The 288358-nt window shown below is 40.7% G+C and overlaps 5 protein-coding genes, 1 long non-coding RNA gene and 1 pseudogene across 13 annotated transcripts in view; 3 read left to right on the top strand and 4 right to left on the bottom strand.

Moving 5' to 3' along the window:
- The window catches only part of TEK (TEK receptor tyrosine kinase), a 107525-nt gene extending 18756 nt beyond the window's left edge, over positions 1–88769 (bottom strand). Inside the window, exons 1-14 of one of the 2 annotated variants that reach the window (XM_070400907.1) lie at positions 88393–88769; positions 46937–47248; positions 38779–38889; positions 37788–37940; positions 33406–33537; positions 32804–32944; positions 24201–24329; positions 21406–21557; positions 19876–20020; positions 14806–14967; positions 12873–13007; positions 7911–8198; positions 2252–2551; positions 123–277 (exon numbers count right to left, since the gene is read on the bottom strand). In XM_070400907.1, the coding sequence (XP_070257008.1) occupies positions 123–277; positions 2252–2551; positions 7911–8198; positions 12873–13007; positions 14806–14967; positions 19876–20020; positions 21406–21557; positions 24201–24329; positions 32804–32944; positions 33406–33537; positions 37788–37940; positions 38779–38889; positions 46937–47248; positions 88393–88444 (2367 nt within the window). In that variant the 5' untranslated portion in view covers positions 88445–88769. The remainder of the gene's footprint in view (positions 1–122; positions 278–2251; positions 2552–7910; positions 8199–12872; positions 13008–14805; positions 14968–19875; positions 20021–21405; positions 21558–24200; positions 24330–32803; positions 32945–33405; positions 33538–37787; positions 37941–38778; positions 38890–46936; positions 47249–88392) is intronic. The other variant, XM_070400908.1, reaches the window with a different exon arrangement.
- Positions 28320–28761, top strand: LOC138998886 (small ribosomal subunit protein eS17-like; annotated as a pseudogene).
- Positions 88770–97824: 9055 nt separating the features above from the next.
- On the bottom strand, positions 97825–119590 carry LOC138998871 (uncharacterized). Its single transcript, XR_011469276.1, has 3 exons — positions 119090–119590; positions 118418–118518; positions 97825–97934 (listed from the first exon to the last, which is right to left on the bottom strand). It is a non-coding gene; the product is annotated as an uncharacterized lncRNA (long non-coding RNA).
- A 1125-nt stretch (positions 119591–120715) lies between these two features.
- Positions 120716–121155, bottom strand: LOC138998859 (ubiquitin-conjugating enzyme E2 variant 1-like). The gene is made up of 2 exons (XM_070400871.1): positions 120983–121155; positions 120716–120857 (listed from the first exon to the last, which is right to left on the bottom strand). The coding sequence occupies exons 1-2, from the start codon at positions 121153–121155 to the stop codon at positions 120716–120718; spliced, it is 315 nt and encodes a 104-aa protein (XP_070256972.1).
- A 1928-nt stretch (positions 121156–123083) lies between these two features.
- On the bottom strand, positions 123084–210248 carry IFT74 (intraflagellar transport 74). Of its 4 annotated transcripts, XM_070401006.1 has the most exons (20): positions 210106–210248; positions 202015–202156; positions 199094–199229; positions 196942–196990; positions 194293–194391; positions 194089–194149; positions 193348–193407; positions 192135–192196; positions 177091–177229; positions 175031–175093; positions 172259–172402; positions 170528–170568; positions 165028–165107; positions 152210–152263; positions 148906–149003; positions 147938–148064; positions 131747–131910; positions 130882–131007; positions 125745–125805; positions 123084–123610 (listed from the first exon to the last, which is right to left on the bottom strand). In XM_070401006.1, exons 2-20 carry the CDS (start codon positions 202135–202137, stop codon positions 123492–123494), a joined length of 1806 nt encoding a protein of 601 aa, XP_070257107.1. In that variant the 5' UTR covers positions 202138–202156; positions 210106–210248; the 3' UTR covers positions 123084–123491. The 4 variants fall into 4 exon arrangements, with proteins under 4 accessions (XP_070257107.1, XP_070257108.1, XP_070257109.1 ...); XM_070401007.1 differs by lacking the exon at positions 194293–194391 and having other exon boundaries at positions 210106–210247; XM_070401008.1 differs by lacking the exons at positions 177091–177229; positions 192135–192196; positions 193348–193407 and having other exon boundaries at positions 210106–210246.
- LRRC19 (leucine rich repeat containing 19) lies at positions 179142–190578 on the top strand. 3 transcript variants are annotated; one of them, XM_070401012.1, is made up of 7 exons: positions 179143–179253; positions 180966–181021; positions 182955–183084; positions 185203–185292; positions 185838–186351; positions 186700–186888; positions 187672–190578. In XM_070401012.1, exons 4-7 carry the CDS (start codon positions 185212–185214, stop codon positions 187998–188000), a joined length of 1113 nt encoding a protein of 370 aa, XP_070257113.1. In that variant the 5' UTR covers positions 179143–179253; positions 180966–181021; positions 182955–183084; positions 185203–185211; the 3' UTR covers positions 188001–190578. The 3 variants fall into 3 exon arrangements, with proteins under 3 accessions (XP_070257111.1, XP_070257113.1, XP_070257112.1); XM_070401011.1 differs by lacking the exon at positions 182955–183084 and having other exon boundaries at positions 179144–179253; positions 187672–190577; XM_070401010.1 differs by lacking the exons at positions 180966–181021; positions 182955–183084 and having other exon boundaries at positions 179142–179253.
- A 4838-nt stretch (positions 210249–215086) lies between the features above and the next one.
- On the top strand, positions 215087–257475 carry PLAA (phospholipase A2 activating protein). Of its 2 annotated transcripts, XM_070400806.1 has the most exons (14): positions 215087–215370; positions 231941–232134; positions 236336–236436; positions 236524–236644; positions 239030–239197; positions 239625–239760; positions 241537–241706; positions 244942–245099; positions 245781–246000; positions 247754–247825; positions 251697–251765; positions 253364–253465; positions 254982–255146; positions 256362–257474. In XM_070400806.1, the coding sequence occupies exons 1-14, from the start codon at positions 215222–215224 to the stop codon at positions 256925–256927; spliced, it is 2391 nt and encodes a 796-aa protein (XP_070256907.1). In that variant the 5' UTR covers positions 215087–215221; the 3' UTR covers positions 256928–257474. The 2 variants fall into 2 exon arrangements, with proteins under 2 accessions (XP_070256907.1, XP_070256908.1); XM_070400807.1 differs by lacking the exon at positions 244942–245099 and having other exon boundaries at positions 245818–246000; positions 256362–257475.
- Positions 257476–288358: the final 30883 nt, after the last annotated feature.

The following is a 288358-nucleotide window of genomic DNA, read 5'->3' as shown; positions in this document are numbered from 1 at the left end:
CAAAGAGAAGGCGAGACTCGCCTCAGGGACTTGTGTACAAGAAAAGTGGTGCACGTGTGTGAAGTGAAGGGTCTGCATGTGTGTGGCCCTGCACTGGCGAGCTGGTGGGAAGGAGACACTACCACGTTCTGGAAGGCTTGGGCCATCCTCCTCTGGACGGTCGCCCTCTTCAGCTGCAGCATGATGAGGAAGGCCAAGAGCACCGTCAGGCAGGTCATGCCCGCCGAGCCCAGGATGGCGATGAGCAGCATCTTCCCGCCGCCGAGCTCCGCTGGCGCTGCATGGGGGACACAGGACACGCAGGGGGGTTAGTGCAGACAGAGAGCGGCCCAGGCCACCTGGGGAGAAGTCGCGGTGGAATGAGACTCTAAGCCAGCGGTTCTCAACCTGTGGGTCGCGACCCCTTTGGGGGTCGAACGACCCTTTCACAGGGGTCGCCTAAGACCATCAGAAAACACATAATTACATATTGTTTTTGTGATTCATCACTATGCTTTAATTATGTCCAATTTGTAACAATGAAATTGGGGGTCACCACAACATGAGGAACTGTATTAAAGGGTCGCGGCATTAGGAAGGTTGAGAACCACTACTCTAAGCCAACGAATTGCTATGGGACCTAGGGCTACTCATTTATTTTCTGAAACTCAATGGAGATGAATCTGATTCATGGGGTTGTCTTAAGATCCTTAAAAAAAAAAGTGCCAAAGTGTTTTTTAAATGGCAATGTACTACTCATCATTAGTCGTCATTCGTTGAAGTTTTACTTGCGAGTGGAGGCCGCAGCTGATGCGCATGATCAAACAGCAGTGAGAAAGGCTGACTAGATGCGTGACTTTGGAAAGGGACTAACCTCCCCGCACATTCTCCCCACTCGGAAAAGCTTCATGGTGCTACGAGCTTAGAGTCAGTAATAAGTTACCTTGTTGTGATTTTTTTTCTTGTTTTAAAAAGTGGATGGAAAAAACCTGAAGGTACCAATGGGAGAAGAAAGGAAAGGAGGAAGAAAGGAACAAGGGAGGGAGGGAAGAGAAAAACTATTTAACTTAGGGCTCAAGTCAAAATAAACTATTAAAGACTAAAGTCTAATCCTGCCACTTCTGTCCCTTATTTAAATTCAAACACAATTAAATTCCATCTATTTTTATGAAAAATAGCATGTAGAGCATGCCCCATCTTCTTACAAGATTCTTTTGTGATCATATATCTTTCCTTCTATCTCTGTGCATGTGTGTAAAGAAATGTCCAGAATGGAGGGGTGAGGGGTGTTTGCTATGCCTTGTTTAATTTTTCTGCTTGTATTTTATGTGTAGCTTGTATGCATTTTACTAAAACACAAGCAGCTGTAAAAATTATGTATTTGTTAAGGATGTGACCGGAAAACTGTAATTTTCTATAGTTGACAGATTCATCATTCCTCTGACATTTCAATAATGTTCCAGAGAATCAGCATTGAAAACATAGCCTGTTTGATCTTATTTTTTAAGCCCTAAGTAACCCTGAAGAAAGCAAGAAGGGTTTAGTGCTATAAGATTTTCTGTAAAAATAAACTCTATTCCAAATGCTAAATTTTCAGAAATCGCCATTCCTTCTATCTCAGTCTCTTTGCGCGTGTCACACATACAGAGAACTAGGAAGTGTGATTTCCGATAAACTGCAAAGGGAAGGCTGTCCACACGCTGTGCCTCCGCCCCCCCTCCAGCCCCCACCTTTGTTCACTTAATTACATTCACAGGTTTTATCCGTCACAACCCCTGGGACTCTGAGGGATCTCTCGATCTCAAAGAGCTCAGTCTCTCTGGGCGAGGGGTTAGTGGCAGACGTGTAGGTATAATAACCTGATCCAAAAAGTAGGAGAAAACTCAGAATAGCATAGTGTCACCCAGGCTAAAAGAGCAGTCCATTTTGAGAAAGAATGGAGTGTGGTTCTTGAAGCCTCCCGCAGCGTCACCTCACAGTTCTGCCTTCACTAAGCAGGTTCCACAGTCTTCTTCAAGGTCATATTCCTCAGAGCTTCTGCTGCTGGATGCGGGATGCTGATAGGCTAATACAGTCTAAGGTTTAATAAGAGGCAATGGAGCAGCAGGGGAGCCTTCCCAGGGGGCATTTTCACTTAAAGGACCTATCTAGAGATAGAGATTAGGACAAATGTGTTACGCCCCACGACACAAATATGGGCTAAATATCTTAAGACAGTGGAACTCTCTGATCCTCTTCCAAAATAATTCTCGATCCTATCCGCTCTACCAACCTTGAGACTTGGAGAGAGTTGTCAGCTCATGCGAAGAGGTTGGGTTGCTTGACCCTATGTTGTTCTCTGCAAAAATGTCCACCTGGTAAGGTGTTTGGGGCTCTAGGCCCTTGAGCTGATAGCGGGTGATGGTGACATTCTTGATCTTCACATCAATGTGCTGGTCTTCATTCTTGCCCTGAACCTTGTAACGGATGATAATAGAAGAAATAGAATAGCCGTCCACGATTGTCCAAGAAATCATGGCTGAAGAGTCTGTGATGTTGGAAATCTTGATGTTTTCGGGTTGAGGAGGGAGAACTAGAAATTTAAAAAATAATAATAATAATATTTCACTTAAGGTATACTACCATATCTTAGATTACTATGTTTTGAGAGTTAGGTAATGTCAACTCATAAACTGAGAATGGCTAAGAGGTGTTTTCTCAGAAGGTAAGTCCAAACAATTGGTAGTGGACACCATGCAGATTTGATGGAGTAACACAACATGGGAAAATAACAACCCATATATCACATGTTCATCATTCTTATACTAAATTAAGGCCTCGGAAATTCTGTTACTACAAAAATCTATATTATACTGTTCTTGATTCTGGGGAGAACAGAAAGATTATGAGAGCTGGCATTTATATAGGCTTTTCAACATAGTCACTCAATTTATCTTCACAACATTCTTACCATAAGTATTGAGGTCCAGAGAGGTTAAGTGACTTGGCAAAGGTCACACAGCTATTAAGGAGAAGAAATAGGATTGAACTCCTGGCAATCTGATGCCATAGTCTATATAACCAGCCACTATCCCATAGGACCCTTTCTTGCCCTAATGCATTTAGGGAGCAGTAGCAAGTCAGTGTACACATAAGACAATGTATTAAGCACTTTGTAAACAAACTGCCATCGAGATGTGGGGGAAAGAGATAGACTGTTCCATTAGGGTCATAGGAAGGATGAGAGAGACTCTGAGGTTTTCCAGATGTGAAGATGACATGCAGAGTCCTTCCTGCAGGCCCACTCCAGCTCCTTTCAGACAAAGACAAGCACAGGCCAGAAGGGAACTCTGTGACTCTTCAAAGCCTGAAACTCTCTGACTCAAGGAAAGAAGGTCTTGTACTTGATATTAACTGTGCTTTCCCTTTGTTTGGCTGTTTACAAGGTGCTTCCGTGTACAGGTGCTCCCTTGACCCTGAAACCACAGAGGCAGGTAGGTAACTGTAGAGCGCGGCTATAGGGTTAACTCTGGGACTGACCTGTTGGCAAAGCCACAAACAAGTCCCAGCTTAGAGGGCACAGCCCTCTTAGCATAATTAGGCTTGACCTTATGATGCTCCCTAGATCCTTCCTAGGTAGCTAATGGGCTGTGGGAGGTGCAGCAAGTGCTGCCAAAACAAGTGAAACTCACAAGAACATTGTAACTGTGGTGACCACTACCTTGTTTACCTCTGGCTATAAAATAAAGGCTCAGCTTGCCTCTGGATCTCTCTCTGTGGCCTCAGCCAGGCACAGGAAGATCCACCTAGACTCAGCTTATTCTCTTTGTCTTTTCTTCATCCTTGGCCACCCTCACTCAGGCTTGTGGAACCCTTGGCTGAGCTGGCTCGGCACAGGTAACCAGTGCTGAGATTTTAATTATCCCAATTTTAGCAGCAAGAGAACTGAGACTTCAAAATATAAGGGACCTATACTGGTCCTAGTACGCAAGTAATAGAGCCAGGCCATTTCACTCCATATAAAAGTTATGGTTTATAAGCAAACGAGAACCTTCAAGAAATGTCTTGATGTACATTTTTTCTATTTTGTATCCTCAGAGATTTTATCCTTTCCAAATTTCCTCTCTCCCTGATGTTGATTCCCCATGTCATACTCTTAAGTAACTGTGGCAATCTGTGAGAATCAGGTGGTAGATTTTGAACCTTCCAAATCTGATTGTCATTTTCTATGTCTAACAGGTGGTAAATTATTCAAAATCACAATTAATTAATCAGCAATATGTCTTAACTTCCTTTGCATCCGGTACCAAGCTTTTTGTAAATCTTTGCAAAAATATAAAATAACCTTCCTCCCACAAGGGATGACAGAGTAGTAGGAATATTAATATTTTCAGATTACTATGAACACATATTTAGTATTTGTATTAGTTGTGCCTCAAACAAAATCAAGTTCTTAAACCAGTGGTATTCTAAGTCTGTCACCAAAAGAAGCAGTACCTTGCAAACACCTGCTGGAAGAATAATTACTATAATTTTGGTGCCAATTAAAAGTCATAAATAAATTTGCATGATGCCTGAGAGAAGTCTTGGGCTCACTTAGTGAACCTCTCATTAAGATTCAGTGAGTCTGAGCCCAGTAATCTACATTTTAGCAGATTTCCCAGTGACTCTAAAGTAGATTCTGAAACACTTTAGGATAAATACTTATAAGTATTTATAATTTCACTTATAAGTGGAATCTAAAGAAAAAAATAAATGAAAAAATAGAAACAGAATCATAGATACGGAGAATAAACTGATGGTTGCCAGATGGGAGGAGGTTGGGGAGATTGGGTGGAAAAGGTGAAGGGATTAAGAAGTACAAATCAATAATTACAAAATAGTCATGGAGATGTAAAATACAGCATAGGAAATACTAGTATAGTCAACATTTGGTAATTATATATGGTGTCAGATGGGTACTAGACTTATTGGGAGGGATCACTCTATAAATTATGTAAATGTCTAACCACTATGCATACACCTGAAACTAATATAATACTTAATGCCAACTCGAATTTAAAATTTAAAATAAAATAAAATATTTTAGGAAATGCTAACCAGATTATAAACAATTTAGAAGTTGCTGAGGAAAATTCTCCAATAACCAATCTTGCTTTGAAGCAGTTGGTTGCCCATCCAAAGAGACAAATCAGTAGCATGCTTTAGCAAAGTAAATAAACAAAACATAGAAACGTTAATTAGAATCCTAAGGCCCTGAGTTATGAGCTGTAGAAGCCTGGTCCAGTTACTTTCCCTCCTCTCAGTGTCAGATTCTGTATCTGTTAAATGTGATAATTCCTATTCTAATTTCCTCATAAAGTCATGAAAGTGTTAAATGATATACTCTACATATACAGGGACACATTACACACATTTATTATTTTCCCCATATGTGTGGGGCCATAAGCCACATCTAATTCATTTCACTCCTTTCATATGGTCCAGATGGAATTGCTAGGGTGGGCACCAACATAAACTTTAAATTAGAAGCATTAATTTGGCTTCTGAACAACCTATATGCAACATCAGCCAATGACAACATAGCATATTAACAAATATATCAGGTAAGACTGAAATGTTCTCATCCATATCCTCCTTGCCCTAATTTCCTGACCCTGTAGGGACCGGCTCCTACCCAATGTCAGCATCTCCAGCAACAGCATAATCCCTACCCTCACCCCTATCAAATTCCACACAAGGCAAGTCCTCTTTCAGTGATTACTAGCTAGTTTTGATTTCATTCTATAAATATGATAATTATAATGTGATTTGATAGTATATAATTCTAACGAGGGTAAAATTTACACAGAATAGTGAATGAACATCTAAGACAATGTTGAAAAAGGAAATAATGATTCACCATACAATTATCAAAACATTTAATAAATCCACAGTAATTTAAACAGGTGGAAATGGTACAGGAACAAACGCACAGGTCAGCGGAAGAGAGAACAGAGTGCCCAGAAACAGAAGCAAAACCAATGTGAGAACTGGGTGTCAGATACAGAAAGCATCACAAGTCACTAGTGGGACTATTCAATATATGGCATTGGGACCACCGGCTTGCCATATGTAAATAAATACGATTGAAATTTAAAATATTAAAATACTTACACTCTATCCCCAAATAACATCCCTATATCATAAAGACCTAAATATGGGAAAAAACAACACTACAACTACTGGAAAAAATACAGAGACTATATTTACCTTGGGGTAGGGAATAATTTCAAAACCAAAAAGTACAAACCACAAAGGCAACTATGGACAGGTCTGATTACATGTAAACTGTGCAGCGTAAAAAACACCACAAACAAGGTGAAAATAAAGAGATTAGGAGAATATATTTTCAATGTATGTAACAAGATTAGTATCCAAATTATATAAACAACTTTAACAAATTAGTAAAAGAAGATAAACAAGCCCATGGGCAAAGTTGTTGATATATCAACAAATATATCAAACAAGAGGAAATCTAAATGGCCCCAAAATGCCCAATTTTAATATAAACTATTATGCAGAAGTTAAAAAAGCATAAGTCAGATCTAAGCAAATGAATATGGACAGATAAAATAATGTTTATTCAAAAAAGCAAGATAAAGAATAATATGTAGGCCTATGTACGTTATGGATGTATAGAATGTATTAAAATCCTACAACATTGAGTGCAAGGTACATAACAAACACATAATCTTGTTGTCTCTGGGGAGAAGAGAATAGAATTAGAGTAGGGATGATGGTCAAAGGGAATTTGGTAGATCTGTCTTTTGTTATTAGTTTCACAAATCAACAAAAAAGCTGAAAGCAAACATGACTAAATATTAGCAGTTGTTACTTGTGGGCGGTAGGGATATATTTGTTGTATTATTCTCTGCACTGCTCTGTCATTTTTAAATTTAACAGAATTTGTAAAAAATTATGGAGACTCCCTAAACACTGACAAAACCGTTGAGCTGCCCACACCACTGATACAAGAGAAGCACTGAGCCAGGTGCCAGACCTGTTACTGAGGAAGCAGAGGCCCGCGCAGGAGAGAGCCTCGGACATCCTGACTGAAGTGGTCGCTACTCTGGCCAAGAAATATCTGACCGCTCCAAGGCCTCCAATGCACAGACATCGTTCTAAAGCCCTGAATTACAACAGAACTCTCTGCTTAATGATGAAAAAGCTTTCAATGCCACAAAGAAACCCGAGAAGTTGCAACTCATTTTAAATGACCAATCTGAAATTAAGTCTAATTTGCAGGATATTTTGAAAGAAAAGTCATGTTCTTACTTTCAAATTATATATATATCTTAGCTCTAAGAATTGTCTGTTAAGAATATTTGTCAAGCAAAGTTATTTGGCTTTTATGATTAGGGAAGACCCATCTATAATTAATCACCATCTATGTACATATAGATACATGATGGTCCTGAAAGCTGTCCTATGGCAGATTAAATGAGCCTTAGAAAATCTTATTCATGGTATTAATTTATTCAACAAATCATTCCATTCCAAGGAAAAGTAAATTTTAGCACAGTCCTGCCTGAATTACTGCAAATCCTTTTACATGGAGCTTTCTTATCTGTTTCAGGATACTGATTAGCCTCCATTCACAACTAACTGCCTTTTATGGTTTCTAAGAAACATCAGGAAGTGAGGGTTGCTAAGTGGTCAAAAGTCATTCAGGCTGGGCCAGTGTGGCTCAGTGGTTGAGCGTTGACCTATGAACCAGGAGGTCATGGTTTGATTCCCAGTCAGGGCATATGCCTGGGTTGTGGGCTCGATCCCCAGTGTGGGGCATGCAGGAGGTGGCCAATCAATGATTCCCTCATCTCTCTCTTCCTCTCCCTTCCTCCCTGAAATCAATAAAAATATATATATTTTAAAAAGTCAACCAGGACGACTGGGCAGCAGGAGTCACTTACTGTCGCTAAGGGTCCAAGCGGTGAGGTCTTCACTCCATTCCCCCTGGGCCTTGGTATTGACTCTGGCTCGAACTATGTACTGCTCCCTGGGGTGTAGATTGTTAAGTAACACAGATGTCAAGTTGCCTGGCACTTTAATATTCTGCTGATCACTATTCATCTGCACAGACCTCCTCTCAACTTCCACATAAAAGTCATCTTCTGAGTTTGGAGATATTGGTTGCCAGGTCAAATTTAGAGTGGTCTGACTTTTCGGTAGGAGACTGAGACCGCTTGGAGGAGGGAGACCTGGGGGAAACCACAAAGATCATTATTTTTATACAGGGTACAGGTTACAACCAGCCCAAGGGGCAGCTGCACAGAATAACCTTGGCTCCTCGAATAATATACTACAATTTCACAAGCTGCCACATAAACACAAGCTAGCAGCCATGCAATACTATTTTCCTACCAAAATAGAAAACCTTGAAAAAATTCTAATAGTAGATTGGGTAATTGTAATACAGGACTACAACCCATTTGGAGAACAATTTGGGAATATTTTCAAGAGCCCTAGAAATTACACATACTTTGGCCCTACAATAACAACTCCCAGGGATTTACCCTAAAGAAATAATCCAGCCCTAGTCAGGTAGCTCAGTTGGTTAGAGCACCATCCCAATATACCCAATTGATATCTCTCTCTCTCTCTCTCTTCCCTCTAAAATCAATAAATTTTAAAAAAGAAATAATCTAAAGGAAGATGAAACCTATGTGCATGAAGATGTTCATTATAACATTATTTATAATAGCAAAATATTAGAAGAAACCTAAATGCTCAAAACAGGAAAATGCTTTAATAAATTATGATACATCCATCCAATGGATTAAAATAGATAATTGGGAAAAGTATGAAAACCCAATAAAAATATTTATAATACACGAGAAAAAAGGCTCATTGTGCCCTAACTGATTTGGCTCAGTGGATAGAGTGCTGGCCTGCGGACTGAAAGGTCCCACGTTCGAATCCAGTCAAGGGCATGTACCTTGGTTGCGGGCACATCCCCAGTAGGGGGTATGTACGAGGCAGCTGGTCGATGTTTCTCTCTCATCAATGTTTCTAACTCTCTAGCCCTCTCCCTCTCTGTAAAAAATCAATAAAATATATATTTTTAAAAAGTCTATTGCAACTTTGAAAAAGCCATGTCTACAAATTGGTGAAAGATAGGAAGGAAACTGCTAAACATGAAAACAGTGGATTTGCCAAGTTTGTGGGTTTGTAGGTGAATATTTCTCTTACCATTCTGAGCAACAGACTTTAAAGCAATTTTGGGATTACTATACTTCCTCTCAACACGGAGCATTTCAGACATAGCAGCTGTGGTGGCAGGGCCAGGCTAGCCCTGCTCTGATCACATAAAGGCAAGGGCTCCCAGCACATGCTGCCCAGACATAACTACCCACAAGAACCTGGGCCACCAGAGAGGCGAGAGAATGGAAACAATGTGGGTTTTGAAATCAAAGAGACAAGAGCATGCCACTTTAGTCTTGTGACCTTGGGAAAACTGACAACCTCTCCAAGTTCACATGCAACCCAAAATGAAAATACCCATCTTCCAGATTCAGGAGGAATAAATGAGAAAATGGATTGAAAATGCTTAGAATGTGCTAGATGCTCCATCATCATGACCTCCTTCTCTCCCTTCCTCCCCTCCCCCCACCGCCACCCCCGTTCCTTCTTAAAATGTCTTATCATGTGTCAGTGGAAAGAAGAGGAATCTGTGTGTTTTCAGTTAACAATACTAAATTGATTTTTAAGTTTCAGATATAAATTATTTTCAAAACATAGAATAGAGATCCTCGAATTCATGTATTTATTATTGTCCCGAAGGGGGCAAAAACTGGTTCTTAGGGTGTGATAAAATCTTAGATATTACCATGGTTTCTGAAGGACCATGTTACACTACAAACAGATTTACTGTATTAAAATTCATGGCAGGGCCTGGCCGAGGTGGCTTGGTGGTTGAGTTTCAACCTATGAACCAGGAGGTCATGATTCAATTCCCACTCAGGGCATTTGCCTGGGTTGCAGGCTCCATCCCCAGTAGGGAGCTTGCAGGAGGTAGCTGATCAATGATTCTCTTTCATCATTGATGTTTCTATCTCTCTCTCCCTCTCTCTTCCTCTCTGAAATCAATAAGGATATATTTAAAAAAAAAACATTTTAAAAAATTTATGACAGGGGAGACATTGGGACAAAATAGCCATTTTTCCTAAGAACAAAAAATATCTAAAATCTCCTTAGGGGGCAATAATTAAAAAATTAAAAGTAAAAGGCTGAGAAACACTGCTCTGTTGGTTAGAAGTGAGAGGGAAGGTCTGTTTCCCTTCACTGGGAGAGTGGCTCTCACCATCAGCTCTGGCTGCTCTCAGACTAGAGAGAACCAGCAAGCAGGGCCTGCAGCTTGCCTGATACCATGCTAACATTCTTACTGGTCCTTTCTCTACAAACTTTGCAAATTGAGAGAGGAGATTACGCCAACTCCTTTTGCTCATCTTAAAAGCTTAAGTTCCAAAATAAGCCACCCAGAGTGGTTAGACGGACCTACAATCACCAAGCAGACAGAAGCTTGATGTTTGGAGACACCTGTACACCTTCTAAGCCTGTGCCTCATACAGAGGAGTAACTCATTAAATGGCCATTTCCCCCTTTTCTTTCCTTCAGGAACATGGCTTACCCTTCACCCCTCCCTACCTGTCCTCTGTACCACGTGTTCCATCAATCCATCAACACAATCATAAATTGTGCAGCTGCCAGATGAATTAAAAAACAAGCATCAGCAAAATTCAAATGATGGGAACAGAGCCTTCAAAAGTTCCCTTCCCGGTTACCCTTGAAAACCACTTTGAAATATTCCAAGAGACCTCTGAATCCATCCTGGCTGGAACATATTCCGAAGGCTGAGTCATGTCAACCTGAGCATGTGCCAGGGAGCCCTTTGATCACAGAGAACCCTTTGTCATCTAACTTAAAGAGTTTCTGCTGTTATTTTCTTGTGTTCACTGCCTGGTGGGTTCCCAGGAAACCATGTCTTATGTGTGCAATGCTCCTACAAGTGCCAGAGGAGCTCGAGAGTCCTGTTTGGCTCTTTCAAGATGCTTCCGGATCGAATGGAAACGAGGTGGGGTGTGTGGAGTGGGGGGTCTCTGTTAGGGCTGCACAACCCTGCAAGAGAACTACATGTTCCTCCTAGTTTCTCACAAATCACTCTCTATCCTCCTGCTTTTAGCAAATGGACTAAAAGTAGGCAACGTTATCAAATGGGATGAAGAAACGGTGCCTTGGGCTCCTAGGTAAAAACAACAATAATAATTGGAGAAACAAAAACAGTAGATCTGAAAATCCAGTGTGGTGCTGCATCAGGTACATCACCATGGGCAAGTTATTAACCACCCTGAGGCTCTACTTTTCACTCTGTAAAATGGGGAAGATCATTCTTACCCTGTAAGGTAATAACAAATTAAATATCTGTGAACTTGAAACCAGACAGCACTGACCAGGACATCGTCACCAATGGTTCTACACAGTGACCACTGGAAAAGAGAGCTTTACAAGGGGTCACTCCAGCGTTTCAGAAGAAGACTCCCGGGTAGCAGAAAGCTGGAGCCCGTTAACCTCAAAGAAACCTCTCACATTTAAGGGCTTCAATTAACATAACATAAGGCCAACAGGTAGTGACTAACGTTGATTAATCAAGAAACACTGCACCCTGGTTGGGTAGCTCAGTTGGTTAGAGTGTCCTCCTGATGCACCAAGGTTGTGGGTTTGATCCCCAGTCGGGGCACATACCAGAATCAACCAATGAATGCACAAATAAGGAGAACAATAAATATCTCTCTCTCTCTCTCTCTCTCTCTCTCTCTTCTCTCTCTCTCTCTCTCTCTCTCTCAACAATAAAGAGAAATATTGCTGCATGAATTACTTATCAGGGGTGGGGAACCTTTTTTCTGTCAATGGCCATTTGGATATTTATAACATCATTCATGAGACATGCAAAATTATCAACTTAAACCTTAGCCCGCTATATTTGGTCAAACATTTAAATTAACTCACCCCTAAGGCCTTGGCAGGGCCAGACCAAATGATTTCTCGGGTCTTACACGATCCCTGGGCCAGATGTTCCCCACCCCTGACTTAGATTGTGTGGGCCCAGGACCAGCACCACTTGCACACTTTCCAGAAGAGCAAACTCTTGAGCTGCACTCCCCATCCCAAACCCTTGAATCGGGAACTCTGGGGTGGGGCCCAGAGATCAGTGTTCGCAAGCTCTCGGGGTGATTCTGATGGGAGTCAGACCACTGATTTAGAAACATGGAGGTGCAGGCTCTACGAAACAGCTTCAGGAGGTAAAAGCAGCTGCCAATAGGAAGCAGGACCAGGACGTGGGGGTGGGGGGTGGGGGCTGCTGTTCTTTAGATAAAAGCCTTTCATTTTATTTGATGTTTTAACTGTGTGCCTGCATTACTTTGAAAAAATTAAAAAATTTTCTCAAAAGTAAACAAACTTGATTTCTGAAGCATGTATGTGGCAGGAGCCTGGCCGGGCCCCTGAAGATGGAAACAGGAAACCGTTGGTAGGACTCAGCAGCCAGGGCCCCTGCTCAGCTACTGCTAAGTACATCGCAACTCCTGAGGGAGGTCTCGCCTTCCTGAAGGCTCATCTGCTTCCTTCTGGGCCCCGTGGCTTGCCACCGGCCCCCTCCCCCAGGGGGACAGAGCAGCGAGCAGCCCAAATAAAGGGCCGGTTTGGCTCCGAGTTGCTACCCTTCCTGTCACTTTCCCACCCATTCAAAAGCGAACTCCTTCCACCTCCATCCCCACCCACCCACTCACCCACCACCACCCTTCCTGGTCTTCCTTCCTCCTTCCCCTTCCTCCCCCTCCCTCCCGGCTGGTGCATAAACGCTGTTTGCTCCAACTGACCGATGGAAGCGGTGGTGAACCTTCGCACGGGTCCAGGATGGCCTTCCCCGCCCTCTCCACGCCGGACCAGCTGCACGCAGAGCTCGTATTCTGTCCGAGGTTTCAAAGAGTTGAGTGTAACAATCTCACTTGTCACTGAGGAGAGGGAAAGTGCAGGAAACTTAGGTTGGCTTCCTTTTATGTTCTCTAACCTGGCAGGTTGCGACTGTGATGGGAACTACTGTTTGGCCTTTAAAAGCACCATGTCTTAGTGAAATGGAGAGGCAGTTCCATCTTCAGGGCCTCACCGTTCCTAATATAAGGGACATACGGCTTCTCAAAGGAAATCTCCAGGTTGCAGGGTGTACAGTAATAGAGGTATCTCTGCGTCGCTTAATCATTTCTGCTCTAGTCTCTTCCTGTGTAGAGTAAAATTCTAAAATCACACCAATCTTCAACTCTATGGAATACCAATCTGATTTAGGGGAGAAAACCTCAATTTAGAATAACATAAAGAACTTAATTTCGACTGTTTTCCAGTACAGGCAGTGATTGCAAGCAAGCTTCCAGAGGAGAAATCTCAGGGTTTGCTCACAATGACGGGCGGTGGCTTGGCCCACATCATTACAAAGGAAGGGTCTGGGGTGCCCAGATCCATTCACAAGTGTGCGGGCTGCTTGCTCCTGAGCGGTGGGCTTTGGCCAGCCTCCTTCTCCACAGACCCTGCGAAGGGAGATCTTGCCTCGCCAGATGATAAATTTCCAGCAGGTAAGGAAAAAGTGGGCTGTGCCTAAGAGACCTTAGAAGACCATGTTTTGGATGTCTACTTGTAAAAAGAGACGATGAATTTTTACCACCATGCTTTTAATAAGATCTAGGCATTGGTGCTGGAAATAGCCACCCCACAATTCAGCCTTACGCTGCTCAGATGTTGAATTTGAGCTGAGTCTACAATAGAATGTGAAGAGCTCAGTAATAATCCCATGACTTTATTCAGCAAACCCAGATCAACTAGTGGCACTAACCCCCGCCCCTCCTTTTCTTCTCCTTTTTTGTAACTTCCTTGCCCTTTCCAGAAGGCCACAGGCACTGCGTGCTGTGGGTGCCGGTGGAGGGTGCGTGCTGCCTGCAGCACGACCCCCCAGGTCTCCCTGCAGGACGGCACAATGAAAGCAGTGGTGCCAATAGATAGTGCTCAGCTTCCTTTTCAAAAATGGTGATTATACATCATCATGCAACAAACAGAACTCTAATGTGCGCTTCAAAAGAAATTTAACAAATTAATTCATTAACAGTGTTTTTATGAACTTTTGACATTTGATCACACTTTGTGGACTTATTTTTTCTTTCGGGAAGTTGGGGGAGGAGCATGTACTTTGTGTGCGCCCCTCCCCCCCCCCCCCCCCCCCCGCCCCCCGGCCTTTCTGTCTGCCACAACGTAAACTTTTCAGGCCCAAATTCCTCTCACAATCTCTGTGTTTGGAGCCTGCAGGACAGGGCAAGACTCAAATGAGAACAAGAACAAACAACTTAATATAGCAGCAACAATCACCCTCGAATTTAAGCAGATTCGGTCTCTTTGTCTTTCCAGTAGACCCTGGAATTTCCTGTTATCATATTTATGGCATAAACATGGATCTTTCACCATGACCAACCGAGACAGAGTAACTAAAAACAGGGTTGGAGAGCCAGAGAAGCCTGAAAAAGGAACACGGATATAGACAGTCACTCCCGATACAGTGTGTTCCATGTTCCATAGCACATCCCTACTTTCAGAAAGCTGACCCCGAATTCAGAGGGCCCCACACTCTATCCTGAAAACTCTGAAACTAAACCCTCTGCTACAGCCACCACCAAGGGGAAGAGGGCTGAGACAGGAGAGGGGCTTCTATGTTGGGGGATAGTTTTCCTTCCTGGTACATCTCCAGCAGGAACTTTCCTCCACAAACCTTACCTTGAATGTGGCGCCAAGCCTCATAATGATTGACAGGTTTGTAGAGAAGCTTCTTGAATTTGATTGGTCCATCCCCAAAGTAAGGCTCAGAGCTGATGTTGATGACAGCACAGTTATGTCCGATGTCAATCACGTTGGGGGCATTCAGGGGCTTTGGAAGAACTAAACACAAATTCAGCAATCGGATTAGTTCTTAGATTTGGGGTTTTATCCTTATTCTTAGGTGGGGGAGAGGGTGCGTGCCTTTACATTTCCAAAAACACCCTCTTAGAGCTCTCGCTCAGATGCCATGAAATCAACTGCTGTATGATCTCCCCACTTAGCTATTGCCTCTCCAACCCCTTACCTACAAAGCGCTTTCTTAAAATATGACGACTCCTCTGCTCAAGACCCTTCAATGGATTCCCATTACATCTAGAATAAAGCCTAAAATGTGTACCATGACCTGCCAGGCCTGGCACGAGTGAGTCCCTGCCTCCTCTCCAGCCTCCTCTTCTCCTTACTCAATACCCTCCAGTCCCACTGACCAACGTTCAGTCCATCCAACTAACGAAGCAGCAGCAAGCTCCTTTTCAGCTCAGTCTTCGTAGACGTCGTTTTCGGGAAGGAATGCTCCCTCTCCCACTCTTCTCCAGTTAACTCTAAACCCATCATTCAACTCTGACCTCCCAAGTGACTTCTTCACAAAGGCTACCCTAGGCTTTCACAGAACTTCTACTTTTGCTTCATTACAATTTTCAGGACTTATTATTCTTGGTGATTTTGTGTGATTATTTGATGTCGATCTTCCCACTAGACCAGTGATGGTGAACCTGTGACACTCGAACTCATTTTTTTGGTTGATTATTCTTTGTTAAATCGCATTTAAATATATAAAATAAATATCAAAAAACATAAGTCTTTGTTTTACTATGGTTGCAAATATCAAAAATTTCTATATGTGACACGGCACCAGAGTTAAGTTAGGGTTTTTCAAAATGCTGACACACCGAGCTCAAAAGGTTCGCCATCACTGCACTAGACTATGTATCCTCTCTCTCTTTTGTTGGGGGAGGGGTTTCTGAAAACAACACGATCATTATCTAACAGTTCTGAAGGTCAGAAGTCAGACAGGGGTCTCACGGGGCTAACATCAAGGTGTTAGCAGGGCTGTGTTCTTTCTGGAGGCTCTACAGGAGAATGTTTCCTTATTCGTTCCAACTTTTAGAAACTGCCTACATTCCTCCTCTCCCGGCCCCTTCCTCCAGCTTCAAAGTCAGCAGGTTGCATCTCTCTGACCCTCCTTCTATTGTAATATATCTTTCTGACTAGAGCCAGGAAAAGTTCTTTGCTTTTAAGGACTCATGTGATTAGAGTGGATCCATCTGGATAACCCAGCATAATCTCCCCATCACTCAAAGATCATGTATTCTCAGTGGGGACAATAGCACCCCACCAAGGAGGTGAAAATTCTTGGGATAAACTATTACAATGGCTTGTGGCCTTGTGAAGAGCCACAGTACATAAACAGATATGCAGTACATCTGTGATGTTAATTAACATTTTATAGTGGTGGGCATAGAGTTTTGGGAAACAATTTCTAAGAGGACTCCATAATGAATAATGATAAAAAAAAAAAAAGTTTTAAAACACTGCAGTAGACTCTAAACAGACCATGTAGGTTTGTTCACCAGGTGCTGAATCACTATTTGTCAACTGAATTTCCAGTGAGTTCTGTAGCTCTGTTAGCCTGACCTTCTTAGAAATGCACAATTGTTTTATTTTCTCCACAAGAGTGTGTATTATATAATGTAGACTCTTTCAGATTTCAGGGGACATTACAATGTTCAATAACTTTATCTCTCGGTCTTAATGTTTTGACTCACCATCTGTAAAAATGACCTTCAAGTCTTTGCTCAATACCATTTTACCCAGGAATCCTGTCCCATTTTAGATGAGTGACCTCTCCAGCCCGGACCCAGCATTCTTTGCCCCCATTTCGGTTTTAATCTTCTCCATGGCACTTAGCATCTCAGCAAACTAGACATTTTACTTATTTATTTGTTCATTGTTTATATCTCTCTATGGGAATGAAAGCTCCATAATGAGAGCGCTTTCCCCGCCCCCCTTGTATTATTGCTATATTCCCAAGCCAAGAACATATAGTCCTTTACCAATGGACTAAATATAAAGACTGAGGAGTAGGTTGCCTAAGGTCAGGATAATAAAGCAGTAAGAAGCCTAATTGAACAGCATGCCCTGACGAGGTGGCTATGCCAGTGTTAAGTCCGGTAAGTCTGAATACACATTTTCTTAGATCAGTTTCTGAAGAGAGCACTCTGAAAACAGTGAGTCAATTCATTCACTAAGTCATACTTCCCTCGTATGGTCACATAGGACCACCTGTTTGTTTAAATCCTCGAAATGCATGTTAATATAGCCATTAATGTCAGTCTCTTGTAAAAGAGATCATTTTACAAGGGTAAGAAAGTTACTCCAAAAGCTTCCTTTTAGTAATTTATCATTTTGTTTTTTGTCTTCTAATCATTCTTATAGATATGTACACCTTGTAAAGTGCAAAAATCTTAAGTGTATTTAGCTCAAGGACTTTACCTATGTATACACCCTTGTAACCACTACCCAGGCTGAGATAGCAAATATTTCCAGCTACCCTCCCCGCCCCACCCCCGAAAAGCACCAGGCACCTTATGTCCCTTCCCAGCCGATAGGGAACTACCATCCTAACTTCTGTGAGTATAGATTAGTTATGCCTGTTCTTTAACTTTAGGAGAATAGAATCATAAAGCATGTACTTTCTTTTGCCCATTATTATGTCTCATCCATAATGTGGCAGGATTTTTTTTATTATTGTTTAGTTTTCCACTGTTATGAATGAATTGCATCCCCCCCAAATTCATATGTTGAGGTCTTAAACCCCAGAACCTCAGAATGTAACTGTATTTAGAGATAAGTCTTTAAGAAGGTAATTAAGATAAAATGAGGTTATTAGGGTAGTTCCTAATCCAATATGACTATTGTCCTCATAAAAACATTAAATTAGGATGCACACACATGCATAGGGAAGACCACATGGAGACCAGCTACAAGCCTAAGAGGCCTCAGAAGGAACCAACTCTGCTGGCACCTGGATCTTGGACTTCCAGGCTCCAGAACTGTGAGGAAATCAATTGTTGTCTTTTAAGGCTCCAGTCGGTGGTCCTTTGTTACAGCGGCCCTAGCCAAGTAATACACATGAATGCTCCACAACCTACTTATCCCTTCCAGCGGTGATGGGCATTTGGGTTAATTTCGGTTTGGGGGTATTCTGAATAAAACTGCTTGGAACGTTCTTGCAGATGCCTGTTTTGAACATATGCACACATGTCTTTCGAGCATATACCTTGGAGTAAAATTGCCAGGTCACAGGGTAAGTGTAGGATTAGCTTTAGTATGTAGTGCCAGTTTGCCAGAGTTGTCGTACAAATTTGTCCTCTGGTAATAAAGCCTAGTATCTATTTCTACAAATACTCTGGTTAAAGACACTGACAACTTTACCCAACGGCTGTTCCCATTTTATGAAAGTCCATCAACATGGCAGTGAAGAGGCATCGGTGACTTGGAACTAGAGATGTGTCCTTGCACTGACGTCATGTGCTATGTCTCTCATTAAAATAAGATTTGCCTGAGTCTTAGCAATGTGGTTTGTTTTTAAATCATTCTTATTTTTATTTTCCCTGGATAACAAACATGACAAGAAGCTTAAACAATGATATAATTTGCCTTGTTTGTATATTGTTTTCTTTCTTCCAAGAACATGTATGACGTAGAAATTGTTTTGATAATGTGATTACTCCAAGTAAATCAGATTTGGGATTTGTCCAGTAATCCAAAAAATACTGAGAATTCTGAGGTGGTTTACATGGATTCTCTGGGAAGAGAATCCAAATCTATGAGGCTCTGTTTGTGGTATTGCTGTGATTGGCCTTTTAACAATAAAATATTATGTTTACATTCATTTCATTTATAGAAATTACCTCTTGGTTCTCCTAAAGATTCCTAATCAAGTAATGAAGTGAATCAAATAGAAATCAACCTTGGTCATCTTGCTTCCTCGTCTGTAATTCAAGAGACTCACAAAGCAAAATGGTGAAGGGTTTGGAGTCAGGAAACCCAGATTCAAAGTTAAGATTCGTTGCTTAGCAGACGTACTATCTTAGACAAGTTAGCTAAATCTCTGAGCCTGGTTCCTGACTGGTAAAGTGGGGATAACAATATCTATTGCATAAATTTCTTATAAAGATTAAATAAGATGAAGCAGGTGGTGAAACAGTTATCTCACTGCCTTTCCAAGACTATATACTAAGAGTGTTGGGTACTTTTGTCTAAACGGACTCATAAATAACTTCCATATTTAAGACTCCTTGTATCCATGTATACCAGCCAACCTACCTAGAATTTACCTTCACTTTATTTCTTGTCCTCAAGCTATAAATGTACGTACACCCACATAGTTTAATTTGAATTTTGAAAGACAAATTTATAGCAGAAGAAATACAACACTGAATATGTGAAAAAATCATTCATGTTAATTCAGTAGCATAATTTTCAAAAGTTTCCAAATAATTCTTTACAATAATGAGTAGGGAGTCAGAAGTCACAACAACGATGAAGCTTCTGATGAAATATAAACATGACCAAACACTTTGTACCAGACACAATTCCGAGTGTTTTATATATCTAGTAAACCTTCGCAATAACCCAGAACTGTAGGTAAACTAAGCTTCATTCACACACACAAAAAAAGAAGAGGCTAATTCATTTTCCCAGGTGCACACACACACACACAGTGACTAGATAATAGGGACAAAAATCAATCCCTGGGCTATGTGACCCCGAAGGTCATATACTTAATCCTTCCTTTCCATTTTCCTGCACATAAAAACAAAACAAAACTGTAAAGACTTAGTATCCTGGCAAAGATCCAAAAAGACATTTTAGCGGTCAGATAACATTCCTATCTGGAAGCAACACCCAGCGAAACATAAACAAAGCTTCAAGGATACAAGCTCTTCCTCTGGATGCGGAGCTTACCTTTCACAGAAATGTTGAAAGGCTTTTCCACCATCCCAGCCACGGTGTTCACACTGCAGACCCAGACTCCTGAGTCAGGGGGCAGCAGCCGGTGGATGGTGAAGGTGGCCACTGACAGGTGACCCGTGTGGTTAAAGTCTTTTGGCTGGAAAGGTCAAATACAAAAAAAAAAAAAAAATCAAAGCTTCCAGGGAGGCGTAAACACAAAGGTTCATAACACTGACCCCGTCTCATTGTTTAATAAGAAGTTTTCTAGGAGAGATTAAGAAGTTCAATGCAAGGCTTGTATAATCACTGGCCCATTTCCAACGCTATTGTAGTAGCCCCGAGAGTTTATATTGGATTGACGCCCTCACAGATCCTGCTGGTTGTATTTGTGTGTTTGGGCGTGTGGGGTAAATAGTTACAAGCAAGCGGTCTAATTCCTCTTAAACTGCTTCTGGCAACATTTGCTGCTTTCTGGTCCAATACAGAGATGGCAGGGGGAGAGGATACCATGGCTTCCCAAAGGGTGTGAGGGCTGTCAAGTGTGGTCGTGTGGGAAAAGCCAGGGCTCTGAGTCCACATACCGGCTCTGCCACTTGTGCCCAGTTCCTTGGTTACTAAACTTCACCCAGCCAGTTCCCACTTCTGCAGAAAGGGACAGGCGATGTTCAGTTAGAAGGTGGATCGTATGGTTGGCCCTCACTAGGTAACTGTTGCTCCCATGACCTTGTGGAAAGGCCAACAAGAGCTGGGAAGCTGTCCGCTGGCTTCTACTACCTAACGGGTTGTTTGAGTGGGATCAGGAGCATCTGGCGCGCGGACATTGGCAATGGCGTGTTCTGTACCCGTACACAGCCACGTCCCTAAGAGGTCACTGCCTTCCTGGTAAGTGGGTTTTCAGTCATCTTTGAGAGACATAAAAGATCACTGTTTCTTTAAAAATTAGCTAAGAAAATACACCAACATCCTGGGGATCATTTGTGACACGGGGAAATTTGGGATGTTGGGAGAGAAAGGGGAAAGGTATGGAAAAAGTAGCTTGGTCCTTTCCAGCAAAGAAGAACAGCTGCCATAGCGCCAGAGCCAGCGGTGAGCACCATCAGTGAGGGGAGAGGGAAGGGCAGGGAGACCCGAGGAATGCCTCCCGACCTCAGGGATTCTGTGGATCCTGGTTTCTGAACCACAGATGTGGGAACAGGTCTGTCCGGAGTCAAAGCTAACAGCATCCTAGCCTGGGGGATGCAAGCCCTAAGAGGAACCCAGCCTTGGGTGGGGTGACTACTACACTGAAAGTATCTAGTGATGTCAGGAGGGCAGATTAAGAATAACTCTTATGCCCTAACTGGTTTGGCTCAGAGGATAGAGCGTCAGCCTGCGGACTGAAAGATACCAGGTGTACGTTGGTTGCGGGCACATCCCCAGTAGGAGGTGTGCAGGAGGCAGCTGATCGATGTTTCTCTCTCATCGATGTTTCTAACTCTCTATCCCTCTACCTTCCTCTCTGTAAAAATTCAATAAAATATTTAAAAAAAGAATAACTCTTACATGGAGCACTGTCCCATCGGGCTTCACCAGGGTCATTTCTTCATTAGCAGGCAGTGGCCAGCCAGACGCTTTGCAGATGGGGTTAAATTTACCACTGTTTACTTCTATGTCATCTGGCAAGTCCTCTATCTTTGGGGTCATCCTTGGCCTGCCTGGGTGAAAACAGCACTGTGAAATCCAATCTTTAACACAACGGCAATAGTAATAATAAAAGTAGCTTCCATTTAGCAGGTCACACCCAGGAAAGAACTTTCCAAATATTATATTGTTTTCTCATAACATAAAAACTTGAGAGGTGGGTCCTATTGTGGTGCTCACTTTATAGATGATGAGAGGGAGGCTCAGAGCCCAGATTCAAACTCAGATCTTGATGATCCAGAGCCCACACTGTTCACCATAGTGCTGGGCTACCTCAGTGCACCAATAATATACATCCCCTGCCCTTACTTTTCAGCCTCTTTCTTGCTATTTAAGAGAATTTTTATAAGAACAAAAACTAGTTCTTCCATTCAGCAAACAACCCCATGATTCTGCTGATCAACACCAGGAACATTGGTTTGGATATGTGAGAGATGTCTCATTGACTGGGAAGTCTGCAAGTGGCAGGTGATTAGTAATAGGCAGATTTTGCCCTAGCCAGTTTGGCTCAGTGGATAGAGTATCAGCCTGCAGACCAAAGGGTCCTGGATTCTATTCCATTCAAGGGCACGTACCTCGATTGCACGTCCCGGCGCATGCAGGAGGCAACCAATTAACGTGCCTTTCTCTCTATCTTTCCCTCTCTCTCCCACTCTCTCTAAAAATCAATGGAAAAATATCCTCGGATGAGGATTAAAAAAATAAATAAAATAATAGGCAGAGTTATATGCAAGAAGTAAAGCAACATATAACCCTCCCCAGATCAAAGTATAGTCAACAGCCAAATAAAAAAATGTTGCTTCTAATATTGAAAGAAGAAAATATTCCTCTGGTTACAACAAAGACATCAGGATTCCTTGCCTAATACCTGCAGAGTAGAGAATGAACAATCCTGAAATATAACAGCTTTATTCTGAACTCTAGGATCTTAGAGAACCTTGGACCACTTGTAATTAAATGCAAGACGTGGTTGAAAACAGTTCAACCCATTCTTTACTAGGAGATGGAGGTGCCCAAGAGCAGTCATCACTCATATGCTGCTTCATCTCGGTGGTGGGAGAGGTGAGGTCATGGTAAACATGTCAATAGGGACATTTTATATTGATATCCTAGTTCTCAGGCCTAGAAAGAAACAGGTAAAGTGTGTGGAGCAGGAGACAAAAGGGCCTATGACTACAGAGGTAAGTCCTTGACATATCGGTAGACTTAGAGAGGTTAGAAAGCTCATTAAATTTTTCAGCTTAAGTAGTTCCTTATGTAGGAATTTTAAAAAGTGCTTTGACACTTCTAAACCATTTCTTTCTTTCACTGTCCCTTGCATTTTCTTCAGTTGGGTGCAGGTGAAGCTGGATGTGCAGGTGGAGGGTGGGAGGGTGTGTGTTAATGAAAGGGGGCTGCTCTCTGGAAGCTGAGGGTCTGGATCTAGGGCTGAGATTTCTCACACTTTTTGCAACATCAGCCTGAGAACAGAAAGGAAGGAGTAAAATAGAAAATTCAACTCCTAAAGCTTCTTAGTTCTCCATTTCAATCCATTCCTCTAGTAGCCCAGAGCATTTCCTTCCCTAGCTAGACCCTCCCAGGTTCCTGCCCTGTAACAACGTCCAAACGCTGGGGACAGAAGGGAAAGTATAAAGCTGACAAGCTAAAGCCTTTGAGAAAACAACTGTTGGTATTTCCCTCGTATCTGTTCTCAGTGGTAACTATTCAACTTGTGTAAAAGCAGCCATACACCATATCTTGTAAACAAATGGGTGTGGCTGTGTTCCAATAGTTTTCTTTATGACAACAGATGGAGGGGCAATTCAGAAGGAATGAAGTACCGATATATGCTACAACACAGATAAAACTCAAAAACAGTATGATAAGTGAAAAAGCCAGCCACAAAAGACCACATACTGTATGATCTCACTTATAGTATAACTGGTCTAACCAGTCAAGAATAAGCAAATCTGTACAGACAGAAAGTTAATAGTCACCAGGGGCTGGAAGGAGGGAAGAATGAGAGTTACTGCTAACAGGTATAAGATTTCTTCTGGCATAATGGAAATATGCTACACTTAAATTATGGCAATGGTCGCACAACTCCGTAAATATACTAAAAGCCATTGAATAACTTTAAGGGAATAAATTTAAGGTATAAAAATTGTATCTCAATAAAGATGTTAAAAAAAGAGTGAAGCAGCTATGATCTATGGCTTAGTGTTTGCTTACCTCTGTTCCAGGTAATTTCTGAACTAGAATTATTTACCATTTCATTCTGAGGGTAATCTTTTCTATTTTTTATATCTTTTTTTTAAAAAATCCTTTGTCTAAATCCCTCTAAAGTAGTTTTTCCCTGTTGTGTATATCTAGAGAAAAGGATGGTCCCAGAGAAGGGAGCAGAAGAGATAGGCAGAGCTGTCAGCTGGCCAGTTATCACTTAATGTGCTATAAAGAGCACATGATTTATTTCTAGAAAAAGAAAAAACAAAGGATGAGAGCCAGTATAAAGGTCCATAGAAAAGAATCAGAAAGCTTTCCTTTAAAACCTAGGTCCAACTTTTAGATGGAAACAGAATTGGTTTGAGAATTTTGGGCTTTGGGGGCAAGAATGATTCCAGAAACCTTGGTTCAGATGTGCTGAACGTTGCTATGACTACAGTGTTACCTTGCTTTACCTTCTTTCTCACACTGGAGCCCTTGGCGTTCTGGAGAGCAGAGGCATCCTTGGAACCGATCACAGATCTCCCCGTTGGTGCACCTGCACCTGAGCTTACAGTCTGGCCCATAATACCCAGGCTGGCATGCTGTAAACAAAGACATCAAAAACCAGTGCTGAAACAGGAGAAGGAAAACATTCAGGCTGTAGGTGGCTAGTTTCATTTTCTCTCCAATCAACTCATTTAAAGCAGTATGTGTTTTATCTGCATTGTTTATCTGAATTACCAGGAACTTAAGGGGTTAGGAAATTCTGCTTCTATGAGAGTTGAACAAGCTCTTACCAGGTCACCCTTCTTATAAATAACAACTATATTTTTTTTTAAAAAACTACCTGAAAGCAATGAAGAGTGGGAGTTGGAACCAGACAGATTCTAAAGGGGAATTAAAATTTGGAAGATGGGAATCAGGTGTTTCCCATTTTTAAGCTTTTAGTCTAATGGCTGGGTACAGTCGATACCAAGTAGGGAAACTAAACTCCAAAGAAAACCTGTAGTTTACTGACCTGAAGAACAAGAAGACACAGTCAGGACAACCATGGCCATTGGAAAGTGAGAGAGAAAATCTAGAAAGGGGGAGCAAGAAGGGCAAACTCCCAAATCTTTGGCTGGTCCCTGAACCACACATGTTAAGTGCAGATTCAAAGCTGCCCAGCTAAGAATAAAAGAACTGAACTGAGTTTGAGCTGATGACTAAGAGTCAGAGTTTTCCGTTTTAGTCCTACCAAGTTAATAGTTTGCTAAAATGAAGTCAACACCCCTCAAAGGAATATAGTCTCCACAATGTAACATTTACAGTGTCCAAGACACAAGTCCAAATTACTCAACATAAGAAAAAATAAACAAAGACCAACCTTGATAACTTCATGAGGCCAAATTATCAAAGATGTTAGAAACGGTAGACAAAAATTGTAAAGCAACTATAATCATTATGCTCAGTGAGAGCAAGGAAAATATGCTCACAACAAATGAAACAATGAGAAATCTCAGCATAGACATAGAAACTAAAAAAAATAGCCAAAAGAGGATCCAAGATGGCAGCAGACTAGGTGAATGTTACACTCACCTCCTCCCAGGACCAAACTGGAATTACAACAAAAATACAGAAAAATCAACCTAAATAACCAACTGAAGACTAGTGAAACAGAAGTCTTCTAACCAAGGATTTACCGAAGAAGCCACATCAAGACTGGTAGGAAAGGCGGAGATACAAAAAAGGCTGTCCCCCACACCCATGGGCAGTGGCTGAGAGGCTGGAGGGCTACCTCAGCTGCAAAGGTTCCCCCTGAGGAGTGTGGGGTTTCATCTCCATGCCGGGCTCCATAGCCAAGAGCACCAGAGCTGGGAAGAGACACCAACATAAAACCTGGCTGTTAAAATTGGTGGGGATTGTCTTCCAGGGAGCTACAGTGTCCGCTAGAGACCAGGCATCCTCCTAAGAGCCAACACACAAAATCTCATTCACAGCCACTCACCCTGGGCTCAGGCCGAGGGAGATCAGATCAGGCTGGAGTTGTGGGAGGAGAGCTGGAGTTTATGGCTCTGGGGAGAACGCCTGGAGGACAACTGCCCGGAACCCTGTGTTGAATAACTCTGCTGCACCACAGACACCATCTGTCTCGTATGGTGGAGCACTCCCCTCCTTATGGCATTAGCCTAGGGCCGTGGTCGGCAAACTCATTAGTCAACAGAGCCAGATATCAACAGTACAACGATTGAAATTTCTTTTGAGAGCCAAATTTTCTAAACTTAAACTATATAGGTAGGTACATTGTTATTAACTTAATTAGGGTACTCCTAAGGCTTAGGAAGAGCCACACTCAAGGGGCCAAAGAGCCGCATGTGGCTCGCGAGCCGCAGTTTGCCAACCAAGGGCCTAGGGGAATGCAATAACCCCACACTTGGGCTCCCTGTCCCCCCACCCTGCCGAGGTCATACCCAAGTAAGGAGTCTGCTGCCTGCACTGGAGTCAGCTGCCTAGGCCAGAGTGTAGAGGTCTGGGCAGACTGCGGGGGTGTCAGTGACTGAGTGGTGTGGCTTTGGGGCAGGGCTATTCCCCCCCACTTTCCCATGAAACTAACTGGTGCCTCCCCTGATGGGAGATCCTCTAGCCCCGCCCTGTGGACTACAGGTGCCATACCCTCTCAACTCATGGTAGGCCCTGCCCTGCTGAGGTCTGGACAGAATCTGAGACAGACTGAGTTGTGTGGCTTTGTGGTGGGCATCACTCCTCCCGCCTTCCCCCAACACTGAACAATACCTCCACATCATAGGAAATCAACCAGCCCCATCATCCTGATTCCCAGCAACCTTGCCCTATTTAGCTCCGGCTCCTGGCAGGCTGAGCTGTGTGGCTCTAGGATAGAAGCCATTTTCCCTCACACACCCAACTAGTGCAGAGCCCTCCCTTCATGAGGCCAAATCTTGGTCTATCTGGGCCTGATGAACTCTGCTGGCCTCACCGTGATGACTCCATGAGACCACCCCCACCACAAAGGTGTGTGAGCACCTAGTGGGTGACAGCTAGACTTGGTATACCCTGGAAAATTTGCTGAGTGACCTCAGACCCAGGACTGGCAATGAGTTTGAACCTGTATCAATCTGGTGAATACCACTCACCCCTACCTGGTGACCACCTGGAGAACTGAACTCATGCAACTTGAGTACTGCCAGAGGCCCTTGCAGTGACTGAGCTAGCAGGCAGCCGGCAAGCAGAGGCAGATCTTAGGGTGCCTTGGGACTTTTGCTGACCTGCTACCAGGCGCAGTTCTGGTAAAAGCCAGCCTTGGTGCACAGCTTGATCCTTTCTGCACACAGCAGAGGCAGCCCTAACCCTAAGCACAATGAGATATCACCTTACACCTCTCAGAATACAAACCTAGCAATAATCACTTCAAATGTAAATGGCTTAAATGATCCAATCAAAAGACATAGGATAGCAAAATGTATAAGAAAACAAAACCCATATATATGCTGTCTACAAGAGACTCAACTCGGAATGAAAGATACACACAGACTAAAATAAAGAGACAGAAAAAAAGATATTTCATGCAAATGGAAAAGAAATAAAAGCTAGGGCAGAAATATTTATGTATCTGACAAAATAGGCTTTAAAACAAAGGCTATGATAAGAAACAAAGAAGGACACTACATAATAATAAATCCAACAAGAGGATGTAAACATTTATGCACCCAACATAGGAGCACCTCAACATATAAAGCAAATCTTGATGAACATAAAGGAAGAGATTAACAGCAATACAGTAGGGGATTATAACACCTCATTGACATAAATGGATAGTTCTTCCAGACAGAAAATCAACAAGAAAACAGCCGCCTTAAATGACACACTAGATCAGATAGATTTAATTGATATCATCAGAGCATTTCACCCCAAAGCAGCAGAATATACATTCTCTTCAAGTGCACATGTAACATTTTGTAAGATAGACCACATGTTAGGACACAAAACAAGTCTCAGATTGAAATCATATCAAGCATCTTCTCTGACCATAATAGTATGGAGCTAGAAATCAATAACAAGAAAAAAACTGAAAAACATACAAAGACATGAAAGCTAAACATTAGTAAACAATGAATGGTCAATAATGAGGTCAAGGAAGAAATCAAAAGATACCTTGAAACAAATGAAAATGCGAACACAACAATCCAAAATGTATGGGACACAGTTAAAGCAATCCTAGTAGGAAATTTCACAGCATTACAGGCCTTCCTCAACACAAGAAAAACCTCAAATAAGCAATCTAACTTTACACTTAATGTAACTTGAAAAAGAATAAACAAACAAATCCCAAAGTGAGTAGAAGGAAGGAAATAATAAAGATCAGAGCAGAAATAAATGCAATAGAGCCTAAAAAAAATACAAAAGATAAATGAAACCACGGAAAGGAAGAAGTACAACGGTCATTATTTGCAAATGACATGATACTGTATGTAAAAACCCTAGCGCAAGGATGGGGAACCTTTTTCTGCCAAGGGCCTCTTGGATATTTATAACACCCTTCACAGCCCATACAAAATTATCAACCTGGTTTCCTCTTTCACTAGGGACCCGCCAACATGGGCTGCGTTCGCAACAAAACCGTGAAGAAGGTGGCCCGGGTCATCATGGAGAAGTACTCCACACGCCTGGGCAACGACTTCCACACCAACAAGCGCGTGAGCAAGGAGGTCGCCATTAATCCCAGCAAGAAGCTCTGAAACAAGATGGGGGCTATGTCGCCCATCTGATGAGGCGGATTCAGAGAGGCCCGTGAGAGGCATCTCCATCAAGCTGCGGGAGAGGCAGAGGGAGAGGGAGAGGAGGATAACTATGTCCCTGAGGTCTCCGCCCTGGCTCAGGAGATCATTGAAGTTGACCCTGACACTAAGGAAATGCTGAAGCTCTTGGACTTGGGCAGTCTGTCCAACCTGCAGGTCCCTCAGCCTACAATTGGGATGAATTTCAAAACACCACGTGACACAGTTTGAATATTTTTCTATGCTGTAATATTATCAATAAACCATGGACAAAATTTAAAAAAAAACATTATCCACTTAAAAAAATTAGCCTGCTTTATTTGGTCAAAGATTTAATAACTCACCCCTAATGCTTTGATAGGACCAGACTAAATGATTTTGTGGGTCTAATACAGCCCACAAGCCAGACGTTCCCCACCCTTGCCCTAAAGTCTCCACCAAACAAACAAACAAACAAAAAACTACTAGACCTGATAAATAAATTCAGTAAAGTAGGATACAAAATAAATATCTAGAAATTGTTTTATTTTTATACACCAAGCTATCAGAAAGAGAAACTATGAAAATAATCCCATTCACAATTGCTTCAAAAACTAATAAAATACCTAGGAAAGAATTCATAAAATTATAAGACACTGTAAAAAAGAAAGTGAAGAAGATCCAAATAAGTGGAAGCATATGCCATGTTCATGAATGGGAAGAATTAACATCATTAAAATGTCCATACTACCCAAAACCGTCTATAGATTGAACACAATTCCTATCAAGACACCAATGGCATATTTCACAGAACTAGAACAAATAGTCCAAACATTTATATGGAATTACAAAAGACCAGAAATAGCCACAGCAATCCTGAGAAAGAAAAAGTTTGAAGAATCACATTACCTGATATCAAATTATACAAGGTCATAGTAATCAAAACAGCATAGCACTGGCATAAAAACAGATATAAGTCAATGGAACAGAAAAGAGAGTCCAGCAACAAACCCTTGCCTTTATGGTCAATTAACATTCAACAAAAGACACAAAAATATACAAAGATAGTCTATTCAATAAATGGCACTGAGAAAATTGGAGATATGTGTGAACACAATCCATAAGAATAAACTCAAAATGGATTAAAGATAAGTCTCAAAACCATAAAAATCATAGGAGAAAACATAGGCAGTAAAATCTCAGACATTTTTCATAGAAATATTTTTTCTGGTATGCCTCCTCAGGCAAGAGAATCAAAAGAAAAACTAAACAATTGAACTACATCAAACTAAAATGTTTTTGCACAGCAAAGGAAACCAGCAAGAAAATGAAAAGATAACCCACGGAATGGAAGAACATATTTGTTGATGATACATCTGATAATAAAAAAACTTATACAACTCAACAAAAAGTGCAATTAAAAAATGGACAAAGGACCTGAATAGAGACTTCTCCAAAGAGGAAATACAGATGGACAATAGACAATTAACATATGTTCAATGTCACTAATCATCAAAGAAATGATGCAAATTAAAACCACAATGAGTTATCACCTCACACCTGTCAGAATGGCTATCATCAATAAATGAACAAACAACAAGTGTTGGTGAAGATGTGGAGAAAAGAGAATCCTCATACACTGTTGAGCAGTATCAAGTCACCTCAAAGCATTAAAAATGGAACTGCCTTATGATCCAGCAATTTCACCTCTGGAAATATATCCAAAGAAACTCAAAACACTGATTCAAAAGAATATATGCACCCCTATGTTCAATGCAGCATTATTTACAATAGTCATGATTTGGAAGCAGCCCAAGTGTCCATCAGTAAAGAATAGATAAAAAAAGCTGCAAGACTGCCCTGGCCAGTGTGGCTCAGTGATAGAGCATCAGTCCACACACCAAAAGGTTGTGGGTTTGATTCTTGATCAAGGCTCCTACCTGGGTTGCAGGTTTGTTCCCCAGCCCCAAGGGGCATATGCTGGAGGCAACCAATCAAGGTGTGTCTCTCTCATATCGATGTTTCTCTCCCCCCACCCATCCCTTCCCTCCCTTCTACCCTCTCTAAAAATCAATGAAAAATAACCTCGGGTGAGAATTAACAACGAAAATACTGTAGTACATTTACACAATGGAGTACTACTTGGCCATAAAAAAGAAGGAAATTTTACCTTTTGCAACACCAGGGATGGACCAGGAGAGTATTACACTAAGTGAAAGAAGCCAATCAGAGAAAGACAAATACCATATGATTTCACTTATATGTAAAAATCTAATGAACAAAATCAATAAACAAACAAAATAGAAATAGACTTGTAGATACAGAAAGCAGACTGACAGTTTTTGGAGGGGTGGGGTGCTGGGGGACTGGGTGAAAAAATGAAGGAATTAAGCAAAATAAACAAAAACCAATCATAGATACAGACAACAGTATAGTGATTACCACTGGGAATGGAAGGAGGGTATACGGGGGAGACAGAAGAGGGAACAGGAGTGATAAATGATGATGGAAGGAGACTTGACTTGAGTGATGAACACACAATATTTGAATGATGTATTATAGAATTAGACACCTGAAATCTATATAGTTTTATTAACCAAGGTCAGCCCAATAAGTTGAATAAAAATATTTTAATAACAAAAAAACCATTCTAGAACTAGACAACTGAAATAGAAAATGTTACTATGTGGACTTAGCAGCAGAGTGGAGATAACAGAAGAGAGAGTCAATGAATTTTAAGTTCAATCAATAGATATCCAGTCTGAAGAACATAGAGGAAATGTTAGAAAGAAATGATTAGTGTGCAGGGACCTAACGGACAATATCAAAGAGTCTAGCACATAGGTGATTGGAGGTCTTAGGAAGGAGTCTGGGGGGAGAACACTAGAAATTTCCAGTTCATAAAATCATAGTGATTTCTTGAGTCAAGCCTGGCATGGCTGGGATGAGTCAATATGCATATTCTTATAAACCTGAATCTAGAGACACATTCACTATGAAACTGATGAGGCTTATATTCTAGACTCCTAACATGCACGCACCCCTCCTGGGCTTCTGGCAGTGTTTACATACACACGTGTTTTTTAAATTTGCATAGTTTTATAATATTCTTTTTTTTAAGGGAACTGGATCTGCCTCCACCTGGGGGGCACCTTTTGCTTTAAGGTGCACATCTCACAGACCAGGTAAGATTCCTTCACTGCTGTGGCCCCCTCTGTGTTCCACGGGGGCAGATAGAACATCTACAGGGACGTGAGTGAGGTTTGTAGCAGCTGCAGCTTGCTTTTGTGTAACTCTCCTCTTTGCCCTCTTATTCCAAGCTCCTAACGCTGTGCTGTTCAGTATGGTAGCCACTAGTCATGCATGGCTACTGAGCACTTAAAATATAGCTAGTCCAAATTGAGATTTCAAAGACTTAGTGTGAAAAAGGAATGAAAACTATCTCATTAAAACTTTTTCCTATTGGTTACTTCTTGAAATATTTTGGCATATTGAGTTAAATGAAATATTAAAATGATTTCACTTGTTTTTTTTATGCTTTAGATGTGACTACTAGAAAACTTTCAATTACAGATGTGTCTTGCTTATATTTTTACTGAACTTCTCACCCCTAGGACACCGTTTTCAGGTTGCTGGGGGCCCCATCCTAACTCCCAATTGTGCCAGATGTGCAAAAAGCTGGGTTTGTGAGGTAAATACTGAAAACTCTTTCAGCTCTGGCCAATTCACTCCACTAATACTCATTAGAAAAGATCTGGCATATTTGGCTGCAGTTCATGTGAAGCTACTACTGTGTTGCAGGAGATATGAAACACACACTGGAAAGGAGATGGGAAACACATACCTTTGTAGCTTATCGAACGGGAAAGTAGACATTAGAAAGGGCAGAGAGTGTCTTAGAGTAGCTGAAGTTAGGACTGCGTGAGTAATGTCCATAGAAGAGTAGATCATAACTTTCTCAATTACCAAACACCAAATCCATTCTGGATCTGACCTGAAAGTGCTGATATTTATGATGCTCTCAGTGACATTCCAATGTCAAGTGTGGTCTGAAAACCAACAGCATCGGCACATGTGGGAGCTTGTTAGAAAGGCAGAACCTCTGGCCCCAGCCCAGATCCATGAAATCAGACTCTGTTTTAATAAGATCCCAGGTGAGGTGTATGAGAAGCACTTTCTATGAGGTCCAGAGTCTTCATGTGAATGATAATTAACTTTCAATAAATCATCTGTGATTCAAACCTTGTTGCTCAGCAAGCCAGACCTCCTTGTGTCCCTGCCAGAACTCTTCCTGTGCAGGGACAGAGTGGGGGTGGGGTGCATACCTTCATTGCACTGCAGGCTCTTCCAGCCAGTGGCACAGGAGCACCCATAGGGGTCCGGGAGACAGAACACGTAGGACTTGCATCCCTCTGGTCCACTACACTGTTCCTTACAAGTTCTGCCAAATGTGTGCCGTTCGCAAGCTTTTTGGGGGAGAAAAAGGCGATTCAGAGTCAAGCATACAACCCTTTGAAATGTGTAATTCTTCTCTTAAAGGGTCTCTCCTAGACCACTGAACATGGAAATAATCCAATCTCAGAGCTGTGGTACGGGCAGGGTGAACATACATTTTATAGACCATGAAAGTGCCCCACAGAGAGGATCTCAGAGCCACACCCACAATTATGCAGGCTGTGCACAGCACACACCTAGGGGGTGCATTCGCATCACAGACATTGCAGATTCGTTTATGTATTGAAACTTTCCAGTAGTTGGCAATAAAAATCTCTTAGGAAAGGGCACCTTTTTCTAACTCACACAAAGGTACCGTATGCCTAGCAGAGGCCATTTAACTTCCATTCCCAACTCTGTCCACATATAAAATTCTAGATCCAGTGGTGTCTTTTTCAACCCACAACTTATTCATCAAGTACTCTTGACTTACCCTTCTCACATGTTCTCCCCATAAACCCAGGAGGGCAAATGCATTCCCCAGTGTCTTCATGGCAGACGCCATTGTTCACACAGGCAGTGCAGACACGGTTACACTCAGGTCCCCACTTCTGAGCCTCGCATCCTTTCGTTAAGGAAAACAAGGCTGTGGTGAGTAACGCACATTGACAACAAACCTGCTATATGTCAGTCATTTCAGAGGACCCGAGTGAACGAATATAAACAAAATACAATCTTTGCTCTTTAAAGGCTAATAGTTTAATGTGGGAAATAGATATGTTAACAAAAAATAGTGATAGAAACAAAGACAAAAAGTACCTAATTCTGTCTTGGGGATGGAAGAGGGCATAAAGGTAGGCTTCTCAGAGGAGGTGGTATGTGAGCGGAATCTGCAGGACCACCTAAGTCAAGCATGTCAAACTCAAAGGCTAACACAAGCCAAAGAAATGAGGCATGTGGCCCGTGGGCCGCGAGTTTGACATGCTTGACCTAAGTAGCAAGGAAGATAAGACTGTGGTGTGCTCCAAGTGAAGGCGAGGCCAAGAAGAGAGCACCATGTGCTGGCAGAGCTGCAGGTGAGGTTAGAGCCTAGAACAGTGATTTCCAAAGTGTGGTCCTTAAACAGCAGTATCTCCATCACCTGAGACTGTTAGTCATGCAAATCTCAGACTCCCAACCCACAACCTCCTGATGAGAAACTGTGGTGGTGGTTTAGCAATCGAGACTTAACAACTCTCCCAGATGATTCTGATACAAGTTAGAGTTTGAGAACCTCTGGTATAATGTGGAGAAGGGATATGACCAAAAGGGGAAGCAGATGCTAGCAGCATCCACCCATTTTCCAGGCAGAAAAAAAAAGTGAAACAAGATACACAAACCTAAAGTACAAGGATGGTAAAATGCTTCTGGATTCATATTTCTTGACTACTTCTCTCCAGCACTTGGTGACTTTAGATTGTTAATTAGGTCTAAGGATACCTTCCGATATACACTGAGTGGCCAGATTATTATAACCACTTGACGTTTGCAGGCAAATTAGCTATAATTTCACGCTGAAGTTGCTAGAGTGCCAGACCATTATAAACGTCTGAATAGCACAACATACCTAAGTATCGTTGCTGATCAAGTTCATCCTATCATGTTGATGGCGTATCCCAATGGAGATGGCTTTTCACAACAAGACAATGCGCCATGCCACGGTGCTCGTATTGTGCAGGAGTAGTTTCAAGACCATGAGGGTGACTTTACCTTGCTTAGGTGGCCCCCACAATCACCGATCTCAATCCAATTGAGCATTGGTGGGACGAAGTTAAAAGAGCCATCAGGCAGCTGGTTCCACAACCATCAAATCTCACAGAACTGGACAGTGCTATTCATCAGGCATGGTGTCAGATTCCTCACATCACCTTTCAACATCTCGTGGAGTCAATGCCAAGAAGAATCGCTGCAGTACTGAAGGCAAAAGGTGGCCCAACGAAGTACTGATGGGGTGGTCATTGTAATCTGGCCAGTCATAATAATCTGGTCACTCAGTGTGTGTGTGTGTGTGTGTGTGTGTGTGTGTGTGTGTGTATATATGGGGTGTTGAATTTTAAATTTTATTTTATTAAATAAAATTAAATTTTATTTAATTTTTCTTCTGCACTCTTGGTCTCTGAATGTTATTTTCATGATGGTGAAGCTTGGACCTGTGCCTATAGTCAATGTAACCTTGTAATTTCTTTGGCAAGAATTCCTGGTTATCAGTATTTTCTCTAAAATAATCAGGAAGACTGTCAACACAGACCTTTTCCTTCAGGCTTCCACTTACTAGATAGAGCTACAAAATGTCTAAAAGCTAATATTTACATGCCTTAGTGTAGAAAGGGGAAAATTATTCTGCACAATTAGCGATTTCTTAAGAGCCTGACCACAGGTTATGTGGACAGTGAAGACTAATGATGGAAAAATCTGGAAATGTAAATAGGCTTCCTGTCCCATTAAACTATGTCTCTAGTTTTACACCGAACATTAGACCTGTCCCACTTTGCATGGAATCCTGGGAAGGAGGAGAGAATAAAGCCCAAGGGAATGATTGGGGATGGAGCAGTCAGGAGAAGAGTTTGCTGCTAAGCAATGATATGCAATTAGGCTTTGTTCTTTTCTTCACAAGCCTCATGGTTTTGTATTTTAGGAAACCACGGATTCACGGCCTACAGAGAGAAATCCTGTAAACTTAATGCTTGTGGGGAATCTTTTGTCCGGGAGAGAATTTATACTAAAAATAACCCCTATACACATAAGCAGCGTGATTTTTACTACACAGTCTTCAAGCACTGACTCTTCCTAGGCTTCGTTCATCCTGAAGAGAGACACCCTACAGTCAGGAGAAGTGGACAGACACCTCCGAATGCCTAAACATCAGAGAGGTCATTCTGGGGGGAAATACTTTTAAATGCCATGATTGTATCCAAACTCACATTTCTTAGAACGAGTTTACTTATTGGCAGTAATTCTAAAACAGGTTCACTGAACTACTCCCTAAGAGCAAAAGAGAATAAACATGTGCTCCCGGCGATCTGAGGAAGAGACAACTTGAAGATCAAAATGTGCTTGAAGTCTTTTGCCTTATCTTAAAAGTTCAGTTGAGTTTTAAATTCTAGTCTGTGCTGAGTTGTTTTCTAAAAGCTTTAAACTTTTTACCTTGTATCAATAGCTGAGGTTTCTGATACTGCTGGAAAATCTGCCCATTTAACCCAGACTCTGAGCACCGAGGTGCATGGTGCTGTATCAGCCTGGAGAGAAACTATCTAAGAAATGAATCTAAATTGTGTCCTTGCCATTCAGACTCTCCATGAGTGTAGTGGAATAAAAGGGATTTTACCTGCACAAATGAGATGAACCACACTTTCCATAAGTCTATTGTCATTTTGCAATATCTACTTATGTATGTAGCCACTCTATTTGGTAATTATCTAAGGAACAGTGGCTCATCTTATGATTCTTGTATTCTCAACACCAATACAATGCCTGACACAGTTAAAATCAACACTATTTGCTGAATATGTGAATGAGTGAATATCATGCAAAGCAAAATACTCCTCATGAGTCAGAGATCCCAATTATTAGAGGAATGACAAAGCAACCCAAGTACTTAGACCTGAAACCTGAGTTCTTAACACATTGTGCACCAGTAGTTTTATTGCTAGCTTTACCCAGTGGCCAGATAAGTTTCTATTGAACGAGTACAAAAAAACATTCTACAAAGTAGCATACTTTAAAAAGATATTAGCTTGTAAGAACATGTAATAAATAACTTCAAAATGCAATGGGTATTTAATTTTAAGGCATGCCTTTAACATTTATGTAAAACACTGTGTAATGTGAAAACACAAGAATGCTCATGATCTGCCCTCAATGTGTTAATATCATGAATACCTGACATAGCTGGGGAAGATTCAGGGGCAATTTGTTGCTTCCTACAGATCAATTTTGTGTAAAAACTACTGATGATGGTCACTTCCCACTTTGATAGTTATAATGGGGTGAAGGGTGGTTTTCACTAGTTCTAACTCTTGCACTTTTCAAACTGAAAATAGAAACCACACTTGAGAGTTAAATGATCTGGAAGTTGTGGGATTTACAGGAGAATTGATGTTTAACCAGGTATTAGAGCAACCCAGCAGGCCCACCTCACCCCCTTAGGATACCTCTCAGGAGACTGACCAGGTCACGATTCCCCCTTTGTATGGGAGTGGTGCTGCTATTCAAGTGTGAGGTCCCAGTGCCTGCACCGGAGTATGTGGCTCCACCCTTGTCTATATCTTGCTGGTCTAGGCCAGTGGTCGGCAAACTGCGGCTCGCAAGCCACATGCGGCTCTTTGGCCCCTTGAGTGTGGCTCTTCCACAAAATACCACGTGCGGGCACGCATGTACAGTGCGATTGAAACTTCGTGGCCCATGCGCAGAAGTCGGTATTTTGTGGAAGAGCCACACTCAAGGGGCCAAAGAGCCGCATGTGGCTCGCGAGCCGCAGTTTGCCGACCACTGCTCTAGGCAAATGACATCTGACATATGTGACACCAATTTTATTCTTTATCATGGGAATTCAAAACTTGTAAGTAAAAGAAACGTTACTGAATTTAAGTTAGGGAAATGGTAGGTGGCATCCTAGAGAGAAAGACTACTCTTCCCCACCAGTGCTGAGCCCCAGATCTTCCCTGGAGCCTATCTTTTCTGAAAACTTGCTTGTTGGCTTTTCCATCAATTTTCTAAGAGCCCTTAGTATACTTCCAACCAATCCCTAGTTTTGGTTTAGGTGCCAGAGTCAGTTTACTTGCAAATAAAAATCCTAACAACTATGCCATCACAGACAGTGGCCTCTCAATCACTTACTCCGGACTATGAGCCTGGTGAAGGCCGAGGTGAAGAGGTTTCCTCCTATGTACCTGGCCGAGTACACTCCAGCATCCTGGGGCTGAGCATGAGGCAGATGCACTTCTAAAATATCAGGTACTTCGTGCCTGGGCACTGAATGGATGAAGGAACCTGATAAAGGAGAAGAGAAGAGAATAAAGGGTCACACCCAAACACTCTTATTTCCTTGTCTGGCTCCTCTACTTGATCAGCCTTCCATAACCCGATAGAAAATGTGCTCTAGCTAGCATATTGAGTGTGGGAGAAGAATGAAAAGGCTGAGCTCAATGCACTCCCAACAGTCGAGAAAGGTATGGTGATAGAGCAGATAGCCTATTAGCCTATGGAATCTATTGCCAAACACATGAAGATGTGGGGAGGCTAAAGTTCTTATCTGCTGCAGGTAAGCAGGCAAATCTGGGTGGGAAATGTCAACTAATCAATTAACCAGAAGATATCTAGAATCACTACTCCAATCTGGACGTCTTATCCATCCACAGAACTCAGAATAATCCCCAGCAATATTTCAGCTGGACCAGGTCTTCGCCACCAAGTGGTGCCAAACCATAGCTGGACGGAGATGGATTTGGATTGCACAGTTAAGGCCCCCCAGGACGATTGCCAGTGGCTCTCCAGGCTCATGCTGAGCATTTTATTAACTTTGCAATCAAACAAGCAAACATTTTGTATGGCAGAATTTGGAACCCCACTTATCACATCACAATGGGGTTTTATTGTACATTTATAATTCATACTGTATATTCATATATGTCTATGAATCTCGAATTTATTTGATTAAGTCACCAAACACATCTCCTAAGAGAGATTCTATTATATAATTTGGTTTGCTCGCTTCATATTAGCTTTACTTCCAACATCTGCTTCTAAGACTGCAGATAATGACCCAACATGGTGTGTGCTAGCTGTGTCTCACACCAAGGTGCTGAAAGGAAGCAAAACACAGACTCACCATTCTTGTAAATCACTGCATCTTCTTCTTTAATCAAGACCTTTTTGAAAGATATGTTCACGTTATCTCCCCTGTCCACGGTCATGGTTAAAGTAGATGGTAGGAAGGAAGCTTTTAAAAGAGAGAAAACAAAGGAGAAAATGAGGTTGCATATTTTCTCCACCGTTTGAACTTCAGATGGTGAGGGCTGGCACTGGGCAGCAGTCAGCTGATTTTCATGGTATTAAAAACAGCGGTAGCTGATGGGTTTCTTAAGGTTATATCATTTTTTTTTAAGAATCTCATGAAAGGAATGGTTATTTCCTCTGTAAAAATGTAAATATATACACACAACATACATACGTACATTTTTTTCCCATACAACTAGCTGGGGAGGTGAGGACCTTGTATTGATTAATACCTATTACCAAACCAAAACCTGGTATTAACGATGAACCAGCCCTCCTTCTCCAATCCTTAGCAAGTTTCCTCAAAGTGGAATAGAATATGAATGGCCAGATAAATGGCTTTTCCCTTGGTCCTTTCGGGTTGTTGTTGCTCCAAATGATTCTCATTGCTTTAGAATGCCCCAAGCATTTCTCCAATGGATTCAGTACAATGCTGCACTTATGGATGGTGTAAATATTGGAATATTAAAGAATAAGACAAAGACCCAACATCTTGCCTTCTACCCTTTAGTTAGATATATATGAGCTGACATAATTATGAGACTGGAGTATTAAGATGAAACTGGAGAAGTTATTGTGGATTTGGTTTATAAAATAATTTTTGAAACTTCTGTCTCTGTGCTAAGCTTGGAACAAAGTATTGCCTGAGCTCCTTGATTTATGGGACAAGATGTGTGAACAAAATCTGGTCATCTCCCAGCTACAACAGTTCCTGAGTTCCTTTAACTTACACCATAATCTGCAGAGAACCACAACTACAGAATAAGGGGGAATTAATTCTAGGCTTCAAGTTAAGCCACTTTTTAAAGTTCCAGCCTTATTGAGGTATAACTGACATGGAAAGTAGGCCAACATAAAAAATGTAAGGATAACCACTAAAAGAAGAGAAACAGAATATTTACAACTTTCCTAAATACAGAGGGCAGGGAGAATAAAAGCAAACAGGGACATAAAAGGAGAACAAATCACAAAGAAAAATCACGGCATGCAAAAAAGACATAATAAGATGTTAAAAGTCAGAGATCCTCAGAATAAATTTAATAGTTATAAATATGTAAATATATGCTCTTTCCATTAACTACACATTTAGTGTAATGACATATAAAACTGAGAATAAAGGGACAGAATAACATACTGCACTAATAACTAAAAGAAGCTTGATATTGCAATATTTATATCAGAAGAAAAATCTATTCAGATGCCAAAACAAAATTTTAGGGATCAAGATGGCCTTTACGTGATGAGAAAAAGACACAATCCACCAGCTGGGTTAAATAACCCTGAACTTGTATACGCCCCTAACAGCAGAGCTTCAAAACCCACAAAACAAAAACTGACAATTAAACAAAGAAAGTGCCAAGTCCACAAGCATTGAGGAAATGTTCCACAACTGATGAATCAAATGGACCAAAAGTCAGTGAAGACAAAGATTTGAATAACACGATTTAAGGCCTGTTGGATATTCATGGACCCCTGTAGCTAGCTTCTGAATACAGGCTATTTTGAAGCATATTGCCCGCTATTAAGCCATAAAGCACATCTCTGTAAATAATGAAGAATCAAATTCTCTGACTAGAATCCACCTAAATTAGAAATCAGTGCAAAACACCCTCTACCTAATGTCTGAATCCCCACAGAGTGGCTTTTGGATGGGCGGCTTGAGAAGCTGATCAAGAGCTCAGAGAGCTGCCCTTGAGGGCAGAAGATGCCTTTAACCCAGGCTCGGGATCCGGGCTTTGGGTCTGTCTGCTTGTTGTGCCCGCTGACCAAGGCCCGGTGCCCAGCCAGGACTCCCACATGGGTGCCTTGGTGCAGACAGGAGAATAGTACAGGTCAAAGGGCCTGTGAGTCCTGGGATAAGACAGTCCTGGCTTGAGACTACCCTCTGCCACTCACTGGGCCTCTGTGAGGAACCTACTTAACGTCTGAACACCACAGTGTCCTCATCTATAATTTGGAAGTAAAAATATTTACCTTAAAAGGTTGTTCAAAATATTAAATGATGTATGCCAAGCCCCCAGGTGCTTAGAAGAAGTCAGTATCCTTCCCAAACATAAACAAACAGCAGCACTGTTGTGCTGACTTTTGTAATATACACTTGAGTGGTGGCTTTCTCTACCAGACTGACGTGAACCAACCTGAGCAGGCCCTGGGGGCAGCGGGGGCTCTGGTGGGCGCCCACCCACACTGACAAGGTGCTTCGTTCCGCAGCCCTCGCATGTGTAATTCGCTCTCTGCGGCAAGCTCCTGGGCTCCTGGGATAATTTTTCCGACCACTTCATGTTGTTCCTTTCTCTGTGGTTTGTTTATATTTTCTGCCCCTGACTGTTTAGCTGACCATGGGACTTCTCGCCCAGCATTGTTTCTGAAAAGGAACCAAGACTCCCCACTACACTCAACCCCAAGACAACTTCTCTCTCCCCACGCTATGGCTATTGTTCCAGATCTTATGCTCTCTGAGCTCCCCGTTCCCTCAGGTAGGAACACAGCCACACCAGAGTCCCACGGCTGCCCAGCCTGGCACCTCCTGCACCCACATCTCCAGGCTGATGACCCAGGAGCCCAGCTTCTCCATGGTGCACACAGGCTGATGCCATGGGCCTTGATTGGATCGTGAAGACAATGAGCACCTTTGAATAGTGCCTACTGCCACCAGGCACTGTGCTGAGGACTTGACACGTATTGAATTTTCATAATGTCTCTGTGAGATGGCTACTACCATTATCCTATTCTTACAAATGAAGAGATTAAGATACACAGAAGTTATGCAACTGTCCAAGATCACACAGCAAGTTCATGGAAGAGATCTTTCAAAGGTTAGTACTCAAAAGGCTTCAGGTCCCAGCACCTTGTCTTAACAGAGACTGCTGAGACCTGGGCGAGAGGAGGAGCTGCAGGGTCACTGGGATGAGCCCCTTAATGGGCAGAACTTAACTAAAAACACAGTTCACTGTTCCTTAAAGGGCTGGAGAAGAAAAATAGATGGAGTAACAAAAATGTTTCTCAAGGATGAAAAATAATAGAAAAATTTCAGTTGTCTCCTTTAATGAGAGGATGAAAAATAATTGAGAAAAATTTCCATTGTCTCCTTTAATGAGAGTTAAGGACTAGGAGTAATAAGATGTACTTTTATGTTCATTATTATCCTATATAATAAAAACCTAATATGCAAATTGTTCCCTCCACCGGTAGTTAGACTAGGGGGCGGGGCCAGCTGGATAACTGCAGGAAGGGAGGCCCCAGCCAGCGGCAGGCAGCCAGGGGACCAGGTCCCAGCCAGTAGCAGGCAGTGCACTGGGTCTCTAGTTTTGTATAATTTCACAAAAGCCCTGTGCAAACAGGATATCCAATTTACTGATGTGGGTGACTGAGTTAAGGGTAACTAACTCCCTTACTCAGGACCTCCTAACTTTGAGTAAGTGTGAAAGTTAACACACTATCTCAAGATGTCCACACTTGTTCCCCAACCCCAGCTCTCCAGCCTCATCATACTCTAGGCCTGCATCTGGGCCGGCCTCCATTCTGAAATATATGAAGTTCTTCAAACAGACCATGTGATCATTCACATCTAAGTTGTGAACTTCCTCCTTCCCCTCTGCTCCTTCATTTCCCCTATGTCTCACCAACTCCTTCTCATTCAGTCTTTCTTTCTTTCTTTCTTTCTTTCTTTCTTTCTTTCTTTCTTTCTTTCTTTCTTTCTTTTTAAATTTGTTTTAGAGAGACGAAGGGAGGAGAGAGAGAGCAAGAGAGAGAAACATCAATGTGAGAGTGAAACTTTGATCAGTTGTCTCCAGCTCAAGCCCTGGCCAGGGATGCAACCTACAACCTAGGTATGTGCCCTGACAGGGAATCAAACCCGCGACCTTTCAGTGAGTGACACACTGCTCCAACCAACTGAGCCACACTGGCCAGGGCTCAGTCTTCACTTAGCTGTCACTTTTTCCAGGGGCCTTACACAACCCCTGGGATCCAGGTGAAGTGCCATCATAACTGCACTTCCCATTACAGTGCCACTGCTAAGGTATTGCCCCTACTAGCCTGAGCCCCAGGAGGGCAGGTCCATTGGAAGGCAGTACAAGGTGGGCGGGGCCTGGCCTCTGGGATCAGGCCTCTGTTAACCATCCCAGGTACAACAATGGGAACCAGGTGTGTGAATGTACCTAAGTTATAATAGCTACAAGCCTCATCTACTAATATGGGGTCATAATAGTCCTCATGAGATAAGCATTTGGTAAAGACTAGATTTTACAGCAATGTATATAAATAGTAAGTACTTGGGAAGTGTTAACATCATTGCATCCCCCGTGTGTGGCACAAATAGAGGCTGAAGAATACTTGTGGAATGAAAGAATAAATAAATGAATCTGATTTCAAATCTTCCTACTTCCCTTATGCTTTCAACATGTTCATTTGCATTATTTAGATAAAAATGGCTCACCTCTTTCAACTTCACAAATCTTGTGTGGAAAGTTTGATGTCCTTAAATCCAGCTATTTCTCAAATGAAAATAAGGAGAAAAATCACCTGTGTTTCTTCCGATGGAACACCCAAACAGACATTTGGTTGTGAAAATGTCTCAAACTTCATATCTACCTCCCCACTCCCAAATGAAATCGCCAGCAAGGTCTGAATAAACTGCTTTTGACTTTTTTGGATGATGCCATTGATAAAAACAGGTTGGCCATTTGGAGTACGAGAGCCAATTTAAGCCGTGTTTTGGCACATCTCAAATGGATTTTCCACTTCCTCCCAGATGCAGGAGTCAGCAGCAGGCAGGACTGTATCGGTGTTTATGCTACCCTGCTGTGTCCCTGGGCAGGCACTTCGCGGTTCCCACGATGTTGTACCAGGGAATTGATAGTGTCATGAAGACAGAGTTTTGGAGGTTTTCCTGATTCACTATGAAGGATATCACTTTCCTCACATCATATTTCAGCTGTTGGGTGGTCAACAAAAGAAACAGAATCAGTTCAACGGCCTGAGCTGTTATTACTAAAATACAGGAAAGTACTGCCTATTTTTCTATTTTATATAAACCTCCACAATTATGTTAAGTAGATGATATTAAAAATTTTCACAAGTGGGAAAATGAATAGCCCCACTAAATTACTGCTTATCCCAAGGAACCATAATGATGATAATTATTGAACATTTACTGTGAGCCAGATAACATTGATGATCTCATTTGACTCTTGAGTGTATGTGGTTCAGTTCTATCCTCATTTTTTTTTTTTCAAATGAGGAAACTATTATTTCAATTAAGTACCTTGCCCTGGGTCATGTCACTCAGTTGCAGAGCTGAGCTCAAACCCACGTATGGTGACATCCACTCCTGTATCTCTACGCTGTGCCCTGCGTTGTTCTGTAGGGTTTCTGTTGGAGTGATTGTACTTCATAAAACAAGTGCTCAGGATGAGGGAGAGAGAGAGGTGGACACTGAGAGTGATAAACAAAGGGCAGTGCGGTGGCCAGAAATACCGGCTCTGAAATCCGATCACTTGGCATCAAATCCATCCCCACCATTTACAAACTGCTGCTGTCATTACTATGTAAAGCACTCTGCAATGTCTCCTTTACACAAGCTTTTTAGAACACATCCACTGTGCAACTCAGATCTTATTTTAATTTTTTAAAAATTATGTTTTTATTGATTTTAGAGAGGAAGGGAGAAGGAAAGAGAGATGGAAACATCAATGATGAGAGAGAATCATTGATCGGCTGCCTCCTGCACGCCCCCTACTAGGGATCAAGCCCACAACCCAGGCATGTGCCCTTGACCGGAATTGAACCCAGGACCCTTCAGTCCACGGGCTGTTGCTCTAGCCAGTGAGCCAAACCGGCTAGGGCATCATATCTTATTTTAAGTGCACTCATGGAACTGGCTTCTTGCATATACCACCTTATTTAAAACTTAAAAGACAATTTTGAAGATATTATTATGACTATTCCACAGATGATGGAACATGAGACTTACAGCGGTTAAATATGTTGCCTAAGCCCACACAGCTAGTAAGAGTTGGAGAATGAATTAACACTCAGGTGAATATGAATCTAAAAACCATCTTCTCTCAGCTGTTTCTCACTATCCAAGCCTGCTGGCGCCTCATTTAGCTGAATGTGCCCTCTCTATCTGTGCTGACCTGGACTCTGTTTGGAGGGACCATTACAGTTGGCTTTTGACTCCTATTGTTCTGGTCTAACATGCTCTATGGGTTCTTATTTACACATTGGCAAGGACAATCCCAGGACACCCATAAAGGGCACGGTGGCACTTCACATTTCATTCCTGTGAACCCATGAGGGCACGAGTCTCAGATTGTCTTCATTCAGAGTGTGAGAATATCAGCAGAAGGACATAACTCCTTATCCAAGTGGAATCCCAAATGTCACATGTGAAACATAATAGAGGTGACTTTTCACCTTGCTAGCTTTGGCACACCTCACATCCCTTTGTTCAACCTCTCTTCCCTCCCCGGGAGCTGCATTCCTGGGAATGTCTGCTGTGCACTTTTCCCACTCGCCCTGGTGTCAGTCAAAGGGGAACATAACAGTTTTGCTAAGAAACCTTTTCCATCATTTGTAATGAATAATGGTTTTATCACGTTTGACCTTAGAATGAGCTTACTGCCTTCAAATCTTTTGATTACCACCATTAGCAAAGTCAAAGCAATGTTATCAGGTGAACCCCAGCTGGGCTCCTACTGTACCCTTCAAAGTGTGGTCTCTCCCAGGAGAACCTTCTCACCTGAGACCTTGTTAGAAATGCAGGAGTCTAGCTGCCTGTCTGGTCCTGGGAGCCTCAGGGCAGAACAGAATCATTCAAGAGTGTGACAGCACCATCGCCTCCCAACTGCCATCCGTGTGGCCGGCTGCCCTAAAGACTGAGCTTAGGACCCACTTCTATCAGGAGAAAGGCTCCATCACATCACTGCCTTGTGAGGCGCAGCCTCCCTTGCAGAAGGCTCTCAATATCCTCCTTCATAGTCTTGGGGTGCTGTGAGCTGGGCTTGGGCACTCCACTTCTAAAATTAAGTCCTCATCTTTTTCCAAGAATGGCAGCCTGCAAAGAAGGCCCCATTCTTCATCCCTCTGTGTAGCCACAACTCTTCACCATGTCACTGGGTAGTGCCCTCCCATCTGATTTAGGCTCAGCTTGGAGCAATAAAATGAGGCAGAACTGAGAATGAATAATACTGACACTAGGTTTCCACTTGTTCTCTTGCACATTTGCCATGCCCATGAGATCATATCTAGGTTCATACGCATGTGGAACAGAGTCAAGCTGGCCCAACCAAGGCCAGCCTAATGGGCTGCCAGCCAGACAATATCCATACGTGTGAGAAAATCCAGTCAAGATCAGCAGAGCCACCTAATCACACCCACAAGCAATAAGTGCTTATGGTCGCATGCCTCTGTGGCCTGTGGTTGTGTTGCCCAGCATCCCTGTGGCAGTAGATAACCGACACACCCATAGCCAATTAGGTTCCGTTTTTGATAGATGTTTCCATTTTAAGGTTTTTTATCTCAACCATCTTTTCCCCCTGAAAACATTAGCTTCTGTTAAGAATATTTACGGGAAAGCAAAAATAAATGAAATAAAGAATCAAATAAAAAAGTCAATGAGAAAGCTCAAAATAGCCAACCGTCTGGCAGTGCACAGCTGTCCTCATTGCTGTGACTTTTACATTACATGCATGTAACATGTTCATTTTTCCATAGGGCTGCGAATCCCTTTGTAGAACACATATTTCACTTCATCTTATGCACGATGTCTAATGAATGGGGTTGAATGTGAGGAAGTTGGCCTGGATGGTCTCATTTCTCTCTGGTGCTTGGTGTACTAGAGATAGCAATGTTTGGAAAAAGGCAGACAAGGTCCTGAAGCTGTGCCCAGGCAGCTCATACCAGCCCCTGAGTGAGCAGCTGCCAACACAAAAGGTGTGTTTGTGTCTCAGTGGGTCTCACGTGCCCACAACTAAGGGACATCTTACCTTGTTGGCGCATCTTCATGGTGCGTATCTTTATTGCCTCTCCTCGAACCCGCCCTTCACAGAAGTAAGCACCGTTGATTTTACTAGCCTTCTCTCTCTTCCAAACGACAGTTTTCGCCCATTCTCTGCTCACATCTTGAGTAACTTCCAGTGGATCCTGGTGCTGGTTCATTAAGGCTTCAAAGTCTCTTCCTATGGTGAGGGGCTCATGGGGGCGCCATCCAGAGGCGATGCAGGTGAGGGATGTTTCAGCGTCAGACACAAGAGGTAGGGAATTGATCAAGATCAGGTCCATGGCACCGTCCACTGTGCCTAGAAGGAAAGAGGGAGCATAATGTAAGAGGAAGGTTATTAACATGGCCCACAGGATAAACTGCTGCTTACAAAGCCGTGTCTAAAAGTAGCCACGTGGGTCTGTTCCAGACTGACATACCTCGATGTGCGGTTGGGGGGATGAGAAGAGATAAACCAAAGAACTTATATACTTATATGCATAGCTCATGTACAAGGGCAATAGGGTAGTGAAGACCTGGGGGCGTGAGTAGGGCCTGGGAAGGGGGGGAAATGGGAGATATCTGTAATACTATCAGCAAAAAATACATATATATATATATATATATATATATATATATATATATATAATAAAAATAGCCATGTGAACAGTCCTTCTAAAATGCTACTCTGATCAGGTGCCTGTCTGCCATAAGACAGAATCCAAAACTCTTTAGCATGGCATCACCTCAGCCCTGCTAACCACTCCTGCACCACTGCACACCCGAGCTGCAATGAACTGTCAGTTTATTCCATTCTCCAAAACAAGTTCTGCACTATATATCTCTACCCATTGTAGTGCCTGAGTCATGAGTGAGGTACCCAATCAATGCTGTTGAGTTGAGATAAAGTCATGATAATGGCATTATTGTCATTAATTATAATTGTTATCATTAATTATTAATTAATGGTAATGTGGTACTGCCATAATAACAAAGTTTTCTAAAGAAATATATCAACTATATACAAGTAGGTTTACAGTTGTGAATACACAAAACACAGACTTTATTCTTGTATTATTAATTTATTTATTATTGTATTATTTTCCACATGAACAACTATAAATCTACTTTGCCCACCCCTGTACATTGTATGCTCACTTTAAGTACCAAAGAATTGCCCAATTCCACATTAAATTCCAAAAATAAGACAGGGACTGAGTGAAATTTTCATTTCCCTCTGAGGTTCCTTTGTGTCGTTTTTATATTTTTATTGATTTCAGAGAGGAAGGGAGAGGGAGAGAAAGATAGAAACATTAATAATGAGAGAGAACCATTGCTTGGCTGCCTCCTGCATGTCCCCTACTGGGATCGAGCCTGCAACCTGGGCATGTGCCCTGACCTGGTGTGGAGCCTTGACCTCCTGGTTCATAGGTTGACGCTCAGCCACTGAACCACACTGGCCAGGCTGTGCCATTTTTAAACAAGGCCACAAAGACCTATCTTGTAGGATCCTTGTGAAGATTAAATGAGAGAAAGTCCATAACTTGCCCAGCACAGTGTCTATTGTAGATGGGACGCAATGACCATTATTTCAGTTTTCTTTATTCTGTTTCCTAAACACCTAGTCTCAAAACTCAAAGCTTCCCAAATGTAAAAACCTGACCTTCAAATTTTATCCTATAAATGATGAAGCACATCATTTCACTTTCTCTATCCCACCTCCCTCGTGTTTTGATTTCTAGCATTTCTAAAATGAACAAATAGAATCTGTGCCTATTCTCTCCTCTTGTTGGAGAACATGGAAATACCAGGGATAGAGGATGTTCTCTGGCTCCAGTGATGGTTGATTCCCAAAACTGCATGAATAGGAGGTCAAGCACATTGGGTGATGAGGACCAACTGGAGTCACAGAGACCTTTGTGTACCTTGTAAAGTGATTCAAGTAAGGTACATTTTAGCCCAGTGGTTCTCAACCTCCCTAACGCCGCGACCCTTTAATACAGTTCCTCATGTTGTGGTGACCCCCAACCATAAAATTATTTTTGTTGCTACTTCATAACTATAATTTTGCTACTGTTATGAATCCTAATGTAAATATCTGATATGCAGGATGTATCTTCATTGTTACAAATTGAACATAATTAAAGCATAGTGATTAATCACAAAAACAATATGTAATTATATATGTGTTTTCCGATGGTCTTAGGCGACCCCTGTGAAAGGGTCGTTCGACCCCCAAAGGGGTCGCAACCCACAGGTTGAGAACCGCTGTGTTAGCCCATTAAATTTTCTCAACAACCCTGTCAAATATGTACCATTACCTTATTATGAAGTAAATATGAAGAAATAAAGCCTCAAAAAATTGAGTAGCTTATTCTATCTTCTCCAGCTGTTGAAGTCAGAGCTGAAATTCTTGGATACACCATACCCCTTCTTGCCTCAAAGTCTTTGTACATGCTGATCCCCGTGCCTAGAATACTATTCTGTACTCTGCATGGCTAACTTATGCCAGCATTTGGGTCTCAGCTTAAGTGCCTTTCTCATAGATGGCTTCTCTATCTGCCTTATCTATAACATCTTTACATTCTCATCCCATTTGCCTCTAATTCAGCTTTTTGTTTGTTTCATAAAGATTACCATAATGTGTGAATATTTCATTTACTTTCTCTTCTCCTAGATGGTAAAATTCATGAAGATGAGTATTGAAGCTGTTTTGTTCACATTGATTTATATAGGAATATCCCGCTTAGTCTCAGCATATAGATAACTTAGATGTATTTGTTAGGTGGATGGATGGGTGGGTGGATGAATGGACAAATTTTACTCCAGACCTGTCTGATTCATGTCAACCTATTCACTTGGCTCTCACTTCTAGAATAATGAGGTTAAAAATGAAAATGCTGCCCTAGCCAATTTGGCTCAGTGGATAGAACACCAGCCTGTGGACTGAAGGGTTCTGTGTACAATTCTGCTCAAGGTTGCAAGTCCAGGTTGCAGGCTCAATCCCCAGTAGAGGGCATGCAGGAGGCCAAAAGCCAATCAATGATTCTTTCTCATTGTTGATGTTTCTATCTCTCTCCCCCTCTTCCTTCCTCCTTGAAATCAATAAAAATATATATTTTTAAATGCTCTCCTGAATCTAAATGGACTTGCTTGCCCATATTCAAAAGACTGTTTTGATAATTAATAAGTTTATAGGGGGAAAAGCAAATGTTACAGTTTTTATAAAATAAAATAGAAAGGTGATCAATAGTTGGTGAGCATTTGAGCTCACTGGAATTCATTTCCCAGACCTTTTTGGAACGCCAGCTTATGCCAAGCATTGTGCCTGCTATGAAGTCCTCATACAATTTGTTTTTCATGGCAATTGCCAATGTTTGATGTATGCAGTGAGGTTTTGAGGATGAGTCTACTGGGAGTTAATTTTTATCTGATTAATTAGGAAGAATTTATATGAGTTTCATTTCTTGTACTGTTAACTCAATACATGGGACTAAGGACAGAAACCTTGAATAGAATGAATGGGATTCCAAGACTGACTCGGAAGCACCTAGCTTGCTTTCAACCTCATTGGTAACCTTAAGATCCTAAGAGAGAGAACAGAAGTTATAAGAAAAACGTTGTAAGAGAGAATGAGCTAGGACACCTAACAGAATTACAGCCTGCCAAAATAATGCCAGAGCATAGCTCCTTTTCCACATGCACATCTAGCCCTGCTTCCGTGTGCTCACCGCCTCACCTTCTACACTCACTCATTCCAGGCGTGCTCCCAGAGAGAGTCATCAAGAGGAAGGAAACACTGATTCTCTCAGCTCGGGTTTTACCAGCCCCATTTCTAGGGCCAGCTGAGCAACTTGCCAAAACCAAGGGATCTGCTCTGAACTCATTGAACTGCATTGGCACTGGCCATGGTTTATTTAATGACTTTAGGAAATAATAGAACAAGCCGTTGATTTGAAGAGACAACCACACTTCATCTGTCAATTGTTTCTGGGTATTGATCTGGTTTCGTTTTCCTCTTGCTCCTCCTAGTTCTCTCTTTTTACTTCCTGTGCTAGGGAAATTGTGCATTCACGAGTCTGAATTTGACAACACTTGATTATCCTTATGCCAGTTATAGGAAGTCCCCTTCCACCAGTGAGTCCTCTGTCCTTTGTAATGCCGTTTACAATAAAATACCAAAAGATTTTGTATGTGAGCTGTAGATATGAGAAGAAATCCTTACCAGATTCCTAGGGCAGATCTAAAACTCACCAACTTAGTTTTCCTAAAATAAGAATCCATATTTGCACATGTATATGCCTAAATAATTTCTGGAAGGTGATACATAAAACTAAGAACAAGGGTGATCCTTTAGGAGAGAACTGGGCAGCTGGGGGACAATGATGGGAGAAAGGCTTTCCACTGTATACATATGTATGCTGGCTTTTGAACCATTTTAATATTACCTACACATAAAAATTAAATGTAAAAATGTAAACATCATTGCCCATCACTTAAAAAGGCACAGTTAGACCTAGCTGGTTTGCCTCAGTGGATAGAGCATTGGCCTGAAGACTGAAGGATCCTGGGTTCGATTCCAGTCAAGGGCACATGCCCGGGTTGTGGGCTCAATCCCCAATAAGGGACATACAGAAGGCAGCCAATCAATGATTCTCTCTCACCACTGATGTTTCTATCTCTTTCTCCCTCTCCCTCTCCCTTCCTCTCTGAAATTAATAATATATATATATATATATTTTTTTAAAGGCACACTTGGAAGGAAATCAAGAGCCACAGAAATATATGTCTCTCTCTGGACAAAAATCGTGCACCTATGGATGAACATAGTGGGTGGGGAGTGAGGGCAGAGGGTGGGGTGGGAGCTGGAAGGAGGGGAGTTATGGGGGAAAAAAAGAGGAACAAATGTAATAATCTGAACAATAAAGATTTAATTTAAAAAAAAAGAAAAAAAAAGAAATATATGTCTCTCAACATTTATCCCTACATCCGCTCCAAATCTCCTTAGATTGCATCCAAATAATGCATTTTCTCTTTCTCTCTTCTTTGGACTAATAATAAGAAATGTGATGTCATTCCACAATGTTGAAAAAATTTTAAAACATGGGTTAAAAAGGAGGGTGGCCACATTCCACCTTTTAAAGAAAATAGAGGCCCTATTTCAATGGGTGTAGCTATGGCCTGTGGCTTCTTAAAAGAGTTCTATGACTGCAATTGCATGGGAGGTGCCACATAAAGAATCTGCTATTAGGGACAGTTTCCTAAGAATAATTGCCAAAGACAGATCCCCCCTGGGCTCACACCAGTATCAGTCCCTGTGCCTAATACCCTTTCTTGCATGACAGCATTATTCTCTCCAGTCTCACTGACTTGTTTCATCACAGCCATAGTCTGAAGGGTTCTGATAAAATCCACTGATTAGTTCAATTTTCATGTCTATCATCAAGGCTAAGAGTTTGCTATAAGTAAAAGTAAGATGCATATTGAATTTCATACATCTTATATGTTTTGGGGATTCACAATATTTTCTTTAGCAATGATCCTGCAAACACTTTCCAATACTTTGCATGAGATGTGCCTTGTTTACAAGGAAATACTTGCCCTGGTGGCACGGCATTTGCCAAGTTAACAAATGATTGTTCATCACAATCGAGGCATAACAATACCCTAAAATGCCGTTTTGTTAATTACATTTCTTTTGTGATCAGCATCTAATCCTTACAGTAATATTTTCTTACTAAATCACATTGTTGTGCATTCAAAATAGTGTTTAAATCTTGTATTTGCATTTATATTTTTCAAGGAGTTATTTCTCATTTTCGAAAGAGTGTTTTAGAATGGTGGAGGTGAAATGAAAAGCAGATTCCGGGCACCCACATGCACACGCTCTCTGAGCTGCTCAACTTCCATCTCTTTTTTACATTTGGGCTTCACATTGTTTTCATTTAGGGAAAAATTATTTTGCTTAAATAACAACATATAAGACCTCCATGGTTATCACTTTTAACTACTTTTTTTTACAGATGAAAAACATGAAGGGATGAATATAAATATCAGTGAAACTACATTTCACTGCAGCACCACGTGCTTATTGCAATCAGCCTTCTCTTCCCACATTCAAGTTCAGCACTGCTGCAGGTAGTCAAGCTCTGATGAACCCAGCTTCCTGCTCTTCAAAGTGCTGGCAGGCTAAGAGGAAAAAGCAAGTTAAATATCGCATAGTGAGGCTATTTCATTGTGCTTCTTGTCGACTGAGAACTGTAGTGTTGTGTGGAGTTTCAATGCTATGTGTTTGGAATAAGGTCACAGATCTTCAGAACAACTGTCTGTATGGTTTCTTGGAAGTCAGATATTGACTATGTTTAAAATGTTTTAAAGGGTATTCTTGGTCACTCCACCTTTATAATAGCAGTAGATAGCTTTACGTTTTAAATATTTTAAATGAACACTACCTTGGCCAAAAGTATTTTTGAAATCAAGGGTTGGGCAAGAAACTGAAAGGGTCTTAGCCAAAAGTATTTCTGCAACCAAACCCCTAAGTAATGAGCCAAAGAAGCAAAGACAACCCCAAATATTGTGTGGAATTATTTGGATATAGTTTAGTTGTTTGCTTATACGGTCCAAAAGGAAAATTCTCTTTAATTAAAAAAACAACAACTCTCATTAAGTCATTTATAGGTCCTTTAATCCCTTTACTAAACAGGTATATTGACTACCTCCCATGTGGTAGGTACTGCTCTTGGCCCTGGAGACAGAGCACTGAATAAAACAGATATGATCTCATCCTTCATGTAGCTTACAGGCACATGTGAAAGACACACATGGAAAACTAAGCACATAAATAAAACACTGGAACCATAACAGGCATCATGAGAGAGAATTACAAGGTGCTGTGGAATAACATAACGGTGAACTTAATCAGACTTGGTTGAAGTGGGCAAAGGGTTTGTGGGTCAGGCAAGTCTCCCTGAGGAAGTGACGTCTGGCCTGAAGAAGAGTTGGAGTTACCCAGGCAGAGAGAAAGGCCTATGAGGAGGTGGTCAGGAAAGTCTTCCTCCAAGAAGTTCTACTGAGAAGCGTTTTGAAAATGAAGAAGTGTCTAATAGGACTCCCTTCTAGAATATTCGTTCTTAATTTTACCCTAAAGTTGGTATTAATTTCTTTTTATTGGATCCTAAGAACTACGGGAGCCATTTCTGTAGGTCAACCCTATGTTAGAATATTTTTAGCCTCTTCTCTGCCTTCTTGTCTCTGAAGAAACCCGGTCCCCAGGCATGCTTCCAAAGCTTCAATCTCTATGTTGTTGTAGCTGTTCTCCCTGGTCCTTTTATGTATGGAGTAAGTCTCTGAGCAATAACTTCATCCTCAAGTTTCCTTCCAAGAAGATACTGGGCAATTAACAAGATGATACCAAAATGCACAAGATTGGAAATAACTAAAGGAAGTTGCTAACTTCTGATTGCACAGTTAGGAGTTTGGAGTTAAACAAGGACATCCATGATGTGAATAGGCTGTGTCTCTCTAGCAACAAACTGTTCTCGCCCAGGAGTTGTGCCAAGCCAGTTTGCCCAAAGAACATGCCCATTTCCCATCCCTGCCTCCCAGCCAACTAGGACCGTCTGTGTGCTGGAGGAAATGGCATCCTCTCCCCACCTCCGAACACCAGAAATTTTCCATCCAAGATGAATAACACATGTTCTAGTTAGAATTAGTTCTGGTCAGTTGGCAGGAAACTTTTTATTTCAAGGAAATAGACAGAAGGTCCACACAGTGGGACCTCACTAAATATAAAGCACACATGTACCCTTACATGCATACTCCATTCTGTGAGGAGGTGGGACTGGAGGCAGCATGGTACCATCAAATCAGGGACTATTTAAACTGGAAGGGTTCTTAGAGATTGCTCAGTACAAGTCTCACACTTTATAGAGGGCAAATGGAGGCCATAGGAAAGAGACTGGTCTATGGTCACACAAAAGATGGTGGCAAAGCCAGCATTCAAGTGCCGATTTCTCGCCCGAGACCTTTCCGTCACCCCAGGGTAGCAGTAAAAATGGGAAAAAATTTTTAATGTGAGGGAATTTGGAATATTTACAACTCTGGCAGGATGGTTCCTGAAGAATCCTGGGGCTTGATAGCAACTGGGGCAAGGAAGGAAAGACACTGAGGAGAGGCAACCGAAAAGCTGAAAAGGGTACAAGACAGAGAGATGGGGAATGTCCAGAAATGAAGTCACAAGTCCCCACAAGCCTTACACTGCTGCCTTCTAAGCTTTCCTGCCCATTTCACCCGGGAGAGGGGTGCTCTCTAATTGGACCATGTTCCTCCAGGGTCAGAATATGTACCAGGTGTGAGAGGAAGCTGTATGTGGAGCCAGGCCACCTCCTCTTTCTGGGCTCTTCTGATTTAGTCACCTGCCAAGTTCCCAGCTGCCCTTACGCTTCCCAAAGATGTGCACACGCACTCCGACAACCAAATGTCTACATCCTAGACAGAATCGGACAACTTCTTTAACTCCCGGGTCCTGATCCTCACCTAGCAACAGAGAAGACAATCTGATTGATTCGCTTGCATGAAAACCAAGAATAGCTTAAAGTGACAACCCACTGAGAACTATTAGAAGAGCAAACCAAAGCAGTGAGTCCATGATGGAAGAAGTTCAGGATCATGATCGTTGCTAAGAGGAGCGTGACAAAGGAAGGGGGCTAGCCTTCCTAGAGGGCCTCGGATTATACCACGAAGGGAAGAAAGCTAACATGGTATGTTATATACTATGTAATATATACCATGGTAGGTGGTATATATTATTACAAACATTGTCCACTTGGATGTATTTATATTCCATTTTATGGGTTAAAAAACAACCTGAAATTCAGGGATGTTCAGTAATAAGTCCAAGGTCCATTACTATCCACTAGCCTTCATTCTAAGCACCATGAGAGAAATCAATTTTGCCTTTTGCCCATTATTGTATCTCTAACAATTAGCACAATGCCTGGCAGATAACAGGTTTTCAACGAATAATGATGAATGAATAAACATAAAAAAAATGAGTGAGCAATTAAGCTGGTCTTTAGTGAATTAATTGATTCAGTAATTGTTTCATAAGTACTATAAAGTGGGCTACATGCTGCATTCTTTGGGTGAAGAATAAAATAAAATATGGCTTCTGCCTTCAAGAAGCTTATAGTGTGGTCACCCAAAAGCATGAATATACTCATTCCATAAAGGAAAACACTGACAAATTTCACAATAAAAAAATGCCCCAAACTTCTACATAGTGAAAGATTATATCAATGAAGTTAAACAACCAAGTGGGAAAATACTGTTATATGTAAAACTTAAGGAGTTAACATATATAATATATAAATAAATTATATAAATCAATAAATCCATGGCAATTCACAGAGGAAAAAACAAAAATACCCAACTGTAGTGGATGGGGGAGAGGGAGAATGGTCACAATAGTTTGCATTTTATTTCATTGAGTACATGACTTTACTTCTCCACCTTTTGAAGCTAGGCTTGGCCATTGGACTATCCTTTATTAATGAAACATTAGCAAATGTGCCACAAATGGGGGCTTTAAAAGTGCTTTCCCACTGGATTTGCCCTTTCTTGCTGTTCTATGGAATCCTGAAACCACCACGAGAAAAGCCTACAATACAGAGGATGAGAGACCACATGGAGTAGACAGAGCCATTCCAGCTGAGGTCCAACAGGCCAACTGTCAGATGTGTGAGTAACCCATACTAGACCATCCAGCTCCAGCCTAGCCATGAGCTGACCACACAGATCAGCCAATCTAGGCTGGACCAAAGAACTTTCAGCTGAGCTACAAAACCATAAGATATAATATATGTTTGTTGTTTTACCATTGTTTGGGGATGATTTGTTACTAAGAAAAAGCTAACTGATAGCCCTAGCTGGTTTGGCTCAGTGGATAGAGCATCGGCCCATGGAGCAAAGGGTCCAAGGTTTGATTCTGGTCAAGGGCATGTACCTCAGTTGCAGGCTCCTTCTGTGGTTGGGGAGCATGCAGGAGGCAACCAATCGATGTGTCTCTCTCACATCGATGTTTCGTCTGTCTTTCCCTCTCTCTTCCATTCTCTCTGAAAATCAATGGAAAAAATATCAAGTGAGGATTAAGAAAAAAAAAAGCTAACTGATATATTAGTAAGCATATGAAAAGGTAATTAACCTACCTACAAATCCAAAAATACAAATTAAATAGACATCTCAGTATTTGTCTATCAAATTGGCAAAAATAGAGAGGGTCATAATATCTAGTGCTGGCAGATAGGTAAAACATTTGGCAAAATAGCCAAATTGCTATTTGTAAAACTTAGAGTTACTCTGTATAAGCTATAAATAAATTTTATAAATAAATTGTTAGTGGCAATTCACAGAGGAAGAAATACAAATGGACAACTGTAGTAGATTGAAAACAAATGTTCACGATATTTGTTGGAGATGCATTTACAGGACATGTTTGCAATATCTACAGTAATTATGAAGTTACATAAAAGTCAACCCTAATCCATCACTTATTATACATCGGGCACTGCCTCAAGTGTGTTACACATAATAACTCACTCAATCCTCATAACAACCTTATGGAATAGGTACAACAACTACCAAGGCAAAGAGAGGTTGAGCACTTGGGCATTGTCACATAGGTAATTATTAACAGAACTGAGGTTCTAATTTAGGCAGACTTTTTCAAACCCATTCTTCTAACAAATAAATTATTACTGATGTTACACCAATTCATATCAAGAACATACCTTCCAACAATTGAGTGAAGAAAGTTGGTCTTTTCTGAAAGTGATATTGGAACAATTGGACCTCATATGCAAAAGCAAAATGAATCCTGAACTAAAACCTCCTACCTTATACAAAAATTAACTGAAAATCAATCACGTAAAATGTAAAAATATAAAACTTTTGGAATATAAGAGAACAGTTTTCATAATGTTGTGGTTCTCACCTATGACATCAAAGTGTACATAAAGAAAAAATATTGGTAAATTATATTTTATCAAAATTTAAAACCTTGATCTATGAAAGACACTGTTAAAATTAAAATACAAACTACAGACTGGGAGTAAATATTTTCAAATCACATATGTGATGAGTAACTTGTATTCTGCAAATATAAAAAAAACCTTCAAAACTCAACAGTAAGAAAAGCAACTCAATTATTTTAAATGTATAAAAGAGTTGAGACAGTTCACCAGAGATACATATATAGATGGCAAATAAGCACACAGAAAAATGATCAACATCATTAGCCACTAGGAAAATCCTAATTAAAACCACATGAGTTACCACAACAGCACACCAACCCGATCTCAGTGATACCTCTGGCTAATGACATTGCCAGGCTTAGGCATCGGGATGGATGAGGAAAACTGTGATGTTCACTTATTGCTCTACAGGCCTAGTATTGGATTTCTTTTGTAATTTTAAAATACAGATTTTAAATTTTAGAACAGCATATACAACTAATCCATCTAATGGCAGCATTCTAATTAATGATTGACATGTCCATCTCCTCCCCTAGACAGGGAGCTCCCTGGAGAAAAGGCTCGGCCTTGTTCATCTTCAACTCCTCAGCTCCAAGCATCGTGTCTGATAGACTGTGCATGTGGTCACTACGCGTAAGTTGAACTGGAAGAAATCAACAGTCATTGAAAGTAATATACCTTAAGCCCAGATGACTATTTTGTGAAATACTAATCGCCTGGTGCCATCAAGGCAACAGTGGCTTAGTTAAGAGCTTTGGTCTTGAAGTTCTGCCTCCCTTTCCTCATCTGTAAAATGGGGGAATAACATCTAAGTCATGGACTTGTGTGTGAAGCACTATTTGAATGACCTCGGCATGGAGCCAGGTGAATGAAGTGAATCTGCGTGACAGTGGTCTGCATCCGCCCCAGAGGACGGGTGGTTCTGAAGTCGTCCTGGAGCTAAGGCACCCACAGAAGGAAGAACTGCCGATGGCTTTGTGTCCTGCTCTGTGCCTACCCGCCCTCACACTTCAAACCCACATGGGCAGGAAACAGGCCCACCTCCAGGTAAGGGAGATTCCCTGTTTCCTTCTGAGGTCCTTTGATTCCTGCCCCTCTCTTTCAGGACTGACCTCGACAGGAAACCTGCCGCTGAACATGCACTGACTCTGGCAGAGCAGTTTCACAGCAGTGTGGTGGAGGGCCGGCAGTCTTGGGGGTTAAGGGTTCCTTGGAGATGATCATAAGCCCTTGCTCCACAGTCCTTTGCCAGCTGACCCTCAAGGGGACCTCATACCTACCCAAAAGCTGACCCCCATCCTGCCCCATCCCTGCCACATGTGTCACTGGGCCAGAACCCTTCCTCACATTGTCATCATCTATATATATAAAAGCCCAAGCGACCGTTATGACCGAATTACCAGAACAACTTGTTGACCAGTCGCTATGATGCACACTCACCACCAAGGGGCAGTGCACTCCCACAGCCAACATCTCATGGCCCCTCCCCCTCCCCCCACCATTCTCCCCCCCCCCCCCCATCAGCCCTGATCATCAGGGGTCGGCAGGCCAACCTCTCATAGTTCCTCCCCCCAGCCGGCAGGCCCCCCAATGGCCCGGATCGGCTGCAGGGTTAGCTGGCCAACCTCCCAGGGTTGCTCCCCACAGCCGGCCGGCCCTACCATAGGCCTCAATTGCCAGCCAAGCCAAAGGACTCCACCCATGCACAAATTCATGCACCGGGACTCTAGTTGTCTATAAAAGCACAGTTCTTACACTTTGCTGCTCTTTGCTTTGAAATAGGACAGTAGCTGCTCAGAAGCATCAGCCCCTCTGGCTCACCACTGGGATTACACTCTTAATTTCATAGCAGAAGATGCCTCAGGGGCCTTCCAGCCTCACATCAATTCCTTGTGCACAATTCTGGAACCTGTTGTCCTCCAGACCTCATATGCTCTATTTCCATGATTAGAAACCACCCATTTGGAAAAAAATTGTCTGGCCATATTCTCTCCCCTGTGTTTAAAAAAATTCTGTATACTTACTTCCAAAGTACAGATACATTTGGCAGGTGGAATTCCAACTACACCTTATGTCAGTTTTCCCCATCAAACTGCAGACCTGAATGTCCTAAGAGGAGCTAATCCATGCGTCCTCGTTAGGAAAGGGTTCTTGAGAAACCCTGAGTGCCATCATGACTGTAATCCCTTTGGGCCCTTGCCAGGCCCCACACTCATTCCAGTGGCAATGACCTCTTTCCCAACATGTTGGGAGCTTTTCCTAAGGAAGCGTCCTCAGAATGTCTGCGTGAGCTATCCTCCTTCTCACACTGTCCTCCTCAGACGCTTCTATGTCCATGTTCATTCAGCTGGCTCACTCTCACTTAGCCTCCAAGGCTTGGCTCACACTCTCACATACCCTGAGAAGCCTCCCAGGTGCCACAGGTCAGGGGCTGTGTCTGACGGACTGGACTGGTACCTAAAAGGTATGGCAGTGGAACCGGCCGTGATCCTACACACAGCAGCTGCTGGGCAGTTTATCACTCCAGGGGCTTATGAGAGCAACTGCTCCTTTATCATCCTGAGTAGTCAGCGTAAGATTTACTCGGACTCATCGGCAGCAAGGAGACAGCGCCCGTCTGGGCCGTCACATGAGGGAAAGCAGTCCAAAGACATGAAAGCCAGGAGGCAATTTCAGTCAATGTTTGAGACAGTCTGGGCAGGGGCCAGGTCCACTTTGAAGTCAAATTTAGTACACAGATTTAACAGCCGCACAGTCTCAGTGTCAAGGCCAGGCTATTCTTGGGTTTTCCTCTACATTTTGATGAGATGTACCCCTCTCTAGCTGCTCTCCAAACCCCTCCACCCAGCCCTGGGGTCCAGGGAGGCTGTCCATGTCCACTTGGATTCAGCTAATAGATGCCCAGGAGATAAGGGGGAGGAGGGTGTGGTCAGGGTTTTTATTCTCTTAGCCCCCTCCCTGCTGTGCCATCTACAGGAGCCAAGGGCTGGTGGTAGTCCTCTCTCGTCACTGCCCTATTTGGGTTTGATAACTGCTCCTTCTCCTGCACCTTCAGATCTATGCTCGTTTCAAGCAATGCTCATTTTCTAGTTGATCCCCTTATGTAAGTAACATAGTACTGATGTCTGATAACTAAAATAGATAAAACCACACCTTCTGTGGCTTGCCAGGCAGATGGGAGCCCAGCTCTGTACCTACTCTCCCAACCCTGAAGCAGTCCCTTGGGCACCTCCCTAGAGCTGCTGTTTCTATAAAGAAGCACCATTTGCAAATCACTACCAACAAGTATTTGCTAGTTCTGTTTTTCAGTATCACTGTCAATTACACATGAATAAAATTTTTAGTAGTCATATAATAGCTACAACTTATTAATACCTACCACCTTCCAGATACTTTACATGCATTGTTTTGTTTAATCTCACAACAACCATATGAATTAGTCATTTCTATCTCCGTATCACAGATGAGGAAACTGATTGAGACAAAATAAGCAACAGTGATGACTAAATGAGACCTTAAATGTAAAACATCCGGGACAGTGTTCAAATTCGTCGTAGCTCTTCCTTTTCCCTGACCGAGAGCTGGCACGTTCGATCCTGTGTGTGCATTGTTTCACTGGGTATCCATTTACCTTAGGACTCTGGTTATCCCACTAGTAATGCATGAGTCCTCGATGTGTAACACCATGAATCTAAAATAGCAGCTTTCTCTTGGATCCAATTTCCCATCCACCCTCCTTGCCAAAACTCAGCAAGCGGCCGTGGCTTTAGCCCAGTGACGATGGCCTGACCAGTACTACGGAAGACCCCATTTCCGCTTTCCCAGTGATCTCACCAACTCCCAGGACTTCAGTTATCACCTGTTTCAAATCTGGGTCTCTAGTTCCACCCTCTTCCCAGCCATAAACACACGTTATAAAAATGCCCACTGGACACCTTCAGAGGCATCTCAAATGCTGTATGTCTAGAGTGCACTCAGCATCGTCTCTTAATCATCCTTTTCTCATCTCTTAAACCTTCACCTTTTCAATAACAGAAGGTTAAAATCTCCGAGTTATTGTCAAAAACTCCCTCTCCCTCACTATTTATCCCCATATTCTGCCCATTTTAGTTCCGTACCATTACATTCAACTCCTTTTCACGCCCTCATTTTCTCTCACTTGAACAACTGCAGAATGTTAGTGTCTGTAGTTTCTTTAGCCCCCAGCTCTACGCAGGCTTTCCTTTCCTGGCATTGCTGACGTGGTCCCTCTGCCGAGGCCGCCCTTGCTTATACTGTATGTGTTTATCTGTCCAAGTCAAATATCTTCCAAGATTCAGCTCAAATCTCAATGATAATAGGAATTTGTGTTTAGTTATTTTGCACAATTCAAAAATAAATTCACATTTGCACAATTCAAATTTGCAGTCTGTCATACTGAAAATTCAAACCCACTACATTTGTTTTTTTATTGTTTTTGTTTTTTTTATCCCCACCCAAGGATATTTTTTCCATTGATTTTTGTAGAGAGAGTGGAAGAGAGGGGGAAAGACAGAGTGAAACCTCAATGTGAGAGAAACACATCGATTGGTTGCCTCCTGCATGAGCCCTGACCAGGGCCCAGGCCAGGGAGAAGCCTGCAACTGAGGTACATGCCCTTGACCAGAACCTAACCCAGAACCTTTCGGTCCACAGGCCAACGCACTATCCACTGAGCCAAACCAGCTAGGGCTACACTTGTTTTTGAATTAAAGAAAACAAAGGACTTTAAGATATATCAAATGTGAGGTCATACTGAAGTAACATCATGAAATGCAAATATATCCTCTTAACACTGAAGTCAGTATCTCAGATTTAAATTGTCATCTGACTCACATCTTTAGGATAGCCTCTCCCAACTTCCCACTGAAAACAAAACAAATGAGAAACTGTAACTACTGTGCCAATCAGTCTTCTGTCAGCATCTAATAACCACAAAGACCAAAGGAATTGCACAGGAAAAAAATGAATTTTAATTATTAAAATATTTTAATGTCAACAATTTCTCTTATTGAAAAATATGTTCTGTAAAATGTAACTTGGATCTCATATTCTATAGTAAGGTAGAAAGACTTAGAAAGCTAAGGAAGAATGGGAGAAAGTTAACGTGTGCTGAGTTCCTCACTGGTACATGGATATTCAAAATATGATTTCACTATTTATTATTATAATCAGAGAAGTATAGGTTAAAGAGTGTTTTAAAAAACATAAGGATAGCCCTGGCCAGGTGGCTCAGTTAGCTGGAGGGCATATACCCAGGTTGTGTGTACAGAAGGCGATTAATCAATGTTGTCTCTCACATCAATGTCTGTCTGTCTGTCTCTCTCTCCCCCTTCCTCTCTCTTTAAAATTAATAAAATTTTTTAAAAAAACATATACTCAGGTGAATATATGGTTGGTTTAAAAAAAACAACATGAGGGTAACCTTTATTTACTTATTTTAATAAAATAAAAAAACAGGATATATACATACAAAATAGAAAAGATAAATATAAAAATATAAGCCAAGCAAGCAAAAGGCAGGAAAAAATTAAAAACTAAAAGGAAGCAGCAGGAACATTTTTTTTCTTAAATCAAAGCATAAAACAATATGGGAAGTTTAAACATATTATTTATGATTTAAAGATAAATGTTTAAAATCACCTATTAACAAATACAGAAAAAAATTAAACCTTCCAAGTTAATGCTTATGGGAGACTTCAAACAAAATCTTAAGAAACAAAGATATGGGCAAAGAATTTATCAAGAAGTAAAAAGAAAAAAGAATGAAGAAAAAGAAGACAAAAGTGATAATATTGATTTCAGACAAAGTGGAATTCAGGATAGAAGTCATGAAATGGAACAAAGCTGATCAATTCTGTTAATAGAAAATAAATTCCACATGAAAGAATAGTGGTTATGCATCATTGTGCTCCAATCACAGAATCAAATATATTTGTAAGATTGGTTAAAGCAAAAAGAATTTGAGGAAGCATAATAGTTGTTAGGGATATCATCATACCTCTCTCAAATTTGAATGATGTAGACTAAAAATCAAACAGAATTTAATAAGATTATACATATTATATATTATCTATGTAATATGTATGTATGTATGTATCTTTTAGGTGTATATACAGGCAGTCCTCGGGTTACGTCGGACTCAAAGTACATCATTTTGTGGTTACATCGCCATCTCTCATTTATTTATTTAAAAAAAAGTTCCATTATTTCGATGTATGTACATATGTGCTTTATGTTTTTTATTATTTATCTACCACAAGTAAAGGTCAGGAATTGTTATCTTTCTTTTACATTTTTTTTACTGTTTCACTTCATTACTGCTGTGTATGTGCTCCATGTGAGTGACGTAGGTGCTTATGTAGGTGGGTTCCGACTTACAGCGAAAATCACATTACGTTGCGCCATAGGAATGGATCTCCGATGTAACTCGAGGACCTACTGTATAACGTTATACTTAACACGTAATTCCCCCCCCCAATCATTCATACAATACTTACTAAAATTTAGCATACCCAATGGAGCAATGTATTTAATAGGAGTCAGGGTTTTAAAAATCAGAGGGTAAGGTAAAAATTGTGTATAGACAAAATTACTATATTTTTAATTTTTAAAATATTTTTTATTGATTTCAGAGAGAGGGAGAGAGAGAGAAAGATCAATGATGAGAGAGAATCATCGATTGCTGCCTCCCACAGAACCCCTACCAGGGATTGAGCCTGCAACCTGGGCATGTGCCCTGACCTGGAATCGAACTGTGACCTCCTAGTTCATGGGTCGATGCTCAACCACTGAGCCACACCGGCCAGGCTAGACAAAACTACTGTTGACAATCCTTTTAACCACCCATAAAGGATCATGTGGAATTATATCACTTATCCACAAATGTAACAGCTAGGTTTTGCTCCAGCCCTGGAGTAGATCCGTGTTGCTTTGGGTGAGAACCAGATCAAGTACAGTAGCCCCCTGCCCTACCCCAACCCCAACCGATGGTTTTGCTTTCCATGATTTCAGTTACTCATGATTAACCATGGTCTGAAAATATTAAGTGGAAAATCCCAGAAATAAACAATTCTTAAGTATTAGATTGTGTGCCACTCTGAGTAGTGTGATGAAATCTCACGCTATCCCACTCCAGCCCACCTGGATGTGAACTGACTCTTTGTCCAACATATCCACCCTGGATACACTACACACCTGCTAGTCACTTAGAAGCCATCTCGGGTGTCAGATTGACTGTTGCAGTATGGCAGCACTTATGTTAAAGAAACCTAACCATTATTTTACTTAATAATGGCCCCAGGGGAAGCCAGCGAGACAGAGAAAGCTGCCACTTGAACAAACAGACATCACTAATACTCAACGTGAAGTTTGCATTGCCACAGCATAGATCCCATCTTTGTCTTAACTCACCTGCTCAGTATGTTAGGCTTGCAAAAAATCTGTGTGTCTCTGTGTTTACGATTGTGTCTTTGTGTCTGTCTGTGCCTGTGGGCCTGTCTGTGTGTAGAGATATTGGTATCATTCTCATTTTTAATTGACGTCAGAGGCTGAGCTGAATGTCTAGGTTGACGCCAAGTTAGCAGAGACCACACAGGCAGGAGTGAGCAAGGGAATGTCTAAGTTGAATAAAATCAAAACTTCGGTCAGCACTCAGTGTGGGTCGGACCCGTGAGAATGTGAGTGCCCCGGGAATTCCCAGGGGAAACCTGGAGGAGGACATTAGAATTCCACAGGGAGGGATAGCAAATTCAATCTTATCTGGAAAATGTTAACAGTGGCTATCTCTGGTTGGCGATATTGTACACACAGAATAAAAAGATAAACATTGAAAAATTGAACTCTTGGGAAGGGAAGCAAGCGGCTTGTGCTGTGCGCACTGAGCTCTGGGTTTACAGTAGTGCCTTTCATCGAAGCGATGTGTCCAAGCATCGGAGTCTGCAGGTGCCGGCGGGGGCTGTGCCTGTCCCAGGCCAGATTGCACCCTGGAAGGCCAGCGAGCTTAGTGATTAGCAGCAGATGCAGTGTGTGGCCAGGGGCTGGGGAACCAAGTCACCGGGGTCTACATCCCAGGCCTGCCACGCATTATCTATGTAATACAGGGCCCTAACAGGTTACTTAGCCTTCGGTGCCTCAGCCTGGCCATCTGGAAAGTGGAGGTGATGATACCAACCTCTAAGCATTTCCCTGAGATGGATTAATGTATAGATCTACAGTCATATGAAAAAATATTTTGTGAATTTTATGAATGATGTGTTGAGAGTGTGGGGCAAATAGAATAGTCAATAAACAGTGATGATGATGATTTATGATTCCCTAAAGATCTGAGACTCATGAAAAGCGGGTTGCTCCCCTAAAAAATCATCACAACTAGCCTGTCCTGAGATGTGACCCTGTGTGCAGAGTTTATCACAGAGAAATGTTGACATTCTTGTAGAATTTCCATCAGACCCATAGAAAATGAGGTCCAGAGAGCGAACTAATAATGAACACTGCCCAGCACAATAATGGTGCAGCAAGACCAGGGTCCTTTTAAACGTTTCTTTCACACGCTTCCTGTCCCTTTGTTTCACGTTATAAGAGCCCAGAGAAGCAACACAAACATGGGCAAGAAATGAGCCCAGTCGGCATGCGTGTTTCTGAAAGCTCAGAGGTGTGTTCCCTCTAAGGCTGGGCGCTCTGGGCTGTGTTGCTAAAGCTTCACTCTCTTAGCCTGTCAGGTCTTCAGATAGACTTGACTTCTAGGAGGGGCTGTGAAGTTTTAATTGGCAGTTTCCCTCTCAGGATGACACACATTTATAGTCTACGGCAGCAATTTTCAACCTGTGTGCCACAAGAATTCTTTTATTTTTTTAATTTTTGATTTTATTTTTTATTTAAATTAAATTTATTGGGGTGACATTAATACGATCATACAGGTTTCAGGTGTGGGTTTCTATGTTACAAGATTTGTAAATTGCACCAGGTGCCCACCACCCAAAGTCAAGATGTACTACATCTTCTTTATCCAGTCTTCTATTGCAGGACACTTTGGTTGTTTCCATGTCTTGGCCACTGTGAATGCTACAATGAACATAGGGGTGCACATGTCTTTGAGAATGCATATTTTCAATTTTTTTTGGGGGGGGGGTATATACCCAGGATTGGGATTGCTGGATCGTATGGTAGCTCTATTCCTAATTTTTTGAGGAATCACCAGACTGTTTTCCATAGTGGTTGTACCAGTCTAAATCCACCAGCAGTGAATGAGCATTCCCCTTCCTCCATAGCCTCTTCAACACTTGTCATTACTCTTCTTGTTAATAATAGTGATTCTAACAGGTGTGAGGTGGTATCTCATTGTAGTTTTGATTTGAATTTCCCTAATTTCTTGTGAGATTGAATATTTTTTCATATGTCTATTGGCTATTTGTATGTTTTCTTGGAGAGGTGTCTGTTCAGGTCTTCTGCCCATTTTTTGATTGAGTTGTTTGTTTTTTTGGTGATGCATTTTATGAGTTCTTTATATATTTTGGAAACTAAAACTTTGTCAGAGCTACTGTTTGCAAATATCATCTCCTATTTGGTTGGCTGCCTCTTTGTTTTGTTGTCAATTTATTTTGCTGTGCAGAAGCTTTTTAGTTTAATATAATCCCACTCATTTCTTTTTGCCTTTACTTCCCTTGCCTCTAGGGTCAAGTTCATAAAATGTTTTCTATGACCAAGTTCCATAGATACAAGTTTTGTATCTGTGTTTTCCTCTATGTAACTTATTGTTTTGGGTATTACATTTAAATCTTTGATCCATTTTGAATTAAGGCAAGAAAAAGAAATAAAAGGCAGCCAAATAGGGAAGAAAGAAGTAAAACTATCACTCTTTGCGACATGATTCTGTATATAGAAAAACCTACAGACTCCACCGAAAAACTACAGTAGGTCCTCAGGTTACGTCAGAGATCCATTCCTACAGTGTGATGTAACGCAATTTTCATCATAAGTCGAAACCCACCTACATAAGCACCTACGTCACTCACATGGAGCACATACACAGCAGTAATGAAATGAAACAGTAAAAAAATTTAAAAGAAAGATAACAATTCCTGACCTTTACTTGTGGTAAATAAATAATAAAAAACATAAAGCACATATGTACATATGTCGAAATGACGGAACTTTTTAAAATAAGTACTGTAAATGGGAGATGGTGATGTAACCATGAAATGATGTGTCGAGTCCGACATAACCCAAGGACAGCCTTACTAGAAACAATAAACAAATACAGTCCAGTTGCAGGATACAAAATCAATGTACAAAAATCCATTGCCTTCCTGTATACTATCAATAAAACGTCAGAAAAAGAAATGGAAAAAAAATTCCTTTTGCAATTGCAACCAAAAGAATAAAATACTGAGGAATAAGCTTAACAAAGACTGAGAAGGACCTATATACTGAAAACTACAAAGCATTATTAAAAGAGATTCAAAAAGAAATAACAGAATGAAAAATATACCATGTTCATGGATTGGAAGAATCAACATAGTTAAAATTATATTACCCAAAGAAATATACAAATTTAATGCAATCTCCTTCAAAATACCAATGTCTTTTTTAAATTCTTTATTGTTTAAAGTATTACATATAGTATTATATATGTCTCTTTTTTTCCTCTCCCTGGCCACCCTCACCCCTTAGCACATGCCCCTAGTGCCTATGTCCATTGGTTATGCTTATATGCATGCACATAAGTCCTTTGGTTGATCTCTTACCCACCCCTCTACCCTCTCCTGTCTTCCCTTTGAAGTTTGATCGTCTATTCGATGCTTCTCTGTCTCTGGCTCTATTTTTGTTCATCAGTTTATGTTTCATTAAATTCCACAAATAAGTGAGGTCATGTGATATTTATCTTTCTCTGACTGGCTTATTTTGCTTAGCATAATGCTCTCTATGTCATTTTTTAAAGAAATAGAATCATCAGATTTGTATGAAACCACAAAAGACCCTGAAGAGCCAAAGCAATCTTGAGAAAAAATAAAAAATCTGGAGGTATCATGCTACCTGAATTTCAAATTATACTACAGAGCTATGGTAATCAAAACAGCATGGTATTGGCAGAGAAACAGACACACAGTTCAGTGGGACAGAATAGAGAGTCCAGATATAAAACCACATGTATATGGGCAGATGTTTGACAAAGGAGAAAAGATAAGACTATTTTTACTTAAATGGTGCTGGGAAACTGGAAAGCCACATGCAAAAGAATGAAACTGGATTATAACTTGTCCCTATGTACAAAAATTAATTCAAAAGAATTTCTAAAACATGCAATACCTGACTTTTTTGTCAGGGGCACTGACCGCTTTACCCTTAGACTGTCAAATTAAAAAATGACAACAGCCAACACAACAATAGCCCTCTGGTGTGAATGAATCAAAATTATAGCTATTTTTCTTGTCAGATAGGCCAAAAACATGTTTTTTTGGTGTGCTGCAACATTTTGATAATTAGCTTTTGTGTGCCATGAGATGAAAAGGGTTAAAAATTGCTGGTCTAAGGTCATAATTGGAGAACAAGATTATCATGTGCTCTACACACTGAAGTCCAGAATCCCTGGACTCAGAATTTTAGAATATGACTAATCAGCCAGAGGACTACTTTTCAAACAGAATTTTTCATACTACTAATTTTGGCTCCTAAAGGTGTTAAAACTAGGTTAAATTGACTTTAGTTATAAGACTGTATAATGTACTCAAAGAAAGCCAAAATTTTGCTCTATTCTGTGTGCTTGAAATTAAAACCTAATGGCTGAAATATGTGTGGCTAGCTTCAAAATTGTAATGTTTGAAAGGAGCAATACTCAAATGTCAACTTAGAAGAAAATAACTGCACACATTCAGTTGATTCCCCAAGCACCTATAGAACTTCAGGTTTGCAGGCAGTAAATCTCAAAGTAAATATCTATATTTATATAGTTATATATTTATATGTAATTAAGAAGCATGTCTAGTTAACTCTGGTGACTGAATTTTTAAAATATTTTTTCTGTGTATTCAAGTTTTTCTACATGAACATAAATTATTTTTGCAACCAGAGAAATATACTAAAGCACACAAATGCCATAATTTGAAATAATTACCCAGAGTTCCAATTCATATAGTAGTTTCCAACTTTAAAAATCAACCGAATACTGTGAAAGAAACATTTCTCACTGTCGCTTTGAGTCTTACTTCAGGAGGCCACCTGAATGTTCTAATAAATATGTCTAAGGAAGAGATTGTATCTGCAATCTCTTTATTTTCTGTAACAACAGTGCATAAATTAATATGTTAACAGTCAAAAACATTTTATGTACCCAAATTACACAGTAGTCCTGGTAAATGTGGGTCCTTTTATATTTATTTTTATCCTGTTAGGTGATAACAATTTAAGAATTAAAATAATCATCAAAAAGTATCTCTAAAACCACAAAATAATACTATATGTAATGGTCTATTTAGGATAACCGGAATATAAATTATCTTAAAATGTATCTCCTTATCATGAAATCCTTCTTTAAACATCAGACCATGCCTAGCCAAACACAGTGAGAAGTGAGAAATTTTACCTTGCGTTGCCAAATTTCTCTAAAAAGCTATAGTGTATGAGGTATATGACTGAACATTTCATTAACCCCAGCCATGCATTATTGAGTATTCTCACTTGTTTTTTAATAATTGCTGGTTTGATAAAGAAAAATAGTACCTTATTTTGATTTGATTTTAATGAAGAGAGTGAACTTTTTCACACGCTTATTAGCCACCTGTATTTCCTCCTTTTGTGCATTATTTGTTCCTCTCTTTTTCTATTGAGATTTTGATTTTTTTTTCCTTCCATCTCAATGAGCTTCTTTCAAAAAATACTTTAATCTCTTACATGCTATATTTATTGCAACATTTTCTCATTTGTTCTTTGCCTTTTAATTTTGCTTATTGTTGGATTAACAGTTTAAATATTTATGTAGCTAAGTGTATTGATTTTTATTTTGTGCTTTCTTCCATTGTTTTTAAACTTAAAAAGTCCTTCTCCATATGAAAAGTCAATAAATATTCACTTCCATCTTCTTTTGATGGCTTAAATGTTTACATGTATTCTTTAATCCACTTGCGATTTATTTTGGTATGAGGTAACAAATAGGCTTTTCAAACAATTCTCTTTTTTTCAAACAGAAAAATAACTTTTCCTAGAACTATTGTTCCTTTCCCTACTGATTTGTATCCTTTAAGGGATATTAAGATTTTATATAAACTCCAGTCTGCTTCTGGACTTTCTAGTCTGTTGACCTGTGTGTCCATACCCTTGGACTGTCCCCCACCGTGTTACATCATTGTCTCTGTCTTCAGATCTAGTAGAGCTGGTCCTAAGACGTTACTGTTTTATTCCCAGAATTTTCTTTGCTATTCCTCCTGCTTATTCCTCAAGATAAAATTCATAATGATTTGTTAAGTTTCAAAACCATTTGGGGATTTTTCTAAGAATTATTAGGAAAACTGTTTAGAACTCAATGTGATGAAAATTGTAAAACCTTGCTGTGAAATATATAAGAAAACTCAATGATTGGTATTACATATCAGCTTGTGGAGGAAAACATTAGAGATGCCTCTTTCCCCAAAATCATCAATTTAGCAGAAATCTATTCATTTATCAAATATTTAGTGTGGCTAGGACCTGGACTTGGCTCTGTAAAAACTGCAGAAACCATGGGGCATGCATCCAAGATGAGAAAATACTGATTCTGTGAGGAATAGCTGGCAGGGCAGCGATAGGCAGTGGTAACTCATCTGGGACCTTGTACTGCTTATGGGTAAAATGTTTCACTGGGGGAATACTTCGATGAGCCCCTTGAAGTGAGGCATAGAGGGTAGAGTACAAACTCCTGAAAGGCATGCTTGAGTAGCAATCGAGGGCTCCTGCTAAGATTCCAGGGGAGAGGGGGTTAGGTAAGGAGCTGGCCTTTGTTTTGCAGAATGGTTTGCACAAGCTAAATTAAAGTGGAATGGTAGAGGCAGTAAGAGAAAGTGGGGGAGAAGTGAGGAGACTGGGAGCTGAAGGAGCTTAGCCGGAGGAACAGAGAAATGTCTACTGGTGAGTTTACTAAGTTTTGCACACTGTCCAACACAAGTCGTCTTCTCCCTTGACCCACCAAAGACTTTGTTACTCACTAACATTGTGGAGTGCAATCCCTTAAGCCTGTCTGGCATCTCAGAGTGCTGGTCTTGCTTTTGAATGGATGTGGGTGAGAAGAGGCCTCCTGAGGGCACCCAGTCAAGTCTGGGCTACCCAGTCTGGTGCTGGGGGCAGACATCCCTCCACCTGCCAGCCCCAACCTGGTTAATCTGGCTGAAGTAGGGCTGGCATCTCCCATGCTCCGCCTCTGGTCTGTCGGAAATGCCCTCCTGCACTGGAAAGTCTGACTCCGGTCTGAGGAACCCGATTGCCCCAGACTGAACCCAGTGAGTTCTCCCTCTCCTGTGCTTGCCCTGACTTCTGTGAGGAAACTTGATTGCAGTCTGAGTTGTTCACTCATTTGTATAAACAGTCTATCCTCATTATTTGTTGATTCCATGTCTGAGAATTTGCCTACAGTTTGTTTATAACCCCAAAACTGACACTCGTGGTGACTTCCCAGTCATTGGATCACATGCCGGGCAACAGAAACCCTGGGTCCTCAGATACATATGTTACCAACTGAGGTGAAACAAGGCATCGCTCTATTCAGCCCTCATGCTGCAAACCAGTCTTCTTTTCCGGTACAGTCAGTGCCACTTTTTCACCTTTCTGTGCCTTCTGTTGGCCATTTTACCATTTAAGATGGCCTCCAAGTATAGTGTTGAGAGCTACCAGATGCTCCTAAGCACAGGAATGCCGGGGGTGCCTTACAAGAAGTATGTGTGTTATAACCCTTGCTCAGGCATGAGTTACAGTGCTATTAGCCTTGAATGTGTCAATGAATCAGCGATTTATGTTTAATGATTTGTCTTTAAGCAGAAACACACACAAAAGTGGGTTACATATTAATCGGCTGACAAAAATGTTGCAACTTGAAGGAAATGAACCCTGTGTTAGTGACTTATAGAACATAACTACTATGAAAAACAAGAATCTACTATATGTCTATCAGCAGGTTATACCCCAAGAGCAAATATTTAGCAGCAATGACTTTATTGTATTCATCTTTCTTTTTAATCCTCACCTGAAGATTTGTTGTTGTTGTTGTTGTTGTTATTGATTTTTAAAGAAGGGGGAGAAACAGACTGACAGAGAGAGAGACAGAGGGAGGTAAAGAAACGTCATCAGTTGCCTTCTGTACGCTCCCTGATCAGGGATGGAACCCACGACTTAGGTATGTGCCCTGACCAGGAATTGAACCCACAACTGTTTTGGTGCACGGAATGACACTCTAACCAGTCGAGCCACCAGTCCCAGGGTTTTTATTGATCTTTCATCCACTGACCCAGTGCTGGACACACAGCAGGAGCTCAAAACATATTCATAGAATAGAATGGGTTGGGGAGGAATGCGACATGTTGAAATGGGATGAATGGAAGAGGATAACATATACAGATTCTTGGAGACAGGGTGCTCTTAGGAGCAATAACTCTAGCGGTATAGGGAGACCTAAGAAATAATAATGATAGCTAATATTTATTGCGCATCTTTTATGAATCTGCACTTTGCTATGCCTCTGATCTGCTTATATCACACAATCACCACAGCTCTGTAGTGTGGGCAGCATTCTTATCCCCATCTAGAGGGAGGTGGCATGACTTGCCCAAGGTCACACAACTCTCACCTTGTTGAGTGGGACTCCAGCCCAGACTCATCTGAGAGCATAACCGCCTAGTTAAAGTGAAAAGGTGGGCCTGGTAGGGTTGTCAGCCCTGAGTCCCATCAGAAAGCAATCTCTGGAAGAGGAAAAGAGGGCCTCTGGATGAAGTTGGCCTGCGAGGCTGGCTCTTCCCCGCTTTTGTGGGAAGACAGTGGTGTAGTTCATGGCGATTTCTCCGCCTGCCTGGCAACAACACTGCTTTTTGTTTGATTCCAGAAGCAGCTGGCAGAATTCACGTATTACTCATGTTGGAATCACACGCTGCCGATGGCTAATGCACTCAAGCGTCACTCAGTGGCCAGGGCTGTGCTTAGCTGGGCCTGGGAGATTACTCGAGGCCTCTGAATGCAGCTGAGCTCCTGCAGCTGTTGTGCTTTGGCTCCAGTTCGGCACCTCTTGGCAGACGGTTTGTGTGAAAAGCGCTGCTGACTCTGGGTGTGAGATGCACAGGGAGAAGGGGCTGGGAGGGCCAGGCCGCACAAAGCAGGCCACGCTGCCAGGGGCCTCACATCTGCAGCCATGATGCACTTATGAGAGAGAGAAAGGAATTCATAAGTGAGTAATTGGGGGCTCTTGGGAAGGTTACTCCTTTGAGCCTTTTTGCTGGTGGAGAATGGCTGATGCTGGGCCAGTGTGTCAAGTCAACCCTAACCCTGATTGAACTGTCGGCCCCAATTCTTCAACCTTCCTTGCATCTACATGCTTGCTTTGGCCTCATTATGGGCAGAATATACTTCCCAGCACTTGACTTTGGACATGGCATATGACTGGGAGTGACAATATGCAGTCCTGAGCCTAGGCCTTAAGAACTTCACTTGTTTGTTTCTACTTAGCCCTCTGCGCTCTAACATCGCCATGAGAACAATACACTGTGGGTAATATGTTGACCCAGGAAGGATCAGATACATGTGAGCAGAGTCACCCAGACAACCCACACACCTGCAGCAAAAAGCAGAGCTGCCCCAGCTGCTGTAACCTGAAGCAATACCACCTAGCTGTGCTAAGCATAGACCAACAAGACCTCGAATGACCCAAAGGCATGATCATAAACACTGGTTCAGCCACTGAGTTTGAGGAGCAATAGCTAACCAATACAATAACAAAGCTGGAATGCAAGCTCACCCCGTTTGACTCTACAGTATGTGAGTTAATCTCTAATGCACTAGTACATTGCCTTCTACACTCTCTGTTAAAGTGAAGAAACGGTCTCTAATGAGCTGAGTGAGCCCGAGCTAAGGGCTGAACTCTCTGGGGCTCAGTGTCGACTCTGTAAAATAGGAAGGTTCAATCATATCAGCATTTCTTAAGGTCTGGTGCAGTAGCTGCACCTGATATTAAAAAGATTCTATGCCTCTCCTGGAGTTAGCACTCTGTGAGGGCACTTCAGAGAGCATCTTTTAAGCCTTTGGAAGTTCTAATATTCTGTTACTAGAGGCTTGGTGCATGGATTCATGCACCAGTGGGGTCCCTCAGCCAGGCCTGTGCCCTCTCACAATCGGGGATCCCTCGGAGGATGTCAGACTGCCAGTTTCAGCCCATTCCCTGCAGGAGATTCATTAGTCTGTTCCATGTTTCCATACCTGTATGTTGAGTGTCTGCTCTCTGGTGGTCAGTGTGCATCATTGCTACCAGTCCAATGGTCGTTTGGTCACTTAGGCTTTTATATATATAGATTCTAGGTGACCCCTCCATGAAAACATCTCCCTCCATTACCAAGTATGAGTGAAACTATAATAATCCTCTAATTCAGGGAATTTGGGGACCAGGTCACGGAGAAGGGGAGATGTCTGTTGTGGAAGTGGTCTTTCCCAACTTCCTTTAAAACTTTGCACATGCTCCCAGTGCCTGAGTCAGCAACGGCAGAGAGGACCTCACCCTTTCTCCTACCAGATCATCCAGAACCAAGCTTACAGAAAAAGCACAAGGATACAGGAACCTGCCGGGCATCTCTCAGAAAGAAATCTGCTTACGTACTCAAACCCAGCCCTGCCCATCCACTAAAAGTGCTTTGCAACAGCACCTAATGGCCAAATTCTCTAGTCCCTGTCCTCACCCTGCTCCTATGCTATTTTTGATGTAGTTGAAAGCTCCTTTGGTTTGTCTCACTGAATGCCTTCAGTTTCCTCTTCAACCCCCTGATATGGGTGTTCCCAGAACTACCCCTTGGGTGATTGCATTCCCTCACCCAGCTTCATCCCACATCCTAACATCTCCCAGAAGTATCCCTGTCCCTGTCCACTCAGCCCATCCTCAACCAAATTACCTTCTTCCCAACCCAGTTTCCCGGCTCTATCCCCTGCCACCTCCTTCAGTGTAGCCTAGAGTGTTGTGAACCACTGCACAAATGCTTCTTAAAACGTTGTGTTCCTCATTTTCCATGTGCTTCCCTCTGCCAAGAATGCTTCTACTTCTCATCTCCACTCCTGATTTTCCACAAAGCACACTCCTACTATCCTTCTCCAATGTCACCCTCCTGAGGAGACCCTGTTCTCTGCCTGAATTACTCGTTCCAGCTTCCATGTTCTCAGTCTATTGTCAGCCTCTACTGGGGCAGAGCTCCTCAACCACCAGACTGCAGGCCACTCGGGGTCAGTCCCTCTCTTTACCATCTTTGTAACTCATTGCCTAGCACAGTGGTCAGCAAATTGCGGCTCTTGAGCCACATGCGGCTCTTTGGCCCCTTGAGTGTGGCTCTTCCACAAAATACTGACTTCTGCGCATGGGCCACGAAATTTCAATCGCACTGTGCGTGCGCGCCCGCACATGGTATTTTGTGGAAGAGCCACACTCAAGGGGCCAAAGAGCCGCAGTTTGCTGACCATGGGCCTAGCAGATTCTGCATATAATGTGCTCATTACATGTTAGCTTGAATAAATAACTATAACTGACCCACCCATTCCTCCACTGGTGGGCATTGCTCATTGGTCTGCTGGCTAACCGCTGGGCCTTTTTTGAGGGATCCTCAATATGCCCAAGGGATAAACTAGATCTTGTCTGTGATTTATTAACTCATGTCCTCTTTGCAGATTACCTGAGAGAAGACAGTCATTTGAGACAGGTCGATCACCATGAGACTCTCTTCTACTTTATCCATGTCACTAGGATTGTTCTAATTACATGCCAGCTTACTTTTCTATTTTTTATTTGGACATACACACGAATATCTTTAAAGGATGGACTAATTTAGTTACAGCAATGTCTCCCAAACTACATTGATTTATGCATCACTTTCATAATTCTTGCTGAGTCTACATGCTACTTGTAAAATCGTATAAACATTCTCCTTAACTCATCTTTTTTCCTTAGCCTGGTAAGCCAGAATAGTCATAAAATTATGTGATTAACATGATACATATACACACATATCTATATCTATGTACTAATACGTGTCATAATAAAAAATATTCTTCCAAGCACCTCATAAAATCATCCTTCAGGCCAGCAACAGTCTATGTAGCACACTTAGGGAAGCACTAAGTCAGAACATTTAATCTAGGGAAAAATCATTTATTAAAGCCTTCTCTGGCAGCCAGTATACTATGCCAAATGCAGTTGATTGCCTCAGAGGTAAAACCAACAAGTACACTAAATTGTAATTTGGTTTTCTAAGTACTGGAGAGAGGTGAGCGCAAGAGTGCCTATTTCCAACACCTTTTGGGCACCAATACAACTCTCTCCATCCCAGCTGTTACCCCAGCTGCTTCTGCAGGGGTTGCTTCTGTGCAGGCCTCCCCCAGCTATGAGCAGATGTAAACTCAAGTAGCCCACCCAGAGCCCCAGCGAGTATATCTCACTTCCTCCCCTAGAACTTTCTCTGGCACAGGACATCAGCAGTAACACACTAGCTTCTTACACATCTTTAGCGCCTGAATAAAGGCAGAGTATAGCAATGGATGAACGCCTTTCTTCCTTTGCAGGAGAACAGTTCTGAGTCTCATTTCTTAAGGCTCCTCAGAAGGTCTGGAGTACCTGGATCCGTAGCAGTGGCCAATGTGATAACGCATCCCGGTACAGTTCTACTCACCTAGTCCCTCAGTCTTGGCCAGGGGATCACTTCCCTAACAATTTACCTGCACAGGTGCCCTTGCCTCAGGCCACGTTTTTGATAGAACCCAGGCTGAGGCAGGGCCCTTACCCAAGTTAAAGGGGTTAAAGAAGACTTCTTGGAAGAAATAACAGCTGAGATAGACCTCAAAGCATGAGTAAGTTAGACAGGTGGAAAAGAGACTGTAAAGAGGACATTCCTGGCAGAAGAAACAGCATACACAAGGGCAAGGAGGCTCGAAAGTGTATGTCTGGGAGCTGCAGAGAGCCTTGTGTGACTGAAATACACCTCCAACATAGCATGAGGGACCAAGAATCACAAGAGCCTGGGGAGATAGACAAAGACTGGCTCCTGAAAATTTGCTTACCACAGACAACTACCTCTTCCCCATTGCTCTTTGATCTGAAGTGGTGGCAGTAAATAGTAAATAGGTGGGTGTTTAAACCAACTCCAGAAGATTAGAAAGTGCCTTCTGGATTCAAGAGGTGCTAGACACAAGAGGAATTAAGAGAAGGGATTAGTGGAAAGATGGTGGTGAAATGGGAGCAGAGCTATTGTTACACACACACACACTCTCTCTCTCTCTCTCTCTCTCTCTCTCTCCCTCCCTCCCTCCCTCCCTCCCTCCAAGATGGGTCCAATAATCCAATTATGAGCTTAGAAGTGAGGCACATTCCACTTGGAAATGACAATTCTATACTAAACAGTCAAGAACCAAGAATTAGGTTTAGGATAAATGAGTTAGGGTCCTACAGGAGAAAAATCACCCTACAGCTTCCGGTCAGTCAGGACCAGAGAAAAGAGACAATGAGGGGCTTGCAGGAGAAAAGTAGGGAGCACCATTTTGTGAGCTGGTAGAGCCACAGGTAGGACCCCCCCGCCCCCCACACACACCTGATACTTCAGATTTTTAGCAAAATTCCCAAAACACACAGCTCTAAGCTTCGCTCTCCTTGTCCCCGAGACAGGGCCAATCTTAGGGTATCAATGCTGAGTGTCACCAAGGGAAGTGGGGAGTTCCATCTGGCATAAAATATAGAGTCACCTACCCTCAGGGATGGATCTGTGATTTGAAAGGACTGGCATAAGGCAATATATGTCTCCAGCTTTGTTTATAAGCAAATAATTAAGAGCATTTGATTTTTATTTCATGCTCATTGTGTACCAACCTTTTACTAAGTACTTTTAAGTGGTATCTCTTTTAAGATCTTCCCTCTAATCACATGAACAAATACTGTCATCAGCCTCATTTCCAGGAACCAGCCTGAGGTGAATATGAAATACTAATTAGAACACAGCACAGTGACGCTTTTGAAAGAGCTCAGAATTTGGGGTCAGGTCATTCTCACTTCAACTCTGTTCTCCATCATTTTCTACTGAGACCATGAGCTCACTCAGGACTATTCACTTTCAAGAGATGGAAATCAACTCAAAATAGTACAAGCAAATAGGGTGGGTGGCTGGCTCGCATAATTGGAAGGCACAGGGATGGGTCTCTGATCTAAAACCACTGGACCCAGTGCTCAAATAACATCGGAGTGCCTGGCTTGCTCCTGTTCTCTCTGTTACTGCCCTCAGTCTTTCCTACCAAAGACCAGCTACCTTCAAGTGCCCACGGAAGCTGGCAGCTCCAGATGTTCAGTGTCCTCATTGAGGAAAGAGAGTATTTTGCTCAGAAATTCTCAGGAAAGGGTCTAACTGACCCTGTGGGTCCTGCATCCTCCCCCTGAACCAACTGTCGTCGTCAGATGGATGGCACACAGTGAGAGCAGTGAACGCAGTCCCATCAGAATCACGTGGAGGGGAATCAGGGCAGCAGCTATAAACTGAGATGCCAGGCAGTACAAAATAATGGACGTCTACTGCAGTTCAACCTCGGGCAAGTCACTTAACCTGTGTGAACCTTGATGTCAACATATATTTTAAAACTTGGCGTTGGCCGGTGTGGCTCAATTGGTTGAGCATTGGCCCATCCATTGAAAGGTTGCTGGTTTCATTCCTGGTCAGAACACATGCCCACGTCCCCAGTGGTGGGCAGGCAGGAGGCAGTCAATCAACGTTTTGCTCTCATATGAATATTTCTATCTCTCTCTCCCTCTCCCTTCTTCTCTCTCTAAAAATCAATTTAAAAATCTTCTTTAAAAACAAGAATAATAATACTTATTGTGCAAGGCTGTTGGGAGAGAGTAAAATCATATTCAATACTTGGTACATAGAGGCAGTCATCTGTGGTAGCTATTTTTGTTATTACTGGTACTATTATTGTTTTGTGGTTGTTTTTGACACAGGGATGGGAATTGGAAGCCCATCCCAGATTCCCAGATGTCTAACGCACTCCTGTCCGCAGGGTGGAGTCCCCTTGGCTCTGCAGCCAGACGCCTTGCACAACCCAGGCCGTGTGTGCCAAGGTTAAGCTGGTTCACCATCTGACGGCTGCAGAGCAGCGAGTGCCTCCCAGCCCAGCAATGTCAATACTGCCTTCCTGACTCCGCCTATTGTATCTGGAGGAAAGTGGCCGAGCATTGTCTTCCAGCGCTCCCCCCAGGAAGCATGATATCACCCTCTAACAAAAGCGGGAAAGCTGACAGATCTACTGAGATGGGTGTGACCACACACACACCTCGCTGGCAAGCCCTGGGCAAGGGTCTGTGACAATCAGAGAGCAAACAGCACAACACACCATCCCCTCAACAGGCTGCCTGACGGGTCCCTTTGGCTCATGTTGAAATGTTCTCCTCTCTGTGTCACACCCATACCATCTTAGACACCGTGTCACCAAGCTGTGGGAATACACTCCCTCTAATCAACAGATGCACTGAAAAGTTAGGACTCTGTCCATCTGGCTGACCACAAGCCCACATCTGTCCCTGCAGTCTTTGGGCAGGGACACAGGGAGAAGGGTAGTCAGATTCCTGAAGGGACAAAAGGAGGCAGTGGGGGTGGGATCTACACAAAAGTAGGGATGGCTCACTCTTAAAAACATTTCTGCACATGTGATGTGAGTTAGAATAGTGTGGCTCGCCTTGGCCAGGTGGCTCGGTTACATGGTTGTCCCATGCACCAAAGAAAAGGTCGTGGGTTTGACTGCCAGTCAGGGCACATACCTAGGTTGTGGGTTCAATCTGGGTCAGGCCACATATGGGAGACAATGGATCAATGTTTCTCTCACATTAACATTTCTCTCTTTCTCTCCCTCTCTCTCTAAAATTAATAAAAACATATTCTCGGGTGAGGATTAAAAAAGAAAAGAAAAGAAATAGTCTGGCCAGACTAGTGGGAATTGGGTTATCAGTTTTAAATTCCAGAAATAAGGGAGGCAACGTTAGACATTCCCTTTCCTGTAGGCTCGGAGCACTGCCAGTTGATCCTCTGACATCCCTTCCAGTTTGGGCTCTGAATATTATCAGTGCATCTAGCTGTTGTAAGACAATACACCTGCAGTCTGGGTCCCCCACGCCAGGCCCTGGGGCTGTCACTCTGCTGCCCCCACCTTACTACCCCCTTCTGAAAATTCTCTTTCCTTAGCTATCACAGCACAATTCTCAAGAATTCTAAGAAAGGAATCTGATTGGATTTGCTTCTCCTACCACTTTTCTGACTGCTTCTTCATAAAACCCTTAGCTAACTCCTCCTTCTCTTCCCCTCACTTAAGTTGAGGATATAGTCATGCCCACGGCTTCTCTTACCATAAACCAAAAATTTCCATGTCTCAATTCCTTGCCCAATCCCCTTATTCTGAGCGTCAGACCCAGAAAGCCAAATTTTGCTAAATATTTCCCTTTACATGGAACTTCAAGGTCAACATGTACAAAATAAGTCCTTGCTCCATCTCCGCCCATCTCCAACCAGTCCCTTCTGCCATGTTTCACCACACTAAATGGCACCAGCATCACGCAAACCAGAATCCTGAAGCAAGGTTTATTCTCTCCCCTTTCTCTCAACCTTCCACAAGCAATCAATCACCAGCCCCTCTAGAGTTTTATCTCCTAAACACTTCCAATCCCCCTCCTCATCCAGGCCTTCCTGAATAAAAGGCTGGGAAGCAACATTGGCCCAGGCCTACAGTCTCTGCTATGTCGATCCATCCTCCATACTATCATCAGAGTGAATGTTCCAAGACATACATCAGGTATGCTAGGAAAAACACGATGCCAAATTTCAACATGTACAGCATGAAGTATAAGCTGCCTAAAATGGCCTAAAAGCCCTTCCCAGTCTAACCCCAATCTTGACTCTCCACCTCCACCCTACATTCTAGCCTTACTCAACTTCCTGGATCCTGCCCTATTTCATACCCCCTGCTCCCTGTAATGGAAAATTCTTTCTTCCTTTTCTTTTTTATTTTCTTAGTTTTAAAATCATTTGTCTATGAGTAGCTCGTAACTACAATTGCTCTAATTTTTGGCAATATTCATTACTATCAAAATTAATGTTATCTATAACAATTAATGAAGTTGACATTGTGTTTTAGACATTTAATTGAAAGTTTCTGTCTAATTTCAATTTTAAAAGTTTCAATTCTTAAATATATTTTTATTTATTTCAGAGAGGAAGAAGATGAAGAGACAGAAACATCAATGATGAGAGGAAAATCATAGATCAGCTACCTTCTGCATGCCACTAGGGCAGTGATGGCGAACCTTTTGAACTCGGCGTGCCAGTGTTTTGAAAAACCCTAAGTTAACTCTGGTGCCGTGTCACATATAGAAATTTTTTGATATTTGCAACCATAGTAAAACAAAGATGTATATCTTTGATATTTATTTTATATATTTAAATGCCATTTAACAAAGAAAAATCAACCAAAAAAATAAGTGTCATAGGTTCGCCATCACTGCACTAGGGATTGAGCCTGAAACCCAGGCATGTGTCCTGACTGGGAATTGAATGCTGACCTGGTTAACAGGCCGACACTCAATCACTGAGCCATACTATCTGGGCAAAAGTTTCCATTTTTTTTAAGCCAATAAAATTTTTGTAGCTCTTGAAAAGCTAGATTTTGTATATATTCCTACTATATCAATTATTACAATTTCATATAATTCATCTGCCTATATTCATCTTTTCTGCTAAAATGTGAGTTTAGTGGGGGGTAGAGAGGAGGGGGAGGCTCCCCTTTTTAGCATTCCTGGCATCCAGTACAGTACTTAGCACTGTAAAGAAGTCCTCAATATGTCTTCATTAACTGAAATAATAGGTAAGTAAATGCATTAATTAATGAATAAATGTCTATTGAATAAAAAGTATGTATATCTTTTGGGTAGTATTTAACAATACCTAACATTAGGAAAGTCCTGATTAAACCCATTTTCATGTGTGTATCTTTTATGTTTCATACCTAAGGGGGAAAAAAGGATTTTGTTTTGACCTTATTTACATCAAATACTTAACATAAGGCAACCTTTTAAGATATAAATGAATACCATTTGCAATGTATATGAATTGATTTATTATTGTTTTGTTATTATTATTATTATTATTATTATTATTATTTCAGTGTGGCTAAAACTCTTTCTACAACTTTCTCTTTTTATTTCAGGTCTACTGTGCCATATACCAAGTTTCTCACTGTGGCATAAACTCAATAAAGATTACTGAACATCGAATACAAGCACTATAAAGAATAAAAAAGAAGTAATATGTGTTGTCAAAAATGTTAGAAGCTGATTTGGCTCAATCTACTAGTATGTGCCCAGAGCTCAAAGATACAGCCTGTGTGGTAAGAGAACTCAGAATTAGGAAAAGAACATCATGAGGAAGAGTTGGCTTGGGCAAGTTGAGTTGAACTGTATTTGTAACATGGGCATGGAGGATGTCATTTCCAATGGATGGCATAGCATGAACAAGAGCCAAGAGGAAAGAACACATATATCATGGAGATGGGCCTGTTAGAGGCAGAAAGGCCATGAGAAGGGATGAATGGATAGGTGAGGAAAAGCATTAGATAGTTGGCCAAGTTTTCTGGCTTGTCAGCTGGGCAGTGATCAGCACAAAATTTAAGGGACTGGATTTTGTTGAGGTCTTTTAGGAGGAAACTGCTTCTATGAGTAGCAAATAATTCCCCTACATCTTGGAAAAGATTAGATCAGTCTTGAACTAGTATTGGCTTCACAGCAACACTTCTCTTTTGATTACACTAACTTCATTTATTAAGTGAGTTTCTACTGGCTAAATACTGTACATGCATTATCATGCCTATAACAACTCTGGGAAATAGATCCTCTCATCTATAAAAGATGATAAAACTGTGGCTTAGAAAAATCAAATAACTTGCCCATGCTCATCCAATTAGGGCTTAACCCCAGATCTGTGACTTTACCATCCATTCTCTCCTTCTTCTGCATTTTTGATTAGCTCTACCATAGAGCAGTGGCTTCAAAAGACAGTCATCACAGCACATGTTCATATGGCTTTTTTTTTCCACAAAAGGCATACTGACTTAAAATTCAGTGTAAAGTGACTATATATTTGGGTCCATATTCAGGACACACACCCAGTTTGGTTTAATTGGGCAAAGATCTTGGTGGCTTTTCTGAACCCTTCTCCATCTGCTAAGACTAAGTGATCATAGAAGAGCTACAGAAAATAAAATGAAAAGAATGTGAAAGGCAGTGTAGTAACCACCACACTCTACATAATATTTTTATATTCCTAATAAGCGATCACCCAACCTAAGCCTGAACACTCTCCAGTATGTAGCTCACTCCTCGGGGGGATATTAATAGAAGTTTTAGGTTTTCATCAATAAAGCCAAACTCTGTCTTTCTGCAATTCTCTCCACCCCAGGATCCTATACCTGGCAAAATACAATGTCAGTCTACGATGTCTTCTATATGGAAACCCTTAAAAACACTGCCACTCAGCTCTCTCCCTCACTAATTATTCCATATAACATGGTTTCTAAAGCACTTACCTTCTTGTTTGTCTACTATGTTTACCATCAAATTTCTCAGTGTCTTCATTGTTAGCAGATATGCTCTGAGTGTTAGAGTGATGACTATTTCTAAATTAAACCATATATTTCTACTAATGCAAACTGTTACAGCTTATGGATTACCTTTTTAGCAAGCAGAGGATGTGCTGGTTCCTATGAATTTTGCATATCACCAAAAGTTGGTAAAGCTAGAACTTTTAACAAACATCTCTCACATGGAACATAATAAACCCAATTGCATAACTTGACATTTATCTAGTTTGAAATGGTATCTTTTTGTTTGGCTCACTCTCCTAGCCTAGAGAAATCCATTTGAATCCTGATTCTGTGCTTTAACCAGTAAGCCACCTACAGGGAATAAGCAGGTGACATAAGACACACACAGCACACACACACGTGTCTTTCTAGGGGAAGGGCCCCGGAAGACGAATTGATAATGTCAGAAAACTTTGGAGGCCGCCCATCTGAATGCCTTAGAGGACACGGCATGGTCTTCTGAGGTGGACTTGGAAGTGTCTTTTCCTTCTGGAGAGATGTCTTATAAGAGAGAGCTAGGCTTTTGCAGGAAGCTCTCCCAGGGTAGGGCTGGAAAGGAAATGCAGAGACCTCCCAACAAAGACAATGCTTAGGAGGGAGCATTTGTGAAGGAAGCAAAACTCCTCCCGGTGAAAGTAATTCCCAGGTGTGTCTCTCATCCTAGCTTCAGACCTCCACCCTTGATTACTCACACTTGGTATTAGCCTTACATGACCAGCCCTAATGAGGCAGTTCCATCTGGAACCACTTTCCTGACCTCATACAGGCATATCTCATTTGTTGCATTTCTCTGTATTGTGCTTCGCAGATGTTGCGATTTTACAAATGGAGTACAAGACCCTCCACCAGCAAAAAATTATGACCCGCTTTATTGCGATACTCGTATTATTGCGGTGGTCTGGAAACAATATCCCCAAGGTACGCCTGGAACTGAATTTCCTCTGTCATCTCAGACAAGATATCCATTATCTCTGAATCCAGGTTGTTATTTGAAATGTCCAATGAGACAGAAAGGAGGTATGAAGGCATGCTACCAGAGACTTCCTCTTGGGTCACTGTTGATCTCATAGGACATACTATGATAAGCAGAAAGAGTGATTTATTTTGTTTTTCTGTATACACAACTCTTTAGAGAGGGCAGCCTGGTTTGGTGCAGATGGGGGTGTAGGGAGAAATTGATATGTTTATTAGAACTTCTTTGTAAACTGAAATTGGCCATGATTCTCAATTGGGAGGGCAATATATCAGAATCTACATGGATTTGAGGGAAATCTGAAAATTAAAATGACACACCTCCTCCAGCCCTCTTATGGGTGAGCATCTGCAACCCAGTGCACTTTCATTGAGGTGAATGTGACATCATTTTTCAGTTCTATTTGTTCAGAAAAATAGGAGAAACAACCCACTGGACTAGAGAGATAAGCCCATAAGCCTCTTGCTCCATTGCTGTAGTCTACCAGCGGAGCCTGGTTTAGAGAATGGATTCCATGCCAAAGACATGATCATGCTAGTTCTTGTTATAATTTTCAAGCATTGAGTGTTCATGTTCATTGAGGCACAGACTGGGAATGTACGTTAAGATTCAGTCCTAGCTGGTTTGGCTCAGTGGATAGAGTATCAGCCTGCAAACTCTAGGGTCCCAGGTTCAATTCTGGTCAAGGAATTGGTTGCAGGCTTCTCCCTGGCCCAGGCCCTGGTCAGGGCGTGTGTGGGAGGCAACCAATCAATGTGTTCTCTCACATCAATGTTTCTGTCTTCCCTCTCTCTTCCATTCTCTTTAAAAATCAGTGGGAAAATATCCTCGGGTGAGTATTAAATATATATATATATATTCAACACAACAGACCTACCCCAGACGCCAGCCTTGTTAGTGTCACCCTCCCTTTTCAACAAAATCATGAAACCCTTCTGTTTGCGCCTCTCCCTGCTGAAGTCTGTGATGATTTCAGGGAACTAAGGTCTAGTCATAGAGCCACTCTTTTGGCCACTTTCTTATTTAATTTTATGGCTGCCTTTCTAAGACCATATTGCCATACATGGTCACTTTAGGCGGGGGTAGGGAGGAGAGTAAATAAAAGCAATTTGCATGCGTGTGCGTGTGTGCGTGTGTGCATGAGAGAGAGAGAGAGAGAGAGAGAGAGAGAGAGAGAGAGAGAGATTGATTTAACCTAAAAAGTACCTCAGAGCAACTGTAGACCCCTGGGCTTTGAATACTCTAACCCCTGGTGTAGAACCAGTTCTAGATTTCACATCACTGATAAATGTGTTACACAGAGAAGAAGCAAGCCCAAATGGAATGATAATTATTTAAGTGCAAAGGTACATATTATTAGAAAGAAATCAACATTGTTTCTATATTAATATGAACAATTTCTATATAAGTATTGTAACCATCTCAGATAACCTTTCATCTTCAGCAATTTGTACTACATGTTCTTAGTTTTAAAAATATTATTGAATCCTCCATATAACTGGTTGTTGAAAGCAAACTGAAGAGCTATAACCAAATTACTTTAAATGTAATTCTGTTATATTATTGGGTTAATTTTTGAATATTTGAGATTTCAAACATACAGAAAAATATAAAAATAATATAACAGATGTTTATGTATATTTGGACCAAGTCCCATTTATGTAACATAGCCTGCACCATTAAGTCAGCAAATTTTGTCAAATTCATTTCCAGGATCATTTCTATTTTCATTACAATAATTAGGATGCTTCCAAACCGAAGGGGAGAGATGGATGGCGATTACAGTTGTGATTTATTTTCACTTCAAGTTTTGATACCACTGTCAGGCAGATGCACAAACCACAGGGCCACACCACTATTTAGAGTCCAAACAACAGGCACTAAATCTAAAAACAGCCGGCCAACCATTCCTGAACTCCACAACAGGCTGCCATGCTCTCCGCGCCCAGGGACCTGGGTGTCTACCTAAACTTTCATTTCATTGGGCCAATCAAGACTGTATGCCAAATATTCTAGACAAAACAAAAATTAGATAGCCCTAAACTCTCTGACCCCAACGACTAGAAAAAAACAATACGCCTCTTTTGACTAATTTGACTGCTTTGAATAAACGAGGATGCAGATATGAAATCTGTAGACAAAGCATTTTGCTCTCATTTAAAAATGACAAATGTGTACACTGCCTAGTGGGTCCCGTAATTCTCAGCATGCATTTCTTCAAAGTAGGTGAAACCAGATTTCTCCTTTTTTTTAATTAAGAAAACAATCCCTCTTGAGGAACCATCAAATAATGTACCAAGGAAGCAAATCTCTTCAAATAAAGTGACGTCCTCACAGAGTCTACGGCCACACGGGGCAATTTGCAGAAGAGAAATTCGGGGAAAGGCAGCTCATGCCACGAGGACTTTGCTTTTCAGTCCTCACGCGCATTACATGGAGTGTTACATATTAAACAGAGAAACGGTGCCCACGCCACAGCTGCTTCTTGTTAACCAGCACTAAGAAATAGTGAGAGCGCCCAGAATCACCGTTTAAAAAAAATACTAAATTAAAAATAAAATAAAATAAAATAAAGCCAAATCTTACCAGAAAGGAGCAAGCTGACTCCATAGAGAACGAAGCCGGCTAAAGAGTCCATGCTTCCCCCAGTCTCTCCATCCAGGTCCCGCAGATGTGCATGAGGTTCCCGGGGATCCTTTCAAGCACCCAGAGGTTTGTGACTTTCCATTCTCACGTTCTACTAGTTCTTGTTTACAAGTCAGAGGCAAGAAGGAACAGTAGAGAAGCAGGCTGTAACAGCCTCATTTCTGTCTCTGAGCACAGGGAGTTTTAAGTTCCTTTTTCCTGTTTCCTTTGTAGATTAGGATGGGAAAGGCTGTATCTTAAAGGCATTTGGTATCAGCAGGGCTGGGGGCACGGCAAACCCTCTCCATCTTGCAATTCATCAAAACACTTATCTGTGGCTGCTGCTTCTGCTGCTGCCGGAGGGGTAGAGGAATTTTTGTTGGAAGTGTGGGTCCTGGTCAGCATTTTCAGGAACAATAGGGGTATCCTCTCATAGGCGGGAAACAGAACAACAAGCCCTCCACCTACTTGTGGTATGCGATGAAGACCAGCCCTCCTCGGCCTTCCAACGGCTCTCCCGGGTCCCCTCGGGATCCCGGGCAGAAGGGGCTTCTGGGTGTGGGGGGGCGGTTTGTGCTTTTGTTTTCTCGTTGTAGCCCACGTGCTTTGAGTTGGGAAAAGAAGGTTTCGTGATGAGAGAACACAACCCGAAAGGCATCTAATCTGGCTAATTACCTACCGGTGAGGTCAATGTCACCGTGTGGCCACAGAGATGAGAGTCCAAAATTGTTAACCTGTGTTCTTTCACACAGATGATTTACTTGTTGGGCAAGAGCCCAAAGATATCCCTGCGACTAGCTGTGGCTTTCGTTTTTATTACTAATTCAGCTGAAGGTGATCTAATTTCTTAAAGAACTTGGCATAGAACAGTGGTTTTCAACCTTCCTAATGCCACGACCCTTTAATACAGTTCCTCATGTTGTGGTGACCCCCAACCATAAAATTATTTTCATTGCTACTTCATAACTGTAATTTTGCTATCGTTATGAATCATAATGTAAATATCTGATATGCAGGATATATTTTCATTGTTACAAATTGAACATAATTAAAGCATAGTGATTAATCACAAAAACAATATGTAATTATATATGTGTTTTCCAATGGTCTTAGGCAACCCCTGTGAAAGGATTGTTCGACCCCCAAAGGGGTCGCGACCCACAGGTTGAGAACCACTGGCATAGAAGAATTTTAGTAATGGGAGGGGATTTTGTGGCTATTGACCAATGGCGTGTCAGGAGAAAATTATGCACAACATTTTTTAAATAAACTGTGTAAAAACCAAACCTAAGCGATCAGATCAGGATATAAATATTATTCGTCAGAGCAGAGAGAGCACATAGGCCAAAAGGAAAAGAGCTATTGGAGTAGCCATCCCTCAAATGAGATCAGAGACCCTTGATTGATCCAGATGATAACATCTCCAAAACCTGAACTGTGACTTTAGAGTTGATCCGCTGGTCTTCACCCTGCCCTCTTTTCCTACTGAGCACGGGAAAGGCAGATGCTGCTAGCCTGGCCTAATCTCTGTCCCAGGTTTTATCACATCAGCAATGATCCTGAGAACCCACGGATGCTTCCCACCTGCTGGGGTAGAAGGTTCAGGCTCAGTTTGCCAGTGGAGCTGGGATCAATTCTGGGCTCAGCCACACGTGGGGCCTGAGACAAGATACTTAAGCCCTTTGAGTCTCAGTGAGCAGGTGTAAAATGGCAATAATATCTTATTCGTGGGGGTTTTGAGAGGGTTAAATGAAAATTAAAAATGCATAAAGACATCTGGCACTGTGCCTAATTCACAGAATTCATTTTCTTTATTCTTTCCAGTCTGTTTCTGATTTCAGTCCCAGGAGCTGCTGCCAGAAAGCCATTCTCTGATCCCACGAATGGCTTTAAGTTTGGCGGAGTAAACAACCAGTGTGGGAGTCGGAGGTCCTGGGTTCCAGGCCCGGCTCTGCCACGATCTGCCTGCCCGTGGACAGGTCATTTCCCATCTCCAGGCCTCAGTTGCTCAACTGTAAAATGAAGACTTTAGACTGGAAGTGACCAATTTCCCTTCTGATTGTAACAGCGCACAGTCTAAATGACTAGATTGTCCCGCTCTCAGCATCCGCACACTGGTTCCTAGGTCCTTCCATCTGGGCAGTTCAGAGAGGATGCTAGCTTTGCATCTCTGTTCCTGTGGGAACCTGGGAGGGTCAAGGTTGCTTTATTTTAAGAACATGGTGGCTGAGACTCAGTAAGGTCCACTGGCCCCAGGCCACAGGGGTCAGCAATGATAGGCCTTGGCAATGATCAAACCCCAGGGTACCTGCCTCCCCAGGCACAGCTCCCTCTGTTAGTGCTTGATGTCCACACATGGAAGTCATCATTGCTCACACTCCCTCCTGCTGGCTGGTTCTGTGGGCTGAAGATGCTACTACCTTGCTTCCTATTCTGGGATGCCTCCCCCTATTAGCCAGAAAAGCAGCCCGGTTTCATTATTCCTCCAACACACAGAAAGATCTCCCATGACCCAAAATTGTTAGTCAAGTTCTTTCTCTCTCTGTTACCCAGAGTAAGTGACTCTGTTTCATTCTTCTCTCTGTAATTCAGCAATGTTGCTCGGTTTATGTCTCCATTCTTCAAAAGAGCTATGTAGTTTAACCTTATCTTCCATGTAATCCTTTCCACTATTACCCAGAATATTGCTTCCATTTAGTAAATACTGCTGGATTTCCTGAGCCTAGGATTATACAGCTAGTCTAAAGACGGAGCGCCTTTTCTCTGGGACATCTGTATATCTGGCACGTCATTTCCAGGAATAAAGTGAAGATGACTTGTGGACACAAGTGACCAGACTTGTGCTGCCCTGCTTTCTGCCCTGTGGATGTCAGAGCGTAGAGAACCAGTCACGGAGCAATAGTATGAGCTTCATGCACTGTGGGGCCAACAGGGCCACAGAGCCGACTGGCAACAGGTTGGGAAGTTGCAACACTGGATGGCATGCCAGGATTTCCAAGGGAAGGGAGAGGCTGTAGCCACATCTGTTAGGACTTCTCCCTAATAATGCATAACATGTTAAGGAAATACCACGTACTTGGACGTGACCACAACCCTTCTCTAGAAAGCTGACTGTGGCCATCATCAGGCATCTGCATTTCCTAAAGAGCCTTGCTGGGGTCCAGGGGGATCAGCTCTTTACCCTCCGTTGCTCTATCCACCTCGAAAAGATGAAACGGTCTTCCCTTCCTTGTCTGATTAACTCCCAGTTATCTCCTAGTTCTCAGCCTAAGAAACGTCTTCCGTGATTCAAATGAGTTCTCCCTCGTTTTTCTCCCACAACACCCTGCTCTTTTGTTTCATTGTACTAATCACAAGTGGTAATCATATATCGGTAACTTCATCATTTTATGTCTCTTTCCCTCCACTTGACTGCAGTCTTCAAGAGGCAGGGACCATATCTAATTATATTCACCGCTGAATTCCCAGACCTGAAAGCAGTGTCTGGAACATAGATCTTAAATAAATGCTTAGTAAATTACTAAATACAAATACTCCCACTCTTAATCATATACTCATATCTAGAATAGGTTTTGGAGTCAAGCAAACCCTGAGTACATGTTAGAGCTGTAATTTACTCCCTGTATGACCTCGGCAATTTAATGCACATTAGGAACCTCAAATTCCTCATCTTTAAAATGCAGACAAATAATACTTAATTAGTGAGGTAATACATACACAGTATCTGGCAGAAGTAAATATGGATTAAAAGCTCTCTGGCGTTCCTCCCCATTCACAACTCTATCTCCCCTCCGCAAGAAGAAAAGGAGGCCCCACACAGCTAAAGATTCACCAGCTGTGCCTTGCAGAGGCAGTGTCAGTACCCTGGTCTCTTTGTCTCCAATTTTTACAAGTTTAATATATGGCTCTTTTTTTTCATAGTTCACCTTTGAACCACGTTGTGCAGAAAAGTAAACAAAGAGAAATACAGGAAACATCATAAAAACCAACAGGGTGTACCCAGACCCTACGAAAGTATTTGAAGTGAAACTTTGACAGGTAATGGAAAAGTCTGATGACACTAAGAAATGCCACCAGTTCTCATTGTGCTTCCAAAATAGTAAAAGCTACTCTCCGGCTCTCTGGTGTCCCCATGGCCTTGCCCCCAGGGAGGTCAAAGGGCTTCCTCATGAGTCAAGCTTACTCAGGTTAATTTGATGAAGCTGGACACACTGAGACCAGAACAACAACAAAAAACAACAACAAGCAAACAAAACAAGACATTTGCCTGATATCTCATTTTTTTCTCTGCTTTCTTGCACTTTGTATATGAAAACAATCTATAGAAAACAAACATTTTGGAGACGAATTGATAACATTTTCAATGGATAAGAAAATAATGTGTGTGAAGAGATGTGGAAAATAACTTGCACAATCTATATATCTATATCTATGTCTATGTCTATGTCTATATTGATATTGATATAGATATAGATATATATAATAGGCTAATATGCTAAGTGTCCAACCGTTCGACCATTTGACCAGTAGCTATGACATGCACTGACCATCAGGGGGTAGACACCCAATGCACAGGCATGGAAACATGGAACAGACTGATGAGGGAACTTTCCTTCTCAGAGGGAAGGGGGGAGGGGAAAGAGATTAACCAAAGATTTTATATGCATACTAGAGGCCTGGTGCACAGATTTGTGCACTGGTGGGGTCCCTCAGCCTGGCCTGCGGGGATAGGGCAAAATCCATGCACTAGGCCTCTGACATCCCCCGAGGGGTCCTGGATTGCAAGAGGGCACAGACCAGGCCAAGGGACCCCACTGGTGCATGAATCTGTGCACCAGACCTTTAGTGTTATTATAATTGGTGTCTGAGATGTACATCCTTTGGCTCAGAAAATCCACTTTTATGTTACACTCCAATCCAAAATCAAAGATGTGTCTACATTTATAGAAGCATTGTGGGTAATTATCAAAATGTGGAAACAATCTAAATAGCCAATAAAATGAATTCTTTCTATATATTCTGGTTCACAATGAAATAACAGTCAAGTGTCAGAATATCGTGGTGGAAGCATATTGACATTGGAGATGTAGAAGGTGTTTATGGTAGATTGTTGACTGGAAAAAAATGCCGTTTAAATAGAGTGAAACTTACACACACACACACACACACACACACACACGACAAATATACACCAAAATGTTAAAGTTACTATTTCTGGATTGTTGGAAGACTACATTTTATTTTCTTCTTTATAATTTTCTAAAATATTAACATTTTAAAAAATTATGAGCATATATATACAACTTTAAGAAGATTGGGGGAAATTCTTTTTTTAATATATTTTATTGATTTTTTCACAGAGAGGAAGGGAGAGGGATAGAGAGTTAGAAACATTGATGAGAGAGAAACATTGATCAGCTGCCTCCTACACACCCCCTACTGGGGATGTGCCCGCAACCAAGGCACATGCCCTTGACTGGAATCGAACCTGGGACCTTTCAGTCTGCAGGCCAATGCTCTATCCACTGAGCCAAACTGGTTAGGGCAAGGGGGCGGGGGGGGGGGGGGGAATTCTTGAGACAGTTGACCCAGAGCAGTAGGATGTATCTTAAAACACCATTGGCCAATAAGACACAGACTCCAAGAACCCTCAGCCTCCAGGGGGTGAGGCACACGGATGGGGGTGGGCCTTCCCACAGTACAGCCCTGGCATTCTGCCTTTTGCAGGGCCGTGGGCACTGAACCCCCAGAGCCACCATACCTGGCTTCTCCAGGACTTGCATGGACTTTTCTGGCAACCTGCTGTCCTTCACAGTGGCTAGCAGAAAGGGTCATCAACAATTAAGTCTTGGCCTTCAGCCAGGACATCACAGAGAAAATGGCAACACCCACTCTGATCTGGAGTGGAGCTGAGGGTTATAGAAAATACCTGACCCCTCTGAACCCCATTCACTGTAAACATTTTTTTTAGCACCTAAATGACAAGCACTGTGCCAGTAGCTATCATCTCTATATATAAAAGCCTAAGTGACCATCGCAACCAAACAGACGACGGAACAGGTTGTGTGGGGCGACCAGGCCAGCAAGAGGCTTAGTGAGGGGAAACCAAACAACCGAGCAGCAAGCTGTGTGGGGCAACCAAATGACTGAACAGCAGGCTGTGTGGAGCCACCAGGCTTGCAGGGGGGGCCAGTTGGGCGTGACCAGGCTGGCAGGGGGGGCAGTGAGGGGTGACCAGGCTGGTGGGGGGGGGGCATTTGGGGGCAACCAATCCGGCAGTGGGGACAGTAAGAGGCGACCAGGCCGGCGGGGGTGGGGGGGACAGTTAGAAGCCAGTGGTCCCAGGTTGTGAGAGGGATGTCTGACTGCCGGATTGGGCCTAAACCGGCAATCAGACTTCCCCCAAGGGGTCCCAGATTGGAGAGGGTGCAGGCTGGGCTGAGGGGACCCCCCCCCCCCCATGCACGAATTTCATGCACCGGGCCTCTAGTATATAATAAAAGGCTAATATGCAAATTTTCCCCTCAACCGGGAGTTTGACCAGGAGTTCAACCAGGAGTTTGACCCAGGGGGCGGGGCTGGCCAGCCAACCACCTGTGGCCACTCCCTCAAGCTGGCCCCGCCCCCAATCAGTCCCCCAACCACCCCACCCATGCACGAATTCGTGCACCTGGCCTCTAGTAGGAAGAGATATAGATATAGAAGATAAGGTCTCTGCTTTCGAAGCTCACAATAACACAGTCCCAGCATGGCAACACTGCATCAAAACAGGGAAGGTTAAATAATAAAATCAGGCACTGCATGGTTAAACACCAAAGGGTGGTACTGGCATTGCAACTTTCAGTCACCTCTGCTTTGGGATCCTTTATGCCCCGAGGCACCACGTCCCATGCCTTTCCTCCTTCTCCTCCGCACATGCTGCATCTTTCCATTTAGACTGGCTCAAGCCGCGTAAGGCAGGGACTGTACTTTATTTCAGCTGGTCCTGTGCTATTCTCTCAATGGCTTACAGGAAAGAGTAACTAGGTTGCCTCAAAATCACTATGAGACCAACGTGCAGACAGAATAGACTCGGGATATTTCTACTCCATTCCCCCAAAGAAACCTTCCAAAAAAAAAAAATGATAAAAATAGCAAAAAAAGAAACTCCTATTCATCCTTCAAAATATATTTCAGATGTCACTTACCTGTGAAAACTTTTCTCAATAGGTAGCTTTCAGGACCAACAAACCAACCCATAACTTAGTGGCTAAGACAACAAACATGTATGTAGCTCGGGACTCTGCGGGCCAGCAGCTCAGGCTCACCTGGACAGTTCTGATCTCACCTGGCCTCCCTCGTGTGTACGCACTCACATGTCAATCATCACGGAGTTCAGCCTCGGGCTCTGAGGCAACAAGATTGAAGGAGCCGCAGATTTCTCATCCTCTGGCAAACTAGCCTGGCTTGTTAATATGGCAGGCTCAGAAATCCAGGAGAGCACATTCTCTTGAGGCTGTTAAACTAATTAAACGTGGAGGCCACTAGCTTCACGTGGCTCTGAAACCCTGGCAGCCTACATAGCCAAACCAAATCTAAGCCTGTACCTGCCCCAAGGTGAGGAAAGCAAAACATTAAGATTAACCACCTACAAACAGCCAAGTGGGCTTTAAAGCTATAGCCAATCAATTTCTTTACTTTGCTTCCACCTTTTCTCCAGAAAGGCCTCTCCCCAGCTCCTGTGGGTGGAGTATCCTGAATCACTTTGGTGCTGACTGATTCCAATTGATTTTTGCTCAAATAAACTCAACATTTTTAATGTCTTACTTTAAGTTTTAACAAGGCCTAAGCCTGGCACATCATTACTTCTCCACATTCCAGTCACCAAATTAAGTCACATCGCTAAGACTAGATCCATAAGGTAGAAATATAGACTTCACCTTTTTTATTTTATTTTAATAAATATATGTTGGTTGAAGGAAAAGTATAAAAATTAAGGTCGTTTTGTTTGGAAAAAACTAAGTCAAAAATAAGAAATCTACACCCTTTAAGCCTCCATTTTTTTAATTGATTGAAGACGCTATTAATAACGTCAATTTTATAGCAGCAATAACCTACTGAGTGAAAGAACTTTAGGAAGGAAACAGCACAAAATTAAATTAGTTTCCATGGTATTTGAGGTAAACTGATACAACATTGTAGACAGTGAAAGCTTTTTAATTTTAGACTTCACCTTTCGATACAAAGAGTTACAAAGTCCTAATGCAAAAAGCAAGAATTTTAAAAATTAAGGTTTTGGTCATTTTTGTTAAAAGTCAGGTTTATTGAGCTATAATTTATATCCAGTAAAATTAACCTGCCACTTCCTTAAAAATTATGGTATAAAACACATAACATAAAATTAACCATCATAACCATTTTAAATTCTATGTTTCAGTATTGTTAACTACAGGCTGTCCCAAAAAAATGTATACACACTGTAACCCAATTTTGAAAATGAAATGTATTTTAATAAACACTGCCTTTATAATTATTCTAAGTGTGCATATACATTTTTGGGGGACACGCTATATATTCACATTGTTGTGCAACAGATCTCCAGAACTTTTTCATCTTGCAAACCTGAAATTCTATACAGATTAAACAACTCATTTACCCTTCCTCTCTGGTTCTGGCAACCATAATTCTACTTCATGTTCCTATGAGTTTGACTATTTGACGTACCTCATATAAGTGGAATCACATAGCATACAGTATTTGTCTATTTGTGACTGGCTGATTTCACATAGCATAATGTCCTTAAGGTTCATCCATGTTGTATCCTGTAACAGAATTTCATTCTTTTAAAGGCCACGTAATATCCCATGTGTGCATCTACCACATTTCTTTGTACACTCATCAGTTGATGGGCATTTGTGTTGCTTCCACCTCTTGGCTATTAAAAATAAAGCTGCTGTAAACAAACACGGGCATGCACATAGCTCATTGAGATACTGCTTTCAAAAGTGAGATTGCTGGATGATAATTCTATTTTGAATTTTTTGAGGAACCTCCATACTGTTTTACTTAGCAGCTGTTTTATATTCCCACCAATAGTGTATATAAGGGTTTAAATTTCTCCACATCCATACCAAACTTATTTTCCTTTTTTTTAAAAAATAGTGGCCACTCTAATGGAGTAATAGGGGTGAAGCAAAAATGCATCTCTTTTAAGTGTACAAGAATATAACAAAAAACAAAAAAAAAAGAAACATATTGTAACTAGCCCTGCCATCTTTATTAGAGTACTGTGGGATCTCCTGGGAGATGTCAGTTGAAAAAGTTTTCTAAATTTACAACATTAATTCCTATGAGTTATTTTTTAACAATATAAAAATCATTTTATATTCATTTAATCAATGACAATTAGGCGATGTAAGAACAAGGTCTGAGTAGCATTTTTTGTGAGCATACAGGCCTTGTTGATGTCTTCAGATGGCTGTCTACCTCCTCCGACCTCCGTGGCTTCTCATCCTTTTCTCATCCTGGAGAGGAAGGAGGTCCTATGAGTTTTGACAAACGCATACCTTTGTGTAAACACCACTCCAATCACCACAATTTGCATCACCTGGGAGTTCCCTTGGGCCCCATTGCAGTAAATCTCCTCCCTTAACCAACAGCCCCCGGCAATCACCGATGTGTTTCTCTATCCCTATTGTTTAGACTTTTTTTAAAATGTCATATAAAATAATTATATAATCTACAGCGTTTTGAATCTGGGTTCTTTCATTTAGCATAAATCACTGGAAACATTCATGTTTTTGCATGGATGAGTAGTTTTTTCTTCTTTGTGCCCCACACTTACACAGACAGCCAAAACAAACAGATATTTGAGAGAAAACTTTAATGTAAAAACAGAGGTCTACATAAAGAGCCAGAAAAAAGCAACTTGGAGAAAATAGAGGCTACTAAGGAAGAAGGAGATGTCAAAATAAAAAGGACTAATTTTAATATCAGACATATATGAGAGGAGACTACAAGCAGGAAACAAGAACAGGATGGCACTTTTAAAGTATTTCAGATACAATGGAACAGTAATAAAGAGGATGAGCTATCAAGCTACGCATAGATATTGATGAATCTTAAATTTATGGGGGTAAGGGAGAGAGATCAACCAAAGGACTTGTATGCATGCATATAAGCCTAACCAACAGACACAGACACCAGGGGGGTGAGGGCAGGAGTGGGTAGGGGGGTGGGGGGGCAATGGGGGGATAAGAACACATATGTAATACCTTAATCAATAAAGAAAAAAAATAAAAATAATAAAATTCTGTGGCACAAACACACACACACAAAAAATAGTAAAGCCCCTTTTAGTTTCTTGCCCTGTATTGATTAGCAATGCATCGGCCCTTTCCTCTCTTGGAAAGTAAAATAAACTTCCTCTCTGCAAAAATAAAAAAATAATAATAATAATTAAAAAAATAAAAGTAAATGAAAAACGGCAGTCTTAAAAGGCTACATACTGTATGATTTCAATAATATGACATTCTGGAAAAGACAAAACTACAGCCTGTGGGAAGATCGGTGGTGTCCGGAGTTTGGAGGGCGTGTTGAGAGGTGGAGTACAGGGGATCTTTAGGGCAGTGGAGCGATTCAGTGTGATACTGTAACGGTTAGATGTATGACACTAGGCATTTATTTGTCAAACCCATAGAACTTCACAGCACAAAGAGTGAATCTTAATGTATGCAAATATTTAAAAATTATTTAGAAGGCCACAGTGATCTCAGGATGTAACAAACAAATGTATGAAACAAGTCACTAATGGGGGGGGGGGGTAATTAGCCTACTTACTGTTTTTATCCCAGTATTCTAAGCATTTGATCATGAAATTATATTAATGTTGTAAAGTTAGAAAACTTTTTCAGCTGACATCTCCCAGTAGATCTCACAATACTCTAATAAAGATGGCAGGGCTAGTTACAATATGTTTCTTTCTTTTTTTTTGTTTTGTTTTGTTATAGTCTTGTGACACAGATATGATATCTTTAATTTTTTTGAGAACAAGTTAAGCAGTCCTTTTCTTACTTTATTTTTTTTTAAAGTACCTTTTTACAAAAGAGAAAGAAACACAGACATTTATGTTAAGACATAGCCAGACACTTACATATGTTATCTTACTCAATCTCCCACAACATTGAAAGAGGAATTTCCATTTTACAAAGAAACATTCCTTAAGTAAAGTCCTCTATCACAGAGTGTGTGGTAGATTGTCAATGAATATTTACAGGATTTAAATAAAAGAATGAATAATTTAAGCATAAGTTATGCATGTAAAACAAACAGTATATTATACAGCACATGGCTAAGGGTGGAAATGCGTAGCGAATTTAAGTCCTGTTTACTAGGAATGTTCAATGATTACTGAAATTTTCAGAAAAGGCTTCAGAGAGAGGACGAGAGGTAAGCGGGCTTTTAAGTGTGGATAGAACACAGGTAAATGGACGTGGTAGGAGGATATTTGGGGGGGGTATGGGGGAGGGTACGGCGCAGCTCAAGGCAGATGTACTCAAGTGGATTGAAGCACTTTCCTAGGAGCTTTTCAACTCTAATGTTTTAAAACCGCATATATACAAGTTCTACCATCTATGTCTGATAATTTCATGGCTCTCTTAAAGCTAATATCTTCAATAAAATAACAAACATGGAAAGATCATCAGAGAAATCATTAAGTTAAAGAATGTAAGAACAAGGAGATTTGGGGCAGATAAGTTGTTACATTTTTCCAGGACAACACACACATGGTAAGTGGTAGAGCTGGGTTATGAACAGAGGCGCCTCCGGTTGTTGAGTTCAATAGTCTTTCTATTTACGTGGTTTGGTTCCTCAAGTGAGGAACTAAAGTCTGGATTGGTTACATTACATAGTATTTATCAAACAGTTAATTCAGCGGGGCATTCCTATTCTGTTTTCTCTATAAATACAGAAGGAATAACAGAATACAAAATATAGACAGTACACAACTCACAGGCTCCGTCATAGAGTCGAAAGCAGAGGACAGCTTAGGGGGAATGACTGTCTGGCATGTGCTGACTTTCCTCGGCTGGTAGATAAGCTTTAGGTCTCCAGGGTTCCCTTCTCCCAAAATTCTCCAAACGATGGGAAGAACCATTTGGAGTTTTGGCAGCTCTTGTATTACTGTTTGTATAGATGTTTGTTCATTCTGATACCAATGATTCTATTTCTCCTCCAATTATGCAACCAAGTTGGGAGTTGTCCCTTTCACAGGCAGGTATTAGGTGTGTGGGTTTCCTTGGCTCCATGGTTTAAATTAACCTCTAATCATTACCCCTTTGAAGATTTAGACTTAAAAGAAGAGATATGGTACTTCTTAGTCACTCCCACGCCGGGAGATATGCCTGGTCTGTACCTTCATCCCCATCTCTTCAGTGGAAACCTGATAAAGACCAGGCCTGGCGCTTATACAAACTTAGAGCTCATGAAGACAGACAATCCCAATGTTACTGTAAAAAAATATTATATTCCCCACCCCACTCCCCGATTTCTCCCAGCAACTGAGGAGGAATCCCTCTCCCTTTCCATGAACACATTACCCACTTAATTTGAGTTGTTACATTTTTAAAAACAATGAAATCAAGTCTATTTAGTGCTTTAAAAAGATGACAAATTTTTCAGTAAGATATATATCAATTTTTCCAGAATGCTCTCATCTTGAGCAGAGTAATTGTGATGGAAGAAGAAAATAAAGTTGATAAGAAATCAAGGTACTATTCTTATTATCTCCATTTCTCAATGTGTTGTGAAAGCAAGCTAATAAGAATAGCTAGACAAACCTATGTTAACAAATATTTTCATGTTTAATTAAACATAGTAATACGAGAGTTTGATTTATTCTTGAAGTGATTTCAAACACACCACATTTTGGTATACAGATTATGCCCCAACGAGCATCCTTTTTAATGAGCTCACTTGGCCTTGAATTAATCAGGCTCTTTTTCTGTTGATCTGTAGAAAAGAGGCATTATAGTTTAGGTTTTTACCATTTTGAAGTTTCCTTTTAGCTAATTTTGATGATTCATCGTATTTTCAAAGTGTGTGCAGATTTAAGTATGTCAATCTTATTATATATCTACTATGTACAGAGCTCCTATTTCTTATGGAAATTACTGATGGAGAAATTTTTTTAAATGCTAACTAGCCTCTATTAGTTTTCTTGTCAACATAAATGATAGATTTGTTTTATGAAGTTTTTTATGCCTATATGTAAATGATGGTGTTTTATTCTGCTCACTATAAACTTGATGAAATTGAGCAATTAATAATTCTTCCAAGACTTCACTTGGACTTGCTGGAGGACTTAGCATCATCTACACTTCCAATTATAGCCTTTTTCTCCTCAGGATTCTCCCCCTTTCCTCCAGTCCTTGCCACAGAGAACCAGTGGAAAACATTTCACTGGCATACATCTGCATGCTGCACACCAAAACAGCCAAAAGAATAAGAAGCCAATGAAACTGCAAGAAACAGTGTGACAGCCAGCTTGTGTGCCACCAGGATGCTCAGACATCCTGTTTGGGGACAGCACACTCCGGAGGGGAAAGTCGCCTGCTGATGAAAGTAAACTTGGATCCAGAGTCCTATTCCGGTGTCTTTCTTCTCCCAGGCTCCTTCCCCCCGGCCCCATCCCCTGCCCAACCCCACTTGCCAATTAGGATCATTGAAAAAGAGGACATATCCCAATGGAATGTGTCTGTTTGAAACACTTACCCAGAAGTTTTCTGTGTTGTTGTTTTTTAAGATATCACATTATTGCTACATGACTGTAATGTACAAGTGTCGTTTTTCTATAAAACTGACATAAAATGTTGCACTTTTTGTTGCTATAAGCAGGCAGATTTATGGCGGCCGGCCCACCTTCCTCCAACGCAGAGCAGGTGTGCCTTCCTGGGGGAATTAGCCTGCCGGGATGTCCATGGAAATTCACAAAAGAAGACGTTTTGGTTGGTAATGAAAAAGTGATCTGAGTGAGGCTAACCTCTTGCTCCACAATGGCACCAGGGTGATTCCATATTTGAAAAAATCAGTAAGAAGAAATTCAGCTTCCACAGGGGCTCAGGGCAAGACTGTGCATCTGTTCTTTGCTCCTGCAGAGGAGGGTTTTGCTGAGGCGACCTGGGGTGTCCAGAGGCCCTTGGAGGGACTGGCTGGGAGCAGGGCCCAGAGGACCTGACGCACAGGAGAGCCTTGGGGGTCAGGACTACATGCCCTTAGGGGTCAGGACTACATGCCTCAGGAAGCGGTCGGAAATGGGAACTTCCAAGGATGAACCAAATGCTCTTCTTGAAGGGAGAGGCTGATTGGACCCGTCTCTCCAGCGTTTGGTCCTGTCCACGGCACTGCACCACATCCCGCGGTATTCCCGAATGATGACACAGTTCCCTGGCCATTCAGAGCCCATGTTTTCAGAGTAAACAGCAGAATACAGGGAAGGGATCCCCAGTGTAAAAAGTACCTCAAATTATCTGCAGATCACACTGGGGTTTCTGTCTGTGCAAGCAACCTAAATGTCAGTCAGTAGGAAAATTGCAAAAAGTTAACTGTAGTTTATTCATCCAGTGAAATACCATGCAACAATTAAAATGAATAAAAAAGATCTGTAAGAATCAACATGGATAACTTAACAAAGTAGTATTCAGTGGGAAGAAAGGGTACAGAATGATACCTTTTATGTAAATTTTAAAGGACACAAAACAATCCCATATGTTGTTTATAAGTACATGTCTGGAGTAAAAGTGTAAAAACAGTCTGAAAGGGTAAACACCAATTTAAGGTATAGGTGTGGGCTATGGGAACAAGGAAAGGAACAGAGATATCACCATACTTGCAATATCTGTTTATATCTTATAGGAAATGACATTCGTATCTGTAATGACAAAACATTAACAACTTGCTAATTCCAGGTGGTGAGTATACTTGTGTTGTAAAATTCTTTGACTTTACTGAACTTTTCATATTTTTCAATAAAATCAAAAGTATTAAGGAATGAATTATAGAGAGGCAAGAGATCGGTTAAGGTCCAAGCAAAATACAATGGTGGCTTGAACTGGGATTATAATAGAAATGGAAAAAACAAAAGACTAATCAGGTGATATTTTGGAGGTAAAGTTTTAGAAGTTGCTGTTGAATTGAATATAAGGGTTAAGGGAAAGGAAGGAATAAAGGATGTTTCTTAATTTTAAGCTGTTTTTTGCATGCAGGCTTACTTCCTGCTTGGAGTTTGATTTTGTTCAGCCAGATCATGGGTGGTGTGAAACTTCCTGTACAGCTCCATTAAATGTCTCTTGGGAAAATTACTGGTTAATCGTTTCAGGCATATAGATTATACTTCCGTATCTTGTTGGGAGGTGCTCTCCTCCCAAGTCATGCAAAGGCTCACTGATAGAGCTTGCTTGGTACCTGCTATATTTCTGGTGAACTAGCTTTTTGATTCACTTGAGTTCAACCCCAGCAGTTCTCAACCTGTGGGTCGCGACCCCTTTGGCAGTCGAACGACCCTTTCACAGAAGTCGCCTAAGACCATCCTGCATATCAGATATTTACATTACGATTCATAACAGTAGCAACATTACAGTTATGAAGTAGCAACGAAAATAATTTTATGGTTGGGGGTCACCACAACATGAGGAACTGTATTTAAAGGGCCAGAAGGTTGAGAACCACTGGATTAGACTGTCTCCCAAGCTTCCCCTGACAGTGACTAGATCTTCAACTCTCTAGTTACGTCTTAAAGTGGTAGTACCAAAGAGTGGTTCCAAGGCAGCTTTCGAATTCCACCCCCTAATCTACATCACTATTCCACAAATAAACAGCGTGCTTGCTATTCAAATAGAGCTTTAAGATAAAGTCTCCTAGCCACATTTTCAGTGAGATTACCATTCCCTGAAACCCTTTCATATAAAGATGCTGAAGCCAACGTAAGAGTCAGCAGTCTTAGGTTATTCCAGGATGTAGGCCAGAACATGGCATTAGTCTAGAGGTAGATCATTGGAATGAGGCTATAATGTTCATTGCCTTCTTCTTTGGGAATAAGATTTGAGAAAGTTGATATGAAATAGATGAGATGTCAGGACTTGAGGAACTCCTGGAGGTTTTACTTGAATGCTTCTGGAAAAACGTATCTAGTAGCAAAGGGTTCATGAACTTGATAGTTGGGCTTACAAAGGGACACTTGGTTTAATTTTTCAGTCAGTCAAGATGATCCTATGCATTTGTACTGCTTGTCTGTCTGTCTTCTCCATTGGAATGTAAGTTCCATGTGGGCAGGCATTGTGTTGATTTTGGTCACTTATTTATTCAGTAAGTATTAGTTGAATACATTTGATAAGTGCAAACAGGCAGCCCTACTTGCTGGTATGGTTGCTTTTATATATACAGATATATTTTGCTTTCCTGTATCATGGCCTTCACACCATTAGTAGTTCCTGTTATTGGCAATGAAATTATGATAAATAAGTCTGAGGGTAAAAACTATAATTGCTGAAAATGTAATTGCAGAAGTTTTTGGCATATGTTGCATATATCATTACTGTAATAAGGAACCACAAATTTAGTGGGTTAAAGCAACACAAATGTATTATCTTATAGCTGTGGAGGTCAGAATTCTGAGCGGCCTGAGGCTAACATCCTCCTGGAGGTTCTAGGGGAGATTCTGTTTCCTTTCCTCTCCCAGAGTCCAGAGGCCACCTGCATTTCTTGGCTCCTCGCCCCTTCCTCCACCTTCAAAGTGCATCATTCCAACATGTGCTTCTAATTCGCACATTTTATCTGACTTTGACTTTCTTGCCTTCCTTTTAAAGGAGTGTTGTTGATTACATTGGGCCAACTCAGATAATCCGGAATAATCTTCCCATCTCAAGATCCTTACTACATTTGCAATGTCTCTTTTGCCTGTAAGATAACATTCACAGGTTCTGGGGGTTGAGATGTGGACATCTTCGGAGGGCATTGCTCTATGTACTTTGGTCATTTAAAAATCTTACTTACATTGAAGTTTTCGCTCTTTGTTATTCACTATGTTGTGGCTTTGGTGTAAAACTTAGAAAAATCTAGAGCTACACAGCAGAGTCCCACTCTGAATCAACAAAACTGGAAATTTATTTCTAACTCAACTGAGAAGACCTGATTAATTTTGGTAATAAATGGGATCAGGAGGAACACTACTCTTATCGATTACTTCAAAATATTGTGAAATGAGTTATAAACAATGTTTTCAAATAGTAAATCTGATCCTTATCTCACCCCCATTCCTACCTTTCAAATAAAATGAAATCTGCTTTTGAGTCACATTCAAGTGTGTGTGGAGCTTCAAAGTAGGGGAGGCTGCTAGCCCAAGGATGTTGCCTTTATTGTAAACATCTTTACAGCTTCTTTTTTGGAACTGTCTTTGGAGACAGTTCACCAGACACACAGGAAAACACAGCTCGTTATTTTAAGGTCACAAGGTACTCTGCCTTCTCTGTCTTCTTCCCCTCCCCATTGTTTTAATCCACTTGCCTCCATCCCCACTCCTTCCTCTGCTGATGTTAGTGCCAGGGATCTGTGAGGTTAAGAGGAAGGCCTGGGAAGCCAGAGTGTGGCTGGGAAGGGGGCAGGGAGAGCTCCATGCGGAGCTCAAGGAGCAGCAGACTGCCATGTAAGTCTATCTGATTCAACCTATAGCAATACTGTTAACTTGATAATTTGCTGGGTCAAAAAAATTGCATTGTTAAAACAGTCCCTATTAAGAAGTGTCTGAACTTCATTGATCTTATATTCGTTCCCAAAGGAAATATTTTAAATAATAGGTGAGCTTAGTCAAATAGATTTTTCAATGTATTATTTATTGACAGGGGAAGTAGGTGCATTAAAGGAGAGACTAGGAAAAAACTCTCCCCTATACAGATTTCTTTCCAAAGGAGGTCTCAGTTTAGAGATTTTCTTAGAATAGATCCATAATCCAGAGATTTTCTTTAAATCTCTGACAATTAAAGTTTACTATTTAGGTGCATGGATAAATAAAGAAAATATTATAATGGTATCATATAAAATAGTTATACCATATAATATAGGCTGCAAAATATTTTTGACTAGTGGAGGTATTCAATGTCCAAGCAGTTTACAAACCCTCTGATACTTTCAACTACTGAAGTTACAGAGCATCTGGCCATATTCGTTCAGAAGAAAGTATCTAAAATATTCCTAACTACTACATATATATTTTTTTCTTCATTAGCCCAATTAAGATTACTCTTCAATGAACTATGTGTGTAAATTAAGAGTAATCAAAGGAAATGCAAAGAGTCCAATTTTAGATCATCATCTCACATAAGAAAGGGTTTTTTCCCTTATAAAACAGTCTTCCTCTATTTAATAAGACAGCCATTTATCTGGCTTCCTCTGGTGGCTATAATTGGAATAAAAAATTTTAAATTCTAAATCTACTATCCACATGTTGATATTGAGCACTTGAAATGTGGCTGGTCTGAATTGAGACCTACTGTAAGTGTAAATATGTATCATTCTCAAAGAGTTAGAATGAGAAAAAGATTATAAAACATCTCGGTGATTTTATGTTAATTACGTGTTGAAATAATATTTTGGATACACTGAGTTAAATAAAATGTATTAAAACTAATTTCACCTGGACAAGTCAAAAGTACAACTAAATTATAGAACAACCACCCTTGAGAACCTCCTGAAGACCAGCTGAACAGAACTCCCACAGCTAAGGCTATAAAGAAGCCATGTGGAGACTGCTGGGAGGTGCAAAGATACAGAATGGGCTGGCCCCACACCCCTGTGTGGTGGTTAAAAATTGGGAGGGATATCTCAGCTGCAGTGGTCCCCGCTCCCCCCCACCCTGAGGAGCAAGTAGTCCCAGTCCCACACCAGGCCCCCATCTCATAGTTCCAGTGCCAGAGAGAGAAGCCCCCATAACTTCTGGCTGTGAAAACCAGCAGAGAATATGGCTGAGTGAGTCGGAGGACTACTGGAGTCCCAGGTGTATCCTTAAAGGGCCTGACAGACTTGCTCACTGCCAGACTGGGCAGCAGCTCAACAGGCGCCAGGGGCATATGAAGTCATGTCTGACTCAGGGTGAGGCCTGGAGGGACAGCTCTCCCTGCCATTTGATTTCTTTGCTGAGCCCTCCCCCAAGCCAGCTGGCAGGCACAGGTGGGCACCAAATCTGAGTCTCTGTTGAACTCACCCTAGTGCAGTGGTTCTCAACCTTGGCTGCACATTAGAATCACCTGGGAATCTTTTTAAAATCCTGATTTCTGGGCCTCATCCTCAGGAAATTCTGTTTCTTTGTTATGGGGTGGGGCCACAACATTAGTAACAAAGAAACAATTCCAGAGGATGAGGCCCATAAATCAGGATTTTAAAAAGATTCCCAGGTGATTCTAATGTGCAGCCAAGGTTGAGAACCACTGCCCTAGTGATTCCCTATGAAATCGACCCTCCCAGCACATGCAGAGGCCTGAACCTCTTTCAGCAGCTATTACTCACAAGCGGCTGACCTCCACGCATGCTATGGATTGCCCTAAAATCTCTAGAAGGTCCACAAACCCCAAACAAGAAGTGGCTGGCCTTAGTGTACCTCTAGGCTAAGTGGCCGCCACCCTGGCACTAGTAGCAGTTGGCTTTGATTTACAGCACAGCCTGTCCTATGTGACTCCAAGTACATAGCACAAGTGAAAACCATCTTCAGATCACTTTGTGAGGCTCCTACCAGGTGGCCTCAAAACCAATACAGCCAGTGACTGGCTTCAGACCACACCAGAGTATCACCCAATTGGCTCCACAGACGACACACTCAAAAAGCAGAGTCAGCAGGCACCAGAACCCACTAAGGTGAATCTTGTTCCTCGAGGTCAGCCCCTGCACAACAGCTTGTCCACTACAGCCAGGGCCAGTCCTCATAGCCAGTCAGCCTGAGAATCAGTCCCATCTCCTAACATGCCAACAGCAATCAAGGCTCAACTACAAGAGGGCACACACAACCCACACAAGGGTCACCCCTGGCTCAAGTGACCAGGGAATCTGCACCACTGGGCCCCATTGGATACCTATGACATAAGGCCACTCTGCCAAGACTGGGAGATGTATCAAATCTACCTACTAGTAGTATATGAAAACAAAAACAGGGAGGTAGCCAAAATGAGGCTATAAAGAAACATGTTCCAAATAAAAGAACAGGACAAAGCTCCAGAAAAAGAACTAAATAAAATGGATGCTAGCAATCTACCATATACAGATTTCAAAACACTGGTTATAAGGATGCTCAATGGACTTAGGGGCAGAATCAAGGAATTTAATGAGAACTTCAGCAAAGAGGTAGTAAAGAAATCATAAAAAAGAACCAGTCAGAAATGAAAATTACAATATCTTAAACAAAGACTATGCTAGAAGGAATAGACTTGCAGATTAGATTAAGCAGAATCTAATCAGCAATTTGGAAGAGAAGGTAGTGGAAAACACCCACTTGAAACAGCAAAAAGAAACAATGAATTTAAAAAATATTATAGTTTGAAGGACCTCTGGGACAACATCAAGTGTAACAACATTCATATCATGGGGGTACCAGAAGAATAAGAGAGAGAGGAAGGGATTGAAAACCTATTTGAAGAAATAATGACTGAGGCCTGGGCTAGGTAGCTCAGTTGGTTAGAGCATCATTCCAATATGCCAAGGTTGTGGGTTCAATCCCCAATCAGGGCACATACAAGAATCAACCGAAAATTCATAAATAAGTGCAACAACAAATAGATATCTCTCTCTCTCTCTTTCTCTCTCTCTCTTATCTCTCTCTAAAATTAATACAATGAAAAAGAAATAATGACTGAAAACTTCCCTATTCTGGCAAAGGAAATAAACATACAAATGCAGAAGTGCAGAGAGGCTCTAACAAGATGAACCCAAAGAGTTCCACACCAGGACACATAATTAAAATGCCAAAGGTTAAAGACAAAGAGAGAATCTTAAAAGCAACAAGAGAAAAGCAGTTAGTTACTTACAAGGGAGCTTCCATTAGACTGTCAACTGGTTTCTCAACAGAAACTTTGCAGGCCAGCAGGAATTAGCACAAAATAGTCAAACTGATGAAAACCATGGCCCTCCAACCAAGATTATTCTACCCAGGAAGACTATCATTTAGAATTAAAGGACAGTGATAGAGCTTCCAAGACAAGAAAAAGCTGATGGAATTCATTTAATATCAAAGGAGAGATAAAGACCTTCCCAGACAAAAAAAAAAAGCTAGTATTACAAGAAATACCAGTATTACAAAAAATGTTAAAGGAAGAAAAAGAAAAAGAGATTTTAAAAATGAATTTTTAAAAAATGGCAAAAGTACATACATACTGATATTTATTTTAAATGTAAATGTTTTAATGCTCCAACAAAAAGATAGGGTGGCTCAATGATAAGAGCCCTTTGAACACTCTTGGATTCTGCTGAGAAGCCGAAATGTCTAAAACCATTCTTCTTGCCTTGCACCAAATATCATCCCTCTCTGCAAGTAGCCCACAGCCTGGAGAAAGACCTCACAGGGTAGTAGAAAGAAATGAGTGATGAGTTCTTCCCACCATCTGGTACCTGCTTTAAAGAGGAAAAAGAAAATACTTGTGGCCAAGTAGTACTGGATGAGTGCCGGGGCTGACCAGCAAGACCCTGAGCAATGACGGATGAATAGATTACTCCGACACAACATTTGCTGTGAAAGAGAGGGCTAAAAAGTGAAACAAAATCCAATTTTTAAAAATCCTATTTTTAAAATATTCATTATAACTTTGAATGCTTACTGCTTAATTTTAGAATATATTAGATTATACCTGGTGCCTCAGTGTATTCTCTTGTAATATTCTGTAATGAACTGCTGCTCTGCAGACCTGACTATAACCTGGAAGGGAATAGGACTAACCCATATAGAAATCACATACTGGGTAAGCAAGGCCGCTCTGCAGGGGCATTGTCTCTCTCCTCCCAGGAGACGGAATGGTTATACGTAAGGAGAAGCTGTGTCATAGGAGGGAAAATAACACCCATTGGAAGTCCAGTACACAGGAGCCTTTGAAGGAAGCATGAGTCAGAAGAATTCAAGAGGTCTACTGCCTAAAAGGAGGCTCAAAGTAGATAAGCCTTTCATAAGAGAAATACAAAAGCTAAAATGACATTTGCAAAATTAACTTCTGCTTTATTGCGGAATCTTTATATAAAACATCATTCTTGCCATGATAACCTAGTAATACCATGGAATAAAGGCAGACTTCATTAGTTAAATAGGGTCAAGAGAGAACTACTCCTAACCAAACTGAAATATTATCTCATTTTCCGTGTTATCATTTCCAACAGATACACTCACACTATTAGAGGAAGTCCAGGCTGACATGAAGGCAAGAGTATTTGATTCAGTCCATAAGCTCACCCTGAATTTTATCAAAGGAAACTCTAGTTCATGTGTATCAGCCTCTCTCAATCTTTAATTAGCTTCTTGCTAAAATGAACTTTCCCTTAGTTTTCTGAAGTGGGGGGAGGTGGCCTTAGAGCTTGACCAGCGCCACCCCATCCCCCCTGCCAAGGACAAAGCAGGGACCTTGTCTCGGGATTAGGGGAAATAGTTAAGAAGGAGAGGAAAAGAAAATTGCTTTTCCAGCTTCTCTAACTTCCCATGCAGCCTTCAGAGAAAGGCAAGCATCCCTTGGGAGGAAATAACAAAAGTGCCAAACCGTAGATGGATGGATGAGGTCTGCATCCCCGCAGTGGACCAGGGCTCTTGCCTGAATAGTGTCACACACTCTTGTCCCTTGCTCATGGTGGTTATCAGAAGGTCAAATGGACATTTATTACCAGTTGGCCCTGCCCTGCTCGGGACCTCTACCCTTGAAGCTCAGTTCCCTTTCCTGCCAGAAACACCAGGGTCAGGGAAGGGGGTCTGGTGAAGCTGCAAGAGTTCAGTCGCCTTGTTTCCTTCCAGAGCACATGAGGTAGCCAGTTAGATCATAAGATGCATCTATAAGAAACCTTAAGAGACAACTACAACAGGGTGTCAGGTAATAGGCGATAAACGAGCCCTTCTTAGAAAACCACTCACCACGATGTTATCTCTATAAAGTACTTCCAGCTCAGCTAATAATAATAATTATTATTATTTAACACCCCCCCCATAAAATAAACATTTAAAGTTTCTGTGGCTAGGTATCTTTTCATTGAGGGTAGGTTGGATTCCTACCAGGTTTGCCTTACCACACACACTGTTTTGTCAGACTTGATTGCTAACATACTTCATAACTCACTGTGCACTGCTGTGAAAGAGAGAGAGAGAGAGAGAGAGAGAGAGAGAGAGAGAGAGATGAGAGAGAAACAGCAACTGGCTGCCTCCTATACATGTCCTGATGGGGACCAAACCCTCAACCTAGGCATGTGCCTTAACCAGGCATTGAACCCACAACCTTTTTGGTGCTCCAACAAACTGAGCCAACTGGCTGGGGCACATTCTCCATATCCTTAATTAAAACACAATGATGTTTCCAAGTATAGTAATGGAGGCAGTTTCATTTACTTAAAGAAACTAAACCAAATGAGGTTGTGCATTGTGACCCTGGATAATGCCACGCTGGTGAGCCTGCAGGGAAGTGAGCACTCTTGCACACTGCCAGTCATGCATCTTTCTGAGAGCCATTTGTGTACATAGCCTTGGGTTCTGTGTACTCTTTGACCTATTTCTATGAGTTAAGCACTATTACTTCATTTTACAGATAAAGAAACTGAAATTCAGAGAGATAAGTAACTTCCCAAGGTCATACAACAAGTTAGTAGTGGAGCTGCAATTCAAATTCAGTGACTTTATCCAAACCTTACACTTAATCCCTATACCATAAACTTCATTTAATAATACGGGTTTGTCTTTAGAAAGTACTCATATAATAGAATAACATGCAGCTATTTAACATGTTGTACAAGAATATATGACGACATGGACAAATGTTTGTAAAATTACATATATCCAAAGTAAGTTAAAGAATGTAATCCTAGCCCAGCGGGTGTGACTCAGTGGTTGAGCATCCACCTATGAACCAGGAGGTCACGGTTCAATTCACGGTCAGGGCACATGCCTGGGTTGCGGGTGTGGAGGGTGCAGGAGGCAACTGATCAATGATTTCCTCTCATCATTGATGTTTCTATCTCTCTCTCCCCCTTCCTTCCTCTCTGAAATCAATAAAAATGTATATTTTTAAAAAGCTAAAAGAAAGGATGTGATCTTAATTTTATTAGATATACATAAGCGCATATATATATGTATATATATATATATATATATATATATATAACATACATATACATATATATGCATAACATAGATATATAGATGCACATCTAAAAAGACTGGTGAGATCACAAGTCAGTCATTTCCTTCATTCTGTTTATCTGTCTTTCCTGTTATTTCCTACTTTTGTATTAAAAATTGTTGTTTTAAAGATATTCAATCTCACATCTCATAGTGAAAATCTGCAATTTAAAGACAAAATCTACTTTTATATAAAAAGGAACATGAAAATGAAAGATGCCAATTAATTTTAAAATAGATTATTACAGGTTTCTGGTAAAGATGGCAGATAGGTAAATGGGATACTCACATCCTCCCACAAGCACATTAAAATTACAACTAAACTGCCTGGCCAGTTGGCTCAGTTGGTTGGAGCATCATCCCATACACCAACGGTTGTGGGTTCTATTACCAGTCAGGGCACATATCTAGGTTGCAGGTTTGAACCCAGGTCAGGACGTGTTTGGGAAGCACCACTCATTTTCTTTCTCACATCAATGTTTCCCCCTCTCTCTCTCCCTCCCTTCTTCTCCCTCCCTTCTTCTCTCTCCAAAATTAATAAAAACATATTCTTGGGTGAGTGTTTTAAAAAATTAGAACTAAACTACAGAAGAACCATCCCTCAGACCACCTGAAATCTAAATGAACAGGAGTCCCATAACCAAGGACATAAAGAAGCTACATGAGCCTGGAAGGAGGGGTGGAGATGTAGAATGAGCTGGTCCCACACCCATACGTGGTGGTTAAAAATAGGAGGGATATCTTGGTTGAAGAAGTCCACACTGAGGATCCAGGGGTCCTAGCCCCATAGAAGGCCCCCATAACTGGGGAGGTTCCAGTGCTGAGAAATCCCCACAACTTCTGGCTGTGAAAACCAGCAGGAATTGTGGCTGAGTGAGATGGAGGGCTTCTGCAGTCCCAGATGTTCCTCTTAAAGGGTCTACACATGGACTTTGACTCATGCCCATTGAGTTCCAGCGCTGGGGCAGCAGCTCAAAAGATGCCAGGGACATACAGGAAATAACTGAACTGTCTGGCATCAGCACGAGGTCTGGAGGGGCAGCTTTCTCCCAGACAGAAGTGCTGGCAGAGGCCATTGTTCCTTTGCTAGGCCCTCCTCACACAGAGCCAGCATGTGGGTACCATATCTGAGGCTCTATCAACCTGGCTAACACTGTTCACCCTGCCCTGCTGATTCTCTGAGACCCCAACCTACCCCACTTTTGGACCCAGCCAAGCTGTTTGTTTTCAGTGGCTTTTCCACACAGCCTGTCTTGGCTCACACTGTGGACTTTCCTAAAACCTCTTAAACAAGCAGCATCTGGTCTTGCATGGCCTATACCAGTGGTTCCCAAACTTATTTGGCCTACTGCCCCCTTTCCAGAAAAAATATTACTCAGCGCCCCCTGGAAATTAATTTTTTTTAATTTTAATAGCAATTAAACAGAAAGATATATGTATTAATGTTTCTACCTTTTTCGTAAAATATAGTAAAGAAAGGTGTAAATTAGAAACATTGAAGTTTGAAATTATGAAACTATTTATTGAACTCAGAATAGAAAGGTAATACAAAAAAAGTTAAAACAAATGCACCTGTGGCCATCACCGCCCCCCTGTATCGCTGCAGCGCCCACCAGGGGGCGGTAGCGCCCACTTTGGGAATCACTGGCCTATACCTCTTGGTAAGTGGTCCCAAGCCTAACACTAGTAGCAGCCACCTTTGGTGTGCAGGTTGGCCTCTCCTGGGCACATCCAAACCCAGAACAAGTAGCATGCATCTGAAGATCACTTTGTAGCTCATGCCAGATGACCCTGGGCAGGACACAAGCAGTGGCTGACCTTGTTCTGCATCTCCTAGGAAGTCCCAGAGCCAGCGCACTGATGGACAACTTCAGACCATGCTAAAGCACCACACAATTACCTCCATAGACAACACACTCAGGCATCAATTCAGCAGACGTCAGAACCCTACTGAAGCAAGTCCTGCTTTGTGGAGTTGGCCCCTGCACAGCAGATGCTCCACAGTGGTCATGTGTGACCAGTCCTTGAAGCTGATTGGTCTGGGGGTAAATCCGTCCCATTTATGTGTCAACAGTAATCAAGGCTCAAATACAATAGGAGGATAGGCCATATGAGAGGGTGCACCTTGGGTGACTGGGCCCAATAGGACACCTACTACATAAGGCCACTCTACCAAGACTGGGAGGCATAGACACTCTACCTAATACATAGAAACAAACACAGGGAGGCAGCTAAAATGAGGAGACAAAGAAACATGTTCCAAATGAAAGAACAGAATAAAACTCCAGAAAAGAACTAAATAAGCAATCTACCAGATACAGAGTTCAAACCTTTGGTTACAAAAATGCTCAATAAACTTAGGGAAAGAGTAGATAAACTTACTAGTAGTGAGAACTTCAACAAAAGGAGAGAAAACATAAAAATGGAGAAAGAAAACATAAAAAAGAACCAGTCAGAAATGAAGATTACATTACAGGAAATCAGCAATAGAGTATATGAAGCAGAGGATCAAATCAGCAATTTGGAAGCTAAGGAAGCAGAAAATACCCAATCAGTATAGCAAAAAGAAAAAAGAATCTAAAAGATGAGGGTAGTTTAAGCAGCCTCTGGGACAACTTCAAGCATACCAGCATTCACATCATAGGAATACTAGAGAGAGTTAAGGAATTGAAAACCTATTTGAAAAAATAATGACAGAAAACTTCCCTAACCTGATGAAGGAAATACACATACAAGTCCAGAAAGCACAGAGAGTCCAAAACAAGATGAACCCAAAGAGGCCCACATCAAGACACATCATAATTAAAATGCCAAAGATTAAAGACAAAGAGAAAAATCTTAAGGGCACCAAGAGAAAGGCAATTACCTACAAGGGAGCTCTCATAAGACTGTCAGCTGATTTCTCAACAGAAACACTTCAGGCCAGAAGGGATCAGCACAAAATATTCAAAGTGATGAAAAGCAAGGACCTATATCCAAGATTATTGTACCAAGAAAAGCTATCATTTAGAATTCAAGGAAAGATAAAGAGCTTCCCAGATAAGAAAAAGTGGAAGTTCATCACCACCAAACTGGTAATACCAAACTAGTATTACAAGTAATGTTAAATGGTCTTCTTTAAGAAATAGAAGAAAAAAAGAGAAAAAATATGAATAATAAAATGGCAATAAATACATATCTATCAACAATTACTTTAAATAGAAATGGATTAGCCCTGGATGGTGTGGCTCAGTTGGTTGGAGCATCATCCCATTCACCAAAAGGTGGTGGGTTCGATTCCCAGTCAGGGCACATACCCAGGCTGTGGGCTTGATCCCCAGTTGGGGTGTGTGCGGGAGGCAACTGATTGATGTTCTTCTCTCACATCAATATTTCTCTTTCTCTCTTTCCCTTCCCCTCTTTAAAATCAATAATAAATAAATGCAGATGGATTAAATATTCCAATCAAAAGACATACGGTGGCTGAATGGATAACAAAACAAGACCCTTACATATACTGTCTACAAGAGACTCACTTCATTGAAATATACATACAAACTGAAAGTAAATGGATGGAGAAGATATTTTATGAAAATGAAAAGAAAAACAAGCTGGGATAGCAATATTTATACCAGACAAAATAGACTTTAAAATAAAAGCTATACAGCAAAAGACAAAGCAGGACCCAACAATTCCACTTCTGGATATTTAGCTGAAGAAACCCAAAACATTAAATAAAAAAGACATATTCATCCATTTGCTCATTGCAGTATTACTTACAAGAGCCAAATTATGGAAGCTACCTAAATGTCCATCACTAGATAAATGGATAAAGAAGTGGTACATATATGGAATATGACTTAGCATAAAAAAAAAATAGTGAAAGCTTGCCATCTCCAACAACATGGATAGACCTAGAGGGTATTGTGCTCAGTGAAATAAGTCAAATAAATAATGCCAGAAGATATTACTTATATGTGGAATCTGAAAAACAAAATAAATGAACAAGCTCAGAAACAAACTCACAGATACAGAGAACAGAAACAAACTCACAGAAACAAGAACAGAAACAAACTCACAGAAACAAACTCACAGAATAAGAACAGAAGCAAACTCATAGATACAGAGAACATTTTGATGGTTGCTAGATGGAAGGAGGGTTTGAGGGTTGGGTGAAAAAGGTGATGGGATTAAGAAGTAGTAAGTTGGCTGAAACTGGTTTGGCTCAGTGGATAGAGCATCGGCCTGCGGACTGAAAGGTCCCAGGCTCGATTCCGGTCAAGGGCATGTACCATGGTTGTAGGCACATCCCCAGTAGGAGATGTGCAAGAGGCGGCTGATCGATGTTTCTCTCATCGATGTTTCTAACTCTCTATCTCTCTCCCTTCCTCTCTGTAAAAAAATCAATAAAATATATATTTTTTTAAAAAAATAGAAGTACAAATTGGTAGTTACAGAATAGTCATAAGGATGTAAAGTACAGTGTAGGAAATATAGTCAATAATATTGTGATAACATGTATGTTGTCAGAAGGGTACTAGATGTATCAGGTGATCATTTATATAAGTTATATACATGTCTAATCACTGGATTGTATACTTGAAACTAATACTGTATGTCAACTGTAATTGAAAAATAAAAATTTATTTAAATAAATAAAATAGCCCTAGCCGGCTTGGCTCGGTGGATGGAGCGTCAGCCTGCGGACTGAAGGGTCCCAGGTTCAATTCTGGCCAAGGGCACATGCCTGGGTTGCGTGCTTGATTCCCAGTTGGGGGCGTGCAGGAGGCAGCCGATCAATGATTCTCTCTCATCATTGATGTTTCTATCTCTCTCTCCTACTCCCTTCCTCTCTGAAATCAATAAATATATTTAAAAATAAAATAAAAAATAAAAATAAATTACTATGATACTTTGGTACGAAGTCCATCTTGATTTCGTCTTACTTGATTTCGTCTAAATGTTCTTATTTGCAAAGGTTGTTTATGTTGGTCACATGTAGCAAAAGGAAAGAGCTACAGGGAAATTGAACAGGACGACAGCACCTACCTTCTGGAGCACCTCCTAACTGGTGTTTCTTTTCTAGTGTGAATGGCATTACTCCATTCTCTAATCCTGTAACCCTGAACTGAAATTTATACTGTTTTTATTTATGCTTTGTTTGTTAATCCTCAACAAAGAATATCTTTTCCATTGATTTTAAGAGAGAGTGGAAAGTGGGGAGAGAAAAGAGAGAAACATTGATGTGAGACACATGGATTGGTTGCCTCGCACATGTGCCCTGACTGGGACTGGGGATGGAACCTGCAACCCAGATAGGCGCCCTTGACCAAGAATTGAACCCAGGACTCTTCAGTGCAAGGGCTGGTGCTCTAACCACTGAGTAACACTGGCCATGGTAAAATTTACACTTTAACATGAGACTAGAATATCCAAATAAGAGACTTCCTGGTTAGTGAAAAAATATCAAGAACTTATGTTTATTTATTGATAAAGGATAAGGATGGGAAAAACACGACTTGCTAACTTTCCCATGTTGATCTTTAAAAAAACAGCAACTACTCAGCATGTTTGTTCAGTCTGCAGCTTCTTTTCACATGACTTACAAGGTGTTATTTTAACAGGAGTGGAACTCACTGAGCAATGTGGCTGACTGAGGAAGAGCCAGGTCATGCAGATAGTAGCCTCCAGTTCTATCCTAGCAGAGAGAATATTCTTGTTGGATTTGTTGAAAAGCTCTGGGAGGAAGGAAGAGACATTAGTGAGAATTTCCCTCAGATAACACGTTTTAGTTTAAAGAAATCCTGCTCAATTATGTTCCCCAAATATCATACATGAGTAATTTAGAACGGAAGTTGGAAACCTTGCTTTTTTTTCCCAATAAATTTTCTTTTTTTCTTTGCCAAACTTCCCATTGCTACAATGGAAACACATACTGTATATTTAATGGAGAGACTATCTTTCTCCTGGTGGTTTTTTGTTTGTTTGTTTGTTTGTTTGTTTTCTGGGTGAAGATTGGTTCAGTTCTAGTTCAATGACTACACAGTTGTCTTACTATCATATCTCCTTTCCACCAGTTAAAGTGCTAACTTATTTGAATTTTTACTGCATCTCTAAGTAGTATTATGTACACCATAGATAATTATAAAAGCACCAAAAAGTCCAAGAAAAATTAAAACCCCACAATCCTACTACTCAGGAAAAAATATTATTAATAGCCTAGTATTAATAATATGCACTTTTTTTAACTTACTGCACATTAGCATATTAAAGACTCTTAGCAGCCAAGAAAGAAAGAAAACAATTTACCTTTGTTTTTTGTTTGTTTTTTTAACACAATGAGTTGCTTTTATTTCGGTATGCATCCACATCTCAGCAATTAGTAGTCCTGAACAGAAAAGTGGAAAAGTGCAGCAATTTGCCAGGAAGTCAAGCCCGCCAGTTTCGGGGTTCTGCAGTGCACACCATGTTCTTTCTTCATCCCCGCTGAGGACCGTGAGAAGCTGCAGCACCGAAATTGAAGAATGCACCGAATTCAAGGTTCTTTTTGTGCCAGTTGTCAGATTCCAAACTAGACCCAAATGGATTGCAAAGATGACCACCTGAGAGACCTGTTTAAAACTTCACCTTGTAGCCAAAACCGGTTTGGCTCAGTGGATAGAGCGTCGGCCTCTGGACTGGAGGGTCCCAGGTTCGATTCCGGTCAAGGGCATGTACCTGGGTTGCGGGCGCATCCCCAGTGGGGGATGTGCAGGAGGCAGCTGATCGATGTTTCTCTCTCGTCGATGTTTCTGACTCTCAGTCTCTCTCCTTTCCTCTCTGTAAAGAATCAATAAAAAAAAAAAAAAAAAAAACAAAAAACAAAACAAAAAAAAACTTCACCTTGTAAAAGCAAAAGCAATGATAGGAACACACAAAACAATTCATACACAGGGATCATGTGTGCTTACAAGTGTCTTCTGTGGCCTTCCTGAGCTTAAAATAAGAAAAAGAAATCAGCTGATGACAGCAGAGGGTGGCCCGGCTGTGGCCCATTTATTTCCTGGGCTGGTGGAGAGTAAATGAATGTGGCTCCAAAAGTAAGTGAGGGAAGTCAGACTTTTTCCAGCATTACCTGCTGGCTTCTGGCCAAAGCAAGGGCGTGTCATGGAAAGCGCTGGGTGGTGATGGTGCAAGAAAGGCACTTGAGGGGGAAGGAGAGAGCAGCACCCTGCGATATAAAGGTGGTGTTGTGGCGGGAGAGGACATGGGGAAAGCCCTGAATTCCTCACCAAAGGCCATTTTTGGAGGGGCGGGGGGAGCAGAGGGGGTTAAAATCTATGCTTCGGCCAAGGTGGTAGTAGAGAGTGGGGAAAGGATATGGCTTGGAAGTGGCAGGGGCATAATTTAAGACTTAAAAAAAGAAACCAGGGGTGCAAATGAAGCACCCCCACACCCAGCAGTAGTCCCACAGGCAGTGACCTTCACATCTACTCTAACAAGCCACCCCGAGTTAGAAAGCTGTTGCAGGGAGGAAGCGGGGGGTGTGAGCGTGGGGGTGTGGGAGAAGGGGGGTAAAGGGGGAGAGGAGGTGGGGAAGGAGAAGATAGAGCCCCAGGCCATGTAATCAGCAGCAAGGTGATTGTGTCTTTTCACAGTTGAGTTAGATGTGCCCCACCTGTTACGATAGGAATTGATTTAAATATACAGGACTTTCTTAATCCCGGAAGTTCAACTCTGTGGACAGTGGTTACACTTGACAGGACGATTTCTTATGGCACAACTTATATATTCAAAAGGACAAAAAATTAGTATCATTTAGAGTGTCTTACAATCAATTGCCTTTGAATGGATATTACACTTTGATGTCCACAAGACGTATCTAGAACACTTCTGCTGTGGAAAATGAAGACTGCTCAGATCGAATGGGGGAGAGTGGGCCTGTGGCCTTGTTGATTAGTTGCCGTAACACTGTCCTTCAGGTGGCTGAGGGCGTTTCATATTTTCTTTACACATCATTAGGCAATGAAGCCCCTGCAGGACTGCAATGCTACGTGAATTCTGCCATTTCACTAGCACTGATATGGCTCTTGGTCCCCCACTCCACTGGAACTATTAACTCCATTCATATTAATTTTTGTTACCAATCTTACAAGGGGGGATGCTCGTGGGTATTTAGGTTCATGCTCTATTTTAAGGCTTTATGTTTGGTTTTCATAAATTGTTCTTGGAGGCCCAATGATCATCCCTATCCACCTTGTAAGTGTTCTGTCTTCCTCATCTTCCAGACCCCAGCTAACTGTGCCATCTCCTAGTCCTTTCTGGCCTTCTTCCCGTTCTCCCATTAGTCGAAAATTGCGAGGGACTTTTACTCCCCAGCCCGTGGTGGTTGCCATCTTGCATTGCTGGAAGGCTAACCAACAATTTACCTGTTTTTTTAAACAGTGTTTCTCAAACTTCGACCATGAATCCTTTGGTAGTATAATAACTATTCGTTGCCTGAGTAATTCAGGATCTGAGGAACACATTTGAGGAAAGTCACCTACGTGAACGAATCACTGCCCACAAGCTTCAGCCACATTAGTGATCCAGAGTTAACCAAACTCACCAATGTTCACCCCTCTACCTCAACTCACACAGACTAAAGTTGAATAATTTACTGTGCTAACTTTACTTCAAGAAAGCACCAAGCATAGGTAATTTAATATTATGTAAATTATATCTCAATAAAAGCTTTTTTTTTTTAAAGACAATATGCTTGCATTTTAGGAATACTGAGTAGAGTAATCCGATGAAGACAAGAAAATGATAGTTTTCAGGGCTATTTTATGAGGATCAAGGTGACTCATTCCTGCCCACAAGAGAGGATACATCTTTAGTTACAATGAAGTCTCCGGGATTCATACTTCATAATTACATCTCTTCCAGCTTTTCCTTTCAAATGTTCTGGCAATGTTTGCAAATTAATCTACTTAAGTTCTCCTACTGGACAAAAAGGTAAATGAATAATATATCAGGGTAGAAATGAATAGCAACAGCTATATTCCAAAACCACACTATAAGTGCAGTATTTCTTTTAAACTTAATATTTTCCCCAATATATACATATAAGAAAATATATTTAAAGTTCAGAGGTTAAAAGTTTTTAATTTGAAATCTTTAGGAATAACTGATTTATAAAGAATATGTGTTATACATTTACCTGTGCCTTTATATGCCTTAAAACACATCAAATATACTCCATTTAAGCACGGCTCAAAGCTAAACACCTCTCTGTAATTTTACCATCTTTTTCTAGAAGCAAAAATTGACAAGGCTGATGTAAGTGCTGAGTCAGAATCACACTTCATGCATCCCTCTAGAGTTGACACACGAAAAGATTTAATTTACTGCCATAGATCAGCAATTTTCAACTGGTGTGCTGCAAGAATTTTTAAAACATGCAATACCTGACTATTTAGTCAGGGGCACTTTTTTTTCCTTAGATTGTGAAATAAAAAAATAGCAACAGCCAACACAATATTAGCCATCAGGTGTGCATGCCCTGTCTTAAACCATAAATATATAGGTTACATAAGAGTTGTATCTTATTGGTCAGGTTGCATAAGTTTGTATCTGATTGGTTAATTCTTGCATGTGCGGGGGGGAAGGCCAGGGGGAGGTCAATGGGGGAAAAAAAAAGGAGACATATGTACTACTATTTGTAATACTTTAAACAATAAAAAAATTAAAAAATTTTTAAAAAATAAACAACAAAAAATGCCAAAACCGGTTTGGCTCAGTGGATGGAGCGTCGGCCTGTGGACTGAAGGGTCCCAGGTTCGATTCCGGTCAAAGGCATGTACCTGGGTTGCAGGCACATCCCCAGTGGGAGATGTGCAGGAGGCAGCTGATCGATGTTTCTCTCTCATCGATGTTTCTAACTCTCTGTCTCTCTTCCTTCCTCTCTGTAAAAAATCAATAAAATATATTTTTTTAAAAAAATAAATAAATAAAAAAAAAAATAAACAACAAAAAAAGAAATCCTTATATACAAGTATAGGCATCTGATTTTTTAAAAAGTCAGTTTGGAGCAAAAAGGTTAGGTAATTACCATTATTATTTTTCTGTAACTCAATCAAATTATACCTATTTTTTATCAGATCAGCAAAATATATTTTTTTGGTGTGCCACGGAATTTTAGTAATTAGTTTGTGTGCCATGAGTTCAAAAAGATGATTGAAAATTGCCGCCATAGATGGACTATACCATCTAAATGACTCTCAGTAACCACTTTTAGTTTATCTCATCACCCACACAAAACAAAAAATATCATAAAAGAAGATACTTTTAAAAATTTTTTATTGATTGATTGGAGAGAGAGAGAGGGGACAGAGGAAGAGAGAGAGAGAAAGAGAAACATTGATTTGTTGTTTCACTTATCCATGCATTCTATGGTTGCTTCTTGCAAGTGCCCTGGCTGGAGATCAAACCCACAACTTTGGTGTATGGGGACGATGCTCTAACCAGCTAAGGTACTGGCCAGAGCAGAGATGATACTATTTAAATGCAAACTGTTTGCTCAACTATTATACTATTTAAAACACCACTCTTCAAAGAGGCCACAAAAAGTATAGCATTCAAACATCTTAGGTAAGACTCTTCAAGGGTAAGCTTTTTTATTTTTCAGTCAGCTTGTTTAAAGTTTAATAGCAACAGGATACTTCTGTAGAGACGTGCAGTTGGTTCAGACTCAGTTTCTGCTCATGCTCCGCAGAGCATCCATGATGGTTTTATTGTACTCTGCAATCTGCTTGTTCACATTCTTCATAACTGTCTGGTAATCACTCTCTTGACTCTTGGTTGCTATGACTAATTACATGAGTTAAGGGGTAACACTATCAATACAAATCCTATCTAATAAAAGAGTAATATGCAAATCGACCATCACTCCAACACACAAGATAGCCGCCCCCATGTGGTCAAAGATGGCTGTCAGGGGAGGGCAGTTGGGGGCGACCAGGCCAGCAGGGGAGGGCAGTTAGGGGCAATCGGGCCTGCAGGGGAGCAGTTAGGCATCGATCAGGCTGGCAGAGGAGTGGTTAGGGGCAATCAGTCAGGCAGGCAGACAAGCAGTTGGGAGCCAGCAGTCCTGGATTGTGAGAGGGATGTCCGACTGCCCATTGGGATCGGGCCTAAACGGGCAGTCGGACATCCCTTGAGGGGTCCCAGATTGGAAAGGGTGCAGGCTGGGCTGAGGGTCATACCTCCCCCCGCCCCAGTGCACAAATTTTAGTCTATATATATAAAAGCCTAAGTGACCCTTATGGCAGAATGACCGGAACAACCGGTTGACCAGTCACTATGATGCGCACTGACCACAAGGGGGCTGACGCTCAACACAGAAACTGCCCCCTGGTAGTCAGTACACTCCCACAGGTGGAGCGCCGCTCAGCCAGAAGCCAGGCTCACGGCTGGCGAGCACAGCTGGGTGGTGGAAGCCTCTCCTGATTCCACGGCACTACTACCGAGTGGTAGCAGCAGGTGCTGAGGGCCGGGATGAGCATCAGCAGCGCAGCGCCCGACCCTGGTTCTGGCTCCTCCCTGGCCGCCTGCCACTTGGCACACTGCTACATCCCTCTCGCAATCTGGGACCCCTCAGGGGCCTACACCACAGTCAGACATCCCCAGAGGGTCCCAGATTGCAAGAGGACGTAGCTAAACAACTCTTCTCTGCCCCTCCCCCCCCAATGCATGAATTTCTTTCACCAGACCTCTAGTAGTAATATAATTGTGGGGCAGAAAGGAACCAAATAATACTAGTATTTTCCTTATTGATAACTAAAGATGGGACAGGAAAAGCACAATTAAGCTATTGTTAAAAAACAATATATTATTTTAACAAATTAAGCATCAATTGAAACTTAAAAAACCAAGCAGAACTGGTTTCAAAAAAGTTCACTTAAAATGGAAAGCTTTTTTATAGTTAATGTTATACATCTCAATCAAATTCTGGTCTTAGAACAATCCAACGTTCAGAACAACCATGTTCTCTAGAGTATCACAAAGAATTTCAGGTCAGTCTCCAGACTTCATTTGATGATGCACAAACCTGGAGTGCTGTCCATCAGCATATTGTGAACGGGAGTCTTTTGCTTTAAAACTAAGTTGCATGACCACTGGGAATAGAGGCCCTAATGCATCTCATTTGGAAGTATGCTGTGGTCCACGCTGCCCTGAGCAGTGTCCTATAGCAGAACATATGCTGCATGGAGTCAGGATCTAATCCTCCAAGCAGAGATGTCCTTGAAAGGGGACACGGAATAGAAAACTACTTTGGGGAAATATTTCTTACAACTCCACAGTGCATGTCCTCAGCAGCTGCTTCCTCTTATAGGCATTCAAAAAGATAAGCAAGAAGATGGGACATAGGTACCATTTTGGTAGAAATCAGATGAAGTTGAATTGGCTGAAACAGATGAGCTTGAAGGTCAAATTTCTCATACGACTACTTAGTTTATCTCCTTTGCTGCACAGATATCCAAGTACAGCAGTATAAACAATGATACTTCCTTCCCCCCTACACACATACATATGGTTATATATAATTCTCCCAATAACTCTATGAGAGGAACTATTAACTATATTTGAGATGATAAAATTGAGGGTTAAACAAATTAAATAAATTGTCCAAAGTCCATGACTTATAAGAAGTTAGCATTTAAAATTAGATCTACTGACTCCATATCCTATGCACTTAGTGACTATGCCACACTACTTTGCTACACACACACACACACACACACACACACACACACACACACTCTAACTATTGTAAAGTGGAAACTAAATCTTATTCCTTTATTCCCACATAGTTTAGCTCAGTGTTTCGTACATATTATGTACCTGAAAAAATGTGTGTTGAATTATTTAATTTCAGTCTGTAAATAAATTCATAGAAAAATAATCACTATATCAAGTTCATTTGCAGCTTTTTAAAGGATACATTCTTTCATCACAAAATTATTTTGTTCATGGTGTTGCCACTTCCTTTCCAAATTTGTAAGCTAAAAACACAAAAGAAAAATGTTATCCAGTGCCCCTATTCGCAAAAATTATTAGACACACTTTTAAGAGGATAAGAAAAAAAAACACACCACAACTTTAAATCTTATCAACTCCTTGCATGAGATAAAGCTATTGTAGACAAAAAAGAAATTTAGGGAATATTAAATAATAGTAAATACATGAATAAATACAATGTTGCCTCTGACAATAGGTTTAGCCTATGTTTATTTTAGCAGGAATATATTTAAAATATTTATTATACCAATGAACATGCCAACCGAAAGACAATTTACTATTTATACCTTTCCTAAAAGAACTTAAAAAAGAATGAGACATGATGGGAATGTCTCCTTAAAATCTGGAAGTCTAATGCCATAAATGTAACGTATATTCTAACACTGTCTAAAGTTCAGCTATATAGGAAAGACTTCCTTATTTCCAGGGCTACACTTCCTGTCTAGTTCTACAAGCTGTGATAAGAGCAGAGCTGCAGTGTGAAGATTATAAGAGGGCTGGCGAAACGCTGGCACTGTTACAATAATTTCTGCATCAACAGGAAGCTAATGTGGATATTATATTGATGGTTGCTTCCTCAGAAGACAATTTTACTGTTATAGAATTAAATTGTTTTTCTGATTTAATTAACCTTGTAACTCTGGGTTATGGTCTTTCTTTTTTAAGATACACATAGTTTGTGTGTTTTTTTTCCTAAGCAAAGTGCCTTCTGAAAAATAAAACACAAAATATTCTGCCCAGACATTTCCAAGAAGTAATAATCACTTTTAAAAATCTGATAATTAAAGCAGCTTTAGTAATATTTCTTCATGCTCTCATGATAAACTTATTTTCGGGGCATAAGTTCAGACTTAATGTAGCATCCATCCTATTGTTTCTTCCAAAGAGATAAATCTAGATATTAGGATGAATCATAACTAATAAATTATGTGAACCTTATGTACTGTGAGTTAACACTACTAAATCAGATCTAGCTCCCCAGACAGGACCTTGAAGAGAAGATGGACTTAAGGAAGCTGTCAGCACTTTCTGACAATAAATCTAATAACCTTTTGCAAAGTCAAGTACCACACTTTTCCCTCTTTGTTTCACACAAAGAAGTGGCCTTCTTATAAAGCAGCAGACCTTAGGTGCTACATGAATAATGCTATAAAGCAACACTGTGCCAGATGGTCAAATTCCTCCCATATTATACAGCTATATTTGAGATTTGCCTTTAAATCTCCAAGTCTATCATGAAGCACAATTCTGTTTTTTTCCTAACACTTACTTAAAACATCAAGTATAAGTTCCTTATATATTCTAGATATAAACCCAGGGGTGGGCAAACTTTTTGACTCGAGGGCCACAATGGGTTCTTAAACTGGACCGGAGGGCCGGAACAAAAGCATGGATGGAGTGTTTGTGTGAACTAATATAAATTCAAAGTAAACATCATTACATAAAAGGGTATGGTCTTTTTTTTTTTAGTTTTATTCATTTCAAACGGGCCGGATCCGGCCCGCGGGCCGTAGTTTGCCCACGGCTGTATTAACCCCTTATCAGATATACAATTTGCAAATATTTTCTCCCACTTCATAGGTGCTTTTTTATTTTGTTGATTGCGAAAGGAACAGACGCTTTCTACTTTGATGTAGGTCACTTATTTCTGCCTTTGTGGCTTGTGCTTTTGGTGTCATATCAAAAAAATCCTTGTCAAGACTAATGTCACCTATGCTTTCTTCTATTAGTTTTACAGTTGTTCCAATATTAATATTTTTAAATGATTTCAAATAACTAACAGCAATTCATTCAAAAAATAGTCTGTGATGTAAAATTATTTATAGATGTCAAGAACTAGTTTTCCATGAAATATTGTAATAGATAGGGAGATCAGAATTTGACTTGATTATTTGGAACTCAAAAAAGGCAACAAAATAATACTGTACAGTGTGTCTTATGTTATAAATTCCTATTATCAGTATATGTGGTTAAGAATATGATTAGAACTTAATGTAGAAATAAACAAAGCAACTATTGACTGGCTCTAAGAAATTGTGTTTGTCAAATATTTTCCTCCTTAAATAATCTAATCAGTAGAAGAGGGCCAGTATTCCATAAGAAATATTACTATTTTTTTCCTAAGAACCATTTAAGACGATGACTCCATAAACATTTTTTAGGTTTCTTCTTCAGCACACTTCACAGACTGTTTTTTGAATGAATGGCTATTAGTTATTTGAAATCATTTAAACATATTAAAAGGTTAAATATTCTAAACATCCTAGGATAATTTCCCCACTTACAAATCTATATCAAGACTTACATATTATGAATTAGAGACAGAATAACTGACTGATAAATTTTAATTATGTAAATTAGTGATTTCTAAGCTTTTAGTAGTTGTAGCAAACTCTGGTGAGCTTCTACCCCATACAAGAAGAATATAAGGTATACCTTTTTTTAAAAAAAATGGTACATCCAGACAATGAATTAGCTGATGTCACAAAAAAAAGAACTTGAAAATATTGGGGGAGGGTAGGTGGGTGGGAAGTAATCAACCAAGAACCTTGTATGCATATATGCATGGCCCATGGCCACAGACAATGGGGCGGTGAGGGCTTGGGGCAGGAGGGGCAGGGTGGGGTGGGCTGGAGGGGGTCAATGGGGGAAAAAAGGGGACATATGTAATACTTTCAACAATAAAGAATTATAAAAAAAAAGAAAATAAATGCTTAAAGACTGTATGCATAGAATGATTTCATTTTTTGGTAAAAACCATATAATTAATATGGGTGCATAAGTGCAAAGGAAAAAGTCTGTAAAATGTTATACCAAAATGTTAATGATTATCTGTCATGTTCACATTATATAAAGAAAAGGAAGAAAAATGTTAATGCATTTAGCATTAATAAATCATAGTTGCAAACTGTTACATAGCTGTAAATCAAGAAGTTCAAGGATAAGACTGCTCTTTACAGCATTATTTGAATACTTTTAAAAATTAGAAATAACCTAAATGTCCAATAATACAGAATTGGTTTAGTAAATTATGCTATATTCATGTAGTCAAATATTATAAAGAATCATATTTAAAAATATCTATAGACAATGGTAAGTACTTATCTATAATAATAAAAGTGTAATATGCTAATTAGATCAGACAGCTGAACGACCTTCTGGACATCATTCTGGACAAAGCTGCGATGGAGGGGGTCAAGGTAGAGGTAATTAGTGGTGATCAGGCAGGCAGGCAAAGTGGTTAGGAGCCAGTGGTCCCAGATTGAGAGAGGGTGCAGACTGGGCTGAGGGACTCCACCCCCTGCACAAATTTTGTGCACCGGGCCTCTAGTAGTTAATGAAAAACTGGAGTGAGGTGACATCTCACTGTAATTTTGATTTGCATTTTCCTAAAAGTTACTGATGTTGAGCATCTTTTCATATATCTGTTGGCCACTTGTATGTCTTTTTGGGAGAGGTGTCTGTTCAGGTCCTCTGCTCATTTTTAATTAGATTGTTTGATTTTTGGTGATGAGTTTTTTATATGTATTTTGAATATTAACTCCTTGTCAAAGCTATGGTTTACCAATATCTTCTCTCATTTCATTGGTCCCCTTTTTGTTTTGTTGGTGGTTTCTTTTGCTGTGCAGAAGTTTTTTGGTTTGAGATACTACCTCACACCTGTTAGAATGGTTACTAGTATTATCGACAAAACAAGTAATAACAAGTTTTGGGGAGGTTGTGGAGGAAAAAGAACCCTCATTCACTGCTGATGGGACTGCACACTGGTACAGCCACTATGGAAAACACTATGGAGGTTCCTCAAACAATTAAGAATACAGTTTCCATATGACTCAGCAACACCTCTTCTGAGTATCTAACATTAATTTGAAAACATTTATTTGCAAAGATAAAGAAGATGTGGTACATATATACAATGGAATACTACTCAGCCATAAGAAAAGATGAAATACTGTCATTTGTGAGAACCATGGATGGATCTTGATATCATGCTAAGCAAAATAAGTCAGAAAGAAAAAAGTCAAGAACCATATGATTTCACTCATATGTGGAATAAAGAACTAAAAGCAACAAGTGAACAAATAAGACAAACAAAACAAAACCTCACAGATACAGACAACAGCATGGTGGTTACCAGTGGGAAGAGGGGCAGAGGCCAAAAAAGGGTAAAGGGGGTCAAATATATGGTGACAGAAGATTTAACTTTGGGTGGTGGGCACACAATACAGATGACATATCATAAAATTATATATTTGAAACCTATATAATATTATTAACCAATGTCACCCCAATAAATTTAATTTAAAAAATAAAAATAAATTTCTAAATAACATGTACAAAATGATAGCATTTCTATAGGTATATAGAAATAAATGTGTACATATATGTGTATGTATAAATAAATGTGTACATATATACATATAGACTAGAAGGACCCACACAAAAATGACAAACATTACCTCTTCTGGATGGTGGAATATTAGTAATCAGGTTTTATTTTCTTTATTTATAGATTTTATGAGTTAGCAAAGTTTCTGCATTAAAAATGCTTTACTTTCGAAAAATTTTTAAACTATTATCCTGACCGGCTGGTGAGGCTGAGTGGTTGAGCGCTGACCTACGAACCAGGAGGTCAAAGTTTGATTCCCGGTCAGGGCACATGACTGGGTTGTGGGCTTGATCCCCAGTACGGGATGTGCAGGAGGCAGCTGATCAATGGTTCTCTCTCATCATTGATGTTCCTATCTCTCTCTCCCTTTCCCTTCCTCTCTGAAATCAATAGAAAAAAATAAAAATAAAACTATTATCCTAATGGCTGTGCCCTGAACAGTGCCTAGCATAAAGAAGGCCTTCAATATAGGTTTACAGAAGACAGAAAAGCAGGAGTAAATTCATTCTGAGTGGAGATTATCTGGCTATCTACAAAGCCAGAAAATTTGGAAGATAAATAAAAAGATGGGGAAAAAAGGAAAGGATCATTTTGAGGTGAGAATATTAAGAGAACAGGACAGATAGTCTACAATCAAAATTAATTGCAAAGTTTGTTGTTGTTTTTTTACCTGAGAATGTGTCTCATTTTCTTGCAAGTGTGCTTTTAGTGTCTCATATTCTGTGGTTAGCTTCTCTGTTATTTTCTTAAAGGCATTTCTGCGGGTTGATAACACTGTTCTCTCCTGATGTAATTTCTAGGTGGATCCAAATAGAAGTAAATAACAGGCTTTAGCAATATCTCGTCAGCCAATATAAATTGAATTTGACAAATACTTTCAATGATATTCTGACAAAATTCTACCAAGGCTATAATTACTTTAAAACTGTTTGTAAAAACATCCTTTGAACTATAACAAGCTAAATTAATATTAACTATTTTAATAACTCTCTTAAGGCTTCCATATCTATTCCTGCCCCACCAAATTTACATTAATGCAAATGCAATAAAAAACCACCGACAAGTCTTAAACAGGGAAATATCGTAATCAAATCTGCATTTAACAAAATTCATATTTGTTGAAATGCTCTATCCCTTGCTTTTCAATTTGTGCCTTTGGTTTAAAAGTTAAATCACACCAGCCAGGCTGGTGTGGCTCAGTGACTGAACGTTGACCTATGAACCAGTAGGTCACAGTTCAATTCCCAGTCAGGGCACATGCCCGGGTTGCGGGCTTGATCCCCAGTAGGGGGAGTGCAGAAGGCAGCTGATCAATAATTCTCTCTCATTATTGATGTTTCTGTCTCTCCCTCTCTCTTCCTCTCTGAAATCAATAAGTATATTTAAAAATAAAAAACTTAAATCACTCTAATCTTCTACTACATGTGTAAACATCTTTATTTTTTCTTAATACACATCAAATAATCAACTGAAAATAATATATATTAGGTTTGATAAAGAAAAAACAACTTGAATAATTTTGTAAAACTATTTACCTTTTTCTTTTCTTCACCTGATGCTTTTAAAGCTGGCAAATCATTAAATGTCTCCAGATCAATCATCATTTGCTTAATTTTGCTTTTTAGAGAATGTTGCTCCTCAGTCATCTTACTTTCCAGAAGCTCCATTTTCTGTAGATCCAACTGTAGGCGTTGACTGTCTGAAACATGGGAAAATTCAAGTTGATAATTAGTCAAAACTTTTATTCCTTTCACAAAAGGAAATGCAATGCAACTATTAAAAATCATGTTTTATAAGAGTATTGGCAAAAAAAACCCAAAAACATATTCACTGCAACCAGTTAGACAATATAAAGATAAATTAAGAAAAAATATACGCATCCCCCAGGTAATCAACGTAACCTGATGAAAAATGTGTATTAGCTATGCTTGTTTCCATGCTCATATGAATATACAAAAAGAGACAGTTCTTTTCTTAAAATTATAACATATGAGATAAAGAGTAATTATTTTAAACTAGAGGCACAGTGCACAGATTCATGCATCGGTGGGGTCCCTTGGCCTGGCCTGTGCCCTCTCACAATCCAGGACCCCTCGGGTGATGTCAGAGAGCCGGTTTTGGTCCAAACCCCGCAGGCCAGGCTGAGGGACCCCACAGGGATCAGGTCAACTTATGTCTGAAAAAAGCTTATCTCCACAAAGCATATCACATCACAGCCTTCTTGTGCTCAGGAACACTAGCCAACACTATGCACTATGCGTGGGGGGGCATTTTCAATAGCAAAAATCACCACAAAAAGCACGAAATGTGGGGAAAAGTGGCACTAATTATACCACAAAAAGGACAGGTTTACAGTATGAGAACTACAGCATGTTCTTGCCTCATTTTGCCTCCACTTGAAATGCTCATGTCAGACAATTCAAAATTTTCACCCGTCTACACATGGCACAAATGACCATGAAAGTGCTGTAAGTGTTGATTTGGGGATTACACATTAATTTTAGTGAGTAGGTAAATTCGTAAATACAGAATCCATGAATAATGAGGATTGACTACATTCTTTGTTTCAAAAGTATTGAGCATCTACCATATGCCAGCTGCTGAGGATATAGAGGAAATCAAATAGAGACATTACTTGTGCTCAAGGAGCTATATTCTAGAAGTAGAACCAGGCAATAAAATAAGCATGTACATTAAACTGGATAACTACAGGAGTCCTTCCTTATCCGTGGGGAATATATTCCAAGACTCCCTGTGGGTATATACTGAAACCTCGGATCATACAGAAACATATATATACTATGTTTTTTTTCTTACACATACATACATACCTATGATAAAGTTTAATTTATAAATTAATTTAGAATTTAAGTTATAAATAAAAACTAATAATAAAATAGAATGCTTATAACAATAAAATAAGGTTTATTTGAACACAAGCATTGCCATACCAAGACAGTTGATCTGATAATGAAATGGCTAATAAATGACTAATGAGCAGGTAGCATAATACAGGGTGGATATGCTGGACAAAGAGATGACTCATGTCCCAGGCAGGATGAAAGATAGTGCAAGATTTCATCACACTACTTAGAAGGGTGTGAAATTTAAAACGTAAAAATTATTTAATTCTGGAACTTTACATTTAATATTTTGGACCACAGTTTACCCCAGGTAACCAGAACCATGGAAAGCAAAATTACAGATAAAGGGAGACTTCTGTAGAGAGTAATATAGGGTACTATAAGAGCATAGTCAAAAGAGCTCTCCAAGCCCTGGCTGGTTGCTCAGTGGTTAGAGCACTAACCCTCGCTTGAAGGGTCATGGGTTTGATTCCTGGTCAAGGGATGTACCTGGGTTGCAGGTTCAACCCTGGCCCCATCAGGGGCACATGTGGGAATCAACCAAGCAATGTGTTTCTCTCACATAGATGTTTCTCTCTCTCTTTCTCTACCCCCCTCCAACTCTCTCTCTCCCTTTCATTCTTTCTAAACAAATAAAAAATAAAAAGGAAAAAATATCCTTGGGTGAGGATTGACAAAAAAAAATAATAATAAAGAGTTCTCCAAAACCATCCTTTTTAACTGAGGCCTCAAGGATTGGGAATCAATCAAACAAAAGAGAATGTAAAAGTGTTCCAGAGAAAACATTCAACACGTGCAATGTCCAGCAGTAAGAAAGCATGGTATCTTTGAGTAAATAATAAAGTTCCATGTGACTAGAACTCAGAGTTTGAAGTGGGTGGTGGTAGAAGATAAAACTGAAAAATTAGATGGATTTCAGTTCCAGAAGGGGTTTTTAAGTCAAGATAGGGCACTAGGACTTTATTCTAAGGGCTAGGAAGGCAAATCCTCAATGAGTTTTAAATCAGTGTGTGGCATAATTAAATTTTAGAAAGTTAACTCTGCTTGCAATGTGGACAATTAATTAGAATAACATAACTATGTGCAGAACAACTGCTTAAGTGTTGGTCCAGCAATCTAGGCAAGAAATCTTAGACTGGTGTAAGATTAGGAATTTTTTATTAAACAATATTTATTAAATGCTTTCTATGTGCCAGGCAAACTTCTAGGCCTGGAGGATATAGCAATAAACAAAGCATAGGACTACATATCTGAAATATACAGTTATAGCAGATGAAAATAAATGAGAAAATAATGCAGGAGAGATCTCAAGGGACTCAAGACATATTAGGTACCAGTACTTGGGATTAATGAAATAATTGGACACAGTGGTTGAGCAAGGAATCAATGCAGAATTCAATTCAACTTGAGTAAATGAGTAGATGGTGGGGTAGGCAGAGAGAGACACAAACGTTTGTTTGGGGAATGGAGTGAAATGATGGGTTGAAGTCAATTTAAAATATATTGCATTTGGGATACCTCAGAAACATCCAAAAAGTAACATGTCCATGTATAGGCCTGTTGAAGTTTGAAGACACAGATTTTGAAATCACCAACACAGAGATAACTGAAGCTATGGAAATGGTTGAAATCATTAAGAGAAAAGGATTCATGACAGAACTTATACAAATAAATTGACATGAAGAATCCTATAAAAAAGAATAAGAAATGACCAAAGAAGAGGAGAATCAGAAGCTTTAGGAGAAAGATATTTCATGAAGAAGTAGTTTGTAGCACATAATACTACTTAGAGATTTAAAAAAGAAAAGGCTGCAAAATATGTGTTGGACTTACTGACTGGGAAGACTTTGATGTATCTGTTGAGAATAAATTTCTTAGAAAGAAACAGGTCCAAGAGTGAGAGCAAGGCTTTACGAAATCTGGCTGTGAAGCCCGTGAAAGGGAGTGATGGTAGCTGGGCAGAGAACACTTGGGAAAGGCTTTTTCTTTTTTTGAAGAGGGGATAAAATGTAGAAAAAAGACTGGAGATAAATACCAAATTTCTAATAGTAAAAAAGTCTTGACAATGGGATTAGAAATATTTTTTTATTTTATTTAGGCTTTTCTATATCTCCCAAATCCTCTATAATAAATATGAACTATATTTATAATCAGAAAATATTTTTTTATATATTCAATTTTAATAAAATTATATACCTACCTTCTATGTCAAAAACTTAACTTTTTGATTATGGAGTCCCTAAAATGTGCCTGGCTTTACCTGCTATCTGACTTACTTTTCATAATAGACCTAGGGGGTAAATGTTATATGAGGAAACTGAAGCTTAGAAAGGTAGTTTACGTAAGGTCACACAACCAGTCAAGGCTTTGGTGCTCAATGATGTTATCATCTTTATCAAAGGTTCATTTTTTGTTTGTTTTGTTAATCTTCACCTGAGGATATTTTATGCCATTGGTTTCTAGAGAGTGGAAGTGGGCAGGGGGGAGAGAAAGAAATATAGATGTGAGAGAGACACATCAACTGATTGCCTCCCACATGCACCCTGACCGGGGCTGGGGATCGAACCTGCAACCTAGATACATGCCCTTGAGTGTGGGCCGACACTCTAATCACTGAGCCATACCAGCCAGGGTGAAATACTACTTTATGATTAAAAAAAAAAGATGCATCTATGAGCAACACTGAGTTATGGGAAGAGAAAAACAAACACAAGGTCTTCTTGGTACTTCATGCTTCTTTCCTCAAGGCATCATTCTTTGTTTGGCTTTCCTTATATCAAAGTAAAACCTGATTAGAGCTAACTCAAAAATGGATACTAATATGGAAATGAAATACCTGTTCTGCATATTCAGATGAAGAAATCTGAATTCAAACATGCCTTGCCAATTTCCTTTCTCTTGTGTGCTCAGTTACACATGTTAATAATCCTATACATCCAATAGCTACTTATTGTACAGAGGTATACAGTAGTAATGCATTTTCATCATAGAACATTTTGCCTTCACTTTTCCTCTATTTTAAAGTAGGAATACAAGTGCCCTCAGAAAAATAATGATGATATTTTTAGTGTCAAAGTCAAATGCAAACATCTTTTTATTATGTATAGATTTCAGGATAAAAGATTTTTATATTAAAACTAGAGACCTGGTGCACAAAATTTGTGCATGGGTGGGGTGGGGTCCCCTCAACCCAGCTTGCACCCTCTCCAATCCGGGACCCCTCGGGGGATGTCCAAATGCCGGTTTAGGCCAGGATCAGGCCTAAACCGGCATTCGGACATCCCTCACAATATGGGACTGCTGGCTCCTAACTGCTCACCTGCCTGCCTGCCTGATAACCCCTAACAGCCTCTGCCTGCCTGCTTGATTGCCCCAAACCGCCACTGACTGCCAGCCTGATTGCCCCTAATTGCCCCCCCGCTGCCAGCCTCGTCACCCCTAAGTGCCCCCCCACCCCCCGTGCCGGCCTGGTCACCCCTCACTGCCCCCCCTGCTGGCCTGGTTGTCCCTCATTACCCCCCTGTGCCAGCCTGGTCACCCCTCACTGCCTCCCCCCACCCCCTACCGGCCTGGTTGCCCCACACAGCCTGCTGTTTGGTTGTTGTGTGACAGCATCCCAGACAATTTGCATATTCCTCTATTATTAGTATAGAGATAACTTTATTTATTTTTTTTTACTTTTTAGAGATAACTTTTTTTAGAGTAAAATACAAAATTAAAATTAATGTTTAATGATAAAGTTTAATCTTGTAGTGAAATGTATTGTTTCCATATATATTTTTCTAGCTCCTTTCTTTGGTTTTTTTATTTGTTTGTTTTTGTATTTCAGCAGTTTGACTATGATGTGCTTAGGTGAAGGATTTTTATATTTATCCTGTTTGAGATTCAATAAGCTTCTTAGATCGATAAAATTACATTTTTCATAAACTTTGGGAAATTTTTAGACAATATTTCCTCTATCTTTTCTCTCCCATTCTCTGTCTTTCCTTTCTTTCTCTTTGGGACACCAATTACATTTATGTTGGATTGCTTGAAATTGTGCCACAGATCATTTAGGCTCTATTCATTTTTATTTTTTCTTTAGACTGGATAATTTCTATTGATTTATCTTCAAGTTCACCAACTTTTTTTTCTGCTGTCTTCAATCTTCAATTAAGGTCAATGAGTGATTTTTATTCACTTACTTAAATTTTCAATTCTAGAATTTTCACTTGGTTCTTTTTTTCTAATTTCATTTCTCTGTGGGATGCTCTATCTGTTCACTTACTATTATTTTATTTTCCTTTAAGTATTTAAATATATTTATAAAAAGTCCTTTTCGTTTCAACATTTGGATTATCTCAGGTTCAATGTATAGTGACTGCTTTTCCCTTGACTCACATTTTCCTATTTCTTCACATGTTCAGTAAGTTTTTATAATATAATGGACATTTTAAATGATATGTTGTAGAAACTCTACTGCTCCTTTCAAGAATGACTTGTATCATAAATGAGCAATGAACTTCACTGAACTAAAACTCTAAACTTTTCTCCTATGGAATGGGCAGCATCTGAAATCTCCATGTCAGGTATTTCAACTTTTAGCTGCTGCTTTTTCCTAGGTCTCCTAAAGTCTACCCAATGCATACATAGCTCAGCAGTCAGATCAGAATTTGGGTAGAGTTTACACAGGCATACCTTGTAGATATTACATGTTTGGTTCCAGACCATGGCAATAAAGCAAATATCACAATGAGTTACACAATTATTTTGGTTTCCCAGGACATATAAAAGTTATGTTTATACTATACTGTAGTCTATTAAGTGTGCAGTAGCATTATATCTAAAAAAACAATGTTCATACCTTAACTAAAAATACTTTATTACTTAAAAAAGCTACCCATCATCTGTGTCTTCAGTGAGTTGTAATCATTATGTTGGTCGGGGATCTTGCCTAGATGTTGATAAAAACACAGTGTCTGTGAAGTGCAGTAAAACAAAGCACAATAAAGCAAGGTACGCCTGGCACTCAGTCTCCTTCTGTGTCTCCCTAATATGCACGCACGCAAAGATTAAGTTAGTCGGTTTCTTCATATAAGATTTACCAAAATTTACTTGCAATTAAGTGTTATTATCTTTACAGATTCTCTAATAAAAAAAAGTCAAATGCAAACCTTTTCCTTCTATCTAATAAACCAAAAAGATTATTTGATTAAAAATATACCAGGAAGGTGACATTAATAATAAAAATCTCAGGTTCAAAAATTGGGTGACTCTAATCACAAGTATAACAATTATCACAGAGAGTTTAAAATACCAAAAGGTAAAAAAAAAAAAATGCTTCAAAAGACACTGATTTAAGAAAGAAGGCTCTTAGCAACCAAATTTATTTTAAGTTGGTATAACTAAGCTTAAAAATTTTTTGTTGCTTTAAGAGTCTATGACTCAACCATATTGGCACATGTTACTAAAAAACATATATGTATATGGACTTAAACGTTGTTGACAGGGTTTTGTTTAGTTGGTTTCTTATCTCTAAGGTCAAAAAGAGTTCAGATGAGAATTAAAGTGCTAAAAAAGTCACTTAGGCTTATGGTTTCAATGCTCTGAGTAGGAAATGTACTTAGCTTGTATATTTTGACTGTTGGGTGAAAACAGTCATGTAAATCTAACTATACGTTTAATTTGAAGATATATTAAGGAAATATTTAGGAGCTATACAAACTGCTTTTCTTAGCAAAAGGGAGAAAATGGTGGTTGGTATAGGGTAAAGTTTATCTTCCTGTAACAGCAAGTCCCCATGAAAAGCTAAAGGCTTCTCCAAGGGAAGAGACAGGAAGAGGATGCAGACTAGTTCCTTCTGATATGCTATGAAGTTGCAAAGTTTACCAAGCAGTTGTGTACACAGTGGCAAAATCTCAGAAGGAACCGCTTTGACCTGGGGAAATGTTTCTCAAATATTCTGCCATCAGTGCATTTGTTTATTCCCTGGAGTTTCCTTTCCAAAAATATAAATAAAAATGATTGCTGACAGATACCTTGCCTCTTTACTCATGCAATACACCAGTGTTTCTCAAACTTAAAAAAAAATTATTGAATTTATTACGGTGACATTGGTTAATAATATGTCTCAAAAGTACAATTCTATGATACATCATCTGTATATTGTATTGTGTGTTCACCATCCAAAGTCAAGTCTCCTTCCATCACCATTTATCCCCCTTTAGTCTCTTCTACATCCCCTCAACCCCTTTCCGGCTGGTAATCTGTAATCACCATACTGTCGTGTTTATGAGGTGGGTGTGTTACTTTACGTAATACTTTCACATTTTACACCCAGCACCCAACCACCCTCCCCCCTGACAGCTGTCTGTTCTCTGTATCTATCAGTATTGTTTCTATTTTGTTTATTTTGTTCATTAGATTCCACATATGGATGAAACCATATGGTATTTGTCTTTTTCTGACTGGCTTATTTCAAGTAGCATAATATTCTCCAGGTCTATCACACTGTTACAAAAGATAAGATTTTCTTCTTTTTTAAAGCCCAGTAGTATTCCATTGTGTAAATGCACCACAGCTTTTTTATCCACTCATCTACTGATATGCATTTGGGCTGCGTCCAAATCTTGGCCACTGTAAGTAACACTGCAATTAACATAGGGGTGCATATATTCTTTCAATTTAATATTTCAGGTTTCTTTGGATATATTCCAAGAAGTGGACTTGCTAGGTCATGAGGCAGTTTCATTTTTAAGTTTTTGAGGAAATTACATGCTGTTTTCTACAGTGGCTGCACCAGTCTGTATCCCACCAACAATGTACAAGGGCTCCCTCATGGGTCCTCTTACATGAGACACATAGACCAACTGTCCAGGATCTGAGCTGTTAGACCACATAAACGTGATTTCAGTAGGCAGGCATACACATGTGAGATTGAGTCTGTATGTCACAGAGAGAGACAAACTTAGAGAGACAGAGCCTGAGAGATAGCCACTAAGCTACCCATGATAGTCACCTGTGCAGTGGGTCTTACAAATGTCTTATCTTCTTGAGGTGATATCTAAAAAAATTTAAATAGAGTGAGGCTCGCTCTGTGGGGAGGAGAGAGTTGTCATCTCATTCAAAGTCAGGTCAGGTGGAGTCCACTTGGTCTGAGGCTGCCATGGGGGGTCACAGTCAGCAACATACTGCTTGTCTGTCTAGAAATGGGAACCCCTGAGCAGGGAATATAGGTCCTCTACTGGTATCCAAACACAAACACACACACACACACACACACACACACATATATACTCTTAATCCTTAACAATGGGAAAACAAACAACACTATATGAAATGGGCATAAGGTCTGGATAGCCACCTCCCCACAGGAGATACAGAGATGGTAGGGATACAAGATAGTAGTGGAGTAGGGAAAAGGTACACTCACCTCCTCCCAGGACCAAATGCAAATGACAACTAAATTACAGAAAAAAATCAACCTGAATAACCAAATGAAGACTAGCTGAACAGAAGTCGTATAACCAAGGATTACAGAAGAAGCCACATCCAGAGTAAAAGGAAGAGTGGAGACACAAAATGGTGCTAGCCCTGCACCCACATGTGGCAGTAGAGAATCCACAGGGATCTCTCAGCTGCAAAAGTACTTTTTGAGAAGTGAGGGGTCTCAAACCCATGCTAGGCTCCAAAGCCTGGAGTACTTGAGCCGAGAACAGGCGCCCACATAACATCTGGATGTGAAAATCAGTGGGGATTCTGTCCACCAGGAAGAGACAGGGGTCTGGTAGAAAACCAAGTGCCCTCTCAAAGGGTAAGCACACAAAATCTCAGTTGCGGGCACTCATCCTGAGTTCTGGCAGAGAGACGGTAGCTCAGAGCCATACAGGGAGAGGGCTGGAGGACAGCTGCCAAAGTCCCTGTACTGAATTCAGGGCATGTCCCACAATTCCCACAGATGACATCTTTCCCAGTCAAGCACTCCCCTCCATTCGGCATCACCCTGAGGGAATACATTAGGCCCACCTTCCCAGCTCCCTGTGGCCCTGCCCTGCCAAACTAGTGCCCTGTGGAGGAGTCAGCTGGCTATGGCCAGCTTGGGCCCACAATGCAGCCTTTCTTGGAAGGCTCTGAAGGAGATTCAGGCAGACGCAGGGAGTGGCAGAGGTAAACAGTAGGTTAGATGAAGCAGAGAATCAAATCAATGATTTAGAAGACAATGTAGTAAAAAACATCCAATCAGAGCAGCAAAAAAACCACACACATCTTTAAATGAGGGTAGCCCTGGCTGGTTTGCTTAGTGGTTAGAGTGTTGGCCTGGGGACAGAGGGTCTCAGGTTTGATTCCTGTCAAGGGCACTACCTCAATTATAGGCTCAATCCCTAGCCTTGGTGAGGGCATATGCGGGCAGCAATCGATCAATGTTCTCTTCTCACATCAATATTTCTCTCTCTCTTTGTCTCTCCCCCCTCCCTTCCACTATCTAAAAATGAATGGAAAAAATATCCTCGGGTGAGGATTATCAACCACAAAAAAATAAAATAAAATTAGTGTAATTTAAGGGACCTTTGGAACAACATGAAGTATAACAACATTCACATCATAACGGGTACCAGAAGGAGAAGAGAGAGAGCAAGAGACAGGGAACTTATTTGAAGAGATTATGACTGAAAACTTCCCTAACTGGGTGAAGGAAAAAGACATGCAAGTTCAGGAAGTACAGGGAATCCCAAAGAAGATGAATGCAAAGAGGCACAAACCAAAACCCATCATAATTAAAATGGAAAGTTTAAAGACAGAGAAAGAATCTTAAAAGCTTTAAGAGAAAGAAAGCTAGTTACTTATAAGGGAGTTCCCATAGACTGTTAGCTGATTTTTCAACATTTCAGGCCACAAAGTGATTAAAAACACATTTTTCAAACCGATGAAAAGCAAGGACTTACAACCAAGACTAATCTATCCAGCAAGGGTATCTTTTGAAATGGAAGGACAAATGAAGAGTCTCCCAGGCAAGAAAAAGCTAAAGAAGTTTGTTACCACCAAACCTGTATTACAAGAAATGTTAAAGGGACTGCTTTAAGAAATAGAAAAAGAAAAAAGAAAACAGATAAAGATAGTGAAAAGAATAAAATGGCAATAAATACGTACTTATCAATAATCACTTTATATGTAAATGGCTTAGATCAGTGGTTCTCAACCTGTGGGTCACGACCCCTTTGGGGGCGAACGACCCTTTCACAGGGGTTGCCTAAGACCATCGGAAAACACATATATAATTACATATTGTTTTTGTGATTAATCACTATGCTTTAATTATGTTCAATTTGTAACAATGAAAATACATCCTGCATATCAGATATTTACATTACGATTCCTAACAGTAGCAAGATTACAGTTATGAAGTAGCAACGAAAATAATTTTATGTTTGGGGGTCACCACAACATGAGGAACTGTATTAAAGAGTCGTGGCATTAGGAAGGTTGAGAACCACTGGCTTAGATGTTCCAATCAAAGCACATAGAGTAGCTGAATGGATAAGAAAGGAAGACCAATATATATGCTGTCTACAAGAGGTCCACCTCAGAATGAAAGATACACACAGACTAAAAGTAAAGGGATGGAAAAGAAATGTCATGCAAGTGGAAATGAAAAAAAAAGTGGGAAGAAATACATATATCAGACAAAATAAACTTTAAAACAAAGGCTATAGTAAGAGACACAGAAGCACACTAAAAAACGACAAAGGGAGCAACCCAACAAAAGGATAGAACCCATGTAAACATTTAGGCACCCAGCATAGGACCACCTAAATATGTAAGGAAAATCCTGATGGTCATAAAGGGTGAGACTGACAGTAATACAGTCATAGTAGGGAATTTTAACACCTCACTGACATCAATAGATAGACGCTCCAGACAGAAAATCAATAAGGAAACAATGGTATTAAATGATGCACTAGATCAGATAGTTTAATCAGAGCATTTCAAAGCAGCAGAGCATTTCAAAGCAGAATATACATTTTTTCAAATACATATGGAACATTTTGTAGGACAGATCACATGTTAGAACACAAAAAAAACTCAATAAATTTAAGAAGATTGAAATTACATCAAGCATCCTCGCTGATCACAATGGTATGAAACTAGAAATCAATCACAAGAAAGAAACAACAACAGAAAAACACACAAAGACATGGAGGCTAAATACCATAGCACCAAACAGTGAGTGGGTTAACAATGAGATCAAGGACGAAATCAAAAGATACCTTGAAACAAATGAAAATGAGAACATAACAACCCAAAACCTATGGGACATAGCAAAAGGAATCCTAAGAGGGAAATCCATTGCATTACAGGCCTACCTCAAGAAACATGAAAAAATTTCAAATAAAAAAAAATCTAACTCTACACTTAGAGAAACAGGAAAAAGACAAACAAAACCCAAACTGAATAGGAGGAAGGAAATAATAAAGATCACAGCAGAAATAAATGAAATAGATTCTTAAAAAAACAACCCAAAGATCAATGATACCAAAAGCTGGTTCCCTGAAAAGATAAATTAGACTGACAAACCTCTAATCAGACTCATCAAGAAAAAAAGAGAGAAGACCTGAATAAATAAAATCAGAAATGAAAGAGGAGAACTAACACCAAAAATACAAAGGATTGTAAGAAAATCTTATGAACAACTATATGCCAACAAATTGGGCAATTTGGAAGAAATGGATAAATTCCTAGAAACATACTATCTTCCAAAACTGAATCAAGAAATATCACAGAATATGAATAAACATATTACCACTACTGAAATTGAAGCAGTAATAAAAAAAACTCCCAATAAACAGAAGTCCTGAACCAGATGATTTCACAGGTGAATTTTACTGAACATTCAAAGAAGCACTAACACCTATGCTTCTCAAACTATTCCAAAAAAAATTTAAGAAGAGGTAAGATTCCTAAGCTCATTTTAAGAAGCCAGAATTATCCTAATTCCAAAACTACATAAGGATACTACAAGCAAAGAAAATCACAGGCCAATATCTCTGATGAACATAGATGCTAAAATCCTTAACAAAATATTAGCAAATCAGATCCAGCAATACATTAAAAAGATTATACACCATGAACAAGTGGGATTCATTCCAGGGATGCAAGGTTTGTACAATATCCACAAATGAATAAAAGTGATATACTACATAAACAAAATGAAGGATAAAAACCACATGATCATATCAATATATTCAGAAGAAGCATTTAATAAAACCCAGCACCCATTCATAAGAAAAACTTTCAGCAGAGTGGGAACAGAGGAAACATACCTCAATGTAATAAAAGCAATATATGACAAACCCACAGCCAACATCATACTCAATGGGCAAAAACTAAAAGCATTTCTATTAAGATTGGAAATAAGAGACAGGGATGTCTGCTTTCACCACTCTTTATTCAACATAGTAATGAAAGTCCTAGCCACATTTAAATTGGAAAGAAAGAAGTCAAACTGTCATTATTGGTAGATGACATGATACTGTATATAGAGAACCATAAAGATGCCACTAAAAAAAAAACAACTAATAAAACTGATAAATGAATTCAGTAAAGTAGCAGGATACAAAAGAAATATCCAGAAATCAGTTGCATTTTAATACACCAATAAAATCGATCCCATTTACAGTGGCTTCGAAAAAAAAAGAAAGAAGGAACGAAAGAAAAAGAAACCCAGGGAAGAGTCACATCTGATGGCAAGAGGTGGTAGCGTCCCCTTCCCTTCTGCAGGCAGGAAAGTTAGACAGCCACTTAAGAAAACACCATGAAGAATACTGGTATCAAGAGACTACTGTATACCCATCTTTTATGTATATTCTCAATTATCCTAAGCATTTTCATTCCATCAGTCTTCTTGGAGAACTTCTAATTCAAAGTTAGCACACGTTAGCACAAAGAACACCTGTAGTTAGAATCTACTCATTCAAAACCCAAAGATTCAAGCAAAAATATTTTTTTAAACATATTTCATTGATTTTTTACAGAGAAGAAGGGAGAGGGATAGTTAGAAACATCGATGAGAGAGAAACATTGATCAGCTGCCTCTTGCACACCCCCTATGGGGATGTGCCCGCAACCTAGGTACATGCCCTTGACCGGAATTGAACCTGGAACCCTTGAGTCTGCAGGCTGATGCTCTATCCACTGAGCCAAACCAGTTAGGGCTTAAGCAAATTTTTATATGACTTTATCTTAGGCTCTTTAAGATCAATTTTGCATATTTGTTTCTTTCCTTTTTTCCCCAATATATTTTTATTGATTTCAGAGAGGAAGGGAGAGGGAGAGAGAGACAGAAATACCAATGATGAGGTAGAATCATTGATTGGCTGCCTCCTACATGCCCCACACAGGGGATTGGGCCCGCAACCCAGGCATGTGCCCTTGGCCAAAATCAATCCCAGTACTCTTCAGTCCACAGGACGACGCTCTACTCACTGAGCTAAACTGGCTAGGGCTGCATATTGGTTTCTAACCTCTGCCTGTACTATCCAAATGACAATCAGTAGTCACATATGGTTTTTGAGCATTGGAATGTGTCTAATACAAAGTTAGATGGACTGTGACTATAAAATCTAACAGATCACTTTTATATACTCACTAGAGGCCCGGTGCACAAAATTTGTGCATGGGAGGGGGGTCCCTTAGCCCAGCCTGCACCCTCTCCAATTCCGGACCCCTTGGGGGATGTCTGACTGCCTCTCACAATCCAGGACCACTGGCTCCTAACTGCTTGCCTGCCGGCCTGCCTGATCACTTCTAACCCCTCTGCCTGACTTCCTAACCGCCCTTAACCACCTCTGCCTGCCTGATCGCTCCTAACCACCTCTGCCAGCCTGCCTGATGGCTCCTAACTGCTCCCCTACCGGCCTGATTACCCTAACTGCTCCCCTGTTGGCTTGATCGCCCCTAACCGCCTCTGTCTTGCCCCGTATCTGGGACCCAGGATTCCCTCCTCCGGCCGGTCGCAGGCACCCGGGACCTGGGCTTCCCTCCCTCTGGCCGGCAGCAGACACCCAGAACCTAAGCCAGCTTCGCTAGGGCTGGCCGCAACCACAGGGGACTGTGGGTGGGCAGCTTTGTTCAGGCCGCAGCTGCAGGTGCCCAGGACCACGGGGCGTGTGGCTTATCCCTCTCCCGGGCTGCAGGTGCAGGTGCAGCCGCTGGCACCCAGGACTGCAGGGCGGGCAGCTTGTCTCTCTCCCAGGCCACAGCCTGGCTGGTCCCCATTCCTCTCTTGTGAGCTCATTTGTGCCTGGCTGGTCCCCATTCTTCTCTCGTGAGCTCATTTGTTCCTGGCTGGCCCCAATTCCTCTCTCACAATCTCATTTGTGCCTGCTGGTTTCCATTCTTCTCTTCTCAGTGTTGAGTGTCTGAGCCGTTCCGGCGTGATGGCGTGAAGGTGTGATGACCATTTGCATATTAGCTCTTTATTATATAGGACTAGAGGCCTGGTGCATGAAAATTTATGCACTGGAGGGGGGATCCCTCAGCCCGGCCTGCCCCCTCTCACAGTCTGGGAGCCCTCAGGGGTGGGAGGTGACCCAGCGATCAGGGGAAGGCGATGCCCCATCACACCTCTGCTGCTGCCACTGCTGGCAGCACAAGCCTTGGTCAGCCCTGGTTACCTGTGCCTCGGGTGGCCCTGGGTGGCTGGGGGGCTGAGGGGACTGGGCGCCACTATTTTTGAGGGTGTGGCAGTCAATTAGCATATTCCCTCCTTATTGGCTGTGGGCGTCACCATCTTTGCGACTGTGTGAGGGTCAATTAGCATATTCCCTCTTTATTAGATAGGATTAAATGTTAAAATGATCTTATTTTGGACACACTGGGTTAAATGAAATATATTATTCAAATTCATCTGTCTCTTACTTTTTTAACATGGCTTCTAGGAACCTTAAAATTATGTATGTGCCTGGCATTACATTTCTGTTGGACAGTGCTGCTCTATTCTCAGATGAATCATCATGGCTGAAACTAATTATAATTAACATTACCTCCTCTAGGATACTTCTCCTAACTACTCAAGACTGGGGTGAACATGAGTCCTATGTAAGTACTTCCATTGCTCCTATGCTTCTATCATAGCATTACTTCATTATATTTTAACTAGAGGTCCAGTGCACAAAATTCGTACATGGGTAGGGTCCCTAGCGGCTGCCAGCTGCTGGCCGGGGCACCTCCCTTCCCCCAGACGCTTGCCACCTGCTGCTGCCACTGCTGGCCGAGGGGGGAGGGGGGGGCGGATCTCCCTTCCCTGGCCACCTGCCGCCGCAGGCCCTGCCCCCTGGTCGAACTTCTGGTCAATGGGACAATTTGCATATTAGGCTTTTATTATATAGGACTAGAGGCCCAATGCATGAAATTTGTGCAAGAGTAGGCCTTTCTTCCCCGGTTGCTGGCACCAGCTTCCCTCTGGCACCCAGGACCCAGGCTTTCCTCGCAGCCCCAGCTTCATTCAGAAGGTCATCTGGAAGGATGTCTGGTCTAATTAGCATATTATGCTTTTATTATTATAGATTGTTTACTTTCATTCCACCAGGTTGAAAGTTCCTTGGGGAAAGAGAGTGGATTTTTTAAAAAATCTGGGAATAACCAAGTTATAGCACAGGCATAGAGAGAGATTTTAATAAATGTTAAATGAATGAGACTATCAAATGAAATACTATTAAGTTGCTGTGAAAAGTCACACAAAATTCTGAGACTATAAGTGATTTGAAGCAATAAGCATTCATAAATTATGTCCTCAGTCTTTAAAAAAAAATCAAAGAGAATAACATTAGTAGATTTTTGTAATTTATTACAAAACAGAGATTTTTAAATTCTAGGTTGTTTTCTCACCTGAAGTCAAATTCCTAGCTGTACTTTGTGATTTCTGCATTTCAGTAGATTTAAAATTGAGATCATCCTGCATTATCTTCAGCTCTTGATTCGTGATAGAGGATATCTGTTTCATACGATTTATATTCTGTTTTTGAAGAGAAATAAAAATGATTTAAAAATCCACAGATTTAACTCTTCAATAAAAACCATAGAAAATACTGCTAAAGGATTGGATGTTTTGAATGGGTGTTCTTTTTTGAAATACATCATTTATTACATATGTTTCATAAAAAACAGAGTGAGATGCAAATCAGGTTTTCTCTATAAGGACAGGCTAAATTAAAATTCAGAATTTTAAAAAAGATTTGCTTTGTTTCATTGCACACACAAAAATTCAACAACACTATTTTAGGAACTGATTCGAGTCTTAAAACACTAAAAATATTGAAGAGACATGTATTTCTCCTCTCTTGGTACCAAACACCAGTGGCTGCTCAATAAACATGTTTTAGTGAATCAAGATACTCATTAGATATCTCATACCTTTCTGTTTATAATATATATTACAGGGTAAAAATATATTTAAAAAACATATATTAACATTTCCCAATATTACATATCTGGATTTTAAAATTTATCTGTACAAATGCTACTTCTAAAAGTTCAGATAAATTAACAATGGAAGAAATTCTTAATAATTACTCTGAATTAATTCCTCACTTACTGCTGAATATTGACATCATATATATATAGGTAATATCGATATACATGTCATGCTTTTCCCCATAATCCAACTAATTCACTGAATTTTGCTAGAAAGACAAAAATTAATAGCTTAAGGAAATAACATAACAAGCAAGAGAATTTTAAAGAAACAGTTTAAGTGAACAAATGTAGTAATGAACCATGCATTTTTTTGAGTTGGATTGAAAGAGGTAATCGCAGTAAAAATAATGAGGACACCAGGACAGGTACATGGTACTTACCCGACTACTGTGCTCCAAAAGTGCAACAATGTCGGCTTCTATCTGTGCCTTCCGTTCCAGTTCCTGATTCTTATTACCCTCAAAAGCCTCGATAAAAGCTGCCAATTGAGAAATATGATGAGAGGCTACTCTTGCTATAGTTCACACTATATAAACTCTGATTTGTGGGTCTTAAGAGTAGAAATTCAAGCAAATTTTAAACTATCAGTGTTTAATATTTTATTAACCCAAGGGTAATTACATAATAAGAACATCTCTACATTCAAACTTTTAAAGCTTAATTATTATAACCTTATAAGATACAAGTAAACTAAAAATTTATATAGGCCCAGAAGTAACAGTTGATTTTTAAAAAATCAGGAAAAAACCTGTGTTTACATAGGATCTCCTTGATACATCTACAATTATTAACATCTATAATTAGCCATTCATTTTACTTCTGAAAATATTACTAATTGCTATATTATCTGAAAATCAGTATATTACTTATAATGCTGCATTCATCTCAAGTAAATAAGTCTAATAATTTGTTCAGATTATAAATATTCTAAGAACTCATCTTTCTTGTCTGAGAACCAGTACACAATTTGCTCTTATTTACTTTCTTAAAGTATTTCTACAGATCTTCTAAAAATAAAAACTTATAGTTAAAGACAATTTTACTGCTAACATAAAACAATGAATTAACCATCAACAAAACAACAAGGCCACTGCATGGGAGAACATATTTGCCACTGCTATCTCAGATAAGGGTCTAATCTCCAAAATTTACGGGGAACTCATACAACTTAACAAAAGGAAGATAACAACCCAATCAAAAAATGGGCAAAGGACCTAAATAGAATCTTTTCGAAAGAGGACCTACAGATGGCTGAGAGTCATATGAAGACATGCTCAAAGTCACTAATCATCTGAGAGATGCAAATCAAAACAACAATGAGGTACCATCTCAGACCTGTCAGAATGGCTATCATCAACAAATCACCAAACGACAAGTGCTGGAGAGGATGCGGAGAAAAAGGAACCCTCCTGCACTGCTGGTGGGAATGCAGACTGGTGCAGCCACTGTGGAGAACAGTCTGGAGTTTCCTCAAAAAATTAAAAATGGACCTCCCATTCAACCCAGTAATGCCACTTCTGGGAATATATCCCAAGAAACTAGAAACACCAATCAGAAAGGATATATGCATCCTATGTTCATAGCAGCACAATTTACAATAGCTAAGATTTAGAAACAGCCTAAGTGCCCATCAGCAGATGAGTGGATTAAAAAACTGATACATCTACGCAATCGAATACTACTACGCTGCTATAAAAAAGAAGAAACTTTTACCATTTGCAACAGCATAGATGGACCTGGAGAGCATTATGCTAAGCAAAATAAGTCACTCAGAGAAAGGTAAATATCACATGATCTCACTCATATGGTAGGATATAATGAACAACATATACTGATGAACAAAAATAGATCCAGAGACAAAGAAACACTGAACAGACCATCCAACCTCAGAGAGAAGGCAGTGGGTGGGTGGGTGGCGAGGGGGGGAGTAAGAGATCAACCAAAGGACTTGTATGCATGCATATTAGCATAACCAATGGACATGGACACTGGGGTGGTAGGAGCTTGTCCTGGGGGGTGGGAGTGGCCAAGGGTGGGAGGGGTCAATCAAGAAAAAGGAGATGCCAGAACCAGTTTGGCTCAGTGGATAGAGCGTCGGCCTGCAGACTCAAGGGTCCCGGGTTCGATTCCGGTCAAGGGCATGTACCTTGGTTGCGGGCACATCCCCTGTGGGGGGTGTGCAGGAGGCAGCTGATCAATGTTTCTCTCTCATTGATGTTTCTGGCTCTCTATCCCTCTCCCTTCCTCTCTGTGAAAAATCAATAAAATATATTTAAAAAAAAAAAAAAGAAAAGAAAAAGGAGACATATTTAATACTTTAAACAATAAAAAAAAACAATGAATTAATTTTGATACTTGCCAATATTTTAAGGAAATCTTGGGATATTGTTAAATCAAAGTTGGCAATTACTGCTTTATAGTATGCTTCTTTAAAGGTAACTATTGACACCAGGCCTATAAAACTTCGTATTTTATAGGTCTAGCAAAACGACACTTTAAGAAGAAAACTAGGAATAGATAATTTATATCAATTTTGAAACTTTTTAAATGCACAATATTAGTTTAAGTGAAAATCAATCTACAAAATTAAGATTTTTTTAAAGTGAAGAGAAGCTACAACTAAAGGCTACTAAATGTGATAGAACTAAGTAACAATAAATAAATATTACAAAAGCTAAAAAAGGTGAAGTTATTAAAGGTGAACATAGTGAAGCATATAAAAGAGAATATTCAATATTCAAGCAGTAAGTGGTCTATAGGTTATCTATATATAATATGCAAATAGACCGAATGGTGGAACAACTGAACAACTGGTCGCTATGACATGCACTGACCACCAGGGACGCACGTGGTACACGGTGGGCGTCGGCTGCGGCAGGATGGAGCAGGTGAGCCGGGGCACCATACCAAGGCAGGGCGCCAGTCGCTGTTATCTGGGTGAGCCTCTGGTGGTTACTGAAAGTTCTTTGCTCCCGCGTGCCACAATCCTGCCTGGGGCTCACATCTGCTGCTGGCACCGGCCCCACTCGCACCTGCTGCCAGCGCCAGAGCCACCGCTCACACCACTGCCGGCGTTGATCACCCCTGAGGGCTTCTCCACCTCCGCCTGCTCCTGAGGGGCGATCGAGGCAGTAGCCGCCGCTCCCACCTGCTGATGGTGTTAGCCCTGCTCGCACCCACTGCTGGCGCCAGCCCCAATTGCTCCACACCATCAGCGGGTGCGAGCGGGGCTGGCACTGTCAGCGCGTGGGAGCAGAGACAGTGGAAGCAGGGCTGCCAGCAGACAGGGCACCAGGGGCCACAGCAGGAGGGGCTGGGCAGAGGCTCGGAGGATGGGCCAAGACCTGCCCCTTTGCCCACTGCAGCCTTGCAGCCAAGAGTTCCTTTCGAGGTGCATGAATTCATGCACTGGGCCCCTAGTATAGACTATAAATAAATACTAGATTTAAAATCTGTCTCTAACATACATTAATACATACACTTACACACATACAAACTTTCTTAGAATTCTCTACCTATCCCATATGCTAGATATTTATATAATTCTTCAAGGCAAATACTTTGAATGTCCACACTTCTACATTTATTAGCCATTATTCCTTCCCAAATGAGATCTCTGATTTGGTATAAATGAATAGTTACCTGAAAATATAATATTTTCATATCTATAAGATTACCACTTACCATCCATAGTTTCCTCCCTTTTTTTTAGTTCCTTGTACTTCTGATTCATTTCACCTATGAGAGATACAAAATATAATATTAATTTCAAAAATTCCAGATACAATATTCTAAATTAGAAACATCTCTTAGGTACTCCATATGTGATTATTCATTGAATATTCAGTACTTCCAATTAGGTGTAATTCTTATACATTGACTTACAGCATCTTTTAAAACCACTATATTTGTATGTTTGACTATTTGGAAAGGACTTAAAGGCTTTCCCATGGTTCTCTATTTCAGTCCCAACTTTGAGCTATCCAGCCTACACATGAACACTCCTGGCAACGGAAACATAAGCTCCAACGACAGTTCATTCCACCTCTGAATAGCTCACATCGGCAAGCAAGATAGTGGGCTACCTCCCGACAGAGCTTAAAGTCTAGGTACTTAACAAGTAATTAAAATGTACTAAGTGCTATGGTATGAAAAATAAAGGGTATTATAGAAGCATACAAGGACAACTAATTTAGTTGAGGAGCTCAGGGAAATTTTCTCTAAAGAAGTAGTAATTAGGCTGCATAATAAGGAATAAATGAATAAGAGTTACCTCGTCAAAGAACAGAAGATTAATTTCAAAGTCAAAGCATTACAAGTACAGAAATATGAAGGTAAGGATGGCTGTGACACTGAAAGAGTAATATGGCTTAGGCAGAGAAGGTAAGTGAAAGGTGGCACAAACATGAGGCAGGTTATGAGAAATCTTGTAAGACACATATTATAAAAGTTTGGACTTCCTTCTAAGAACAATGGTAAAATTACCAAAAAATTTTAAGCAGGGGAATAAAATGGTCTGTTTGCATTTCTGAAAAAAGATTTCTGATCTGGAGAATATAACAGAAGTGAGATGGAGGTTATAAGACTAGCTAGGAGCTTGTTACAGTAATGTGGGTGACAGGTGAAGGTTGCCTGGAGTAGAGTGGTGGCAAATTAGGATGTAAGGTGGTAAGTATTTGAGACATTTAAGAGCCAGACAAAGGATTTTGGTGAGGGTTAAACAGGGAGGAGTCAAATATGACTCCCAGGTTTCTCCTTGAGTAACTACAGGACATGGTGGCATTATTAATTAAAAGGAGAAGAAGCAAGTTGAAGACGTTGCTTATAGCAGTTTTGGACATGTTTCATTTAATATATGTAAGAGACATGTTCAAAAGGGCAAAAATCCGAGGACCAGGCAGCTGGATGAAATCTGACACAGGCTGCAGAAAAGGCTCATCAGCAGAGATGGATTATAATTACTTTATACAAACAGGATTTCCAGTGTAACCAAAACTGAGCTGGAGGCACATGGTATTTTCTTGGGCTAGTGAGACAGCTGCAGCCCTGTGTCCCCAGGGCCCCGGGGACAGTAAGCAGAATAAGTTTGTGTTTGCTTCATTCTGGAGAGACTAAGGAAGCTTATTAGATGATGCCAAGCAAAGAAGGAGGGGATAAAAGGCTAAGGGGGTTCCTGATAAGAAGCCAGCATCTAGAAGGACTTTAGGAAGAAGACTTCAAAGAAAATGGGGGAGCCCAGAGACTCAGAGACTAAAACCCAGATGGTTAGTGGTGCTCCATCTAACTTCCTATAGCACATACAGTTCTTCTCAGTACTGGCTACAGTAGTAATGAAGTGAGGGAGCAGAGGAACATAATCGGGTAGAGCTGCTAATTTCATGGAGGCAGGATTTCCACTTGTACACAGACTTGCTTGGTGGGAAGTGAGTTAAAAGTACACAAAGCTGAAGGCAGCCAGAGACCTGGGTGAGCAAACAGCTTTTTTTCTTTCTGGTCAGAAAATATTTTACCCAGGCTCATTCTGATACACAGAAAATCTTGTTAAGGCCCCCCAAACAGTACTAAGGACAGTGCATACCCAGTGGTCATGAATTCCTAGCTAGGGGACACCAGGACCAACAGGGAACGCTGGGTTCACTCAGGCTAAGGCTTCGAATGCACTAATGACTTTACTGAACTACTACTCAGTTCTATAGATCAGCAATGGTCTCAGAGCATGACTAGCTGTGAGGGGAAGGAAAAAGAGAACATTTGTTACCAATGACAACCTTTGTAAATGATTACGTTTTTTAAAGATGAATTAAGATTAGACCTATAAAAATGTCATCATTCATTTACCTTATGGCAATGCATTTTGAGTGGGAAACAGAGAGAAGTGGCGTGTGTAGCACATATAATCTGGAATAAATACCCTCAGAGGAGGGTGATGTGCATGTAAATGTTATAAAACAGCTGAGAAGTAGCAGAAAAGTTAGTATCTGCTGAACCTGTCATGGCCTAGGTTTCTGAGTGCTGGTTCCTTGTTGAGGCTGTCTGAGAAGCTGCACTCTTGAGAGATGAGTCAGGCATTAAGGGATTAGGAGGAGGCCTGCAACCTCGGCTTTACAGGAATTTAACTCATCATATCTTTCCTCTTCTAAAGTTAAGAGAATCTCCTACACGTTTCCAGTTCCTCATGTTGCTATAAGATCTCAAGCCATCACAGTGAAGCGTCGCCTCCTGCCATTCCAATGAAATTGTTCTCAATAACATTATATTATTCTTTAATTATCATATGCAAGGAGCAGTTTTCAACTCTTATCTTATTCTGCAATATTTGACACTATTGATCCATCCAATTTTTTCCCTTATCTGTTTTGTTGGGGCCGCTTTTCTGGGTTTTCTTACGCTTAGATAATTCCTTCTCTGTCTTCCCTTCATGGTGTTCTCTTTTTTCTTCATTTACATTTTGAGTTCTGCTATTAACTGACTTGTAATGTTATATTACACCCAAGGAAATCCCACCGATTCTTGAGGTTTAAGAACTCTCAACTGTGGCTTTCCCCCTAATTTTCAGATTGTTTTATCCAATTGTTTTCTAGGTATACTCATCTAGGTGCCTTTCAGGACATCCCAATACTAGTACAGCCATAATTAAACTCACAGTCTGCACCCCTCTGTATTCCCTAATACATTTGGAAGTCCTTCACCATATGCTTATCATCCAAGTCAAGGGAATTCCTCCCTTATGCTCCCCTCAAATCCATGCTCCTAGTCGCCATCAAATTGAGCTGGAAGACACATCTGCTCAGCGTCTCCAGCTATACAGCTGCCAGCTGGGTGAGATAGGACAGAGCTCCCGTACGTCTTAGCAGATTCCCAAGCTTCAGAAAACCTCCTTCCATATCACTGTTGTTAAGAAAAGAGTTCAGGGCACTAGTGAACTTCACTATTTTACGATTTCTCAGTTGGAGGATTAATGTGTGAGGGGCTCATATGGGCAGTCCTAAGGTAGGGGAGCTATCAAATGTGTCCTTAGATTTGCAATCACAGGAGAGGACAAGATCATAGAACCAGGAAGCTGATCAGTATATCCTACTGGAGGTGGAAAGCAGGCAAGCAAAGGGTCTAATGTAGTAAAACCAAGAACAAGGAAACCAAAGGAGAGGAAAAGGACACAGGGTCATTTCAGAGCTATCCTCAAGTTCTGAGCACTTGATGTGATCATGGTTGCACATAACATATTCCAAATTTACTGAGTTCCTACTAGTGCCAGATACTGTAACAGGTGCTACAGATACCAAAAACAACAACATAGCTACCAGTCTATGCTAGAAGGGTGTATAATTTATTAGGTGTTCCAAAATAAAAAATTAAAATACAATATAAATTATGTACAAAATAATATGGCAACTATATATTCCTTCAAGAAATGTATATACTCCATAGTTGGTGTGGTTCAGTGGTTGAGTGTCAACCTATGGACCAGGAGGTCATGGTTCAATTCCCAGTCGGGCACATGCCCAGGTTGTGGGTTCAATCCCCAGTGAGGGTCACCATGCAGGAGGCAGCTGATCAATGATTCTCTCTCATCATTGATGTTTCTTTCTCTCTCTCCCCCTTTCCCTTCCTCTGTGAAATCAATAAAAATTCTTTAAAAAGAAATGCATAAACTACTAAGACAAATAACTCAAAATTTACTCTATAAATACAGGCTTTTTTCCCCCTTTGAGGGAGGAAAGAAAAAAATGAGAATGGACTATTATAAAAGAGTTGGGATATTGCAGAAAAGACAATATTGTTCTTTGTACTCTCTGCTAGCCAGCCAGTGGAGTCAGGGAGATGTAATCCTCTTGCCAAGGGGCTGAATACCACACCACCTTCGTCTTCACCATCAGTACGCTCATCTGATTCTTTACTTTTCTTCCATCAGATTATGTTTTCTTAACTCAGGGCTTAGAGTGCTACCTTTACTGTTATACACTAACAGCGGTCGCCAACCGGTGGTCCGCGGACTGGTGGTCCGTGATGTCCAGAAGGTTGGTGACTGCTGCTCTAAGTAGTTCTGAGCCTATAAAAGGTCTGATTGTCATTTTCCAGAACAGGTAGCTACCCCAAACTTCTCTCTTGATCAATATCCAACAGGGCACATGCTAGTGATTCCCCTGGCCTTGAAATCCCCAACTTGGGAGGCCCACTGATTTTGGAGGTGAAAGGGTAGCAGGAAGCAAATAAAATTAGAGAGGTGGGGCAAGAATAAACCCCCACCCGGCTGGCGTGGCTCAGTGGTTGAGCGTAGATCCATGAACCAGGAGGTCAAGGTTCGATTCCCAGTCAGGGCACATGCCCCAGTGGTGGGCTTGATCTCCAGTAGAGGGTGTGCAGAAGGCAGCCTACAGATGATTCTCTCTAATCATTGATGTTTCTATCTCTCTCCCTTCCTCTCTCTGAAATCAATAAAAACATTTTTTTTAAAAAAAAAAAAGAATAAGCTCTGAAAGACTTTTACACATCCAGGTTCTTTTCTTTCCAGCACTTGGGGTCCTTCTGAGGCAAGTTAAGTCGCTTTGAATGTTCCTATGTAGCATGGTTTCATTCTCTTTATTATTCTGTTCATTCTACTCAGCGAGTTCCAGTTCTTCTTTATTGCTTTTAAAATCGATGCTAAGAAACTTAGGATTCTAAGAAAACTATCACTTCCCATAGTCTACATATTCATCTTTTTGTTAATGCAGTCTAGGATTTCAGCTCTTTTGGAGGCTAAATCACATTAATTCATACTGAGCTCTTAGTTGAAACCCCTCTAACATTTTCATATATTTTAGCAAGCCAGGACACTTCCTCCTCCTCCATTCCTACTTCAATTTTAATTAGTATTGAGGTCCTATGAAATTCCACCTTTTTACCTGGTCTCTCTCTCCCACCAACTTTTGACACATCATTAAAGCAGTATATACTAAACTAGCTTATCAACTACTATTAAACTGGTATGTTAAAATTAGTACATGTAAATTTATTGTTTTAAAGTAACTTTTGCCTTTAGGTTTAACCCAACTGACCAATCATACATTCTCTACAAATGTTTTAAATTTAATCAAGGACATTTTCTTTACAGCTTAAACAGACAAGATCTGATAATTCTATTTCTACACACTGGAACCACTTTAAAAATGTGCAATTATCTAAGTATGTAAAAGTTCAATTACTGCTAAAACCGTCAAAATTTTAAAGAAAAAAAAAGGACTATGTAGAAGTAGTTTCAACAGAGTAATGGCATAATGAGGAGTCCTTGGCACGTACTAAACATAGCATAACGTTTTAGTTACTGCCTAAAGCAGTGATTATCAAAATTCAGCCTGCATTAGAACCATCGGAAGGTTTTGTTGAAACACAAACTGCTAAGCCCTATCCCTAGGGTTTCACATTTAGTAGGCCTGGGGTGGAGATCAATCATTTTTATTTCTAATAAGTTTCAGATGGTGCTGATATATTTGGTCTGGAGATAATAGCACCATTCTAATAAAAGACATAAAGTGTAGTTTAACTAATCTCCAACTTACACAATAAGCAATGATCCATTTTTCTTCATTAAATGTATATTTAGAAACTAGAATAGCAATGAATATATGCCATTTGAAATCTCAGATACCAGAAGATAAACCACACTGAAATTAGATCATTTTGTATATCCTGGGGAAAACTTTGTTAATGGGAAAATACTTTCCAAAACATGTTTTGGGAAAATCACCAGGAAAGTTATTCTGAGTCTCACACACACACACACACACACACACACACACACACACACACCCCATTCATCTAATTCTCACAGCAACCCTAAGAGCAATTTAGCTACTGTTTTTATCTCAATTGTAAAGACGAGGAAACTAAGATATGTAAAGGTCAAGTAGCAATTCCAAAATCAGCCAGTAAAATAGCGCAGTCCACATTTGGCATTCTGGTTGCAGAACCTGTGCTCTACAATAAAGTTATTCCGTTTTAATAAATTCCATTTTACCTAAAATAACCAAAGAACCAAAGCTTCTAACCTGGGTCTTAAAACTCTGAGCATAAAGAAATATTCTAAGTGTTATGTTTTATATTTTTACAACTCTTGAAAGAAACATATAAATTATGGAATAAACTGCAAATGAGTTCACTCAGAGTTTAGGATAGTAACTGAATGATCTTATAGCATTTTATGTATACTTCTATTATGATACATATTTATCACATTGTAGCAGTTAGATATTTAGATATTTGTGATATGTTGTATTAAGAATCACATGGTAGTCAATTTTACAATTTAATCAAACTTTGGGAAGATACTGTACTTTAAAAATGAAGGAATAATTTGTAGTAAGTAAAAACTCCCAAAAATCCTTCTTGGGAATGTATGTGACTATATTGTATTAACTATTCATCAAACCTTGCCTGTGTATGTAGATATTCAGAAAATTAGCCCCACCTTGTGGATCATGGCAGTACCACAAATTCAGGCCTTTGAGAACAGGGAATTGTCAGAAAAGTGTATATTATCTTGACTGACAAAAAAGTAAGCAATTTATAACAACTAGCATTGGTAAGGAAGCACTTTCACATACTGCTGTTGATTGTATAAAATGGTACAACTTTTTTGGAAATAAATTTGGAAAAGCAATAAAAATTGTGAACATAAGTAACATTCTATTAAATATTTCACTTAGTTGACATATAACATTATATTTGTTTCAGATATATAATCCAGTGATTAGATATTTATATAATTAAGAAGTAAACATTCTGATAAGACATACACAGTTATTAAAGTAATATTAACTATATTCCTGATGCTGTACTTGATATTCCTGTGACTATTTTTAAACCGGCAATTTGTAGATCTTATTTACCCATTAGAAATAGACAAGTTAACAAACATGTATGCAGCAAGGCTATTTACTGCAGCATTGCACTTAGTAGTGAAAAATGAGAAACAACCTACGTATCAATATGGATATAGCAAATACTACTTAACAACAATAACAACAATGACAGCAGCTGATACTTGTTGCAAGTGCTTACTATGTGCTAGGCACCATTTTTCATCTGGCTTTAAAGCCATGATGCTATACTTTTTAGAAGGAAGTATATTCATCCCCATATGGAAGAATGTACATTACATATAATTAAATGAAAAAACTCAAGCTTAGAAGAACTATATAGTATTACTTTTAAATATATATATATGCTTGCAGATTTATAGAAAAAGTCTAAAAAGATAACCATCAAACTGTAAAAAATGATTACCTCTGAAGACCAGAATGAGTTTGAGGAGAAAGGAGAAAACTTTTTACTTTATATACTTTTTGTACTGCTTAAATTTTTTCACATTAAGCACATACCAGATTCATATATGAAGAGCACAAAATTTTAAAAAAGAAAATTAATTGGAATCTGTAACAATTAATTAAAGAAAAGTTTTTAAAATGCAGGAAGAGGTAACCTCCTATATGCTGAAGCTAATTGCACAGTTAATGAAAGCACAAGGAAATAATTCATTTCAGGCAAAACACATACACAGAAACACAGACACACACAAAATGAAGTGAAATTCTGGGTAAGTGAAGTTATAAGCAGTAATTTTCTGATAAAGATGGCAAGTTGAATATGCACATCTAATTTCCATCCCACTTCCTCCCTTCTGTTAAATACCGCTAAAACTATAGAATAAAGGATTTTTAAAGGTAAAACTCCAGCAATGAGGAAAATAGAAAAGGAAACAATAGTAATAAATTTTTGGAAGCTGGTAGCAGATGGACAAATGGTAGAAAGCCTAAACACAAGCCAGTGTTGGGTAAAGCTGAGAACCAACTCAATTTCAAAAGGCTCAGGAATTCTACATAGAAGACTGATCACTTATTTTGTGCTCCTATTCCATAAAAGATTTTGTCATGTCGTAAAGTAATAACACCGTTTTATATAGAATTTAACGTAAAATAGTGAAGAGTAAGTAAGGACCTGATTTCAGTGGACCAAGAAACATTTAATTTGAGGGACCTTCAATATGAGCTATGTAAACACTCAAGTATTAATTTATGGTGAGAATAAAAACTTTCTTAGTCAACAATTACCTTATTAAAAATAAATTACTGCCCTAACCGGTTTGGCTCAGTGAATAGAGCATCTGCCTGCGGACTCAAGGGTCCCAGGTTTGATTCCGGTCAAGGGCATGTACCTCGGTTGTGGGCACATCCCCAGTAGGGAGTGTGCAGGAGGCAGCTGATCGATGTTTCTCTCTCATCGATGTTTCTAACTCTTTATCCCTCTCCCTTCCTCTCTGTAAAAAATCAATAAAATATATATATTTTTAAAAATTACTCAGCTATATGTTATAAGTAAACCTTGAGGTAAAAGGATTTTTATTTAAAATGATGATATCATTTATTGAGAATATAGGCTACTATTATCTATTTGTTGTCTTCTTTACCCAAGGCAACAATGCTTTTTCTACTACTTTACCTTTCTCATACAGATGCAACATTTAAAAAAGCAAAAATTAAGTAAATATTCAATGGTTGGCACTTCCTCTGAGAAAGGAGAAATCAGGATGGGTTTGGGCTCTTCTGAAAAGTAGCATGACACTTGCCCATAATGCTGTGCTTTAATTATCATGCAGTTTGTAGCCAAAATGACCATGTAACAATTTTCAACATAGTGTTTTCTCATTACTTCTAGTTAGCAAAAATAGTAACAATTCCTTCCCCAACTAATATAAGACAGTATACATTAAACCTGAATATATTTAAAACCCATATAACAAAATTACCTGATCCATCAATAAAATAAAACTAATATATGGGTGAAGTCTAGCAAATACATAACATGATAAAATGACATCCCCTAGCAATTAAAAAAAAAGTAATGATACTTTATTCTAACAAACATTTTGTTATGGGATTATATTATTTTTTATGTCATTTACAAAGACTAGGTAAAGATTTGAGAGCAAAGAAATCCATCTAGAATTGGTCAAAAGTCTATGTGTATTGTGAAGATTTTTTCCTATTTTATTCCAGATTGTCACAGAAACTGGTAACTCAGCAACACGAAACAATGAGGATTTTCAGAGAGAAGTCAAATAACTGTTAACTGATTTTATTTAGTTAACTTTGAGACATGATTATTCAATGTAACTTTTGTAAATCATAGCCTTAAAAACTTATTAAAATGAATAAATACAATGCCCTCGAGGAAGTTGTTGGATTACAAGGCCACCATTAATATCTAGTCAGAACATAACTGCACCTTACCCAGTATCTAAGGCTGCCTTTGAATTTAGAATTAATTATTGAAACCTTCTTTTCTTTTAATCCTCGCCCAAGGATATTTTTTCCATTAATTTTTAGAGAGAGTGGAAGGGAGGAAGAAAGAGGAAAAGGGAAAAAGAGAGAGAGAGAGAAAAGGAGAGAAACGTGGATGTGAAAGAAACACATCAATTGATTGCCTCTCACAAACTCCCCTACTGGGGTTGGGGATCAAACCTGCAAACCAGGTACACACCCTTGACTGGGAATCGAACCCATGACCCCTTGGTGTGTGGGCCGATGCCCTGAGAACACTGGCCAGGGCAATGCAAACTTTTTAAAACTTTATTTGAAAACTAAAAGGTTGAAGCAACTACTAACAAAGTCAGATGTATATATACATCATTTATGGTTTCATGCTATATTAATCAGAACCCCTACTACAAGGCAAAAGGAGACCCAGTTGGATTAACCACAGGATTATAAATGGAAGCAGCCAGGTGGCTTCTAAAAAATTAATAAAGGGGACCAGAGAGAATAAAGCCAGAAGCAGAGATAAGTACGGACCAGAAAGTCAAAATAATTTGATTATCCTTTACATCTTAAGAAGCAGATTGCCCAGAATTTTGACTCAAGATTACTGAGAAAACAGATGTAAAAAGAAAATCCAAGGTAAGAATTCTCTAGAAAGTGTTAAAACCTCTCCTAATCAATCAAACTCTCTGGATAAGAGTGTATATGTACATCTGAAGAACTAGAGGGCCCAAATAGTGACTAGAGCCCAACTTTTACTTTAGTTCAGTCTACATTGTTTATTTTCCCAGACATTGTGATGAAAGAGGTTACACCAAAGTGAATAAGACACAGTCCTTGTCCTTGAGAACTTACTGCCTAAACTTGGGAAAGACAAGCACCTAGGAAGACAGTGCTAACATATGCAGTCGGTGTAGATACTTATGCACAATGCGCTCTATCAGAGGCCACTCACTTAGCCCAGCTCAGAAACAGGTTAGGGAGAGAAGTTAGGGATATTATGCTGAATAAAAGGATACCTGAGCTAGATCTTAAAAGATCAGAAAATAGAAAGGTAAATAGCAGGGAAAGGACAGTCGAGACAAGGGAACAAATAGTAGGAGCAATGGACTGAGAAGGAAACAGTTCAACAGATGGTAAAGGGGTGAGGTGTGGGATACAAGTAGATTCTACCAAAATGTAAAAATAGAGATGATGAGGGGTGGGAGAGGAGGCTGACGACATAAACACCAGATTACAAAGAAACTAGATGCTACTCAAAAATTCTTAAACTTCATCTTGAAGGTCATGGGGACCCATGGTCGAGCAGGAGAATGACACAGAATCTCATTTTACATTAATCACTCTGCCAATACTGTGGTGGAGGAATCTACGAGGGGCAAGATTGGAGGTATTACACGCAAGAAATAATAAGCGACCTTTTAACAAAATTCCCTTTGCTGTTGTGCCAATATTCTAGGATGTTCATATATGTACATATAAGCATAATATCTATATTTCACCTATATTTTATATATTCTTATATATAAATAATTTCTGCTATTACATTACAGATTATCTTTTTCTACAATAAAAAAGGACAAAGAAGGTTACAAAACAAAAAGGAAAATAGAAGCTAAAATTCAAAGCATTCTACTTATCTTAGAACTAGCAATTAATCATTATTACCTCCAACAGAGCTATTTTACTAAAAAATACATTAAATGTTGTAGAAATTACAATTTATAAAAAGGAAGATTACTTAAAATGTATCCTATAAAGTATCTAAAATCAAGAACATTATCACATTCCCCAGAATAAGATATTAATAAAAAAAATGTAGAATACTAAATCTATATAAGTTAAAAGCAATAAAATAACTTAAATAACATGATCATAGTCTTAACAACTTATTGTAAGCCTACCCTGCCATGTATACCATTTAATATTTATAAACCTTAGTTAGGTAGGACTATTATATTCATTTTGCAGATGAGAAAATAAAATCCCAGGTAAGTTTACTTACCTAATAACTGGTCTTTAAAGTTTGTCTGCCTTTAGAGATATCTTATATAAAGGCATTAGTAGCCATAAGTAAATAATACTATGTAAATATTTCATAAGAATATTTTTGTTTCACAAATGCAGAACTTCGTATCAGAAATCCAGAATTTTGTTTGGGCAATACAATGAAAACTTTACGGTCAAGGAGAACTTGGTTAAAATATAGACTTTACCCCTTACTAGCTGTGGGAATTTGAGTAACTTCTCTGAGCTTCAACAAGTATAAAAGGGGTTAAAGGCTTCAAAGGGTTCTTGCAAAGGTCAGGCAAGTAATCAATCAATAGTAGCTAGTTCTATTATTCATAAATCAAGAAAAGTATAAATAAATGAGTACACTGAAATTAAAATTGAAGTAAAAAATTTTAGAGATAGAATACCCTTTTTTCCTTGCTAGTAATATTTCTGTAGCCATAACAGCTATACATATATATGCACAGTTTATAATATAATATCTAATTCATAAAAATATAATCAATTCTTGATAATCCAAGAGCATACTAACTGGTTTGCAATTAATCTATGATGAAAGTGCAATGAGAAACCCACCTTACTCTCCCTTACTACAGAGAAGCTGGTTAAGAAACTATAGTGCCCAACCTCTTCCCCTGACCACACTGCAGCTCCCAAGTCCCCACCACAGCATTACTACTGTCCAGACCCCAGGTTTGCCCAAGTGCTCTGGTTCCTGTCTTGGCTCTTCAAATCCCACTACTAGAAAAAGTTGGAAGAGAATCAAAAATTCCAGGACTTGCTACATCATTATTGGGTCCCCTAAACAAGTCTGTCTTTCTGGATTATTTGTGACTTGATCTTCACTCCTCCAGTTAACCCAGTTAATTAATAATTCACTATATTGAGAAAGTATAACTTTAAAATTTGTAACAACTTGAAACCATTTTACTTCATTTTTTTAACTGCTTTGCCAAAGAAAATAAATTCTTATCATTCTATAATCATTTTAAGTTATTTCAAGTTTTGAGTTGGCTTAAATAATTTAATATTAATTATAATATTTAGTATTATATTTTAGTATTTTTGTAAAGTTAGTGATGTCATAATTAAATAATAAATCCTGTATAAACAGTCCCCAAAGCCCAAATTAACACTGTATCAATACTGCCATATAGCTGTTAATATACATTATTAAAATGTCAGAAAAATTACCTTGATGTTCTTCTAAATCCATGTCAAGTTGTCTAATTTCTTCATGAAATTGATTGATTTTTTCTTTTATATCTGTTAACCTATTGAAAATATTATTTAATGAATTTGTGACAGATAATATAGGTATTCAGTGAAAACATTCAATGATGATGTTAGGAAATCATGTCTTTTCAAAGCTGCATAAACAATATCTAGAAATAATGTGCCCTATTCTCAGGATAATACTACAAATTTAGAGAGAAATGTTTTTTCTAGATCTTTTTTCATGATTCACATTTGAACTGAAAGTATATTCTGCAAATGTTAGGTTGCCCGATTCCAAAAGCTGATGCTTGCCCACATTGTTTTGAGCATGACTTAAATCATTAAGGAAGTGAAAAATCTTTAGTAACTTGTTTTTGGTAGGTTTGTATCAACTGAACTAATTGGAAAATTAATCTCAAACATTAAAAAATAGGAGAAAATTTGCACTGATAGATCATGTGGATTAAAATTCTAGCAAAAGCAGCTGTACTTAGTATACAGTAATCATAGCTATGGTTCTGAAATATTTGTGACTTGATCTTCACTCCCTCTAACTCTATCAGTGAGATGGAACTATGAGTCCAGATCTTGCATCTATATATAATTGATTTTTTACAAAGATGCAAGACAATTAAATCGGAAAAGAATATTAAATATCTAGAGGCCTGGTGAACGGATTCGCGCACTGCTGGGGTCCCTCGGCCTGGCCTGGCATGCGGGGATTGGGCCGAAACTGGCTCTCCAACATCCCCTGAGGGGGTCCCGGGGGCAGTTCTTGGGTGATGCACCCCGAATCTGGCTCCCTCCCCTCTGGTTCCTGGTGCATCACCTGAGAACAGCAGCTTCTGCGTTGAGTGTCTGCCCCCTGGTGGTCAGGGTGCATCATACCTACCAGTCGGTCAGTCACTTAGGCTTTTATATATATAGACTAGAGGCCCGGTGCACAAAAATTTGTGCTCTTGGGGGGGAAGCGGGGGGTCCCTCAGCCCGGCCTGTGCCCTCTCGCAGTCTGGGACCCCTCGGGAGATAACGACCTGCTGGCTTAGGCCTGCTCCTGGGTGGCAGAGGGCAGGCCCAATCCCTAGGTGCAGTCCCTAGTCGGGCACAGAGCAGGGCCGATTGGGGAGTTGGGGCGCCGCCCCATGTCATGCACAGAGCAGGGCGGATTGGGAGGTTGCGATGCCACCCTCAGTCACGCTCAGGGTAGGGCCGATTGGGGGGTTGGGGCACCGCCCCCTGTCACACTCAAGGCAGGGTCGATGGGGAGGTTGCGGCGCCACCCCCTGTCACGCACAGAGCAGGGCCCATCAGGGGGGTTGCGGCTCCGTACCCTGTCACGCACAGAGCAGGGTCGATCAGGGGGTTGGGCGCTGCCCCGTGTCATGCACAGAGCAGGGCCCATCAGGGGGTTGGGGAGCTCCCCCCGTCATGCACAGAGCAGGGCCAATCAGGGGGTTGAGGAGCTCCCCCCTGTCACTCACAGAGTAGGGCCGATAGGGGAGTTAGGGCACCGCCCCCTGTCACACACAGAGCAGGGCAGATCAGGGGGTTGGGGCGCCGCCACTGTCACACTCAGGGCAGGGCCAATGGGGAGGTTATAGCTCTACCCCATCACACACAGAGCAGGACCCGTGGCGGGGGGGGGGGGGGTTGGGGCACTGCCCTCTATCACCCACAGAGCAGGGCCGATCAGGGGGTTGGGGCGCCGCCACTGTCACACTCAGGGCAGGGCCGATGGGGAGGTTATGGCTCTACCCTGTCACACACAGAGCAGGGCCTATGAGGGGGGGCGGTTGGGGCGCCGCACCCTGTCACACACAGAGCAGTGCCAATTAGGGGGTTGGGACGCCGCACCCTGTCACACACAGAGTCACAGGGCGATCAGGGGGTTTGGGCGCTACCCCCTGTCACGCTGATCCGGTGCCAGGAGGCCTCGTGGCTCCGCTGATCCCGGTGCTGGGAGGCATATTACCCTTTTACTATATAGGATAGAGGCCTGGGGGCCAGCTGGTTTGCCCTGAAGGGTGCCCTGGATCAGGGTGGGGGTCCCCACTGGGGTGCCTGGCCAGCCTGGATGAGGGGATGATGGCTGTTTGCAGCTGGTCACACACCCTTCAGGGTGGGGGTCCCCACTGGGGTGCCTGGCCAGTCTGGGTGAGGGGCTGAGGGCTGCTTTCAGGCTGGCGATTGACTGAAGCTCCCAACCTCTCCTTTTTTTCTTTTTCTTTTTTTATTCTGGGCCAGCTTTAGCTCTCGCTCTAGCTCTGAGGCTTCTGCTGCTGAAAGCTGGTATCTGGTTTGTTTGCGTTCTATAATCGAAACAATGTATAACTCCAGCTCTGAGATCCCGGCGGCTGAAAGCTGGTTTCTGGGGTTTTGTTTAGCTTCTATATTTGTTACAATTTTTCAAACTGCCAGTTCAGAGGCCGGCAGTGGCAGGCAGGGAACGTTGGAGTCTGCCAGTCACTGGAGCAAGCAAGCCTCATGTTCGCTTCCAGCTGCCTGGCTGTCAGCCGCCATCTTGGTTGTCAGTTAATTTGCATATACTCACTGATTAGCCAATGAAAAGGGTAGCGGTCGTACACTAATTACCATGTTTCTCTTTTATTAGTGTAGATATTTGTCAAAAAAGAATATTTCAATAACTGGTGCTGGGACAACTGGATATGTACAATCAAAGAATAAAATTGGACTCCTACCTTACAATCATATACAAAAATTATAAAACTCTTAGAATAAAACATAAGCATTCATCTCTGTGACTTTGGATAAGAAACTGATTTCTTATATATGACACCAAAGCAAAAGCAATAAAAGAAAAAATAAATAAAATAGACATCAAAATGTAAAACTTTTGTGCTTCAAAGGATACCTTCAAGAAAGTGAAAAGGTACCCAACTGGTATGGCTCAGTGGTTGAACTTTGACCCGGGAACCAAGAAGTCACTTAATCAATTTCAATTCAGGGGACATGCCCAGGTTTCAGGCTCAATCCCAAGTAGCAGGCATGCAAGGAGGCAGCCAATCAATGATGTTTCTCTCTCACTGATGTTTCTATCTCTCTTCCTTCCTCTCTAGAAAAGACATATAGTCAGAGTGGCTCAGTTGGTTGAGTGTTGTCCTGTGCACTAAAGGGTTGTGGGTTCGATCCCCAGTTGGGGTATGTACAGAAGGCAGTCGATCAATGTTTCTTTCTCACATTGTAGTATCTCTGGCTTTCCCTTCCTCTCTCTCTCCATTTCTCTCTCCCTTCCTCTCTCTTTGTATGTCCTCGGGTGAGGATTAAAAATAAAATAAAAAAGAAAGTGAAAAGACCATTCACAGATTGGGAAAAACATTTTGCAAATCATTTATCTGTTACGAAATTTGTATCTAGAATAAATGAAGCCATTACAAGTAAAGATAAATAAACCAATTTGAAAATGGTCAGAGGATCTGAACATAGATTTCTCCAAAGAAGGTTTACATATGGCCAATAAATACAAGAAAAGAAGCTCAACATCATTAATCATTAGGAAAATGCAAGTTAAAACCAGAATGAGATCCCACTAGGATGACTATAATAAAAAAAGAGATAACAATAAGTGTGAAGACATGGAGAAATTGGAACCCTGGTAGAAGTATAAAATGGTGCAGCTGCACTGGAAAATTGTCTTGCAACTCCTCAAAACAGTAAATATAGAGTTACTGTATGAGTCATAAATCCCACCCCTAGGTGTATACCCAAAAGGAGTGAAAACATATGTCCATGCAAAAAGTTGTATCTGAATCTCATACCAGCATGATCACAGCCAAAAAATGAAAACAATTTAAATGTCCATCAATGAATGGACAGAACATAAATATGGTATATCCACATAAGAAATATTTGGCAATAAAAAAGAAATATTGATACATGCTACAATACAGATGAACCTTGAAAACATTATGATAAGTGAAAGAATGCAGCCACATTGGACCATATATTATATGATTCCATTTATTATATAAAACTAGAGGCCTGGTGCACAAAATTTGTGCACTCCGGGGGGGGGGGGGTCCCCTCAGCCCGGCCTGTGCCCTCTCACAGTCTGGGACCCCTCAGGGGATGACCACCTGCTGGCTTAGGCCCGCTCCCTGGGGGGATCAGGCCTAAGCTGGCAGTCAGACATCCCTCTGGCAGCCTGAGAGCCCTCGGGGGATGTCCACTTGCCAGCGTGGAGTAGGCCTAAGCTGCAGTCAGACATCCTTAGCGCTGCTGAGGAGGCAGGAGAGGCTCCCACCACCACTGCTGTACTGGCAGCCGGCAGCCTGGCTTGTGGCTGAGCAGAGCTCCCCCTGTGGGAGCACACTGACCACCAGGGGGCAGCTCCTGCATTGAGTGTCTGCCCTCTGGTGGTCAGTGTGTGTCAGAGTGACCAGTCATTCCCAGTCGTTCTGCTCTTAGGGTCAATTTGCATATTGCCCTTTTATTATATTGGAGTGCCTGGCCAGCCTGAGTAAGGGGCTAATGGCTGTTTGCAGGCTGGTCACAGCCCCTTCAGAGTAGGTGTCCCCCCTGGGGTGCTTGGCCAGCCTGGGTGAGGGGCTGATGGCTGTTTGCAGGCTGGGCAGAGCCCCTTCAGGGTAGGGGGTCCCCCCTGGGGTGCCTGGCCATCCTGGGTGAGGGGCTTAGGACTGTTTGCAGGCTGGCCACAGCCCCTTCAGGGTGGGGGGTCCTGCTGGGGTGCCTGGCCAATCTGGGTGAGGGGCTGAGGGCCATTTTCAGGCTGGCTAAGCCCCCCAGCGGGGACCCTCACCCCATGAGGGTGTGACCAGCCTAGGTGAGGAGCTGAGGGCCATTTTCAGGCTAGCTAAGCCCCCCAGAGGGGACCCTCACCCCTAAGGGTGTGGCCATCCTGGGTGAGGGGCTGATGGCTGTTTGCAGGCTGACCACGGCCCCCAGCCACCCAAGCTTCCAGTGGAGGCTGGCTGGAAGCAGGTATCTGGGATTTATTTGTCTTCTATAATTGAAACTTTGTTGCCATGAGCGGAGGCCGCAGCCAGCTCAGGGGAGGCGGGAAGCTTGGCTTCCTCCATCGCCCGGGCAACCAAGCCTCCTGCTTGCTCCAGCATCTTTGTCTTTTATTAGTGTAGATGTCCAGAATAGGCCACTCTACCTACATAAAATAAAAGTGGTTCTTTAGGGCTAGGATGAGGGGATGATTGGGTGTGGATAACAGGAAGGGTATAATTAAGGTTACTAAAGAGATCTAAAATTGACTGAAGTGATGCTTGCATAACTCTGTGAATATACTATAAAACTCTGAACTGTATACTTTAAATATGTGAATTGTATAAAATGTATTTAAAGCTGAAAAAAAGATTGAAAGTTATGTCAATATTATCAATGTGAACCACACCAAAATTACTGTGATAATATGCACCTCTTGTACATTTAGAATTTAATTTAAAAGATGAGAAAGGGATGCAAAATGTCCTAGTACAAATGTACTTACTGTCGCTCCATACTGGCTATTTCCTGATTATCTTCTTTAACCTATAAAGGCATAAAAAGAAAATAGTATTTAAAGAATTATTCATTGTTAGGCTATCTTAAAAATAATTTCCTTCTAAGATATGTTGCACTAAAATGTCAAATCTTGTCTCTTGAAACTTACTTAAAATTCAACCTTTGAAGTTAAAAGGAACATCACTAAGGAACTATTCACACATTTTTATTTATTCCTGAAAGAAAGGGTGGTGACATACTTTCATACTAACCCACATGGTATCATGAGGTTAACTGTATCAGTTTACATAAATATCTAAGATATAAACCCCCAATATATAAGGTGGGGTTGACAGATTTAGCAATCCCACTGCATTTGAATTTCAGATAAATAAATTTTATGGTACATATACATCATGCAATATGAAATATACTTATCATATATATATAAATATATATATATATATAAGTAAATATATATATATATATATATATATACACACTCTAAAAGATTATTCTTTGCTTCTCTGAAATATTAATTTACGATATTTTATCTGGTAACCTGTCCCAATGAAGACCACTCTTCCTTTGACTCCAATGATCTCTTTTCCAAGGACCTTCAGAGAATCTAGATTTTAATACTTTTCTAGAATGATCATAATACTTAAATAGCTCCTGATTTGATCTTTAAGGTTCTTCCAAACCCATTGGATTCAATCTAAGACTACAAAGGAGTTCCATTTGTAGGCTCCTGACTGGCTGTTCTCAAATACACATGCAGTTCTCCTAAGGGCTTTATAGTTAGGGTATCTCATGATAAATAATAGGATAATTATAACTTAGTATTAAATTAAAGCCAGCCTTGGGGTAGTAAGGAAGCTAGTGAATACATGTGACATGGCCGTATGACATATTGTGATTTCATAGGAGATTTTATTTATTTATTTTTAATAATATCAATGATAAGAATCATTGATCGCCTGCCTTCTGCACGCCCCCTACTGGGGATCGAGCCTGAAACCCCAGCATGTGCCCTGACCAGGAATCGAACCATGACCTCTGGTTCATAGGTCCATGTTCAACCACTGAGCCACAGCAGCCTGACTTTTTTTAAATTTTTTAATCCTCACCTGAGGACATGGGGTAGGGGAGGAGGGGGGAGGGTGAGAGAGTGAGAGAGACAGACAAAGAGAGACACATCAATTTGAGAAACATGGATTGGTTGCCTTTTGTATGTGCCCTACTCGTGGATCGAACCCACAACCTTTCGGTGCACAGTATAGCACTCAACCGAGTCATTCTGAATAGGTAGATTTCGGAGGAGATTTTAATTTCATTAATAAAAGTCATTAGCTGTAGGACACTTCATTCCTAAATATGAAGCCCAAAATAAATAATGGAACAGATTTTCAATAAGATTACCTAATTATTTATTAACTAACGAAGAAAAGTTTTAAGTTTTCCTCATAGAATCCAAAACATGAAAAAAATGGCCATCATATGCATGAACACCACATAAAATTAAGGTGTATGTAAAAAAATCTGTTTATGTCAGAGATGATTTTTACTAGATTTTAATGGTCAAGTAGTTCATACTGATTTAGGTGAAGCTTACTTTTCACTCTTTTTTAAAGACACAATAAACTTACTGGCTTTCTGGTCAATTCAGATGGCTTAAATAAAATAAACATATTTATCAAATCCTGACATACTAAAATAAGTATGTTTTTTTCCCTACCTGCTTAAGTAATCTCTCTCTCTCTTCCATTGGGGACCCCATGCTTTTGTCTTCAGCAACCATTTGATCTCGATGGGATTCTAACTCATAAAGTTTTTCATGCAGCAATACAGCCTCCTGTTTTACCTGGGAGTGTGCTATTTCCTGAAGGGAGCAAAAAAAGCAAAAATGCATTAATTCATCAAAAATTATTTCAAATAGGTTTCATTTTATAAGAATAAGGATACATTTAAACCACCAGCATCTTTAAATAGATATATAAAGTATCTAGATTAACCAATAATGCTAGGAAACATTTCTAAACTGGAATAATAAAAATAGATCCCTGCATATTTTCTTCCTTTTTTTAAACTTTTTTAAATTTAAATTTATTGTTTAAAGTATTACATACGTCTTCTTTTTCCTCCATTGACCTCTCCCCAGCAGATCCCATTCCCCAGCACATGCCCTCACTGCCCGCTACTGGCCATGTCCATTGGTTATGCTTATATGCATGCATACAAGTCCTTTGGTTGATCTTTTACCTCCCCCTCCCTCCCCTGCCTTCCCTCTTAGGTTGGACGGTCTGTTTGATGCTTCTATGACTCTGGCTTTATTTTTGTTCATCAGTTTATGTTGTTCATTATATTCCACAAATGAGTGAGATCATGTGATATTTATCTTTCTCTAACTGGATACCAGGGGGGTGAAGGCATGAGGGGGGGTGGACAAAGGACAATGGGGGATAAGGACACATATGTAATACCTTAATCAATAAAGGAAAAAAAAAAACAAAAAAAGAAAAAGTGAATGTTTAAAAGTCCATAGGCAAAAGGTTATAGGCAAAGATCAGTAATGGATTAGCTTCAGGTGAAAAGGCATGACAAAAAAAATACAGATGAAGGCCAGGGGAAGGTCAATGGGGGAAAAAAGGAGACGTATGTACCTCCTATTTGTAATACTTTAAATAATAAAATAAAATTAAAAAAAAATACAGATGAGCTCTCGCTGGTTAGAGCATCGCCTTGCATGTACATGGGTTGCAGGTTCGACCCTCCATCCCATTTCAGAGCATGTGCAGGAGGCAAGTGATTGATGTATCTCTCTCACATGGATGTTTCTCTCCCCCTTTCCATTCTCTCCAAAAATCAATGGAAAAAATATCCTCGGGTGAAGAGTAACAATAAAAAATAATACAGCCCGGCCGGTGTGGCTCAGTGGTTGAGCGATGACCTATGAACCAGGAGGTCATGGTTCGATTCCAGATCAGGATACATGCCCGGATTGCAGGCTAGATCCCCAGTGTGGGGTGTGCAGGAGGCAGCTGATCAATGATTCTTAATTTTTTTAATCTTAATATTTTCAAGCAAACTTTTTAATAGCAAATTTCCAAAAGAATGATTACAAAACATTCATATTTATTTCTTTTGCAAGCTAAATGCCAACAATCATGGCAATCAATGTTCCATTGTTACTAATTTTATTATCATTGTATCTACCTGACTCCACAGGAAATCAGGAAAGGCAGGCCAAGTGTGAGGTGCAGGCAGTATACTGAAGTGCAAAGGACATGAAAAGGTAGTTCACAGAAAAAAGAAATACACTGACCAACAAATATATAAAGAGAACTCAATTTCATGCATAAATAAATGAAAATTGAAACAAAATAGTAATTTTTACCGATTACACTAGCAAATATGGAAAAGATGGGTAATGCCTGCTGTCAGTGAGTAGAGTGAAAATAGGCACTCCCATATATTGGGTCTAGGAGTAAAAAATGTAACAACCTTTCTGGAAGGCAATTTGGCAATCTCACATTTTACGTTTATGACCCATTGCAAAAATGTATCTTAAGATATACTCATATAACTTTGCATAAAATGTATGCAAATGTTTTCATGCCAGCATTATTTATAACTCCTCCAGTTTATTCATTACAAGGCTGTATTACAGCCATACAATGTAATACAATGTAGTGATTTTAAAATAATGAGGGAGCCGATATAAGAGCTGATGTGAACGAGCATCCAAGAGAGAATGTTAGGTGAAAAACAAAAAAGCTGTGGACAGCATACTAATGTGAATCCCACTTAAGGTTTTCCACAATAGTAGAGCCAAATTAGGATTACAGGATTATTGTGAAAATTCAGTGACAATGTTGGTGATATCTGTCAAGCATTCAAAAAAGTACAAAGTAAGCACTCAATAAATTGTAAGAGTAGCTCTGTCTGGAAAGAGGGCAAAAAAATCAGGCATTTTTACTTCCATCTTATTCTTTTTTTTTTTTTACCATAAACATGATTTGTTTTGTGAATTAAAATTGTTTAAATAAACAAATAAGAAAATGAATGCAAGCTTTTACATCTTTAGTGATAAAATGGTCTCTCCTCCTCTTCATTTGTTTTATCTCTTATTCATATGTCTTTATTTTTTATTGTTTTATTATTGTTTAAAGTATTACATATGTCTTTAAATTACCACTGGATTATGTGCCCCATTAGGCCGAGTGACTTGTTTTGTACACAGTAGGTACTTAATTGAATCTAATTTCTTACCAAATTAGGATATTTATGACCCTAAGTGGGAAGAAATTATTATACTCTTGTAAGTAAACTGCTAAATAAATATGTACTTGGATGAGTTCCATTAATATATTTAGCTGAATCATATATATATATATATATATATATATATATATATATATGTGTGTGTGTATGTGTGTATATATATATATATATAATTTGTGTTTTATAGATGAGTAATATAAGAAATCTTATTTGATTTTATACTTACAGCTTCCAGACTGTCTTTTTTCATGTTCAATGAATCTAGCTGCTGCTGAAGTGTATCTAATTCCTAAAAAGGAGAAAAAAGCAAATACATATGTCAGTTACATTAAGAATAAACTTGGCCCTTGCTGGTGTGGCTCAGTTGGTTGGACTGTCATCCCGTGCACCAGGTCACAGGTTCCATCACAGGTCAGAGCACATACCCAGGTTGCAGCTCCATCCCTGGTCAGAACGCATGTGGGAGACAACCATCGATATTTCCGTCTCTCTGTCTGTTTGTCTCTCTCTCTCCCTCCCCCTTCCTCTCTCTAAATATCAATAAAATGAAAAGAAAAAAAAATAACACACCAGAATAAATTTTTCTGTTTCTCAACATTTTAAATATATATGTGACAAAGTAAATTTTGTAAACATCTTCAAAACTTATCTTGTAATTTGACTAGAATTTACTAGTATTCACTGCTATTTTTGCCAATTTTTTCATTATTTCTAAAAACTTTGCCATGATCCACCTTTAAAAATACTTTATGCCCTGTCTGGGTGGCTCAGTTGGTTGGAGCATCATCCCCTACACTAAAAGGTTGCAGGTTTGATTCCGGTTGCAGGGCACACATCTAGGTTGTGGGTTTGATCCCCAGTCCAGGCATATGGGAAGCAACTGATTGATGTGTCTCTCTCACTCTATATTTCTCTCTCTCCCTAAAAAATCAATGGAAACATATCCTTAGGTGAAGATTAAAAAAAAACAACCTCTATAAGCTTGTCGAAGGTAGCCTGTCCTTTTCACACTAAATCATCACATCACTGTAATCATCAACTTTCAAAAGCCTTCAAACTCATTCTGTCATTGTTTAAAGTTATGATTTTTAATTTTGATTTTTTAAACCATGTTTTCATATTTTTTTTGCCTAATTCCTTTTTAAATTTAATTGATTTATTTTTTAAAATTTTATTTTATTGTAGCAAGAAGACTTAACATGTCCCTAATTTCTTTTAGGGCCCAGACCTACAGTAATTTACATAACTCAACACCTTTAAGGGAAAAAAAACCCTTAAACTGATTATTACTCATTTGAGAACACCTATGCAGGATTAACTATATTTTGACATTTCTGTAACACCCTTTTTTCAATGTTTCATTGTGTCTTATAAATCCTGTCTAAAATAAAAGTTATATTAAACTGTCAATGAAGGAATCTAATGAACAAAATAAAATGAAGAACAATATGGAACCAGAATCATGGGTACATGGAACAGACTGGAGGGTGCCAGAAGGGAGAGGGTGGAGGTGACTGGATAAAGAAGGAAAAGGGAGCCAGGTCGGTGTGGTTCAGTGGTTGAGCATCAACCTATGAACCAGGAGGTCACGGTTCGATTCCTGGTTGTGGCATATGCTGGGTTGTGGGCTCAATCCTCAGTGTGGGGCATGCAGGAGGCAGCCCATTAGTGATTCTCTCTCATCATTGATGTTTCTATTTCTCTCTCCTCCCTTCTTCTCTGAATTCAATAAAAATAAACTTTTTTTAAAAAGAAGGTAAAGGGTTTAGCTAAAGAACACATACGCATAACCCATGGACACTAACAATAGTGTGGTGAAGGCCAAGGGAAGGGGAGGTGGGGTGGGTAGAGGTAGGTAAAGGGAGGAAATGGGAGACATCTGCAATAGTGTCAACATTAAATATTTTTAATTAAAAAAATGTGAGGTTTATTAGGCAGGAAGAAAAGAATGTAAATATTCATTTCATATTGCTCAGATATATTAGGCCTTTTAATGTTGCTATTAAAAGTTGATTAAAAATAAGTGTTTTCATATGTCTTTATGACATTCAAAAATGAAGGATGCATAGAACTGAACAAATAATATAGTAAAAGCTGGGTCATCATGTAGCATAATAAAATAAATTTTTCTAACGCAGTGCTTCTCAAATTTAAATATCCTGTGAATCATCTGGGGACCTTGTTAAAGACGGAGCAGTAAGTCTAGTCAAGCTCTCAGGGGATGCCGATGCTGCCCATAGTGGCAAGACTGCTACATGCCTGTCCCAAAGGAGTCATTAGTATTACCTGTAACAATTTCTCATTTGTGGTTTTCATGTCTATGTACTTGACTTGTTTTTCAGGAGACATATTTTTTATAATGCCATCTGCTGCTTGTTTTTCCTGTTCAATTTCTTCTTCTACACTTCTAATTTGTCTCTCCTTCCTGAAACCAAAAGTATGCAATATTCCTTACTATCCTGAGGGACAAAACCATTACTGTTACTCAGGTCCTGGTCTCAATTAAATAGGGCACTTAAGTGTATTCAATCATAACTGTTGATCTAAAAGTTCTTATAAACATACAAACAATCCTATTTGACCTGTACAAAACTTGGCCCCCTCAGCACAGACTTACTTTGTCTTTTTCTTCTTAACCCCCAAATGCTTCTATTTTCTTACTCTCCATTTTACTTACATTCTTATAAGAAACACAAAAATCATCGCAGAAAATCATTAAAGCCTTCAACATGAGGATGTATTTATAATTTTTGCTATCATACCTTCAAAACAAATAAGATAGTTGCATTTTAGAAGAGTGGTTTTCAAACATCTCATAGCTACAGAATTCTTTGACCAAATGAAATACTGTATGGAAGTTTACCATGTAAATCATATAAAGTAGCACAGCTCTGACTGAACTGGGATTAGAGAGAGCTTATAGTGCAATGTGATTTTTAAAAATCACAGCTTTAGATTAATACGTTTTGCTTAAATTCCCTTTTATCCATTGCTTTAACTAAAACTAGTATTCCACAAATTATCAGCAATATTTTAGCACTGCAAAGTAATAATTTCCAAAAGCACAAAACAGAAACATTACAAGTACAACCATATTTAAGTAGTAGTAGTGAAATTAATTACAAATTATAATATTTATCATATTACCACAAGAAATACCAGTGATGTGCCAGTTATTACGCTATGCAAGGTCAATTGTCATTGGTATAGAGAAACATTTTGAGAAAAATAAAAAGGTAAGATGCTAGTTATCATGTAAATATTTCAAGATTTACATATAAAAATCTTTCTTAAAGATAAATTTTAATCCCAATGCCATAAATTTATATTTTAAGTTTCAAAATGATTATTCTACTATTTAATCTCTTTTACAAGTAGATAACCAACTTCTACAGTTTTCACAATCACTAACTAAATCCTATATATCCACATATTGGTGACCTCCACACTTTACACACTCATACTCCATTAGCATAAGATAATCTAAACTCAGAAATCTTCCTGTACAGATATCATAATAATCAAATAAATGACAAACATAATGAAACAGACTACCTGGAATTTTTATTTATTTTTGTCTCACTCTAGGACAAGGAGTGATGTCTTTCTTTACTTTGAACCTCAATTACTACAGTGCTTGATGTTACAAGTGTATTTACTGTTGCTACAATTTATATGGGTCTATGGGCTCATAGAACTTTGAAGCAGGAGAGACGATCTATTTCAGTCTTTTTGTTTCATAGATTAAGGAGATACTGAGGCCTAGAGGAGTTAATCGTCTGAAACAAACTCATTCTGAACTCCATGATTACTTGCCTCTGAACCATGTTTCTTTGTGACATGTCTCAGTGTAGTTAGATGGGAACTGATGTTGTACAGTACTCCATTTTACAGAGAAGTTAACAGCAAAAGGCAGGTAACCCATTTTTCTCAAGGCCACATAATGGTCAAGTGTCAAGTGTTCTGATACTAGCACTTGGCTCCGGTTATAACTTGGCAGTAAATCACCAATGATGGTGTCATAAAAATGAGTATATAAAGTTTAAACTCAGTGGAGTACTAAATTTGGTGGTATCTTTTCATCTTGTATCTTTCTAAACACAAAATACCTTCAGGAATAACACTTAATCACTTTAGCATTCTCAAACTTACATACTTTAACTCATAAAGTAAATTTGTTAATATTTAACTTTTATGAGTAATTAAACATGAAGATTATGCAAACCACCTTACTTGTTACATTGAAGAAGTCAAAGATGACTTTAAGAAATTATTCTTCTAGTCAATCTTTTGCTAAGGAAGTCTAGTGTTTTTTAAAAATCACCTGCTCACTGGGTACAAAGGTTAAAACAAAGTGAAATGCAATCATCTGACATAGCTTTCTTTTTAATGGTGAAGAAACAGAATAGATTCCTTAGCACACCATCTCAGAGACAAAAAAAAGTAAAGGTAAGATCTTGTATATTTACAGGTTTGGTGGTTGTTGCTGAATTTTTTTTTAAAAAGTCATATTTGTTTGTTAAATCTGTACAAAAAAATTATGCCTTTGCTAAATGATGAAAGAGCAGAGAATATGATATTTTCACACACTCTATAGATATTAACCTTAGACTAGCCAAAAAAATTTCCCAAATAAAGTTATAATATAATAAAAAGTAATTATTTTTCTTTTTCAAAAAAGGTTTCATCTATTCAAATTTATATGACCTTTTTATTTTGAAATATGTTAATCACACAACATTTTGAGGTGACATTAACTTAAAAACAAATTTGTAAAACAAAAAATTACTGGCTACCCGTAGATAATTGTTGAAATTGGGTGATGACTATTTTCCTTACTTAGAGGTTTTTTTTTAAAGTTTTCCATTACAAGTTTTTAAACTGGAGAAAAAAAAATCTATAAAATGGTTAATTGTAAGCGTGAAATTAATTGTGAATTATTAACATCTTACTTCAAAACACATTGATTTTTGGCATAAATATCTAAAATATTTAATGGCAAACTATAAATACCTTTAACAAGACCAAAATAATTGCAGCATATTTTTACTTCATAGTATATAACAATCATATATAGCAAATAATCAAAAACTCCTAAGAAACTTGTACTTAAAAACTACATAAGAACAACACTCTTTCTTTTTCAATATCTATCATTTCCTCTTGTATAAAGCTTTTTTTTCCCTCTATGTAGACTGTAGGCTATGTAAAAGGGCACTTAATTTGTGAAATAATTAAAATAAACTGATATATTTGTTCTCTATTTTTTAATCACTACATTTAAACCCAAATTTCAAATTGAGAAAAAAATCCAACTTTTTAAATAGGGTAAATTGACTCAAGAACATTTTCTTCATAATCTACTGGCTAGCTATTCTGGCAATCTGATTTCTTCAAGATAGCCAATAATGCTAGCACATGTTTCCTCTGTTTAGGGATTTATCCATTCAGTGTCTGGATGGTCAACATCTACCCCCTTTCTCAATTTTTCCCCTCTCAAAAGATATACAAATATACAGAAAGCCCCATTGATCATGGAGCTCAATCAATGCATTTAATGGCTTTAGACCTAATGCTTTAGATTGCTAAATGCTTTCTTATACAGAATCTACTTTAAGCTCTGAGTATATATATACTGCTTCTAACTTTAAAATTTATCAAAGAGAAAGAAATACTTCTTTTCTAATTCTTTTTTAAAAAATATATTTTATTGATTTTTTACAGAGAGGAAGGGAGAAGGGATAGAGAGTTAGAAACATCGATGAGAGAGAAACATTGATCAGCCGCCTCCTGCACACTCCCCACTGGGGATGTGCCCGCAACCAAGGTACATGCCCTTGACCGGAATCGAGCCCGGGACCCCTGAATCCGCAGGCCGACGCTCTATCCACTGAGCCACACCAGTCAGGGCTTCTTTTCTAATTCTTATCATTTTATTTCCTTTAGCACACTGGAGAAAATAATGATTAGTATTAAATAGATGATAAAGATAATAAATACAAGAGGATCCTATTTCTATTTCCATATAGGCTCACGGTCTTGCCTGACCCCCATTACCTTCTTCAGCTACTTCACTCCATATCAATTTTTTACTTAAGTTCACTTAATTTTCTTTGTAGTCTAATTGCTTCCTTTAATGACCCCTATCCTTTTTATTCCAGAAAAAAAAAAATAGCGCTTCTCCCTTACCCACATCTGGACCCTCCCAGAGACAACAGTAAGAACTTCACAACACCACTGAGAAATACTGAAACGAGAGAATGAAGAGGCTGCACACATTCCTAGGGACCACTGAACATGGGCAAAATTGCTTTTATATATGATTTGGGGATACTCTTTTGTGGGCAGGGGTCTGGAATAAGTGATAACTTGAACTCATTTCTGACTCTAAAAGGGATTCTATTATGATCTATATCCAAGTTGTAATATCTAGAAGGAATAGTGGCTTTTTCTAACAAATTTGATTTAGCTACAGAAAGGGAGAAAGAAGAAGGGAAATAAGTATAAACACATAAACATATTGAAGGCAAAGAGTAGATTAACTAGAATAGGGTAGTATCAAAATAACAATAAATACCTCATTGCTAACGAGGTAACAGACTTTAGTAACGTGAAATCAGTCTTGCTTATTCTGAGTAGTTTTCTACTTCCTGCTCTAGTAGAATAAACTTTTCCTTATAAATCATTAAGCAACATGTGCTGTAAATAAAAAGGCTCAAAAGAAAAATGACTCAGATTATAGAAAACCACTAAGGGTAGTACTAACATGATATATTCATACCTTTCAAACATCATTTGTTTGCAGCAGTTTTTACTGTTGACTTAAAAAAATACACATATAAAAACAAGAAGCATGAATGTCACGAGTAAAATCACTAAATGGAAAGTAACTATTAAGCAAGAAGAAATTACTCCAATAAATGGCAACTTCTAGTGAAAGATGATATAATGAATGTTCCCATTAACTTTGACTTCTGCCCCAAACCTGACTGAAATGTAAATAAAAGGCAGGAAGGAATATAAACTCATAAGAACAAAGAGAATGAAAAAGGACGCAACAGCAATAAGACCTAGAAACTAGACAGTTAATAGTTAAGTGGAAACTGACTGGGATAGCAAAATTTTCCTGAACCAGCAGAGTGGAAAGCTGAGGAGCCACAGGATTTACGCTGCAAAATGCCCAACTGGCCCAGAAATTGGCAGCACCAGGTGTTCTGGAAGTAGAGGAGGGGCTAGAACAGTGGTTCTCAACCTTGCTGAACATTAGAATCACCTGGGAATCTTTAAAATCCTGATTTCTGGGCCTCATCCTCCAGAAATTCTGTTTCTTTGTTATGGGGTGGGGCCACAACAGTACGTAGTAACAAAGAAACAGAATTTCCCGAGGATGAGGCCCAGAAATCAGGATTTTAAAGATTCCCAGATGATTCTAATGTGCAGCCAAGGTTGAGAACCACTGGGCTAGAACATAGTTTAAAGTTTCCTGCCTGTCTCTGCCCAGTCAGGTAAAGCTCCTCTCCCACATAAAGATTAAGGTTCCCCCCACCCCCACCCCCGGGGAGAATAAAAAGGGAATCTGGTAATAAGCATAAATGAGTGCAGGATCATTGTGCCAAAAAAAAAGGGAAAGTAAGTTAAGGTTTCCATAATAATTATTGAAATAAACCCACCTTTTCTACCATTCAGCTCTCAAAATGCTAGTCATTTGGCTTTATCTGTTCAGGCAAATTAGAGAAGTCATTTTTGGCCCTAGTCCATTTGCTCAGTAGTTAGAACATCAGCCCTCAGACTGAGAAGGACAGAGTTCCATTCCAGTCAAGGGCATAGAGACCTGGTTGAGGTGCGTGTAGGAGGCAACGTGTCTGTGTGTGTGTGTGTGTGTGTGTGTGTGTGTCTCTCTCTCTCTCTCCCCCATCCCTTCCACTTTCTCTAAAAATCAATGGAAAAAAATATCACCGGTGAGGATTACCAAAAAAAGAAAAATCATTTTGGGAATCCAACTAGTCCAAGGAAAAGATCTCAAGATAATGACATTTAGGGATTCCCAAAGAAACAGCCCAGTAAGTTTTTTACTCTACAGAAATAAATGTATCCAAAGAGCTTTTTTGTTTCCCAGTCTTATCTGTACGTTCCAAACCAAATATTAACAGATATATGAAGACAGAATGTCTCTAATATAAAGGATACTGACCATTATAAAGTGGAAAAGCATAACAAGAAGACATAGAGGCTATTAAAGGAAAAAGAATATGGAAGATACAAGACACAATAACTTATGCAGTAAGATACTATTTTAAGAAAATTTTCAGAAAACAAAAAGAGTTCTTAGAATCAAAATGAGTGGAAAAGGAAAACTTTAAGAAATTAACTATAGCCCTAGCCAGTTTGGCTCAGTGGATAGAGCGTCGGCCTGCGGACTGAAAGGTCCCAGGTTTGATTCTGGTCAAGGGCATGTACCTTGGTTTCGGGCACATCCCCAGTACGAGGTGTGCAGGAGGCAGCTGATCGATGTTTCTCTCTCATCGATGTTTCTAACTCTCTATCACTCTCCCTTCCTCTCTGTCAAAAATCAATAAAATACATTTTTAAAAAAAGAAATTAACTATAAAATTGAGGATATATTCTTGAAAGCAGAATAAAATGAAATATAGGCAATTCAAGATAAAATATTAGAAAATCATTCTAGGAGATCCAACACCCAAACACCAGATTAAAGCAGTTATAAAGAGTAGTGAGACTTAAAAAAAAACAACAAAAAAAAAAACAACAAACAACAACAACAAAACAGAGAAGAAAATTATCAATGAAATAATTCAGAAAGTTTCCCAGAACTGAGGGGTAGAACTTCCAGATTGAACGCACCCACCAAGTAAGTACCCAGTTTCATGAATGAAAACAGAATTTCAGGAAGATCCATGACACTTCAGAATATTGATTTTAAAAGCTTAAGAAGAGGCAAGTTACATAAAAGGATAAAGAATTAGAATGGCATAGCATCACAGTTCTTAACAGTAATACTAAAAACCCTACGACAATGAGGCAATGCCATCAACAGTTTGAGAAAAAACCATTTCCTATTTATAACTTTACTTCTAACCAAATTATCTTTCAAGGTCTAAAAAAATTTCCCACCTATAGACCTTCTTAGGAAGCTATTGCAGAAAACTCCATTTAAAAAAAAGCAATAATCCAAGACAGGCATTCTAGAACACAGGCATCCAACCATAAAGACAAAAGGGAATGTCTTCCATAAGGGTGGAGGGAGAGTGGAAGTCAGCAGCTGTGTAGAGGGTACAGTCCTCAGCTCCTCTAGGTTACAGCATGGCAACAGGCTCTGGGAGAGACTTCTTTAAGCAGATTAAATATCAAAAATGCATGCAACATTGAGTGATTTGTTAAAGAAGGGCTTGGGTATAAATGCATTAAAAAAAGAAGAAAACTAAGCCCATAAAAACAACAACACAATACATTTAATTTAGTGAAAAATTGTGAGCAGGAATAGAAAAGTAATCCTGTTATATGGCCCAGACACTGATAGTTTTACACATTTGTGACACACGGAATACTCATCTAACCCAAATTATAAGTAACTATGTATGAAGACTAAAGAGACAGGAAGTATATATATTTGTTGTGTTAGAGATGAAAGTAGGAAGTGTTTGAAAGAGAACTAAAGACTCTTATCTCTCACACTTGTAGGTAAATGGATAATACCAATAAAGAACACCTAAATTTTAAAAAAAGAAAAAGAAATAGCAATATAAGAATATACTACTCATTGACATGGACAACAGTGTGGTGATTATGGGAAGTGGGGGTGGAGGTGAAGGAGGGTATAGGGGAGATAAATGGTGATAAAAAAATATAAAGGAAAAGAAGAGTATACTTAAACACATATACATAAATACATATTCTTCTGGACCTTATTTTTTTTACATATTTTTATTGATTTCAGAGAGGAAGAGAGAGATAGAAACATCAATGATGAGAGGGAATCATTGATTGGCTGCCTCCTGCACGCCCCCTATTGGTGATAAAGCCCGAAACCTGGGCATATGCCCTTGACTGGAATGGAACCCGGGACCCTTGAGTCCGCAGACTGACGCTCCATCCACTGAGCCAAACCAGCTAGGGCTGGACCTTATTTTCAATAGATCCAAAGAGACACTTAAAAAAACAAATGAGACACTTAAAAAAATACTGTCTTTCATCCTCCACAGGAGTTTTCTAATTTAAGATTAGAGTACAGGGATGGTGAAGGAACATGTAATTGTTTCACATTTTATATAGTTTAAGAAAAAATAGATTTAAAAGGAGAAAAAAGGAAAGCAAAATGTCTTCAATAATCTCTGAAGTGCTAGTCACCTACTGACATGACAATACTCTCTTTTCCACCAGGCCTGCAATATGAAAGCCGCATGCACACTGATCTTGTTTTGGCCCCTCTTCATGCTAATACTTTCAGATGAAAGCCAGACTTTTAAAACAGTAAGTTTTTACAATCAAGAGAGTGAAAATATTTTCAAAGGTACACTTTGAATGTCCCAAAGTAATAAAAGAAAGCAAAAAAACAAACAACAAAAAATCCAAACCAAGCCATCAAAACTAACTGTTTAGTTAGGTGGGTATATTCAAAATCTGTGATCTCTGAGCCAGATTCTAATTTGACAAAAGCAGACTTCATTTTTTAACAGAATTATTATTCATCATGTATTTCCACATATACAAATGGGAATATACCAAAAGTCTTTCTTTCTGTAATGATTATACAATAACAGTTAGAAGACACCTGTATTACAAACTAGAATCTCCCTGCTCAATAAATTGTACATATCAGAATTTCCTTAATCTTCAATATTTCATCCCAATAAAGAAAAGCATCAGCTTTTCCTTTTTCAAACTATAATATTGAAAGGCTAGATAGTAGATTTTTTCTAAACTATTTTCTTCCAATGTTTAATTGCTAGGATATGAAATTTAGAAAATTATTTTAATATTTTTCTGATTAATACATTTCTTTTTTTATTTTTTAGGAAGTCAAATGTAATTTCACTAAACAGAATTATTATTTGATTCCAGCGGACATCAATAAAAAGGTTACTATACTTGATCTCAGTTATAACCAAATTACTCTGAATATTACAGACACAAGTATTCTACAGATGTATTATTTACTCACTGAGCTCTACTTGATTGAAAACAGTATCATCATCTTATGTAATAATAGTTTTGGTAACCTCTCCAATCTACGAATTTTAAATATCTGTAGAAACTCCATCCACATAATTCAACAGGGTGCATTTACAGGCTTAACTAAACTACAACAGTTATATCTATGCCAGAACAAAATATTACAACTGAATCCTGATATATTTGTGCCTCTTAAAAACCTGAAACTTCTGAATCTGCAAGGCAATTTGATGAGCTATTTTGATGTACCACAACTGTTTCATCTGGAATTAATCATTTTACATGGAAATCCATGGAATTGCTCCTGTAGTTTACTGAATTTGCAGAATTGGCTAAACACATCCAATGTAACATTAGGTAAGCTATCATTATTACATTAATCAAAACCAAAAATGTGATTGATTTTTGGTTGTTTCGCCCCAGAAAAGTCTCCCATTTTACCCAGATTTTCACTACAATCTTAATCGTAACATCTTTACTATTACAAACTAAACAATATATAGATACTGTACCTAGTAACTATATTTATAAAATAACTTTATAAACAGGAATGTGCATCTTTCCCTTGTGTTGCTAGGCAATATGAGTTTCTTATAGTATCAATAATGACATGTCAAAAAATTCTAATTTACATAATTACAAAATGTTATTAACCATATTTTATTTTCCATAATAAATCATAATTTATTCTTTCTGATTTACTAGAAAATGAGAACATCACCATGTGCAGCTACCCAGACATACTGAAATACTACAGCATCAAAACAGTACCTTATAAGGCTGAATGCTACTCAAAACTTCCTTCACCTATAACTGAAGACCTTCTGATTAATTTTCAGTCAATTAGCAATTCAACATTTAATAGCTCTTTGAACAACTTAACAAGAAATTCAGGTAATGTACCGGTATTGAATACTAACATTGCTGAAGATAGCATACTAAAAAACTAAATTAGTTCTCATTGTTTTTCTGCATTTTAAGTTACTAGAAACAATGTAAAATTCCTCATGTCAACAAAAGATTTACAAAATACTGGGTTTCCAAAACAGGCTCTGCTGGTTACCAGGCAAATGCCACTGGGCATATTATTTAACTACTCTTAGGCTTAATTTTAACTAGTAAAGTCACAATTCTACTTTTGTTTTGTTAATCCTCACCTGAGGATATTTCTCCACTGATTTTTAGAGAAAGTAGAAGGGAAGGAGAGAGACAGACAGAAAGAAAAATCAATATGAGAGAGACACATTGATTGGTTGCCTCCCACAGATGTCCTGTCCAGGGATGGAGGCCTGGGGATGGAGCTTGTAACTAAGGTCTGAGCCCTCGACTTGAATCAAACCCCGACCCTTCAGTCTGCAGGCCAACTCTATCCACTGAGCCAAATCGCCAGGCCAAGTCACAATTCTTAAAATGTATAAATCAATAATGTTCCTAGGTGAATGGATAAACAATCCCTGTAAAGACAGGAGTTATTCTTTTACCACTCTAGGAAATAACTTTATATTTTTATTCTGTAGTTTTATTAACTTTTGCTTAAAGAAAATTATAAAGTACATTCATTTCTAATACCAATATTAGGGAGTTATTAAGATGTGTAGTTTTTGTTGTCAATTTAACAAAATATCTTCCCTCTCTCCCTCTCTCATTCTCTGTCCCCATCTCTGTATCCTATTTAAGAACATGGACCTCTTGGAAAAAGCTGGGCTTTTCTTGTTGGTGTTGTAATGACTGTACTGGTGACCTCTCTCCTCATTTTTATTGCTACCAAATTGCCAATATGGTATAATTTTCTGCTTAGCTATAAACATCATCACCTGGAAGAACATGAAGTAGAAACCTATGAAGATGGTTTTACCCAAAATCCAAGTTCCCTTTCACAGATACCAGATATAAACTCCGAAGACACTACAGTAATATTTGAACAACTACATTCATTTGAGGTGGATGATGATGGGTTTATTGAAGACAAATACATAGATACTCATGAATTATGTGAAGAAAATTAATTTCTTTCAATTTTTGATTATTTTAAAAATGTTACCAGTTCACTGAAAGTTTAGACATGGAGATTTTCATATGTGACATACCTAACTATAGCTAGTAGAACTTCATATTAATTGCAACACATATTAATATCATAAAATTATGTTTTTCTCATTGGTATTGAAAAAGTTAGTCCAAATACCGTAACTGACACTCCTTGGTGGCTAATAGTTACAACACTATTCTCAGCAGTATTCAGAAGACTATACATACTAGTAAAAAAAAAAAAAGCCTAAAGTAAATTATTAATTAAAATAAACTGATTCTCATATTAGTTCAGATATTGGATATAATACAGATAAGTTATATTAATGTTTTACTTATTGGAATCAGTAGAGAAATAAAGGTTTTGGATTTATATCATAAGTCAGAGTAAGGAACAGAGATAGATTAAACTGACAATGCACTTGGTTTGATTTTTTTTATGCTCACCGAATGAATTCATGGAATTGGAAAACATTTTTTTCAATGCTTCCTGAATTGGCACAATAATTCCCTGAAAACTTAGTAGCAATTTAGAGCATAGCACTATGTCCAGGCACAATCCCTAATAAATTATTACTGATCTGGGTTATAAGGAAAGATTGTCACCACAATGCAGGGTATCAAAATGATCTATAAATAATCTTATTTTTAAAAATTCATATTTCTGTCTCTCTTAGTGAGATTTCTATTCAAATAAGTTGTGTTGGGGCTGAGAAATCTTCAGTTGGTCCATGAACAACTGTTTGGGATCCAGATCATGGAGGAATGTTTCCCAAACTGTTTTCTAGAACGTTAATTTCCAGAGAGACATTCAGAAGTATCGACTGGGGGAAATTTGTACATCGTCAAATTACTAAAGAATTACTATAGGAAATACTAGGTTTAAACAAAGTGAAACAAGATTCTTTACTATATAGGACTCATCTGAAACTTTACTAAGCTAAAAGAAAAGTATCAAGAATTTTCCAACCTTTCTTTAAGGTATGCCTACTAAGAGCTCATAGCACAATAAGGATCCAAAGAACATAGTCTGAAAAACACTGGCCTTAAGACTATTATAGGAAGAGTCTAAAAGTCAATTCCTTGTAATCAACTGGCTGTAATCATAATTTTATTAATTTAATGGAAATAGTGGCATTAAAAACTGTATCAAAATCTATCATAGGTGGGAAGGTTAAATGTATTTATCTCTATCTTTTACAGGAAATATCTCTAAAACACTGAAATATATTCATGGGAGAAATGATGTTTTTGATTTTCTTCATAGTACAGAAAAGGGAACAATGGCTAAAGGTGTACATGAAGCAGGGTTGGTTGTGGAGCTGGGTCATGGGTACATAGGACTATAGTACATTATTTTATTTTTGTTCAAATTTCTCTATAACACATTTTTAAAAATGTGTATTTACTTGGTACTTTCTTAGAAAAAAAGAGACTACAAATAATGTAGACGTTCGTTATATTCTGCAGTCATTTTAAAGTTTGTATCAATACATAAATTCAGTTCAAATGTCTATGAGGAAAACAAAAACTGTTTAGGATGATATACCCAGTGAAATAGAAAATGAACTCATTTATCATGCATATTTGCTTGTGTTTATCAAAGTGTTTTTAGTATTCATTAAAGAATATAAATGCTTTACGCATACTATTTCCTAATAGATATTATCAATTATATTCCATTGTTTTCAATCTCAAGTATAAATAATAGAAACATGAGGAATCTTTTTCTAAATAATCTATCATTTTACCAAATATGTCCTATTTTAAGAGGCAAATATTAATATTTGAGAAACAGAGTAAAATAAAATTTATATATGAATCAGTAAAGACTACATTAATCTCTTATATTCAAGAGCCTCTTATAAATGAATATTGGGTAGTCAATAAATATCTGACTAAACAAAAATAAATAAATGGGCTTAAAATTATAATTACATATGTTTTTAAAAGATAACTAATTTTTAACTAATACCAAACTAGAAAAGTATATACAACAGAAGTTGAAGAAAATCATTAGCTCATGCAGCTGTATGTAACTGAATTAAAGTCAGGTGTGTAAGAATTGTAGTAATATATCGAGGCTCTATATCATAACCAACTTATTATGAAGAGATGGTCAGTAATAAACCAGATGGTCATGCCATACTAAATGGTGAGATTAAAGTAGAAGAACATTAAAACAGAAGTTTTTTACACCTGCCTTCAAAAGGTATGGCATTTCCTGCTCCCTTTGAATGAGGAGTACCAAGGTAGATCTTTGTGTTAGTGAGCTTTTGGTTATCTGCTTAACACATAAAATAAATCTATTCTGCTGCATATAAAAGTAAACTTCATAAAAATAACTTTTGTTCATAACTTAAATTTCTTCTTAAAAGGGTCAGGAGAACCTATTTCATTCAGCCTCAATTACAAACTATGGATATGAAGTTTTGAAACTGCTGACACTTTTAGAACAAACTTGTATATTTTAAGAACTATTTCTTCAACCAAATGAGCCAAATAAAAATAAAAAATCTGTAACATTCTCAAACTTATAATCTGTGGTTTATCATTTAGGATGAAATATCTATGAAACATGTACATACAATATTTACAAATTTGACCTAGGTATTATGTAAGTCTGTAGATAAATGATTAAATAAATGAGGACCTACATATTGTAAATATCATAAGGACTTCAATGGGCTATATTATTTATATTATTTATATTATTCTTTAGATACCTAGCAGAGTATCTTATATAAAGTAAATGATAAATATTTGCACTAAATAACAGAACAACAATAACAAAAAGGAAAGTTTTCATGTAAGAACTGGGTCACCAGGAATATGGAATATCCTTTGTACAAGGGAAGACACTTCCAGTATATGTAGTTTTTAAGACAGCATTTTACAGGAGCATCAAATAATGGAGGGGGAAGAGATTTCTTTGTTTTCGATCAACACAAGAATTGTATTTATCTTTCAAAATTTTTATTATATTTTAACATGCTAGTTTTCATTAAATATTTACGTACATGCAGAGGTAACATGACAGTATATTTGGTGTTACAGAATTTTGTTAATTTTGGTAAACTATTATCCTTGCTCTCAAAGAGAGTACTATTGATATATTTTTGGGACAAAATGTAGGTAGTATATGTATGTACAAAATATCTCATCTATGTTTGCATTGCCTTAGACAATATTTAAGGTGAAAATGCAGATGAAGAAAATTATGTTAACCATTGCCGTTGTCTGAATAGTTGCACCCTCTAAAATTCGTGTGAAAATCCTAACCCCCAAATTAAAGGTATTAGTAGGTGGGGACTTTGGAAGATGAATAGATCATGAGGATAGAGCCCTCATGAATGAGATTAGTGCCCTTATAAAGAGATCCCAAAGCTCCCCAGACCCTTCCACCCCGTGAGGACACAGCCAGAAGGCTCCAGGCATGAACCAGGAAGAGGGCCTTCACAGGAAAGGGACCATATGGTGCCTTGATCTTGAACTTCCCAAACTCCAAAACTGTGAACAATAGACTCCTAATGTGTATAAGATACCCAGTCTATGATATTTTGTTATAGCAGCCCAAATGGACATCCACTTATTATTTTGTAGGCATTAGTGTCACTGCCATAATTCCCTTAATATTTAATCTTTAACCAGTTATATATAAATATGCACATATAATCTAAACCTATGATATGGATTACTAATATAACTATTATCAATTAATAACTGGATAATATATGAGATAATGAAATACTGTAAGTAATGGGGTTTAAATCTCATAATTCAAATTAGTTAAAAAGCCCAGGTTAAAATTATAAACCGTAAAGATAAGAATGTTTTGATCCATCTTAAGACTTTTAAACTCCTAGAAGTAGAAATTATAGCTATCTAATCTATACAGTACTTTTACTTGTACAGAATTTCAGTATTTAGTAGTAAATAAAGATAATAGATGTTCAAATAATAATTTGCATTGCAAATATTCAACTGTTTTTAAATTAAAGAGTACAACAGGGAAAAACAAGAAAATCAGTAAGAAAGTATATGACTCAGAAGTTAAACTACCTAATACAACTCACTTATAAATGTTTTATTTCTATATGGATTGTACTTACGCTTGTCTTTCTGTAAATATGATATCCATACTTTGTGTTTCTCGATCATTTTGAGCTTTAAGCTAAATAAAGAGTTAACACAAAAGTGAGGGATAAGAAATTGCCATTTTAATCAAACTATTTAAAGATTCAGATTATGAACTAATTGAGAGATAATTATAATAATTCTAATGCCACAAGAAAACGTTTAAAAAAATATAGTATTTGTTTCAATTAACAGATCACCATACCAGATTTTTTTTTTTACGTCTTCTTCACAGGCATGGTAATCTCACGTCAAAAGTATTCATTTTGTCAAATATTCCAATGTAAACTTAATTTATGAAATTAAAATCTCAAGTATTTATTGGATGCTCAACAGTTGGTTAATAATACGTTAAATTTAGACCCAACACAAATTTTATTCTTAAATAACTCAGGAGTCTATCTGAGCACTCCTAATTGACTCTACCTGTACATATTCAGCCTAGAATTTGGACCTATCCCAAATAACTGACAAAACACATACAAAAGTTTTTACTTTTTACATTTGGCATTAAAAATAGTTTTCCAATTGGGACTTCTCCTGTGTTCTAAAAGCCAAGAATAATTTCACTAAATTATCATGCCTTTAGAACCCAATTTAGAAAAAAAGAGTCATTTTATAAATTCTATGTTTTCATAAAACTTTGAATGTGTAAATAAATGATAAGCTATGTTAGTTATAAGTTGCATGTTATTTTCATCCAAACGTTTATAATTAAAATAAACTAGCTGCTAACATCTCACTTACCAATCAAAAGTAGTATTAATGTCTGGCATCATATAACTATTTGTTTTCTCCCCTTTCGTATTAAACTCTATACAGGTACCATAATATGTCCATTGAGTACTCAGCTCCATTTGTGCAAATATTAAACCAAATTAATTTATATGCAAACTAATTTATATATAAGAAAATGTGGATGGGACTCCCTGACTAATGCTAAATGCAGGACCGGTTAAAACATAGCCTTTTGAAAGACACTACGGTATCATCCACTTGGGAGAGCCAGTGAACAGGAAAAAAATTTTAAAAGCACAACTAAGGGAACTCAATTATAATAGTGGTATTTGGGGTCAGAGTAATACCTATCTCTAAGGTCCATAGGTTTCATCAAACTATTTCTAGCTATAAATGCTTTGTTTTGGAGGATGTGATCTATATTGATCTACAGCTCATAAATTTTCTTACCATGTTGTAATCATTCATTACTTCTTCCATTTCAGTATTGGTATTAAGTTTATCTACCAACTAAAAATAAAAATACACAAAAAAATACATTCTATTAGTGTATTAATTTTCTCTTATTCCATAATATAGGTATTCAATCTTACAAATAATAGTCATCTAAGTATGAATACTTTCAAGTATTTTATCTTCTAAGATAAAAACAAATATTAAGCTACCTAAGTAAGCATATACTGTGCATTTGGCCAATAAATAAACTACATTTTTAGGAATGTAAAAAAGTGAACAATAATGAACTACTACTGTTCCTGCAGACTGTGCCTTGAGAGTTTTGCCTCCCCAGGGGAGGTGGATGTTAACTGATTATAAAATTACACCAGTAAAAATGTAAAACAATTTATTAATTTTTTTATTGATTGACTTTTAGAGAGAGAAGAAGGGAGAGAGAAAAGAAAGAGAAAAGAGAGACATCATTTTGTTGTTCCACCTATGTATTCATTGGTTGCTTCTTGTATGTGCTCTAAGCAGAGATCAAACCTGCAACCTTGGCGAATCAGGACAACGCTCTAACCAGATGAGCTACCAGGCCAGGGCCATAACACTTTAATCTCTACACTTTCTATAGTTTTAATCTTTTACAATGTGCTTGTATTCACGTATTATTTGGTATTTAAAATAACACATTTTTAAGTGGTAAAAAGCAATGAAAATATTCAAAGGAAATCTTTATGAAAAAGCAAATACCATGTTGTAGTCTGCTAGTTGTCCTTGAAACTCTTTGATTTCAACAGCTAAAGTCTCAGCTCTGCAAGCATAAAATAAATACACTCATAAACACATAAACAAATGAACATTGCAAACAAATTCAGTATAAAACTCCTAAAATATATCACATTAAATGCTACCGATAAAAAAGATCTTGCATATTTTAGCTGCAAAATTACTCACCTCTTTTCATATGACAAATAAACTGAATTCTCTTGATTGTACATTTCTATTTCTTTCTGAAGTTTATTAATTTCTGTTGTAAGTTCATTTATTTTACTTCTAAATGAAAAGAAATAAGTCAGCAATACTTCTAGTCAAGATAAAACTTTCTAATCAAACAAAAAAAACTTTTCATAAATGTGTAATAATATAAATGGTTTTGTGAAATTTCACTTAAAAAATAACTTAAGTGGCTTATTTAAGAATGAAGTATATCCCAACGGATAAAAAGCTAACATAGATTCTCTACTCACTAAGAAAGATGACATAGGACCAGAATGGAAACCTGGTCAAACTGGTACAATCTATAGACAGAAGTAGATGCCTAACTGTCACTCTCACAGCTCCTGCTTCCCTCTAGGACAGGGTGTCTCAAGAGTAAGATGACTGACTAAATAATACCTTGGCATGGGGTGCGGGGGCCTATCCTCTGCACTGTAGGATGTTTAACGGCATCCCTACTTTGGATGCCAGTAGCATATCCTCCGAACCTCAATTATGACAACCAAAAATGTGTCTAAAAATTGGCAAATGTTCCCTGGGAAGCGAAATCACCACCAGTTGAACACTGCTCTAGAATCAAGCAAATACACAAGTAGCTAGCACTAGTATTCTTTGATGCAGAATCACAAATCTTGGAGAAGGGAGGCAATGCAATAATGACAAATGGCTTTATTTTGTTTCCTTCTTTTGAATAAAAACTGTCTGGGTATCAAGAGATGCTATACAATGATGGCCTCACTTTCTCACTGATGTTAGCTTCAAGGGTAGATGGGGAAAACACACTTCTCTTTATTCTAGAAGTTTGAGAATCAAAAAGCCTCATGTTAATTGAGAAACAAAACAGTCAAGAAGGCCTAAGAGAGAAAAATGAACTTTTAGGACATAATAGAAGGATTAGGGAAGTGGAAATAAGAGAGAAAGAAGGTATATATAAGGAGCAAAGAAGAAAATAAAGTAAAATGGTAAAATGGAAATAAGACAGTAGGACATCTGAGCAGAGGAAATGGGTAGGTAGAAAATAAGACATACATTCTTGATATAGAGCTGCACAGAGATATATAACAAAGCTTACGAATTCATTAAAATTAGGCCACATTTGTAACAACTCACCAAATCCACAGGGTGTCCCAAAAACATGAATACACACTTTAACCGCTGACAGCTCAATTGATGTTTCTTTCTTTTCAGCCAGACTAAGCTTTGAACAAAGAAAATTCATCCTAAAATGCTACTGGAAGTTTGAAAATGCAATTGAAGTGCAAGTACTGCCTTTATAATTATTCAAAGTGTGTATATATTTTTGGGGGACACAAGGTTCCCCCCACCCCAAAAAAATGTACACACACTTTAACAGCTGATAACTTATTTACTTTTCACTCATTTTCAGGTTTGACTGATTTAAAATAATGGGTGAAGCCAGAATAAGCTTCAAACAAAGGTTTATCCATTAGACTTTTTTATGAGGTTACATAAAAGATAAAGTTTATGGTACAAAACCGTCAACAGTTGACAAATTGAGGGTGCACAAATACCCAATGAAATGATTCTTTTAAAAAAAATATGTTTTTATTGAATTTTTTGTTTTGTTCATCCTCAACAGAGGAAATTTTTCCCATTGCTTTTCAGAGAAAGTGGAAGGGAGGAAGGAACAGAGAGAAACACATCAATGTGAGAGAGACACATTGACTGGCTGCCTCCTGCACACATCCCAACCAACCAGGGGACAGGGAGCAAACCTACAATCCAGGCAAGTGTCCTTGACAGGGAATTGAACCCTCAACCCTCCAACCATCGAGCCATACCGGCCAAGGGCTGTCTGTTTTTATGGATTTTTTTAGAGAGGAAGAAAGAGGGAGAGAGAGAGAGAAACATCAATGTGAGAGAAACACAGATCAGCTGTCTTCTGCATACCCCTCCACCAGGGATTGAGCTCACAACCTGGGCATGTGTCCAGGCTGGGAATCGAACCAGATCTCTTGGTGCATGGATCAATGCTGAACCATTGAGCCACACCAGCCAGGCCAAAATGATTCAGGATGTTTGCAATTCCATTGCTTCGCATAATCAGCAGTGCCTGGACCAGAATGGTCATCAGTTTGAAAATAGGCATTAACAACAACAACAAAATTATTTCTGTAGATTTTTTTAAATTTTGAAAATGAACTGTATATTAATAAACACTGACTTTATAATCATTCAAAGTGCATATACATTTTTCAGGACACCCTATATATTAAGGTAAAACTTTGTATTAAGTAACGTTTACAAATAAATATATATATATATATTCCTTTTCTTGTTAGATGTAACTGGTGACATTTCAATAGTATTTCAGAACAAGTAGTGAAAGAAGCATAAAAGGTTATTTTTATCATTAAAGATTTTAAAAGTGAATTTGAAAGATATAGCTTACATGCAAATATATAAAATTTAAAATCTCAGCCTAATTGCATTACATATGTATTTTGTAATATAGCCAAATTATCCAAAAATTATGTTAGAACATAAAATCATTCATATAAATCAACATATACCTAATTATCTTAATAAGTACAACAGTTAAAACTTCATGTAATGCATAGAAAAAAACACATTTATTTAACATACCGAAGAAGCCCAAGATAGTAAGATTTGTCTAAAATTTGCCTCTGGGGACCTAAAAAAAAAAAAAATGTTTTTAAGCATTAGTATTCAGTTTGGAAATGCCACCAAAATAGCAAATCAAAAGCACAAACAGAATTATACTACACAATTCTGACAGTCCTCTTGAATGCACCAATAAATCTGATAATCAAGAAGAATCACCAAACTGGAAGAGAGAACTAATATCTTACCATTATGATATAATAGAAGCTTGAGTTAAGCCCACAAAAATGGGCTTAAGACACAGGCTGACTGAATGGAAACTGGTTCTAAGAGAGTCTAGAAAAGGGCTATCAAAGAGAACTGTACGCAATAATGAAAATATTCTCTATCAGTGCTGTCCAATAAATGAATTGCATGGGATTACCAGCACTTGAAATGTGGCTGGTGCTATTGGGAAACTGAATTTTTATTTTACTTAATTTTAATTAATTTACATTTAAGTAGCTACATGTAGTTATTGGCTAGCATAATGGACAGTGCAGATTTAGACTGAATTTCTCAATGCAAGTAAGAGATGATGATTTTTCATAATTTGTCTCAGAGACTTTTTTCTCCACATGATCTTATATTTCAGTAGGACTATGAAAGTACTCCTAGTTAAATGTCCCAAATCTTGAGACGGATGAAGTGCCCTGCAAGGTGTGAGGTGTAAGGCTAGGGAGGTCTAAGCGGAGGAGAGGGAGAGAATGTCTTATTAGAATGGGAAATGGGGCACTAGAATAGGTCAGAACAAAATCACAACAGATAGCGGTAACAGTATATTGGTAGAAACTGACAAAATGATATTGGTCCTGTTTTGAAGGATAAATTAATAAAGTATAAATACTTATTAAATTATTTTTTAATCTTTATTGTTGAAAGTATTACATATGTCCCCTTATTTCCCCCCACTGACCTCTTCTAGCTTGCCCCCCACCCCGCACCCACAGGCCTTCACCACACTATTGTCTGTGTCCATGGGTTATGTATACATGTATACAAGTTCTTTGGTTGATCTCTTCCCATCCACCCACCCTCCCTTACCTTTCTTTACTGAATTCTTTATAGAATTTCATGTTTCTACCTTTAATGTTTAATAAGTAATATTAAACACCCAAACATTTCCATGAATAGAGTTTTAAAGACTAAACAACTACATAATTTTGACTCATTTTTTCACAGTATTGATTAACCAAGCATTTCTAAATAATCTATTGGTTTTTAATATTTCGTGAGCTAAGTTTGTTATAATACAAGTAAGAAAATGAAGTCGTCTGAAAGGCATGACATACTATATTGTAAAGGGTATCATGATATCTTATAGTTAATTTTGTACCAGTAAAATATCTTCATTCCTGGTAAGTCCTTTGCCACAAATATAGAAAATAAAACAATTCACCATGCTTTGATATATATATATTTACATATATATATATATATATATGTGTGTGTATATACATGCAGACCAATTGTTTGAATCATAACATACAGTGTATTGTTAAGCCTTTATTTTATTTTATTTATTTTTTTGCTTCTTTTGGTTATGGCTTTCTAAACACATACAGAGAAGCATAGAGAGATGGCTATAAATCTACGGTAGCCTCATTTTCTTACATATTATAATGCAGTATTAATTATTAGAAAAGTAACACATCCTGACTCACTTGTCATACACAAATATCTTAATAATGTAATTTTGATATAGAAACAATAAAAAAGTATTTCAGAATATTTTCATAGAGTAATAGAAATCTAATTTTCATTCTTAAGCTTTTCTTCAATTTATTTCAAATTTCTTGAATTTGTAGCAAACCTCCATTTTAGAAATGAAGATCAAAATACCTCACATATGTAAACTAGAGGCCCAGTGCACGAAATTCGTGCACTGGGGGGCGGGGGTAGATTCCTCAGCCCAGCCTGCGCCCTCTCCCAGACCAGGAGCCCTCAGGGCATGTCCAACTGAAGGCTTACGCCCACAGGATAACTCTCCAGCTGATAATGTTATTCTCTTATTTTGTGAATCACTGAATAAGAACTGAGTAAAACTGCCTCTTTCACTCTGTAATTCTGATTTAGTGATATGGTACTACAATATTTCTTATACAAAATGTACTCATCTTCTTAAAATAGATACCTTTAATCCCAGTTTTCATTCCACTCAAACCTTGTTGTGTTACTGGACGATCTGCAACTTTAATCTGAGAAGACAGAACTCCTCCTGTCCCTATGAGGCCACCACGGGACCCTGGTCTTGCAGTTCCAGGTGATATCTAAATAACAAACAAGATTTCACTTTTAATAAACTAGAAAAGCACTGTAACTCTATTACTATTAATAACAGTGACACATTCCAGAAGAAATAGGTTGGACACATGAACACTGTCAACAAATTCAAATGAAATTAATTCAGGCTTATTCTGAATGATCCTTGTGAGAGAATGCAAAATCTCTCCCTGGGTAATTCTTCTAAATAATTTCCTCTTCAGCTCTATGTGAGCATAATTGTGATAGCAACTCAAATAACTATGCAACTTTTAAAAAATTATCCAGATGAAAGTATAAAGAAAGTATAAATTAAAACTGCACACGTTTAAAAAAGGAAAGAGCTGACAAAACCGGTTTGGCTCAGTGGATAGAGCGTCGGCCTGCGGACTGAAAGGTCCCAGGTTCGATTCCGGTCAAGGGCATGTACCTGGGTTGCAGGCACATCCCCAGTAGGAGATGTGCAGGAGGCAGCTGATCGATGTTTCTCTCTCATCGATGTTTCTAACTCTCTATCTCTCTCCCTTCCTCTCTGTAAAAAATTACTAAAATATATTTAAAAAAAAAAAAAAAAAAAGGAAAGAGCCCTGACCAGTTTTTCTCAGTGGTTAGAGCATTGGCCCATGCACCCACGGGTCATGGGTTCGATTCCCAGTCAAGCACATGTACCTTGGCTGCAGGTTCCCTTTCTGGTAGGACCCTGTTCGGGAGCCAACCAATCTAAGCATCTTTCTCACAGCAATGTTTCTCCCTCTCTCCTCCACCTCCCTCCCTTGCCCTCTCTAGAAATCAGATGAGGATTTAAAAAATAAATAATTAAACATTTTAAAAATGAAATAGATATACATGTATTCAATGGAAATATATTTATGGTATGTTACTGATATATTTATTATATATTACTGAAAGTAAAAGACAAGATGTATATATTATCATCTTCATTTTGAAAAATGCTGAAACCATCAATTATATATGCATATGTGTCAGTGTTTGTAAATAGATAGAAAAAGTCTGGAAGGATACACATCACACTGTTGACAATGATCATACCTGGGGTAGGAGGAAACTCTGACACTTGTTGTTTCTATATTTTACAATGACCATTACTCTTTTAAAAACTGCAAACATTAAACAGGTAAAGGATCTGGCAAATATTAGGTGGCCAATAAATGTCAGATTCCTTTTATAAATATTTAATTAACAAGCATAAATTCTTACTAGAATAAAAAAGATATCCTAACTCAGTACTACATATGACTTTAGAAAAATCATTTCAGTATAAATTGATGATGATATTACCTGAAACTCTAGAAAAATCTCAAAAATGTAAAAAAAAACACTGATTTCAACAAAATTATTCCCTCCCCAAAATATTGCTTTTGTTGTAAATTAAGCATAGGACCCAACATCATCTCTATAGTCCAAGCTATATGTACCTTATGAGGTAATAAAACCATTTGTTGTAAACATCAGAGAAATTACCATGAATATTTTGGTGTGTTCACATCTTTCTGTGTACATATAATTTTATATTAAATTATATCACACTTGTGTTTTTTTCAATTTAATACTGTATTATATTTTATTTTCTAAAATGTGCTTTAAAAAATTTTAATGGGTACCTAATAGTCTATGATAGGGATAGACATAATTTTTTATTATTCATCTGTTGTAAACCCATTTAGGTTATATTCAAATTTCACTATTATAATTATAATGAAAATATAATAATTATCTTTATAGGATATTATTCTGCTTAGAATTATCAGTTTATAAAGTTAATGCATTTTGTTCTAATATATTTTTCTCTTACTGATTCACTTATTTATGACACTCTCTATCTTACATATAAGCTCTTAATATTTGTTAGAGTTCATTTCTAGACTGCTGTGGCAACCAGAACATTGTTTTACTTACTATTTATAATATATTTTTATATTAAACTATTGTACTTTCATATTTTTGTTTTTTAGTTTTAGATAATTTTAGTTTTATAATGATATCCCCCTATGCACGCGTGCGCGTACACACACACACACACACACACACTACCCCCAGAAGAAATCTCAGTGAATTTAGATTGGTTTATAACTTTAATACAGAAAGAGCTCTTAAATATTCTGCACTCTATGTATGACATATATATTGCAAATATTCCTTTACCAATTTGTCATTTTTCTTTTAGTTGTTCAATAGTGTTTTCAATGTGGTAAATTAAAATATAAAAATACCCTCTTTTTCTGTATTTGTGTCATTTTATGAAGTCTTAGCCCATACTAAGTTTATATGAAATACTTGCCTATATTTTCTTCTAGTGCATTTATGACTTCCCTATTTTTAAAAATAAAGTTTCTAACATATCTAGAATTTTGAGTGAGGAAGGGATCAATTTTTTAAAAACAAATGGTTTTTAGTCATTTGAATGCACTACTGAATACTCCATGCTTTTTCAACTAATTTGAAATGCCACCTTAGTCATTAATTAAATTCTTACATGTCTTGATTCTGTCTCTGGTCTATCCATTTCATTTGATTTTGACACCAATACATTACACCATTTGAATACTTGTAGTTGTAAAATACATTTGATTATCAGCATGAGCATGCCTCTTCTCTCTACAGTGTCTTTCAGACATTGTCCCACATTTATACTTCTCAACATTTTCAAAAATCAAACATATAGTCTGTTCATAAAGTAAAGAAAGAGCAAAGAAGAATTTATTATTATATACAGGCTTTCCAACTTTACCAAGATATATGCACAAGAATTCAATAGATTTGTTTTAAACTTACTCCAGTTGCCACTCGAATATTTCCTGATGGGGGACGAATTCCAGAAGGAGGCCTTCCTGTCAACCCAATTCCACCTCGTGAAACAGGGCGAGCTGCTGCTGGAGGTTTGTGATTACTGGCCATTGTTTGTTCACTTTTACCACTGTTTAGAAACAAGGAATAGTTCAATTCTCCTTTGATATCATCTATAGCTAGACACTAGTGACCCACATAACCCTTCCTTCAAACATTTAATCCACAATGGTTTTTCTTGTAAATTGCCATTCCAGGTATTACTATAAGGCTGAGCCTGATTTAATTTTGTTCAAATTTGACATTAATGTCCCATTTAGAACCATGAAATCATTTACTGCAACATGACTTCCTCATTTCCCTATCCTATCTAATAAAAGAGAAACATGGTAATTAGCCGTACATCCGCTACCCTTCCCATTGGCTAATCAGGGAGATATGCAAATTAACTGCCAGCCAAGATAGCGGCCGGCAGCCATGCACTGAAGCGAACAGGGAGGCTTGCTTGCTCCAGTGACGGCGGACTCCAACGTTCGCCGCCTGACTTGCCGGCCTCTGAGCTGCAACTCTAAGCAACTATGTTGCAAATATAGAAGCTAAACCAAACCCCAGAAACCCGCTTTAGTCAGCCAGGCTTCAGCCAGCCAGACCGCAACATTGTATCAAAAACAGAAGGTAAACAAAGGCCAGAAACCTGCTTTCAGCAGCAGAGGCCTCAGAGCTAAAGCTGGCCCAGAATAAAAAAAAAAAAGAAAAAAAGGAGTGGTTGGGAGCTTCAGTTCCCCGCCAGACTGAAAATGGCCCTCAGCCCCTCAGCCAGACTGGCCAGGCACCCCAGTGGGGACCCCCACCCTGATCCAGGAGACCCTTCAGGGCAAACCAGCCGGCCCCCACCTGTGCACCAGGCCTCTATTCTATATAGTAAAAGGGTAATATGCCTCCCGGCACCGGGATCAGCAGAGCAGAGAGGCCTCCTGGCACCGGGATAAGTGGAGCTGTGAGGCCTCACTGCCCCGGTGTCAAGCGGAGCCACGAGACAGGGGGCAGCGCCCAAACCCTCTGATCACCCTGCGGCTCTGAGTGTGACAGGGTGCGGCGCCCCAACCCCCTGATCAGCCCTGCTCTGTGCCTGATGGGGGGAGCTCCCCAACCCCCTGATCGCCCTGCGGCTCTGTGTGTGACAGGGTGCGGCGCCCCAATCCCCTGATCGGCCCTGCTCTGTGTGTGGCAGGGTGCAGCGCCCCAACCCCCTGATCGGCCCTGCTCTGTGGGTGATAGAGGGTGGCGCCCCAACCACCCCCCACGGGCCCTGCTCTGTGTGTGACAGGGGGTAATGCCCCAACTCCCCTATTGGCCCTACTCTGTGAGTGACAGGGGGGAGCTCCTCAACCCCCTGATCGGCCCTGCTGTGTGTGTGACAGGGAGGAGCTCCTCAACCCCCTGATTGGCCCTGCTCTGTGTGTGACAGGGTACGGAGCCCCAACCCCCCTGATGGGCCCTGCTCTGTGCGTGATAGGTGGTGGCGTCGCAACTTCCCTATCGACCCTGCCTTGAGTGTGACAGGGGGCGGTGCCCCAACCCCCCAATCGGCTGTACCCTGAGCGTGACTAGGGGTGGCATCGCAACCTCCTGATCTGCCCTGCTCTGTCATGACAGGGGGCAGCGCCCCAACTCCCCAATGGGCCATGCTCTGAGCCCGACCAGGGGCTGCATCTAGGGATTGGGCCTGCCCTCTGCCACCCGGGAGCAGGCCTAAGCCAGCAGGTCATTATCTACTGAGGGGTCCCAGACTGCTAGAGGGCACAGGATGGGCTGAGGGACCCCCTCCCCCTCCCAAGTGCACAAATTTTTGTGCACCGGGCCTCTAGTCCTATCTAATAAAAGAGAAACATGGTAATTAGCCATACATCCGCTACCCTTCCCATTGGCTAATCAGGGCGATATGCAAATTAATTGCCAGCCAAGATAGCGGCCGGCAGCCATGCACTGAAGCGAACAGGGAGGCTTGCTTGCTCCAGTGACGGCGGACTCCAACGTTCGCCGCCTGACTTGCCGGCCTCTGAGCTGCAACTCTAAGCAACTATGTTGCAAATATAGAAGCTAAACCAAACCCCAGAAACCCGCTTTAGTCAGCTGGGCTTCAGCCAGCCAGACCACAACATTGTATCAAATACAGAAGGTAAACAAAGGCCAGAGCTGAGGCCTCAGAGCTAAAGCTGGCCCAGAATAAAAAAAAGAAAAAGAAAAAAAGGAGTGGTTGGGAGCTTCAGTCACCCACCAGCCTGAAAACGGCCCTCAGCCCCTCAGCCAGGCTGGCCAGGCACCCCAGTGGGGACCCCCACCCTGATCCAGGACACCCTTCAAGGAAAACCAGCCAGCCCCCACCTGTGCACCAGGCCTCTATTCTATATAGTAAAAGGGTAATATGCCTCCCAGCACCAGGATCAGCGTGACTGGGGGCAGCGCCCAAACCCCCTGATCGTCCTGCAGCTCTGTGTGTGACAGGGTGCGGCGCCCCAAACCCCTGATCGGCCTTGCTCTGTGCGTTACAGGGGGTGGCGCCACAACTTCCCTATCAACCCTGCCTTGAGTGTGACAGGGGGTGGTGCCCCAACCCCCCAATCAGCTGTACCCTGAGCGTTACTAGGTGTGGCATCGCAACCTCCCGATCTGCCCTGCTCTGTCATGACAGGGGGAAGCGCCCCAACTCCCCAATTGGCCCTGCTCTGAGCTGACCAGGGGCTGCACCTAGGGATTGGGCCTGCCCTCTGCCACCCGGGAGCAGGCCTAAGCCAGCAGGTTATTATCTCCTGAGGGGTCCCAGACTGTGAGAGGGCACAGGATGGGCTAAGGGACCCCCTCTCCCCCCCCAAGTGCACAAATTTTTGTGCACTGGGCCTCTAGTCTATATATAAAAGGCTAATATGCAAAGTGTCCCCTCGGGAGTTCAACCGGAGACTGGGAGTTCAATCGCTCACTAGGACATGTGCTGACCACCAGGGGTGGCATGGAATGAAGGAAGGCCCCGACCCGCAGCCAGAAGGCCCCGATCGATCCTGATCGCCAGCCAGGCCTAGGGACCCTACCAGTGCATGAATTTCAGGCACCAGGCCTCTAGTTATCTTATTAAAATACAAAGCCCTCTAGTTATCTCTCCCATGCTCTTATCCCATAGGCCAGTAAGTTTTCTCTCTCCTGACATATCCAGCCTCTTCCTGATCTCCTAATCTTTTCTCTGTGCTTTCTGGTCCATGATTGACTCCCTTATATTCTGAATCCTGTTATGAAGTACTTCCATTTACTCTTCCCTTTAACAAAATATTGGCTTTCCCAAAAGCACTTTTGGTAACGAAGGCTGTTTTAGCTTCCAGTGCTACAATTCCAAAGTTAAGAAAAAGTATGTGGCATTCTCCTTGCTTTCCAATGTCACTTTCAAAACATTATTCTTCCTCCCTTGCCTGTGTTTCTCAGTGGTTAGAGCGTCAGCCTGCACACTGAAGGGTACTGGCTTGGGTTCCTGAAGAAGGGCCCGTACAACTGGGTTTGATCCCTGGCTCCAGTCAGGATGTGTGCGGGAGGCAACCAATCAGTGTGTCTTCTCACGTCAGTGTTTGTTTCTATCTCTCTCTCTCTCCTTTCCACTTTCTCTAAAAATCAATGGAAAAAATATCCTTGGTTGAGGATTAATAACAACAAAAAAATTATTTTTCCACGTATTTTAAATTTAAACAGAATTCTCTTCCTTTGAGGACCAGGGAATACAACCATATTGCCTTGGATCTTTCCTGGTTGTTCTTATCTAGGTACCTCCTACTCTCTCCCCCAATTCCAATAAGGACTTTATATCTAGTGTAGTCTATTCCAGTCCCACTAACATCCTGGTTCTTTCATATGGATACTGGATTCAATATCTAAATTCTAGTTCAGCCATGGGCAAACCACGGCCCGCGGGCCGGACCCGGCCCGTTTGAAATGAATAAAACTAAAAAAAAAAAAGACCGTACCCTTTTATGTAATGATGTTTACTTTGAATTTATATTAGTTCACACAAACACTCCATCCATGCTTTTGTTCCGGCCCTCCGGTCCAGTTTAAGAACCCATTGTGGCCCTCGAGTCAAAAAGTTTGCCCACCCCTGTTCTAGTTTCACAGTTTCCTCACCTAAATTTTGGTAATCATCTCAACTTCATTTCAGATACCATGGCCAGACCAGGAGCTTGTCACCATCTGAAATTACTTAATCTCAAATATTTTAAGTGAAATACTTCATTCTCTGACTTCCATCTCTTCTTCTACCCCTTTGTCATCTTTATTCTCACTACGCCTCTCTTTAAACAATTTCCTTAATTCACTCATTCTCTCCCAGTTTATCAACCCCTTCCTTTACTCATCAGAATATTATTTAAGGTTTTGGCTGATATTTTAGAATAACACTTTTCAAATTATGAGTCATGACCTATTAGTGGGGTTGTAAGAACAATTTGGGAGATGTTTTAAACATGAAATAAAATAGAAAATGTAAGAGTTCATTGCACATATAGGAAGGATATTGTTTCATTAAATTTTTGTTTCAGTTATATTTATATAAATTTACACATATATTTGTTCTGGTCTGTAAGGATGTAAAATGTATGCCCTATTATAGGTCATGTTCAAAAGAGTTTTAAAGAAATTGATCTAGAGAGAGAAAATGGAGAAAAAGAGTGCTCAAGACTCTACCTGAAGAGATAGTATAAGAGACTAAAAATGAAGGCCAAGAAAACAAATAGAAAAACTCAGAGTATGTGTCAGAGATTCCAAGAGAAAGCAGGAATGATCACCCAGGCCATTACTGTTGGGAATTCAGATAAGATGAACACTGAAATGTCCATTGAAATCCCCATCGAAAAAGCCATTAATGACCTTCACTTCTCTACACTAAACTACTGTCTTATAAACACCATCAATTATTTCCTATCCTTGAACTTTCCTCAACTAATCTGGCAAAATCAGAAATTCCCCTCTACATCCAACCTAGACTACTGAACATGGCCGGTAGAAATCGTAACTATAGCCTGGAATACTGCAAAGTAACAGTCACCAACACTTAGCAGTACCCTCATCTCAGAAAATTTTATTTATCCTTGATAAGCGACTTTTCTCCTAAATGATTCCAACCCTTAGCCATTTGCCTATGTATACTCTGTTTCTGCCACTCTCAGCAGATGACTCAATTTCCTACTCATCTGACAAAATTAGACCTGAAATCCATCATGTTTGGAGTACATGCCCTTGTTTAAGATTAATCTCTATTCTGACTTACCCTCTTGATTCCATCTTCTTTGGGACATTAGACTTCCTTTCCTTGTCCCCTCTGCTCCTATCGCAATCTCCTTTGGAATTATCCTATTTCATCCTATATCTTTAAACTTTCTTCATTCTTTCAGTCTGTTATGTTCAATTATTTCTTAACCTTAAAAATTAATTTCTTGATCCTGAAACCACTTTTAACTCTGTCCCATATATCCTATTCCTATGAATCCAAACTCTAAAGAAAAACTTATACCCACTATTCTCTACCTTGTTAATTTCCACTATCTCCTCAATTTCTACTATTCCATTCAAATGGCCCCGGCCAATACAGCTGGGGATGTAAATGGCATCTGTTACTGGTGACCCCTCCTACATGAAACCATTTCCATGACACTCTCCTCTTCTGGTCCCCCTTTTTCAGATCTTCCTCTTGGTAACACTTCTAGTCACACAAGTCAGAAACTCAGTCCTTGATTTCTTCTTCTACCTTATTTCCCAATGCTAATCACACAGTCCTACTGACTTTATTTGTAAATGTTTAACATGTACCCTTTCTCTATTCCTATAGCACTGTTCAGGGCCTGATGGACTCAAGTGGATTATTATACTGGTCTGCTTGTCTAACACACATCTTGCCTGTTATCTTCCCTAGAAATCCTTCCACAACTAGTCCATCACCACCCCCTCTTAAATTTTAAGTTATAGACTTGTCCTATATGCTACTATGCATCCTGGGCATATCTCTATCCCAGTATCTATCACACCAATTGAAATTATCTATTTAAGCATTTCTCTCCCTTGAGGACAGGCCCTGGCTCTCATTCATCTTTAGGTCCCCAGTATCTACTAGTATAACAGCACCAGGCAAAAACTGTTCTCCTTTGGTTTTTTAAATCCTTACCCGATGATATTTTTCCATTGATTTTTAGGGAGTGGAAGAGAGAGGGAAAGAGAGAGAAATATCGATGTGCAAGAAACACATAGATTGGTTGCCTATTGCAGGAGCCCTGGCCAGGGCCAGGGAGGAGCTGCCTGCAACCAAGTAAGTGCCATTGATCAGAATTGAACCTGGGGCCCTTTGGTCCGCAGGCCTAAGCTTTATCCCCTGAGCCAAGCCAGCTAGGCCTCTGTTCTCCTTTGTATTTCCTGAATTTCCTCCCACATTTAGGCGTTATAAATTACAAAACTTTACTATATTATTAAAAAAGAAACGAATCGCCCTAGCTGGTTTGGCTCAGTGGATAGAGCATTGGCCTCCAGACTTAAGGGTCTCGTTCGATTCCAGTCAAGGGCACATGCCTGGGTTGCAGGCTCAATCCCCAGTGGGGGCCGTGCAGGAGGCTGCCAATCAATGATTCTCTCTCATCATTGATGTTTCTATCTCTCTCTCCCTCTTCCTTCCTTTCTGAAATCAATAAAAAAAAAAAAAGAAACGAATCATTTCTTGAACTAAAACGAATTCTCCGTTTCTATACTCCATGCCCACTTCTTGGATTGCCTTTATTCTATAATCTTCCATCCTTTTTCTTATAACTCTAACTATGTTGATGATCATAAATCAATGTCTCCAGGTGTGTCCTTTAAACTGGGCATCAATTCTAAATTTTCAACTGTTCATTGGAAATTTCTACTCAGATCCCATTATCACTTTGAGTATGTTCATACCAAACTGAAAATCTTCCCACTCCAACTAGCTCTATGGTTCTATTGCCTTGCCATTTTGAACTATGTGGACAAAGTAAGAGAGTTATTGTTATTTCAAATGGAAAAGGGAGTTTTATGAAATAACTTTTTGAAAGGCAGACAAGGTCGATGGTCAAAATGATCTCTCCCAAAGAAAGCTAACACAATAACCCTTTGTTTCCAGCAGAATTGCTCAACCTTACTCTAGCTTTCCTGATAACTTTAAGAAAGTGTACAATCTCCAAAAGTGTTGCTCAGTGGTTGAGTGTGGACCTATGAAATAGGAGGTCATGATTGCATTCCTGGTCAGGGCACATGCCAGAGTTGCCACTGGAGCCCCAGTAGGGGGCGTGCAGGAGGCAGCCTGTCAATGATTCTCTCTCCCTCTGAAATCAATAAAAATATACGTAAAAAAAGAAAATTTACATATCAAATTTCTACCTCATTTCCTTTGCCACTGCTTTACTATCATGATAAAAGCACAGTATGAGATCAGTCCTAGGTGGCATTATAAAAGGGAGGGGTCTAGTAACAAAAAAGGGGGGTTATTCATACATACTCAGAGAAGAAGCCTGGCCTTTGGCTCCAGAAAGATAAAGGATGCAAACTTCAGCTCTGACAGTTACCACCAGCCCTATAGCCCCTCTGGGGGTGTATCCTCAGCTGTAAAACAGAAGGTGGCCACAGCCTCTATCTTGCAGAACTGTTAAAATTGCTTGTAGCATATACAAAACACCTGGCTCCTGTGATTACTATCGTTATCGTCCCTAAAGCAGCCATTTTAACACATATAAAGAAGCGTTAAATTGCTAAGTCCCTCCTGCTATCAAGGACAGACATAAACCTATTATTTTAAGTAACATCTCTGAACCCTAAGAATTTTTTCTTTGAGGCTCTTGCATCCTTCCCAGTGGTCTCGCCTTGGCAGGTCTGCTCAGGGGGCTGGGAGAGGTCTCCGTGCGCGCTTTGGCCTGGCGACAGGCCTGAGAATAACTAAAAAACCGAGATCGCATTTGTTTTGTTTGAGCGCATCAGCATCTCCAAGGTGAGATAATAGGTCCGGAGGGAGGGAGGGAGGGAGCGAGGGGACTCGGTATTTCTCACCTGTGCCGGCGCGGCAGGAGGGAGGTCGGCAAGCTCGGCTAAGCCACCACCGGGAGCACCGGGCCGCCCCACGAACGCGCCCCTCGCCCACCCTGGCTCAGCTTTCCTGGGTCCGCAGGCCTGAAACCACTGCAGGCTCCGCGCCTCCGCGTATCCCGGCAACGGGGGCGGGGCGAAAGAGGCCCCTCCTCCTGACTGGCCAATCCTTGGCCTCGGACTCCTAGTACCTCCTAGCCAAGCGAGAGTTAAAAGTTCTCGCGAGATTTGAGGACCTCCAGTCTTTTCTGCAAAGAATGGAAGACGGCAAGTTGACTGGGAGAGAATATTTTTTATTTGAAAACCTGGTGGGTTTTGTTTCAAATAATCAGAACAACCGCTCCGATTGTGTGCCTGACCTGTACTCACAAATTTTATTACATCCCTTTGTACTCTCCGGTCTGTTACCTTGTAATACGTTGTTTTGTTCTAATGTTTTGATTTTTTTAGAGAGGAAGGAAGGAGAGATGGAAACATCCCTGATGGGGAAACACCGTCTCGCTGCCTTTTGCACTCCCCCTGCTGGGGATCGAGCCTGCAACCCGGGCAGGTGCCCTGCCTGGGAACCCAACCCGGGACTTCTTGGTTCATGGGTCACGAAACTGAACCCCTGAGCCACACCAGCCGGGCAGTACGTTGAGTTTTTAATAAAAATTGTGTGATGTTATTCTGTGGGAGGCAGCATTGCACAGACTTCTTACTTCCAGAAAATGGTAGTTTTCCTTCCTGTTGGGACTGCTGCACATCGTACACAAGACAGCGTTAAGTAAGGATGCAATTCTGGTGCCTTCTGTTCCTCATCTTATTGGAAGCTGCAAATCTTTAAGCTTCCTTTCAGAGTTCTTTTGATTCACGTTTGTGAGAATGGCTGAAAAAAATTGCTAGTCGTTCTTTAAAAAATTATTTTAAAATCGGTGTTTTTAAAAAGAAAGCCACTATAAGAAATACTGCACCTCTCTAATAAAATAACTTGCAGTTTATTTTCTTCAGTCTTCCTACATATAGACGGACCTTAAAGGTTATTGCAGGTGATAGGGGTCCAGTTACACAGCTACCGTCATCACATGTGTGTCCATCGGACTTGGAGCATTTTCACGTTATTTCCCACTCACATACATTATTTACATCCAACTTTATTATGTGCCTGCGTTTAAGTAGTTTAAATCAACGCCATACCAAGTTATTACAGACACCTCTCACCAATACCAGAGACATGTTACCAGACAAGACAGGCCCCTGAGACAGCGGGAGAGGACTGTCCCCAACCTCGATCCTCGTCTTCTCATAGAAATGAATTTATACAAGAGACCTTGCCTGCGTTGTGAAAAGCCAATTTATTAAAGCATTTAAAGCATGCACCTATATTGAAAAAAAGCAAAAGCAAGCAAACCTATACACCTGGCTTAAGAAGCACATCTGAAGAGTAGGTTGGATGGGAGTCTGAGGCATTATATTCCCTCCTGTCTATACGTCTCAAAATTCCTCTGCTGAATATTTTGGTACAGATTAATTCTCAAGATCCCCCCACCCCTGCTGTTTGTTGTTGTTGTTGTTGTTTTGGCCTTCCCAGAAATCATGAGGCAACTGGCAACTTTATCTTGCCAAGTCTGGAGACTGCTGGCTTCTCTGCTGAGGGAGTAAAACTGCCCTTTTTCCCTTTCCCCTTTCCTCCTCCCTTTCTGCATTCTCTCATTAGGGAGGTTTTGTTAACCATTTGCTCTCATGTGCTTGGCTGGGGAAGATAACGGCCTGTTAGTTACAAGCTGGCTGCAAATTGCCCATACTGTTTGCCTTGTTTTAACTTTCCTGTCTTAGTTTCCCTATTTCTCCTGCCCTAGAATCTTGTAACAGAATAATATTACGTGACTGAGTTCTCAACGTTTGTAAAATATTTTCATTAAACTATACAATTTGATCCCAACATATTTGTAGTGGTCATTTTTTCCTTTTGGTCATTGTAGTGAAGGGTAGTAGAATTTGCCACCTCAAAATATGGCACATTGTTCTAAGAATTATTTTGAGCTGAAGGCAATTGAAAAGCAGATACAAGAAGAGCTCTTTAAAATTTCTCTATTTCCTCAAAAGAGAACATACATTTTCAAAGATTTCCCTTCTTGCACATGAGGAACCTACACAACTAACTTTACTAATTGGTCTTTACCTACCATATGTTTCTCATATATTTGCCTTTCCATAATTTAATGCCTGTAAATATTTAAGGTCCTTTTCTTTTTGTCATTTACATAAAAATTTATTGTTCCTTTGTTAGGATGCTCTAGCCACCTTTGTGAGTTACTCATCCCTGAGTTTCTCTCTTGTATATATGATATACATATTAACAAACTTTTTAGTTTTTCTCTTGCTAATCTTTTGTTACAGAGCCCCAGCAGAAAACCTCAAGGGTAGAAAGAAAAAAATGTCCTTCCCCTACAACCTTTAACTGTCCAACCACTCCATATATTGTCGGAGAGGTTATTGATGTTATGTATATTTCTCCCCTTAGCGCTTTTGTTTTAAAATGTTTTTGTTGATTTTTGAGAGGGAGGGAGGAAGAGAGAGAGAGAGAGAGAGAGACATGATTTGTTGTTCCACTTTTTTATGCATTCATTGATTCTTGTATGTGTCCTGATGGGGATCCAACCCTCAACCTTGGCTTTCTGGAGGACGTTCTAACCAACTGAGCTACCCAGCCACGGACTCCTCTTTGGTGCTTTGTTTTTATATTTTTAAATTTTTTCTTGATTTTAGAGAGAGGGAGAGAGAAACATCAATTGTTGCCCCCTGGATACCCCCTACTGCAGAGGTTCTCAACCTGTGGGTCGCCAACCTGTAGGTCGAAATCCCTTTGGGGATCGAACGACCCTTTCACAGGGGTCGCCTAAGACCATCGGAAAACACGTATATAATTACATATTGTTTTTGTGATTAATCACTATGCTTTAATTATGTTCAATTTGTAACAATGAAAATACATCCTGCATATCAGATATTTACATTACGATTCCTAACAGTAGCAAAATTACAGTGATGAAGTAGCAACGAAAATAATTTTATGGTTGGGGGTCACCACAACACGAGGAACTGTATTAAAGGGTCTCAGCATTAGGAAGGTTGAGAACCATTGCTTACTGGGTATGGAGCCCTCAAAGGGGTTTGGGCCCTGACCAGGAATAAACCTGTGACCTTTTGGTGCATGGGAAGACAACCCAGCCCCAGCTCCCCCTCAGTGCTTCTGAACATATGGGAGGGTAATCCAGCATTTCTCATTTGCTTACAGATGTTGTTACTGGGAAACCCCCTGTTGGGCTGGGCTGCGTGTCCACTGTGTCCAATAACTAAGGCAGGGTTGAATCATATAAGGCGTTTACTGAGAAGGCTAGCCCACCAAGAAGACTGGGCCCTTACAAGCAGTCAAATCCTGTCTGACAGCTAGGTGCAAGGGACAGGATTATAAAGGGGAAGGGGCTAGGGCAGTGGTCGGCAAACTCATTCGTCAACAGAGCCAAATATCAACAGTTCAACGACTGAAATTTCTTTTGAGGGCCAAATTTTTTAAACTTAAACTATATAGGTAGGTACCTTGTTATTAACTTAATTAGGGTACTCCTAAGCTGGCCTTTGCTAAAAACATCCTCAATCTGATTGAGGTACGTTCGCTGAGGTCGATCCCTTCCAACTCTCCCATCCACGCTCATCTTGTATACTTGTTTCGTCTATCTCCTTTCGTTCATCCTCTCTATATGTCCAAACCATCTCAACATACCTTTCTCAATCCTCGACACTACATCTTCTTTCACTCCACAACGTTCCCTAAAATTAACTTAATAAACTTTACTTAAAGTTTTAAGTCAACTTCGCACTGTACGTGCGTGCCCACACGTGGTATTTTGTGGAAGAGCCACACTCAAGGGGCCAAAGAGAAGCATGTGGCTCACGAGCTGCGGTTTGCCGACCACTGGGTTAGGGTGAATGGAATTCAGTTATGTGTAGTCCTGGCTGTTCGCACATGTCACCTATTGTCCTTAATCATAAGGTGATGAGATGATGTTTTGACTCCTGGTGGGTCGGTCTGACCACACTGATAGGTTCTGCTTGCCAGATTCACAGCTGAGTCACCTCCTTAATCGCTTTGCTCAAGCCTTAAAAAGAAAACTTCAGAAAAATTTAACCCCTACTCACAAATAAGAAACTTAACCCCTATTCACATAAGTATGTGTTCTAAGATTTAAAATATGATTTTTTTTCAAATTAATTTAGGTGCTCTATCAGATTATAAGTCCCCCTATCAATATGAGAGTTGAAACTATTTGGAATCTTTAAAACGCTTAACACCAAGTATTAGACCCCAGTTTAGTGTTCACAGAATTTAAGGCAAGGGATTGTTTCCAATTTGGCCCCAAACTCTCTCGTCTTAATTAAAAACAAAACAAAACAAAAAAAAAAACACACACACACAACGAAAACGTTTACCTTGTAAAGATATCAGCAGACTATGCATAGGTTTGGGGGAATCTGGAGAAAGCTGCCCTAACAGATCACTCTAAGTAACCTCAACAGACCTGAGCTCTGCAGACCAGGATTTAAAATACCAGGATTCCGCGCACACGCGGCACACACCGCCCTGTCGCGTGGCATTGTGGGATTTGTAGTCCCCGTCTGCCTCCCGATGGTAATGCGCAGCTCAGCCAGCGCTCAGGAAAACGCGGCCTTGGCCTGGGCCGGGTTTGGGGCGCCTGGGCAGAGCGGGGGGGGCGTGTGGTTTTTCCGGGGCCCCCGGGCCCGAGCGCAGCGGGGCAGCGGCCTCGCTCCCCTTCGGCCGCCGGGCGGGCGCGCACGCTCTGCGTCACGCGGGCCGGGGCTGATGACAAATTCCGGCGTGCCGGTCGGGGTTGCTGTGTCACTAGGCCCGCCCGGCGCGCCCCTTCCCGGCCGCCCTTCCGCACAGGCACTAGGGCTCTTCCGGTGTCAGGGCGCCTCTCCCCTGCAAGTCCCTCTCGCGCCGCGGCCCTTCGCACACCCCACCGCCCCTGCCGACTGCTCTTGCTCGGGCCCGGGCCCGAGCGCCGGACCGATCGGGGCCATGGAGAGCGTCGCCGCCAGGTATCGGCTGAGCTGCTCGCTCCAGGGCCACGAGCTGGACGTGCGGGGCCTGGTGTGCTGCCTCTATCCGCCGGGGGCCTTTGTGTCCGTGTCCCGGGACCGCACCACCCGCCTCTGGGTCCCGGACAGGTGAGCGTTGCGAGCCCGGCACCCCCGCGCCCCTGACTGTGTTGCACGCGTCTCGCCGCGAGTGGGGAGAGAGCGGACCCTCCCCGGTGCGCCCTGCCCGCTCCCGTCCTCCCCGGCCTGCGCTCAGGGCTGCGTTCCCTCCGGGTCCCGAGAGCACGGGCGCTCAGGGCGCGCGGTGGGAGGAGCAGCGGGTTGGGGGGGCCAGGGACCTGCTTTCGTGTCCCGACTTGACCACTAGCGAGCCGGTGACCTTGGACGAACTTCTTCCCTCTTGGGGCTTCAGTTTTTGGACGACGATGTCCCACGTTGCTTTGAGATTTTGGAAACTGATGGACGCCCCGTGTACCCTCCTCCGTGAGGCCGTGTGGACGCATCTGCTCTAGGATGTGCTCTGTAGCCTCAGTTCTCAAACATGGCCCTGCAGAAAGTTGTCCAAGTCAGAGTTGCTTAGTCTGGGGTCTGCGATGGGCTTCGATGGAGGGGAGGAGATCTCTCACATGTTCTGTGGACGTGTGTGGGGGATGTGCTGCTTTTTGAGGAGAGAAAGTCCATCGCCTCCTCCCTCACAAATAAAGGCACAAAAGGTTAAGCTCCAGTGCAAATCAAGTTCAAGAGTTCAGCCTTGATTTGGCTGATTTTCACCGGAAAACAGATTTCAGTTCAGAAAGAGAAAAATTGGAGCGGAGTTGCTTTGTTAGCCCCCCATCAGTAGGGGTTTCACACGGAGTTTGGGTTATCCATAAATTCAGATGGTAACTGTGGGTTGAGTGCCCTCTAATGTGTTTGACATCTTGAAGGAGAAGAGGACAGACAAGTTCTCTTATGTCTCATAGAACTTGCTTATAATGTGGAAGGGAAGATGGATCAAAAAAAAACAATAGAAAAATAATTACATATTTGGCCTGAGGAGAACAAGTATCCATATAGAGTTGAGTGGAGAGAGATGTTAGAGAAGGAAGCCTTTCTGGGGAGGTGTTTTCTTTTTTTTTTTTTAAATACATTTTATTGATTTTTTACAGAGAGGAAGGGAGAGGGATAGAGAGTTAGAAACATTGATGAGAGAGAAACATCGATCAGCTGCCTCCTGCACACTCCCTACTGGGGATGTGGCTGCAACCCAGGTACATGCCCTTGACCGGAATCGAATCTGGGACCCTTCAGTCCGCAGGCCGACACTCTATCCACTGAGCCAAACCGGTTAGGGCTTTCTTTTCTTTTTTTAATCTGACACATGGAGCTTGTCATGGGAGCCAGGAATAAGGAAGGCAAATTGGAAGAGCACTGTAGGTGGCGGGAGGGACACACTCAGAGGCCGTGGACTGAGCAAGAAGACAGCCCCTTTGTGCAGGAGGGAATGAGCTGTGAGGTGGGGCAAGTCTTTGAGGGCAGAGGAAGAGTTGTCCTAGTTCGAAGCCTTTATTTAAAGGGTTTCAAGCAAGGAGCAGCACGATTCCATTTACCTGTTGACAAGTTCCTGCGAGCTGCCGGTGGAGAAGGGATTGCAAAGGGGTGAATGTGGAAGTGGATCATTTTGGAGGCGTTTGCAGTAGTGTAGCCAGAACGTGATAGACTAGCCTAGGGCCGTGGTCGGCAAACTGTGGCTCGCGAGCCACATGCGGCTCTTTGGCCCCTTGAGTGTGGCTCTTCCTAAGCCTTAGGAGTACCCTAATTAAGTTAATAACAATGTACCTACCTATATAGTTTAAGTTTAAAAAATTTGGCTCTCAAAAGAAATTTCAGTCATTGTACTGTTGATATTTGGCTCTGTTGACTAATGAGTTTGCCCACCCCTGGGCTAGGGTATTGTAGAGCAAACTCCTGTATTGAACTGGAGATGGCTTCTAAAGGTCTCTTCTAAGGTCGTGTGATACTCCAGACCACCTCGTAATAGTAGTGTGTGTTTGAAGACGATTACTGTTAACGTGTACATCTAAAATGGAGGTCAGTAGAAGCACATGCCCACTAGGATGTAAACGTTGACGTGAGGAGTATCTGAAGGGGATGCCAGTTGCCATGGCTCCATCTGTACATGTTGTGTATGAGTGTGCTAGGTTGACAAGAACTTAAATCACTGGAGTGATTGTGTTTACCAGGAACTTAAGGAACTTGGGGCTGAAATGATCCTCTATCTGAAAACTGGTTCTTTCGTTTAACTCATGTGGGGTTTTTTTTTTTTTTTAGTTTTTCAATATTTATTTATGTATTTTTTCACCTAACACTGATTGAGAGCCTGCATTGTGCCAGGCACAGGGCAAGATGGTAGGTGATTAGAGAGATAAGAAAGTTTTACTTCTCCTTTCCAGTTGCTTAGGGTAGAGCATCTCACAGTCACTGGGTGATGAACTTCTTCCACATCCCAAACTAGCGTGTCTCAGCCATACTTTAAGTGTTGTGAAAGTGTCCTCAGGCTGATAATCCTGACGATTTTTATTTCATTGCATATTAATACAGTAATGAAGCGCTGTAAAATGTTTGGAGAAGTAGTTAATGAAGGTTGTTTTCCTTAGGTTTCTGGATCAGGTAGTGTAGGGGTGGACTGGAAATGATGGGGGAATTTAGTTTCAGGGATGCAAAATAGTTCGAGGGTGGACTAGATACCTCATCTTTCACAAAAGCCCATTGGAATCCCCCAAATCCCTGGGCCTTCTGAAAGTCCTTCAGAAAGGAGACATATTTTTCTTTCTGGGTTTTTTTCTTTTTGGTTGTACATTAAACTGAACCAGTCAGCATACCATTCTTTGAGATTGCTTCAGGCCGCTATAAGCCCACTTCAGATTAAACTGGATTTCTCAAGTCTATCACAACTATTGCTTTGCCTTTTGAAAACTATCCTTATTTGAAAGACACAACCACAGATTTTACATCCTGCATTAAATCTCTCCTGACTGTGCCATGGTCTCATAAACACGCATCACTTTGGGACCTTAGACAAATACTTCTGTGGGGTTTGTTAATAAATCAGAGCAAGTCCCTTCCCACTCCCCATTTCCCTTTCTTGGAGGCAAATTTTCATCTCCTAATAACTGCTTATTTTTTATTTTACTTATCTCTATAGAAAATGCTGTACAGTCACATGCTGCTTAACTAGGGGGATACATTCTGAGAAAAGTGTTGATAGGTGATTTTGCTGTGCGAACCTCAGAGTTCACATACACTGATCTAAATGATATAGCCAGACTACACACCTAGACTATTTGCTCTTAAGATACAGTCCTGTGCAGCATGTTTCTGTACAAAACAACACAAGAGATTAAATCACGCACAGAGAAAATGATACAAATTCAGAGATGCCATAAACAGATGTATGAGGCTCCTGCAGTGTAACACAGCATACTGTTTTACAGCAAACTTATTTTTATAAGTAGAGTATATAAGTAGAATATACCCTAAAATAATGATAAAAAGCATAGTATAATAAATACATAAACCAGTTATGTGACTTTTATTACCATTATCAAGTACATAATTGTATGTGCTATACTTCTATATGAATGGTAGGTTTGTTTACACCAGCATCACTACAGATATGTAATCCACTCCATTGTAATCTTATGGGATTACATCACATGCAGTCCAATTGACTGAAACATTATGCAGTGCATGACTATATTGCTATTTCTTTTATTTTTAAAACTAGAGGCCCCGTGCACAAGAATTTGTGCACTGGGGTGGGGAGGAGGTCCCCTCAGCCCAGCCTGCACCCATTTGCAGTCCAGGACCCCTTGGGGGATGTCCACCTGTTGACTTAGGCCCACTCCCCGGGGGAATCAGGCCTAAACGTGCAGTCAGATATCCTTCTGGCAGCCAGGGAGCCCTCGGGGGATGTCCGACTAAAGCAGGGGTGGGCAAACTTTTTGACTCGAGGGCCACAATGGGTTCTTAAACTGGACCGGAGGGCCAGAACAAAAGCATGGATGGAGTGTTTGTGTGAACTAATATAAATGCAAAGTAAACATCATTACATAAAAGGGTACGGTCTTTTTTTTTTTTAGTTTTATTCATTTCAAACGGGCCGGATCCAGCCCGCGGGCCGTAGTTTGCCCACGGCTGGACTAAAGGCTTAGGCCCCCAAGGGATTGGGCCTAAACCGTTAGTTGGACATTCTTAGTGCTGCCACAGAGGTGGGAGAGGCTCCTGCCACCACCACTGCGCTGGCCAGCCATGAGCCAGCTTCTGGCTGAGTGGCACTCCCCATATGGAAGTGCACTGACCACCAGGGGGCAGCTCCTGCATTGAGCGTCTGCCCCCTGGTGGCCAGTGCGCATCATAGCAACCGGCCATTCTGCCGTTCGGTCAATTTGCATATTAGCCTTTTATTATTATTATTACTAGAGGCCCAGTGCACTCGGGGTGGGGGGGGTCCCTCAGCCCGGCCTGTGCCCTCTCGCAATCTGGGACCCCTCGGGGTGACCACCTGCTGGCTTAGGCCCACTCCCCGGGGGATTGGGCCTAAGCTGGCAGTCAGACATCCCTCTGGCAGCCCGGGAGCCCTCAGGGGATGTCCACTTGCCAGCGGGGAACAGGCCTAAGCTGCAGTCGGATATCCTTAGTGTTGCTGAGGAGGTGGGAGAGGCTCCCACCACCACCGCTGTACTGGCAGCTGTCAGCTTGGCTTGTGGCTGAGCAGAGCTCCCACTGTGGGAGTGCACTAACCACCATGGGCAGCTCCTGCATTAAGCATCTGCCCCCTGGTGGTCAGTGTGTGTCATAGTGACCAGTCATTCCCAGTCATTCTGCTGTTAGGGTCAATTTACATATTATCCTTTTATTATATAGGATTATATAGGATGTTCCTATTCCCCCCTTTTGCCCCCTCTACTCAGCTCTTGCCCCCCACTTCTCTCTGGCCATCACCATACTGTTGTCTGTGTCCATGGGTTGTGTATATATTTTCTTTGGCTAATCCCTTCTTTAAATTCACTTCTTTAAATTTTTATTTTCAGATAAGTGCTTACAACTGCACTATTATATATTTTCTATTATATCATTTAGAATTAAGATATTTTTTAATTGAACCCTATTAAATTTTAGCACAATTTAATAAATGATGCTAGAAGCAATTAGGAGATTTTTCATGTAATGCAGATACATTTCAATTAATATTTTATTAATTTTTAATTTTTTAATATTTTAATTTGAAATAATCTCATACATGTAAAAAAAACTTATAAAATACTACAGCATATTATATGTACCCTTCACCCAATTTCTTAGGTGTTAATAATTTAAACATAACCATTATACAACTAACAAAATTTGGAATATATTTTTCTTATAATCTCTTTAATGTTACTTAATCCATTTACTTTGTTTTTGTTAGTCTTCACCCAAGGATATTTTTCCATTGAATTTTAGAGAGAGTGAAGGGAAAGGGAGAGACACATTGATTGGTTGCCTCCTGCACATGCTCTGATAGGGACTGGGGACCAAGCCAGCAACTAAGGTACATGCCCTTGACTGGAATCTAACCTGGGACCCTTCAGTCCACTGGCTAATGCTCTATCCACTGAGCAAAACAGGCTGCAGCTTAATTCATTTACTTTTAATCTATATGTGTCTTTATACATAAAGTGGGTTTTGTTTTTGATTCACCCTCATAATCTGTCTTTTAATTGGTGCATTTATGCCACTGACTTTCAGAGTGCTTACTGATAGAGTTACTGCCATATCAGGCAGCTTCTGGGGCTTCTGGGGCCGGCCTGCGGCCAGGGACTGGATCTGATGACGGGTGTCAGGCAGGCGGCTTCTGGGACTTCCGGGGCCGGCCTGCGGCCCAGGATCGGATCCTATCACGGGCAGCAGGCAGTTGGCTTCTGGGGTCGCCCACGGGGGCCAGAGTGGCGGCTTGTGCTGGTGGCTGGTGCTGTCCAGTCTGCAGTATGCAAATTAGCCGCCATCTTTGTTGGCGGTTAATTTGCATATCTCGCTGATTAGCCAATAGGAGGCATAGCGAAGGTACAGTCAATTACCATGTTTGTCTATTTCATAGGATAGTATATTTCAGGTATTTTCTATAGATCTTATTGTGGAATATGAGAATTTAGCTCTCTTTTCACCTTCTGCCAATGCCCATCACAAATGCCCTTAAATTAACTTAATTGAAACTGAATCAGTATTGTGACTGTACATAGTCTGTGTGCACCTAAGCTATGGAGTAAACTGATAACTTCACAATTTTATGATCTCCCTATAGCTACTAATTGCCTTATTTTGGGTTTTCATTTGCTTAATTTTCTATGTATCACTAATTCGGATTTAAATACTAGTTGTTTATCTCTCTCCTTTCAAGACTTTAGACATACTGGATAGTTTACAGTTTCCTTTTTCTTTTTTTTTAATTTGTTTTTTTATTGCTTAAATTATTACAAAGAGTATTACATATGTCTCCTTTTTTTTTCCCCCCGCCCTTGACAATCCCCTGGCCTCCCCTACCCCCAAGTGTCTTAAGTCCATTGGTTATGCTTATATGCATGCATACAAGTCCTTTGGTTGATCTCTTACCCCCTCCTTTGCCCCCCCACCCTCCCCGGCCTTCCTGCTGTAGTTTAACAGTCTGTTCGAGGCAACTCTGCCTCTGTATCTATTATTGTTCAAAAGTTTATAATGGACTCTATTATCCATGAATGAGTGAGATCATGTGGTATTTTTCCTTCATTGACTGGCTTATTTCACTTAGCATAATGCTCTCCAATTCCATCCATAATGTTGCAAATGGTAAGAATTCCTTCTTTTTTACAGCAGCGTAGTATTCCATCGTGTAGATGTACCACAGTTTTCTAATCCATTCATCTACTGATGGGCACTTAGGCTGTTTCCAGATCTTAGCTATGGTGAATTGTGCTGCTATGAACATAGGGGTGCACATATCCTTTCTGATTGGTGTTTCTGGTTTCTTGGGATATATTCCTAGAAGTGGGATCACAGGGTCAAATGGGAGTTCCATTTCCAGTTTTTTGAGGAAACTCCATACTGTCTTCCATAGTGGCTGCACCAGTCTGCATTCCCACCAGCAGTGCACAAGTGTTCCTTTTTCTCCACATCCTCTCCAGCACTTGTCGTTTGTTGATTTGTTGATGATAGCCATTCTGACAGGTGTGAGATGGTACCTCATTGTTGTTTTGATTTGCATCTCTCGGATGATTAGCGACTTTGAGCATGTTTTCATATGTCTCTTGGCTTTCTGAATGTCCTCTTTTAAAAGGTGTCTATTTAGGTCCTTTGCCCATTTTTTGATTGGATTGTTTATCTTCCTTTTGTTAAGTTGTATGAGTTCCCTATAAATGTTGGAGATTAGGCCCTTATCAGATATAATGTTGGCAAATATGTTCTCCCATGTAGTGGGCTTTCTTGTTGTTTTGTTGAAGGTTTCTTTTGCTGTGCAGAAACTTTTTATTTTGATGAAGTCCCATTTGTTTATTTTCTCTTTAGTTTCCAATGCCCTAGGATCAGTATCGGTGAAGAAATTGCTTAGGCATATGTCTGAGATTTTGTTGCCTTTGGATTCTTTTAGTATTTTTATGGTTTCCCATCGTATATTTAAGGCCTTTATCCATTTTGAGTTTATTTTTGTGTATGGTGTAAGTTGGTGGTCTAGTTTCATTTTCTGGCATATATCTGTCCAATTTTCCCAACACCATTTATTGAAGAGACTATCTTGGCTCCATTGTATGTACTTGCCTCCTTTGTCAAATATTAATTGAGCATATTGGTTCGGGCTAATTTCTGGACTCTCTATTCTATTCCACTGATCTATATGTCTGTTCTTGTGCCAGTACCAGGCAGTTTTGAGAACAGTGGCTTTGTAATACAGCTTGATATCTGGCATTGAGATCCCACCTACTTTGTTCTTTCTCAGGATCGCTGCAGCTATTCGGGGTCTTTTTTTTATTCCAGATGAATTTTTGGAGAGTTCGTTCTAGATCTTTGAAGTAGGCCATTGGTATTTTAATGGGAAGTGCGTTCAATTTATAGATTGCTTTGGGTAGTATGGACATTTTAATGATGTTGATTCTATCAATCCAAGAACATGGTATGTTCTTCCATCTGTTTATGTCTTCCTCTATCTCTTTTTTCAACGTCCTGTAGTTTTCTGAGTAGAGGTCTTTTACCTCTTTAGTTAAGTTTATTCTTAGGTAGCTTAATTTTTTTGGTGCGATGGTAAATGGGATTGTTTTTATAATCTCTCTTTCTGAAAGTTTACTATTGGTGTATAGAAATGCCTCAGATTTCTTGGGGTTAATTTTGTATCCTGCTACATTGCCAAATTCATGTATTAAGTCTAGTAGTTTTTTGATGGAGTCTCTAGGGTTTTGTATGTATAATATCATGTCGTCTGCAAATAAGGACAGTTTTACTTCCTCTTTTCCAATTTGGATGCCTTTTATTTCTTCTTCTTGTCTAATTGCAATGGCTAATACTTCCAGGACTATGTTGAACAGGAGTGGTGAGAGTGGGCATCCCTGTCTTGTTCCTGTTCTTAGGGGAAATGGTGTTAGTTTTTGTCCATTGAGTATGATGTTGGTTGTGGGCCTGTCATATATGGCTTTTATTATGTTTAGGTATGATCCTTCTATTCCCACTTTGTTGAGAGTTTTTATCAAAAATGGGTGTTGAATTTTGTCAAACGCTTTTTCTGCATCAATTGATATGACCATGTGGTTTTTTTCCTTCAGTTTGTTTATGTAATGTATCACGTTTATTGATTTCCGGATATTGTACCATCCTTGCATCCCTGGGATAAATCCGACTTGGTAATGGTGTATGATCTTTCTGATGTATGCTGGATCCGATTTGCTAAGATTTTGTTGCAGATTTTGGCATCTATGTTCATGAGGGATATTGGCCTATAATTCTCTTTCCTTGTGTTTTCTTTACCTGGTTTTGGTATTAGGGTGATGCTGGCTTCATAGAATGAGCATGGAAGTGTTCCTTCCTCTTGAATTTTTTGTAGTAGTCTGAGGAGGATAGGTTTTAGTTCTTCCTTGAATGTTTGGTAAAACTCCCCTGTGAAGCTGTCTGGTCGTGGGCTTTTGTTTGCTGGAAGCTTTTTGATGACTGCTTCAATTTCTTCCATAGTTATTGGCCTGTTGAGATTTTTAGATTCTTCCTGATTAAGTTTTGGAATGTTGTATTTTTCTAGAATTATGTCCATTTCCTCCAGGTTGTCTAGTTTGTTGGAGTAAAGTTGTTCATAGTATTTTTTAACAATCATTTGTATTTCTGTGGGGTCTGTTGTTACTTCGCCTCTATCATTTCTGATTTTGTTTATTTGGGTCCTCTCTCTTTGCTTCTTGGTGAGCCTGGCTAGAGGTTTGTCAATCTTGTTTATCCTTTCAAAGAACCAGCTCTTGGTTTCATTGATTTTCTGTATTGTTTTTTTGGTCTCTATGTCATTTATTTCTGCTCTAATCTTTATTATCTCCTTCCTTCTGCTCACTCTGGGCTTTTCTTGTTGCTCTCTTTCTACTTCTTTGAGCTGTAGATTTAGATGATTTACTACCATTTTTTCTTGTTTGTTGAGGTAGGCCTGTAGAGCTATAAACTTCCCTCTCAGGACTGCTTTCATTGTGTCCCAAAGGTTTTGGATTGTTGTGTTTTCATTGTCATTAGGTTCCAGGATGTTTTTAATTTCTTCTTTGATCTCATTGGTAACCCAATCAATATTTAATAACATGCTATTCAGCTTCCAAGTGTTTGAGTATTTTGAGTTGTTTTTATTGTAGTTTATTTCTAATATTATGCCTTTGTGGTCTGAGAAGATGCTTGGTATGATTTCAATCTTCTTGAATTTGGGGAGACTTTGTTTGTGACCCCATATGTGGTCTATTTTTGAATATGTCCCATGAGCACCTGAGAGGAATGTATATTCCGCAGCTGTGGGGTGAAGTGTTCTGAAGATGTCAATTAAGTCCATCTGATCTAGTGAGTCATTTAGGATTGCTGTTTCTTTGCTGATTTTTTGTCTAGCGGATTTATCCAGTGATGTCAGTGGTATATTAAAGTCCCCTACTATGATTGTATTGTTGTCGATCTCTCCCCTGATATCTTCCAGGAGTTTTCTTGTGTATGTGGGTGCTTCTGCATTGGGTGCATATCTGTTTATCAGGGTTATATCCTTTTGTTGTATTGATCCCTTTAGTATTATGAAGTGGCCTTCCTTATCTCTGGTTATGGCCTTCACTTTGAGGTCTATTTTGTCCGATATAAGTATTGCTACCCCAGCTTTTTTTTCATTTCCATTTGCCTGAAAGATATTTTTCCATCCCTTCACTTTCAGTCTGTGTGAGTCCCTTCTAATGAGGTGGGTCTCTTATAGACAGCAAATGTATGGGTCATGTTTTTTTATCCATTCAGCCACTTGATGTCTTTTGATTGGGCCATTTAGTCCATTTACGTTTAAAGTTATTATTGAAAGGTAATTGTTTGTAGCCATTTCTATTTTTTTGTGGCTGTTTTCTTTCTGGGCTTTTTATTTCTTCTTTTTACACCAGTCCCTTTAGCATTTCTTGCATTGCTGGCTTGGTGGTGATAAACTCCCTTAGCCTTTTTTTGTCTGTGAAGCTTCTTATTTCCCCTTTAATTTTGAATGATAGCCTTGCTGGGTAGAGTATTCTTGGATTCAGTCCTTTGCTTTGCATCGCTTTGTAAATTTCTGTCCATTCTTTTCTGGCCTGATGTGTTTCTGTTGAGAAATCGTTTGATAATCTGATGGGGGATCCTTTGTAGGTATCTCTCTGTCTCTCTCTTGCAGCCTTTAAGATTCTCTCTTTGTCTTGTACATTTGCCATCGTTATTATGACGTGTCTTGGTGTGGGTCTTTTGGGGTTCATCTTGCCTGGGACTCTCTGTACTTGTGTAACTTTTTTCTTCCCCATATCTGGGAAGTTTTCTGTCATTATTTCTTCAAATAGATTTTCTAATCCTTGCTGCTCTTCTTGTCCTTCTTGCAGCCCTATTATGGGTATGTTACTTTGTTTCATGTTGTCCTGAAGGTCCCTTAGGCTCTCCTCCTGTGTTTTAATTTTTTTCTCCAGTTGCTGTTCAGATTGAGCTTGTTTCTCTGCCTTATCTTTTAACTCACTAATTCGGTCCTCTGCTTCTTCTAGTCTGCTGTTGAAACTTTCCATGGTGTTTTTGATTGTAGCTATATCACTTTTCATTTCTTCCTGATTCTTGCATAGGTTGTTGATTTTCTCATCCATCCGGTGAATGAATTGTACAACCATTATTCTGAATTCTTTTTCTGTCATGTTGCATGCTTCAATTTCATTAATTTCCTTTCTTGGTGATTCCTCATTGTCTTTCCTCTGGGTTTTATGTTGCCTCTTCATTCTGATTATCTCCCGATGGTTCAAACGTCGAGTTGCGTGGGCCTGGGCCGTGTGCAGTGGGAGCCTCCCACCACCCTAGTGTCACTGAAGAGCTCTGACACTAAGATGTGTGGTTGTTGTTGGTTGGTGGGAACCAGGCTTGCTCTGAGTCAGTGTTGCCAGCGCTCAATGTGGCCTCGTACGTGCCCTTAGAATCAGGGACCCTGCCTGCACCGTGTTGAAAACCAGAGCCCCCTAGCTTGTGCCAGGAGTCAGAGTTCCCCAAGAGACCAGTATCAGAGTCTCTGTTGCTTCGCGCGACCTCGCCTTGAGAATCAGGGTCCCTGTGTGCCCTTGCACCATGAATTGAATTCACTGGCTCTTAGTATGAATGCACAGGGAATCAGGATCTCAGGCGCAGGTGATAAGAAACACAGTCAAGTCACTGGTGCTTGGTGCTGCCTCCTGCCCCGAGAAACGGGGTCCCTGGGCCTGTGCTACGTGGACAAATTCCTGTTCGCGTGTTTGCTCCCAGCCCAGGGCTCCGAAGCCGGCAGTGCACGAAGGATCAGTTCCGAGGTTCTCATGCACTTCCAGGCCAAAGTTCCTGCAGCGCTGAGGCCCCGGCAAGGGGTGGGTCTATCAGTTAGTTACTCTGGCGCTGCCTGCGGGAAGCGGGGATGGGCTCTGTTACTCACGGATCTGCCGCAGGGACCTCTGAACTTTTGGTGTCCGCAGGTCTGTAGCTGTGGTCACAGGTCTCTGTCCCCAGTGGCTGCAGGGTCCTGGTATGCGTCTGAGATCAGACTGGGTGGTGCTGAGGCCAGGATCCTAGTCTCAAGCAGCTCTGTTTCCCAAGATGGCGTGGTCGCTGTGCCTGTGCTGGCCGCCCAGGAGTGTCCGCTCCAGGAGCGGGACTCCGCCGCCTAAGACTGCCCGGTTTAGCAGCCCCTTAGAAGACCTGCAGAATCTAACTGTCCCTAGCTCATACACACCACACACGTCCACACACTCCTCTATCACTTCCTTGCGCTCTCACACTCTCTCCCTCCCTACCTTCCTGCTGGTCGCCATTTTCCTCTCTCCTTTTTCTTTTGGTGAAAACTTTCTGACCTGCTCTGTCTGCCCCTGGTACACAACTAATCCTTGGACCTCCCTTTATTGTCATCTCCTTTATTCCCTTTTGGACCTCTTGTGTTTTTTTAAATTAATTAATTAATTAATTAATTTTTAAAATATATTTTATTGATTTTTTACAGAGAGGAAGGGAGAGAGATGGAGAGTCAGAAACATCGATGAGAGAGAAACATCGATCAGCTGCCTCTTGCACATCTCCTACTGGGGATGTGCCCGCAACCCAGGTACATGCCCTTGACCGGAATCGAACCTGGGACCTTTCAGTCCGCAGGCCGACGCTCTATCCACTGAGCCAAACTGGTTTTGGCATATTTTTAAAATATATGTTGTTATTGATTTCTGAGAGGAAAGGAGAGGGATAATTCTTTATATCCCTCTCAGCAACTAACCACCTTCCATATAGTATGTCATAATCTGTTGTTAGACTTGTTATGTAAGGCGGTGATGTGTAAGAAATTGGTAATCTTTCTAATCCCCAGGGAGTTGATGTGCTGTGTCCCTAGAGCAGTCATTTATACATAGCTGTATTAGTTCCTATGGTTTGCATATTGAGAATGATTGATATTCTATTTAGATACACATACTATACCAGTGATGGTGAACCTTTTGAGCTCGGCGCGTCAGCATTTTGAAAACCCTAACTTAACTCTGGTGCCGTGTCACATATAGAAATTTTTTGATATTTGCAACAATAGTAAAACAAAGACATATTTTTGATATTTATTTTATATATGTAAATGCCATTTAACAAAGAAAAATCAACCAAAAAAATGAGTTCGTGTGTCACCTCTGACACAGGTGTCATAGGTTTGCCATCACTGTACTATACTAATGGGGTACTAAGTTTATGTTTGATAATGTGAAAATGTCCTCAGTGTTTAAGGCTTATTGATAGTGGGTTCCATTATCTAATTGCATGGTTTCACTTCACCACGGATTTCTCAGGGTAACAATTACTGGTAAGTAGAAATGAAAATGGAGGATGAGGAAAGCAACATAATATATTTGTTTCCTTCCCTTTCCTTCCTTGTTCTTCTGTTCTTCCTGTTAGTTAACTGTTATTAATGAAAACCTAATTAAACTTTTCCAAAGGTGATATAAATCTTTGTAGTAGCTGATATACACTGAGTGGCCAGATTATTATGACCACCTGACGTTTGTAGGCAAATTAGCTATAATTTCACGCTGAAGTTGCTAGAGGGCCAGACCATTATAAATAGGGAAGTAGGTTGTTTACCACGACAGTAGAAGTGATTTTTTTCTGAAGATACGGGTAAACAACACGATTTAACAGCCTTTGAACGTGGGATGATTGTTGGTGCTCGGAGCCATGGAGTATCAGCAAAACAGCTGAAGGCCTGTTCGAACACCTTTGCTGTCTGCAGTTACCAAGATAAAACGTCTCCAATTCGCACAGGAACACAAGGATTGGACAGTTGAGCATTGAAAAAAAGTCATGTGGTCCGATGAATCACGTTTCCAGTTGCATCATGCAGATGGCAGAGTGAGAATTTGGCAGAAACAGCATGAAAGCATGCACCCCACATGCATGAGTACAACCCTTCAAGCCGGTGAGGGCAGAGTTATGATTTGGGGCATGTTTTCCTGGTATGATTTAGGCCCTTTAATTCGTGTGGAACAACGTCTGAATAGCACAACATACCTAAGTATTGTTGATGATCAGTAATTAATAAATAATATATGATCAGGTTCATCCTATCATGTTGATGGCATATCCCAATGGACATGGCTTCTTCCAACAAGACAGTGCGCCATGCCATGGTGCTCGTATTGTGCAGGAGTGGTTTCAAGAACATGAGGGCGACTTTACTTTGCTTCGGTGGCCCCCACCATCACCAGATCTCAATCCAATTGAGCATTTGTGGGATGAAGTTAAAGGATCCATCAGGCAGCTGGTTCCACAACCATCAAATCTCATAGAACTGGACAGTGCTATTCATCAGGCATGGTGTCAGATTTCTCGCATCACCTTTCAACATCTCGTGGAGTCAATGCCAAGAAGAATCGCCGCAGTATTGAAGGCAAAAGGTGGCCCAACGAAGTACTGATGGGGTGGTCATAATAATCTGGCCACTCAGTGTATATTAGCTATTTAATATTTAAAACAATAGAGAGAGACCAAGATGGCGGCGTAGGTAAACACCGGAGACCGCTGCCGCAAACAACCATTTCAAAAATACAACTAAAAGACTGAACAGACATCACCCAGAACCACAGGAAAGCTGGCTGAAGAGAGACTCTACAACTAGAAGGAAAGAGAACAGCAAACCGAGGCTCAGAGGCAGCGCAGTGTGGAAAATACAAAGGTACCGAGGTGTGCGTGCAAAGCGGGCTGGTGGCTGAGGGCGCGGTTGTCGTTTTCAGTCGGGAGGGAGTCTCAGACTCTGGGCTCCAGATCCGGGCGAGTCTCTAGGGACTCAGACTCAAACGGGAGAAGCGGGATTATCCGGCATCAGTTGGAACCTGAGGGCAGCTTTCTCTCCGAGGTTTGCAGCGGCTGCCGGGGTTCTGAGAAGCAGAGCCTCTGGGAACGGGACTGAGAGCGGCCATAACTGCTCCCTCCGCCCGCCCTGTGGATCCCGCCCCGCCCAAACCCTGCGCACAGCCATTTGCCGATCGCCTCAGGCAAAGGCTGGATTAGCGCCTCCCCAGAAGGCAGACGTTTTCCACACAGCTGTTTCCTGCAGCCAGTCGGCCTGGTGGTCAAATCCCTCTGTTAACTACAACAATTAAGGCTTGGCTAGAACAAGACTGCGCACAAAGACCACAAGGGGGTGCACCAAGAAAGCATAAAAGATGCGGAGACAAAAAAACATGACAGAAATGGAGGATATGGAGCTAAGAATCGCAATTTTGAGGGCTTGCCATAAATTTGTGCAGAGCCTCACGAAAACTAATGAGACCCTCGATGCTACGATAAAGAAATTAGAAAGTAAGCATACACGGACTGAAATAAAGAATATTATACCCAATAGCAGACCAGAGGAGCACAAGAATCAAACCAAAGATTTGACAAAAAACACCCAACTGGAAAAGCAAAATGAAAAAAGAATCCGAAAGTGTGAAGATAGTGTAAGGAGCCTCTGGGACAGTTTCAAGCGTACCAACATCAGAATAATAGGGGTGCCAGAAGATGAAAGACAGCAAGATACTGAAAACCTATTTCAAGAAATAATGGCAGAAAACTTCCCCCACCTGGTGAAAGAAATGGACTTACAGGTCCAAGAAGCGCAGAGAACCCCAAACAAAAGGAATCCAAAGAGGACCACACCAAGACACATCATCATTAAAATGCCAAGAGCAAAAGACAAAGAGAGAATCTTAAAAGCAGCAAGAGAAAGAGACTCAATTACCTACAAGGGAATACCCATACGACTGTCAGCTGATTTCTCAACAGAAACTTTGCAGGCCAGAAGGGAATGGCAAGAAATATTCAAAGTGCTGAATACCAAGAACCTACAACCAAGATTACTTTATCCAGCAAAGCTATCATTCAGAACTGAAGGTCAGATAAAGAGCTTCACAGACAAGGAAAAGCTAAAGGAGTTCATCACCACTAAACCAGTATTATACGAAATACTGAAAGGTATCCTTTAAGAAGAGGAAGAAGAAAAAGGTAAAGATACAAATTGTGAACAACAAACATGCATCTATCAACAAGTGAATCTAAGAATCAAGTGAATAAATAGTCTCATGTACAGAATGAACTGGTGATTATAATGAATCAGGGACATAGAAAGGGAATGGACTGACTATTTTTGGGGGGGGTAAGGGGAATGGGAGATTCGGGAAGAGACTGGACAAAAATCGTGCACCTATGGATGAGGACAGTGGGTGGGGAGTGAGGGTGGAGGGTGGGGCGGGAACTGGAAGGAGGGGAGTTATGGGGGGGGGGGAAGAGGAACAAATGTAATCTGAACAATAAAAATTTAATTTAAAAAATAATAATAATAATAATAATATTTAAAACAATAGATACTTGAAATAGTGTGCACTCTGTAAAGTTCAACCTAGACACTAAATGAAATGAGTACTTTGACAACTGTGTCCTAGGATATGTTAGAGAACAACTGTATGTCTTATTTATTATCTTGTCTTTCTAGTCCTAACAGGGGCTTCACAGAAATGCACTGTATGAGTGGCCACTCCAATTTTGTATCTTGTGTATGCATCATACCTTCAAGTGACGCACATCCTCATGGACTAATCGCCACTGGAGGCAATGACCATAATATTTGCATTTTCTCACTGGAGAGCCCAGCACCACTTTACATACTAAAAGGTCACAAAAATGCTGGTGAGTATAGTGCTTTGGTGTGTTTCTATTTGAAAAAAAAAATTATCCATTTGAAAGGAAAATTTACAGATAATTTTTTCCTGTTTTTTGTTTGTTTGTTTGTTTGTTTGTTTTTATATTTGTTAACCTATTGCTAATAGGCTTGGTAGTAAAATCCTTTTTCGGATCAGAATTTTGTTCTATAAATTCTGTTACTGATTTTCTGTTATTAGTAAAGTTTATTATGCTTACACAGGGGTGGACAAAAGTAGATTTAAGTGGTAATACAAATAATACAGTAATTAATAAGTAATATATGAATAAACTGTGTTTCCCATACTCACAACTGTAAACCTACTTTTTGTCCACCCCTGTGTTTTTAAAAAGTAAGGTGTTCAGCCCAGCCAGTGTGGCTCAGTGGTTGAGTGTAGACCTATGAACCAGGAGGTCATAGTTTGATTTCCGGTCAGGGCATGTGCCCAGCTTGCTGGCTCGATCCCCAGTAGGGGGCGTGCAGGAGGCAGCTGATCGGTGATTCTCATCATTTTATATCTCTCCCTTTCTGAAATCAAAAAATATTTTTATAAAAAGACTAAAATGTTCAGTTATAAAAGGAAGAGGTGTATAATTTTGATACACTTTGTGATTTTGGATTTTCAGCTATTTTGTGCAAGGAATTTACTGAAGAAACCTAAGAGTATTTTTAAATCTTCTGACTGTTATGTCTATTTATACAGCAAAAACAGATGTGTTTATAGCTCTGGTGTCATTATTGAAGAGGAATACTTTTGAATATCATTTTCTGTGATTTGTGTATACTATTTCTGATTCTGAAATTCCTGAATTTGTGTATGGCTTAGCAGCTCTTTGTTATAAAATGAAGTTTAATCAGTGGAGTATGTGCACTTTTTTTTTTTTTTTTTTTTTTTTTTTTTTTTTTTTTTGAGTTGTTTGCATATTTATTTTTATTTATTTTTTTTTTATTTTATTTTATTTTTTTTTTTATTTTATTTTTTAATTTTTTGCTTAAAGTATTACAAAGGGTATTACATAAGTATCCTTTCCCCCCCCCTTGACAAACCCCTACCCTCCCTTACCCCCCAGTGTCTTATGTCCATTAGTTATGCTTATATGCATGCATACAAGTCCTTCGGTTGATCTCTTACTCCCCTCCCTCCTGTCCCCCAACTCTCTCTGGCCTTCCCACTGCAGTTTGACAATCAGTTTGAGGCAGCTCTGCCTCTGTATCTATTATTGTTCAAAAGTTTGTAATGGTCTTTATTATCCATGAATGAGTGAGATCATGTGGTATTTTTCCTTCATTGACTGGCTTGTTTCACTTAGCATAATGCTCTCCAGTTCCATCCATGATGTTGCAAATGGTAGGAGTTCCTTCTTTTTAACAGCAGCATAGTATTCCATCGTGTAGATGTACCACAGCTTTCTAATCCATTCATCTACTGATGGGCACTTAGGCTGTTTCCAGATCTTAGCTATGGTGAATTGTGCTGCTATGAACATCTGGGTGCATATATCCTTTCTGATTGGTGTTTCTGGTTTCTTGGGATATATTCCTAGGAGTGGGATCACAGGGTCAAATGGGAGTTCCATTTCCAATTTTTTGAGGAACCTCCATACTGCCTTCCATAGTGGCTGCACCAGTCTGCATTCCCACCAGCAGTGTGCACTTATTTTTTAATGTATCTAGAATAGTTTGGAACATCTGTAAGCAAATAGTATGGCCCATAAACACTTTAAACTTAATTTCAGTGAGTTTATAAAATGTTTTTGTATGTATGTATGTGAAATCTTCAATACAGAGGGATAAAGATTTTTTTTTTTAACTTTCTTCTAGAAATCTTCACTATATACAAAAGTAGAGTGGCCAGGCAAAATCTCATTTCTTATTATCAGATATCCAGTGAATGCTTACATTTACCCAGTTGTCTCATAAATGTTTTTTTACACTTTGTTTCACTGGTGAGCCAAACAAGGTTCACATGTCTTTCAGTATGTCAGTCTGTTTCCCTTTTCCCTCACCATGGGAAACCAGCTTATTTTACCTGTAGAATGTCCAACAATCTGAACTTTGCTGATTAGAGCCTTTTTGTTCCCTTTAACATGTTCCTCAGTCCCCCATATGTCTTGTAAGCTATTAGTTAAATCTAGAAGCTTGAACAGGTACAAATTCAAGTTTCTGGCAAGAACACTTTATAAGAAGTATTGTGTATTTAACACATCCATCCGGAGATACATAAATATCTCTTTTTGTGATGTTGAGATTGGTCAGTGGGTTCTAGTGTTGTACATCCATTCATTATAAAATTCCCATCAGCTTTTTAGCGCCTATTGATGATCATTGCATAGATCCACTATTTCATTAATATTTGCAAAATGACTGTACTCTAATTATGTCATTATTTCTGCATTTAATAACTAGCACTTTTCTATATAGAACTTTCCACATCAACTCTTTGGTTACCATGTGAGAATTTTATACAGAGAAGCCAGGTTAAATGCTTTCCTTGCCCCCTCTCCCACTTCTTTTACTGGGTTTCAAAATAAGTTGGCTCCCTAACATTTTTTTTTCCCTTTTTGATTTCTCAAATTGTCCCACATTTGGCCATTGGGATCTTTTAAATGGCTCCTGTGACCAGAGAATAAATCTCCATCTCCTGCAGTGAGTGAGAATGCACTTTCCTGACACTGTAGACTGAGAGGAGAGATCTAGTGTTTCACTGTGTTGTGTGCAGACTGTGAATCACTCTTCTAATCTTTCAAGTCCTTTGCTTAGCCCATCCTTCATGGAACCAACAGTGGCTGCATACTGAGCCTCATAGTTGCAGTACCCTGTCACTCTCCTCCTGAGTTCCTCTTGTGCGTGTTTAAATTATAACAGGGGTGGGCAACCTTTTTGTGAGTGCGTGCCAAAACCAGCAAAATCTCTGACTCAAAATTCTTCTGCGTGCCAACCCTAATTTTTTGAGAACATGTTATGCCTGCTTGATATCTCTTAAGGTGTACGTCTGTGAAGAATCTTGAAGAAATAATAAAATTCATTCGAGCAACAAAAACACAGTATATGATGATGAAAAATACATTTATTTTTTAATGTATACATGTACACTGATAGTCCGACAGAAAACTTTATGACTCCATTTGATATTATCAGTGGGACTTTTGCTGCTGCATCACTAATGACAGAGATTTTACATCAGGTTTATATTTCGTGACATTCAGAGATATGCACAAGCCACTACTTTCATCTGTCAGGCTACTCCTATTATGAGACTTAACAAAATTCATCTACTGAGAACAAAGATTCACAAGCATATGTGGATGAAACCAAAACACTGGTCGGATCTAGGAAGGCAGGGAGAGTTAAGGCAGAGGCATAGAAATTGCTCTTCCCCTCTCTCGTCAATCCATGTCTATGGTCTTTAAGATAACTTGTTATGTAAAATTATTTATTTATCTAAGATGCACCTACACTGAATTTATCTGAAAAATAAAAAAGTCGATATTAAGAAAAAAATTGTAAATGGAAGATTATAAGAGAGGGTTTTGCGTGCTAGCAGAAGTTACTGGCGTGCCATGTTTGGCACATGTGCCAGTGGTTGCCCACCCCTGAATTATAACCTTCCTCCATTTATGCTAAAGCAGTTATGCTAGTTTCAGTCTTCTTTGGCCTTGTAGATTAATACCATTTATAGCATTACTGCAGACAGTCTGCCATTTTTAATCAGAATTCTGTCTTTTTTTCCCCCATGTTTTTAGATGACTCTTCATTTATAATTTTTAGCCTGTATAATTTTACATCAATAAAACATTTAATTAACTATTTCATTACTATTGAACACTTAGTTCCAGTTTTTTTTGGTCATAAAGTGACCCTAAGTATCTATATAAACAGCATTTCAAAATCATTTGCATTGCCTTCTTATGTGGTTTCTTAGATTGTGCAACCCACTTAATCCTGTTCCCTCATTTACACACGATGAACCTGAGGTTGAGTATATCCCTGTGGTCAGCTCAGAAGTGTCATCTGTAGTACTTGCATCAGGCAGTCTGACAACAGTCTTGATCAGTGCACACTTCTGCATCTCCATTGAGTTAAGCCTTATTTGGCTAATATACTATCACTGTGTTTTTTAAATTGCAATGCTTTAATAACTAACAAGATTGTACTTTTTCTATATGAATGCCTTTTTTTTTCCTTTAGTTTGTAGTCTTTCATCTGGAAAATTTGGAACATTACTTAGTGGCTCATGGGACACCACTGCTAAAGTGTGGCTGAATGACAAATGCATGATGACCTTACAGGTACAGTAGTTCTGTGTGAATGTGCTAGATAATAATTAAGTACGATGACTCGGTGGCAACTTAAATTAATACCCATTTTACTTTCAGGGTCATACAGCTGCAGTCTGGGCTGTAAAGATCTTACCTGAACAGGGCTTAATGTTAACTGGATCAGCAGACAAGACTATTAAACTGTGGAAAGCTGGAAGATGTGAGAGGACTTTTTCAGGTAATACAGAGTAGAAACTTTTATAATCTCATTGCTTCATAGATTTAGAAGCTTGAAAGTGGTAGTTGAAAAACATCACCCACATATCTTTGTTTTTTTTAATCCCCACCCAAGGATATGTTTTATTGATTTTTTTTTTTTAGGAGAGGAGAAGAGAGAAATGAACATCAGTTGGTTGTGTGTGCCCTCCCCCCCCAACACACACACACACACACACACACACACACACACACACACGGCCCCACTGGAGATCAAACCTGCAATCTAGGTATGTGCCCTCACCAGCAACCTTTTGGTGCATGGGACAATGCTTCAACCAAGCCACACAGGCCAGGGCACCCACATATCTTTTTACGATATAATGAGACCTCATTAAACAACCAGATTGAATAGTAAATACGTATCTGATAGGCTATAATGTGTGCATGTGCTTCTATAAACTATATATATGTAATTTGTGGATGCATTATGTTTTTTCTTGTCCTTTGAACATGTTCAGTTTGAAACTTCAAAGCATAAGCCTTATTGATGATAGAGCATTAGTGTTAGCTTCATCTATATGAAGGAATACATAAGTGCTTTTATTAATATTGAAGTACATTGTTTATTAATACATTTCAAGCTCTATGTGGTGGTTTAGATGGATAGTCTTTTTAAATCTCAGCTATTAAATAACTTCTACACTGAGGCATCTCCTGTGTAATATTAGTATTGCTAATTTATCTGTGGGGCACTTAGATTTTTTGTATGAATTTTTTTCTTTTTTTTTTTCTTTTACTTAAAGCTCCTTCCTCTTTTTTAAAAATGTTTTTATTGATTTTAGAGAGGAAAAGAGAGGGCGGGAGAGATACAAACATCAGCTGCCTTCTGCATGACCCCCACTGCCAGGGATAGAGCCGACAACCCGGGCATGTGCCCTGACCAGGAATAGAACCTATGACTTCTTGGTGCATGGGTCTATGCTCAACCACTGACCCACACTGGCTGGGCTCATTTACTATTTCAAAGTTGATCACCACCCTGGAGGATAATATTGCAAGGTGTCCCTTTGTGAAGATGAAACTATCTATAGATGGAAAATGGACAGTGAGTTATAATATGCATCTCTGTTTTTGTTTCCATACATATATATGTATCAAGTTGTTACTAATCAGTGATAGCTAATCTAAATTAACAAATACTGAGCATGGGAAAGGTTTGACTTCTGATCCTCTTTATTAGATGACTAGCTTCAGGGAATGCTTTATCTCTAAAAAAAATGTAGATATTTTCTACAAGACTTCAATTAACATTGAAAGAAATTCAGTTTTATCAAGTATATCTCCAGTTACATAATTAAAAACATGCAAGAAGTGTAGTCCATAAATTCTTGTCGTTTTAAAAAATCAGTAATCATTGGCTTTTATTTTATCATTTTAATGCTTGCATTTGTATAAATTGTGAAATGTTCCCAATGATAAATCAGCAATGCTTGGCTGAATATCTGCATTTTGGCTGAATTGGAGGGTAGAAGAAGTTTAAATTTGATGGAATCAAGAGGTGTAGGATAGCCCAGCCCCTAGTTCAGTTGGTGGAGCCTTGTCTTGTACACCAAAAGATTGCCCTTCGGTTCCCCGTCAGGGCATGTACCTGGGCTGCAGGCTCCATCCCTGGTGGAGGCATGTATGGAAGGCAGCTGAGCAATGTTTTTAGCGCTCCCTTCCTTCTCTAAGTGTGTCCTCAGGTGAGGATTAAAAAATAAATACTTTTTTTTTTAAAAGAGGTAGGATAATAAATCAGGAAACTTGAATTCCTGTTTTAGCTTTGCCACTAATCTTGTTGTTTTAGAGAAAGTAATCTCTCAACCTATTTTTGCATATTTTAATAAAGTTTACTTTTCTTTGATGGTTTTAATATTTCAGGCTTTAAATAATTACAGTCTTTTGTAATATTAATTTTTAATTTTCTCTGGTGTTTTATAAATATTAATTTCAATATTCTGTGGTAAGTAATTTAAGGGATATTTATTCCTTGTTATGTTTTCAGTTATATTTGAATATTGTGTATGTTATGAATTAATCTTGTTACTGGGGAAGAAAAGTTGAACTGTAAGGTAAAAAAATGAGAGTTGTGGAGATCAAAATTCTGTTTCTGGAAGGTTTTAAGACAGAATTTGGAGAAGATACGATGAATATAAAATAACTTCCCAAGACTGGTAAGAAAAAAGATACGTCCAAATCTGAAATATAAATTTGGGTTATCAGGCTTTTCTACTGAAAAATTGAGTTTTTCAAATTTGAAATCACGCTTTACTATTCACCAGTGTGTTTTACAATGTTTATGAAATACATAGAGCCATCACCCAAATAATCTATTTTATTGATTGACGTATTTTTTTTAATACAGGGCATGAAGACTGTGTAAGAGGTTTGGCAATTTTGAGTGAAACAGAATTTCTTTCGTGCGCAAATGATGCCAGTGTTAGAAGGTGGCAAATTACTGGCGAGTGTCTCGAAGTCTATTTTGGACATACAAATTACATTTATAGCATATCTATCTTTCCAAATTGTAAAGGTAAGATTATTTTATACCATGTATTTAAAATTTTGTATTAACCCTCACATTCTTAAGGTGAGGGAAGGAGAACTGATGACTTAAATCAATTTACTAACTGTAACTTGAATAATTTAGTGACTTTATATTTTTTCCTAAAGGAGAAAATGATATGATCATCTTTATATTATTTTACATTTGATGGTTGTGAAAAGTTCTTAAGTATCTGAGGAAAGGTTTTACATAATTTATTGGTGTTTAGTATGTAAGATGAAAAATGTATAAAAACCTGTTTTTTTAAGTTACATAAAAATGACAAATACATAGAATCTAAAACTATAATTTATAATACTTAGAGTTAAAAAAAATCTGTCTAGAAAGATGGTATATATACATGTACTTAATTGTATTTATTCAACCTAATTTTTTCTGTGTTTATCACTTTCAGATTTTGTGACAACAGCAGAAGACAGATCCCTGAGAATCTGGAAAAATGGGGAATGTGCTCAAACAATCCGACTTCCAGCTCAGTCTATATGGTGCTGCTGTGTGCTAGACAATGGGGACATTGTGGTTGGTGCGAGGTATTTATGTTCTAGTCAGTCAATAAATAATGTGTGTCTAGGACTGTGGTGGGCATTAGAGTGCACAGAGATAAGCCATAAGGAATTTCAGGTGAATTGGAGAGACCATACGCACGATTCTGGTACTGAACAAAAGTAGTTGGCACAACAGCTTTTACACTAATGATGCTGGATTTATTATGTCAATACTGTACAATACTTGTACAGTTGAAACTCTGAATGCAAAAGAAGTCAGCAAAGGTAGAGATTGGTCTGGGAAAGCTTTCTGGAGAAGAAATGTAGATGGGATTTTGAAAGATAATGAGTAAGAAGGGAAATGAGAATTTTTATCAAAAGCAACTATAAGCAAAGATGTAGCATGGGAATGAAAGTGATGTCTTAGGAGATAAAGGAAAATGGTGGAGGACTAATGCTGGGAAAAAGTGGATAATAGGTAAGATGGGGCTCATTTATAGATTTAGTGCTTGGGGTTAAAGGGTTATAGCTCTTAAACAAAAAGTGAGATGATTAAAGTAGGAGTTGTGAATTATTAAATATGGATGTTTCATTTAATTGGTGTTGACAATGAGAAGGAAAGCCAAAGAAAGCAGCTGCAGTATTAAGGGTGTAAAGTTATTAAATATTGGCTCCTTCATGGCACTGGATAAGAGACCAAAAATGAGATAATTCAGAGGAAAATGATCAGAAATGGGGTGAAAGCAAAGGATAAAGCTTCACACCCTTGGTGATTGGAAGTGTGCATTAAGAACAATGGGGACAAGGGAGAACTTGTAAATTGCAGAGACCGTACGCACGATTCTGGTACTGAACAAAAGTAGTTGGTACAGCAGTTGAAGAAAAATAAACGAATTGAAAGGCCGAAATTGCTGTAGGTGAAGGTTATGCAAGAAACAACATTTAATGTAGAATTAGGTAGGATTAGTATATTTGAAAGTGGCTAACTTGCTTCCCCACCCCAAAATTTAGAATTGAGAAATCATGGAAATGAAGTCATTTTTCTGAGATTAGAGGTTAGGACCAAAGGTGCCATCTAGACCAAACCCCTTGATTTGGGGTTATACTGCTAGTTAATGGCATGCGGAAGGCTGATTCCATGTTTCCCTGAGGAACAGATATTGAGCATCTGCTACCTGCTAAGTCCTATGTTGAGTACTCCTACCTTTAATAAAGTAAACCCACCCACTACCCTTCGTATACCGTAACACCTAAGTAATACTGACTTTTAAAGCATACACTTTATCTTCAAATTTTTATCATGGTAACTATTTAACTTGGAATTAAAATTTATGTTAAAAAAATAAAAAATGAATAAAATTTATGTTAAATATATATTTGTCTGACCTTTGCCAATAACTTTTCCCTAGTCTTTTTTTTTTTTTATATAGTGCTTTTTCTTATTGATTGATTTTTAAAGAGAGAGGAAGGGAAAGAGAGAGAGAAGCATTGATTTGTTGTTCCTCTTATTTACGCATTCATTGGTTGGTTCTTGCATGTGCCCTGGCAGGGGATCAAAACCTTCAAGTATTGGGGTAATGCTCAAATCAACTGAGCTACTCAGCCAGGGCTTCCCTAGTCTTTTTTCACCCTATGCATTGCTTTACTAGTAAAAAATAATAGAGGGCAGTGTGCTCAAGTCAGCATAGTGCAATACTCAGCAATAAATACATAGTAACATTTCTCATGTTCACAAAGATTATTTTTGCTTCGGATCACTCAGGTGTGATAATGTTAATAAACTCTGGCAATGACTTAAAATCATTTTGTTTTTCTTTATAGTGATGGTATCATTAGAGTGTTTACAGAATCAGTGGATCGGACAGCAAGTGCTGAAGAAATCAAGGCCTTTGAAAAGGAACTCTCTCAGGCAACCATTGATCCCAAAACTGGTGATTTAGGGAACATTAATGCGGAGCAGCTTCCTGGGAGGGAACATCTGAATGAACCTGGTAAATATTTCCATGTTATCTAGTAGTAAAAATTATTAGCAATTATTCCAGAATTTTGGAGTGATTAAAGTGATAGGGAAAAAAGGTTGTTTTGCTAATAATTTAGTGTAGAAGTCAATGGTGGGTAAAACTGCTGGCTCCCTAGTTCACAAATCAAGGCAGTTGCATCAGAGTGTCCGGTAGTCATGTTCTGCACCAACGCACATTTGTAGTTTTAAAAAACAAAAGCTATCTGCCCTCAAATGTCCTTTATGAAGCATTAAACATTAATTTTATTACATCTTTACCCCTTTAGTAAATTTAAAAAAATATTCTGGGTGACAGAATGTAAATTACACATGTGGTGCACTAAAGTTCCATGGCATCTGGAAGATCAGTATTTGTGCAGTCATTCAAGTTGAAGGCTGAACTATTAGCTTTTTCATGGAATGCCATTTTTATTTCACAAATCGACTGGTTATTCAGGCTTGTGTATTTGGCAGGCATTTCTTAAAAATGAACAAACTGAGCTTGTCACTTTAAGGAAAACAACTGATGATATTTGTTGCCAAAAATAAAATTCAAACTTTCTAGTGTGAATTGAAATTTTAGAAAATCTGTAACTCCACACCAGGAGCTTAATAGTTTTCCAATGCTTACAAGACTGTTCTAATGATATCAGTTGTACTATTAACAGTGTGATTTTTTTTTTTTTTTTTAATAATCCTCACCTAAAGACATTCCATTGATTTCTGGAGAGTGAAAGTGTGGGAGGGAGGAGAGGAGAGAGAGAGGGGGAGAGAGAGAGAGAGAGAGAGAGAGAGAGAGAGAGAGAGAGAGAGAAACACCCATGCGAGAGAGACACATTGATTGGCTGTCTCCTACACACACTCCTACCAGGGCTGGGGAACCTGCAACTGAGGTACATGCCCCTTATCGGGAACGGAACCCACGTCTCTCAGGTCTGCGGACTGACGCTCTAACCACTGAGTCAAACCGGCCAGGGCAACAGTGATTTTTTTTATATTAAATAATAAAATGTGTAAACATGTGGACAGTCTGCATAACTCATTTAATATTTTCCAAATGCCAGTTCATGGTGTTACAAAATCATGAATGGGTAAAAGACTTGTTCAAAGTGTAAGAGAGACCAATGGATTTTAGTTTAATAGAGCATGACAAAGTCATTGGTATGGTTTCAGATTCTAAATTGTAACCTTTAAGGACCTACTACTTGCACAATATCCATATTTTTTCTGAAAAGGATATTAAGCTAGTCTTCCCCTTTTTTAACTTTTTTTTTTTTCTTCATATACTTCTACCAGAACGACAGATTGAATATACAGGCAGATATGGTAAATCCAGCTGTCTTCTATTAGGAGAGACAGTAAAGAGATTTACAAAAATGGAAAACAGTGGCAGTCTTTTCACTGAATTTCTAAAAAGAAACTTATTTTTTATTAAAATGTTTATTCAGTATGTAGTGAATCTATTATTGTTTTCCAGGAAGTAAATATATTCTCATTTTTAATTTCAAATCCAATAAATTAGTTGATACAACCCACATTAAAAGATGATCTTTGGGCTTCTGAATACCTTTTATGATTATAAAGAGACTTTGAAACTAAAACTTTAAGAACTGCTTCATTAATACCATGTTTTGATATTTTTACAATTCTTTACAAAATATAGTCTTTTTGTCATATATATAGCGTACATACAAGAAATATTTGCTAAGTGCCTAATGTGTGCCAGGCGTTGTTCTAAGATCTGGGAATACAACAGATAACAAAAGATACAAAAATCTCTGTTCTCACAAATTTATATTCTACATGAGGAAACAGATAATTAAAAAGTAAATTTAGATGTCAGATAATAAGTAAAGTACTATGGGAAAAATAAGACCAGGGTTGTGGCTGTTTTATCATTTTAAATAAAGTGGTCAGGAAATGTGTAATAGGATAGCACTAGCTGCTGTAACAGATAAACCCTGAAATGTCAGTGGCTTAACAAGAAAAGTTTATTGCACATGTAAAGTTCGGTTGATGGCAGAATATGCTGGAGCATGTTTGGTAGAATAATTTTGCTCTTTGGGGTCATGGGGACCCAGGCTGATGGAAAGCACCATCTTCAACATGTGATATCAAAGGTTCCTTGGTTATAGACTTTTATCCATCAAACAGGGTAAAAGGGAGGGTAGACAGTGATGGAAAAGGCCTAGAATAGGCCTGTATCACACCCACACAGATACCACTGACTGTATACTCAGTGTGTAACCCCGAGGGAAGGCAAGAGGCAAGGGGGCTGAATAGAGTAAGTAGTCTCTGACCTGACAGCCACAGCCCTACTCTATGGAATAGGAGCATGACTCTGGAGGACAGCAGGGTCTTTCCCACTGCAGGCTTTGCTGAGAACTTGACATTCAGTAAAGTCTTTAAGGAGGCAAGGGAGCAAATCTTGCCAGCACCTGTGTGAAGTGTGTCAGAGGCAGAATAAATAGCTAGCGCAAAGACTCCATGGCTGAAGTAGGATGATGGGATGAGGGTACGAGTAGTGGAAGGTGAGGTAAGAGAGGATGGGAGAGGCAGATTATGTTTGGCCTTGTACACCACTCCAGTGACATAGTCTTTTATCAAGGGTGAGTTGGGAAGTCATTGAAGGGTCTCCAGCTGAGATGTGTCAGGAACTCCTTAAACCTTTGCAAGAATTTCTGTGGTTGCTGGGTTGTATATGGACTGCAGGGGACCCCAGGGCAGTAGTAGGAGGCCATTGAATAATTCCAGCTGAGACATGATGGTGGCTTATTCCACAGGTATCACTGGAGATAGTGAGGAGAAATAGTTTTCTAGATATACTTAAAGGCAGCTGATAGAATTTGCTGAAGGATTGGCTATGTGGCTGCAAGAAAGAGGAATCAGACGTTACACTTTTGGGCCTGAGAAGCTAGAAGAATGGAGACTCTACTGGAATGAAAGTGTTGTCAGAAGATAGTAATAAAACTTGTTCTAATTTTGATGGGCTAGCTGTTTTCTAGAATCAAATTTTTTAACCTTTATTTAATAAAGTTTCCTTTAACCATTCTTATGCCACTTTCCAGTACAATTTAAAATAATCTTTTGTTTGATAAAATTTTCTACTAAACCAAAACACACATTCTCTTTTATGTATAAATTTTAATGTTAACAATTTTCTATCTAAATGTTTTTGAATTTTATTTTGCCATTCTATCTTTGATTCTCAAAATTTTTATTTTAAGGTTCTAGAGAAGGACAGACCCGTCTAATCAGAGATGGGGAGAGAGTCGAAGCCTATCAGTGGAGTGTTAGTGAAGGGAGGTGGATAAAAATTGGTGATGTTGTTGGCTCATCTGGTGCTAATCAGCAAACATCTGGAAAAGTTTTATATGAAGGGAAAGTATGTTGACTTCTTTCTAAATACTTTTATCTTAAAGTATTCAACAAATTAAAGGTTTTCTTTTCCCTTTCTCCATGCTAATACAATTTTCTCATGTTTTAACATTTAAAAATATATTTCTATGGGGAAATTATCTTTTCCCTGTCTTGAATTAGGTTTTTAAAGAAACTCTTTCCATGTATGAAGGGCTGCATTTCACAGACAGATTTGGCATTATTTATCTTTTAGTAGTAACCATATATAAGCTATCACCAACCATTTGAATTAGGAGCTTCTGTGCCACCTTTCATCTAATGCTGCATGCCTGTATTTAACTTGTAAAGGCCGAAGGGACCCTCAGGGCAGTGCTTACAATGCCAGAATGTTTTGGTGAGCTGGGCATGGTAACAGCTAATACTTTTGGCCTTGAGATCAGCCAATTGGAAGCCCCTTTGCCCTCAGAATTAATGTCATCATAATCTTTCCCTCACCTCTGTCCCTAGTGAAATGCTAATCTTGCAGCACACTCAAGTAGTTGCTATTATGCTATGCCAAGTGAAGATTTTAACAATGCACTTTGGAGAAAGTTTAAGTACTGTAGTTATTAAAGTTAACGCATAAAATCTATGTTATATATGTCATTAATACATATGAACATATAAGTTAGTAATCATTTATCTCCTTTTTATATTCCTATTAAAGGAATTTGATTATGTTTTCTCAATTGATGTCAATGAAGGTGGACCATCCTATAAATTGCCATATAACATCAGTGATGATCCCTGGTTAACTGCATACAACTTCTTGCAGAAGAATGATTTGAATCCCATGTTTTTGGATCAAGTGGCAAAATTTATTATTGATAACACAAAAGGTCAAATGTTGGGACTTGGGAATACCAGTTTGTCAGATCCATTTACAGGTAAGTTAGGGTTTGTATTAAGTCTTAAAGTGCTTCTTTCCATCAGTGTTGGTTAATTTTCTTTTTCTGATGTGTTTAAATGCCCATTATGATTAGCTGTTTAAATAAAAACCAAGATCCTGCAGTAGGTTTTTACTTCACATTCATATTTGCAAGCCTCAAATTATATAGTAATTCTGTATCTATAAAAACGATTATAAATTGTCCTGTTACAAAAATATAGCCACACTGTAAACTAATAATTTTAAGAAACTTTAATTTAGTCATTTGACATAAAAAGAAACTTCTATGTTCCTTTGTATAGTTAACTTTTTAAAAAACATATATTTTGTGATGAAATTTACCAGTTTCCACATGAAGCTAAATTGGTTAGTTGTGCATCACATCTAAGACTGGACTGTGAGTATTTAGATTTTATATGTGATTTATATTCCACATGTTCATTTTAAGTCAGTTGTTTGTAACATAGCATAGTATCTAAAATTTTGCAAATGGGATTAGGTTCTCATTGCCAGTCCATAAATTATAATGCTAGTAGTATTAGTCTGAATTCTGGGTCCCAGGAACCAAAGCCATGGTACAGGATGAAATAAAACCCTTCCTCTTTTCTTAGGTATAGAGCAAGCTCTAAATAAAATTTTGAAATTGGTACTGATTTGTTATTGTTTGGCTGTGGTCCGTTTGACTCCATTTTTCATATGCTACTACTGTTCTTGTTTTATAAGGAAGGGTCTCATGCCTTCTTCCTGTCTCAAGTCCTTATATAGATCTGTCCTTTTTTCTTCTTCCCTGATAGACACTCCTTGTCCCCACATTATCTCCTCTTTTCAAAATTCCATCATCAGTTCACATAATAAAGCTAATTTCACCTGCATGTTGACTTGAGCAGGATGATCAGTCTGACTCACTACTGAACTATAAATGACGCAGCCTTCCCAAAAGCTGCACTTTACAAAAGAGTGGTGGGAGGTATTACCTGGACATTTCTGTTGGTGGAATTTCAGACTACAGTGCAAAACTTGCAGTATTGTGTAAGTTATTTGTGGGACTGAGGACAGATATTAAAGCATCTGGTTCTATCTGGAAATCTGATACTATTTGGCTTTTTTGCTCTTCTGAAGCTTAACTTTATAAGCATCTTTACATATATCTTTTTGTAGATACCTCTGATTATTTCCCTAGAGGTTCTAATAAAACATATGCACACACACCATGCATTTGTAAAGGTATAAATGGAAGTCTGTTTTCTTTCTAGCACTCATCCCCTTTGTAATTCCTTTCTCCAGTAGGTTGTAAGCTTCAGTGGATACAAACAATCATGTTCTCTGCTGGATCCCTACACTGAATGCACTGTTTGACACATGAATTAATGAATCCAGGGGTTTTCTAAAAGATTAACATTTGATGCCTGTGGTTCTGATAGCAAAAGCAACAGCAGGAATTCTAGTGAATTTGTACAGGAACAGGAACTGATTGTATGTATATATTACTTGGGTCAGAGACTACCTGCAATTTTCTTTTTCTATTTGAATTCCTGGTCATTTCAATATTTAAATATAAGGGCTAAGATATAATAAAGTATTAAAGTTAGGAAAACAAAGCTCGGAGAATCACTGAAATTTTAGTTTCTTACTAGTCTTTTCAACTGTAACACTTTTGACTATAATTTGTTATTCTCTCATGTAACAGTCTTGTTCTTCTGTTTTCCTCCAAGCTTGGAGTCTTCTCATGTTTCCTTTGTTTGCATACACAGGTGGTGGTCGGTACGTTCCAGGCTCTTCATCTGGCTCTTCTAACACAATGTCTGCAGCCGATCCTTTTACAGGTGAGATGCAGCTTTGCTTAATATACCTCCACTAAGTGCACTTTATATGATAGGGCTTTACACTTGGAGATATTATTCAATAACTGACACTTCGTTATCTGTATGTCCAATTTTGATGGATCTCTATTTCTTTAACTTCTAAGTTTTGCTCATTCCTGGAGTACTTTTGAGACTTTCCTCGTGACTATTTAATAGCATATTATTATAACTCATCATTTTCTCCAGTGGTCCTTCTTGCCAGGAGAGTGATTAAGAGCATAGGTTTTAGAGCCAGACAGACCTTGGTTCAAAATTTGGCTCTACCACTTACTTGCTATGAGGAATTGGCAAGTTACTTACCTTGTCTGAGCCTATTTTTTTTATCTGTGAAATTAGATAATAGGGGAGCCCACCAACCAAGACACAGGATAAGTGCTATCACTGGCAAGATGCTACCGATCATGAGCAGAGAAGGAGCCATGTGAGTCCCTGATATTGGATGGAGCAATGCAATCAAGGAGTCTGCCCAGGCATATTTGCCTTAGTGTGGAAGGAGACAGTTCACCAGCTACCCAGGATTAGTCTTCCTAACCTAAGTTACTAGTTGCCTTCATGAAGCCCTAAAAGTGTTGGTGTGTGTCTTCAAAGTGACTATTGACCAAGGTACGCATGCCTCAGCATCACCATTACTGGAAAAAATGGCCAGACTTGGACTTTAAGGCAGCTGAAGAAGTCTCTGTTTTCAGAATAGTATTTAATAATATTTTATGATGCTGTTGCTGGATCTTCATCAGAGTTCCTGGACAATATATCAAGCTTGGGAAGAGATTTATGGTATCTATTGGCCTTGCCAGCTTACAATCCCGTCTAAATCATAGATTGGATCAACACACAATTTTGGCTTAGTGTCGTGAAGTTGTGAATTGCTCTCAGTGAGCTATCTTTCTCCTGTGAATGAACTGGTGGACCGGATGCAAATAGCTGCACCCTGTGCATTGATAACTAGTATATTACAATAACCAACTGGTAAGCTAAATGTTGTGATGGCGCAATGACTGTTAAGGAAGTCTTTGATGACATGATGCAATTTCAAAAGGTACTAAGGATCTGAAGAGTAGATAAGGTGGCGACTTTCTCTGTCGGTATATTCAAGCCTAGTAATGCACTGAAACTTAGAGAGGAGCTCCCAAACCTCATCGGCAGATGTTTTTTTTGGAACCAAAAGAACATAACAAGCTTCAAACAATACCAACAAAATCAAGAGAAGTCCATCATAACTGGAGCATGTCTCACTGTTGCAGTGTCAATACCTCAGAAGATGCAGTGATTATGGAGATATGCAAGATGGCCTGTTCAATAAATGTCCAAGAGCGTTATGGAATTATTAGGGTTACTGAACTATTATAAAAAATAGGTAACAGCACCCACCAAATTGAGATTATGAAAATTAAGTCATATAATAAAATACATGTAAAGTATTCTAGATGGAAAAACATAAAAATACATTTAAGCCCTCAATGTATGTAGCTATTATTATTGTTGATGATGTTCCCCCAATTTTGCCAAAAGCACTGAGGCCAAAAGACTTGTCCATCTGATTTACAACTTAAGGTCCATCTTCAGTCTTTTTTCTTTTCCTTATTTATATGGTTGTCAGATTTCTAATATTAATTAGAATCATCTGGGATGCTTGTTTAAATTACTTATCACAAGGTCTTACCCAGAGATTTTCTCACACTAGATTAGTGAAGAGGTTAAAAATACTCATGCCCTGATCCCTCATCCATGGATTCTGATTAAATTAAATGGCCTTGGGTGTGGTTTGTTGTTAGGTTGTTGTGAAAGCTCACTATAGGTTTCTAGAGTGAAACCCTGGGAATCTGCAAGTTGAACAGGTGACTATCTCTAAATGTCAGAGAACCATATTTAGAAAAGTGTGTGCTTACACTCTGCCTCAGAATGCCTTGGCAAGTTATTCAGCCTTCCTGTAACAAAATATTACAAGTAGTAGTGGTATCTAATTAATATTTAAATGAGTGTATGTATATAAGATACTTAACATGTTAGCTGGCATATAGTAAAACCTCAATTCCTGTTATATTTTGTTCTTTATTTTAATTCTGTTTACATTTTTGTAAATTTATATTTTAGTTTTGCTTGCTTTTTCTGCATCTGTTACACTGGTTATACCAATCCTAGATATTAAGTCAGAGGCTAAAACAATACTCATCTTTTTTCTTTCCATAAAGGCTGGTCTAGGACTCCAAACTTCTCCAAATTTTGCTGATTCTCTCTCTATACCTGCTTTTCATATTTATTTCTTTTCATTTTCAAAGAGACAGCCACAAATATAATCTAAAATGTGAGACTGGGCTATTGTCATAGCATCCATAACTCTTACCGAGTCTCTTTTCTGCTTGTTGTATGTGCCAGTAGAATAGTGTTAACATTTTATTATGGAAACCTTTTAATTTCTCCAATTCACTAATGCTTTTGTAATTCATTTAACTTCTGTAATTATCCCATACTAGTGGCCCGGGGCACGAAATTCATGCATGGGAGTGGGGTGGTGTACCTCAGCCCGGCCTGCACCCTCTCCACTCTGGGACCCCTGTGGGGATGTCCGACTGTCGGTTTAGGCCCGATCAGGCCTAAACCGGCAGTCGGACATCCCTCTCACAACCCGGGACTGCTGGCTCCTAACCACTCACCTGCCTGCCTGCCTGATCACCCCTAATCACTCTGCCTGCCAGGCTGCTTGCCCCCAACAGTCCCATTCCCCTCCCCCACCCCCGCCGGCCTTCTCGTCCCCAAATGCCCTCTCCCCCACTGGCCTGCTCGCCCGCAACTGCCCCCACATACCTCCCTCCCCCCCCCGCCGGCTCCTCACCCGCAACTGTCCCCCCTCCTCCACCGACCTGATTGCCCCCAACACCTGCCCCCCCCCCCCACTGGCCTGCCCATCCCTAACTGCCCCCCCATGCCGGTCTGCTTGCCCCGAACTGGCCCCCCTGCCAGCCTGCTTGTCCCCAACTGCTCCCCCATCGGCCTGATCGCCCCCAATTGCCAGAGGGCCCCTAACCCGATCGCCCCTAACCACCTCTGCCTCGGCCCTGCCGCCATGGCTTTGTCTAGAAGGTCTCTGGGTCTAATTAGCATGTTACCCTTTTATTAGATAGATAATAAAAGCCTAATGTGCTAAGTGTCCAGTCGACTAGTCATCCTTTCAACCAATCAAAGGGTAATATGCTAATGATATGCTAAGGCCACTCAACCGCTTGTTATGACATGCACTGACCACCAGGGGGCAGACTGTCAACCAATTGACCAGTCACTATGACATGCACTGACCACCAGGGGTCAGATGCTCCAACTGGTAGGTTAGCTTGCTGCTGGGGTCGGGCAATTGGGACTGAGTGAGATGGGTCTCACAAGCCCTGGAGCCCTCCTGCGGTTCCTCCCCAGCTGGCCAACTTGCTGTGTCCCTCCCTGGCTCTGATTGTGCACCAATAGGGTCCCTTGGCCTGGCCTGTGCCCTCTCACAATCCAGGACCCCTCGGGGGATGGCAGAGAACCGGTTTCAGCCTGATCCCGCAGGCCAGGCTCAGGGATCCCACTGGTGCACAAATTCGTGCACTGGGCCTCTAATAATGTATAAGACCTCTACTGTTTCTTTTATAACTTGAGGATTATTTTCCTGGTTAACATTTATTGACCAGTAACTAACTATTTAATATTTCTCTATATTAAACTTACAGCCCATTTATTATATATAAAGATGCCATTTCAAAGTATGACTAAAAGTGAAAATAAGTTATTGTATATAAAGAGGGGCAGTTTGAACTTTAATTTGCAGTTACTTTTGCTTACTTGGTGTATTATTGCATTTTAGGTGCAGGCCGTTATGTGCCAGGGTCTGCAAGCATAGGAGCTACCATATCTGGAGTTGATCCATTTACAGGTATACACTTTTCATTTCCTTTTTTTTTTTTAAAGATTTTTAAAGTATTGAAACTCTTATTTAATAAAAGATTAAGAAAATTGGCGTATTTTTTCTTGCTAGAGAACTTTCTATATAGTAAATCAAGACCAAACTTGCTGGCTTGGCTTTTAGCGTGTTCTCAGAATTATCATTACTGCACATTAGAATCACCTGGGAGCCTTAGAAAAAGTACTTCAACCTCATCCCTAGAGATGCTCACTTGGTCTAATATTGCTCTGGGTGTGCCCTTGGCAAGGGCAGTTTCATAATCTTCCGATGTGATTCTAATATACTTCTCTTCTACTGCAGCTGCTTTCCTTAGTACCCTTGCCAAATCCCAGTTTATTCCAGTCTCTCCTTTGTTCATTCTTAATGTGTTAACAATGTTATTCACTCCATTACACATTGTTCTTATAAAGGGGCTCTGAAAAGAATTTGTTTTTATAATTTAGGCCTAGAATTATAATATTTCATCTTCTCCTGCACAACTAATTTTTTTTTTTTATTCTTAGTATCTAGTCAGTAAAATGCAGAAATAAGTTTGTGGTTTGCCTCTTGCAAGTTTAACATATCTTGGCATATATTTTCTCCTACTTTATTTTATATGAGAACTAGAGGCCCAGTGCACAACATTTGTGCACTGGGGGGTGTGGGGGTCCCTCAGCCCGACCTGCACCCTCTCCAGTCTGGGAGTCCTCAGGGGAGCCCTCTCCAATCCGGGAGTTTCTGTCTGTCTTTGCAATCATATAAGTGAATTGTCTGAAACCCCCAACCCAGTTTGGTTTGTTGCTCATCTTTGAGCATTTCAATAAGTATTTTGTGCCTTATAAGCAATTAATTTTGTATGTTTGTCTCATTATTTGCACTATCTACCTTCCCCCTTGTATTTCTAACATACTTAGATTAAAATGTTTTATTCATCTTTTTGAAAAATACCTTAATTTTACATTGGAACAAAAATGTATAAATTAAGATTTGAAATGTTAATAAGATGTCTTAGAAATAAATTATGCTTTAGTTGAAGTAATTTTATTCACTGTGTATGAATTTTCACCTTTTGTCATTTTTTTGTTTACCATCAGTTACTATAATACATACAAACCTAAGAAGTAAAATCATATAAAGGACTAAAACCTTTGACTTTCAAGAACTGAAAACTTGGGGTGGTCTGTTAAAATGATGTAGAAAATGACAATGCCTACTACATTATTTGGAATAAGCAATAAAAGACATGAGAAGGAAGAGATCAATATACCTTAGAGTAGATGGGAATGGAGAATTTCGTAATTATTTTGTATTCTTTGATCTTAAAAGTTTATTAAAAAATATGATTAGAAAATATGAAATAGAAAACCTTTTTTTATATTTAAGTTCCCATTCTGAAACCAAAATGTATTATACCACATATAAACAGTATATAAAATCTTAGAAATGGTTTTTCTTTTTTTCTGAGGTTGCTTGTTACTACATGCACTGAGTAGTTACATATCTAAATTGTGATAATAAAGTCATACAATTACAAAAGTGTCATTTTTGACCACTCCTTATGATTTTCAACATTTTCTGTTCTGTAATAGGGAGTAGTGCCTACCAATCAGCTGCATCTAAAACGGTGAATATTTATTTCCCTAAAAAAGAGGCTGTCACTTTTGACCAAGCAAACCCTACACAAATATTGGGTAAGTATATTTTAATTGAATAGTTTTCTCATATATCCACAGACTCTTTTCCATGCTCTCAACGCCATTTCTCCTCCTAACATGAGCTGGGAACTGGTGCTTCCATGATAGAGACTTCTGTTGTGGTATTACACAAATGTGGACTACAAGTGCACAATCTGATCATGGACCCCTAATATTTTGTAAGACGCCTTATGCAAAAATAAGGTAAATGTTTTATGATGACTTTAATGAGAAGAAAACTAAAGGGGAAAAGAGTGAATCCCATCCCCTAAGTTCTTAATGTTAAAAAAAAAAATGAGTAAAGAACTAAAAAGATAAAAATCTTGGCTTTAAAAAAAATTAATAGCCCTTTGGAATAAGGCTGTTTAAACTTACATTAAAAGTGAAACTTCTCAGTTGACTTTGATTGCTTTTTCTTCTAATTTTTCTCAAAACAGAATGATGGGTTTTTTTGATGCCAGGGATGGGGGGTGAACCAAGAACACTACCAGTTCTATTTGCCAAAGACTAATAGAGAATTATTTGAGGTAACATACATACTTGAATATAAGACGGGTTTTATTTTTGGTCAGAATTATCCTGTCTTTATAAAATTACACTATCTTTATAAAAATCATAAGTATTTTCTTAATTGCTTTATTTAGAACAGTAAGTATATGTACCTTTATGGAAAACTGGACATTTTTCAACTCATATACAATACATGCAAGAGATCTCTTTTTGCATTTATTAAATAAACTTTGTTTTCTATATTCTGATAGTGTTAAATTTTTCAGTGCCAAAAATAGTGAAACAGGTCCAAGTTTCCAGTTCTGATTGATAATTTGTAAATTTGGACAGTTTATATTCTTAAAACTTTTGGCATGGGAATGTAGGCTTTTTTATGTTTTGAGATAAAGATTTTTTTGAGGAAACAGTGTTAGAACTCAAAGTGGCACTAGTGACGACAAGGTTACGGTATTGAAGATGCAGGTAAAGCGTTTAAAACAAATTGTTTCATGAAATAATGAATATGGTGGGAAAAATTATTTCCATTAATTGTGTTTAAAATAATGTCATTTCAACAGTGAAGATGGAACAAGTCAATAAATTATAAATAGACATTAAAGTTTTTGACTATTTCATTGATTAGTAGAAATTGACATAAGTTGGCTAAAAGTTGTAAACTTTCTCATTTAGAAAATAGAGGATTGACTCATATGTGGCTATATATGACATGATACTGCTTTGAAATCCATTCAGAATGATTACAAATATGATATACTTTCAAACTTATTCAAAGCAGAAAGCTTCAGAAGATCTTAGAAAATAATAGGTAAAATAAAGATGACAGTAACCTTCAGCTTAAAAAGACTCACAAACCCTATCCTTATTTTATGGTCTTGGATAATTGCCATGAAAAGTCTTACTTCCCCATCGTGTATGGTAATGTACTTATTGAAAAACTTGACACTTATGTATTTTATATGGCTGGTTAGAGAGAGAATTTTGAAGGTTTGGTTTTGGATTTTAGGTAAACTGAAGGAACTTAATGGAACTGCACCAGAAGAGAAGAAGTTAACTGAGAATGACCTGATACTTCTTGAGAAGATACTGTCTATAACATGTAATAGTTCTTTCGAAAAACCCACAGCCCAACAACTTCAGATTTTGTGGAAAGCTATTAACTGGCCTGAAGGTACAGAAACACTCTTTAAAATGTAGCTAGAAAGCAGCAAGTGTGTCTTTTCATTTCTATCAATATTATTGGTGTTTTATTATAAAAATCTTCACAAAAAGGATTCACTACGCCACTTCAATTCATTGTCTTGTTTTGCTTGCATGTGCTATGAGGATCTGAAGGTAATGTAATGACCCCATACATTTGTATTCCATTTCAGAGCATTTGTGGATCCCCTGCAAGCCATGCAAGAAACTATTTGTGACCTGTCAACTCTAGGCTGCAAACATTTGATATAAGGGTTTTTTCTTTTTGAGTAAATTTACTTAATTTTTATTTCTAAAATTTTATTTTTATTGAGCTAACATTTGTTGTTATAACAGTATATAAGGTTCAGGTGTACAACATTACAATTTGATATCTGCATACACTATACAGTGTTCACCACCAAAAATCTAGTTTCCATTTGTTACCAGACATTTAACTTTTAGTTCTAAAAACGTCCTCTCCCCTACTCTTTTGTGTGTATGTGTGTGTGTGTGCTATTGATTTATTGGAGGAAAAAAAGTATTTGTCCTACAAAATGTCCCGTATTGTGGATTTGGCTGATCATTTAATGAGTTGCTCTATCTCTATAGTCCTGCTAGACATAATTAGATTCTGATTCAATAGTTTTTTAAAGGTGAATACCCTTTCTAAATGATAATGCAAACTACCTTTCTATCACAAGGCACATAATTTCTGGTTTCCTAAAGTTTAGTGATACTTAAGATTTTTTAGTGCATTTGTTCAGATGGTGTCTACCCAGTCCCTTGAATATAAAGCTCTCCACCAACCTAAAAGCACCCTATATTAGCATTTGTCCATTAGAATTCTATAAAGAACATTCTCTCTTCAACTCTAGACTTGTTATGGGATTTTTAAAAGCAAGGTCCCAATCCCATTCATTCCACAAGGATTTGAAAACTCACTGTGTGTCAGCTGTTTAAAAAGAATGCAACTCTGATGGGTTATCAAAGCATATATGATCTTGTAGCAATACGTCCAGTCTTTATAAGTATGAAAAATCAATTAACATAGTTTTAGAAATATATGCATTTGAAAGCATATATTTTTAACATTTTCTGAAATGAGCATTTGTTAATTTTGTAACAGGAAATAAAATCCTTAAAAATTGAGTAACAGAAATTTTCTGGATTTTCATAAATATTCATTAATTTTTCTTCTTAATAGATATCGTCTTTCCTGCGCTTGACATTCTTCGGTTGTCAGTTAAACATCCCAGTGTGAATGAGAACTTCTGTAATGAAAAGGAAGGGGCTCAGTTCAGCAGTCATCTGACCAGTCTTCTGAACCCTAAAGGAAAACCAGCGAACCAGCTGCTTGCTCTGAGGACTTTTTGCAATTGTTTTGTTGGCCAGGCAGGACAAAAGCTCATGATGTCCCAGAGGGAAGCGCTGATATCCCATGCAGTAGAACTGAAATCAGGGAGCAATAAGAACATTCACATTGCTTTGGCTACCTTGACCCTGAACTATTCTGTTTGTTTTCATAAAGACCATAACATTGAAGGAAAAGCTCAATGCTTGTCAGTAATTAGCACAATCTTCGAAGTTGTACAAGACCTAGAAGCCATTTTTAGACTTCTTGTAGCTCTTGGGACACTGATCAGTGATGATTCAAATGCTATACAGTTAGCAAAATCTTTAGGTGTTGATTCTCAAATAAAAAAATATGCCTCAGTATCAGAACCAGCTAAAGTAAGTGAATGCTGTAAACTTATCCTAAATTTGCTGTAACGATGGGGAAGGGGACTGAGATTTTAAATTGATTAAAATGATCAATGTGGGTTTTTTTCTCACATTTTACATGACTGATAACAGATCATTTAAAAAATGCTGTGGATTAAATAAAATTTCAGATCTTGTAATAAGGGGGTGGGGGGGGATAAAGGAGAAATAAAGTTTTTGCACTGATGAACTGTGAGATTTTCCTGTATAATGTGGGTAGGTTTTCAGGAGTTTTGAAACAAATTAAGAATGAGTTATAATCAATTACAACTACAGTGGCATAATTTGTGTATTTTAGCCATACAGGAGAAGATGAGCTTTTATTTAAATCTGTTTTTATTACTTATATATCCTTGGTTGGTAATTGTTGATGGTTGTCTTTTATTGAGTTTCTGCTCTACTCATTTTCATTGCTGGGTTCTTTCAACAGCACTGATACAAGGTCTTGTTTTAGGATAACTACTCTAGAAATTTTAAAAACTGAAGTTTGTTGTCAATGATTCCATATATTGAAAATATGTAAAATAATGTATTCATTTAAGCCATTTATAAATAGAAAGTGAATTTGTTTGATGGCTCATATTTAGATCAAGTAAGAGCAAATTACCAAGCTAACTCAAGTTAACTCAAGGTTTATGGTGTAGTTTCTTTTGCCATTCACTATTTGAGGTAACTTCATTATTCGTTCCAGTTTTGAAATTTGATTATTTTTGGTCATTTCCATTATTTCTTTTTTTTTTTTATTTTTTTTATTTTTATTTTTTTCACTTAAAGTATTACAAAGGGTATTACATAAGTGTCCTTTTTTCCCCCCCGCCCTTGACAAGCCCCTGCCCTCCCTTACCCCCCAGTGTCTTATGTCCATTAGTTATGGTTATATGGGTGCATACAAGTCCTTCGGTTGATCTCTTACTCCCCTCCCTCCTGTCCCCCAACCCTCCCTGGCCTTCCCACTGCAGTCCGACAATCAGTTTGAGGCAGCTCTGCCACTGTATTTATTATTGTTCAAAAGTTTGTAGTGGTCTTAATTATCCATGAAAGAGTGAGATCATGTGGTATTTTTCCTTCATTGACTGGCTTGTTTCACTTAGCATAATGCTCTCCAGTTCCATCCATGCTGTTGCAAATGGTAGGAGTTCCTTCTTTTTAACAGCAGCATAGTATTCCATCGTGTAAATGTACCACAGTTTTCTTATCCATTCATCTACTGATGGGCACTTAGGCTGTTTCCAGATCTTAGCTATGGTGAATTGTGCTGCTATGCATTTCCATTATTTCAAAGGGAATTTGGAGTGCATTAAATTTTAGGCAACTGTACAAGCAAGAATACATCAAACTATGCAATTGGCAAGTATTTTTGAGCTCCCAACATTGTCCATGTTCTGTGCTAACCACTTCGATGTTTAATTCCTAAAACCCCTTAAACGAATCCTGATGTTATCTCTGTATTTTCAGAAGTGTCGATAATAGGATGAATCATGATAGGAGAAAAGAAGAAAAGTGCATACCATGTTCTACTTCCTAGGAGTGAGGGGGGTGGGGGGGTCACAAATTTGTGAACATCCTAGCAACTAACACAAAGAATGAGCCCTGTTTTTATGCAATTTATTATGTCTGTTGAGTCTGAGCCCCTCTGCCAGAGACTGGACCTCCTTGGATGCTGGGCATTAGAAAACATAAGTCTTGGGTATATAAGAGAAGCTTTATTGCAGTCCAAGTAGCCATTTTTACTAAGTAGCCATTAGAAAAAGCACTCGGACCAAGCAGTCTTTGCTAATACAGTAGCAAACACAGGAGCCATACTAAGCGGCCGCTATATATACTGCAGCCCTACATAAAAGCCTCATACCAGCTGATCAGTAACACACTTTATACTAACTTAGACAAAGAGGCTTCTAGCCAAATAGTGGCATCAATCTGTCTTACAGAAGGCCACATGTGCACAGTATCTGCATCTTTGCTTTTGCACCTGCATATAGCAAATTAGCCTTGAACACCTGATTAGGATTCCCACGCTCAGAGTGGCCTTGAACACCCAGCATACTCTGGACAGGGTTCCCACAGTGTCTAAGAAAACTTCAATGAAGATAAGTGCAACTTCCTATTTTAAAAAGGAGGAGAGATCTTTTTATAAAGAGGACTGCATAAAATAGTGCACTGTATTCTCCATATTTATGTTATATAACCATGAGTTTCCTGGCTTAATGCCAAAGAAGAGCAATTCCCCAATAGGGGAGAAGAAGATTCGGATTATCTAGATCAGGAGTGGGGAAGGTTCAGCCTGTGGCCTCTATAAGGCCCACAGAATCATTTGGTCTGGCCCTGCCAAGATCATTAGGGGTGAGTTAATTAAATGTTTGACCAAATATAGCAGACTAATTTTTAAGTTGATAATTTGGAATGTCCTGCAAATGATGTTACAAATATCCAAATGGCCCTTTGCTAGAGAAGAGGTTTCCTACCCCTGGTCTAGATTAATCCAAGGGAAAACCTGGAATGTCAAAAATGAATGGGTAAATATAAATAGAGTAGATAATATGTTTTCCTAAGTATTAAATTACAGCTTTTTGGTGTATACCCAGACTTGATTCTACTTGGTTCCATTATGAACCTGTGCTTTACTATCTTTGATTTGACATTCAGAAGTTTAAATCAAAGAGTAAAGTTCAGTTGCAAAGTTAAGGGTTTAGCCAAGGTCCATTATATTACACTGCTTTCTTGTTAGCATGTTACAAACATTTTACCTACAATATGTTTAAATACTAGGTATCTTTGGACATAACAGTCTTGGTTAAGAATATATGTTTACTTTTCAACATGTAAGGGGCAACTTATTGTAAACACTTTGCTTCCTATTAGTGTATAACTTTTTTTTAACAACTTTTAATATACCAGTATTTTTTTAAAATATATTTTTATTGGTTTCAGACAGGAAGGGAAAGGGAGAGATAGAAATAACAATGAGAGAGAATCATTGATAAGCTGCTTCCTTTATGCCCCCTACTGGGGATCGAGCCTGCAACCTGGGCATGTGCCTTTACCAGGAATCCTGTGAGCTCCTGGTTCATAGGTCAACGCTCAACCACTGAGCCACACCTGCCAGGCTGTACCAGTATTTCATGTTTTTTGAAAAGTCATAAAGTACAGTTTAGCAAAAGGAAAAAAAAATCCACTTGAAAGATAAGTGTTGAAGTTATGGTTTAGTAGTATTTTAAATATTTTTTCTTTTTCAGTTAAACATTTTCTTATGATTTCCTTAATATTTTTTCTGGATATAAAAATACATATTCATGTAATGAGACACACAAATAAAAATTTCTGGTAATCATACTACCCAGAGAGAACCATTCTTAATACCATATAAAGGTATGTAAACATGTTTTATTTTTTTAAAGAAATGATATACATTGTTAAATAACCTGATTTTTAAACTTAACATACATTAGTATGCTTACTTCCACCTTAATAAATATATGGGTATATCCATTTCCTATTATTTGACATTGTTTTCTTCCAATTTTTTTTCCAGGTTTTGTTTAATGTTTAAAATTAGGGTGCTTTTTTTCTGGATGTACTAAGAAAGGCAGGATCTTGACTTTGAGGGCAAGTAAACCACTTTGGTGCCTCTTGTGGAGGAAAATAGTCTTCAGAATACAGTGAACAATGATAACTTTAAAAAGAAGAAAGCTAACACCCTTGTACAGAATAAGTAGGTTGATTTCGGTCCTAGGCCAAAGGTGAGGTCCTGTGACTGAAAAATAACCGTGGGGTTCCTGGACTCACTGTAATAAATCAGAAAAGTAAAATCTGTGGCAATGATAATTTTTAATCAAATTTAAAGTCTTACAATATAGCAATGTTTATACGGTATTTTGCAACTGGATTTAAAGAAAACCAGTTAAGTATCATCATAAAGATCAGACAATTTAGGTAAACTAAATTTCATACATTAAGCAATTACTTTATACTAATTCTAAGTTTATCTTCATCCCTATGCGATAAGCACTGTTAGTAAACTTACATTTACAGGTGAAGAAACTGAAATAGATCCGGTAAATATATAACAAGTTAGTAGTAACTAAACAATGAAGAAGAGAATGATATTTGATAAATGATGCTCTTAACAATGGATATTAATATGGAGGAAAACAACACTTTGTTGTAGTCATTTCAACTATGGTACTGGTAGAGGCATGTAAGCTTGATATATAGACTAGAAGGTGGCTTTAAACAAGCCTCCAAACCACATTTTTTCATTCTTGTGTCTTCAAAAGAAGAAATGTTTGCTTATTTCTACATTATTTACAAAATTTTAATAGTAAGAACAACCAGAGATGCAATGCAATATAGTGAAAGAGGATTGGCTTTGGAGTTAAAAGACATACATTTCAATGACATTTTCACCACTTGCTAAATTAGGAGAAGTTGTATAACCTCAGCCCCAGTTTAATCATATATATACTGAATTTCAAAATATAGAAGAACAAAATAAGATCTACACTAATAAAAGAGAAACATGGTAATTAGCGTAGGACCACTACCCTTCCCATTGGCTAATCAGCATATCCTTATGCAAATTCACTGTCAGCCAAGATGGTGGCCGGCAGCCAGGCAGCTGGAAGCGAACATGAGGCTTGCTTGCTTCAGTGAAGGAGGACTCCAACGTTCCCCGCCTGACTTGCCGGCCTCTGAGCTGGCAGTTTGAAACATTCTAACAAATACAGAAGCTAAACAAACCCCAGAAACCAGCTTTCAACCAGCCAGGATCTCAGAGCTGGAGTTATACATTGTTTCGATTATAGAACGCAAACAAACCAGATATCTGCTTTCAGCAGCGGAAGCCTCAGAGCTAGAGCCAGAGCTAAAGCTGGCCCAGAATAAAAAAAAAGAAAAAAGGAGCGGTTGGGAGCTTCAGTCAACAACCGCCAGCCTGAAAGCAGCCCTCAGCTCCTCACCCAGACTGACCAGGCACCCCAGTGGGGACCCCCACCCTGAAGGGTGTGTGACCAGCTGCAAACAGCCATCATCCCCTCATCCAGGCTGGCCAGGCACCCCAGTGGGGACCCCCACCCTGATTCAGGACACCCTTCAGGGCAAACCAGTCGGCCCCGAGGCCTCTATCCTATATAGTAAAAGGGTAGTATGCCTCCCAGCACCAGGATCAGTGGAGCCATGAGGCCTCCTGGCACCGGATCAGCATAACAGGGGGCAGCGCCCAAACCCCCTGATTGCCCTGCGGCTCTGTGTGTGACAGGGGGCGGGGCCACAACCTCCCTATCTGCCCTGCTCTGTTCGTGACAGGGGAAGGCGCCCCAACCCCCTGATCAGCCCTGCTCTGTGCCTGATAGGGGGGAGCTCCCCAACCCCCTGATCGCCCTGCAGCTCTGTGTGTGACAGGGTGCGGCGTCCCAACCCCCTGATTGGCCCTGCTCTGTGTGTGACAGGGGGGAGCTCCCCAACCCCCTGATGGGCCCTGCTCTGTGCATGACAGGGGGGAGCTCCTCAACCCCCTGATGGGCCCTGCTCTGTGCATGACAGGGGGGAGCTCCCCAACCCCCTGATGGGCCCTGCTCTGTGCATGACAGGGGGCAGTGCCCAACCCCCTGATGGGCCCTGCTCTGTGTGTGACAGGGTATGGAGCCCCAACCCCCTGATGGGCCCTGCTCTGTGCGTGACAGGGGCAGCACCCCAATCCCCCGATTGGCCCTGCTCTGTGGGTGACAGGTGGTGGTGCCGCAACCTCCCCATCGACCCTGCCTTGAGTGTGACGGGGTGGTGCCCCAACCCCCGAATCGGCCCCACCCTGAGCATGACTGAGGGAGGCATCACTACCTCCCAATCTGCCCTGCTCTGTGCATGACAGGGGGCAGCGCCCCAACTCCCCAATCAGCCCTGCTCTGAGCCCGACCAGGGGCTGCACCTAGGGATTGGGCCTGCCCTCTGCCACCCGGGAGCAGGCCTATGCCAGCAGATCGTTATCTCCCGAGGGGTCCCAGACTGCGAGAGGTCACAGGCCGGGCTGAGGGACCCCCCCCCCCCCCCCCGCCAGTGCACAAATTTTTGTGCAATGGCCTCTAGTATTTATATAAAAACCTAGCAAAATGTATGCCACATAAGTGCTTATCAAGCATTCCTTTCAGAAATAGCACAAGGCTACCATCTTCATTAACAATAAAAGTGCTGTGTACAAAGAACATTCAAAAGGCAAAATGACAGGCACAGTGATCTGCCAACAATATTTTATTCTTGCTCCTCTCCCATCTAACCAACAGAGTTACTGTACATGTATAACCAACACACTGCTTACAGTAAATTGTTAAACTTATTACCCGGTGATTTGATGAGAAAATAGTGTTCCTGTTATGCCCAGATTTCAAGATCCCCAAGAAACCAACATCAGGGAGCCAGCCAGTCCGATGCAAAAGCATAAGAGTCTGTATTTCAAGCTAGCTTGAGCTCCCCTCCCCCAGACTCACCGACACAAAGGCAAACCAAGTGGCTGAGAGAGAGAACCCCGCCTAGAGATGGGTTTTATAGGGGGGGTTGGAGTAAGGGGAGGAGAAAGGACTGTGCTCTGCCGATTGGCCAGGCGCAAGTCGCTGTCTTGTTCCTGGGTGTGGCTAGCAGAGTCTTAGACTTCCGGGAAGAAGCTCCTTGCCAAGCACATGGCCAAGGTAAGATGGAGGACGTAGCCCTTACCCTGGGGCAAGATGGAGGGTGTAGCCCTTACTCTGGGGCAAGATGGAGGACCTAGTCCTCGCCCTTTCATTCCCCCCTTTGTCTTGGAACTTCCGGCTCAATCATGAGACGGACTGCATTTCTATTCCACCGTTGCTAGAGGCCTGTACTGGGCATATCTTAACAAATGGTCTGCTGGAAGGGGAACCATTTTAGCTTTAACAACTTCTATTGAAATAGGATTTTTCTTCTTAAAATTCCTTCATGGCTATCAAAAAGCCAAATCAAGATTAATTTATCTACTGTCCTGATGTTTGCATAAACACAACAAGAATGGTAATTGACTACCTTTGCTGGAATCTCATGGTTGAAATTTAATATGCCCCGTAGGGCCAGGAAGCCAAGCCATCCAGCTGCCATCAGGCCTGCCTGCAGTATCTGCTGAGTTAGGTGAATCCCTCACCTGTAGCAACTCCACCTGAGCCCACGCTCCAGGCTTTAAGGCCCATCTCAGTAGCCCTCCTACTTGTTGCGGCCCAGAGTGTGTGGGGGTTCCGCAGGGACGCAGAGGCATCCCTACTGCTCCCCTTCTACTCTTACCAACCGCCAGTGATGGTAGGGCATTGGCCTGACACTCCAGCGCCAGCCATCTTCAGGGCTTCCAAGCAGGATGCCAGGCTTTCTTCATGGCATTCTTACTGGCTTCAAGTCTTTAGAGCTCAGACAGGGCTCTTTAAAACATGATACTCCAGTCAAAGTTTTCCGTTAATAAAACCACTATTAGGAACCAGTCTTATTGAATCTATGCAAAGAAATGTATTGCCATGTTAGCATTGCCAAATTTCGGAGGAATTACATAAGAAGAAAGACATACTGATCTACTCTAAGATTTTCTGACTTTCCTTGACAATTCTTTTTAACAAAACAGGAATTGTTGGCATTAAACTTTCCTTCTATGCATAACCATGCCTCAGACCTTCTATTCTAAACAGGCTTTTTCCAGCTTACTACCCCTGACATGGGCATGGTGACTCAGGCCTGCAAGGCAGTATTACAGGCTGCCAACTGTTAGCTGTCTCTCAACAGAGACCAAAACCTGATGGGCACCGTTCCTGCCCATTTGGGCACCTGTCCTCTTGGCAGCTAGCCATCCTTTACTTTTGTGGGTCACCCCACATAGTTCCCTTCCAGGACAGTCAACATACATTCAAACCTGCAAAAGAATCAAAGGTAAATATAACATATCAATACAATGAAACATAATATTGGCATCATGGCCGCTTCAGGCAGCCAAATCTTCCGCTACTAAACATGTGATAATAAAGTCTATTCCTGATCTTCCTATGAATTGTCCTTGTCTTTTTGGAGCCAAGTCCATGAAGACGCAGGCATTATCTAAGTATTCAATGTTACCAGCATCGGGCAGGTAGAGCATGCCGTATAGCAGGTTGCGTTGTTCTCGATCAATGCTCCATTTGGTGACGAAGTTTTTCCAGATTGCGGATGGGTCCGCTGACCAGACGTGGGTGTGATGGACCCAGGTCGCGACGCCATCGATCTATTTTGAGAGCGCTGGGGGTCGTCAGCACAATGGTGTAGGGTGTAGGGACCTTTCCATCGTGGCTCCAGGAGGTGCCTTTTGAGTAGACCCAATCTCCTGGTCTGCGCTGATGAGGAGTTGGGGTTGGGCCAGTCTCCTGGGTGGCGCTGAGGTGCAGCCAAATGTCCTCGTGCGCCCGCTGGAGCCCGCTCAAGGAAAGAGATAGTTCTTGCAGCAAGAAAGTCAACTTTAAGGATAGGAACCCTGTTTATTAGTTACAGCACTCTGCTTTCTGGCCTATCTACCAGTTCCCTTTGTGGCAGAGCATGTCAGGAGGCAGCGCCCCAACCCCCCGATCGGCCCTGCTCTGTGTGTGACAAGGGGTGGCGCCGCAACCTCCCTATTGACCCTGCCTTGAGTGTGACGGGGGGGGTGCCCCAACCCCCCAATTGGCCCTACCCTGAGTGTGACTAGGGGTGGCATCGCAACCTCCTGATCCGCCCTACTCTGTTCATGACAGGGGGCGACGCCCCAACTCCCCAATCGGCCCTGCTCTGAACCAGACCAGGGGCTGCACCTAGGGATTGGGCCTGCCCTCTGCCACCTGGGAGCAGGCCTAAGCCAGCAGGTCATTATCTCCCGAGGGGTCCCAGGCTGCAAGAGGGCACAGGCCGGGCTGAGAGACCCCCTCTCACCCCCAAGTGCACAAATTTTTGTGCACCGGGCCTCTAGTATTTCTATGTTTGCTTGAATATAGTTTTTCATCTGTTAATGAAAAACTGTCTTTTATCATTTTGAATGTCCCTCTGTATGTATCTGCTTTTCAAATTTTGTTTTAAAGCCAATTTTACTTATGCAGACAGTGTCTGAATTTTCTCAATCTAATAATAATTTATTTTATTGCTGTCATTTAAAAATTGCTTACTACTATCTTGCTATAAAATGCTTTATTTGCTTTTATTATAGTTGTTTGGAAGATAAATATTTGGTCTAAATTATCATAAATCTGAAGTAACCTAATAATCAAAACATTAGTTTTTCCTTTATAAATATTTGGTCTAATTAAAATGTCTCTTTAAGGAAATATTAGGAATGTGGTACTTTTACTATTTTAATTTTTTTTTTTAAATATATTTTATTGATATTTCACAGAGAGGAAGGGAGAGAGATAGAGAGTTAGAAATATCGATGAGAGAGAAACATCGATCAGCTGCCTCCTGCACATCTCCTACTGGGGATATGCCCGCAACCAAGGTACATGCCCTTGACCGGAATCGAACCTGGGACCTTTCAGTCCGCAGGCCGACGCTCTAGCCACTGAGCCCAACCGGTTTCGGCTACTATTTTAATTTCATATTACTTTTTAATCTTGGGTTATAAATCACATCAATTTTTACATGATTAATTTTCATATTTTTGAATTTTTATGTATTCTACTATAGAAATAATATTTATGAACTATAGGTTTCCTTGTGTAATTTTAATTTTTAAAATTTTCATACAGTTTTCATTCCCGCTGGCTATGTGTGAGGGTTCCGCCTTCTCGACATTCTCAGGGACACTGCTTCTAGCCTTTTTTGTGTGTGTGTGCCTGTTGTTATCTCACAGTGCTTGTGATTTGCATTTTTTTCTGATGGCTAGAGATATTGAGCATCTTTTCATCTACTATTTTACTTTTAATGGCATTTTTGGAAAGAAAGAGGTAAACAAGTGTATCTGACCTGCATTTAAGTCATTTGCATGCATAACAGGAAAAATTCTTCTAAATATTTGAAAACACAGTGTTGTTGTTTTTAATATTTTGTTGAAAAGTCCCCATCTCATGGCTTCTTGCTCCTCTCTGAACAGTGGTCCAGCACATCTGTGGGGCAAGTGGTGGTGGCCTCAGTTTGAGGAAAGTGAGATTTGCCATGGATTTGAGGAGCTTTGTAGAGAGAATAGACAAAGGAAACAGGGAACTGACCTCCATTTGTTTTGCTCACATGTTAGTAAGCATCAGAGCATTATTTGTAGAATGCATGAGTTCCAGATAGTCCCTTGGAACCCGTAGAACCCATTGTGAGATCTCATCTAGTAGTGATCAGTTACTTATAGGAAGACATTTCTAGAAAAACACAGAGTTGAAATTTATAGGAAGGATTAAAGGGAAGTGGAAGGGGGTCCCATTGTCGTGGAGCTTTTTAAATGTTAGTCACGAGATAGACCATCAAGTTTACCTTAGTAAGGGAGGAAGCCAAGAGCTTTGTGGATTGACAGGGAGTGAGTGGATAAATGAATGACCTGGAATTGAAAAATTAGCAATGGGCATCTATGCTGGAAGGATAGGGGATGAGGCCAAAGGGGAAAAGGTCAGACTATATTATTCCTGAGGCAGAGCTGTTCCTGGTAATAAGGTCTGCAGGGTGGCGGTGACTGCACTGAAGCGGCAGTAAAGGACCCCAAGATGAGGTGGTGTAGGAACTGGGAGGCTGCGTTTTGGACTGCTTGTCCCCATGGATGTTAGAGCCCTCCGCTGCCTGCTCACCTCTTCACATCCCCTGCCTTGGGCCCCATTCCACCTTTTGTTCCTTTTTGTTCTGCATTTTTTCTGTGGTCTCTAGCTTGAGACATTGCGAGGCCAATGGCATAACTCTAGACAAGAAGATGCTAGTGTGGTAGTGAGAGGGGGCTCTGTTTGGTTTTTGTTTTTGTTTTTGTTTTTGCTTTTTCTCTTTACACTCAGGATTCACAAGGCTTACTGGAAAAGCAACCTGAAGTGCTCATGAGGACGCTCATTCCATGTTCGTGTTTCAGTCTGTACCAGTGGATTTGCCTTCCCTCTGGACCACTGTAGAAAGGGTGGGTGTGTGTGCACATTTGTCAGGGGCAAAACAATACCCCCCCAACACTCCTATTCAGGGTTCAGCCACCTGTGGGATCCTCTGATCACTGACTTCTAAATGATGATTAAGCTACTGTCTCTTCTTCACTAACACTTTCTGAAAAATATACCCGTCCTTGATCTTCTTCAGATGTGGAAGGCCTGTCTTCCCTGCTGCCTTCAAGGACATACAGCATTCCCTGAAGGGGAAGGTGTGGGCTGCTATCCAAGTTCCTTAAGGCTAAGCTATGAGGAAGGAGACAGAGCCCATCTCCTCAGACCTCATCAGGGAGGAAGTGGGCTTAGGGGGAGGGCACAAGGTATCTAGTTCTCAACAAGAGCTCCAGGGAATGGGCACTTTTGGAAGCCAAAGGAAGCAATCAGTAGGAGCTGACCTTACTCCTTTCTTTCCTTAAGCACAAGCCCTGAGAAACCCTTGCCCCCAACTCAGGACACGGAGAAGACATCACTATTATTACAGACACATTTATTAGGCAAGTCAGTATTCCCCACAAGGAGGGAATTACTTGGGGGTGGGAAATGTTTCCCCCTGGAAATTATAGAGAAGCATTGTGTGTCTGAATCGTGGAGGCTGCTCCCTGAACACAGTGCCTCCAGCAGTGGTGAGAATAGCAGCAGGAGGCCCCTTGCCAGCTTGAGACCTGCAGTTGGGGCTTGGATGGGGCAGAGTCCCCCTGAGGGGCACAGATTGAGGGCGCTTCTGACATATTTGCTGACCCTTTGATGCCACAATGTTTTGGCGGGGTCTGTCCTCGTTTGTGGTATGTCTAGTATTGGTAGAGCCCTGGCCAGCCAAGATAGCTGTGTGGCGGCCGGACACGGCATTTGTCACGTCATAGGGGGGAGCCCTGCGGTGGAAATGACGCCTCTGCACTGGCTCTGCCTGGGCCTGCACTGCTCCCTTCTGCACAGGCTTCCCCGTCTGCGCTGCGGAGGGAAGGGGCTCTTGGGGGCAGGTGGTAACTACTGCAGGCCGGCGCCCCAGTTTCTCTTCTGGGAACTTCCCCATGTCTGACATGACTCTATAAACTTGGGTACTTCCAGTCAAGGGAGCTCTGCTTTTAAGTGGGCCTCTACTCTGGGCAGATGATATGTGCCTTCTTACTTCCTGGGTGGTTTCTGGAATTTTACATTTCATTGGACAAAGCCTTTGGAAAAGGCTCTTCATTTGATTTAGCACAAGGCTATCAGAAGGAGCCGTCTGTGTTAGCCTGTGGAAAGGACATTTCTTCCCCCCAGGTTGGGAAATTCTCACTTGTGCATCTCCTGCACCAAAGTCCTCATATTTGGGGCCTGTAGGCTCTGGGGGAGGGCACACGATATCTTTCTTTACAGCTGGTGGGGAATTCTGATCCTGGCAGGACCTTAATGCCTGCTTAGGAAGCCATGGTTCCTGCTGCTTCTCCAGACTGACTCCGCTGTCCTCCGATTGGACGTGCAGCACCTGGTGAACCTCCGTGTCCACACTGGGCACACACTTAGCAGGAGTCAGGGGGGCTTTGATAGTCAAGCTGTCTGAGTCACTGGACAGGTCCCGGTGTTGGCCTTGGGCCTGGCTATACTTTTCTCCCAATATCAGCATTAACTCAGTCATCACTTGTGCTTGGATTTTTGATAACTTAGCTTGAACTGATAAATTAGATGGTGGGTTTTCAATGGTCACAGTAGTTTCTCTGTTGATCCTTTGGGAGATTCCTGGCTTGCTGGTTGTCAAGATGCCACTAGTTTTGGGGTGAAGAGCTTTGAGCCTCTCAGCCCTGACTATCTCCCTAGACATGCTGGGCCTGGAAGCAGGTTCTGATTTCTCCCTATTTGCGCCCTGTCGTATTTCTATTCTGTCATTAGAATTCACACTGTTAATTTTTGTCTCCTGTGGGGTCCCTGCTCGCCTTGCAGGCAGCTTCAGGGGTGGAATGTTGGCTATCAGAGAAGGTACATGACTTTTTTTGCCGCTAATGGTGTTGGTAACAGGCAGTTTGGATTTCAAAATTTTTTGAATTTCCTCTGCGACCACGCCTTGGATATCAATGGGTTTATGTCTTGTCTTGCCCTCAAGTGAGGTGTCAAGGAGAGGAAAATTCAGGTCATCAGCTGCATTTTCTGTTCCCACTTTGTCCCCAAGAAGGGATTCAGGAAGCTGGCTCTCACTGATTTTCTCAACCATTTTGCTCACGTGTACTTTCTGGACATTTTCCAGTTGTCCCTGAGTTACACTATGCCCTGCAACCATGGAGTTTTCTCTTGACAGACTCAGGTCAAAGCCACTTCCCACATCCTTATGTGAGGAGGTCTTGGAATCACTCAGCAGATGAACTTTTGGATCATTCTCTTGGCTGGGTCCCTCCTCCTTCCCTTCTATCTCCTCTATTTGGAACATTTCTGAGCTCCTCTCATAGAAGCTTCCTGGTTGGCTCAATCCAACATTTGGATTTTCACTACTCTGGTCCTTATCCACAGAGATCCATGAGAGGCCAGAACTGCTCTTTGACTCAAGTATGCCTGAGCAATTGCTCAGAGGCCTCATTAGTGACAGAGGCCCATGGATCATGCAGGGCTGGCCCTGGTGGTGTTGGATGAGCCTCTTTCTAAGGTGATGCTCAAATTTATCTCGGAATTCACTGCTTAGAGGAAACTCTACAGGATCGATGGAGAGTGCAACATGGGCCTTAGAACTTTGAACCACAGAGGTTAAACCCCACAAACTTTCCTGTTCTTTCAGCAACACATTGCATTCCAGGTGTTCAGTTTCAGACGAGGTGTGACATTCTGATTCGTAATTGGGTATGTGGACATTCATTTCACAGATCTTATTGTGGGTAATGGCACTGGATGGTAGGATTGGTAGTGGGGATTGAAGGTGGGCCTGGGTTTGGATCTCAGTGAGATGTAAGTGCTGGGTCTGAGGCAGGGTTTGAGGCAAGGGTTGAGGTTGGACCTCTGCCAAGGATGGAGACTGTAAATCAGAAAGTCCTGGGGATTCTTGGTCTGTGAAGGAATTTGAGATGCTATTGAAGAAGATTGAATAGTCACCCGAGGCATGGACAGCAGAGGACAAGGACTCGCTGTGCAGAGTAGGAAGCCCCCAGAATAGCTGGGTAAGTTTTTGCTTTAAGTTGCCTTCCCAGGTCTGAGGATATATGCACTCCCGTGCTGAGTCCTGCTCATTGGGGCTGAGACCTAAGATATGACTAGGATCGATAAGTTTGCCTTCAGGGTCTGCCCCAAAAGAGATCTTTGTAGAATGGAGGGCAAGAAATCCTTGATGTAAATCACATTGTGTCAAGGTGGAAGAGCACATGTCTTTGGGTTGAGGTGAGGAATGGTGAACTGGCTCTGGAGGCAGAGTTTGACCCGGTGGTGAGGGTGACAGAAAATTACCCAAGGTTGTCATTGAGTTAGAGGGGAGAATGGAGGGAGATGGTTGGGAAGGTTCAGGCAGTGGAGTTGGTAAGAGTTCTCCTGGAGGGACTCCTGGGAAAGCAGAGGACTGATTGAATGATGGCTCAGTCACAGAAGCTGTCACAGGAGCTGTGGAAGCCACAGGAGACACAGATGGAGTAGAAGCTTCCATAGCCTTTAAGTAAAGCCCCTGGATTTCAGTGGCTGCATTGTTACACACCTCACAGGAGGAGTCTGGACATAAAAGTCGACGAAAGCGGGTGATGTCATAATTGTGTCCCAGGGAGCTGCAGGAGACAGGAGGGAAAAAGATGCAGCCAGGACCAGAACAAGGAAAGGAGGTCCTGGTGAGGGTGGGGCCACCTGAAGCCTGCTGCCCCTTATTACCCCACATCTATGACTTCATAATGCACTCAGTTGCACTCATCCCCAGCATTCACTCACATTCCCCTTCCTATGGCAACATTTCCCATGACTAGGGAAGGCTCCACTGAATCCCTGGAATTGCACAGAACATGTTATAGGGAGGCCAGGAAAAATGGGGAAAGACTGGTCACCTTTTCAGGAAAGAAATCAGTTCCTTGTCATCGTCCTCGCTGTGATATCTCGAACCTGGGAACCAGGAGAGTGAGTTACATGTAATGAAGGTAGACACATAGGCATTACACAGGGGTCCCTTTATGGGAGACCATTGGGATAATAGACTGTGAAACCCTCAAGAATTAGTAAACGAAATCAAATGGTCAATGACAATATTAATAAGGTCCCCCCCCCCTTGGGTGTGTTGCTGAATTGATAAAGTACTTTTATATGTATTACTAGAGGCCTGGTGCACAAAAATTTGTGCCCTGGCAGGGGGGAAGGGTGTCCCTAAGCCCCACTTGTGCCCTCTCACACTCTGGGACCCCTTGGGAGATAACTACTTGCTTGCTACGGCCCGCTCCCGGTGGCAGAGGGCAGGCCCAATCCCTAGGTGCAGCCCCTGGTCGGGCTCAGAGCAGGGCCGATTGGGGTGTTGGGGCACCACCCCCTATCATGCACAGAGCAGGGCTGATTGGGAGGTTGAGCTGCCACCCCCAGTCATGCTCAGGGTAGGGCCGATTGAGGGGTTGGGGCGCCGCCTCCTGTCACAATCAAGGCAGGGTCAATGGGGAGGTTGTGGCGCCACCCCCTGTCACGCACAAAGCAGGGCCGATCAGGGGGTTGGGGCGCTGTCCCCTGTCACGCACAGGCAGGGCCCATCAGGGGGGTTTGGGCTCCATACCCTGTCAAGAACAGAGCAGGGCCAATCATGGGGTTGGGGAGCTCCCCACTGTCACACACAAAGCAGGGCTGATCAGAGGGTTGGGGAGGTCCCCCTGTCATGCACAGAGCAGGGTGGCTCAGGGAGTTAGGGAGCTCCACCCTGTCACACACAGAGCAGGGCGGATCAGGGGGTTGGGGCACTCCCCCCTGTCACACTCAGGGCAGGGCCGATCAGGGGGTTGGGGAGCTCTCCCCTGTCACACACAGAACAGGGCAGATCAGGGGATTTGGGCGCTGCCCCCTGTCATGCTGCTCCAGGGGTCAGGGGGCCTCGCGGCTCCGCTGATCCCGGTGCTGGGAGGCATATTACCCTTTTACTATATAGGATAGAGGCCTGGTGCACGGGTGGGGGCCGGCTGGTTTGCCCTGAAAGGTGTCCCGAATCAGGGTGGGGGTCCTGCTTGGATGCCTGTCCAGCCTGGATGAGGTGATGATGGCTGTTTGCAGCTAGTCACACCCCCTTCAGGGTGGGGGTCCCCACTGGGGTGCCTGGCCAGTCTGGGTGTGGGGGTCATGGCTGTTTGCAGCTGGTCACACCCCCTTCAGGGTGGGGGTCCCCACTGGGATGCCTGGCCAGCCTGTTGAGGGGATGATGGCTGTTTGGATTGGTCACACCCCCTTCAGGGTGGGGGCCCCCACTGGGGTGCCTGGCCAGTCTGGGTGAGGGGCTGAGAGCCGTTTTCAGGATGGCAGGCGACTGAAGCTCCCAACCTCTTTTTTTTTCTTTTTCTTTTTTTTATTCTGGGCTTTATTTACCTTCTATGGCTGTCACTGGAGCTGAGAACCAGCTTTCGCTCTGAGGCTTGGCTCCAGCTCTGAGTCCTAGGCTCCTGAAAGCAGGTCTCTGGGTTTGTTTGGGTTCTATAATTGAAACACTGTTTCAGCTCCAGCTCCAAGGCCCGGCTGGCTGAAAGCAGGTTTCTGGGGTTTGCTTAGCTTCTATAATTGTAACATTGTTTCTTAGAGTGCAGCTCAGAGGATGGCAGCAGCAGGCAGGGAAACTTGGCTTCCTCCATCACTGGAGCAAGCAAGTCTCCCGTTGGCTTCAGCTGCCTGGCTGCCGGCTGCCATCTTGGTTGGCAGTTAATTTGCATATCGTCCTGATTAGTCAATGGGAAGGGTAGCAAAGTTACACATGGTTAACTACCATGTTTCTCTATTATTAGATAGGATTGCATTTGATGCTCAAAACCACTCTGAAGGAGGGCGGCCAATGGGTGACCGCGGCCAATGGGTGTCATGCTCTGTGACAGGGTGGAGCTGCAACCTCCCCATCGGTCCTGCCATGAGTGTGACAGGGGGGAGTGTCCCAACCCCCTGATCTGCTCTGCTTTGTGACAGAGGGCAGCGCCCCCAACCCCCTGATCTGCCCTGCTTGTTGTGAAACAAAGAGGAATCTGATCATCCTGAAGTCAGAGTACTTTCTCAAAGTCAGGAGGCAGAACTTCTGACTCTTGACATCTACTGAGCAACATCCATGGCCCAGGTCCCTCACTGCTTCTTACCCAGGGACAGCAGAGCAGGGAATCTGTGCAGTATCTCAGGTCCAGTCTTTCCATGAGCCTCTCCTCTGAGGGCTCTGTTTCATGAGAGGGGCTGTATCTACCAACTGACAGAGACCATGGACCTGGTACCTCATGTGAAGGAGAGAGGAGGGTCACCCTTGGGGAGCTCAGGTGGAATAGGCACAACCTTACCTTTCCGTGTCCCACCTTTCCTTCTCCTCTTGGCTCTGACCCGATGCTGAGAACAAAGAGGAACGAATGGGTAATGAGGCCTCATTTCTCTCCTCCTCTCCCTAGGAAACTCAGACATTGACTATCTAAGAATAATGTCTCTCTGAGCCAACCAAATACATTTTAACTAATAGAACTTTGTGTTCCTTTTACCGTTTTTAAAGCTTTAAAATGTATTTAATTTTTTCCTTTTTTAAAAACTCAAAAGAAGGACTTTGTTTATGGGGTCCACACTTGGTATACTCAGAGGTCCTCTGCTCAAGGTTGGCATATAATCTGAGGCCTACAGTCCATCTCTGTCCCCTCAGGTAGGACCCACTTACCTGATGGTGCTCAGGCTACCCCCTCTGCTCACTCAGAGGCTCTCAGAGGCTCAGCACTGCTCTTCTTAGCAGCCCAACACAAAGGCTAGTTAAGTGATGCCTGCCAGGGCAGCATGACTCAGGATGAAGTGCTGGTTAACTCTGATGTCCTACAGAGACTCCCACGTCTCTGAATAACTGGATCCAGACTAGGGAATCCCTGTGTTTGTAGCCAGAAACCTGTAACCACACTCCGATGGTCTGTGAGATTCAGATGGAAGCCTGAGTCCTCCCTGAACCCCTAGCCCCTGCCCGGTCTCTTCCCCTAGAAAAGCGATGTTCTGTTCTCTCCTAAGATGTCCCATCTTCAGTGTCTCTCTGACTCATCCAAACTCATTTAGAAATGTGGGAATCGAAATGGCAACAACAATGAAGAACTCTTTGGGGCCTCACTCACTCAGGGTTCCTTACCTTTTGGGTATGTTCATTTTTCCAGAACGTTGGGATTGATGGAATTCCCACGAAGAAAATGAAGAAGAGGAGGAAGAAGCTCAACACCAAGATGGAAATTATGTTGAGGTTACCATATAAACATTCTGAGCAGAAGACGCTCAGATAAAACTCTAGAAGGCTATTCAGAAATAGACTGAGTCCCATTTTCCGAACAACAACGCTGCTTAAAGCAACTGAGCTCTGAGAGCTCCGACTCTTGGCTTTATAGCCAGGCCTGCATCACAGAGCACTGTGGAGTCACAGAGGGTTTCTGAGAGTGGGGGTGGGTCCACCTTCAAGAGGGTGTGTCCACAGCCCCACCCCCCAACCAGCCTAGCAGATTCCCTCCATCTCTTCTGGGCCTCTAGGACTTCTGCCCTACTCTCCTAGCCTGTTTTCCAATTTGCCTTTTAACATATCCTATATTTATTTACCGTAATGAATGCTCTGCGTGTTTCAACTGTAACCCAGATATTATCTGGGTCTCCTTTAATGTTGGAGACTTTGACTTTGGTCTCACCAGGTACACTATCTTACAAGTCTGAAATACTCCCTGGAAATTTTGCTTGTGCCTAGACATTTACACTGAGGATCATATATGTCCTCAAATCCAACTTACATAAATGTGGGTAAAGATGTTGAAGGCCTTTTAGACTTCCATAGTTTTGTGAATGTTAAATAGAGTTTTTTTTAGTAAGTTATAATTGAATAATAAAGTCTAAAATATCATCCCTCCCCCACCCCCTAGATAATGCATATCCAATCTAATAATAGAGAAACATGGTAATTAGCCGTACCTCCGCTACCCTTCCCATCGGCGAATCAGGGCGATATGCAAATTAACCGCCAGCCAAGATGGCGGCCGGCAGCCAGGCAGCTTGAAGGTAACAGGAGGCTTGCTTGCTTCAGTGATGGAGGAAGCCAACATTCCCTGCCTGCCTCTGCCGGCCTCTGAGCTTGCAGTTTGAAACATTGTTACAAATATAGAAGCTAAACAAAACCCCAGAAACCTGCTTTCAGCCAGCCAGGATCTCAGAGCTGGAGTTGAAACAGTGTTTTGATTATAGAACCCAAACAAACCAGATACCTGCTTTCAGGAGCCGAGGCCTCAGAGCTGGAGCCAAGCCTCAGAGCTAAAGCTGGCCCAGAATAAAAAAAGAAAAGAAAAAAAGGAGCGGTTGGGAGCTTCAGTCACCCGCCAGCCTGAAAACGGCCCTCAGCCCCTCCTCCAGGCTGCCCAGGTACCCCAGTGGGGACCCCCACCCTGATCCAGGACACCATTCAGGGCAAACCAGCCGGCCCCCACCCGTGCACCAAGCCTCTATCCTATATAGTGAAAGGGTAATATGCCTCCCAGCACCAGAATCAGCGGAGCAGCGAGGCCTCCCGGCACCGGGATCAGTGTGACGGGGGGCAAGGACCAAACCCCCTGATCACTCTGGGCTCTGTGTCTGACAGGGGGTGGGGCCACAAACTCCCTATCCGCCTTGCTCTGTTCGTGACAGGGGAAGGTGCCCCAACCCCCTGACAGCCCTGCTCTGTGCCTGATAGGTGGGAGCTCCCCAACCCCCTTATCACCCTGCAGCTCGGTGTTTGACAGGGTGCGGCCCACCAACCCCCCCCCCCCCCCCCCGCCATAGGCCCTGCTCTGTGAGTGACAGGGGGGAGCTCCTCAACTCCCTGATCGGCCCTGCTCTGTGTGTGACAGCGGGGTGCCCCTCAACCCCCTGATGGGCCCTGCTCTGTGCATGACAGGGGGCCGCGCCCCAACCTCCCAATCGGCCCTGCTCTGTGTGTGACAAGGGGTGGCGCCGCAACCTCCCTATTGACCCTGCCTTGAGTGTGACAGGGGGCGGTGCACCAACCCCCCAATTGGCCCTACCCTGAGTGTGACTAGGGGTGGCATCGCAACCTCCCGATCTGCCCTACTCTGTGCATGACAGGGGGCGGCGCCCCAACTCCCCAATCGGCCCTGCTCTGAGCCTAACCAGGGTCTGCACTTAGGGACTGGGCCTGCCCTCTGCCACCCGGGAGCAGGCCTAAGCCAGCAGGTCATTATCTCCCGAGGGGTCCCAGACTGCGAGAGGGCACAGGCCGGGCTGAGCGACGCCCTCTTACCCCCAAGTGCACAAATTTTTGTGCACCGGGCCTCTAGTATTTCTATGTTTGCTAGAATATAGTTTTTCATCTGTTAATGAAAAACTGTCTTTTATCATTTTGAATGTCCCTCTGTATGTATCTGCTTTTCAAATTTTGTTTTAAAGCCAATTTTACTTATGCAGGCAGTGTCTGAATTTTCTCAGTCTAATAATAATTTATTTTATTGCTGTCATTTAAAAATTGCTTACTACTATCTTGCTATAAAATGCTTTATTTGCTTTTATTATAGTTGTTTGGAAGATAAATATTTGGTCTAAATTATCATAAATCTGAAGTAATCTATTAATCAAAACATTAGTTTTTCCTCTATAAATATTTGGTCTAATTAAAATGTCTCTTTAAGGAAATATTAGGAATGTGGTACTTTTACTATTTTAATTTCTTTTTTAAAAAAAATATATTTTATTGATTTTTCACAGAGAGGAAGGGAGAGAGATGGAGAGTAAGAAACATCGATGAGAGAGAAACATCGATCAGCTGCCTCCTGCACATCTCCTACTGGGGATATGCCCGCAACCAAGGTACATGCCCTTGACCAGAATCGAACCTGGGACCTTTCAGTCCGCAGGCCGACGCTCTATCCACTGAGCCCAACCGGTTTCGGCTACTATTTTAATTTCGTATCACTTTTTAATCTTGGGTTATAAATCACATCAATTTTTACATGATTAATTTTCATATTTTTGAATTTTTATGTATTTTATTATAGAAATAATATTTATGAACTATAGGTTTCCTTGTGTAATTTTAATTTTTAAAATTTTAATACAGTTTTCATTCCCGCTGGCTATGTGTGAGGGTTCCGCCTTCTTGACATTCTCAGGGACACTGCTTCTAGCCTTTTCTTGTGTGTGTCTGTTGTTATCTCACAGTGCTTGTGATTTGCATTTTTTTCTGATGGCTAGAGATATTGAGCATCTTTTCATCTACTATTTTACTTTTAATGGCATTTTTGGAAAGAAAGAGGTAAACAAGTGTATCTGACCTGCATTTAAGTCATTTGCATGCATAACAGGAAAAATTCTTCTAAATATTTGAAAACACAGTGTTGTTGTTTTTAATATTTTGTTGAAAAGTCCCCATCTCATGGCTTCTTGCTCCTCTCTGAACAGTGGTCCAGCACATCTGTGGGGCAAGTGGTGGTGGCCTCAGTTTGAGGAAAGTGAGATTTGCCATGGATTTGAGGAGCTTTGTAGAGAGAATAGACAAAGGAAACAGGGAACTGAGCTCCATTTGTTTTGCTCACATGTTAGTAAGCATCAGAGCATTATTTGTAGAATGCATGAGTTCCATATAGTTCCTTGGAACCCGTAGAACCCATTGTGAGATCTAATCTAGTAGTGATCAGTTACTTATAGGAAGACATTTCTAGAAAAACACAGAGTTGAAATTTATAGGAAGGATTAAAGGGAAGTGGAAGGGGGTCCCATTGTCGTGGAGCTTTTTAAATGTTAGTCACGAGATAGACCATCAAGTTTACCTTAGTAAGGGAGGAAGCCAAGAGCTTTGTGGATTGACAGGGAGTGAGTGGATAAATGAATGACCTGGAATTGAAAAATTAGCAATGGGCATCTATGCTGGAAGGATAGGGGATGAGGCCAAAGGGGAAAAGGTCAGACTATATTATTCCTGAGGCAGAGCTGTTCCTGGTAATAAGGTCTGCAGGGTGGCGGTGACTGCACTGAAGCGGCAGTAAAGGACCCCAAGATGAGGTGGTGTAGGAACTGGGAGGCTGCGTTTTGGACTGCTTGTCCCCATGGATGTTAGAGCCCTCCGCTGCCTGCTCACCTCTTCACATCCCCTGCCTTGGGCCCCATTCCACCTTTTGTTCCTTTTTGTTCTGCATTTTTTCTGTGGTCTCTAGCTTGAGACATTGCGAGGCCAATGGCATAACTCTAGACAAGAAGATGCTAGTGTGGTAGTGAGAGGGGGCTCTGTTTGGTTTTTGTTTTTGTTTTTGTTTTTGCTTTTTCTCTTTACACTCAGGATTCACAAGGCTTACTGGAAAAGCAACCTGAAGTGCTCATGAGGACGCTCATTCCATGTTCGTGTTTCAGTCTGTACCAGTGGATTTGCCTTCCCTCTGGACCACTGTAGAAAGGGTGGGTGTGTGTGCACATTTGTCAGGGGCAAAACAATACCCCCCCAACACTCCTATTCAGGGTTCAGCCACCTGTGGGATCCTCTGATCACTGACTTCTAAATGATGATTAAGCTACTGTCTCTTCTTCACTAACACTTTCTGAAAAATATACCCGTCCTTGATCTTCTTCAGATGTGGAAGGCCTGTCTTCCCTGCTGCCTTCAAGGACATACAGCATTCCCTGAAGGGGAAGGTGTGGGCTGCTATCCAAGTTCCTTAAGGCTAAGCTATGAGGAAGGAGACAGAGCCCATCTCCTCAGACCTCATCAGGGAGGAAGTGGGCTTAGGGGGAGGGCACAAGGTATCTAGTTCTCAACAAGAGCTCCAGGGAATGGGCACTTTTGGAAGCCAAAGGAAGCAATCAGTAGGAGCTGACCTTACTCCTTTCTTTCCTTAAGCACAAGCCCTGAGAAACCCTTGCCCCCAACTCAGGACACGGAGAAGACATCACTATTATTACAGACACATTTATTAGGCAAGTCAGTATTCCCCACAAGGAGGGAATTACTTGGGGGTGGGAAATGTTTCCCCCTGGAAATTATAGAGAAGCATTGTGTGTCTGAATCGTGGAGGCTGCTCCCTGAACACAGTGCCTCCAGCAGTGGTGAGAATAGCAGCAGGAGGCCCCTTGCCAGCTTGAGACCTGCAGTTGGGGCTTGGATGGGGCAGAGTCCCCCTGAGGGGCACAGATTGAGGGCGCTTCTGACATATTTGCTGACCCTTTGATGCCACAATGTTTTGGCGGGGTCTGTCCTCGTTTGTGGTATGTCTAGTATTGGTAGAGCCCTGGCCAGCCAAGATAGCTGTGTGGCGGCCGGACACGGCATTTGTCACGTCATAGGGGGGAGCCCTGCGGTGGAAATGACGCCTCTGCACTGGCTCTGCCTGGGCCTGCACTGCTCCCTTCTGCACAGGCTTCCCCGTCTGCGCTGCGGAGGGAAGGGGCTCTTGGGGGCAGGTGGTAACTACTGCAGGCCGGCGCCCCAGTTTCTCTTCTGGGAACTTCCCCATGTCTGACATGACTCTATAAACTTGGGTACTTCCAGTCAAGGGAGCTCTGCTTTTAAGTGGGCCTCTACTCTGGGCAGATGATATGTGCCTTCTTACTTCCTGGGTGGTTTCTGGAATTTTACATTTCATTGGACAAAGCCTTTGGAAAAGGCTCTTCATTTGATTTAGCACAAGGCTATCAGAAGGAGCCGTCTGTGTTAGCCTGTGGAAAGGACATTTCTTCCCCCCAGGTTGGGAAATTCTCACTTGTGCATCTCCTGCACCAAAGTCCTCATATTTGGGGCCTGTAGGCTCTGGGGGAGGGCACACGGTATCTTTCTTTACAGCTGGTGGGGAATTCTGATCCTGGCAGGACCTTAATGCCTGCTTAGGAAGCCATGGTTCCTGCTGCTTCTCCAGACTGACTCCGCTGTCCTCCGATTGGACGTGCAGCACCTGGTGAACCTCCGTGTCCACACTGGGCACACACTTAGCAGGAGTCAGGGGGGCTTTGGTAGTCAAGCTGTCTGAGTCACTGGACAGGTCCCGGTGTTGGCCTTGGGCCTGGCTATACTTTTCTCCCAATATCAGCATTAACTCAGTCATCACTTGTGCTTGGATTTTTGATAACTTAGCTTGAACTGATAAATTAGATGGTGGGTTTTCAATGGTCACAGTAGTTTCTCTGTTGATCCTTTGGGAGATTCCTGGCTTGCTGGTTGTCAAGATGCCACTAGTTTTGGGGTGAAGAGCTTTGAGCCTCTCAGCCCTGACTATCTCCCTAGACATGCTGGGCCTGGAAGCAGGTTCTGATTTCTCCCTATTTGCGCCCTGTCGTATTTCTATTCTGTCATTAGAATTCACACTGTTAATTTTTGTCTCCTGTGGGGTCCCTGCTCGCCTTGCAGGCAGCTTCAGGGGTGGAATGTTGGCTATCAGAGGAGGTACATGACTTTGTTTGCCGCTAATGGTGTTGGTAACAGGCAGTTTGGATTTCAAAATTTTTTGAATTTCCTCTGCGACCACGCCTTGGATATCAATGGGTTTATGTCTTGTCTTGCCCTCAAGTGAGGTGTCAAGGAGAGGAAAATTCAGGTCATCAGCTGCATTTTCTGTTCCCTCTTTGTCCCCAAGAAGGGATTCAGGAAGCTGGCTCTCACTGATTTTCTCAACCATTTTGCTCACGTGTACTTTCTGGACATTTTCCAGTTGTCCCTGAGTTACACTATGCCCTGCAACCATGGAGTTTTCTCTTGACAGACTCAGGTCAAAGCCACTTCCCACATCCTTATGTGAGGAGGTCTTGGAATCACTCAGCAGATGAACTTTTGGATCATTCTCTTGGCTGGGTCCCTCCTCCTTCCCTTCTATCTCCTCTATTTGGAACATTTCTGAGCTCCTCTCATAGAAGCTTCCTGGTTGGCTCAATCCAACATTTGGATTTTCACTACTCTGGTCCTTATCCACAGAGATCCATGAGAGGCCAGAACTGCTCTTTGACTCAAGTATGCCTGAGCAATTGCTCAGAGGCCTCATTAGTGACAGAGGCCCATGGATCATGCAGGGCTGGCCCTGGTGGTGTTGGATGAGCCTCTTTCTAAGGTGATGCTCAAATTTATCTCGGAATTCACTGCTTAGAGGAAACTCTACAGGATCGATGGAGAGTGCAACATGGGCCTTAGAACTTTGAACCACAGAGGTTAAACCCCACAAACTTTCCTGTTCTTTCAGCAACACATTGCATTCCAGGTGTTCAGTTTCAGACGAGGTGTGACATTCTGATTCGTAATTGGGTATGTGGACATTCATTTCACAGATCTTATTGTGGGTAATGGCACTGGATGGTAGGATTGGTAGTGGGGATTGAAGGTGGGCCTGGGTTTGGATCTCAGTGAGATGTAAGTGCTGGGTCTGAGGCAGGGTTTGAGGCAAGGGTTGAGGTTGGACCTCTGCCAAGGATGGAGACTGTAAATCAGAAAGTCCTGGGGATTCTTGGTCTGTGAAGGAATTTGAGATGCTATTGAAGAAGATTGAATAGTCACCCGAGGCATGGACAGCAGAGGACAAGGACTCGCTGTGCAGAGTAGGAAGCCCCCAGAATAGCTGGGTAAGTTTTTGCTTTAAGTTGCCTTCCCAGGTCTGAGGATATATGCACTCCCGTGCTGAGTCCTGCTCATTGGGGCTGAGACCTAAGATATGACTAGGATCGATAAGTTTGCCTTCAGGGTCTGCCCCAAAAGAGATCTTTGTAGAATGGAGGGCAAGAAATCCTTGATGTAAATCACATTGTGTCAAGGTGGAAGAGCACATGTCTTTGGGTTGAGGTGAGGAATGGTGAACTGGCTCTGGAGGCAGAGTTTGACCCGGTGGTGAGGGTGACAGAAAATTACCCAAGGTTGTCATTGAGTTAGAGGGGAGAATGGAGGGAGATGGTTGGGAAGGTTCAGGCAGTGGAGTTGGTAAGAGTTCTCCTGGAGGGACTCCTGGGAAAGCAGAGGACTGATTGAATGATGGCTCAGTCACAGAAGCTGTCACAGGAGCTGTGGAAGCCACAGGAGACACAGATGGAGTAGAAGCTTCCATAGCCTTTAAGTAAAGCCCCTGGATTTCAGTGGCTGCATTGTTACACACCTCACAGGAGGAGTCTGGACATAAAAGTCGACGAAAGCGGGTGATGTCATAATTGTGTCCCAGGGAGCTGCAGGAGACAGGAGGGAAAAAGATGCAGCCAGGACCAGAACAAGGAAAGGAGGTCCTGGTGAGGGTGGGGCCACCTGAAGCCTGCTGCCCCTTATTACCCCACATCTATGACTTCATAATGCACTCAGTTGCACTCATCCCCAGCATTCACTCACATTCCCCTTCCTATGGCAACATTTCCCATGACTAGGGAAGGCTCCACTGAATCCCTGGAATTGCACAGAACATGTTATAGGGAGGCCAGGAAAAATGGGGAAAGACTGGTCACCTTTTCAGGAAAGAAATCAGTTCCTTGTCATCGTCCTCGCTGTGATATCTCGAACCTGGGAACCAGGAGAGTGAGTTACATGTAATGAAGGTAGACACATAGGCATTACACAGGGGTCCCTTTATGGGAGACCATTGGGATAATAGACTGTGAAACCCTCAAGAATTAGTAAACGAAATCAAATGGTCAATGACAATATTAATAAGGCCCCCCCCCCCCTTGGGTGTGTTGCTGAATTGATAAAGTACTTTTATATGTATTACTAGAGGCCTGGTGCACAAAAATTTGTGCCCTGGCAGGGGGGAAGGGTGTCCCTAAGCCCCACTTGTGCCCTCTCACACTCTGGGACCCCTTGGGAGATAACTACTTGCTTGCTACGGCCCGCTCCCGGTGGCAGAGGGCAGGCCCAATCCCGAGGTGCAGCCCCTGGTCGGGCTCAGAGCAGGGCCGATTGGGGTGTTGGGGCACCACCCCCTATCATGCACAGAGCAGGGCTGATTGGGAGGTTGAGATGCCACCCCCAGTCATGCTCAGGGTAGGGCCGATTGAGGGGTTGGGGCGCCGCCTCCTGTCACAATCAAGGCAGGGTCAATGGGGAGGTTGTGGCGCCACCCCCTGTCACGCACAGAGCAGGGCCGATCAGGGGGTTGGGGCGCTGTCCCCTGTCACGCACAGGCAGGGCCCATCAGGGGGGTTTGGGCTCCATACCCTGTCAAGAACAGAGCAGGGCCAATCATGGGGTTGGGGAGCTCCCCCCTGTCACACACAGAGCAGGGCTGATCAGAGGGTTGGGGAGGTCCCCCTGTCATGCACAGAGTAGGGCTGATAGGGGAGTTGGTGCACCGCCCCCTGTCACACACAGAGCAGGGTGGCTCAGGGAGTTAGGGAGCTCCACCCTGTCACACACAGAGCAGGGCAGATCAGGGGGTTGGGGCACTCCCCCCTGTCACACTCAGGGCAGGGCCGATCAGGGGGTTGGGGAGCTCTCCCCTGTCACACACAGAGCAGGGCAGATCAGGGGATTTGGGCGCTGCCCCCTGTCATGCTGCTCCAGGGGTCAGGGGGCCTCGCGGCTCCGCTGATCCTGGTGCTGGGAGGCCTCGCGGCTCCGCTGATCCCGGTGCTGGGAGGCATATTACCCTTTTACTATATAGGATAGAGGCCTGGTGCACGGGTGGGGGCCGGCTGGTTTGCCCTGAAAGGTGTCCCGAATCAGGGTGGGGGTCCTGCTTGGATGCCTGTCCAGCCTGGATGAGGTGATGATGGCTGTTTGCAGCTAGTCACACCCCCTTCAGGGTGGGGGTCCCCATTGGGGTGCCTGGCCAGTCTGGGTGTGGGGGTGATGGCTGTTTGCAGCTGGTCACACCCCCTTCAGGGTGGGGGTCCCCACTGGGATGCCTGGCCAGCCTGTTGAGGGGATGATGGCTGTTTGAATTGGTCACACCCCCTTCAGGGTGGGGGCCCCCACTGGGGTGCCTGGCCAGTCTGGGTGAGGGGCTGAGAGCCGTGTTCAGGCTGGCAGGCGACTGAATCTCCCAACCTCTTTTTTTTTCTTTTTCTTTTTTTTTATTCTGGGCTTTATTTACCTTCTATGGCTGTCACTGCAGCTGAGAACCAGCTTTCGCTCTGAGGCTTGGCTCCAGCTCTGAGACCTAGGCTCCTGAAAGCAGGTCTCTGGGTTTGTTTGGGTTCTATAATTGAAACACTGTTTCAGCTCCAGCTCCAAGGCCCGGCTGGCTGAAAGCAGGTTTCTGGGGTTTGCTTAGCTTCTGTAATTGTAACGTTGTTTCTTAGAGTGCAGCTCAGAGGCTGGCAGCAGCAGGCAGGGAAACTTGGCTTCCTCCATCACTGGAGCAAGCAAGTCTCCCATTGGCTTCAGCTGCCTGGCTGCCGGCTGCCATCTTGGTTGGCAGTTAATTTGCATATCGTCCTGATTAGTCAATGGGAAGGGTAGCAAAGTTACACATGGTTAACTACCATGTTTCTCTATTATTAGATAGGATTGCATTTGATGCTCAAAACCACTCTGAAGGAGGGCGGCCAATGGGTGACCGCGGCCAATGGGTGTCATGCTCTGTGACAGGGTGGAGCTGCAACCTCCCCATCAGTCCTGCCATGAGTGTGACAGGGGGGAGTGCCCAACCCCCTGATCAGCTCTGCTCTGTGACAGGGGGCAGCGCCCCCAACCCCCTGATCTGCCCTGCTTTGTTGTGAAACAAAGAGGAATCAGATCATCCTGAAGTCAGAGTATGTTCTCAAAGTCAAGAGGCAGTACTTCTGACTCTTGACATCTACTGAGCAACACCCATGGCCCAGGTCCCTCACTGCTTCTTACCCAGGGACAGCAGAGCACGGAATCTGTGCAGTATCTCAGGTCCAGTCTTTCCATGAGCCTCTCCTCTGAGGGCTCTGTTTCATGAGAGGGGCTGTATCTACCAACTGACAGAGACCATGGACCTGGTATCTCATGGGAAGGAGGGAGGAGGGTCACCCTTGGGGAGCTCAGGTGGAATAGGCAGAACCTTACCTTTCCGTGTCCCACCTTTCCTTCTCCTTTTGGCTCTGCCCCGATGCTGAGAACAAAAAGGAATGAATGGGTGATGAGGCCTCATTTCTCTCCTCCTCCCCCTAGGAAACTCAGACATTGACTATCTAAGAATAATGTCTCTCTGAGCCAACCAAATACATTTTAACTAATAGAACTTTGTGTTCCTTTTACCGTTTTTAAAGCTTTAAAATGTATTTAATTTTTTCCTTTTTTAAAAACTCAAAAGAAGGACTTTGTTTATGGGGCCCACACTTGGTATACTCAGAGGTCCTCTGCTCAAGGTCGGCATATAATCTGAGGCCTACAGTCCATCTCTGTCCCCTCAGGTAGGACCCACTTACCTGATGGTGCTCAGGCTGCAGCCTCTGCTCACTCAGAGGCTCTCAGAGGCTCAGCACTGCTCTTCTTAGCAGCCCAACACAAAGGCTAGTTAAGTGATGCCTGCCGGGGCAGCATGACTCAGGATGAAGTGCTGGTTAACTTTGATGTCCTACAGAGACTCCCTCGTCTCTGAATAACTGGATCCAGACTAGGGAATCCCTGTGTTTGTAGCCAGAAACCTGTAACCACACTCCGATGGTCTGTGAGATTCAGATGGAAGCCTGAGTCCTCCCTGAACCCCTAGCCCCTGCCCGGTCTCTTCCCCTAGAAAAGCGATGTTCTGTTCTCTCCTAAGATGTCCCACCTTCAGTGTCTCTCTGACTCATCCAAACTCATTTAGAAATGTGGGAATCGAAATGGCAACAACAATGAAGAACTCTTTGGGGCTTCACTCACTCAGGGTTCCTTACCTTTTGGGTATGTTCATTTTTCCAGAATGTTGGGATTGATGGAATTCCCACGAAGAAAATGAAGAAGAGGAGGAAGAAGCTCAACACCAAGATGGAAATTATGTTGAGGTTATCATATAAACATTCTGAGCAGAAGACGCTCAGATAAAACTCTAGAAGGCTATTCAGAAAGAGACTGAGTCCCATTTTCCGAACAACAACGCTGCTTAAAGCAACTGAGCTCTGAGAGCTCCGACTCTTGGCTTTATAGCCAGGCCTGCATCACAGAGCACTGTGGAGTCACAGAGGGTTTCTGAGAGTGGGGGTGGGTCCACCTTCAAGAGGGTGTGTCCACAGCCCCACCCCCCAACCAGCCTAGCAGATTCCCTCCATCTCTTCTGGGCCTCTAGGACTTCTGCCCTACTCTCCTAGCCCGTTTTCCAATTTGCCTTTTAACATATCCTATATTTATTTACCGTAATGAATGCTCTGCGTGTTTCAACTGTAACCCAGATATTAGCTGGGTCTCCTTTAATGTTGGAGACTTTGACTTTGGTCTCACCAGGTACACTACCTTACAAGTCTGAAATACTCCCTGGAAATTTTGCTTGTGCCTAGACATTTACACTGAGGATCATATATGTCCTCAAATCCAACTTACATAAATGTGGGTAAAGATCTTGAAGGCCTTTTAGACTTCCATAGTTTTGTGAATGTTAAATAGAATTTTTTTTAGTAAGTTATAATTGAATAATAAAGTCTAAAATATCATCCCTCCCCCACCCCCTTGATAATGCATATCCTATCTAATAATAGAGAAACATGGTAATTAGCCGAACCTCCGCTACCCTTCCCATCGGCGAATCAGGGCGATATGCAAATTAACCGCCAGCCAAGATGGCGGCCGGCAGCCAGGCAGCTTGAAGGTAACAGGAGGCTTGCTTGCTTCAGTGATGGAGGAAGCCAACATTCCCTGCCTGCCGCTGCCGGCCTCTGAGCTTGCAGTTTGAAACATTGTTACAAATATAGAAGCTAAACAAAACCCCAGAAACCTGCTTTCAGCCAGCCAGGATCTCAGAGCTGGAGTTGAAACAGTGTTTTGATTATAGAACCCAAACAAACCAGATACCTGCTTTCAGCAACCGAGGCCTCAGAGCTGGAGCCAAGCCTCAGAGCTAAAGCTGGCCCAGAATAAAAAAAGAAAAGAAAAAAAGGAGCGGTTGGGAGCTTCAGTCACCCGCCAGCCTGAAAACGGCCCTCAGCCCCTCCTCCAGGCTGCCCAGGTACCCCAGTGGGGACCCCCACCCTGATCCAGGACACCATTCAGGGCAAACCAGCCGGCCCCCACCCGTGCACCAAGCCTCTATCCTATATAGTGAAAGGGTAATATGCCTCCCAGCACCGGAATCAGCGGAGCAGCGAGGCCTCCCGGCACCGGGATCAGTGTGACGGGGGGCAAGGACCAAACCCCCTGATCACTCTGGGCTCTGTGTCTGACAGGGGCTGGGTCCACAAACTCCCTATCCGC

This window comes from Myotis yumanensis, unplaced genomic scaffold, assembly GCF_028538775.1.
Source record: "Myotis yumanensis isolate MYYU_CA2020_CCGP unplaced genomic scaffold, mMyoYum1.0.hap1 SCAF_21, whole genome shotgun sequence".
Taxonomy (NCBI): Eukaryota; Metazoa; Chordata; class Mammalia; order Chiroptera; family Vespertilionidae; genus Myotis; species Myotis yumanensis.
This window is presented reverse-complemented; position numbering and strand designations above follow the sequence as displayed.

Coding starts and splice junctions, on each gene's coding strand:
- IFT74 (XM_070401006.1), bottom strand. CDS start 202,137: ATGGCCAGTAATCACAAACCTCCAGCAGCAGCTCGCCCTGTTTCACGA. Junction 194,150..194,292: donor TATTTGTCATATGAAAAGAG/GTGAGTAATTTT, acceptor TTATGCTTGCAG/AGCTGAGACTTTAGCTGTTG. Junction 125,806..130,881: donor AAAATGAGACACATTCTCAG/GTAAAAAAACAA, acceptor TTGTGTTTTTAG/CTTACAAATTTGGAAAGGAA.
- LOC138998859 (XM_070400871.1), bottom strand. CDS start 121,155: ATGGCAACCACCACGGGCTGGGGAGTAAAAGTCCCTCGCAATTTTCGA. Junction 120,858..120,982: donor ATCATTGGGCCTCCAAGAAC/AATTTATGAAAA, acceptor CCAGTGGAGTGG/GGGACCAAGAGCCATATCAG.
- PLAA (XM_070400806.1), top strand. CDS start 215,222: ATGGAGAGCGTCGCCGCCAGGTATCGGCTGAGCTGCTCGCTCCAGGGC. Junction 215,371..231,940: donor CGCCTCTGGGTCCCGGACAG/GTGAGCGTTGCG, acceptor TTGTCTTTCTAG/TCCTAACAGGGGCTTCACAG. Junction 246,001..247,753: donor TTTGTCAGATCCATTTACAG/GTAAGTTAGGGT, acceptor TTGCATACACAG/GTGGTGGTCGGTACGTTCCA.
- LRRC19 (XM_070401010.1), top strand. CDS start 179,164: ATGCAATCATCTGACATAGCTTTCTTTTTAATGGTGAAGAAACAGAAT. Junction 179,254..185,202: donor AGAGACAAAAAAAAGTAAAG/GTAAGATCTTGT, acceptor CTTTTCCACCAG/GCCTGCAATATGAAAGCCGC. Junction 186,352..186,699: donor CACATCCAATGTAACATTAG/GTAAGCTATCAT, acceptor CTGATTTACTAG/AAAATGAGAACATCACCATG.